Below are 288,358 nucleotides of genomic sequence, written 5' to 3' on the forward strand. Positions count from 1 at the left end.
GTAAACTTCACAAGCAGATTTCTCCATTTCAGACTTTTTTACAAAAAGTCAAATCTGACTAATTCAAAAGCCCATATCTCGGGGGTATATTGGTCAAATTTCTCGATCTGTGCATCCTTGGAAAGCTTTTTAATGGCCTTTCATGAAAACACAATAACTTTGAAAACTTTGACCTTCATGACTGATTTTATAATGGACAGTTTATAATATAATATAATATAATATAATATAATATAATATAATATAATATAATATAATATAATATAATATAATATAATATAATATAACTTCCAAATCATAGGGCATTTCTAAAACACATTCAGTTTATTTTGGCTGCTTTCTAACTCCATACTTTAACCTGCCTGATCATGTTACCAAATACCATGTGCTGACTGAGGAAGGAAGTGATCTGACTTTAAGATGGCTGCGAACATTTTTATCTGTGTCATCATCTTGTCCATTTTTTATTCATAACTGTGTGTCAGACAGTGTCAGAAACTACATACTGTTCAAGATACTCGGGATCTTTTTGTTTAATCATTAACCAATGCTAAATTGGTAGCCATAAACCTTTCTTACTTTTTAGCTACTCTCCAGTGCAAAATTAAAGAAGCAAACAGACTTGTTTGTCTTGGCTGATTGACCATATTTGGGTTAAAGGAAAAATTGTGTAGATTTCAAACCATCCCTTTAAGGAGGTGTGACTAAAGGAACAAGCCATTCCAGTTCACGCCAAAGTTGTGAGAACTTTATAGATGTTTATTTTGCTGTATATGTATTTTTAGATATGAGAGTGAACATTGATTTGCAATTTGAATGGTGTGTGTGTATATACACATACATACATGTATGTATGTGTGTGTGTGTGTGTGTGTGTGTGTGTGTGTGTGTGTGTGTGTATATTTATTTCAACAACCTGACCTTGTAAAATGACTTTGTAAAAAGCATTCTGTTAACACACAGTAAGAGTTATAGTTAGAGTAAAAGAGTGTGGGATCATATTACTGCTCTTCTGTAACGGCATGAGCAGGATAGGATGTTCACAGTGCACTGCTCACACACACACACACACACACACCCACACTTTGGTTGAGCAAATATCAACCAGCTGTCTTTGAAACCAAATGATTTACCACCAATGTAGTCTGCAGCCAACGGTGCAACGGTCTTCTTCATCTTAGCAAAATTTTCTGTCCAGCTTCATCAGCCTACAGCTTGTCTTCAGGACAACCATGACCTTTTGCATCAAACGCACAGCATGTAATAAGTGCTGAGAATGTAGTCTACTGTCTGAGTAGTTGCACACAGTCTCTGTTGACATGTGGTTAGGCTCTAATTCAACATACTACTGACACCTTGGTCTCAAATGATATTTTGATATTTTATGATTTAATGATTAATAATTATATACTGTACATAATTCTTTACCTTTAAAAATGACAGGTATTGTGTTATATCAGTATTTTAATGAGGAAAAAAAACACTTCCTGCTTCTAAAAACTGTCATGTGATAGACTGTATTGATCATACACCTTTTTCAGTGTTTAGGACATATTTTGACATGTTGCTATAAAAAGTTTAATTCAAACAGTTGTGTCTAGCAGCCTAGGTACATGGCATGGACTAGCTAGCTAACGTTTGCTAACTATATTATAATTATTAGCTTAGCTGTGATGATTTTTGAGCTAATACTTGAACTGAAAGTAGCTTTAAATCCAGTTTACCTGGCTCTAATCTTTGTCTTTCCCCTCAAATGTCTTATTTATAAAAGTGTGAGGTTAAGAAACATTTTTACCTCAGCTGGTGTACAGCAACTACACACTGTTTTTATGGGCTATAATGTTAAGTGTGCTGTTGGATCTCTATTCATGATTAAAAAATAATAACTCACATGAAAAAAATATATTATCAAAGAAAGAAGGGCGGCACGGTGGTGTAGTGGTTAGCGCTGTTGCCTCACAGCAAGAAGGTTCTGGGTTCGAGCCCTGTGGCTGGCGAGGGCCTTTCTGTGTGGAGTTTGCATGTTCTCCCCGTGTCCGCGTGGGTTTCCTCCGGGTGCTCCGGTTTCCCCCACAGTCCAAAGACATGCAGGTTAGGTTAACTGGTGACTCTAAATTGAGCGTAGGTGTGAATGTGAGTGTGAATGGTTGTCTGTGTCTATGTGTCAGCCCTGTGATGACCTGGCGACTTGTCCAGGGTGTACCCCGCCTTTCGCCCGTAGTCAGCTGGGATAGGCTCCAGCTTGCCTGCGACCCTGTAGAACAGGATAAAGCAGCTACAGATAATGAATGAGATGAGGAAAAAACAGGGTGGTATTAGGTAGAGAGTGACAGAAATGAAAATGAGAACATGGTGGTTATTTTTCAGCAACGTGTAGTCATGAATTTATATCCTGAAGCCACAAGCTGATGTATTAAAGTTATGAGTTTTAATAACGTTTCTCGAGATCTATTTTACCTTACCTTGTGGCAACTTGTATTTAAAAATAAGACAGAGAAATCAATTGAATTAAATTACTGTGTCGAGACAGACACAAACGTTGAGATGAGTGATGTTGCATTAGCCTGCGTCACCTTAAGCAAATTCTCAAAGGATGTAGTAATAGTATAGTAATATTTAATAATCATTATAGGATATTTTTCGCTTCCTCCCAACAAATAATTAACTGGAGGCCACACTCTCAGAAAACAAAGTACATCATTGTACCTTTAGGGGTACAGTTGCTTATCACGGGGCAGTTCCCTCTAAGGTACTTATTTGTACCATTTATATATACTGATTGCGAAAATATATGTACCTTTTTGACCCTACAAAGGTACACATAGTTACCTTGAAGTCCAATAATGAGCCCTAGGGGGTACATTAGTATAGACTGCACCTTGGGGTACAGAAATGGACTCCTACTGTACCCCTATTTCTGACAGTGTACATATTAAGGATGACATTACACAGCATATTAACTCGTGGGCTCTAATTACACAATTCATAGCCACAACTTTTGTTTATTGTCTCGGTATATTATTTTATAGCCACTACTTTTTTTGTTTTTATTTTTTTTATTTCTTTTTTTGAAAATACCCACCATGTCACCTCAGCAACTCTGTAAGTATTAACAGTCTAGTGAAAGAAAGGAATTTTGCTTAACCATGCAATGTAATTAAAATATTATATACAGTTTCAGTTAATTGTTTCATAGTTTAGAAGTCTCAAGAAGAAGAAGCCTTTATCACATATACACTCAAGCACAGACTTAAGCACACAGTGAAATTCCTCCATTTAACCCATCTGAAGCAGTGAACACACACATGCACACACTAGTGATCAATGAGCACACGTATATATCCAGAGCAGTGGGCAGCTATGCTACAGCACCAGGGGAGCAGTTGTGGGTTAGGTGCCTTGCTCACGGGCACTTCAGCCCAACCTCAGGCCATGGCTGCCCCATGTTAACCTAACCGCATGTGTTTGGACTGTGGGGGAAACCAGAGGACCCAGAAGAAACCCACGCAGACATGGGGAGAACATGCAAACTCCACACAGAAAGGCCCCTGCTGGCCACTGGGCTTGAACCCAGAACCTTCTTACTGTGAGCCGACAGTGCTAACCACTACACCACCGCGCAAATATAATATTTAGGGGTTAAATGCAGTTGTGTGCATGCAGGATTGATGCTGGAACAAAATTTTTGAATGAAGGACATGAGATGGAAAACTGGTTCTCATAATTAGCTGTCCTATACTAGTGCATCTCAAAAAATTTGAATATCTTGAAAAAAAAATTCATAATTTAATTAAAAAACGTAAACTTTCATATATTGTATATTCATTACATGTATGGTGAAATATTTCAAGTCTATTTTTTGTTTTAATTTTGATGATTATGGCTTATAGCTCATGAAAATCAGAATTCCAGTGTCTAATATAAGAATATTTTCTAAGATCAATTAAAAAAAAGGATTTAAATACATAAATGTTCAGCTTCTGAAAAGTCTGTTCATTTATACAGTCGATACTTGGTTGGGGCTCCTTTACTACGAATTACTGCATCAGTGCAGCGTGGCATGGAGGCGATCAGCTTGTGGCACTGCTGAGGTGTTATTGAAGCCCACGTCGCTTTGATGGCAGCCTTCAGCTCGTCCGTATTTTTGGGCAGGGTATTTCTCATCTTCCTCTTGAAAATACCTATAGATTCTCTCTGGGGTTCGGTCAGGAGAGTCAGCTGGCCAATCAAGGACAGTAATATCATGGCCAGCATACCACTTGGTAGAAGTTTTGGCACTGTGGGCAGGTGCTAAGTCCTGCTGGAAAAGGAAATCAGCATCTCCAAAAAGCTTGTTAACAGATGGAAGCATGAAGTGACTAAAACCTCCTGGTAGATGCTGTGTTGACTTTGGACTTGATAAACCACAGTGGACCAACACCAGCAGATGACATGGCACCCTAAATCATCACAGACTGCGAAAACTTCACACTGGACTTCAAACCCCTTGGATTCTGTGCCTCTCCACTCTTCCTCCAGACTCTAAGACCTTGATTTCCAAATCTCATCTCATCTCATTATCTCTATCCGCTTTATCCTGTTCTACAGGGTCGCAGGCAAGCTGGAGCCTATCCCAGTTGACTAGGGGCGAAAGGCGGGGTACACCCTGGACAAGTCGCCAGGTCATCACAGGGCTGACACATTGACACAGACAACCATTCACACTCACATTCACACCTACGCTCAATTTAGAGTCACCAGTTAACCTAACCTGCATGTCTTTGGACTGTGTGGGAAACCGGAGCACCCGGAGGAAACCCACGCGGACACGGGGAGAACATGCAAACTCCACACAGAAAGGCCCTCGCCGGCCACGGGGCTCGAACCCAGACCTTCTTGCTGTGAGGCGACAGCGCTAACCACTACACCACCGTGCCGCCCCTGATTTCCAAATGAAATGTAAAATTTACTTTCATCTGAAAAGAGAACTTTGGACCACTGAGCAACAGTCCAGTTCTTTCTCTCTTTAGCCCAGGTAAGATGCTTCTGATGTTGTCTCTGGTTCAGGAGGGGCTTGATATTAGGAATGCGACAGTTGTAGCCCCTTTCCTGAAGATGTCTGTACGTGGTGGCTCTTGATGCACTGACGCCAGCCTCAGTCCACTCCTTATGAAACTCTTCCAAGTTCTTGAATCGACTCTTCTTAACAATCCTCTCAAGACTGCACTCATCCCTGTTGCTTGTGCACCTTTTCCAGCCAGCCTTTTCAGTAATGACCTTCTGTGGCCCTCCCTCCTTGTAGAGGGTGTCGATGATCGCCTTCTGGACAACTGTCAAGTCAGCAGTCTTCCCCATGATTGTGGTTGTGTGTACTGAACTAGACTGAGAGATACACAGTATTTATATTGTTTTAATTGAACTCTAAATGAAATATTCTAATATTTTGTGACACTGAATTTCTGATTTTCATGAGCTATAAGCCATAATCATCAAAATTAAAACAAAAAAGCCTTGAAATATTTCACTTTATATGTAATGAATATAGAATATATGAAAGTTTACCTTTTTGAATTAAATTAGGAAAAAATGAACTTTTTCATGATATTGTAATTTTTTTTTATATGCATTCATATCCCACGTGCTCGCACTTTATTTCTCTATGATAATGTAATTTCGGCTGGTTGTGCACTCTTGTACTCACGACTGGAGGTGTAAAAGATGGGCCTCAGATAAACCTTGATCTTTGCCTGTGTGGTTTTCTTATAGAGAGGAAGCCACTATATTGAGTGAGAGCACTGCTCAAAGTGATTGATCGTGCTGCCAGGCCAGAAATGAACATCATCTATTGGGGAAGTACCGCTGAACATTTTAAAAGATGACATTTACACACATTGCTCCTGCGTCTCATTATTCGTCTTTTTGGGAACGGTTTACTTCACGTAATTTCATGATGCGTGTAATCACAGCTTGAAGTTTGTTGTAATGGAAATATTAGTTTCATGATTCCATCCCAAAATGTAGAAGTAACCTGTTTTCACATCTAGTTCAACTTTTCAGAGAAGCTCTGAGATATGACACGCACACTTTTTTTTTATCAGCTGATCGATTATAACAGGAAACACACACTTCAATGACTTTCCTTTGAACACCATGGCTGAAAATTGACGCAGGAGAGACCGCCAAATATGACTGAAAATTGAGGAAACAAATCTGACAGGACTTCATGGCGTTACCTACTGTAGCTGGTAGGCTGAGATAAGCTAAAGCCAAAGTAAATGCTCCATTGTTGTAATAACAGTACACATGTCGCATGAGCTGCTTTTTTTTTTTTAAATCAGACAAAACCTACTGAAAGAGTTAGTGCTTTCTACTGCTGTCTCATGTTAATGCCTAGTTTAATAACAGACCATTTTCCATTGTCTCAGAGGTTGCGCTACTCATTACATCACATCAACACGTCATGGATCAGCCAACTGCAGAGAGTAGAAAGGAATATGATCATTCAGACGTCACAAACTCCGCCTCCATCTGAATAGATAGAGGTTCAGACTACAGTGTCTTGCAAAAGTATTCATCCCCCTTGGTGTTTGTCCTGTTTTATTGCATTACAAGCTGGAATTAAAATGGATTTTTGGAGGGTTAGCACCATTTGATTTACACAACATGCCGACCACTTTAAAGGTGAAAATTGTTTTGTTTTGTTTTATTGTGACACAAACAATAATTAAGATAAAAAAAAACCACACAAATCTGGAGTGTGCATAGGTATTCCCCCCCAAAGTCAATACTTTGTAGAGCCACCTTTTGCTGCAATTACAGCTGCAAGTCTCTTGGGGTATGTCTCTATTAGCTTAGCACATCTAACCACTGGGATTTTTGCCCATTCCTCAAGGCAAAACTGCTCCAACTCCTTCAGGTTAGATGGTTTGCGTTGGCGTACAGCAATTTTCAAGTTATACCACAGATCCTCAACTGGATTGCGGTCTGGGCTTTGATTAGGCCATTCCAAGACATTTAAATGTTTCCCTTTAAACCACTCCAGTGTAGCTTTAGCAGTATGTTTAGGGTCATTGTCCTGCTGGAAGGTGAACCTTCATCCCAGTCTCAAACCTCTGCCTGACTCAAACAGGTTTTCCTCCAGAATTGCCCTGTATTTAATCAACTAATTATGTGACTTATGAAGTGAATTGGTTGGACCAGCTCTTATTGAGGGGTTTCATACGAAAGGGGGTGAATACCTATGCACACTCCAGATTTCTGTTTTTTCATCTTAATTATTATTTGTGTCACAAAATAAAACAATGTGCACCTTTAGAGTGGTCGGCATGTTGTGTAAGTCAAATGGTGCTAACCCTCCAAAAATCCATTTTAATTCCAGCTTGTAATGCGACAAAACAGGACAAACTAAGGGGGATGAATACTTTTGCAAGACACTGTATGTGTTGTCCTTCCAAGAATTTGGTTAAAATCGTCCCCTGGTTGCACTGCGTCTAGCGGACAGTGATTGAGCACTTTAATCATGACCTTCACTGAACCAGTTCACATTTGCAGCAGCAGTTGGTTTGCTGTCTTCATTAAAAAGTCAGTCTCAAGTTGGTACGAATAGGTCAAGATCTAAATACGATCAAACCCAATTAGAGAAAAGTTAAGGCCTCAGCATACTTCACACAGAGATGATGTTGATGCTTCCTTGAGAAGGGAATACTGTATGATAATGCAGCTGTGATGTGTCATGATCATAGCCGCTGGGCAAAATCCACACCCAGGCCTGTGATTGGTCGTGACAAATAAGGTGTGTCCAAGGTGGATGACTTTGAGGATTGGCTCTCAGAACAGGTAAATAGATAACTCAAGTTATTTTGAATTTAAACGTGTTTATACATACAGTGTGATTTGTCGTTATGATTTTTTTTAGCTGAAAATATTTTTTTGAATTACTATCCCATAACTGAACACCTTCACCTCAAAGGTAAATGTTCTTTATCACTGATGGGGCCAGCAATCAGAGTTCATGGTGGCCTCTAAACATGGCCTCCATGGACTACAATTCCCAAGCACTGCAGCTGTTTCCCATTTCACCTCATCAACCAACACTCCTTAAAGGAACAGTCCACCGTATTTCCATAATGAAATATGCTCTTACCTGAATTGAGACGAGCTGCTCCGTACCTATCTGAGCTTTGCGCGACCTCCCAGTTAGTCAGACGCAGTCCGACGCGCTGTCACTCCTGTTAGCAATGTAGCTAGGCTCAGTATGGCCAATGGTATTTTTTGGGGCTGTAGTTAGATGCGACCAAACTCTTCCGCATTTTTCCTGTTTACATAGGTTTATATGACCAGTGATATGAAACAAGTTCAGTTACACAAATTGAACCGTAGCGATTTTCTATGCTATGGAAAGTCCGCACTATAATGACAGGCGTACTAACACCTTCTGCGCGCTTCGGCAGTGCATTGATATGGAGCTCAGATATCAATGCGCTGCCGAAGCGCGCAGAAGGTGTTAGTACGCCTGTCATTATAGTGCGGACTTTCCATAGCATAGAAAATCGCTACGTTTCAATTTTTTTAACTGAACTTTTTTCATATCACTGGTCATATAAACCTATGTAAACAGGAAAAACGCGGAAGAGTTTGGTCACATCTAACTACAGCCCCCAAAAATACCGTTGGCCATACTGAGCCTAGCTACATTGCTAACAGGAGTAACAGCGCGTCGGACTGCGTCTGACTAACTGGGAGGTCGCGCAAAGCTCAGATAGGTACGGAGCAGCTCGTCTCAATTCAGGTAAGAGCATATTTCATTATGGAAATACGGTGGACTGTTCCTTTAAGGACCGCGCTCACAAACAACCAGTGTGAAGTATCATTCTATGTACATGTACCTGATCATACCAAGCCATCGTTCCTCGGTTCTGACTTAAGTAACTTTGACTCTTGCTTCCTGTTTACACTTCGGACTCTGAACTTTAGCTGCTCCTCTGGCACGCTGTTTGCTGATCGCCTAACCCTTTGCCTGTCCCCTACACTGCCTTTTGTTCTATGATTTGGATTTGTCTGCCAGTTTGCGCCTCATCCATAAGTGCCTACACCCTGACATTCTTGTAGTGGGGGGGAGCAACTTTTTTTTTTCCACAAGAAGTTAAATTTGTAGCTCATCCTGCCATAGACCAGGTCGATCAGCTTATTTGATCACGCATCATCGTCCATCCACAATTTACAAAAATCACTACTCCTCCTACAGGATTGACTGGATTTCGATCAAACTCATATGGAATGTTCCCCAGGTTGGTATGAAATAAAGTTGTCAAGATGGCACCACCTGTCATAGTTATGATTTTATGGGTGTCTGAAATTTTTGGGTGACTCGTCACATTAAAAACGCTACTCTTCGTAAACTGCTGGGACTTCTTCACTGAAACTCATCCAGAAGACTCTAAAGACATATTCCAACAAGAATTGTTCACCAGGTGGCGCCACCTGCCATGGAAGCAGCTACACAGGGGTCATGTGCAATTTCACAAAAATCGCTACTCCCCCTACAGGACTGATTTGGATTTCAAACTCGCACACAACAACCGTGGCCAGTATGAGCTCCAGCCTCACTGAGGCTATGTTTTTTTCATATTTCGTCCAGCTAAAGGAATATATTCAATTCAACCAATCAGGCTGTAAGCTGTGGAAATGTCATCACAGTGCTCCAGGCTTGGAGTTTCTCATTCAGTTTGTGTCTCAAAATTCAGTGCTGTTTGACAAGGGCAACAAAAATTATAAAGATAACGACTTTCAAGATAATGTCTAGGGAAAAAATAGGAGAGAAGCTCAGCAATGAAAATGGTGGGTGTACAGTCCATGGTCTGTAGTCTACTCTGTGATGGGGTGAAGCTTGCCATCAGTCCCAGTACCTCCTGAACCGAGCAGCGAAACTCCCCACATTCTCGCCAACTGCTCAGTCAAGTCAAGTTTATTTGTATAGCACTTTTAACAATCAACATTGTCGCAAAGCAGCTTTACAGAGGACAGGATGTGCCCAAAATTTCCTTTACTCCCCCATACACACCTTTTTTTGTAAAAGACTAGGCAAGGCAAGGCAAGTTTATTTATATAGCACATTTCATACACAGTGGCAGTTCAATGTGCTTTACAGAAGTAAAAGCAAAACAGTAAACAATAGAGAATAAAATTACATAAAATAAATGGGAAGAAATATAATAAGAATTAAACAATAGTAGAAATAAAATAATAAAATGAAGTAGAAGTTCAAATAGGGGGAGAAAAAGAAAAAAAAGACTAAGCATCAACTCATCACTTGTCGACTCCATCATCATGCGATTGTTTTTGCAGATTGCTTGCATAATAGTTTCATGTTTGACGTGAATATTAATGTTGTGTTAAATGTGTCAATTTTTTTTCACACTCTCTCGCATCATTTATTCGCATCTCGCTTCACATGCAAAGACCTTTAGTCTAAAAAAATTAATAATAATCAGTTCTTCATCTTCCACTCCTGCATTGTGATAATTTATGCTATCATCACTTTGCAGCAGGTAGTCTTCTATCTCTAACCTGCAAATTGTCTTTTTTTTTTTCTTTTTTTTTACAGCACGGCCTGCAGTAATGGAGCACATACTGGAGACTGCAGAGAATATTACATTACATTACAGGCATTTAGCAGACAGTCTTATCCAGAGCAACATACAACATACCCAGAGCAGCCTGGGGAGCAGTTGGGGGTTAGGTACCTTGCTCAAGGACACTTCAGCAATTCTTGCTGGTCCAGAGAATCAAAGTGGCAACTTGTTGGTTCCAAAGCTGCTTCTCTAACCATTAGGCCATGGCTTCCCCCTAGCTGTTTCATCCAAGCTTGTAAACTTGCCAAAGTGGTTTTGCATTTCCTTAACCCTCTCAGATGTCTCCACCTTAAGTACACCAAGTCATTTAGTACAATGAAAGACAATACAAGTCAAGCAACTTGTGCACTGAAAACACCAATAACTTTTTGCAAGTTAGTGGTGTTTTTAGTGCACATTTAAGTCCTTGGTAAAGAGGTAAGTTTTCAGAACAGAAAGTACCAATGCAGGTCTTTATCTTAGAAGATGGTGGGTCCAGTCAAACTGAGCTAAAAGCTTGAAAGGAACATGGTGCAGAGTGCTTTAAGTTAGGTGGGTCCTGGTCCAATTTTGGCTTTGTAGGAAAACATGAGTGTTTTTAATGTTATGTGTGCAGCTACAAGGAGCAGGTGGAGGGAATCCAGTCATGGAATGATGTGGGAGAACTTGAGGAGATTGAAAAGAAGTGGAGCAGTTGCAGGGCCAGGTGGCATGTAGGAGTTGACATGCATGATTCAATATACAGCTGCAGTCAGAAGTTTACATCCATGTATATCAGTTTAGATGAGTATGTGCTCATGATGGCCTCAGATTCTTGTTCTTGGCTGACAGGAGGAGAACCTGATATGGTCTTCTGCTGTTGTAGCTCATCCACCTCAAGGTTTGATGTCCTGTGTGTTCCAAGATGCTTTTCTGTTCATCACGGTTATCAAGAGTGATTATTTGAGTTACTATAGACTTCCTGTTAGCTCAAACCAGACTGGTCATTGTGACATCTGATCTCTTTCATCAACAAGGTGTTTCAACCTGTAGACCCTCCACTCACAATTCAGGTTTTTCTTTTTTTCTTCAGTTTCTGAAATACTCAAACCAGTCCATGTAGTACTAACATCCATGCCACAATCAAAGTCACAGAGATCACACTTTTTCTTCATTCTAATGTTTGATGTGAACATTAACTGAAGCTCTTGACCTGTATCTGCATGATTTTTTTGGTTGTGCCGCTGCCACATGGTTGGTTATTGGTTCGGTAACTTCATGCTTGGTGTACAGGTGTTCCTATTAGAGTGGACAGTTAGTGTATTTCCCTAATCCTTCAGGGAAAGTATGGATGGATAAAATAATGCAAAACACTATGGAATGATGACAGTATCCATCCATCCATTATCTGTAGCCACTTATCCTGTTCTACAGGGTCACAGCCAAGCTGGAGCCTATCCCAGCTGACTATGGGCGAAAGGCGGGGTACACCCTGGACAAGTCGCCAGGTCATCACAGGGCCGACACATAGACACAGACAACCATTCACACTCACATTCACACCTACGGTCAATTTAGAGTCACCAGTTAACCTAACCTGCATGTCTTTGGACTGTGGGGGAAACCGGAGCACCCGGAGGAAACCCACGCAGACACGGGGAGAACATGCAAACTCCACACAGAAAGGCCCTCGCCAGCCACAGGGCTCGAACCCGGACCTTCTTGCTGTGAGGCGATAGCGCTAACCACTACACCACCATGCCGCCCACCTTTGGATCCTTATCTCATAAAATCAGTGGTTGTCGGGTAGAGCAACATTTCAGTGTTCATTTAAGTTCTTTCCAAATTAAATCAGATCACTAGGGGCACAACTGTGGAGGATTCTGTAATTTCCAGAGTAATGGGATCCTTCTGCAGGCCAGCAGCAAGACGAACGCAATAACCTGACTGGGTGTTAGCTGCATGGCATCAGCATTAATGCCAAAAATAGTGGCATGCACACATGGCTGCAAGTAAAATCTCAACTACTGCTTTGGAGAAACTTTGCCAGAATTTTGCAGTCTCTTGCACGGTTCCTGTTGTACGATGTGTCGTGTTCAAGATGCAAAAGAAATGAACAGGCTTTTAAAAGCCATATACAGTAGTTCTGTGGATTAAGAGCTAGTCGAAATGCCACAACCCAGACAATAATGTTTAATTTGAGAAACTGTTGTACCAAAATGCAGTAATGTTTTATTAGGTGCCTGAAATAGCAGACTGTTTACAACAGGATGGTCTAGTGACAGTGCAGGAATAAATGGCCCATTGCTCATTCCATGGTGGATGAAGAACTAAAGATGATCAAGTCCTTGCAGTTCACCTACCTAGGTCTGCTTTTCATTTTTAATGGTTGACTGTTGTTTGGAGTCTTTTCAGACCATGCCTTCAGATGCTTAACCAACCGAGTGTTTCTGTGAATACTGAGAAATTGTGTGTCAGAGCCGTCTCTAGGCCTGTGTTTTTTGTGGAGAGATCTAAAACTTGTACATGCAACAAGAACTCCCTGGGGCCTAGTGTGAAAAAAAACATTTAACAGACCTTTCTGACATTTCTTAGCTGTTGGAAAAAAATCAAAATAAGTGTGAAAATGGCCAACTTGGCTTGTCCCACCTGCAACCTTGGTTTGAACTAATGGTGTTATTTCTCCACTGAAAGCCAGCAGACAGGATTAACCCTCTGTGCACGTCATGGGTATGAGTGTGTTTTAAAGAAAATACAACTCAACTCGATGCAGCTTTTCATCATTTCGACTGCAGCTCAGCCAAAGTAGGCGTCCCACGAACTTGCGGTCAACTCTGTGATGGTGCTGAATTCAGCCCTAGCGTTGCCAGATACAAGGTTCAGCTGCATCACTTTATCTGGCAGGGTAACAGAACAACATCTCGTACACAAGATCATGTGTCCTGCTTTTGGTATGGTTTTTTTTGTGTGGAATTGAGTGTGTAAACATTGAAGCATACCTTGTTTACCTGTCAACTCTGTGACGGTGATTACATCTGCGTGATTAACTGTGGTAAGTAGTCAATGTGATGAAACAAAGTGCCAGCCCACTCCCTTCACACACATCACCCTGGGCAATAATAGGTTGATACCAATGGACATGGCAAGCCAAAAAGCCCAAAACTTGTCAACTACCGTATGCGACATCTAATTTAAGGTAGCTTTAGCATTCCCAATACTGCTGGATCCTGCAGTGCAGGCTACAATTCCACCAACAATGTCTACTGATGAAGCTGAATTCTAGACAACAAGCCATTTGATTTTGACTTCAAAGGAGGAAGTGCACAAAAAAATAGTAGATAGTAACTGGTCTATCTGTCACAGAGTTGACATCTCACAAAATGATGTCTGTGATTAGTGTTGAATACTGAAAAATATAAACGCATTTGAGCGCAGCTCTGCTGTGGACCTTTCACTCGGGATGTGACACTATCATTTGGCAGGATTTATACCAAAACCCAATGTACTTCATTTTTATTAAATTGCCCACTGCAAATTTCTCAGTATTCACAGAAGCACTCAAGAACTCAGGCTGGGGTTCTGGTCACCTTCTGCTTTGAGTTTCACATTCTCAGATAGAAGTTATTTAATAATATGGAGACACTCGGGGGAATGAGGAGATGGTAGGTGCAAAAACGAGGAGTGAAAAGCAGTGATGGGGTTTTATAGGAAGTTATCTAGAAAGAAAATGGAGCTTTAGGGTTGGTATGGTTTTTCATAACTCCATTTAATGACCTCAGAAGCTTGAACACTTGGTTACAGTCAAACGTGTCTCACAGAAAAAAAGCTGGACAACTGAGATTATTTAAAAAAAAAGTGCGCCAAGATTTTATTTACAATTCAGAAATATTTGGGGTGGCACGGTGGTGTAGTGGTTAGCGCTGTCACCTCACAGCAAGAAGGTCCGGGTTTGAGCCCCGTGGCCGGCGAGGGCCTTTCTGTGTGGAGTTTGCATGTTCTCCCCGTGTCCGCGTGGGTTTCCTCCGGGTGCTCCGGTTTCCCCCACAGTCCAAAGACATGCAGGTTAGGTTAACTGGTGACTCTAAATTGAGCGTAGGTGTGAATGTGAGTGTGAATGGTTGTCTGTGTCTATGTGTCAGCCCTGTGATGACCTGGCAACTTGTCCAGGGTGAACCCCGCCTTTTGCCCGTAGTCAGCTGGGATAGGCTCCAGCTTGCCTGCGACCCTGTAGAACAGGATAAAGCGGCTACAGATAATGAGATGAATGAGAAATATTTGGACTGGCCTGGAAAAAAAATCCATCAGATCTCATCTCATCTCATTATCTCTAGCCGCTTTATCCTTCTACAGGGTCGCAGGCAAGCTGGAGCCTATCCCAGCTGACTACGGGCGAAAGGCGGGGTACACCCTGGACAAGTCGCCAGGTCATCACAGGGCTGACACATAGACACAGACAACCATTCACACTCACAGTCACACCTATGGTCAATTTAGAGTCACCAGTTAACCTAACCTGCATGTCTTTGGACTGTGGGGGAAACCGGAGCACCCGGAGGAAACCCACGCGGACACGGGGAGAACATGCAAACTCCACACAGAAAGGCCCGGGACAGCTTTGGCTGGGCCCGGGACAAAATAATCTGAGTGGGCCCCCCCCAAATAATCTGAGTTCCCCCCCTGACACACACACACACATACGCGCGCACGCACATCGCCACACAGCAACCACCCACACCCAACCCCTCTTTTCACAGTCTCCATTCACTCCAACCCTTAAATAACAGGTATTCCAAGCCCATTATAAGTCAACCATTTTATTTCAACATTTCAACATATTTACAGTTTGAACATTTCCTTAGTCTGCAACTATTCAGGTGCGAAATGCAATGCGCCGGACTTTTGCTGTGGCAAAGTCGTCAATAAGGTCATTGAAGTCCAGCTTCTTTGCAAGTTCGCGCTCTATAGAGAGCATAGCCAGCCCATTGAGCCTCTCCTGTGACATGTTTGAGCGCAGGTAGTTGATAAACCAAAATGATTGTTTACGGGATGGAACTGGGCCTCAATGAGAACAGAGTTATGGCTTTCCCAAAATCTGAACATAGAAGCATCACCACTAGTGATGTGTACAGTGAGTTTTTCAGTGTATTTTTTTGTCTTGTTTTTCATAAACGTCCTTTCCGTACTCGATTTAGAATGTTACAAAAAAAATTGACACCCTCCCAACCACGTAACATTAGCCTATCTGACCTGGGGGCTGACACGTTTATTACGGATAAACCAAAAGGATTACAACGTTCCCTGGATATAGAACTGGACTGAGAAGATTTCAAAATCTTAACGTGTAAGCAACAACAATAAAACAGAGGTTGTTTTATTCATTTAGGGCTTATTAGGCTACTTTCATTAATTGCGCTTTTCATACAGGCCTATCATTTTTCACTTGAGCAAGGGAATTGTTTGAAGAGCATCCAGTCTAAGCGAAAGTTTAATGTTTTGCAACAGACTAACCTCAAAACACCCCATTTATAGCCCATTCGTTACATTAAACTCTATCTAGCTGGCAATTTCACATGCCGTCGTATCTACACGGGATGATTTCCAACAAAATAAGGTTTAATTAACAAGAGGCAGCGTTCCATGGGCTTTCAGCTAACCGGAGTCCAGCTCAGCGCAGCTCAGCAACTGTGCCTAAAACATTTGGATATGATTGCGGGCCAATGTGCTATTCTTTGCTTCATTGAGATATATGCAACACAGTGTTATTAAACCGATATGTTTATGAAATAATTCAATGCCCTGTGCATTTCAGTGTTCACTCAGTGTACCCTGCTATCCCCTACTTTATAATTATGAATGGCGCGTCGCGCGTGCTGGGGTTACATTACGGGGCTGGAAAAAAGTTATCTGTGTCTTACCTGGCTCAGCTGCCCCACTGCATCATCTGAATCTTTTCTAAAATATCTATGCAGTGAGCCCCTGAGGCTCTTGGCTTCTTCATCTCTTTTTCTCTTTTCTTTTCTTTTCTTTGCTCCTGACTTGTGCATGTTGGCAAACGGGCTCGCACGCTTATTGTCGAAGCGTTATGATGGAATAGTGCCGTGTTATTTGGCGCCTTAATCAAAGACCAAACCATTTCTGCATTAGGGGTGGTAGGTGGGTTCTTGAATCTATTTTCGAAGACAATAAAGGCAAAAGAACCAGAAATCATTCATTGAATGCAAATATAGCACATTTTTCTCCCCCAAATCAACACATTTTGAAATGAAACAGAATGATTAATGGCATCTTCATGAGGGACCAGTTCTGGGCCCCCCCTCATGCCTGGGCCCGGGACAAAATACCCAGTTGTCCCCCCCTGTCGACGGCCCTGACTACAGTTGTTCAATAGGGTGATTTATTATTATTTGTATATTTATTATTTACTATTTACTGTTTGAACTCAAATGCATTAAGAAAGCAAGAAACCCATCCACTAATTACCTTTTGAAAAGAAACACCTGTTATTGAAAAGTATTGCAGGTGACTCCTTCATGAAGCTGGTTAAGATAATGACAACAGTGTATAAAGTGTCATCAAGGTAAACGCTGGATGTGCTGAAGAATCTAGAATATCAAATATACACTCACTGGCCACTTTAATAGGAACTTGTTGTTGATTGTAAGATCCCTGTTCTTGGCTGCAGGAGTGGAACCCAATGTGTTCTTCTGCTGTTGCATGCCGAGATGCTTTTCTGCTCACCACGGTTGTAAAGAGTGATTATACGAGTTACTATATACTTTCTGGAAAAAGCTCAAACCAATCTGTCCATTTCCCTCTGACCCTCTCTTATCAACAAAGCGCTTGTTTCCATCCACAGAACTGTCACTCACTCAATGTTTGTTTTTTGTTTTCCACACCATTCTGTGTAAACTCTAGAGACTGTTGTGTGTGAAAACCCCAGAAGATCAGCAGTTTCTGAAATACTCAAACCACCATCTGGCTCAAACCAACACCCATACCACAGTGAAAGAAAGAAAGTCACACTTCACTGCGAGATCACAATTTTCCCCATTCTGATGTTTGAACATTGTGAACATTAACTGAAGCTCTTGATTTGCATCTGTATGATTTGCTGCATTGTGCTGCTGTCGAGGGATCGGCTGATTAGAGCAGGGGTTCCCAAACTTTTCCATGCCAAGGCCCCCCAAACAGCATTAGCTTCTGGCCGGGGACCCCCTTTGCAAACCCACAGACAATGCTACAAAATATGTAAAGAAACATCAACTTTTAGAATGTTTTCTCTTACTTTTATTCAATAGTCAATAATTGTTACATTTGTTTAGTATAAGAATATTATTAACTAACATGTTTTCAACACAAATATTTTCGCACTGAACAATAAACCGTATAACCTCCTGTAGTACCTGATTCAACTCGTTATCCATCCTTTTTGCGACCAGTGCCTCGCGATGGAGCGTGCAGTGTGTGGCCACTACATGCGGGGCCTTCTGCTTAATGAGCGCGGTCACTCCACTGATCTTCCCGGTCATTGCCGCGGCTCCGTCCGAACACACCCCCACACAACGGGTCCAGTCCAATCCGTTAGACTCAATGTAATCGTCCAAAACTTGAAAAATGTCTTTCCCAGTAGTTCTTCTTTCAAGTGCTTTACAAAATAGTATTTCCTCCACAAATCTTTCCTGCGAAATAAATCTGATGTACACAAGCAGTTGGGCCTCACTGGATAAATCTGTGCTCTCATCCAGCTGAAGTGCGAAGTATTCGCTGGCTCTCACCTGCAACAACAGCTGAGCAGATACGTCTTGAGCCATGTCACCAATCCGTCGGCTCACGGTGTTATCAGAGAGTGGGACAGCATCGATTTTTTTTGGCAGCATCCTCACCAAGCAATTCTCGGACAATGTCTTTGGTGGCTGGTAAAATCAAATCTTCTCCAACTGAGTGAGGTTTTTTAGCACGAGCAATGTGGTACGAGGCTAAAAATGATGCCTTCAGGGCCCGCTCGGGGACAGTAGCTTGCTGGGTGAATGCAGCAGATTGCCTGACCAAATGCTCTTCTTTACGTCTGAAGAAATCTACTGTTTTTTCGGCATCTGTCGGATGTTTTTGTACCAAGTGACGCTGAAGTTTCGAAGGTTTTAAGCACTCGTTTGACAGGGTCTCCAGACAGAGGACGCATTTCGGGCAATCATGGCCATTTTTCTGTATGGCTGTAAAGCCATACTTAATGTATGCTGCCTCATATTTTCGGATTTTAGTTGGCCAGGACTTCTTAGTTTTTTTCGCAGCAGTGTCCTCCACAGCAGGGCTGTTGGTTTGTTCCTTCAGTCTCTTCTTCAAAAACCTGTCCATTTTACGCTAGCAATACGCTAGCTTGAGGAGCAAAGCAGCTTGATAAATGGCGCAAACCGCAACGTCACAGGCAATCGGAGAGATGAGCATGGCAAACAACGTTTTGATATGATGTATTATTATTAATAATTATATTTTATAATAATGATTAAAAAACTAATTACAATATATTTAATAATAATTCTTTTTTAAAAAAGTATATATTTTTTTCGCAATTTTTTTTGTTATTGTCCCTCCAACTTTCTGAGGCCCCCCTAGCGCCCCCTGGCGCGGCCCCCACTTTGAAAACCACTGGATTAGAGAATTGCAGAGAACAGAACAGCAGGTGGATGGGTGGGTGTTCCTAATAAAGTGGCCGGTGAGTGTATTTTGTTTAACACTTCTGTTTACCACGTAATTCCATACATGTTCCATGTGTTATTTCATAGTTTTGATGTCTTCTACTGCAGTATTGTTCTACAATGTAGAAAATAGTCAAAATACAGAAAAACCTATGAATGAGTAGAGAAGGGGTGTACAAACTTTTGACTGGTCCTGTATGTGGGAGTGAAATGTAGCCTCAACGTGTAAGCCTAATCAGATACCGAGTGTCTCCTGGCTGTGATGCTGCCGAGCAACAGTCAGAATGAAGTCTGAGGTCATGGTGTGTGTTGGAGGGACTGCTGTCTAGACAGTCTTTGTTCCAGTGAAAGTCTCATTTGGTTTGTCTCCTTAGCATTAAGATTAGAGGGTTTTCAGATCTCTAACCATCAAACTCATCTTATCCCATTTCACTTCCTGCTGCAATGGAAAAAAGTGATCAGCAAATTAATAACATACAGTAACATGACCCAGTTAAATATAGGCTAAACAAGTTATGCTGAAGTTCAAAGAGTGTATAAAGTCCTGTCCCTGTGCCAGCGAGGAACGTATGCGCCGGGAGGGATGGACTCGGCCTTCGGTCTGCTGTTCATGTGGGCAGTAAAATGTAAAGCTGAAAACATGTCGTCATTTGTTTGGATGGCAACCACTTGTTTTGTGGCACTGAGCCGAGAAAAAGTGACGCTGTGCGAGGTCGGTTCTAAAGCACACTTCAGAGAACAAAGTAGATGGGATTGGACATTTCCTGACACCTTAGACGCTCATTATGTCGTGTCGGAGACCTTTGGGTTTAATTAAATGTCGGGTTCATGCTTCCTCACCTCTCATCAATTAGCTCTGAGTTGGTGAGACGTATAACACTGTAATGATAATTAAATTCAACTATCTTTATAAAATATTAACAATAGACACGGTCACTGACAATTTCTTTACAGAAATCCAGATGCAGATTTATCCCTAACAAGCAAACCACAGACAAAAGCGGGAAGGAAACACTCCCTGAGATGATCTAGGTTGAAAACTTGAGGTCAAACGCGAACCCATCCTCTTCTGGGTGACACCACATACATAAATCATTACTTTTTACACTTGTAAACCAACAGTGGTCAGTGTGTTGACAGGGCGACACGGTGGTGTAGTGGTTAGCACTGTCACCTCACAGCAAGAAGGTTCTGGGTTCGAGACCTGTGGCTGACAGGGGCCTTTCTGTGTGGAGTTTGCATGTTCTCCCCGTGTCTGCGTGGATTTGCTCCGATTTCTCCCACAGTCCAAAGACATGCAGTTAGGTTACATGGGGTGGCTTTAGGCTGAAGTGCCCTTGTGCGAGGCACCAAACCCCTAACTACTCCCTGGGTGCTGTTACCATAGCTGCCCACTGCCCTGGGTATGTGTATGTGCTCATTGCTCGTGTGTTTTCACTGCTTCAGACGGGTTAAATGCAGAGAGGAATTTCACAAGTGTACGTGTGATGAATAAAGTTGTTGTTCTTCAGTAAGAGTCGACTGTGATTGAGTCCTGGGATGAGCACAGGACAGACGTTATGATTATAGCAACAGAACTTATGTACAATTGTCGAGCTTCCAGGTGAGATTAATGACTGAAGATAAAGCAAAAGTGCTCAATTTTATGTTTTTATACTATTCAAATATACATATTTAATGCTGCAGTGTTCAGATTTCTTCTGCTGGATACTAAGAACTGAAAAACTGAACACTCGCTCACATTTGCACGGTTTTTGTCTTTCTGAAGATCTTTCATTGACCTAATGATAACTGATCACCCTAAACTCAGTGATACAAAAGGAAATATTTTGATTTCTAACAGTTATTCCACAAAATCGAGTCGTATATAAGCTGATAGTCGTCTATAAGCCATGTATGACGAGACTGAGTGGAATAACTGTTTTATTCTATCCACATTCACTGGATTTTGAGAAACAGAACATTTTTATTTTTAACAAATTCTATCAATAAAAACTTTATACAAAACGTCTGACAAAATAATTTCCACTTAGAATGTAAACAAACCAGCGAACTGACAGGAGCAATTTGTGAAAAATGTGACAATAATAATAATAATTCTTGAAAAATTAATTTTAAAAAGATACATTCTTACCATCGAATACTTTCATTCCATATTTTCTTGCTCTTTTTTTGTATTTTTTGGTGTGTTGTTTTCGAGTAGAGTTTTAATTTCGTCTTCGGTTGGTTCGGCACCACGCTCCGCCATTTTGTTTACAGTATATGAGCTGATATCCTAGTCATAGAGTAGCCAATCAGAGCGCGCGATTGCTCATATCCAGTGAGTGTGGATAGAATAAATAGTTGTTGGTCTGATGTTTGTCTTCACAATTTGTGTAATCGTATTGCTGTAAGGATGTGTCGTCATTTTGCCCTTTCATGAAAGGCTACACACACAACAACTGATTATAGAAGCAAAATTAACATTTACCCGATGTGTATTTCTTCAGTGTCGTCTTTGATTTCTTTAATCAATCACTACACTGCATGTACACTCACCGGCCACTTTAATAGGAACTTGTTCCTGAGTCTAAGATCCCTGTTCTTGGCTGCAGGAGTGGAACCCAATGAGTTCTTCTGTTCTACTGTTGCATGCTGAGATGCTTTTCTGCTCACCACGGTTGTAAAGAGTGATTATATGAGTTACTATATCCTTCTTGGCAAAAAAAAGCTCAAACCAACCTGTTCATTTTCCTCTGAGCCTCTCTTATCAACAAGGCGTTTGTTTCCACCCACAGATCTGTCGCTCACTCAATGGTTGTTGTTTTTTTCACACCATTCTGTGTAAACTCTAGAGACTGTTGTGTGTGAAAACCCCAGGAGATCAGCAGTTTCTGAAATGCTCAAACCAACACCCATACACAGTGAAAGAAAGAAAGTCACACTTCACTGTGAGATCACACTGTTTCCCATTCTGATGTTTGAACATTGTGAACATTAACTGAAGCTCTTGATTTGTATCTGCGTGATTTGATGCATCGTGCTGCTGTTGAGGGATCGGCTGATTACAGAACTGCAGAGAACAGCAGGTGTATTATGGGTGTTCCTAATAAAGTGGCCGGTGAGTGTATCATCTCATCTCATTATCTGTAGCCGCTTTATCCTGTTCTACAGGGTCGCAGGCAAGCTGGAGCCTATCCCAGCTGACTACGGGTGAAAGGCGGGGTACACCCTGCTGACACATAGACACAGACAACCATTCACACTCACATTCACACCTACGGTCAATTTAGAGTCACCAGTTAACCTAACCTGCATGTCTTTGGACTGTGGGGGAAACCGGAGCACCCGGAGGAAACCCACGCGGACACAGGGAGAACATGCAAACTCCGCACAGAAAGGCCCTCGCCGGCCACGGGGCTCGAACAACATTTCACTCCCACATACAGGACCAGTTGTTCGGGGCCCATTGTTTCTTGTTGTGAGGCAACAGCGCTAACCACTACACCACCGTGCCACCCGAGTGTATAATCATGCTGCAATTGTTCTCTGCTTTCATGTACGTTTTAAATAGATGCACATGCGCCCTCTGCTGGTGAACTCCCACAGGGACAGTTACTGAAACTTTAAATCCCAGAACCTACACAGATATCACATTTCATCATTCCAGCTAGTTCCTTCTGCTATTTACAAATCAGAAATAAATGCCAAACAAATCTACTTCATACTTACAATGTACTTTTCTATTCTAAACAACTTTATACGGTATTTAACAGCCTTTGCATAACTTGATGCCAATAGTTTCAAAGTTTTGTAGACATCATAGCATTTTGTCCAACAAAATCCATTTAACATGATCACATGATACAGAATCTGCTAATGGTCCTTCCAGTCAGATTTCTTTGCTTATTTAAAGTTAATTGTTTTGGGCTTCGAACCTGCTGGTCCACACTGAGATCTTTCTGTGTGGAGTTTGCGTGTCCTCTTTGTTCTCAAATGTTTGCATTGAACACCCAATATGGTGAATTATTATCCATACAGGGCACTTTTTTGATGGAATAAAAACATGTGTTCTAGTCCCTTCTAGCAGGTTTCATTCATTTGGTCCGATAGCATTCAACATTGTTAGCATATCGCTTATCCTATGTGTATTACGTCACTCTACCCAATAGAGAATGAGTGTTGAATATGGCTTACAATATTGCACGGTTGGCAAGACAACATGACGTCACACATTGGAGACGTAAAACTTCCACGCTAGCGAGCATCTGGGACAATTTGTAAATAAACAAACATGGCCGCCAGATTTCCTTCGTTAAATACGGAAGATTTTGAGAGAATTTTGAAAGAGACAGACACATTGAACACCCGAAAGGAATGAATAATAATAATATAATAATAATAATAATAATATAATAATAATAATATTTAATGGCTTTTTTTCATGGTCTATCAGATATGTTCCATTCAGTGACTCGTCTTCGACTTGTTCAGTATCATGCTAGCTGAACGGAATATATCTGATAGACCACGAAAAAAAAGCCAGACAATATTATTTAAATATGTTACTCAGATCCAGACGCTCGAGTTCTTCGTCTCCAACCTTGGCAAACCATGTTTTTATAGAGCTCACTGTACATAGGGGTATTGTCATACTGGAAAAAATTTGAACCTCTTTACAAAGACCTTCTAGACAATTGCGTGTTTACAACTTTGTGGCAAAAGTCTGAAGAAGAACCGCATATGGTCCGATTGTTGGGTGTCTATAAACGTTTGGCGATATAGCGTGTGTTTTCACATTTCTTGGTGACATGACAAATTGTGGTTTTGTCTGATTAACTTCATGAGAGAGAAAAACAAGGCTGGGGAGTGAAGTGGCAGTAATGTACAGTAGATGATAACAGAAACTACAGAATTTGTTGTGGATGTTCTACAGCATTAAACATGCTTATAAATAGATAAAATGTACAAGTTGGTTCAAAATGAAAAATTCTCAGCACTGACAAATTGCTGCTATTTGGAAAATAATCCACTTCGGCGTCTGGGCCACATCACATCATCCTGTCTGATTATTTTTCTATAACAGCACGCTCCAAGTATTTTATGTCTTAAAGCGAGACGGCCTTTCAATTTCTAAAATCAGTGAAATTTAGTTCCCTCTGAAATGTGGTGATTGTGATATCTGTTTATTTCTGTAATATCTCACAAAAATATCAGGCCATTCTGTGGCTGGGAAGTTATTTAATTTGAGGGGATTAAAGCAAATAATGTGCATGAAATCGCTCGCTTCGCGCAGTCGAGCAGACAGAGGAAGTCCGTGTGCGCATGCGCAGGTTTACCTTCTTTTGGGTTTTACGGCAGCTGGCATCCACAGTGTTGCATTACTGCCATCTACAGGTTTCCCTTTGAGCGTGCACTGACAGTTCCATCATTCTGTCGCTAAACGAACAGCTGATCACACCGAGGTGCTTGCTGAGCGCCAATATTTATTAGTTTGGTCCTGCGTTTCCTTTCCTTCGGATATAACATAACGTCTTTTCTTCTCACTTTCCGTTACTGTGGTCGTTCTTTCACGTTTCATTCGCACACTCACGTCCTCCATTTTTCTCTCCCGTTTCAAATTTGTATCCCACAATGCCTTGCGTGAACGGGGAAAGCCCACCACGTGATGCATGACGTAGTATCTTGTATTGGGTCATGGTGAAGCAGGAAAAAATAGCGCAGAATTTAGAACCACGTGGCTCTGAATTCATTAATTGTTCTATTTTTTTTTAAACTAATAAAAGTGGAAGTCTGTGATTCAAATTCAGTAGCTTTCAGTCACTAAACAAAAATAACTGGGTGTCAGGAAAATTCTTTTTATGACTTACACTTGAAAAATCTGAAAGGCTTTAAACTTTAAGGTTTTTGTTTCTCAAAGTGCCAAATAAGTTAGGTAACTAGATAGTTAATAATGGTGTTCTTTGAACATAACTACATTTATATGATAAATACAGTAAAGTTGCAGTGTTAAGGTGGCACAATGGTGTAGTGGTTAGCGCTGTCCCCTCATAACAAGAAGGTCCTGGGTTCGAGCCCCATGGCCGGCGAGGGCCTTTCTGTGTGGAGTTTGCATGTTGTCCACGTGGGTTTCCTCCGGGTGCTCCGGTTTCCCCCACAGTCCAAAGACATGCAGATTAGGTTAACATGGGGCGGCCCCAACTGCTCCCCAGGTGCTATAGCATAGCTGCCCACTGGTGTGTGTGTGTGTGTGCGCGCGCTCATTGCTCACTTGTGCATGTGTTCACTGCTTCAGATGGGTTAAATGCAGAGGATGAATTTCACTGTATTTGAGTATGCATGTGTCAAATAAAGTCTTCTTCTAGTGCCAAAATAATGCAGTTGGTGCAACTGCCTGTTTGTGTGTGAGAGTGAGAGAATGTTTTCTGCTTAGCTATGGTGATATTGGTTCCTTTTAAATAGCTGCAGACTGTAGACAGTGTTAAAAGAAAGTCACTTCAGCACCTCTTTGCCCTAGCAAGAGCTTCATCCACAAGAGGGTGCTGTACGACCATGGGATATACTCCAATCCCCTTGTCTGCCTACAACTACAGGACTCCATGGGCTCTTTGATGGTGCATGTTAGTGGCCTCCTGACACTGTCTGTTACTGTTTCTCTCTGTTTTGTTTATGGTAGTGCTTCTCCAAGTGGGATCCAGACATCCCTGTGGAATCGACAAAACATAGCCAGCCATTATTTAATGTTATTAATAGCCAGCCATTATTTAATGTTGAATTTCTCATTCTCATCTCATTATCTGTAGCCGCTTTATCCTGTTCTACAGGGTCGCAGGCAAGCTGGAGCCTATCCCAGCTGACTACGGGCGAGAGGCGGGGTACACCCTGGACAAGTCGCCAGGTCATCACAGGGCTGACACATAGACACAGACAACCATTCACACTCACATTCACACCTACGGTCAATTTAGAGTCACCAGTTACCCTAACCTGCATGTCTTTGGACTGTGGGGGATACCAGAGCACCCGGAGGAAACCCACGCGGACACGGGGAGAACATGCAAACTCCACACAGAAAGGCCCTCGCCGGCCACGGGGCTCGAACCCGGACCTTCTTTCTGTGAGGCGACAGCGCTAACCACTACACCACCGTGCCGCCCCTAATGTTGAATTTATTTATTTATTTATTTATTTTTAACAGCTAAAGGGCAGCTACAAAAGTCCTCCAAGCCCCTGATCTGTGATGTAATTCAGACCCCTGGTCTGAGGTGTCCTGTAGTTTTTCTAGTGTTTGTTTTTTAAGGGTATGATTAATGAAATCTGTTTAATTAAATGATAATTGGATTTGTTAAGGAAGTCCAAGGAGTAAACTGGTCATTTCTACAGGGAGTTTGGCTTTAATGGCTGACACACACACACACACACACACACACACACACACACACGCTTTGGGTTTTCTTTGCATAAAGCTGTCCTTGAGCGCCTACACTCACATTCTCTGGCTTAGTAAACTACCCACTCTCTTCTTTCTTTCTTTCTTTCTTTCTTTCTTTCTTTCTTTCTTTCTTTCTTTCTTTCTTTCTCAAACCCCCCCACCCCCCACACACATCCACACACAGTTTCATTCAGTAGTCCCCTTCTGACGTTTCCCTTTGGCAGAGTTGCTCCAGCATAAACATTTCCATCACATAAAAGCATATAACATGCACTTCATTACGTTAAGCCTTATGTAAGTGTGTAAGCCTTTTCCAGAAGTGTGGCAGCCTTTTTTATTGCAGTTACTTATGAGCTCTCTATAGCTCAGCACATGACCTAATCCACGAATTCTCCAAAAGAAATATTATGCACTGAGTCGTCCATGTGTCACATGACAGCATATTTTTTTGGGGTGTATTTTGAAGTACAGGATGGAGAGCTGTGCCTATGTACATTCCATGAACTGTACAGGAAATCAGGCAGGAAGTTCCAGGCCCACTCAGGAAAAGGCTAAGAGGAGTATGGCTCAGTCCAACAGGGCTCAGACACCGGCCAACGCTGCATGCGCTGTCTGATGGTTCTCCAAGTCCCGGAGCTACGCCATCTCACACAGACGTAGGTTGGCCTGAGCAAACCTTCCCCTCCTTCAGACTCTTTCATCGACAGATGTAAACATTCTTGCAAAGCACATATCAGAGTTATTGTGGCAAAGTTTGTTCGGATTAGTTCAACTCATAACTGCTGGTTTAAAATGGGTTTAAGGTGTGAAGAGTAGGTATTGTAGTGTTGCATATTGATTTTGTTATTCAGAGAAAGTATTGGTGCAATTTAATGATTTCACACACCAACAAGATACAAACATCAAATTCAGACATGTTCAGAGCTCAATATGCATAAAACTGACATTCAAAAGTGTTGTAATCTTTTTTTTTTTTTTTCCCACAGTATTAAATATGTACAAGCACAACATTGGGAAAATTAAACAAGCAGTTTGCATTTTTTGAGCCCTCTGCTGGCTGTAAAGAGAATTACAACTGCAATGAAAACACTAACCCGCCTTCCCATCCCTCTGTTAAAACTGCACATGCATTCTGACATGTCGTTTAGTGGAAAAGGGGCATGACCTAGCCATTTCTGCTTCAGCTGGGGTGGAGTTTCTTTCCGGCCTTGGAAAAATGTCAGCACATGCCTGCAATGAAGAAACCAGCCCGATTTATTTTTGCTTTTTGTGGTATTTTTAAAAGAATGCATGTTAGAAACAAAATATTACCAATGTAAAGAGATAAATCATGTCCTTAAAGTTGATTTAGGAGTTACTCAGAGTCACTGATCTGTTAACCACAGAGTTAGTCTTTATTTCTGAGCTCATCCGATATGATCTTGAGGCCAAATCACAAACCTGAAGGAGGTCTCTAAACAGATTCTGAGATGATAAACTCTGTTGGGTACATCTTGTTATTAAAATCATATGTCTGCAATTTAGATCACTCTAAATCTGATCTGTCAATCTCAACAGCCTGTATATTAAAACAAGCATGTCACCTCATCTCATCTCATTATCTGTAGCCGCTTTATCCTGTTCTACAGGGTCGCAGGCGAGCTGGAGCCTATCCCAGCTGACTACGGGCGAAAGGCGGGGTTCACCCTGGAGAAGTCGCCAGGTCATCACAGGGCTGACACATAGACACAGACAACCATTCACACTCACATTCACACCTACGCTCAATTTAGAGTCACCAGTTAACCTAACCTGCATGTCTTTGGACTGTGGAGGAAACCGGAGCACCCGGAGGAAACCCACGCGGACACGGGGAGAACATGCAAACTCCACACAGAAAGGCCCTCGCCGGCCACGGGGCTCGAACCCGGACCTTCTTGCTGTGAGGCGACAGCGCTAACCACTACAGCACCATGCCGCCCAGCGTGTCACCTGTTATAGTAATAATAATAATAATAATAATAATAGCAAGCCTGTCAATGACGGCATAGGTCACTCCAGTCCCATCTAGTCCAGAAGGAAAGATCTAAAGTGGGCCACCTTGCACAATAAATGTTGCAAGCTGTATACATTATATGCAAGCTATTTTTGCATTTCAAGTATTTGCGAGATGTTAAAATGGCCACGTGTGTGTGTGTGTGTGTACGTGTGCATGTGTAAACTCATCAGCCTCCCTGATCATGGGACTCTGAAGTTAATGGAAAAAACCTGACAGCTTACATGTCTATTAACCACACAACTTCCTCTGTCTTCCCCACAGCACCCTAAAGCCCACTCCAGACTCGGATGCTCTTCCTGTTGCATGAGTCCACTCTGTCTTCACACTGTTCTCTCGGTATCGTCATCAAGATCTCACCTCATCACATTATAGCATTCAGAGCCATGAATAACGGTTTCTCTAAATATCCATAACATCATCATGTGGGTGTTCTGCTTTTCACACTGAAATCATTACACACACCCACACATATATAAAAGCAGAACCCTGGTACTTTTAGGTCCATTTTTAGATCCATCCTGTGGAGTTATTATTATTATTATTATTTTCCATTTTCCATATTTTCATCACAGTGACATGCTACTTGTTGAAGCATGAAGTGTTTTGACAGAACAACAATGGCCTACTGGTGATCTCTGAAAGAATCCACTGCTTGTTTCACTCTGCAAAATGTTTAGAGAGTAACAGTACAGTAATGCGAGTGTAAAGTAATCGCTGGCACTTGGAGCCCATGTGGATGACGTAAAGTGTCAGGAATTTTCACAGCTGGACTTTCATGGAATTCGAGACACAGGAAAGACGCTGGAGTGTTGAACAGAGTTTTGGACTTCTCTACACTGTGACTCTCTTCCCTTGGAGCAGAGAGATAGGTCTGCTGGAAAACCCTGATGAGTCAACATCCTGATCTCCGTTGAGGGGAAAAGGGAAAAAACAGCACAGATCGTAGATGGAGAGCTGAAGAGTCAAGCTGTTCAAACACACGCACAGAAACCTGGCATGACAGTGCTGTTCCACTTTCTCTGATGTTTCTGGAAAACACCAAAAAGCACCAACACCCCCACTAATACATTCTGTTGAAATTATACTGTATACAGTCTGAAACTGGATCTATATGAGAGCGATATTAGATAGCAAAGCTGTTGATATGGCTAACTGTTACACCACTACTGAGTTCTCTATTCTGATTGGTCAGAAGGGGTTGATTAATTTTATATACCGGCAGCTGTGCCAATAATGGCAGCAGTATTTCAAATCAGGATTATATTCATGCACTTGTTCTAAGACTTTATCATTTCCATCGTAACCGTTTGTTCGTTCACATAAACTTTTTCAGAATTAATTAGATTTCATGTAATCAAAGACAATTAATAAACAGGTGTGTAGTAACAACAAAATGGTTGTTATTTCTCAAAGAAAATTATAATCGTCCACATGATGAGATCTGTAAGGAGCCATTTACTCAACATTTAAAGCTGTACTGCCTTTCAAATTTTTCAAGCATATGTCATAAAAAGAATTTTCCCCGACACCCAATTATTTTTGTTTAGTGACTGAAAGCTACTGAATTCAAATCACAGACTTCCAATTTTATTAGTTTAAAAAAATAGAACAATTAATGAATTCAGAACCACGTGGTTCTAAATTCTCCGCTATTTTTTCCTGCTTCACCATGACCCAATACAAGATACTACGTCATGCATCATGTGGTGGGCTTTCCCCGTTCGCGCAAGGCATTGTGGGATACAAATTTGAAGCAGGAGAGAAAAATGGAGGACGTGAGTGCGTGAATGAAACGTGAAAGACCGACTACAGTAACGGAAAGAAAGGGAGAAGAAAAGACGTTATGTTATATACGAAGGAAAGGAAACGCAGGACCAAACTAATAAATATGGGCGCTCAGCGAGCACCTCGGTGTGATCAGCTGTTCGTTTAGCGACAGAATGATGGAACTGTCAGTGCACGCTCAAAGGGAAACCTGTAGATGGCAGTAATGCAACACTGTGGATGCCAGCTGCCGTAAAACCCAAAAGAAGAAGAAGAAGGTAAACCTGCGCATGCGCACACTTCCTCTGTCTGCTTGACTGCGCGAAGCAAGTGATTTCATGCACATTATTTGCTTTAATCCCCTCAAATTAAATAACTTCCCAGCCACAGAATGGCCTGATATTTTGTGAGATATTACAGAAATAAACAGATATCACAATCACCACATTTCAGACGGAACTAAATTTCACCGATTTTATGAAATCGAAAGGCCGTCTCGCTTTAAGATAATGTAAAATGAGATTAGATAATCTGTTACCTATCTGTTTCATGCCTCATGGCACATAAGGCCTTCTCTGCTTCCAGTTTCTGTAATGTGTTTTTACGAGGACCAAGGGATCACTCTTTGTCTGGTTCCTACCCTTCGATCTGTTTGGCATGGATGACCCTGCCAGGAGTATGGAGACTCCAGCCAACACTTGAACACTTGAGTCACTCCACCACAAGTAAGGTGGTGATCCCGATCGGAGCAGGAGTTTAGATAAGGTAGGAATTTATTTATTTAATATTTAAATGGGCAATTATTCAGCAGAGAGGGCAAAATTATGGCATTATTAAGAATGCCTTAACTTGTCAGGTCAGTGAGATTGCTAAAGTCTGGAATTCAAGGCAAAATGTACTGAAAACCATATTTAAAAATCATCACCCAAACTACAGAAACATCGCTTCAGAGAAATCTTGGTTTGAATTTTAAGAAATGAAAGTTCAGGTTTTTTTTCCTGACGTAATTCTGTTACTGACTTTTCTTTCCTTATAAAAGATTTTGCGTTCAAAGTTAAACATAGCCTATTTTTCTATGCATTTTTAGGGTCAAAAGACCCCATACAGTGGGAAATTTTATTTAATACCATTATCTTGAGTACTGCAACTAAAAAAGTTTTGCTGTGAATGTCATTCTGTTACCAAAGAACTGCCCATATAGATATTATATTAATATTAATTTATTCAGGGCGGCACGGTGGTGTAGTGGTTAATGCTGTCGCCTCACAGCAAGAAGGTCCGGGTTCGAGCCCCGTGGCCGGCGAGGGCCTTTCTGTGCGGAGTTTGCATGTTCTCCCCGTGTCCGCGTGGGTTTCCTCCGGGTGCTCCGGTTTCCCCCACAGTCCAAAGACATGCAGGTTAGGTTAACTGGTGACTCTAAATTGAGTGTAGGTGTGAATGTGAGTGTGAATGGTTGTCTGTGTCTATGTGTCAGCCCTGTGATGACCTGGCGACTTGTCCAGGGTGTACCCCGCCTTTCGCCCGTAGTCAGCTGGGATAGGCTCCAGCTTGCCTGCGACCTTGTAGAACAGGATAAAGTGGCTAGAGATAATGAGATGAGATGAGAAAAATAAGATAAAATGAAGTAGTAGTAGTAATAATAACAAGAATGTCACACTTTAGAGTGCTTACCTCCTCCAACTTACATATCATCAACATCAAAATCAAGTCACTTGACCCTAGGATAATACTAAAGCTGTCCACCAAATTTCATCCAAATCTATTCACTACTTTTTGTACTGTTACTTTGGGAACAGACAAACAAACAAAGGCAAAAACGCAACCTTCTCCAACAAAGATGGTGGAGGTATTAATAATAGTAATAATAATAAAACACTATAAGAAGTTTAGTGTGCTCCTGTGTCTTCAGGACAGAGGATGTTGTGTTTTCTGCTTTCTTAGTACTGTAACATATCAAGCTGCCTCTTTTTATCTTAACAACTTCAACATAGAAAATGAGAGACTAATGATGGAACCACTGTTTATAGCTGCTATAATGTAGGAGATAACAGAAGCTATGGGACGTGCTGTAAGTGAACAGTATGTTAGAAAACTGAACAATTTTAGACATGTATTGTGCTAGATGTGCTTATAGCAGATAGGAACCATCAGGTCCTTCAGAGAAGCCCAAACATATCAGCATTTCAAATGTTATATTTAATTTCTTTCATTCTTTCATAATTTCATTATAATTATTCTCTTCTGATACTAATTTGGCCTCATTTTCTATCAAATGTGCTTCAGAAATGAAAGGGTTACTGTCCTGAAAACATTAAAATCGAGTTCTCCAATGAGATTGTTTGTTTGTTGTCTCTAGGCTGAGAAGAGTTTAGAGCTGCTCACTCATTGGTTAGGACTTCACTGCCGCGACAGAAGGGCAGTGTCTGTTTATGGAAGTGACAGATGAAGACAGATTAACCAATCAGATTTTGATTTATAGTGGGAGGGACCAAAAATGTATCGCCCTCAGCCCTCTCGAAGGCCAACGTGAGCTTAACCACGAGTCGGCGCTGTCAGCGCAGCAGTGAAGTCACCTTCCAGCCGGTGTAGCGTTCATCAGTAGTGTTAGCGAATGCTAATAAAGCAATCAAGCCAGTGCTATCGAGAGCTACAGGCTAATGACCAAGAAACTAAGGTTTCTGTCTCCAGACTCTTCTTCCATGCTGCACGCTCACTACAGTATTTTTCACTCAGACTTAAGGATTCATTTCCCTGTGTAATTTACTGAGTTACTTTTAAAATCTACATCGACAGCTCCACACAACGGAGCGACCTGGCAGCCTGCCGCTAATCCCTTACAGAATCCTTTACCCTGTTGCTTTTTTTGGTGTCTGGCTAAGTTTTGGCTGAGCTCAAGTCCCAGCTCTAATAGTAACTGTTCACCACTGGCTTATAGCGATGTGGTGGAAAGTTGAACTCCGAGGGAGTGTTTCTTTAATTTTGTGTAACAGGAAGGTCATGAGTTCAAATTCCAAGAAAATCCACTGGCGCATCTTTTATCGCTTTTAACCCACTGAGGCTGAACACTTGAATGGGATTCTGCCAAAGTTGCCTTAAATGATTTTGCTGTTATTCAGGGAAGTATTTGATCCTAACGTTCCTAGAAAGTGGATGCTATATTAATAACCAGGATAAATGTTGCCACACACTGTTATACAGCACCAGTCAAAAGTTTGTACACCCCTACTCTACTCATTCATAGGATTTTCTGTATGTGGTATTTTCTGCATTGTAGAACAATACTGAAGACATTACAACTATGAAATAACAGCTATAACAGTTATTACATGAAATCGAATCATACATGAGCTGATAGCTATAAACCGTGTACAAGAAGATTGAGTGGAATACTGTTTTATTCTATCCACACTGGATTTTGAGAAACGGAGCATTTTTATTTTTTGCAAATTCAATAGTAGACAGTAGCAATTTGTGAAAAATGCTATAATAAATATTGAAAATTTTAAAAAAGATATGTTCTTGCCATCGAATACTCTCATTCCATATTTTGTTGCTTTTTTTTTTTTTGGTATGTTTTTGGGATCTTCTTCTTTAGGGTTTTTTTGGTGGTTGGCAAACCAACTTAAAGGTGCATTACCACTACCAACTGGGCTGGAGTGTGGAACAGGAGATATTGGGGTTAAAATATATATATATATATATATATATATATTCTTTTCGCTATTTCTGTTTCTTATAAATACCTGGTAACCATTTTTGGGGTTTTATTTTCAAGTAGAGTTTTTATTTCATCCTCGGTTGGTTCAGCAACACACTCCGCCATTTTGTTTTTCTCTACTCACGGTATATGAGCTGATATCCTAGTAGTAGAGTAGCCAATCAGAGGGTGCAATTGTTCATATCCACTGAATTTGGATAAAATAAATGGAATTATGTGGTAAACAAAAGTGTTTTAAAAGAACCCAATATGTTTGATATTTTAGATTCTTCAAAGTAGCTACCGGTTACCTTGATGATGTTTTGCACACTATTGTCATTATCTTAACCAGCTTTATGAGGGAGTCATCTGGAATGCTTTTCAATTAACAGCTGTGCCTCATCAAAAGGTAATTAGTGGACGAGTTTCTTGCCTTCTTAATGTGTTTGAGATCAAATAATAAAAATACAGTAAATAGCCCTATTCAGCAACTGTAGTAATCCATATTATGTCACAAACTGAACAACTAAGTAAAGAGAAACAACATCCATCATTACTGTAAGACATGAAGTGTTTATTAATTAATAAAAATAAACACCACTGAATTAGAAGGTGTGTCCAAACTTTTGACTGGTACTATATATTCAAGGATGGTTATTTTAAGAGCTTTGTGTTGCTTGTGATGTGATTGACTGGTCAGATCCCGTCTCTTGAAGCGCAATATATCTCATGAGTTGTTTTTTCTGGAAAAGACGCCAAGCTGAGCAGCTCTGTGCCAACTGGGGGCGGTGAATAAGTGTGAATAATTTTTTATTTTTAAATAGTACGTTTGAAATGATGATTATATATAATTCACATGCCTAGAAACACTTTTAAATATTACAAACTGCATCTGTCAGTGTTGTTTCTATAAATAGTTTCTCTCTTCAGGCTTCCTGTACAAGACAGCGAGCCAGTCTGTTTGACGTTGGCCTCTTCCTGTCGTTCTGAAAGTCTCTAAAGTATAATGAGGAACTCCTAATCCATCCTCTAGGTAACCTATGAACAAACCTCAATGACACACATGCAAACACATTTTCCACAGCAGAACTTTATTTATTATTTAACCTCACAGCGACACTCATGTAGACTTTCTATCTTGGAAACAGATTTCAAGCAGTTTATTGATAATCTTTGATACACACACACACACATACGCAAACACAAATATTAGTCACAGGATGAGAAGTGCAGACCGAGATTAGAACACCAAGGAGATGGGTTTCCATTTAAAGTCTGAGGTCCGTGTTGATAAGCCTTTATCAGAGCTCCATTCAGCCAGCAAACATCATAAACTGCTATAAAAGAGGAACCAGCTCTCCAACTGAAACCTGAAGCGGAAGCACGGTTAGATAGCGTGCTGTTCAAATGCACACAAATGCACAATCATCTCCTGTTTCAGGCATGTGTGTGTGTGTGTGTGTGTATTGAATTCATGCTAAAGCCACACAGTGACGGATGGATCTTGACGTATCTCTTCTGGCACACTTTCCCTTAACGTGAACGGCGGTGTCTTTTGGCTAATTCCGAAATAAGGCGCTAATAGTTTCTCCATGACGGCGATTTTGTGGTCAGCAGCTGAAGCACTTTGACCATCTGCAGCTACATTGCAGAGGACGGAGAAATCCATCCATCAGCGTGATATCTATCAGCATGGCACCTGTTTCACTCTGAGACACAGACATGTGGGTGTGTGAACTCTAGTTTGAAGCAACTGTTGCTCCTTTTTTTAGGGCTCACTACATTATGGATGCCAAATGTGATAACTTTGTCTTTCAGTCTTCAAGGCATTTGAATAATCTCCCCAAGCTGCAGCATTATTATAATTTAACTTTATTTCAGCTTCAGCACATACGTTAAGCACAGAGGGAAAAGTTTTGAAGAACAGGATCCTTTCTGCTGTAAACATGGGAAGGAGAGCACATGCAGAACCACACAAGTGGTGTTCTTCTTCCGCTTGTGTTTTTCCAGGGCTTCTGCGTAATCAGGCATTATATTATCGAGGTGAAAGTTTGTTCAGAGGTTATATTCAGTAGCTGATCAGATGTGGGACGTTACCAAATTACTTTGTTACTCTGCTTAAGTCTGCTTTGAAGTATCTGTACTTGTGTTTTCAGGATGGATCCAGTTTTACGCATTCATACGTTTCATAGCATTCCGTTGGGTAAGCCATACATTTACAGTTGAAGCACGTTAGAAGATAATGCTGGGATCAGACTACACTATGTTTGTTTTTCACAATGGTCACTGTGTCAGATTAAGCAGTCAGAGTGCCATGGGACTCTGTGAAGTTAGACTTCGACCAATCATCCAGAAGGGAACCGTCAGGACCTTCTGGGCGTTCAGAGAAGCCCAAATATATCAGCATTTCAAATGTTATATTTAATTTCTTTCATAATGTCATTATAATTATTCTCTTCTAATTTGACCTAATTTTCTATCAAATTTACTTCAGAAATTAAAGGGTTACTGTCCTGAAAACATTAAAATCGAGTTATCCAATGAGATTGTTTGTTTGTTTGTTTGTTTGTTTGTTTGTTTGTTTGTTTGTTTGTTGTCTCTAGGCTGAGAAGAGTTGAGAGCTGCTCACTCATTGGTTAGGACTTCATTACCAGGACAGAAGGCCATGGCAGTGTCTGTTTATGTAGGAAGTGACAGATGAAGACAGATTAACCAATCAGATTTTGATTTATAGTGGGAGGGACCAAAAATTTATCGCCCTCAGCCTTCTCGAAGGCCAACGTGGGCTTAACCGTGAGTCGGCGCTGTCAGCGCAGCAGTGAAGTCACCTTCCAGCCGGTGTAGCGTTCATCAGTAGTGTTAGCGAATGCTAATAAAGCAGTCAAGCCAGTGCTATCGAGAGCTACAGGCTAACGACCGAGAAACTAAGATTTCTGTCTCCAGACTCTTCTTCCACGCTGCATGCTCGCTACAGTATTTTTCACTCAGACTTAAGGATTCATTTCCCTGTGTAATTTACTGAGTTACTTTTAAAATCAACATCGACAGCTCCACACAACGGAGCGACCTGGCAGCCTGATGCTAATCCCTTGCAGAATCCTTTACTCTGTTGCTTTTTTGGTGTCTGCCTAAGTTTTGGCTGAGCTCAAGTCCCGGCTCTAATAGTAACACTTCGACACGGCAATCATCGTTCACGTCCTTGCATGTTATCGGGGGGGAGGGTCAAGAAATTGACAATTATGGCCATCAAGGAACACATCGTAGGGGCTGTCAACCTAGGTGAGAAAATACAAAAAAATTCTTACATGCTAGAGTTTTTGTCACGGTGTCATGGGGCGTCAGAGATGCCACATTACTAATCTTCAGTTATGTCACACTACAAGGCTAGTTCGTCATTCCCAATGTTCATATTCAAGCCTGATACTAAAAATATTTCAGCCATGACAAAACCATATCTGAATCAGACTAAATTCATGTAGCATTATGTCACCATCTACTTTATATTTTTCTTGGAGGAAAATACCAAACCCTATTATATATATAATATTAATAATTAAATCAGGGTATCAATTGTATGATTTTTCAATGTAAGAATTGGCATTTTATCGTAAGCTTCACTTATACATCTTCAGTCCTCGATACATGCATTATGGGAACCGTGTATTCTATACTAAGCTTTCAGACTCTTAAAAAAAAAAAACATGCACATCTCCCTAACAAGTACATTTATATACAGTAACAAGCCATCTGGCTTTGGATCACAGGTAGCTAATACACAAAAAAACCCGGCTACGCCTGAATAATTATGGTGTATTTTCGCAGTAGATGTTTACGTAACAAGGGAGTTAAGCTTAAGGCAGCATTAAGAAAAGTAGTACGGCATCTACCATGGTAGAGGTCTCATCTCATCTCATTATCTGTAGCCGCTTTATCCTCTTCTACAGGGTCGCAGGCAAGCTGGAGCCTATCCCAGCTGACTACGGGCGAAAGGCGGGGTACACCCTGGACAAGTCGCCAGGTCATCACAGGGCTGACACATACAGTGGTGCTTGAAAGTTTGTGAACCCTTTAGAATTTTCTATATTTCTGCATCAATATGACCTAAAACATCATCAGATTTTCACACAAGTCCTAAAAGGAGATAAAAAGAACCCAGTTAAACAAATGAGACAAAAATATTATACTTGGTCATTTATTTATTGAGGAAAATGATCCAATATTACATATCTGTGAGTGGCAAAAGTATGTGAACCTTTGCTTTCAGTATCTGGTGTGACCCCCTTGTGCAGCAATAACTGCAACTAAATGTTTCCGGTAACTGTCGATCAGTCCTGCACACCGGCTTGGAGGAATTTTAGCCCGTTCCTCCGTACAGAACAGCTTCAACTCTGGGATGTTGGTGGGTTTCCTCACATGAACTGCTCGCTTCAGGTCCTTCCACAACATTTTGATTGGATTAAGGTCAGGACTTTGACTTGGCCATTCCAAAACATTAACTTTATTCTTTATTTTGCCATTCTTTGGTAGAACGACTTGTGTGCTTAGGGTCGTTGTCTTGCTGCATGATCCACCTTCTCTTGAGATTCAGTTCATGGACAAATGTCCTGACATTTTCCTTTAGAATTCACTGGTATAATTCAGAATTCATTGTTCCATCAATGATGGCAAGCCGTCCTGGCCCAGGTGCAGCAAAACAGGTCCAAACCATGATACTACCACCACCATGTTTCACAGATGGGATAAGGTTCTTATGCTGGAATGCAGGGTTTTCCTTTCTCCAAACATAACACATCATTTAAACCAAAAAGTTCTATTTTGGTCTCATCTGTCCACAAAACATTTTTCCAATAGCCTTATGGCTTGTCCACGTGATCTTTAGCAAACTGCAGACAAGCAGCAATGTTCTTTTTGGAGAGCAGTGGCTTTCTCCTTGCAACCCTGCCATGCACACCATTGTTGTTCAGTGTTCTCCTGATGGTGGACTCATGAACATTAACATTAGCCAATGTGAGAGAGGCCTTCAGTTGCTTAGAAGTTACCCTGGGGTCCTTCCTGACCTCGCTGACTATTACACGCCTTGCTCTTGGAGTGATCTTTGTTGGTCGACCACTCCTGGGGAGGGTAACAATGGTCTTAAATTTCCTTCATTTGTACACAATCTGTCTGACTGTGGATTGGTGGAGTCCAAACTCTTTAGAGATGGTTTTGTAACCTTTTCCAGCCTGATGAGCATCAACAACGCTTTTTCTGAGGTCCTCAGAAATCTCCTTTGTTCGTGCCATGATACACTTCCACAAACATGTGTTGTGAAGATCAGACTTTGATAGATCCCTGTTCTTTAAATAAAACAGGGTGCCCACTCACACCTGATTGTCATCCCATTGATTGAAAACACCTGACTCTAATTTCACCTTCAAATTAACTGCTAATCCTAGAGGTTCACATACTTTTGCCACTCGCAGATATGTAATCTCATCTCATCTCATTATCTCTAGCCGCTTTATCCTTCTACAGGGTCGCAGGCAAGCTGGAGCCTATCCCAGCTGACTATGGGCGAAAGACGGGGTACACCCTGGACAAGTTGCCAGGTCATCACAGGGCTGACACATAGACACAGACAATCATTCACACTCACATTCACACCTACGCTCAATTTAGAGTCACCAGTTAACCTAACCTGCATGTCTTTGGACTGTGGGGGAAACCGGAGCACCCGGAGGAAACCCACGCGGACACGGGGAGAACATGCAAACTCCACACAGAAAGGCCCTCGCCGGCCCCGGGGCTCGAACCCGGACCTTCTTGCTGTGAGGCGACAGCGCTAACCACTACACCACCGTGCCGCCCCAGATATGTAATATTGGATCATTTTTCTCAATAAATAAATGACCAAGTATAATATTTTTGTCTCATTTGTTTAACTGGGTTCTCTTTATCTACTTTTAGGACTTGTGTGAAAATCTGATGATGTTTTAGGTCATATTTATGCAGAAATATAGAAAATTCAAAAGGGTTCACAAGCTTTCAAGCACCACTGTAGACACAGACAACCATTCACACCTACGCTCAATTTAGAGTCACCAGTTAACCTAACCTGCATGTCTTTGGACTGTGGGGGAAACCGGAGCACCCGGAGGAAATCCACGCGGACACAGGGAGAACATGCAAACTCCGCACAGAAAGGCCCTCGCCGGCCACGGGGCTCGAACCCAGACCTTCTTGCTGTGAGGCGACAGCGCTAACCACTACACCACCGTGCCGCCCCATTGTAGAGGTGTTTCTGAAAATATAATTTGCTGTGTAGAAATACTGTGTTGAAAACTGTAATTGTATACATTCAAACACGCATGTGTAGTCAACGTAGTGCTCAAGTCAAGGCTATGCAAGGTGTCATATCTCCTCCTGACACGTCACCACGACGACAGTCATCTGCACACTAACAACCTGCAAACGAAGGCCGCTGTTTACACACCTGCTGTAGAGGGATTAAAACTGAAACTGTCTCTGAAGTGAGTCGTGGTGAATAGAATAGAGCGAATATAGTGAATGAATAGAGTGAATAGAGTTGTTCCTTTGAGGTACACAGGCATAAAAAGAGAGGAGGAGGAGGTGTTTTATTCAGACAGTAAAAGTCCACCTCTCTATGAACTATAAAGTTCATGAAAAGTCAACCTTCCCTGACAGGTTGTGTTTTCAGTCTTCAACTGATGTCTGTATGAGAAACCTTGTCTATTTTACATCTGAAGTCTGACACGGAACATTATTTAATTGGCGTCAATCAGTTCACATGTATGTTTCTAATTAGACGACGATATCATTGTGGTGCGATGTCTGAGTGAATACAGTACAGGTCGTCTCAAATATAGTCATGAAATTATATCTAGTGGCTCTGAGTTTTATCAATATTTATTTAGCTAATAGTTTTTAGCTGCCTGAAACTAACCAACTTAATGCCTTAAGGTCCCACAATACCGATAAATATAAATAAATCAGTCCCCTGTAGTTTATGTGGTCAGTGCTCACACCAGACCGATAACGATACCTACCGTATAGCCCAGGCCTGAGTTTATCCGTATCGGTGAGATTCTGGAGCAATATTTTTTTTCTCCAGGTCTGGACCTGATCCGATAAAACATCTGAGCAATCAGGTCATTATTTACATGTGACGTTGTTTAAGAACGTGCTGTTTTCCCCCGGGCATCTTTGTACATCCTTATTGCGTCACAAAATACGGATTCACAGAAAATAAAAAATATAATACAAAGCACAGATCTTTTATTCACGGTTATGTGATATTTTCCATGAAATATCTCATCTCATCTCATTATCTCTAGCCGCTTTATCCTGTTCTACAGGGTCGCAGGCGAGCTGGAGCCTATCCCAGCTGACTACGGGTGAAAGGCGGGGTACACCCTGGACAAGTCACCAGGTCATCACAGGGCTGACACATAGACACAGACAACCATTCTCACTCACATTCACACCTACGGTCAATTTAGAGTCACCAGTTAACCTAACCTGCATGTCTTTGGACTGTGGGGGAAACCGGAGCACCCGGAGGAAACCCACGCGGACACGGGGAGAACATGCAAACTCCGCACAGAAAGGCCCTCGCCGGCCCCGGGGCTCGAACCCGGACCTTCTTGCTGTGAGGCGACAGCGCTAACCACTACACCACCGTGCCACCCTCTGTGAAATATCAATAGTAAATTAATAAAGTGAACATGTAAATGCAGGTAAGATATTTTAATTATGAACTTCAGCATTTAATTGTTTTAGACTTCTTAATTTTTTATCCGTGATGCATCATCCGTATAAAATCAGTAACCAATCTGTAATATACTGAAACATCTGTGACCGAGCCGTAAATTATTTGCATCCGTGATGCATCCGTATTAAAATCTGTAACCACTCCGTATTTTGTATCCTTTTTTATTTCCATAATCCGTGACCTAACCGTATTATATCAACCACCGGATTGTGTACATGGGTTGTTTTGAAGTCCAAGCTGTACAGCATGACCCGGAATAATGTGCTACTACTCGGAAAAAACTTCCATGACTATTCCTAAGTTACGTGCGTTTATTTCCCTGAGTGGCAGGACCAAGTGATATTATATTGGGGATTATAGTTGTGGTGTTTCTGCTCCAGACTGGAACTAAATTCAGGCAGAGGGATCGTCAGAGTTGCAGTTATAGTTATCGGTGTTGTAGGACTGGGCCCTAAGTTGACCCAGTGTCTAGCCCACACTACAGGATATTCATGACAGAAGGACACTCGAAGACAAACCATGTGTAAATCTATCCTTCTATTTGACATCGCTATCATTTTAAAGGACCTTAATGTAAAGTGTGGACCAAGTGGAACTTCTCAGTTTATTATTATCAGTATTACCAAAAATTAGGCTGAATTTAATCGAAACAAAGCAAGGGTTTTGCTCGATACCCTACAAGTGCTGAGCTCAGATTTAAACTCGGAACATTTTCATTAACAGTACACAATTTGAACTGCTAAGCTAGCATGATGCTAATTTATTAAAGTGGCTGCATAGTATAGTTGAAAAAAGATGAAGGAAAAACCAGTAGTGGTTTGAGTTCATACATTATGTACGGAGTTCCAAATCAGGGCTTTTTTCAATGTAACCCTCGACTTCATCTACTGTAATGTTACTTATCAGCACTCAAACACCTAGCTTTCAGGCTCGAGTGAAAAAAATGGCTGGTGCCAAATAAATCCTCTAATTGCACTCACAAAGGCGACCTCTGATACCAAAACAAGAAGTTTATTATGTCTGCAGGGTGACTTTTTTTTCTCTTTCCACTTTAAACACTTTGCTCTTCCTATCGTTTCCCACAATAAGCCCAGGAGATATTAGTCATCAGCACATGATCTTTGAATTACACTCGCACCATCTGTCAGAGCTCGAGTCTGTACCTACATGAGTGCTCATCAAACGTTAAAGACCGTGAGTTCGAGGAGCAGATTTCCAAACTTCCCAGACGTTGACAGGATGCAGGAAGTCTTAAATTAACAATTTGTAAATGTTTAACATAAATCAGCATTATCTCATCTCATCTCATTATCTGTAGCCGCTTTATCCTTCTACAGGGTCGCAGGCGAGCTGGAGCCTATCCCAGCTGACTACGGGCGAAAGGCGGGGTTCACCCTGGACAAGTCGCCAGGTCATCACAGGGCTGACACATAGACACAGACAACCATTCACACTCACATTCACACCTACGCTCAATTTAGAGTCACCAGTTAACCTAACCTGCATGTCTTTGGACTGTGGGGGAAACCGGAGCACCCGGAGGAAACCCACGCGGACACGGGGAGAACATGCAAACTCCACACAGAAAGGCCCTCGCCGGCCCCGGGGCTCGAACCCAGGACCTTCTTGCTGTGAGGTGACAGCACTAACCACTACACCACCGTGCCGCCCCTAAATCAGCATTATTTAATATGTAATTGTTAGTATGGTGAAACTTTTTCTAAGAACAACATTTAAATAATATTAGCTGGCATTGAGTGGCCTATCAGATATATTCCATTCAGCTAGCATAATACTGAACAAGTCGAAGACTTGGACCTGGAACGACCATCATTGAACAGAGGTGGGTGTCTATGACATCTTATCAGCCGCCCACAATGCAGCCATCAGCATTCTGATTCGGATTCTATGATGATCCATGAGAGAATAAATACTGGATACTCCCTAGTAGTCAGACAGAACTGAGGATGCCTTTCGGAGGAGAGGCGAAACGTTTTCAAGAATCGTCAAGCAAGTCCAGTTGCTCTCTTCAACCAACCACAGATTACTATGTACCTGGACGACTGAGTTTCTTCACAGATAAGTCGAAGACGAGTCGCTGAATGGAATATATCTGATAGACCATGAAAATAAGCCAGCTATTATTATTATTATTATTATACATACACTCTTCATATCAGCATTCTTTAAGGCTAACGCTAGCTTACCTGTGACTCGGTGCTGTTAGCGTGGCAGTCCAGTTAGCTTCCAGCTGGCATAGCAGTAGCGTTAGCAAAGGCCGACGCGAGCTTACCCACGACTTAGTGCTGTTAGTGCGGCAGTCCAATTACCTTCTAGCTGGTGTAGTGCTAGTGCAGGCCAATGCTAGCACAGTCAAGCCAAATATTATTATTATTATTATTATTAGGGCGGCACAGTGGTGTAGTGGTTAGCGCTGTCGCCTCACAGCAAGAAGGTCCGGGTTCGAGCCCCGGGGCCGGCGAGGGCCTTTCTGTGTGGAGTTTGCATGTTCTCCCCGTGTCCGCGTGGGTTTCCTCCGGGTGCTCCGGTATCCCCCACAGTCCAAAGACATGCAGGTTAGGTTAACTGGTGACTCTAAATTGAGCGTAGGTGTGAATGTGAGTGTGAATGGTTGTCTGTGTCTATGTGTCAGCCCTGTGATGACCTGGCGACTTGTCCAGGGTGTACCCCGCCTTTCACCCGTAGTCAGCTGGGATAGGCTCCAGCTTGCCTGCGACCCTGTAGAAGGATAAAGCGGCTAGAGATAATGAGATGAGATGAGATTATTATTATTATTTTCCCTGTGTAATTGACTTAGTTACTTTTAAAATCAACATCAACAGCTACACACAACGGAGCGACCTGGCAGCCAAAATTCTCTCAAAATCTTCTGCTTTTAATGAAGCAAACCTCACGGCTATGTTTGTTTACAAACTGTCACAGTCACTCACTAGCACAAAAGTTTTATATCTCCGACGTGTCTCTTTTCCAGTTTTTCAATGTCCGTTGGTATGTTTTTCTCTTGTAAATATGCATGAAGAATATCTAATGAAGTTTTGGTCACCTTTTGGGTGTTCCGTGTGTCTTTAGTTTCAGTTTTCAGTTTATTTATTGAGTGCTTACAGTAAATCTAGCACTAGATTAGCCTCATCTTCTCTCTCTCCTGGCTGACAAAGAAATGATTCCGGTCATGTACAGCAGAAAAGTTTTGTCATTGGATCTTCGCATGAGCTCCGATGTGTGATGTCGTGTTGTCTTGACAACATGCAATATTATAACAATATTGCACGCTCATTCTCCATTGGGGAGAGTAGCGTAATACATGGAGGATAAGTGATATGATAACAATATTGCATGCTATCAATAAACCCACTAGAAGGGAATAGAACATATATTTTTAATTCCATGGAAAAAGTGGCCCATATGTATTATAATATGTAATACTGTATTTATGGAAGGAGTCTCCAATGTCGGCAATTTTGAATGTTCAATAAGTTTTCTGCTACATGAAAGTCCTCAAAACAACTGTTTATACCTGCTATAGTGTAAGTCATCTCAGAGGTGATCACTAGGGGTTGAGGTCCAGGGTCTCAAGTGTCCTACACAGTTCTACTCCAACCTTGGCAAGCCATGTCTTCATGGAGCTCTTCTTCTTCCTCCTTGTCCAGCACTGTTGCCAGGATGAGGACCCTACTGATCCACATGTCATATTAATGGGAGCATAGCTTTATGCCAGATGCCACAACCCTCCCATTTCTGGGCTTGGGGGAAAAAAACATTCACGCCTATGGGCAATTTAGAGCCACCAATTATCCTGACCTGCATGTCTTTGGACTGTGGGGTAAACCAGAGCACCCAGAGGAAACCCACACAGGCACAACATGCAAACTCCACACAGAAAGACCCCTGTCATCCACTGGGCTTGAACCCAGCACCTTATTGCTGTGAGGTGACAGTGCTAACCACTACACCACCGTGCCGACCCTCATGTCTTTGACTTTGTAGCAAGAGTCTGAGGAAGAACCTCATATGGGTATGATGTTCAAGTGTCCACATATTTTTGGGCTTGTGGTGTATATGTAAGACATTTTTAGACCTTAAAAGAGGGGAGACTGTAAATGTTGTTGGGCTTTATGGTAATCATTGTTTGCTGTGGTGGTTGTTCAGGTTGTTTCTGTGCTCGGTTGCTGTCACAATGTTTGATTTTCAGTCTGTTGTCATTAATGTTCTTTGTCATGCATCTGTTTCTGGAAAGAACAAGTCTTGTCTCTTTTTAAAATGGTAAAAATTGACAATGTGATGCATTTCCTGTCTCTTCACCACATCCTGTCTGTGACGTATCTGCCTCTCTCTCTCTCTCTCTAATGAAATATAATGAAGGACACATCTTTACTTAAACATATTACTTGGTGTCTTCTTTATTAACCAATCAGAAAGAAAGAAAGAAAGCCATAAATCATTACATTGCTTTCTCTCTCTTTCTGCCACATTTACTTGCTTTCTGTCTGTCTACTGCCTCTCTCTCTCTCTCTCTCTCATTTTACATAACGGCTGATGTCACACCACGTAGCGTTTAAGGAAACAGATCCCTAAGTACCATTTGCTATAAAATCACCTCTCTCTTCAGTCTAATTTAGCATCTAGCCCAGGGTTTGAAGTCTCTGTATTATTTTTCATTTATAAATACTTGAATAATCTTTCATTCTACAGTAAAACCTGAAAAAAGAAAGTTCTGGATGTGTGTAAGAGCTGTCTTGGTTGCCATTTTGTTCTGATCACAGCGCTCTGAGTCCCTGATAACTGACTGCAGTCACATTTGTATCCAAGTTGCCATTTTGACTCCACCGATCTTCTCAAAAACGTCTTGGTGACAAAAAGACTCCTGACAAGCATCAGAGTAAGTGTAAAGGAAGTAAAATCACCCACGCTTCCTCTGAGGGTAGTGTGCCACTTGTGCTCGTTCCGAAATGCTTTTCTTAGTGTCTTATCGTTGATCAGAAGAAAAAGAAAGGGTAACGCTCGTCCTGAGTCAGTGTAAGACGCCGGTTTGTATCTCACGAGATCAGATGAAAGAGGAAGAGTGTATGTAGGTTTGTGGTGGTGTGTTGCAATAGTTGTTTGCAATACAGCGTATAGCATTGTGTTTATGTCTGTGGTGAATGCAACATTTTGAGGCTTATCTTTCTGTCTCTGAAAGAGATGGAACAGATTGCCTCATGTGGTCATCTGTGGGTCGGTAACCAAAGGGTGCAGATATTTTCCTCCAGAAAAGGAAATATAAGACGTCTTGATTCTGTAGTCTGGTGAGGTTTGTGCCCCCTCCTATACTATAAGCCTTATAAAGCGTCTTACAGAGACATCAGGACACTGGGATAGCACTACAATGAACAAGTGAGCCGTCTTCGAACACACCTCTAACACCCTTCTGTTTGGAGAAGTGAGAGTGACGTTTCCAAAACAACGCAACAACAATGATGAGGAATTGAAACTACCCAAGTCTTTGACCTTTCATGCATTTGCACGCACACATAACCACTGGTAATAAGTTTGAATAAATGTGAATGTACCTTTTATACCGGAGTTAAAACTCAGAATAGTGGTCATTCGGTTTTATTCTTACTCTTAGTATACAGCGTGTTTGGTGATGGAAGCAAACTTGGTGTCAACTTTATTAGCTGCATTTACACAGAAGTTCAGGTAGAAGGATAGAACATGATAAAAAATGAGCAGTCTCGAACTGAACACCTACAAGGTGCAGTAACAAGCGAGTCATTAAATCCCCAGTGATGATGTGCTGAGAATAATCTGCTACCAGGGTTGGACAACTCAGAAATTCATTAACTAGCCCAACTGGCAAGTGAAAGCTCCATGTTTTGCTTGTGGAGATGTAATTGATTAGTTTAAGGGTGTATTCAGACCAGGATAGTTCGATAGTTCACTTGCTTTGGTCCGAACCAAATGTTTTTTTTATTTTTTCATTTTGGTGCGGTTCGCTTTCACACTGTACATTTTAGTAAGCGGACCAAAATCTGTCAACACAGCAACGCCTCAATTATATTTTGACCCCAGAATAGTATCCAGGTCATCATAATAGATGAATTTCTTTTTTGCGTCGCTAGTACCGCCACTTTTTGAAAGAATGTCCCTGATTTTAATGTAGGTCTGACGGAGTTTCTTCACTTTTAGCCGACATTGTTCTGGGGAGCGCGTGAACCCCTTCTCCTTCATTTTCTCACTGAATACAGCAAACACGTCGGCATTTTTGTGTGTTCTCTCCAAAAGCTCAGATATGTGGACATCTGCCCATATATCCACAAGGGTACGCGTTTCTTCCTCGGCCCACGTTTGCCCCCTACTCATTTTTTGTATTCGCCTACCACTGGTGACTGAACGACTGTTGTAAGGTTCCCTTGACAACCGAAACAGTGTTTGCACTTTGCGGTGGAGTGTCAAGACTCTGTTTCCCATAATGCTCGACAAACGACAGAAGCTCCCGAGGTACAAAAAAGCAAAACTGTCGGATAAGGTCCGGTCTGTTTTCACACCTCCAAAAGATCCGCACCAGGGTTCCTTTGGTCCGGACCGAGTCCGACCTTGCAGCTCGGTCTCGGTCCGCTTGTTTGGTCTGGACCAGAGTTCGGTGGTTTGTATTCAGACCAACCCAAAAGGTCCGGACCAAGGGAAATTTGGTTCATTTGGTCGTTTGGTCCGGCCCAAACAACGTAGGTGTGAATACGCCCTAAGAAAAAAAAAGAAGAAGAAGAAGAAGAAGCTACCTAAAGTAATGAAATCGTATATAAATTCCAGTATAGAGGATGACTGGGCCATAGTCATTATCCAGTTCTAAGAAAGTGTCTGAGACAGCATATTAACAGTACATATTCTATCCACATTCACTGGACATGAGCAATCACACGCTCTGATTGGCTGCTCTACTACTAGGATGTCAGCTCATATATTGTGAGTAGAGAAAAACAAAATGGCAGAACATGTTGCTGAATCAATCAAGGATGAAATAAAAACTGTACTTGAAAACAAAACCTACAAAAAAAGCAACAAAATATGGAATAAAAGTATTTAATGGTTAGAACGTATATTTTTAAAAAATAATTTTTCACAAATTATTATTATTATTATTGCATTTTTCACAAATTGTTCCTGTCATTTTGCTGGTTTGTTTACATTCTTCATCTTTAAGCATTAAAATTTGTTGAATTTTTTTTAGACTGGTTCAAAAGCTCAAAGAAGTTTGAAAATTACAGAACTGAAATGGCCAAAGAAGAATTAAATAAATGTGTAAAGCTATTCTAGTCCTCAGCACAACAGCAAGACGGCACTTTCTACAAAAAAAACAACACTAAAGTCAATTTGTGCAGCCAGCGATAGGTTTTTAAGAAGTCCGCCTGAGCAGAAATTATTTTGTTGGATATTTTGTATAAAGTTTTTATTTATCAAATTTGCAAAAAATAAAAATGCTCTGTTTCTGAAAATCCAGTGAATGTGGATAGAATAAAACAGTTATTCCACTCAGTCTCATCATACATGGCTTATAGGCAACTATAAGCTCATGTACAACTTGATTTCATGGAATAATTGTTAATTATACATATAATACAGTATTTACATCCTCAACAAACAAGTCATTGGCCAATATTTCAATTGTTAGATGATGTTTTTCTCTTCACATTTCATATAAATGATATTTGATCATCTTTAGCTCTGTCTTTGTTTTGTCGCCAGTTAATCAACTTGGTAAAACCTGATGTGTGTAGTGCAGCAGGTGGTGGGATTCAGAATGAGGAGTGTGTGCTGTAGTTACAGGATCGAGGTGTTGCATCACTGTGAGCAGTAAGGTATATGTATGCTGTACATTTAAAGACACACACACACACACACACACACAGACTATATCCAGACGACTGAGTGTATTTATCCTGTGGGAAACTATGGATTAAAAACCTGGGTGTGTAATTTTGTTGTCCTGGGAAACTGGACTACTGATTGGTCCACTTCTGAATATCTAATATTTGAACAGTGGTGGGGTGCTGTTGGGCTTTCAGTCCCACAGAGTTCCTATCTACAATTCTCTCTCTCTCTCTCTCTCTCTCTCTCTCTCTCTCTCTCTTTCTCTCTCTCTGTCTCCCCCACCTCTTTCTGTCTCTCTTTCTCTCTGTATTTCTCTCTCTCTCTCTTTCTCTTGCTCTGTCTCCCTCACCTCTCTTTCCCTGTCTGTCTTTCTCTCCCCACCTATTTCTGTCTCTTTGTCTCTGTGTCTGTCTGTCTGTCTGTCTCTCGCTCACCTCTTTCTGTTTCTCTCTCTGTATTTCTCTCTCTCTTTCTCTTGCTCTGTCTCCCTCACCTCTCTTTCCTTGTCTGTCTTTCTCTCCCCACCTCTTTCTGTCTCTTTGTCTCTGTGTCTGTCTGTCTGTCTGTCTGTCTGTCTGTCTGTCTGTCTCTCGCTCTCTCTCTCCCTCACCTCTTTCTGTTTCTCTCTCTGTATTTCTCTCTCTCTTTCTCTTGCTCTGTCTCCCTCACCTCTCTTTCCCTGTCTGTCTTTCTCTCCCCACCTCTTTCTGTCTCTTTGTCTTTGTCTCTGTGTCTGTCTGTCTCTTGCTCTCTCTCTCGCTGTCTCCTTCACTTCTCTTTCTCTGTCTGTCTGTCTTTCTCTCCCCACCTCTCTTTCTCTGTCTGTCTGTCTGTCTGTCTGTCTGTCTGTCTGTCTGTCTCCCTCTTTCTCTCTCTCTCTTGCTCTGTCTCCTTCACTTCTTTCTCTGTCTCTGTCGTTCTCTCCCCCACCTCTGTTTCTGTCCCTCTCTCTCTTTCAGACTGTCTCTCTCGCTGTCTGTCTCCCTCTCTTACTCTCCCCCCCACACACACACACTCACTTGTGTGTGTGTCCTTTTATTTCATATCAATATTAATTCTTTTTCCTCCACAATTTAAGCAGACAAGGCATAAACTCTTTTATGAATCGTACCAAAACTCACAGGCTTTACATAACAACCCAAGTAACCCAGACGCAGTTGCTAGCTAACATTTTGAGGAGGTTCATTAAAAACATAATGTATGATGTTTGGTTTCTACATTCATAAACTGTAGGAGTGAAATAAAACCATCTGCTACCATCTGTTTCCTGAGCTTTGCCAAACTTTTCAAATTCAGTTTAATTAAATTCATTTGATTTGTACAGTGCAGGGGTTCCCGGGTTCCTAACCAGGGGTCGGGTTTGGGATAGCTCTCTTACTATGAAGACGTGTGGGGTTTTTTTTTTTGGTTTTGTTTATTTCATTCAATCAAGCAAGCCACGTTTACGTGAAGTGTGTACATGCTATTTGAGTTGATTTTTTATCCTGACGCTGCACTGGGGGCGGCACGGTGGTGTAGTGGTTAGCGCTGTCACCTCACAGCAAGAAGGTTCGGGTTCGAGCCCCGGGGCCGGCGAAGGCCTTTCTGTGCGGAGTTTGCATGTTCTCCCCGTGTCCACGTGGGTTTCCTCCGGGTGCTCCGGTTTCCCCCACAGTCCAAAGACATGCAGGTTAGGTTAACTGGTGACTCTAAATTGAGCGTAGGTGTGAATGTGAGTGTGAATGGTTGTCTGTGTCTATGTGTCAGCCCTGTGATGACCTGGCGACTTGTCCAGGGTGTACCCCGCCTTTCGCCCGTAGTCAGCTGGGATAGGCTCCAGCTTGCCTGCGACCCTGTAGAACAGGATAAAGCGGCTACAGATAATGAGATGAGACACGCTGCACTGGTGTAGTTTTCCTCTGTCCAGCTTCCTTTGTAGTTCCTCGAAAATAATGATTGAGTCTGACTCAACAGAAATCAAGAAACGCAGAAATCACATCACACATCACATCACATTATCTCTAGCCGCTTTATCCTTCTACAGGGTCGCAGGCAAGCTGGAGCCTATCCCAGCTGACTACGGGCGAAAGGCGGGGTACACCCTGGACAAGTCGCCAGGTCATCACAGGGCTGACACATAGACACAGACAACCACTCACACTCACATTCACACCTACGGTCAATTTAGAGTCACCAGTTAACCTAACCTGCATGTCTTTGGACTGTGGGGGAAACCGGAGCACCCGGAGGAAACCCACGCGGACACGGGGAGAACATGCAAACTCCACACAGAAAGGCCCTCGCCGGCCCCGGGGCTCGAACCCAGGACCTTCTTGCTGTGAGGCGACAGCGCTAACCACTACACCACCGTGCCGCCCAAACGCAGAAATATTACTTGAATATGGATTTAGAAGTGAAAAATCCAAAAACCCTGGGGAAAAAGATTGAGAATGTTTGGGCTTGCAGGAGATTCATGATGCCTAAAAGTTTGAAAAAGCTTGGTATATCAGGCAGTTTTCTAGAAATCCAGCATAGATCCCTAATTAGTGAACCAGATGCAACAGTGGCAAGAAAAATTCCTTCAGAAGACATGAGGAAGAAATCATGCGAGGAAGCCAACTCTAAAGCAGCCCATCGTCTTCAGAGCGACACCAGATAGGAATCATTGCAATAAGATTTGAAGGATTCTGTGCCAACTGTTCTACATCCTGTATGACATACACCATGATTTTCCTCCATATCGCTGAGTGAGTTTACAGTATATTATTATTTATTCCTGGTGATTGTCCTGCCAGGGTTCTCCTGCAGAGTTCCAGTGGAATGAACCTTCTTTACGCAACCTCTGCTTTTCAGCTCCTGCCAGAAAACACAGGTAAAAAACACGAACACAAATGTTAGGAAGTCCACCACAATAGAGGCCTTATGTTTGGAAACTTGTGCTCATTGCAGTACACGCACAAGTGTGTAATTAGGAACACACTCTCGCACAGAGCATGTTTGTGCACAAGTGGGAGGAGGCTCGGGGATCAACCAGGCTTTTTACCAACTCCAGGGAGTTGTTGGATTTCCTCCTTAGAGTTGCCTGCCAGTGATTGTGATGCAAGGACAAAAGTCTTTGTATCAAATGGACAGAATAAAACAGCACTTTCTTCTTTTCCTTTCTTTGCATCATAGGGTCGTTTTCCTCTTATAGCTTTCCTAAGAATGTGTTTAACCAGAATTTAATTTGGAAATGTCCCAAAAACAAACAAACAAACAAACAAACAAACAAACAAACAAGCACTAATTAGGAATTAAATTGATGTGTAATAGAAGCTGTGATGACCTTCAGAATTAAAGACACATAAAACAGCTTCATGACACTTCCACTGAACATGACTGACATTCATAACTGGATAAGAGAAAATCCAGATGATCCTTCTCTTCCAGTACACCTCCAGATCTTTCAGCTGTCATCTTCATATAACTGGCGAGCCATTTTCCAACAGGGGAACAAATGCACAATTCTGATTGCTTAATCTTGATTTTAGCCAATAAAATTATTACATAAATTATTAAACAAACTAAAAGATGCATTCCTTTGATGTTCAAGGTGGTTAAATACACAAGAATAGTAATGATAGCTTTGTTGCCTACTAATGAATATCATTATAGCTCAATTACAGAGTAAAGCAATTTTATTGGACATGTATGCTGCCTGGCCAAAAAAGTCACCATTTGGATTTAAACGAGCCCGTCAATGACAGCGTAGCTCACTCCGGCCCTGTCTAGTCCAGAAGGAACGATCTAAAGTGGGCCACCTTGCGCAATAAATGTTGTAAGCTATATACACTATATACAAGCTCTATATAGAAGTGATATCCACCCTAGGAATACCGACCTATTTACCAGAAAGAATTCAAAACGGCGAGGAATTGACTGAGAAGAAGCAATTTTTGTTGAACTGCTCGTTAAGGATTAATTAGTCCATAACTTCATTAATAATTGTAATTGAGCAAATCTGGGTAGAAGTTATATGCACCCGAGGTCCCCCTACCTTCATCTCATCTCATCTCATCTCATTATCTCTAGCCGCTTTATCCTTCTACAGGGTCGCAGGCAAGCTGGAGCCTATCCCAGCTGACTACGGGCGAAAGGCGGGGTACACCCTGGACAAGTCGCCAGGTCATCACAGGGCTGACACATAGACACAGACAACCATTCACACTCACATTCACACCTACGGTCAATTTAGAGTCACCAGTTAACCTAACCTGCATGTCTTTGGACTGTGGGGGAAACCGGAGCACCCGGAGGAAACCCACGCGGACACGGGGAGAACATGCAAACTCCGCACAGAAAGGCCCTTGCCGGCCCCGGGGCTCGAACCCAGGACCTTCTTGCTGTGAGGCGACAGTGCTAACCACTACACCACCGTGCCGCCCCCTACCTTCATGCCAGAAAGAATCAAAATCGTTTAAGAACTGAGGGAGAAGAAGCGATTTGTGTAGAAACTGCTCATTAGGGATCGATTACTCCATATCTTCATTATTAATTGCAATTATGCAAATTTGGGTAGAAGCTATATGCACCCCAGGCAGACCTACCTTCCTGCCAAAAAGAATAAAAATCAGTGAAGAACTGAGAGAGAAGAAGCGATTTTCATGAAATGTGGACGACAGATGGATGGACGACGGACAACACATGATGGCATAAACTCATCACCTGTCGGCCGGATGAGCTAATAAGCAATGCCATACTTTAATTGGATAATTACTGCAGTGATTAATGTGTTTCAGCTGGCAGCAATTCTTTTAATCCTAACCGATGCAATGAGGAGCTTCTCATTTCTGAAACAAACATGTCAGAAGTCGTATCCTGTGCTCATGGAAAAGATGTTACTGTGTTTCAGAAAGTCAAATTATTGGCCTGCATCAAGCAAACAAAACAACTAAGCAGCTTTGAGCTGAAATGACTGGAATTGGGTTAAGAACTGTCCAATGCTTTATTAAAACCTGGAAGGATAGCAGAGAACCATCAACTTCACAGAAGAAATGTGCTCAGAAAAAAATCTTGACTGACTATGATCAGAGATCACTTAAACACTTGAAGTGGAACTGTAACAAAAAATGGACAGAAGAACTCATGGCGATGTTTAATAGTGAAATTAAGATAATTTCCACACTCACAATGTAACGAGAACTCACAGGATTGGGACTAAACCACTGTGTGTCCATAAGAAACCCACTTGTTCATGAGACTAATCAGGAGAAAAGGCTTCAGTTTGCTCGGGAGCATAAAGATTGGACTCTGGAGCGATGGAGAAAGGTCATGTGGTCTGATGAGTCCAGACTGACCCTATTCCTGAGTGATGGGCATGTCAGAGTAAGAAGGGAAGCTCATGAAGCTCCGCCCCATCATGCACAGTGTCCACTGTACAAGCCTCTGGAGGCAGTGTGATGATCTGGGGTTGGTTCTGTTGCTCAGGTCGAAGCTCAGCAACATTATGGTGCAATAAAATGAAGTCATCTGATGATCTGAATGTATTGAATGACCAGATTATCATCACATCAGTGGATTGTTTTTCTTCTCCCCTGATGGCATGGGAATAAAATTAGGGCTCTAATAGTGAAAGAGTAGTTCAGGGAGCATGAGAAATCATTTTCACATATGAATTGGCCTCCAGAGTCTTGACCTTAACCCCAGTGAGAATCTTTGATGTGCTGGAGAAGACATTATGGAGTGGTTTGACTCTCCCATCCTCAAGACAAGTTCTCATCTCATTATCTGTAGCCGCTTTATCCTGTTCTACAGGGTCGCAGGCAAGCTGGAGCCTATCCCAGCTGACTACGGGTGAAAGGCGGGGTACACCCTGGACAAGTCGCCAGGTCATCACAGGCAGGGCCGGCTCTAGGTCTTTGGCTGCCCTAGGCGAGATTGAGTTTTGGCGCCCCCCAAGGAAAAAAACCCTCTAATAACATCTAAATAACACTTTAATCTAATCACTCTATTACTATTAAACAATGTACGGTGCATGGACAATAAACAAGAAGTCATTTTTATCTTTTTCATTATTGTTATTATTGTTATCATTGTTAACATAAAGTGTCACAAAGTAAAATGACCACACAAATTCAATACATATCTCCATATAATGGGCAAAAACTCTTCCACACCCTGTTCAAAGTGTAGTGCATGGACAATAAACAAGAAATTATTTTTAGTTTCTTTTTTGCTATAAAAAGTTAAGTAATCTCTGAATAATTAACAAATTAAATGAATAAAAAATTCTACAATTCTAAATTGTGCAAACTTAAGCACCCTGTTAGGACATCAATGGGCTGTATTTTCAAACAAAAGTGCTATTATGGGTACTTTGTTATTGAAGTCTATTGCTGTTTGCATCTAGTTAGCTAAGCAGACATTGATTCAGGCGTCTAAAATATTAATTTGCCACTATAATGGTTGATATGAGAGATTAGATCAGACTTACCTCTATACTTGGCTCTATTTGTTTCTTCCTGTAGCCTTCGTTTGCGCCCTTGCGCACCCGAGAGTTTGGATTTCTTCATTTAAGCACTTGTAGTCTGGGCTACTTTTTGCAGTGGATAGCCATTCTCATTCCCCGAAGAACACCGCTCCCCCCGCCCCCCTTATAACCTATCATTGTGCATTTTTAGTAGGCATAAGGAAATCACCGACCACTACTGCATAGGCTACACTTGTTTTTCAACCTTTTTGAGCCAGGGCGCACTTTTTTCAATGAAAAAAATCTCAAGGCACATCACCAATAGAAAATGTTGACTGAAACTCAAACGCTGTTGCCAATATTTACAATATACAGTCATTCTATAATTTTCCACGGTACACTTGGTGATCTCTCACGGCACACTAGTGTTCCGCGGTACTAGAGTTCGGCAGCACAGTGGTTGAAAACACTGTACACCACTGATGCACTTGGTAACATCTCCATTCAATAACTCCATCCCTCCTTTTTGGTGGGGCTTTGGTCGCCCTTGGCGCCCCTGGGCACACTGCGCTCTAGGCAATTGCCTAGGTCGCCTATAGCAATCGCCGGCTATGCATCTGAGTGCTTGTTTCGTTTCCCTGCAGTCTTGACGCACTGAGATTGTTTCTTGTTTTCAACGCGTTTATTATATTTTCCTCCAGGAAGCTCTTTGCAGCATGGTTGCTTGAATGAGCTGCTAAACTGTCATTTTAATGAGAACACAGATCAACAAAGCAACTTTGTTTTATTAAAAAAAAAAAAACGTGCCAGGCACCATTGGAATATCTCGCTGCGAAACGTGTTCGGTGCATAAAAGACCTTTACTTCAGCCCAGACTGCTCAACGACACCGACAGACTGCTCCAAGTGCAGCCATATTCAGAACAAGCAACACATCTATGTCAGTTATCTACGTTATGCAAAAACACTCTTTAGCCAACAACACTTAGGCTATTACATGACCAAAACAGAGAATAGCCGCGGATGCGCACTTGCGCGCCCAAAGACACACTATAGACAGGGCGAACCACTGTTGAGCGCTTATTGTTTCATGATTAACAACCACCACCCCACCCCACCCTGCTTTTTTTGACAAATCGCACCCTGACTACATGCTTTGCTGTACAATTAAATTAGGCTAAGAAATTTCAAGGGGACACTTTCAATATCGTTTCAACGTTATTTCAATGTTTTCTGCCAAACGCTATTTCAATGTTGATTCAACTGATTTTTGCTATCTGGGAGGGCATCAGGATGGATCAGGCAGGTCTGAGGAGCAGAAGAGGTTCAGCATCTCGATCTCAGGATTGACCTGTAACTCAGAGGGACAGACAGAGGGAAGGGGGGGAGAGAGAGAGAGAGAGAGAGAGAAAGAAAAACACAGGTTGTTGGGTATGCCCAATGTCACTTAATGAGTAAGAACAGTATACATTTTGCACTGCATGCAAGCAGGGACTCCGGCAAGACTTTTGATCTAAGTAGGCGTGGCGGGTCATAAAGGAGCAGAAGTTCACTCAGGTACTGTGGTGCGAGACCATTCAGTGCTTTAAAGGTCAATAGTAGTATTTTATAAATCAATATGAAATTTGACTGGGAGCCAATGCAGTGTGGATAAGACAGGGGTGATGGGGTCATATTTTCTAGTTCTAGTAAGGACTCTTGCTGCTGCATTTTGAACTAACTGGAGCTTGTTTATGCACTTATTGTAACATCCAGGCAGTAAGGCGTTACAATAATCCAACCTGGAGGGAACAAAAGCATGGACTAGTTTTTCCACGTCATGTAGTGACATTACATTTCTTATCTTAGCAATATTTCTGAGATGAAAGAAAGCTATCCGGGTAATGTTATCGATATGAGTTTTAAACGAAAGACTGGAGTCAGTGATCACAAGATCCGAGGTCTTTTACTGCTGCATGTGAAGAAACAGAAAGGCCATCTAGAGTTGCTGTGTAATCAGAAAACCTAAAGTTTCTAGCACTTTATCAGTCACACAAGGAAGCCATGTTAGCCTAATGGTTAGAGAAGCATCTTTTGTTTGATTCCCTGAACCAGCAGGAATGGCTGAAGTGCCCTTGAGCAAGGCACCTGACCCTGAACTGTACCCCAGGCTGCTCTGGGTATGTTGTACGTCGCTCTTGATAAGAGCATCTGGTAAATACCATTAATGTAATGTAACACGACTTGTATTGCTGTTTTCCTAGTGTCATGGTAACGCCAGGAACCACAAAAACATACCTGTTACTATAAATATTATATGCAGCCACACCTACACCACATTCCTAATAACACCACCCCCTTCTTCACTACTAGCAGTGCTAATTATTCTGCATTGACTCTCCACACATCATTCATCCATGCCTTCCATGTATGCTCGTTAAGTATTCAGGCCTTTTAAGAACCTTAATCACTCTTAAAAACCCGTAATCACTGACGTCAACCACCAATTTACCCCTTTATGTGTTACTAGCTGTAAACAATAGCGCAACAAATCCAAGCCCCTCAATCTGTCCTGCATGACAACTGACAGCCATCCAAACAGCGTCATGATCTAATTGGCACTAGCTATGGGAGGACATAAAGCCTGGGCTAGTGAAAGAATGGAAAGAGTTGAGTGGGAAGGGGATTACACGACCTCCCAGGTCAGATGAGACACTGAGGTGAAAGCCTTTGTACCAAAAACCCTTGAATACTCCCAAAGCACCATGGCGATGCGTTGCTTTGTGAGCTCACAGAGGCCAAGGTTCAGCTGGGGCCTAGCGATAGAGAATAGAACAGGAATTTCAGGGTCACTCTTTTTTTTTTCTTCACACATTCCAACATGTTTTATCCTCAGCAATTCAAAGAACAGCAGCTATAAACAGCCCGAGGTTCTTACCCAAGGACAGGTCAGTTTTGAACCCTGATCCAGTGGAATGCAACCAACCTTTTTCTCCTTACACACCGAGTTTCTAACTGTGTCACTGACTGACATACATACCGTAGTACTGTAGCTCAATAATGCTACATCTCTGAGATGGGCAGTCGGGATATTAAATGAGCAGGGAGAAAAAAAATCAAACTAGTATGTATCGGAAACTCATGATTAATAATAAAAGCATGGAGCATCATTCATCTCATCTCATCTCATTATCTGTAGCCGCTTTATCCTTCTACAGGGTCGCAGGCAAGCTGGAGCCTATCCCAGCTGACTACGGGCGAAAGGCGGGGTACACCCTGGACAAGTCGCCAGGTCATCACAGGGCTGACACATAGACACAGACAACCATTCGCACTCACATTCACACCTACGCTCAATTTAGAGTCACCAGTTAACCTAACCTGCATGTCTTTGGACTGTGGGGGAAACCGGAGCACCCGGAGGAAACCCACGCGGACACGGGGAGAACATGCAAACTCCACACAGAAAGGCCCTTGCCGGCCCCGGGGCTCGAACCCAGGACCTTCTTGCTGTGAGGCGACAGCACTAACCACTACACCACCGTGCCGCCATGGAGCATCATTATAGGCATAAAACTATTATACACACATTAATTAAAAAAACCAATAAGCATTCATTGGTGCATCCTAATTACTGAATTTAAAAACAACTATCGTCTTTATTACCCCTTCTTAGCACTATTTACATTTTTTTGAACAGATATTTTTCATAAGTTTTAATAAAATAGACTGACGGCACTGGTAACCTGAAATAACCCTAGATGGCTTAAAATGCCAGGTTGTCAGGTTTAAGGAAAGTGTTTGCTATCTACGGTCGGACATTTACACACTTTCCACATAAAACACAAAAACAACACAATAGATAACTTGCAACCATGTGATCAAAATGTGCTGTCATGAGCGTCCGCCATAATGGTGGATCTACAAAGCAACTCGGACGGCAGCAGATGAAAGCGTGTCTGTAAACAATGATGAATTTTCTCAGTATTACCACGATGTGAATGGTCGAGCGAAGATTCGATACAAAGAGAAAATAGATATGTGTGGGTTTGACCTATATTATTTTAAAAAGTCAGACTTTTCTGAAGATAAGATGCTTCTACCGACCATCGAGCACCCAGATATCACGTTCTATCTGGTTTGGCTGCTGAAGAATCGAGTCCGACCTTGGACGAAACGTAGCCCGTTTTCTGAGTGGGTGCCCAGTCTGGATTGTTTCTATTGTATAATTTTGCTGGCGCTCCGAGAAGCGAAATGGTAATACACGTGTTAAAATTATAACAACGACCGAGTGAACCACGAGAAGAGAACGCTCATTTTATAGCAAAATTCTAACAACATGAAATAAAATTCTTCTATGATATTATTGAGAAAGCTTTTGAATCTCACCTGAGATAAAATGATTACTGCGAACACGAGCTGTTTTAGCCTCTGTTAGATCAGCTCTGTCGATGCTGTTCGGCTGTGCCTGTCTCCTCTGTACTAAGCCTCAGTTTCCTCTTTCCGAATCACAGATGGGATTCTAAAAAATCAGAACGTGCCATGGTCACGAGTCCTGTTGTGACCACAACCATATACAGCACAATGATATGGCAGAGCTAAAAGAACGCTTAAAGCAGTGGAAAAACAAAGAAAGTTGCGCACACGTGACTATGTTTTGTATGGAATGTCGCTTGACCCTGCATTTGTATCTCCACCAACATGGCCGACATCTGGGTTTCTAGTTTGCTTTGATGTCACTTGCAAGTCAAGGATATACCATCCATCCATCCATCCATCCATTATCCGTAACCGCTTATCCTGTGCAGGGTCGCAGGCGAGCTGGAGCCTATCCCAACTGACTATGGGTGAAAGGCGGGGTACACCCTGGACAAGTCGCCAGATCATCACAGGGCGACACACAGAGGTGGGGTTTACATTAGACCGTATCAGTGGATCATCAGATTAACGTTTTTAAAAACGATTAGCGTGCACACAGCAACGCCAATACACGATTCGCGTGCACACAGCAACGCCAATACACGGATACGCTAATCACATGACTAATTCGGCATGTAAGTTGAAATGTGTCAGTGCGGCTCATCGCTTCCTCCTCAGCGGCTGCGCTCCAAATCACTCCGCCCTGAACAGCGAGTGCCCTCTGGAGGGTGTGCACTCCGGCCCTGTGCAGCTCACAGAGCGCGCGAGTGAAGCACACAAGCAGTGATTCGGGACTGAGCCGCTGTGCGCAAGTCACTTACCACTTGCAAGTGGAAGGATGGCAAGCCTAAAGACCATCATAACTACACAATGGGCAGTATTTGCATCAGTATTTGCAGTATTTTCATACTTTTATACTCTTTAATGAAAGGTGATACAAGGCGGAAGTCCGCGCCGTTTTTCAGCAGTCGCGTCACATGACCAACGCCAGCGAATCAGGAAGGTGGATGTCACAGTGACGTTGTCCAATGACGACGCCAGCTAGAGCTCAGCACAGCGTATCCGCGTATTCTCAATGTTTACACAGCACCGGACCAGACACGATCTGGATTGAATACGTGGACCCTGGCGGATTCCCGTTTCCCGGCGTTTCCAGGCGTTTTAATGTAAACGGACAGTGCATCCGCAAAGAAAACGAGACAGATACGGTCTAATGTAAACTTGGCCAGAGACAAACAACCATTCACACTCATGGTCAATTTAGAGCCACCAATGATCCTAACCTGCATGTCTTTGGACTGTGGGGGAAACCGGAGCACCCGGAGGAAACCCACACAGACACGGGGAGAACATGCAAACTCCACACGGAAAGGCCCTCGCTGGCCACGGGGCTCGAACCCGGACCTTCTTGCTGTGAGGCGACAGCGCTAACCACTACACCACCGTGCCGCCCTACAATATAACAGAAAAAAAAAGCAATCAAATAAGCCTTGCAAAAGAAAAGTGTTATCTGAATATGTAGATAATACTACATATGTGTTGTATTCATATAAAGAACTGATGAGTAGCTGTTAAGAAATTTTGTTTTAGTTTTGTTTAAAAGTGAAAATGTTCTGCACATCAATATCAACATCTATACCATTCCAGACTCTGGGGCCTCCGAAACGAATATTAAATTTTCCATAATTTGTTGTCACTTTAGGAAGATACATAGTACAACTGTTTTGCAGCTTGCCTTGTATTATAGGTGTGAATCTTATCCAGTTTCATGAAAAAGTTTGGAATACACACGGTAACAATTGGGATTATGAGATTTATAACTGAAAATGGCAATGAGGAAGGTGACTAGATCATGAAATGTAATTATTTCAGTAGACTTCAACAGAAGGCTAGAATGTTGGTCAAAGCTCGAAAATGTAATCACATGGACGGATTAATGAATATTGGATTAGTTGTGGACTCATAAGTATTTCCCCAAGCAATTAGACCATATAATCGTGAAAGGATAAATTAAGGCATAATACAAACTTTACAAAGTGTCCTGGGTGGCACGGTGGTGTAGTGGTTAACGCTGTCGCCTCACAGCAAGAAGGTCCGGGTTTGAGCCTCTTCCTGTGTGGAGTTTGCATGTTCTCCCCGTGTCCGCGTGGGTTTCCTCCGGGTGCTCCGGTTTCCCCCACAGTCCAAAGACATGCAGGTTAGGTTAACTGGTGACTCTAAATTGAGCGTAGGTGTGAATGTGAGTGTGAATGGTTGTCTGTGTCTACTGCCGCTTTTCCACTACAAACGCGGCTGAGTCGGGCTGAGCCGCGCGGTGCTGAGTTGGGCTGAGTCGAGCTGAGTGGGGCTGTTGGAGTTGCATTTCGACTACAACCGCGCTGAACCGTGCTGGCTGGAAGTGGGTGGACACATTGGGTGGAGTTAGCGAAAGTGGGTGGACGTCACGTGATGTCGTTAGGCGGCGCAAACAGTGACATCAGTGATCTTTTAAGCGGTAGTCTCACAACCCGGAGAGTAAACAATAAACATGGAGGACATGGAGTCGTTAGTGTTGCTGGTCTTGGTGCTGTGGCTTGTTGTCACCGACAACGCCAACAGATACTGGCAAGAGCGTATAGATGAGGCGAGGCACATAAGGCTTCATAATTCTCGTAATTCGTAATTCTTCTTCTTCTGGGTTTACGGTGTTTACAGATCCCAGCGTGCTCGCGGGGCGTGTGTGGGCATGTGAGGACCCTCCTCCTCACCAATCAGTGCACAGGGGAGTGTCTCCTCACGCCCCCAGCCTCACTCAGCTCGGTTTGGCTCGCTTCAGCCCTACTCCAAAACCGTGTGAGTTTTGGGGGCTGAGCAGGGCTGAAGCGAGCTGAGTCGTGCTGTTCTGAGATAGTCGAAATGTGAGCCGTGTCGGGCTGAAGTGAGCTGAAGCGAGCTGAAGCGAGCTGAAAAAGGGTAGTGGAAAAGGGCCATATGTGTCAGCCCTGTGATGACCTGGCGACTTGTCCAGGGTGTACCCCGCCTTTCGCCCGTAGTCAGCTGGGATAGGCTCCAGCTTGCCTGCGACCCTGTAGAACAGGATAAAGCGGCTACAGATAATGAGATGAGATGAGATGTTCACAGAATAAATTGGAATCATCAGCGAATAAATGAAAATCAAAGAAATTAGAGCTGTTATGAAAGTCATTAATATATAATAAGAGCAATGGTCCGAGGATTTAACCCTGTGAAACCCCACATGATACATTACATGCTATGATGTTACTGAATTCACAGTTACAACTTGACATTGATTGCTGAGATATGAAATAAACCACTCTTTGGCTATAACCCTAATACCATACCATAGTGTTCCAATTTCTTTAACAGAATTCCATAATTAACAGTATCAAATACTTTGCTGAAATATAGGAAAAGTCCACAGGAGCAGTTTCGATTATCAATTGCTCTCTGTATTTTATTTTTTAAAAAAAGAAAAAAGTCATGTCTCTGCCAAATGAAAAGCATGCTAAAAGGAAAAGCTGCATTGCCATTAGCCTGCTGTTTTGTTAAAACCACACTTACTATTCTATCATGTGCCCCATTGTACAGCATAACTTCTACTTTGGTTGAACAATGGGTGCTTTGTCTGTTTACTTCTACTTTCTCCTCTAAAGGCATTTTGAAATGGGAACAATTGTAATTGGACACCAAATCTAGGGCGCATTTCACACTGACATGACTATCACTAGGCTACAGTCTGGGCTAGAAAGAAATCAGCCCCAGCCTCATGTCTTTACATGTGGTGTTTTTTTTTTTATTGTTTGTTTTTAAAGCTAGACGGCCTTTCGATTTCTAAAATCGATGAAATTTAGTTCCGTCTGAAATGTGGTGATATCTGTTTATTTCTGTAATATCTCACAAAATATCAGGCCATTCTGTGGCTGGGAAGTTATTTAATTTGAGGGGATTAAAGCAAATAATGTGCATGAAATCGCTCGCTTGGCGCAGTCAAGCAGACAGAGGAAGTCCGTGTGCGCATGCGCAGGTTTACCTTCTTCGTCTTTTGGGTTTTACAGCAGCTGGCATCCACAGTGTTGCATTACTGCCATCTACAGGTTTCCCTTTGAGCGTGCACTGACAGTTCCATCATTCTGTCGCTAAACGAACAGCTGATCACACCGAGGTGCTCGCTGAGCGCCCATATTTATTAGTTTGGTCCTGCGTTTCCTTTCCTTTGTATATAACATAACGTCTTTTCTTCTCGCTTTCCGTTACTGTAGTCGGTCTTTCACGTTTCATTCGCACACTTATGTCCTCCATTTTTCTCTCCTGTTTCAAATTTGTATCCCACAATGCCTTGCGTGAACGGGGAAAGCCCACCACGTGATGCATGACGTAGTATCTTGTATTGGGTCATGGTGAAGAAGGAAAGAAATAGAGAATTTAGAACCACGTGGCTCTGAATTCATTAACTGTTCTATTTTAAATAAATAAAATAGGAAGTCTGATTTGAATTCAGTAGCTTTCAGTCCACTAAACAAAAATAACCGGGTGTCGGGGAAAATTCTTTTTATGATCTACACTTGAAAAATCTGAAAGGCAGTCTACCTTTAATCATTGTGTCTAAAAAGAGCTCAAAATAATCTGAACTATTTGTTAACACCAATTAAGACATTGTGGATACCAAAAATGTAAAAGTTTTTCTATTCTTCTAGATGAAAAGCTGTTTATACCAGCTAGTTCTGATACATCGGAGTCACTTTGCCCAAATCTCTCAGAGTCTGATCTCTTTTGTACACTTTTCTGTCCGCAAGCTTCAGGATCATGTGATCAAGCTTCAGTTCAAAGTGATTAACTATTTTGACTTCCATACACCGTATGTAATGGTTAGCACCGTTGCTTCACAGCAAGAAGGTTCCGGGTTTGAACCTCATGGCCGACAGGGGCTTTTCTGCGTGGACTTTGCATGTTCTCCTCATGGTTTCCTCCATATTCCCCCACTATCCAAAAGATATACAGATTAAGTTAATTGGCTACTCTAGATTGCAGGATGACAGCAGACAGACATCATACTCGGTCAGAAATAGGGGTACAGTAGGAGTCCATTTCTGTCCCCCAAGGTACACTCTACTAATTTAAGGTTCATTATTTGACTTCAAGGTAACTAGGTGTACCTTTTCAGGTCATAAAGGTACATGTTCTCAATCAGTATATAAAGGGTACATACAGGTACCTTAGAGGGCCATTCCACACTGACAAGACATTTAGAGGAACAAGGTACAACAATGTCCTGTTTTCTGAGTGTATGTAGAAGTAATCAAGTTGAAAAATGCTCAAATCACTTCTTTAAAATGTCATGGTTGAGGAACACTGCAAGCAACTTATCATATTCAAACAGAATTATTGGTGACATTTAATAAGAATCGTTATGTCTCACTTGAAGTCTGGTTAGCAACACTTATTAAATAATAATTTTAAGTGTTTTTGATTAAAAGGTTTTTTTTTTTAGGACCAGGCAAAATGTCCTCATCTCCAAATTCTCTTGTATTACTTTTATTAGTCTTCATAAAGAGCTAAAATACACACAGCATAAGGATTGTTTTAAAAAAAAAAAAAACACCCTGATTTCTTTTCCGAGAAATATTCTCTCCGAAATCTTTATTTATACAATAAACATAATGACGGATTAGCTCTTTCAGGACATCTGAAATAACAGCACTGATGTAAAGTCAGGACACACAAGCCAGGAGTGATATCACACATTTATTTTGACTTAAAAAAAAAACCCGACATGAATGAATACTATATATACCAAAAACAAAAAGCGTCTTTTTTCAGAAAAAAAAAGTCCCTGATCACAAAAGAAAATAAATAAATAAATTACTTTAAAAAGAAGTTATGTACAGGACAAAAAGATACCTGCCTAAACATGATTTTTACCAGCACAGTAAGGGCATGCTGATAATGAGCAGACATTAACACATTGTGGTTGCTTTGGTTTTGCACACTGGGGATTTTGGTCCCGATTACTTCACTTTAGTTATTTAAGTTTGGTCATTGAAGGTTTGCATGTCTAAATGACTAAAGGATACGCCCCCGGACCTTCATGATGCATTTTTTGAAAATAAGACGGACAGAGAGACATTCAAAATGTCAAGTTTACGACGACACTATAAATACGATCAGGAACTGGTCAAGTGAGCAAAAGGCAACTTCAGTTTAGTTTTCAATATTTCACATTCAACAAAGTGGAACGAGCAACTATTTACAGTTAAACAGGTCTCAGTTTTGGGTAAAGTTATGGCTATTCATCAAGTAGTTACTCTGTAAGCACTCCATCATCTGAAGCATTTCCTAAGAACTGAGGATGGATGATGTTCCCATTAAGTCCTTTGATACTCATTTTTGGTTCTTCTCGTCAGGTTCTGATTCGAAGGCATGCTCCTGGTGTTTAGACTGCAGTCTTTGGCTGTGTACAAGTCTTTCTTTTTTGCCCTGAGTTTATCACAGTTTGCTCTCCTCCTCCTCGAGAGCCCTGTTCAGACCTGGGATGTATTTGAGCAGCCGTCGCCTGATGCTTGTGCGTTTGGGTTTCCTCTGCAGTGAGCTGAAAGCGCCGCACTGCTGCATCTCTCCACCAGGCGCCGAGGACGACGACGATGCCGATGACGAAGAGGCCTTCAGGTAGCTGCGTGTGCTCGCGCTGCGGCTCAGCGACGTCTTGGCTGACGCAAAGAACTCACTGGTGGGGCGGAGCAGACGGTTACGTATCCGCTGTGGCCTGTCCTCCAGGGTAATGGAACCGTCGCTGGTGTCATCGCCGTCTCCTTTGCTGTTGTCGGGCTGGTAGAAGCAGGTCTGGTAGAGCGGGTCGTCCTCGCTCAGGTGGCTCGCGCTGCTGTTGGTGCTGCCTGTGCAGCGGAGAGAGCGGGAGGTCAGGGGGCTCGGTGCACCCAGGCTGCCGTACACACCGGCCGACTCCAGAGACTCATACACGGCCACGTCGCTCAACACGATGCCTGTGAGAAGAGGGAGAAAATATGTTCAGGGAAAGAAAATCAAGGGGAAAAAAGTCTTACCTAGCAAACTCTTAGTCATGACCCTGTTTAAATCATTTTAATAGTAAATAAAAAAATTAAAAAAAGAGGACAAAATTATTGCATATTATTGTAGCCCATCTCCAGAGCTTCAGAGTGCAGAAGTTTGCATCCTCCATCATTTTTAAATAGGGAGAAAAAAAAAAAGTATATATATCCATCTTTTTCAAAACAACAAAGATTTAAAAAAAGGGGGGGAGGGGTGTGTGTATGTTTTATTTTGCAACAAGGCATTTGTTAATGCTGAATGATATCTAAAATTAACAGAAAGTCTCTTATCAGAGGATATAAAGGATGTTTGGTGACAAAAATCACATCCGAATTAAAAACTAGATCAAGACTGTGACTAAAGTCACAGTAATTTGCACTAGCTGACCTTTGCCAATTGAAGGTCAAGGAAAAGTTGCGCCCTGCCACCCTGAGCAAAATTTTTTAAAAGATTTTTTTTTTTCAAATGAAAATTGACAGTTAAGTGATTGAAAAAAATCCTGCTTTTCATGGATCATTCCGGATCAGTGATCCAGATCAGCACCAAAAGTCATAGCAATGTAATTCAACCCAGAGGGATTCTTCATGTGAAATTTGATAATTGGTTGAAAACTGAGGGAGAAACAGCGTCCTAAAGAACATTAGGAGAAGAATAATAAAGTAGAAAGGTGCTAGAGTAGCAATTTGTTAAAAGTGAGACTTTTTACACGGAAATCTTTCTTTCTATCATCAATACGCTTTTCCCCCTTCCACAGCAACATCTGATGAAAAAAAGAAAAGGATTTATTAAAAAAAAAAAAAGGGGGGGGGGGGGCAGGGGGGCGGGAGGGCTTCTGCCAAAATTGAGTTACACAACATACTTTGAATAACATGCCTTCACTTTAAGAAACCATAAATACATTTTTCACAAAGATGAATCAGTTTAACAAACAGTGGTAAAAACAGTCATTCTGCTTAAATGTGTTAAAACCTCAGTAGGTGTGTGGGATTTCCTCACGGTGAACATCGCACTCTGAGATGTGCTGTAACGAAACTGATCTCAACCTAATGTGTTCATTTCATGATCAGATATCGACTGTCGGGACAAAATCGAGATCAGAGTCAGATTTTGGGGAAAATCAGCGTTTTAAAAACATTAGAACTCCATGTGCGGTTGTGATGCATGCAAAAGAGAAAACGTGTGCGTTGTTTTCTGAGGCCGCTACATTTCTCATTCCATTACTTGTGATGAAGGATCACCTGAACACAGAGAGGAACCATCAGGGCCTTGTAGGTCTTCAAAGTTGTCCAAACATATCAGTATTTCAAAATGTTCTATTTAATTTTTCATTGTTTCATAATTTCATTATAATTATTCTCTTCTGATTCTAATTCGGCTTCATTTTCTATCAAATATGCTTCAGAAATGAAAGGGTTACTGTCCTGAAAACATTAAAATCGAGTTCTCCAATGAGATTGTTTTGTTTATTGTCTCTAGGCTGAGAAGAGTTGAGAGCTGCTCACTCATTGGTTAGGACTTCATTGCCAGGACAGAAGGCCATGGCAGTGTCTGTTTATGCAGGAAGTAACAGATGAAGACAGATTAACCAATCAGATTTTGATTTATAGTGGGAGGGACCAAATATTTATCACCCTCGGCCTTCTCGAAGGCCACCGTGAGCTTAACCGCGAGTCAGCGCAGCAGTGAAGTCACCTTCCAGCTGGTGTAGCATTCATCAGTAGTGTTAGCAAATGCTAATAAAGCAGTCAAGCCAGTGCTATTGAGAGCTACAGGCTAACGACCGAGAAACTAAGATTTCTGTCTCCAGACTCTTCTTCCACGCTGCACGCTTGCTACAGTATTTTTCACTCAGACTTAAGGATTCATTTCCCTGTGTAATTTACTGAGTTACTTTTAAAATAAACATCGACAGCTCCACACAACGGAGCGACCTGGCAGCCTGCCGCTAATCCCTTACAGAATCCTTTACCCTGTTGCTTTTTTTGGTGTCTGGCAAAGTTTTGGCTGAGCTCAAGTCCCAGCTCTAATAGTGACGGTTCACCACGGCCTGAACTCATTAAATATCTTGTCCTTGTAAATAACCATTCCATTCTCTGCGTGTTTGTGCTCAACAGCATGTTATTGTTTGAAAAATGTTTCCTTCACACTTAAATCTCGCCCATCTGTCAATGGGTCAACTTTTCCAACTTTGGCCAAACCCGAGGTTTTATTCGGTCACAGTTAGATCATTTCCATTCAATTCATCTTATACGGATATGGAATCAGTAGGCGTGTCCAAACTTTTAACTGGTACTGTGTGTGTAGACGGCATGTTAAATCTCACCGTGAACAAGTCTCTGCTCCTGAACCATCAGAGATCTGTACTCATCCCACTTCTCGTGCAGGGTTTGCTGGGGAGACAGAATGACAAAGCAGACACGGTTACACTTTGCATGATTTTGAGAACATAGGACTGAATACAGGGGTAGAAAAAAAAAAAAAAAAAAACCAGAAGTGGTGAGTTTTAGCCCAATACCATGTTTCCTACGAATTGCCTTGTGTTCCTGTTACTTGTCTGAATGTCAGAATTTCCTTCAGACAGAAAAATGTTCTAACAAAAGTCTCTCAGCCTGAATTCTACAGGTAGAACCCCAAATCTCAAAATCCTAACTCGCTTCTAATAATCCCATTTTCAAAACAGAAATTAAAATTTAAGTTAAAAGTGAAACTCCATCCTCCTCCATGTTCGTATGATTAAATCTCCAAACAGGAGGCAGGGCTTTAGGTTTTTGCACCAAGACAAAAAGCTACTCTGGATTTCCAAGATGGCCGCCGCACACTGACAGCGTCCTGCATTATTCACTCGTTTTTACAGATCACAGCAAGTCTGGTTTCCATTTATTACGAAAATCTGGTTTCCATATTTATGGAAATTCTGTTAATCTTAAATGCCTTGTAGCTCGAGTACTTTTTTTTTTTTGGATAAACCACCATTTTAAAAACAGCATACACTCCTGTATAAGGAAGTAACCATGACATGGAGCGCTGGTTTTGGAAACTAAATAATGAACTACAGCGGGTTAATAAAGCAGCCTAATGAAACAGAGTTCCTGTTACCATCCAAAAGTAGATTATTTTCCCAGAACACAACATTCCACAGCAACGGCAATCCAAGTTTTATGAATTAAATAACATTTTATCCATTTATGGCTACATTCAACGCTGTGGAACATCTGTGAAACATCTGTGAAACAACAGACATTGGAGATTACTTATAAGAATGCTAAATAAAAGGTTTGGTCACAGAAAGTCACTTAAAAAGTGTAATAATTGAGAACCTGTTTATGTTCAGCGTTAATAAAAAAAATAAATAAAAAAAAGCATGGAATTGATAAACTGGTCTCCTAACGAAATTGACACGGTTTTCTCGAGAAGCCTGGGTTCAGGGGAACCCGTCTGTCCTGCCGGAACGTTTGCGGCTGGTTACACGATGGACGCGTGGGAGCGGTGGCAGGTCGTGTGCCTGGCGATTCTTTCTGTGGAGGACATTGAAGATATCTACCTATTCGGAACCATGATTACAGGACTTCTGCTGATTGGATTAGGCATTGCCCTGGGATATCGAGGAAATCAGACAACGGTGACAGCTGTTCAAAGCCCCACAAAGCTGCCCAATATGATTGGAGTGGTGGGCAAAGCTGTTGGCACTCGGAATGTGGACATTCAGAACTTTAACCACAAAATGGTTGTCATCTCAGAGCAGCTTTCAGCTTTGCAAGGAATACGTTTTTCAGAGATCAATTTGAATAGAATGGACGGAATGGACAGATATGGACAAGCAGTGTGGACGTGCAAAGACTGCGTCTGGAAAGACCAAACAATTTATATCTTATCGACATTCGGCTCCCTGAGACAGCACCGGCCTCGGTTCAGGCCGTTGCGGAGGCAACATTTCCCCCTGAAGGTCACTGCCGGGAGACACTTTCGCATTCCTCCTCTAACTTTCCACGGTCACCATTTTTACCCCCAGTGTGACAAGCGGGTGCGTGACCAGCGCCTTCATGGCTGCAGGAGCAGACGGCTGCTTGCTTGTGCTGGATTACCTTCCCCCCCTCAAGTCCCGTGTTTAAAAGTGTACTTGTGTTATGTGCTTACGTGCAAAGGTTTTTTAAAATGTTCCCACACTGTACTCCTGACAGGAGCATAGTGGGGGGGGGGTTCTTTTTTTCCTTCTCTCTCTCCTCATGTTGTGTTTCCTTTTTATCTTTATCCCTGTCTTCCTGTCCTGTCTACCCTATGTCAATTGTATGTTGTATATGTACGGACAGGTTGACGGCTAATTTCGCTGGTACATGTGACTAGTGACAATAAAGGGCATCATCATCATCAATAGTCCAAGATCTTGTGAAAGGAGCCAAAAGAGACATACGAAAAAGACGACACACACAAAAGATACAAGAGACACACAAGACCACACACACACACACGGGAGAGAGAGAGAGACACACACACATGACAAAGACGGGAGACACTATATTGTTAGTACAGAAACCAATCATAGCTGCTGTTAAAGAAAATAATATTCCAATCTAACCAATCATTTAGTTATTTCTACTGCAGCGCTGCTCTTCAATTCTCAAACAAACTGAACGCTGCATTTGTATGATGTGGGTTTTTGCACACTGATCACTATCGTGATGACGTTTAACCCATTTCTGCCTTCACTGCTTCACCAGAGCAGCCTGTGCTGAGAGGAGCATGTCTGAGCGACACGTCTGTTCGAAACGTGCTCCTTCAGCTGTGTACCGGTATGTCGGGGGGGATCAGGAGGGTACAGGGACAGGGCAACAGGTGGGGTGTGAGGTGGACGGGTGCGGCTGGCACATGTGCTTCATGTGCATTGCAAAAGACATCCAGAGAAAACCACAGGGCAAACTGTTTCACGTTCCTCAGGCATTATGTGCAAGATTTTCAATTTTATCAGAAAGCTTGCCGGTTTTTTTACCTTTAAATACTGTAGGCGGGCTTCGAGTTCTGCTTTCCTTATAGTGTTACTGTACACAGTCTCCAACCTGGGGATGAAAACGTAACAAATTAGATGTCAGATTACACTGGGACTAATTGCTTCCTGTGTTTTTTTTTTTTAATAAAAAAAATTTAACAACTTGGAGCAGCCGTGTTTAAACGTCAGCTTTAACGTGAAACCCTGCACCACACACACGGTGTCTGAGTCTGAGCTTAGCGATTTACAAGCATTTACTCCTACACATGTATCCAATTTCAAGTCATGGATATGTGGAGGGACTTTTTTTAATGACTTGCTTGTTTACAGCACCACTTCATGCCTTAATCAGCAAAGCAAATGGCGTCAACAGTCTCACACACACACACACACACACACACAGCGTCTCGTTCATGTGGTTCACCTCACACCCTCCTCCGCTTTCAGTTTATAAAGAAAGACTCGTTAAATTTTCACAACTCTTTTTATCTTTCATCAGCCAGAGACTGTGTGTGTGTTTTTAATCAAGTCTTAATATACCAAATCACTGGGACTCTGCTGAATAATCTGGAGTGAAATGACAGGAAACAGATTTGTGTCTTGACTTGGTGGGGGGGGGATTATAGTAATTGAGTGCTCTTCTCACCTAACGCTGTTCCCGGATGATCTGATGAGCTGGACGATGTCCTTGTGGCGAAATCCTTCAACGGCGGTGTCGTTGACGCTAGCGATGGTGTCACCTGTGAACCAATAGAAGAGCGGGGTTAAACATGGAGCCAGAGCAAAAGAAAAGAACTGTGTTCACGCTATTGTTAGGAGGAGATCACGAGTTGGAATCCTGATGATGCTACGAGGGGGCTTCCAAAAAAAAAAAAAAAAGTTCTCAGCCTCACCCAGAAAACGTCACAGGAGAAAGTGATGTTTAAATTTGTGCATTATTTTTCTACACGGTCTCCTTCAATGCACTCAGTCCACTGACGTTGAAGCTTCGCTATCCGTTCACTAAACAAGGTCACACGTTGAGCCTCCAGATCGTCCTGAACAGCATGGATGACTTCATCAGCACTCTGAAAATGGCAACCATGAGAGTAGGATTTCAGTTTGGGGAAACTGAAGTCAGGTCGTGTGAGCAAGATGCACAAGGCAACAGTTCAAAGCCACATTCGGCTGCTTCTGCCCATCACCGGCTGCATGCATCATGGTGTCCTGGAGGAGCAACACCATGCCAGCTTGAAGTTCTCTTTCCTCTTTTTTTTTCCCCTTTGATCACTTCTTTCATTTGAGTTTTTCTGGACAGCGATACAAGAGTGTGGTTACACCCCAAAACGCAAGTTAGGCCCCTCATTTCTGGGTGAGGCCGAGAACTTTTTGAAGTATACTCATACAGCTGTTCATGACCGGGAGCCAGGATTGGCCACGGTCTCCTGATGGGACGCTCACTCTTTCCTGTCCATTGCACTGAAAGTAACTAATTATGCAAGTTGATGAGATGATGCATGTGGAAGAGGGCAGATAGCTTTGGTGTTATGCTGCCCTGTGATACAGCTGGCTGGCTTCATGTGACTAGAAGTACATCATTATCCTTGCCATGACAATACATGCATTTTAGCTCACACTGAGATGAGTTAGGTTTTTGGCCACTGAAAATCATTGAACATCGTTATAGCTAGCTAATGAGGAACATATTTGTCAACAGCTTTTTTTAAAAAAAAAAAAAGGACCCCCCAATAAGACTGCTAGTCCACCTGGAAGCTAGCACAATTTCTTAATTTACAGTAAACATGACTGACAAGCAGGAAGTGATGCTCAATTATTCTGATTGAGACGCATATTTTAAAAACAGGGCCTGAGGTGCTTTCTCGCTCTCTCACACACACCCCACCTTTTAAACAACTGTAAAAGAAAATCTCATCTGGTTGGTTCAGTCACAGAAGTCACAGCAAGAATTCACAGCTTGAATGACATCCAAAAGCAGCTCACTTTGTGGTTTTCGGAGCCTTAAGACATTTTAATGAACGTGTACACGCGCATACGTCAAGTATCCAGCACCTGAAACCGGTTTTCCTCCTCGCAAATTCCCTCTACTCAGTTTAAATACCAAAAAGTCTCTTCAGGTGCTGTTTTGAGAGATCATCTTACTTTATACACACACACAAGTTTCGAAGATTGAGATATAACATCCGATTGCCTTTCAAGCCTGATGAGGTCATGATGTTCTGAAAGGAAGGCCGAGGAGGACAATAGCACAAAGCATGCAGAGAATGTCGGAATTGAAACTGGCAGCCATGTGAGGCAAGCTGCTTCACAGCAGTTTGTTTTAATCTCATAAATGTTCTTGGTTTACATTAACTGATCCCCGACTAGACAGACCAGAATGGGTTTCCTTCCCAAAGATGATTAAAGACAGAGACTGCACATATCAGAACCAGCACACCACATCAACTCTTACATCAGTGGGTTCAAATACTGGAACATGTTTATAGAAAACAAAAAGTGAGCTGAGCTTCTGTAACATCGTTAATAAGATGACCACACACACACACTGGAATTTATATCTCTTTTTTTTTTTTAAAATAAAGTCTGATGATTATTTGAAGTGATTTTGATTAATAGTTAGATTTCACAATCCCATGTAATCATGCAGCCAGTCAAAGGGTTGTTTTTTTTTTATTGCCCTCGGGACGATCCTGACTCACCCCGACACTACTTCTGCACTTGTGATTCATTTTCTGCTGATGGTACAAACACATACACACTAAAGATGCTTACACTTCCTCAAAACAGTTTATGCCATCTCAAGTCTCACCCCCTCATTTCTGGGCATATTTTCAAGAGCTGCTGCTGTAAAGAAACCTTGAGCTTAGTACCGGTCAAAAATGTTTGTACACCCCTTCTCTAGTTATTCATAAGTTTTTCTGCAGTTTGTATTTTCTACACCGAAGAACAAAACTGAACAGATCAGATCTATGAAATAACATCTGGAACATGGTATGTACTGATTGACTGGGACGGCTGGATGGGAAAATATTTAGCTCGAGGTCATGCCGTACGGACCGAGCGCAGCAAAGTCCGTACAAATGACAAAGAGCCAAATATTTCCCTGTCCGGCCCGACCTCAGTCAGTAAGCATTTCATCACGTGACCTTTTTTTCACGAACAGACACTGTGGAAAACGAATGGTGTGTGAGAAACAAACCAATCAATTTTTATTTGATTGACAGCAAACTGTTTACATGCTGAATCACCTTTGGACAAGTTTGAAATAACAGTTTGAATTCTATAAAACACACCTGACTTTACTGTTCTCTCGAAATCAAAATGATTTTAAGAGATCATTAGTAAAATTCGGTTCAAACTCGGGTCAGCTCATGGAGACAACAATACAAACCGATCAAGTCTACACAAAAGAACTTTGTTTTCAAATCAAAGCTGAGTGGAGTCAGTTCAATCTTCATCTGATGATGAGGATTCGATAAAACGTCTTTTTTTTGGAATAATGGACGCGACACTAGCAACAATTCAGAGCAAAATGAAGATGACAGGAGTGAAGGAAACTGGTCCAGGGGCCACATATGGGTTTTTCCAAATCTGTATCTGCCCAGTCACATGACTTTTCCCAACGGTTTTTAAAGCAGCACGCACGGGATCATACGGGTCATAATAAATGGAATTGTGTGGGTTTTTTTTTTTAATTAAAAAAAGCTTGATATTTTAGATTCTTCAGCGTATCCAGTGTTTACCTTGATGCTCTACACACTACAGGTAGTCGTCGACTTCCGACTGCGTTTGATTACGACTGACCGGTCATAAACCGATCTGGTCGTAAGTCGGCCTATGTTAAATGAACGCAAGTATATTGTGATGTGTAATGATATTGTAATCATCTTAGTCTTATTTTATCAACATTTTCTTATTTCATTACCTTGGCTCATTATTTGGTTTAAGTCAAACACTGCATACGACACTGCGTACAGTACAATTCGTTTAACATGTGCAAAACAAAAAATACGAAATACAGGTGTGAAAAATAGAAAACATTTCAGTTTGAAACATACCAAAATACAAATGCAAAACATAGCAAAATACAAAATTTAGTGACCGCTGACGTCACTGGTGCTTAGCTGTGGGTCGTCTGCGTCATCAGCTGTTGCAGCGCTCGGGCTGGCGGGAGGATTTGCTCGTTTCATAAACCAGGAGCTGGGGCGGAAACTGTATGACGGAGTGCGCGAGGGAGGGCGAGAGAGACTGCGCATGTGCCTGGAGCTGGGGCGGAAACTGCTGTACGCGGCGAGAGGTGCTGCCGGGAGCTGGGGCGGAAACTGTCGTACGCTCAGCTGGGAAACACTTGCCAGTCATAACCAGACGGTCGTAAAGTCGATCGGTCGTAAGTCGCAAGTCGACGACTACCTGTACTGTCATCATCTTAACCAGCTTCATGCGGTCATCACCTGGAATGCTTTTCAATTAATAACTGTCTCTCATCAAAAGTTTCTTACCTTCTTAATGCGTTTGAGATCAAACAGTAAAAAATAACTAAATAAATAAATAAAAATGGCCCTCTTCCACAACTATAGTAATCCATATTACGTCAAGAACCGAACAATTAAGTAAAGAGAAAATGACATCCATCATGACTAAGACGTGAAGTGACAATTTAAAAAAAAACACATTGAATTAGGAGGCGTGTCCAGACTTCTGATTGGTCCTATAAGTGCCTCAGTGATTGCTTTCTATAATCATACCGTAGATGTCTTTCCTTTGAACTTTAACAGAAATTTATTGTGCAGTGTTGATAAACAGCTCTGTGTGTTTACCATCCTGCTCATATTTTAGTCACGACATGTTGTGAAAGTAAAATCTAATTACAGGATAACTATAATTATATAAAATCACAAGTATGTGCACAACAACGTGAAGGACGCAACAGGCTTAAGTGTTCAACTAACCTTCATTCCGCTCATGTAAAACACACGAGACGGGGCTGAGAGCATAAGAGACTTTATTCCATCCACATTCACCGGATATGAGCAATCGCGTGCTCCGATTGGCTACTCTACTACCCGGATATCAGCTCATATGCCGTGAGTAGAGAAAAATAAATTGGCGGAGTGTATTGCTGAACCAACCGAGGACAAAATAAAAACTTTCCCCCAAACCCAATTAAAAAAAGTTTTTAAAAGAAACCAAACTAGCTAAAAGAATATAGTCCCCCCACCACCAATATCTCCTGTTCCACACTCAGCCCAGTCAGTGGCAGTAATGCACCTTTAAGTTGGTTTGCCAACCGCCAAAAAAACCCCTACAGAAGTGTAGTATATTATAAATAATTTATTTTATATTTTTTTCACAAATTGCTCCTGTCATTTTGCCGGTTTGTTTACATTCTAAGCCGAAACGATTTTGTCTGACGTTTTGTACAAGAGTCTTTATCGAATTTGCTAAATAAATAAATAAATAAATAAATGCTGTTTCTCAAAATCCAGTGAATGTGGATAGAATAAAATAGTTATTCCACTCAATCTCGTCGTACACAGATTACAACCGACTATCAGCTCATGTACGACTCGATTTCGTGGAATAACTGTTAAACAGTAGTTAGGAAGTCATTTGACTTTTTTGTAAGAAGTATCTTTGGACCTTTTGTAAAAACACCATCAAAAATAGTTTTGTTCACCGAGCTAGTGTTCAGGGCTAATCTTAAATAAGTTGAATTCATTATTAAGAACTAGAAAAGCACTCAGAGCGCAGACCTCCGCCAAGAATCCTTTAAAAAAATTCCGGGATCCAGACGGTGATCCGGATCACCGCCAAAATTTAAAATGGATTGTTACTTGTGCCCAAGTAACACCTCTGGAAAAAATTTCAGAGCAATCCGTTCATAACTTTTTCCGTAATGTTGCTAACAGACAAACCAACAAACAAACCAACGCTACCGAAAACGTAACCTCCTTGGCGGAGGTAATAAAAGATGAAGAAATTTGTGTTTATGGAGAAGCCAAGCTGGTCCGAGCGACAGCATCCGGCTTCAGTGCGTGACAGGTGAAGTCCTGAACTCCATGTGACATTACTACCAGACTGCCCCAGGGCTTGTTGACTGAAAAAACAGGTAACACACGTTGGGGATATTTGCCTTTCCCTAAACAGAAGGCTGACAGGCATCTGCTCTGGTGTTGACACAGTGACAGGAGGCTGCTGGGGAACAACACAAAGCAAACCTGCTTACGTTCCCCAACAGTGCTGTTTCTCCACCAGAGGAAATTTAGCCAATTTATAATTTTATAATTTATAAATTATAAAATTTTGGTATAAAAGTGTGTCTGCTCTTGCACAAGCCCTGAAAATTAGTCATGTGCATATTTCAGTCTTTTATCTTTCCTGGTCCTTCCGTCTTATTACTGTCATTTTGTATCCAGGTGTCAAATACCAGTTTAGAACTAAACAGCTGAACCAAACACAGTGGGAGACGTGTTAACGTCCTGTGTATACACACACACCTACCCATTTTAAGGCCGGCGAGCTTAGCTGGACTGTCTTCATGGACTTTGCAGACAAACGTACACATCTCCACAGAGTTCTCATCCTGGTGGTGCAGGCCATACGTCTAACAAACACACAAGAACATACAGGAAGTTTAATGAAACGTACACAAAGATCAGGCATGTAAACACAAGAAAGTTTGGCATCAAGGTGTGAAGGGCCTGGCCACTGTAGTTTCACCAACAAAACTATAACTCGTACACGCTTCCTATAGCGCAGAGATCGACAGGGCATCCTTACACCCGGTTTCTGACGCGTACGAGCCGATTTCAAGACGCACCATTGCTCATGAATGAAATTCACACATTGTCTTTCTCGCGCTCCCTCAGCCAAAAACAGGTTTCTGCGTCTGAAGTGTGCTTCTTTACTTTCACACTTGAACTCTGAGGCTCGTGTAAAAAACAAAAGCGTATAGGCACAAATATAAACGGCCTTTTCAAACTGCAGAACGTTGTTCATTATGCTTGTGTGGTTTTTAACACTCTCCAGCCTGGCAGTGTCATTTACAAAAAATAAAAAGCTGTTGCAGAGCTAAAATAAACAAGAGTCATCAGGAGATGACATATTCTCCCCCCGTGAGTAGCGTATATACTGTGAAGAGAGAGAAACAAAATGGCGGCGCGTGTTGCTGAACCAACCAAGGACAAAATAAAACCTCTACTCGAAAACAACCCCCCAAAAAATACCAAAAGCAACAAAATATGGAATAAAAAGTATTTCATGGTAAGAATCGCTCTTCTTTTCGAGAATTGCCACCATATTTTTCACAAATTGCTCCTGTCATTTCGCCGGTTTGTTTACATTCTAAGCAGAATGTATTTTGTCAGACATTTTGCAAAAAAGTGTTTAATTAAATATACAAAAAAATAAAAATTCACTGGATTTTGAGAAGAGCATGTGGATAGAAAACAGTTATTCCACTCAATCTTCTCATGCACAGCTTACAGCCCTCAGCTCATGTCCAACTCGATTTCGTGGAATAACTTAATTATACCTGCTCCAAATGATCGAATTGAGTTTTGTATTTCACAGCCTATTGACAAAAATAAAATGTTTTCACGGAGCAACCTTGAAAAACTAGCATTTGATTCAAGGAAAGAGATTTTATCAGCAATAATTAATGTAATCTGCTCAACATTACAGGTATTTACCAGACACTCATCTTATCCAGAGCAACATACAACACACCCAGAGCAGCCTGAGGAGCAGCTGGGGGTTCGGTGCCTTGCTCAAGGGCACTTCAGCCATTCCTGCTGGCCTTAGGAATCAAACCAGCAACCTTTTGATCCCAAAACTGCTTCTCTAACCTTTAGGCCATGACCTCCCCCTTTTAATTAGTGCCTCAACCAGAACAAAAGTTAAAATGCAGAATAATGACATGGAGATGGCGATTTGATGACTGGTCAGAAAAGCAGTGCTTCCGAGCCAACTTACCAGTAAGTTCTTAAATTTCTAGTACAAGTAAATCCACGTACATGCAGTATTACAGTCATGTGACTTGATGAAATGCCTGGAACAGACTGAAATGTCTGGAAATCTTATCACATCTGATTTATTCCCTTCTTATTCTTCTTTCAGCTGCTCTCATTAGGTGTCAGCACAGTGGATCTGCATATCTGATCTGGCATAGGTTTTACACCAGACGCCCTTCCAAACACAACCCTACCCAATCTATCCGGGCTTGGGATTGGCACCAAGTACGCACTGGTTTGTGTAACCCCCAGTGGCTGGGTATTTTTACCGAACCTGCAGGTCTTTGAATAGTGGGAGGAAACCCATGCAGACACTGGGAGAACATGTAAACTCCACACAGAAAGGCCCGTCAGCCGTGAGATTCGAACCCAGAACCTTCTTGCTGTGAGGCGACAGTGCTAACCGCTGCACCACTATGCCACCCTGTCCCATCTGATTTATTCCACTGTTTCATAAAAGATCCACAAATAATATTTGCATCCAATGAGGCAAGGGTGTAATCATTTGAACATGACTTTGCACAATGCTACACTACAGTGGCTTCATATAAAAGTAATTAATAGAGAAAACTTGCCTTGGCTGATTGACTACATTTGCTGTAAAAGGAGAATTGTGTAAGTATTTCTTTAACAGTACCATGGGGTTGAAAGTACACGCTGCACTCAACACTTTTCTCATGGTTTGGTCAAAATTCTAAGTGACAGTTTCACCAGTCTGTCGTAAGCAACCTCAAGCACTTGATCATACAGACATCCTCCTCATTTAACACGTCAGTCCGAAACATTTCTTCTTCTTCTGGTTAGGGAAATGCAAGAAAATGTGTCTTGCAGCAACAGGTTTATTGCCCAACCGGTGGCAGTGACTTTTGGTAAGGAACAGAAACTCTTCAGGATACTGTTAAAAAAGCAGATCCTGAGGCCAGAACTGAAGCCCTGCCAAGTTGTGTTCAGATCAATAACACGAACCAAGGAGGACCAGAATGTTCAGGAAGGACCATTCAGGAAGGTTCAGCACATCCCCATGAGCCATTGAGAGTTTGTGTTTTAGTTTCAATCTATTCACACTCCCAAAGTTATACAGGGAGGAAGTGAGATACAGCCAGACATGTGGTGATAAACATATTGCTACAGGAAGAGGAGCTACAGCAGATTACTGGTAGCACTTCCACATGCAAAACACTGAAGCTACTTCCTACTGCAGTGCCAACGAACAGCTCTGGTAGGACGGTGCAGACGTTAACGTCCCACAGAGGACACAGCAGTCTTTATATCAACAAGACGGTTGTTAGACTGATTTGCTTACTGTCCTGCATGGTATCTGCAATACTTTGCTTGAATAAAAGCATAATTCAAATGAACACATCTTTTAACAATTATTTACTTGGAAATTCTGACCTTTAACCTGGTGGTTTGTTGAGCACCTATGATATCATGCCCGTCCCAAAAAAAAGGACATAATTCTGTAGTTAAGACCATCATAGCAAAGCCTGAGACGAGCCCCAAGGCTTGAGCCAACAGGGGACCGAGACCAAATGGGCTTGAGACCAAGGGCTCGAGCAGAGACCACCATGAGGGTACAGTGGCCTTGAGACTGATCTATAACCCAATAAACAAACATTAAGTCAGAATAGTACTTATTTGGAAAGCCTTAACCAGAATATGCTGAAGAGATTAACTAAACTATGGTTCCTTCTTTCATGTAAAATATCAACCCAATATCAAGAACATGGGGACCCACAGTAAAACCATGTTATGGCCAGCTGTACAACAACCACACTGACCCTGAGGTACCGTCGCACCAGCAGGGATCTCCCTAGTTACAGTACAGAAGTAATTAACAGTTTCTATGATGCACCACGATGGTATTACAGTGTGATCAAAGTAGTTACCAGAGAAAACACAGACTATACTCTATAGAATTTTCGCAGGGGAAGTTTCAGAAATACCCAAACAGTACAGTACTCCTTTCAGTAGAAAATGGGGCTTACAAACTCTCAGGAAAAAAAAAAACCCATCAACTATCTGACTGAGGTATGAGTAAAAGTCTCACCTATTGCTTCCTACACAAACCCCAGCAATGGCCTTGAGGTTAACACGTGTGGCAGCTGAGGGTGTCACGAAACTCAACTGAGTCATAGAAAGAAGTAAAGGTGACAAAGTTCTGCTTTATTTCATTGCATTAACTGCCCTGAAAACGTCACAGAAACGAGACAGGGGAAATTCATTTCGCCCACAAACATCTCCGAACCGATCAAGTGAAATTCTCAGTCTATCAACGAGAGCGTTTCGGTTGACGCAAGATCCCAAAAACCTGAATCATACTGACTGAAGATGCTCGGAAATGTGAAGCTCTTTCTGAAGTACAACATGAAATTTGAGGCTGATTATAAAGCACTTCCAAACATCCCAAATTCATTCTGGGGGCATCTCAAAGGCATGGACACATCACAAGATCTGAAAATACCATTGTGCTGTTTTTTTCCCCCCCTAAACAACTAAAAACCAGCCTAAAGCTCAACATCACACGGTGTCCCAAAGTCACATCCTGAACCAGGCCACAGCAGGAAAGGAGGGGTCCAACATCCTACAATAACCCAAACCATTCACCACTAAATATAAACCGAATATCTGGCATACACTCAGTGAGATAATGGTGTCATGACCGTGACCGATAGATGCAGGTCTTCATAAACGCTCAGAGGACAAGCCCTCACAGAGGGAGTATTGTAAAGGGAGAGGAGGAGACAGTGAGGAAAGCTACACTGCCAAGGAACAGAGGTGAACAGTGTGTGCCAGCAAGAAGAAACGAGGGAACCAAGGCTAAAAACCTTGAACAAAGGATTTTCAAGAAGTACAGCCCATTTCTCAGACTGTTGGTTCTTCAGAAAACATTACGACAAATCTTTAAATATATCATCTTCAGGACATAAAAGAACTAATAAAATAGAAAAGAAATAACTGTAGCTAAGCCACAAACACAGCATTATAGATAACAGAGCTAACATTAAGTCAACTATCATTTTGTTATTAAATCAAATAGCCTACAAAAGTCTTTTAGCAAGCTAGTAAACATTAGGCTAACTGCATCATTAAGCTAGCTAACCACTATTCAACTTAGGCTAACCAAGTTATGAAGCCATCCTGGGTCATAAAAACATTATCCAACTTTGCTAACAAGCTAGCAAACATTAGGCTAACTACAACACTACCAGTTTAGATTGGTTTTAGTTAATGTTCAATCCAATTTGCACTAAACTAACTGCCACTATACCTTTCTGGAGAACTGTGTGAATAAATCCAGTTCAACCCTCCCCAAAGAAAACCCTCTTACCTGAAGCTCAAAGCCAAACGCTTCATCTTCCTCCTTCTCCAGGAGGACCGTCTTCCTGCAAAGGCAAATTTTGGATTAGTTTCCTTAACTATTAAACTGATATAGCAAAAGTTTAACCGAGATCAGGATCCTCCGTTTGGTGTCCAACATGAAATCAGATAGTCATCGTTTCCCGTTTAGTATCCAATCATGTCCTGCTACATGTTCATTTCTCTAAGCCATGAGATCAAACGATGAAAACAATAAAAAAAGACTCCAAAAATCTCTACACTATCAGAAATAAGGATACAGTAGAAGTCAATTTCTGTCCCCCAAGGTACAATATACACCATTATCCATACAGGACACATTTTCGATGGAATAAAAACGTGTTCTATTCCCTTCTAGTGGGCTTTATTCATTTGGTTTGATAGCATGCAATACTGTTAGCATATCGCTCATCCTACGTGTATTGCGTCACTCTACCCAATGGAGAATGAGTGTTGAATATGATTTACGATATTGCATGGGTGTCAAAACAAGACGCAAAATTTCTGCGCTAGCGAGCGTGTCAATTTGTAAACAAACAAACAAACAAACATGGCCGCCAGGTTTGCATCATTAAATACGGAAGATTGAGAGAATTTTGAAAGAGAAAGACACGTTGAACACCCAAAAGGAACGTGTGCATGTATGTATAATAATAATAATAATAATAATAATATTATAATCTGGCTTTTTTCCCATGGTCTATCAGATGTATTCCATTCAGCGACTCGTTCAGTATCATGGTAGCTGAATGGAATACATCTGATAGACCACTCAACACCAGCCATTATTATTTAAATATGTACCCCCCCGGTTTATTATTGGACCTCAAGGTAACTACGTATTCCTTTTTAGGGCCAGAAAGGGACATGTTCCCAAGCGGTATCTAAAGGGTACAAATAAGTACCTTAAAGGGTGACCAGCCATTGTACCCCAAAAGGTACATCATCGTACTTTATTTTCTGAGAGTGTAAACTGGTTTCAAAGCTGACTTTGACCGGGATACAGATTTCACAAAATGTAACAGTCATTTGGCATAGCTACGTATACAGAACTCTACACAGCACTTCAGTACTCTAAACAAACAAAACAAAAAAAAAAGACCAATGAAAGACACACAAACAGGGCTGAGAGTTTTGATTAGGTCTAAACAATCATGGGTGTGCCCTTCTGAAAGGTCAGCTCTCATCAAACCGCATTTCCTCTTTCTCATGGCTTCTAAAGGCGTCAGTGTCCACCGAGTGCATGGGGAACTGGATAACATTCAAACAAACTTCGTCTGACAGTCATGTTACCTATATGCAAGTCATCCTTCTCTAGAGGAGATATGATTTTCGATGGTATACATGAATGACAAAGGATTCTCAATATTTAACAGTTATTCCACAAAATCAAGTCGTATATGAGCTGATAGTTGTCTATAAGCCATGTATGATGAGATTGAGTGGTAAGGTATTAGGCAGAGACCCGTCCACCCGTAAATTTGACGGGCGATTGCCGATTTCAACGGGCAAGTATACACACAGACGGATACTGAAACGGACGATAATGCCGAAAATTTTCGCACATGAATTTTCGCCCACATGTCATCCGATAAATCCAGTTATGTTCCGCCCACACACGGACTGGCCATCGGGAGTAGCGGGAGTTTTCCCGGTGGGCTGGTGGTTCAGCGTGGGCCGGCGGAGAAAAAAAAAAAAAAAAAACAGTTGCGCGCTGGCCTTTAATATGATAAGCAATGTTAACAGTTTGTTAAAGAAACTGTTAACATTGCTTATCATATTAAAGGCCAGCGCGCAACTGTTTTTTTTTTTTCTCCGCTGGCCCACACTGAACCACCGGCCCACTGGGAAAACTCCCGCTACTCCCGATGGCCAGTCCGTGTGTGGTTCCGCCATCATTTACAAATCGTAAGAAACACAGTTTAATACGAAAAATACTGAAAACTTGAAATGAAAAATCAGAATATTTCATCGTTTCCGCCATTTTGGCCCGCACTGAATCTTGTAACATGCGGACTGAATAAATCGCGAATTCTGATTGGTCGAAAATTGCCAAACACCCTGCGTTGTAGTTTCCTCTTTCTTGGCGGGAGAACCGCATTTTTTTTTGCTGACTCACTCTTCTGGATCAAGATGAATCCCAACAAACGCCCCAAATTGAATGTGACAAAAACTGATTCGTTTTTCCACAAAAAGACAGAAAAGGTATGTGTGATACATTGATTAACAAGGGGGGTTCATTGGGGTATGGTAAAATAGAATACTGTTGGGTTTTTTTTTTATTAAATACTGTAACTAGATCAAAAGATTATATACAATTCATTGTTGTTTATTTTCTTTTCACTTTTGTTACCAAATCAAACACCATACATACATCTGATACATTCAGGAGTGAAACTGAAAAAAATACAAAGTAAAAATATGCAATATTTCTGATCAAAAATTACACGCCATTTCACCCTGAAAATGTCCTAGAATGCAGGAAATGAAGTCTAAATTTCAAAAATTTTCTGGGGGGGCATGCCCCCAGACCCCCCTAGAGGGACTTCACGCCTGCGGCGCTCGTCTTCGCACCTGCGGCGCTTATCAGGATTATATAAAATATTATTTTTGACTGGTAAATTTCTTTTTCTGCCTAATACCCTATTGAGTGGAATAACTTATTCTAGCCACATTCACTGGATTTTGAGAAAGAGCATTTTTTTTTCAACTTCAATAAATAAATTTTATACAAAAAATCATTTCCGCTCAGGCGGACTTCTTAAAAACCTATCGATGGCAGCACGAATTTAGTAGTGTTTTTTTTTGTAGAAAGTGCCGTCTTGCCAAGGTATAGAATAGCGATATACCCAATTCTTCCATGGACATTTCAGTCCTGTAATTTTCAAACTTTTGCGCCAGTCTAAAATTAAATTTTAATGCTTAAAGATGAAGAATGTAAACAAGCTGGCAAAATGACAGGAGCAATTTGTGAAAAATGCGATAATTCTTGGGGGAAAAATAAAAATACATCCTTACCATCAAACACTTCCGTTCCATATTTTGTTGCTTTTTTTTTTTTTAGGGTTTTGTTTGCAAATGGAGTTTTTATTTTGTCCTCGGTTGGTTCAGCGACATGTTCCGCAATTTTGTTTTTCTCTCCGTACAGTATATGAACTGATATCCTAGTAGCAGAGCAGCCAATCAGATCGCACAATTGCTCATATCCAGTGAACGTGGATAGAATAAACTACTTTATACCACAGCACTACTGAATTCCTGAATCTGATTGAGCACCTTCTGAACATCAACACAAGCCACGTGATTAAATGCGCTCATTCGAATAGCTTGTTTCTATAGTAACAACTCATTCACAGGAACTTGCATAATAGACATTCCACGTAATTAACAGATTAACATGCTGTCTTGTTTAGTCACATGCAAGGTGAAGCTTTCTATGGCTACATCCACATGACAACGGCAATGAGATTTTATTTAAAAATATTATATATTATATATATATCGCGTCCACATGGGCAACGGATCAGTAAAATATCAGGTACATATGGTAACGCAACGCTTGCTGAAAATGATGCAATACACATGCCATACCTCTACGTGCGCTGTAAGACGGTCCCATCGGAGACACCAGAACTACAGAAGTAGGACGCATGCGCATAAACCCCTTCTTCTACCCGGCGTGAAGCACTCACAGGAACAAACACACAACAACAAGAAGATGGCTGCGACTACGCGAGGAAATCGTGCCTTCTGTGTGTACAAATTAGGTTTGTGTGCATAGTTTTATATAACTTAATTTTCTTATTGTGTGTGAACATTTTGAAAAGCATTTTTATACAATTTATATAACTTTTTATATTGTGTGTGAACATTTTGAAAAGCAGTCTTATCCAATAAAAAAAAAAAAAGAAATTCAAGAAATGGTTCAGTTACTTGTTTATTTAAAAGAAAAGCTGGATACAAAAGTGAATGCAATGCAGTGGTTCATACAAAACAGCGAGAGTGCTGCTTGTTCTAGTCATGTGGTTGTGACGTCATCGTAAACAAATCCGTTCTACTCATCCAGACGACTTCGCAACGGCGCCGTTGCCAGATTTTTCCACTCTGGAACCCGTTCTCATTTTGGGGCACCCAAAACGCCGGTGCCGTGTGGACGCCAGGCCGAAACGATAAACAATTTTATCAGATTCACCTGAACCCGTTGCCGTGTGGACAGCCTCTATATGGAGATACACTACCGTTCAAAAGTTTGGGGTCACCCAGACAATTTTGTGTTTTCCATGAAAAGTCACACTTTTATTTCCCACCATAAGTTGTAAAATGAATAGAAAATATAGTCAAGACGTTTTTCTGGCCATTTTGAGCATTTAATCGACCCCACAAATGTGATGCTCCAGAAACTCAATCTGCTCAAAGGAAGGTCAGTTTTATAGCTTCTCTAAAGAGCTCAACTGTTTTCAGCTGTGCTAACATGATTGTACAAGGGTTTTCTAATCATCCATTAGCCTTCTGAGGCAATGAGCAAACACATTGTACCATTAGAACACTGGAGTGAGAGTTGCTGGAAATGGGCCTCTATAGATAGTTTTCACATGACGTCACAGAGTCGGGGATTCCCTGGTGGCGGCCATCTTGGAGGGCTAGCTTCCCGTACGGGTCACTGAGCACACACTGTAGTGCGCAAGTTACATTCATTTATACATTATTTACATTTATAGTTACATTACTATTTAAAGCTAGCAATGGTGCACACCTGTTGTATTCACGGCTGTCGTAATAGGTCAGATGATGAAGTCAAGCGGAGCTTTTATGGAATTCCCACTGTACGGGAGCACGAAGGCGAGCAAAGAAACTCAGCATACAAAGGAGAAATCTATGGCTTGCGAGAATCAACCGCAAGGATCATCAGCCTTCCAAACACAGCAAAGTCTGCTCCGATCATTTTATAAGTGGTAAGTTGTTTAAATAAACAATCAATTGTGTTTAAGTTTGTTTTTGGAAACCAAAACATCATGTGAACAATCTCTGGAGGATGCCTAACTGGAACCGCTGAGTGTACGTTTACATTGTAATGTACACTTAATATCGCCCGTTTGTCATGTTTCTATTTGAAACTTGTCACTTCACTCATGCAAGGGTCATTTTTGAAAAACATTTTAGGTCTATTCTGTATGATTTGATTTGTGTTTGGGTTGCAAACAGCGCGCCTTTTGGCGGATGCCGCCTGAATCGTGCAGATCCGTTTTTGTTTTTTTTTTTGGGGGGGGGGGGGGGGGGGGGGGGGTTGTTTACAGTCCATGAAACAGGAAGTATAAGGATGAGAAAAAAAAACAGTTTAAATCGGGAAGCTGCGCACATTTGCGCAGCCCGAGCGGTGTGCAGGACTGCGCAAACGTGCGCAGCTTTGTGATTTAAACTGTTTTTTTCTCATCCTTATACTTCCTGTTTCATGGACTGTAACGGATTTGCTTATTTAGTAATTTTAATACAGAATTTACTTTGAAATTATAATCAGACACTCCAACGCCCCCCCCCCCCCCAAAAAAAAACAGATCTGCGCGATTCAGGCGGCATCCGCCAAAAGCCGCGCTGTGAATATATAAAGTTGTATATATCAGACAGCCTTTAAAGTTTGATGAAGTCAGTTTCAGGCTTTGGCAGCCCTGCATAGTCACTTGAAAATGCATCTTTGTTCACTTCGTAGGGGTCAATTCCCCCAATCAAGGCCAGTTTGGCTGCACACCGTTGTCGTGAGATGTCGTCTAATGCATCTATATACTTCTGTCTGCTTGATTTTGCCGACATTGATCTTTATTTTAGAAAACTGACTATATAACTTCATAAATTCGTCCGAGATAACGTAGCCGGTAGTGGCGATGGTCCGTTTTGTTTGCCCTCCAAGATGGCAGCTGGGGGGCGTTCCACGGAATGCCGTGACGTCAGTGAAAACTATCTATACACCTATGGAGATATTGCACCAAAAACCAGACATTTGCAGCTAGAATAGTCATTTACCACATTAGCAATGTATAGAGTGGATTTCTGATTAGTTTAAAGTGATCTTCACAAAGTGACCCCAAACTTTTGAACAGTAGTGTATTTATTTAGTATTTACAGAAGGAGTCCCCAGAGAAGAAAAAAAGAAAAAAAAATGGGCTAAAGAGGGAACGACTATGTATAGCCATTTCAACCAAATTCAAAACAGGAACTAAATTATCATGATGTTCCACAACATTAAATGTAACTAAACGGAAAAAAAAAAAAAGTTGCAAATGACTGGTATATGAGGACATGCTGGTGGTAACAGTAGCCTCAGTTGTCGTCACGCCACACCACTGATCGTTATTTTGCCATTAAAGCAAACCTTATCGCGCGTGCGTTTGAAACGGCCAGACAAGTCTCATGATGACTATGATGAAATGTTTTGTGAATCTGACAAAAGTTTGGGGGAAATGATTCTGACGCATCCAGACAATCGAAGCATGATGCTTAAAAAGTGAAACCAAGAAAGGAGAAAAAGTAGGTGATGGAAAAGAAGTACCTTTCCGGCTCTGGTGGTAGCGTGAGGGGCTTCCACTTCTGTAATCCCGCGTTCTGAGAAAGAAAGAAAGAAAGAAAAGAGGGGGATTATAGTGAGACAATAACCAAATTCAAACAAAGCTTATTTTTGGTGTCAAAAGTGTCACTAGGGACAAGTTTATAAGAAGAAGGGGAGGAAGAAGAGGAAGAAAAAAAAAAACAAACAAACCACTTTTGCTATTAAGATCAACATGTAGGACAAGTAAGGAGGATAAGGACGAGGAGGGCAAATCATCCAAAAATCCCTGAAAGTCCAGAGTGCACTTGTGTCTCGGTAGGTACAGATCATACAAACAGATCAAACTTGAAATGTGTGTCTGCCCGCCGGCTCTCACCATTTCATCAACTTCCTCCAGTTTTGTGAAGTTAGAGATGTGTTTTTTTGGTGGTTGCTGAAACCGATGGGCCGCAGTGACCCATCAGTCTGACACATGCATGCACACTGGTGTGTGTGTGTGTGTGTGTGTGTGTGTGTGTGTGTGTAGGCAACGAGCTGCTTGCATCTCAGCACAATAACAGCATTGAGGTAAGAGCCAAATCCACACGAGACCCACCCAGGCCTCTGGTGTGTGAAGGAGCTGCGAGTGTACACCTCTGTGTTCTGTCTGTTTGCACTGAAGTCAATTCACCCCGTTTCACCTTCAATGGCCGTTCCAGTGAAAGTGTACTTTGTACCCCGAGCCCTTCTGGCCGAGTAAAACTGTGCCTTTCTTTATTTTCCATACACTTGGAGAATGGACTTCAATGACTTCATTTATTTCCAAGTGGCCCAGAGGCTCCCTTGGGGGTGGTTATAAGGGGAGGGAGGGTGGGAGGGGGGCAAATCTGCAACACACAATACACTGTTGTGGCCTGGAGGCTGGTTTGGGTGTAGGAGGTGGATTACAGTAGACTTTTCATAACGGGCGACTGTTCCTTTACGCCAAATCTGATCTCGCACACATTTAGACAGACATCGGGTCTTGGCCACTGTTTTTAAGTCCTTCGGGTCTTAAAAGTGACACCTGTTGTGCAATTTAATAGTTTTCACATTACATTACAGGTATTTATCAGGCGCTCCTATCCAAGACCCGGACATGCCCACTCTTGGGGTTTGGTGCCTTGCTCAAGGACTCTTCAGCCATTCCTGCTGGTTCAGGGAACTGAACTAGTGACCTTTCAGTCCCAAAGTTGCTTCTCCAACCTTTAAGCCATGGCTTACCCTTGTACATATACACGAAGGAGAAAACACGCATTATATACACAACTATTTCGGAGTCAGCTTGCAGTTAAAACAAAAACAGTATAGTTTGTGATACAGATGTATTTAAAAACGCACACAAACTCATTTAGTTCACTCATGTTGAATCGATTGAACAGTTATTCCATGAAATCAAGTCGTACATGAGCCGATAGTTGTCTATAAGCCGTGTATTGCCCCTTTTCCACCAAAGCAGTTCCAGGGCTGGTTCGGGGCCAGTGCTTAGTTTGGAACCAGGTTTTCTGTTTCCACTGACAAAGAACTGGCTCTGGGGCCAGAAAAACCGGTTCCAGGCTAGCACCAACTCTCTGCTGGGCCAGAGGAAAGAACCGCTTACGTCAGCCCGGGGGGGGGGGGGGGGGGGAGTTGTTAAGACCAACAACCATAAGACCGCAAAAGATCATTTTTAAGCGACGAGAAGCAGCAGCTGTACAAACGCGAAGTCAGCCATTATTATTGTTGTTGTTGCTGCTTCTTCCATGTTTTTGCTTCGATATTCGCGCCAAGGTTTATGCAAATGTAGCAACGTAACTGAGGTATACAGCGACGTAACTGACGTGGCTTCCCTTAGCACTGCGAGCTATGGAAAAGCAAACTGGTTCTCAGCTGGCTCGCAAGTTGAACGAGTTGTGAACCAGCACCAGCACTGGCCCCAAACCAGCCCTGGAACTGATTTGGTGGAAAAGAGGTATATGATGAGATTGAGTGGAATAACTTTTATTCTATCCACAGTCACTGGATTTTGAGAAACAGAACATGTGTTTGTTTTTGGCAAATTCGATAAATAACATTTTTTACAAAACGCCCAACAAAATCATTTCTGCTTAGAATGTAAACAAATCGGCGAAATGACAGGAGCGATAATTATTGAAAAATATTAAAAAGATATGCTCTTACTGTGAAATACTTTCATTCCATATTTTGTTGCTTTTTTGTATTTTTGGGGGTTTTGTTTTAGAGTCGAGTTTTTATTTCATCCTCCGTTGGTTCAGCAACATGTTCCACCATTTTGTTTTTCTCTACTCATGGTATATGAGCTGATATGCTAGTAGTAGAGTAGCCAATCGGAGCGTGCGAGTGCTCATATCCAGTGAATGTTGATAGAATAAATAAAGTGATCATTATGTGCCAACATTAGCTGGTTAACTGATATTGCCATTTTCTATAAACTTCCTTATCAGCTAAGCTGCTTTTGTGACCTGGTTCTTACAGGGCATGAGCACTACCAGGAGAAGAAGATACACACGAGCTTTCCTGCTATTTACTGAGCACTTACTCATTAGGAGGAGTTCATCCGAACCTAACAAACCACATGTCACTGAACGTTTTTGTATAAGCCACTTTCTGGTTATAAACGCTCAAAAACGTAATGTGTTGATGACTGATGGATACAGAAGCAGCACCCTTGGCTTTACTCAAGTCACCTCACCTTTTGAATATAAATACCACCGGCTACAATAAAGCTCAAGTTTGATTTATGGAGAAACCCTTCAGTGGTTCACATCAAACCTTCTTTTGTAATCTGGGAGTCTCCGGTCACGCTTGCTCACGATCATGCAGCACGATTAGGTGGATGGATTTAAATCTCTACGGAAGCAGTAGTCATGGTCAATTATCTGACAAATAACGAAAACACACTGGAGCGTTCAGGCTTGAGATCCGGATCTGGTCACTTGGGCAGCCATACTGACCCACAGTCACAGTAATGACGAAACTAATATTACCAAATGACGCAAACAGACAATTTCAGAACACGGTCACAGAGCAGCCACACAGAGGGGGTCCATTGTCATACAGGCTACTTACTGCTTACAGTGCGTCAAATGAGCTTGGGGTCAAAGCTTTGGTCAGGACTCGTGTGTGGGTGGTCCAAACAGGAGGGTGTAAGGGCACCAACACCATGGCTGAGCATGAACACTCTTCCATATGTGTAAAAGCCAAATGAGCAACCACGCAAATAGCTCTTCAAGCTTGGAAATGACACCAGTTTCTCAGTTAATACACCAGAGACTCATTCAAGAGATGAACAGTCCTCATGAGTCAAAAATCTGACTGTGTCAAGTTGTGAAACTCGAGGCCCGTCATGCTTTCTGACGGAGTGCAAACCTGGGAGATTTAAAAGCCATCATCCTTCGAAGGAGTAAAACGCTTTAAATCTAAAGCGGTTCAGGTTTACACGCCGAGCATTCCTGACAATGAATGGAGAGAAGTAATTTTCTCATTAAAATCTCCTGACACCCCTGACCTTCTCTTCACCCCTTTTCTACCTCTGGAGCTTTAAGATCATTCAACCATTTGATTTTGAACGCTCCATGCTCTCAGAGAAGGTTCCCCTCCCAACCCAAGCAGGAGGCCTTCTGGCTACCAGCTTCATCACCCTCAAGTGTACACCTTCTGCACCAGAGAGGTGCAAATCATCATTATAACCTTTAATGCTAGAATTTAAAAAAAAAAAATACTTGCCTTAATTTTTTTTAAAAAGGCACATATCCACATTTCCAGATGAAAAATACATCCAGTATGAGTGCAGAACAAAACATTTCAGTCCTGGATCATCTCTTGTAGAGCCTCCCTCCCTCCTTTTAAATCAACATTTTATCATGCAGCACATGAATCAACACTCATCTTCAAAACGTACTATAAAAAAAAAAAAAAGTAATTTACTTGACTTGCATACTTAGCTGCCAAAGCAATAACGAGCAACGACATCACAAGCTTAAAAAAAAAAAAGTTTAACCAGATGCAAACCTACACACATCATACACTTTGAAAGTTCTCAACGAACCAAGCAACCAGATTTCACCTTAATTCAGCAGTGCAGAGTCAAACTGCAACCCTTGAAAGAAAACATAAAATGTTAGGAACGTATGGAGAAGCCATGGCCTAATGGTATGGGACCAAAAGGTTGCTGGTTCAATTCCCTGGACCAGTAGGAATGGCTGAAGTGCCCTTGAGCAAGGCACCTAACCAGAGCATTTTTTTAAGGATTTTCCACTAGGAGACCAACTGGTCTGGGCAATACAATCACAGGCCCCAGAGTCCATAATTCTGTGATGCAAAGTGGTTCACCAATCACCATCCAGACAAACACACTACAGTGACTACACAGCTATCAAGAGCAATTACCAAGCACAAATGTTATGTCAAAGACACAAAGTTACACAGTAATGACATCGGATTCTGACATCAGCCATCTCAGTAACCAAATTTTAGTTAACCAACATGATCTTGTATATATATAAAAAAAAACATAGAGCTTCGTTTTCCTTGTTAAATGTATACTTACATGGTATTTGGTTAATTAATTGCAACTGATTGAACCAAACGATAAGACATAACTTGGTTTAAAATTCGGTCTTCCAGTGAAGCTGGTTTGGCATTGACTAGGAGACCAAATCTGGCCACTGGGAGACCATTTGGCCAATCTCCTAGTCAATGCCAAACCAGCTTCACTGGGAGACCAAATTTTAAACCAAGTTATGTCTTATCGTTTGGTTCAATCAGTTGCAATTAATTAACAAGGAGACCATTTGGTCTCCCAGTAACTATGTTAAAAAAATGCTCTGCACCTAACCGCCTGTTGTGATTCCATGCATCATATCTAAGACTTGAGTAAACTTGTGTGATCTTTGTGAAGTGGGTAAAGGTGGGTAAGGGTGGAGGGGGGTGGACAGGATGCTCAGATGCTGCCAACGTATGCAAATAGTAAAGCAGGTGTGAATGTCTCGCGCAGCCGGATGCAGGTGAGAAAGAGCCGAGTTTACGGCAAGCGCAGTTCTTTAATGCCACTAAAACTCAGACGGAGGAGAAAAATAAAGGGAAAAAAGCTAATAAATAAATAAATAAGTGCCTCAAACACGTGGCCTGTGATGTGCCGATACAGAGAGTTCTAATCGGTTTGAGCGCGCGCGCGCCTGTTGGCCCATCTGATCTAATTAAGCAGGACATTTGCACGCGCCCTAATTACCAAGATGGAGGCTGTACAATAGACTAATCAGTTATTATTATTATTATTATTATTATTATTATCATTGCGTTTTGAACTTTTTAGAACATAAAAGCTATGAATTTCAAATCCATATTATTCACAATTTAACACTTAAAAAACAAGCTGTTTTTCTTAATTAAATAACCTAGATTATTATTATTATTATTATTATTATTATTAAGGGTTTCCAGACCCAGGGCTCGTGCTGGTGGCCTTAGAAAGGGCTCATAAAGATTATTTTATTATAGTTTGACAAAACTGATCACCTGTATTACTTGTTTAAGATCTCCAGTGAGGATGAAGAGGTTCACCTGAGCAAAAAAAAGTTCTTAAGAAAAAGCAAGCTCCTGTGTTACCTTCTTAAAGTTCCTGGGTAAGGTTCCTCCAGAGTACACCAGGCTTTTATAATTGTAAACGTCCCCCGAGCCTGAAGGTGAATCCATGCTTCTGTAACTATCCGACCTGGAGGATGAGAAGTAAATGTCCCCGCTGCCGGTCCCGGTCCTGCTGTCCTTCACACGCCGGAACGTCATGTTCTTCATGATCCTGAACTCACACTGCTGCGCGCGCTCCCGGAGCACTAGGAACACACACACACACAGCGCGCACTCGAGGAGGGGAGGGGAAGGTGGGAGGGGCTGCGTGGAGGATATGCAAATTAGCCGCGCACACGGGGAGGAGTCTGAGTAACGGCGAGAGATATGATTGGACGGCGGGCGCAACAGGAATGTTTTTTTCTTTCATGTGTGAGTGTTATTGTTCCGAGTTTATTTCTTTAGCGCAGGGGTTTCAGTGTGGGAGAGTCAGCGCCCCCCAGAGAGCAAATAAACAACAGCGCCCCCTTTACTATTTTTATTGTTGCTATACTTAATGTTCCATTCGTATTTAAAAAAAATGGTTGTCGTACACATTTTTATTTTTTTCTTTTACACATATGAGCTTTTTTAAAACCTCTTTTTTACACATTTTAAACATCTGTGCTTTTTTTAAACCTTTTTTTTTTTACACATTTTAAACATCTGTGCTTTTTTAAAACCTCTTTTTTACACATTTTAAACATCTGTGCTTTTTTTAAACCTTTTTTTTTTTACACATTTTAAACATCTGTGCTTTTTAAAAACTCTTTTTTGCACATTTTAAGCATCTGTGCTTTTTAAAAACATCTTTTTTACACATTTTAAACATCTGTGCTTTTTTTAAACCTTTTTTTTTACACATTTTAAACATCTGTGCTTTTTTAAACCTTTTTTTTACACATTTTAAACATCTGTGCTTTTTTTAAACCTTTTTTTTACACATTTTAAACATCTGTGCTTTTTAAAAACTCTTTTTTGCACATTTTAAGCATCTGTGCTTTTTAAAAACATCTTTTTTACACATTTTAAACATCTGTGCTTTTTTTAAACCTTTTTTTTACACATTTTAAACATCTGTGCTTTTTTAAACCTTTTTTTTTTACACATTTTAAACATCTGTGCTTTTTTTAAACCTTTTTTTTACACATTTTAAACATCTGTGCTTTTTAAAAACTCTTTTTTACACATTTTAAGCATCTGTGCTTTTTAAAAACATCTTTTTTTACACACTTTAAACATCTGTGCTTTTTTTAAACCTTTTTTTTTACACATTTTAAACATCTGTGCTTTTTTTAAACCTTTTTTTTACACATTTTAAACATCTATGCTTTTTTTAACCTTTTTTTACACATTTTAAACATCTGTGCTTTTTTTAAACCTTTTTTTTTACACATTTTAAACATCTGTGCTTTTTAAAACCTCTTTTTTTACACATTTTAAACATCTGTGCTTTTTAAAAACATTTTTTACATATTTTAAACATCTTTGCTTTTTTTAAAAAAACATCTTGTTTTACACATTTTAAACATCTCATAGCATCGTTAGCTAGCACCTCTTGGCAGACAACACACTGTGGCAGTGGAGCATCTTCAGATCCAGTCCATGAAAATCTCATCTCATCATCTCATTATCTCTAGCCGCTTTATCCTGTTCTACAGGGTCGCAGGCAAGCTGGAGCCTATCCCAGCTGACTACGGGCGAAAGGCGGGGTACACCCTGGACAAGTCACCAGGTCATCACAGGGCTGACACATAGACACAGACAACCATTCATACTCACATTCACACCTACGCTCAATTTAGAGTCACCAGTTAACCTAACCTGCATGTCTTTGGACTGTGGGGGAAACCGGAGCACCCGGAGGAAACCCACGCGGACACGGGGAGAACATGCAAACTCCACACAGAAAGTCCTCGCCGGCCACGGGGCTCGAACCCGGACCTTCTTGCTGTGAGGCGACAGCGCTAACCACTACACCACCGTGCTGCCCCCCCATGAAAATCCAAACTTTAAATAATCATGGTCATACTTCCTTCTTTTTTTGCTTGGCCCAGACTCTGTCTCCTCACTCACTGTAGCTTTAGGTACTAAAAATCGATCCATTTTGTCTCTGGTAAAGGCTAGCTGAAGTTCGCTAAATGTCCACAATAGTAACTTATTCTGGTTTATTTTTCCTCACGTTGCGCCCCCCCCGAAGAACTCTGGTGCCCCCTAGGGGAGGCGCGCCCCACACTTTGAAAAGCCCTGCTTTAGCACTTTTAATAATAAAACATTGTCGCAAAGCAGATTTACAGAAAATTAATGACTTTAAACAGCCTTCCAAGTAGTGTTCGGGAATCAGACACAGTCTCAGTGTTTAAGTCTCGGCTGAAAACATATCTGTTTAGTCAAGCCTTGCGTTAATGGTGTTTATGAGGTAAAGGTGTAGATCTGGAGGATCCTCAGACAGAGTGTTTTGGTAAACTGGGATGTATGGATGCTGTCAGTCCCCACTTGCTTGCTCACTCGAGTTTGTTGACGGTGTAGTGGCTGCTGCTTTATGTCCCGGGGCCCCTCATGCCTGTGTTACCTTCTGGCTCTCCACTTTTAGTTATGCTCTCATAGTTAGTTGCCAGAGTCCCTGCTTGTACTCAGTGCAATATGTATACTGTTCCTACTTATTCAGGTGACATTGGGCATACCCAACAACCTGTGTTTTCTCCCCCCCCCCCAATCTGTCCCTCTGAGTTACATGTCAATCCTGGGATCGAGATGCTGAACCTCTTCTGCTCCTCAGACCTGCCTGATCCATCCTGGTGCCCTGTGTCTGGTTGGAGTCTCATCGCATCGCTCCTGTGGATGGCGGCCCCATGTGGACAGTTAGGGGTCGCTCCTGGAGGACACTCTGGACTCTTGCAGTGGTGCTTTTGTGGCTGGGGACTGCAGTTGACTTGGTGACTTTGGGACTGCGGTTGTCGTGAACGGTTTGCACTTGGGTTTCCGTCGGTGGGGGGTTTATAGCATCAACGAAACTGACTTCATGTTAAAACTGTTAATATTATAGTCCTGCTGTCTGTTGTTGCCCAAATGAGGATGGGTTCCCTTTTGAGTCTGGTTCCTCTCGAGGTTTCTTCCTCATGTCGTCTGAGGGAGTTTTTCCTTGCAGCCGTCGCCACAGGCTTGCTCATTGGGGATAGATTAGGGATAAAATTAGCTCATATTTTAAGTCGTTCAAATTCTGTAAAGCTGCTTTGTGCCAATGTGTATTGTTAAAAGCGCTCTACAAATAAACTTGACTTGACTTTAAACATGAGCTAATTTTATCCCCAATCTGTCCCCAGTGATGAAGCCTGTGGCGATGGTGGTGAGGAAAAACTCCCTCAGACAACATGAGGAAGAAACCTCGAGAGGAACCAGACTCAAAAGGGAACCCATCCTCATCTGATAACAGATAACTCATGGTGATAACAGATAGCATGATAACAGTTTTAACATGGTCAGTTTCGTTGATGTTATAAACTCTTCACTGATGTGCAAAATTGTTCATGACAACTGTAGTCCTCAGCCATAGACGCATTACTGTAAGAGTCCAGAGCATCTTCCAAGTGTGACTTTCGACTGTCCGTATGGGGCCGTCCTCCACAGGAGCGATGTGATGAGACTCCAGCCAGAAGTAGGGCATCAGGATGGATCAGGCAGGTCCGAGGAGCAGCAGAGGTCACCCTCTCAATCTCAGGATTGACACGTAACTCAGAGGGACAGACGGGGAAGGGATTGACCTGACTTCACCTGGTGCACAAGCACAGGTGATGTAAAGATTCCAATTCAAAAAGACAAACCAGTAGTTTGTTTGGTCATGACAAGGAAGAAATCAGGATTTTATTAGACAAGCTGTTGTAGTCTGTTAAATTGTATATTGCTGGGTTTCACATGATGTCACATCCGCCTCATTAGTTATTCAAAACTTTAGCTGGTGGTCGACCAAAGCTCAGTTGACAAAGCATTTGTACGGAGAAGGTGCATTGCTGGCATGAAAAACGCCTTACTCTTGCATTGTTTTAGGTCATTCGAATCGATCAAACCGTGAAACTGATAAAAGTTTCCTCAGGGTTCCACGTGAACTAATAAAAAAGGGTGAACGAACACAGGATTTCACAAAAAGACATGGAGAAAGGTGGCTTTTGAACCTCTGACTGAAATCGAAGGGAGCCGAGTCGAAGCCTGCTCGGGTTTGCAGTGATCACTTGGTGAAAAGTTTGTATTTCTCTCTCAGCTACAGTATGTCCTTAGTGTTTTCCAGGTACTTTTCTTGCTCTGTGTCATTATTTTATGGTACTTTTTCTTTTTTTAAGTCACGAAGCGCTAAAGTCCCCAGCTGTTTCTTTGTTTCCTCCTCACAAAGTCCATATGCATGAAGGTTGTGACAAAATTCTGACCCAGCCGTACAGTTACAATGCGCCGTGATCACTTCTCCGTCTTGTTTAACTAAGATCCAGGTCTTTAAAGGGGTTTCTGATGATCTTTGTGAATGATTTAGCTGAGAGATAAGAGCCAACACAAGTGAGAATCAAGCCAACTGTTGTTTGTTTACACTTCAGCTTACAGCACTTTGTTGTAAAGACGTGAACGAAAAGCTTAAAAAATAATAATAATTTAAAAAAAAAACATACACGGGCAAAAACAATCCAGGATTCATTCGGCAGCGACTCGATACCGAGGTCCTTTACCCAGCCACAAACAAAAAGTTGTAAGCCTCCATACTCTTCCACGCTTTCATCTGTTTTGCGGTGTAGAAGGACGTCTGCAACACCAAATAGTTCGAGATGTCGGGGAACTCGGCTGAAGGGTAGTTTTCGAGATCGTATGACACATCCTTCTTTCCCAGACTGTAGGGGTCGATTCCACTGCACATAGCAATCTTCTGAATATATCTAAAGCCAGCAGTGGCTTCTAGATTACGAGCGTACTCTGATAAGTTATCGCTAGTTGTTTGCACTACGGCAGCCGTTTAGACCGCCAGCTATTTCACTTCTGGTAAAACCACAAAGAAAAGTCACATGACTGAAACCCAGCAACAGCACAAGATCATTATCTGAAACTTTAGAATGCCCAATAGATATAGAACAGGTTTTATGAGTGTGTGTGGAAAAATGTGTTGAAATGTAATTATTAAAAAGGAATCTGATAGAAACCATGTGGACACGCGCATCTCAAACACAAAGTGCCATACCACTCAAACAGATAATACAAGTAGCACCTATCACCTCAAGATTAAAATCAAGAAAACCCTTCTATAAGACCAAGAACTTCAACATCAAAACTTCCTGGAGAGAGGAATGGAACCAAAATGTTCCCAGAGGTGGAGAACTAATAGAGGACCCCACCAATCCTCTACTTGGCTTCCTCAACCAAACTAGAAGACAGTGGACTCAAGCAAACAGGTTTAGATCAAGACATGCCAGAACAGCTGCCAGTCTGCACCATTGGGGCTACATCGAGTCCCCAGTATGCTGTAAATGTCAGGAATCCCCACAAGACACTGACCACTGAGTGTTGCATCGCCCAGTAACAGCAGTGCCAGGGGGCGACGACACTACACAGGAAGGAGGCGACACCTTTAACAACTGGCTTAGAGATGCTCATCTGGAGGTGTGACACCATACAAAACTAATAATGTTGTTGTTCTTGTAGTCATCTTCTTTTATTATTATTATTATTGGCACGGTGGTGTAGTGGTTAGCGCCGTCGCCTCACAGCAAGAAGGTCCGGGTTCGAGCCCTGTGGCCGGTGAGGGCCTTTCTGTGCAGAGTTTGCATGTTCTCTCCATGTCCGCGTGGGTTTCCTCCGGGTGCTCCGGTTTCCCCCACAGTCCAAAGACATGCAGGTTAGGTTAACTGGTGACTCTAAATTGAGCGTAGGTGTGAATGTGAATGGTTGTGTCAGCCCTGTGATGATCCGGCGACTTGTCCAGGGTGTACCCTGCCTCTCACCCATAGTCAGCTGGGATAGGCTCCAGCTCGCTTGCGACCCTATAGAACAGGATAAGCAGCTACAGATAATGGATAGATGGATTATGCATATTATATTATTATGGCTGAACAAAATCAAATCCTAAATGTTGCTTCTGTGACAAGTTTAACAAAACAATAGATCACCTGGTATCCGGTTGCTCAGTTTTCACAACCAACAAATCCATGAATAGACATGGCAGAAATCAGACAATACCTTCACTGGAAAATATGCCAACATTACAGTCTTCCATCAACTCACAGGTGGGACAAGAACAAACCCCTGGGCACCAGTCACAGAAAATTAGCTACTATTTTGTGGGATTTGAGCATAAACACTGATAGAACCATACAAGCAAATAGACCAGACTTAGTAGTTAAGGATCACAAAGGAAAACTTTACCTGTTGATTGATATGACAGTACCGACAGATAGAAATGTTTCTGCAAAAGAATTTGAAAAACTGTCAAAGTATAAAGACCTACAGATTGAAATAGAAAGAATGTGGTACCTTAAGACCACAGCTGGACCAGCAGCTGTAGGAGCAAAGAAAGATACTGAGAAGGATCTTGAAAAAAATCCCAGGGAAGCCAAAGATACAATACATAAAAAAAAAAAAGTTTTAAATAGTACAGTTTCTATCTTAAGAAAAGCCCTCTCACTTTGACATGTTTTTCTGTGGCTAAAGATATAAACGACAACCTTCCCACTCCCTCAGAGCTCTAGGTACGGCCTGGCAGTGGGATTGGAACAAAAGCTAATCAAAGGAAATTAATAATAATAAATTATAGGCATCATCATCGGACATACAGTGGTGCTTGAAAGTTTGTGAACCCTTTAGAATTTTCTATATTTCTGCATAAATATGACCTAAAACATCATCAGATTTTCACACAAGTCCTAAAAGTAGATAAAGAGAACCCAGTTAAACAAATGAGACAAAAATATTATACTTGGTCATTTATTTATTGAGGAAAATGATCCAAGATTACATATCTGTGAGTGGCAAAAGTATGTGACCCTTTCCTTTCAGTATCTGGTGTGACCCCCTTGTGCAGCAATAACTGCAACTAAACGTTTGCGGTAACTGTTGATCAGTCCTGCACACCGGCTTGGAGGAATTTTAGCCCGTTCCTCCATACAGAACAGCTTCAACTCTGGGATGTTGGTGGGTTTCCTCACATGAACTGCTCGCTTCAGGTCCTTCCACAACATTTCCATTGGATTAAGGTCGGGACTTTGACTTGGCCATTCCAAAACATTAACTTTATTCTTCTTTAACCATTCTTTGGTAGAACGACTTGTGTGTTTAGGGTCGTTGTCTTGCTGCATGACCCACCTTCTCTTGAGATTCAGTTCATGGACAGATGTCCTGACATTTTCCGTTAGAATTCAGAATTCATTGTTCCATCAATGATGGCAAGCCGTCCTGGCCCAGATGCAGCAAAACAGGCCCAAACCATGATACTACCAACACCATGTTTCACAGATGGGATAAGGTTCTTATGCTGGAATGCAGTGTTTTCCTTTCTCCAAACATAACGCTTCTCATTTAAACCAAAAAGTTCTATTTTGGTTTCATCCGCCCACAAAACATTTTTCCAATAGCCTTCTGGCTTGTCCACGTGATCTTTAGCAAACTGCAGATGAGCAGCAATGTTCTTTTTGGAGAGCAGTGGCTTTCTCCTTGCAACCCTGCCATGCACACCATTATTGTTCAGTGTTCTCCTGATGGTGGACTCATGAACATTAACATTAGCCAATGTGAGAGAGGCCTTCAGTCACTTAGAAGTTACCCTGGGGTCCTTTGTGACCTCGCCGACTATTACACGCCTTGCTCTTGGAGTGATCTTTGTTGGTCGACCACTCCTGGGGAGGGTAACAATGGTCTTGAATTTCCTCCATTTGTACACAATCTGTCTGACTGTGGATTGGTGGAGTCCAAACTCTTTAGAGATGGTTTTGTTTTAACCTTTTCCAGCCTGATGAGCATCAACAACACTTTTTCTGAGGTCCTCAGAAATCTCCTTTGTTCGTGCCATGATACACTTCCCCAAACGCGTGTTGTGAAGATCAGATTTTGATAGATCCCTGTTCTTTAAATAAAACAGGGTGCCCACTCACACCTGATTGTCATCCCACTGATTGAAAACACCTGACTCTAATTTCGCCTTCAAATTAACTGCTAATCCTAGAGGTTCATATACTTTTGCCACTCACAGATATGTAATATTGGATCATTTTCCTCAATAAATAAATGACCAAGTGTAATATTTTTGTCTCATTTGTTTAACTGGGTTCTCTTTATCTACTTTTAGGACTTGTGTGAAAATCTGATGACGTTTTAGATCATATTTATGCAGAAATACAGAAAATTCTAAAGGGTTCACAAACTTTCAAGCACCACTGTATCCTAATTAATAAGTAGTAATAATTATCATCATATTAGTAACAAATCTTCCTCTTCATATCCTTGACCTCCATACACGTTGCTTAGGAATATGAATTCTTTTCATCTTTGGCTAACTTTTGGAGTTTAATTTTTAAGATTTTGGACTTCACATAAAAAGTGCTATATACATACTCACCGGCCACTTTATTAGGAACACCCATAATCCACCACCTGCTGTTTGATGCAGTTCTCTAATCAGCCGATCCCTTAACAGCAGCACGATGCATCAAATCAAATAACGCAGATACAAATCAAGAGCTTCAGTTAATTAAATGTTCACAATGTTCAAACATCAGAACAGGAAAAATCGTGATCTCAATTTTTGTGCGACTTTCTTTCGCTGCGGTATGGGTGTTAGTTTGAGCCAGATGAGTATTTTTGGTTTGAGTATTTCAGAAACTGCTGATTTCCTCCTGGGGTTTTCACACACAACAGTCTCTAGAGTTTATACAGACAGAATGGTGCGAAAAACAAAAAACAACCATCGAGTGAGTGAGTGAGCGACAGTTCTGTGGGTGGAAAGTACAACCCCGATTCCAAAAAAGTTGGGACAAAGTACAAATTGTAAATAAAAATGGAATGCAATGATGTGGAAGTTTCAAAATTCCATATTTTATTCAGAATAGAACATAGATGACATATCAAATGTTTAAACTGAGAAAATGTATCATTTAAAGAGAAAAATTAGGGGATTTTAAATTTCATGACAACAACATCTCAAAAAAGTTGGGACAAGGCCATGTTTCCCACTGTGAGACATCCCCTTTTCTCTTTACAACAGTCTGTAAACGTCTGGGGACTGAGGAGACAAGTTGCTCAAGTTTAGGGATAGGAATGTTAACCCATTCTTGTCTAATGTAGGATTCTAGTTGCTCAACTGTCTTGGGTCTTTTTTGCTGTATCTTCCGTTTTATGATGCGCCAAATGTTTTCTATGGGTGAAAGATCTGGACTGCAGGCTGGCCAGTTCAGTACCCGGACCCTTCTTCTATGCAGCCATGATGCTATAATTGATGCAGTATGTGGTTTGGCATTGTCATGTTGGAAAATGCAAGGTCTTCCCTGAAAGAGACATCGTCTGGATGGGAGCATATGTTGCTCTAGAACCTGGATATACCTTTCAGCATTGATGGTGTCTTTCCAGATGTGTAAGCTGCCCATGCCACACGTACTAATGCAACCCCATACCATCAGAGATGCAGGCTTCTGAACTGAGCGCTGATGACAACTCGGGTCGTCCTTCTCCTCTTTAGTCCGAATGACACGGCGTCCCTGATTTCCATAAAGAACTTCAAATTTTGATTCGTCTGACCACAGAACAGTTTTCCACTTTGCCACAGTCCATTTTAAATGAGCCTTGGCCCAGAGAAGACGTCTGCGCTTCTGGATCATGTTTAGATACGGCTTCTTCTTTGAACTATAGAGTTTTAGCTGGCAACGGCGGATGGCACGGTGAATTGTGTTCACAGATAATGTTCTCTGGAAATATTCCTGAGCCCATTTTGTGATTTCCAATACAGAAACATGCCTGTATGTGATGCAGTGCCGTCTAAGGGCCCGAAGATCACGGGCACCCAGTATGGTTTTCCGACCTTGACCCTTACACACAGAGATTCTTCCAGATTCTCTGAATCTTTTGATGATATTATGCACTGTAGATGATGATATGTTCAAACTCTGCAATTTTACACTGTCGAACTCCTTTCTGATATTGCTCCACTATTTGTCGGTGCAGAATTAGGGGGATTGGTGATCCTCTTCCCATCTTTACTTCTGAGAGCCGCTGCCACTCCAAGATGCTCTTTTTATACCCAGTCATGTTAATGACCTATTGCCAATTGACCTAATGAGTTGCAATTTGGTCCTCCAGCTGTTCCTTTTTTGTACCTTTAACTTTTCCAGCCTCTTATTGCCCCTGTCCCAACTTTGAGATGTGTTGCTGTCATGAAATTTCAGATGAGCCAATATTTGGCATGAAATTTCAAAATGTCTCACTTTCGACATTTGATATGTTGTCTCTGTTCTATTGTGAATACAATATCAGTTTTTGAGATTTGTAAATTATTGCATTCCGTTTTTATTTACAATTTGTACTTTGTCCCAACTTTTTTGGAATTGGGGTTGTAAACAAATGCCTTGTGGAGAAAAGAGGTCAGAGGAAAACGGACAGATTTGAGGTGGTTCGGGCTTTTTTTTTTTTTTTTTTGCCAGGAAGGATACAGTAACTCATATAATCACTCTTTATAACCGTGGTGAGCAGAAAAGCATCTCAGCATGAAACAGCAGAAGAACACATTGGGTTCCACTCCTGCAGCCAAGAACAAGTTCCTATTAAAGTGGCCGGTGAGTGTAAATAAAGGTTATAGACAAAGACAATAAATCTATTAGTCTACAGCTTTTACATAACCCACACAACATGAGTAAATGTCTCTTTTTATTCCCTCAATGTTAAAAAGGAATTAAGTATTAACCAAGTTATTTGTAGGAACATATTGCCAGAGGTTATATCTACAAATTTATTTTATAGTATTATATCCATGATACAATACAAACCCATAAACTTAACTCTATAAAACAAAAATAAATCGAATCAGGAAGTAAATCTGATTCAGATCGAGTGTGATTCTGTAATGAAAACACTGCCATCTAGTGTCCAAGGAAATGAACTACACTTTTTTCTTTAATTAATAAATAAATGATGAATCACTTGACTCAAACCCTTAAGTGCACCTGACTAAAAATAACAATGCAAGAGAAAAAAAAAATAAAAAAAACACGAGTGAGGCTTTAATTAAACATTTTGTGACATTTATTCAGTCATTTTTACAGGCAGTAATTTGAAAGATGTACATTCTCAGGAAATAAGCTCGAGAAAGTGACAATGATGTCAACTCTTACAAGGCATGTGATTTATCACAGTCTACTTTTCTAAGCATGTGCATGCTTGTGTGAAGAACGTCTATTGATTTAAGATCAGTATGAACACAGTTAAATTATAAACTTAAAATAAACTTCAAGCTATTAAAATATACTAAATAAAATAGTAGGATGGTCAGTTTGAATCGAGCTCTTGAGTCATCTCTCGCTAATGTCAACGTAACCAGGCGAAATGTGAAACCGTTTATCTTAATTTATTAATATGTTATCTAAATAATTATTACACCGCATGCTTCAGGTGTAAACACAATTACAGGCTGCTTTGGCATTTTTTGCACGCTCAGATATTCAGACCCTAAACCCTAACACCTAGCCCTAACACAGCCGGTTTATACCTTGATGTTAAACGTTATGAGTATTTCCTAAAGCCGTAGAAGACTGAAATCACTGAAAACGAAAGCCTTGGTGTGTTGTTGCTGTGATCTGGACCTTCTCGCTGCTGTGAAGGACAGTAATGGCACAATGGGGATCGAGTAAAACTAACACTGCATTGTTGATGCACCACTGAGGTAAGTGACAGTGTGAATAAGAGGCGATCATCTCCTCGCCTCCTCAGATCACAGGGAAGTTTAAAAAATATGAAATGAAGCATCATAATCTGTGTACGTACAGAATCCTTTTCAACACGCACAGTTTGGCCACATTGGTTTCAGCATCCATAAATTGCTATATCTGGACCACATAAACACGTCAGGTTGCTGATGCAGACGCAGGGGGAGACACTACTTTAGGTTGAAGAAGCCGGAAGATTTGGCTTGAGGAGCCATCAGCATGCAGGCCTGGTTCTTGTGTGTGATATTAATCTGTAGAAGGGGGAAAAAAAACCCATGATTTATCACAACACAGATCAAGACATGACATGACATGACCGTCACACTGCGGTGAAGGTGTGAATACTCATATCAATGCAATTCCACAGCTAATACCTGTCTGTCAGGAATAAGACACCAGAGGGCATACTGTTATAGAAAAACAATCAATCGGGGGCGTCGTGGCTCAGGTGGTTAAGGCGCCATACCATGAATGCGGGCGACCCGGGTTCGATTCCGGCCTGAGGTCATTTCCCGATCCCTTCCCGTCTCTCTCTCTCCCGCTCATTTCCTGTCTCTACACTGTCCTATCCAATAAAGGTGCAAAAAGCCCAAAAAAATATCTTTAAAAAAAAAAAAAAAAAGAAAAACAATCAATCAATCAATCAAGGTCAGAGCGGTGTAATGGAGTTACCGTTTCCACCACCTGAGATGACAATTTTACGAGAATGGCACGTCCTGAAATGTTTAACTCCTTAAACACAACACTTCGCCAATAATTTCAATTTAATATCATTTATTTATTGAAGAACGTCATCATGTGCTTTTCATCCATTTATACACGAGTTACATTTGATGTTGTGCAACTTCCATGAAACAAGTTTTATCACTTGCATTCTGAGCAACCTGAACACTTTCCTGTGTCACAAAACTTACTAACATACAGCTTTATATTATACAGATATGATCTACTTCTAGTAAAATCGTGCACTCTGATTGGCTCCTCAGCAGGCAGAATTTTCCTGTAATGCCCATGATCGATTACGGACTGACTTTCTTTCCAATGTTGCAAAAAACAAAAAGATGAATTGGAAATCAAAAACAGCCGAAACACACACAAAAAAAACCCCACAAACAAGAGTCACCGAGTTATTCAAGAAATGAGCAATGAAGAGCATTCAGAAACCGCTAACAGAAACTCAGTTTTGAAACCTCAAGGCGTTTATTCTGCACACGTGACTTGACTATGTTACAAATATGATGTGATTGAAAGCAGCGTCACGCCTTGTTATAATGAGCATCTATTTTAATCTTAGAAATAAAAAAAAAGCCAGATAATAAACTCATTAACCTCGCTTGCTCAATCTTTACGGGAAAATAACAGACTGAGGTCTTTTGTCGTATTGTCAAGACCTCAGTCTGATACTTTCCCCTAAAGACCGAGCAAGCGAGATTAATCAGGAGTTATTATTATATAGACACGAGTGTTTTACTGGGAAAATACACCACTCGTATTTATTTTTCATCTGAGCTCCATCTGGTACATGGAGAACTGTGACATGAATCTCTATATGGTACTGGTACTATATGTAAAAACGTAATTGACTGAATCAGTAACATATACAGGACATACCTGGACGAAGCAAAAGAATGTAAGGATTAAAAAGTGTGAGTCGTGGAAATGTAACTAAGGACATGAATATTTAAATACCCTCCGGTGCGAGTACAAATCCTTCTAAAAGCATCCTTAAGTAGTGAAAAGCAGTCCAGTTATTCATGCCCGTTGTGCTTTGGTTTATAGTCTCTCAAGACATTAAAAAGGATAATTAGCAGTTAAAAGCTAATGCACACTTACAGTACACGGCGGCTGCATCCACGGCTCACCATCGATCTGCATGGGCAGGGCTTTCTTTGTCCTGTTACCAAGCAACACAAGCAATTTAATATGCAACTACAGTTTAACTATATATAATAATAGATATGGCATGGCAAGATATACAGTACGGTGAAAAAGTCTTAGGTACATGTAAAGAAATGCTGTCGGCCAAAAATGGCTTAAAAAATAATGAAATATTTCAACATTTAAAATAAATTAAAAAAAATATACACACACAAACATGTATACACACACACACACATATATATATATATATATATATATATATATATATATATATATATATATATATATATATATATATACACACACACACACACACTATAAATAGTAATCAATAAGCCATAATAAATGAAAAAGTCAATATCTGGTGTGAAACGACCCTCTGCTTTAAAAAAAAAAAAAAAGGAGGGGGGAGAGAAGTGTTTTCAGGTCCAGTGAGGTCAGTTTTATGTGGAAATGGTCTGTAGGTTTTCCTGAACATCTTACAGAACCAGCCACAGTTCTTCTGCACACTTTGTCACACTCACTTCTTCATTTTACACCAAAACTTTTGCACCAGTAGCCTTCATTATGTTTTCTTTTTTTAATCTGTAAAGTGCTCTCTTATGGAATACACTGCTCAGCATATTATTATTGGCGGCACGGTGGTGTAGTGGTTAACGCTGTCGCCTCACAGCAAGAAGGTTCCGGGTTTGAACCCAGCGGCCGGCGAGGGCCTTTCTGTGTGGAGTTTGCATGTTCTCCCCGTGTCCGCGTGGGTTTCCTCCGGGTGCTCCGGTTTCCCCCACAGTCCAAAGACATGCAGGTTAGGTTAACGTGGGGCGGCCTTGGGCTGAGGTGCCCTTGAGCGAGGTACCGAACCCCTGACTGCTCCCCGGGCGCTCTGGTGTGGCTGCCCACTGCTCTCTGTGTGTGTGTGTGTGTGTGTGTTCACTGCTTCAGATGGGTTAAATGCAGAGGATGAATTTCACTGTGCTTGAAGTGTGCATGTGACAAATAAAGGTTTCTTCTATATAAACCTTTTTTTCACTGTAACATTTTGTGCAACGTTTGGAACTCTAAAATATTTTTGTAATGTTTTGACTTGATGTAGAAGTCATAAAATAAAAATCTATAACTAAAGTTTGTAGTTTTTTCCTGCTATGGAAGTGCACTTGTATACCGAGGAGGAAGCAATTTGCATTACAGCCGTGAATGAGGATTCAAAATGGCGGCTCGGCTCGGTTTTCCCTTTCGGGCGCTCTCGTTTTCTGTTAGAATTTGGTAAAGAAAAAAATAAATATATATTATTTACCAGCTTAAGGTCGGTCCGTATGGTGAAATACTGTGACCTCGGCCTGGAATACCGACCTCGGCTCAGAGGGCCTCGCTCAGTACTTTCAAGACATCGGTCACGGTATTTCACCATACGGACCTCCCACACACTTACATACATATATCTCAGTTACAGATCATTTTAGTTATTATAGTTAAAACCCCATCTGACTGGTCATAAAACAGTTGAAATAATTGCTTGAATCTTTAATAGAACTACACCAAATTAACATAATATTTTCAAAACAATTTCAATTAACGTTTTCGAAGTTTCATTGCAGTTCTGTATATAAAAAGTTCAGGATTAAAAACCGTCCTGATCCACATGAATAAATAAATACATTTGTGCTGTAATTAGAAGGAAGTCTGTACAACTGGGTTTTTTTCCTCCTTCTTGTAAACCTTCAGTGCTGTGAGACCTTTAACCGAGTTCTATTCAAGACAAAACAGCAGCACCATCGTAAATGTGAACTAATGAATGGCGTGTGTGTGTGTGTGTGTGTGTGTGTGTGTGTGTGTGGGTGGAGCTGAACAACCCTGAAGGGTGTCGACATCCTGGACACGTTGCAACATGCGTCACAATTTATTTGTTTGAACAACACGAAAAAAACCCCAAAAACAAACACTGCTTTCTTGCCCACGATGCTTAAACACGACACAATTCATGGAATTAAAACGTGGAGTTAAAATAAAACCTGATCACATTAATTTGACATGTGATTAGTGTCGTGTGTCAGTGCTCAGAGAAAATGGGTTGATTTCACCGACACTATGCTGCTGAATCTGGCACCATGCCCTGCTGCTCAGTTTTCTGAATCAGATTTTTTTGCACACTTCCTTCACACCGTTTTATCCTGAAGCCATCTCCCACCGCACCGAATATCTCTGCACTACTTAATGTGGATCTGCACACTGAATCTTCTTGTACTCGTACAAGCTACACCTTGAATTTACAAGACAGCGAGTGAAGAGGACACTGGGGTACAGGGCCTTTTAAGCTGCTGCTGCCCCTAAACTATGGAACTGGCAACCGAGTCGGATTCGTAACTATAAAACTCTGGACGGTTTTAAAAATGTGTTGAAAAGACATTTATTTAAGCTCGCTTTTATAATTGAGATCTAATTAGAATTTCTTTTCGCATTTCAGAGTTTTATCGTAGTTTTAGCTCAATTTCTACATTATCGTACATTTTTAGTTTTTAATAAGTAGATACTGTTTTGTTTTGTTTTTATTCTATCCACATTCACTGGATATGAGCAATCGTGCACTCTGATTGGCTACTCTACTACTAGGATATCAGCTCATATACTGTGAGTAGAGAAAAACAAAATGGCGGAGTGCGTTGCTGAACCAACTGAGGATGAAATAAAAACTACTCAAAAACAAACCCCCCCCCAAAAAAAATGGAATGAAAGTATTTGACAGTAAGAACGTATATTTTTAAAATATATTTTCAAGCATTATCATCATCATCATATTTTTCACAAATTGCTCCTGTCATTTCAGCGGTTTGTTTACATTCTAAACGGAAATTATTTTGTCGGATGTTTTGTATAAAGTTTTTATTGAATTTCCAAAAAATAAAAATGCTCCGTTTCTCAAAATCCAGTGACTGTGGACAGAATAAAACAGTTATTCCACTCAATCTCGTCGTACACGGATTATAGGCAACCACCAGTTCATGTACGACTCGATTTCGTGGAATAACTGTTAATTAGTTAATTCTGTAGGCGATCATATTTATGAAGCCTCCGCACTGTAAATTTAAATTATTATTATACAAACAGTAAAAGGTATTTGTATGTTTTGCCTTATTCACACTCCAACGTGAAAATACTGGATCTAATCTGGAGAATGGATCTGAAAACGACGTGTTTTCGTTTGTCATTAACACTGCTTTAGTGTGTGTGGAAAAGCAAAACTGATATCGAAGACGTGTTTTCAAGTGTGTGTGTGTGTGTGTGTGTGTGTGTGTGTGAGAGAGAGAGATGGCTGACCTGATGGTGATCTGAGAGGTCTTGGCGAGTCGAACAGCACTCTTGAGACCTGTGTAGATCTGTCCCATTTCTATCGCTCCCTCCAGTCCCACCACCTCCAGACGCTCATCACTCATATCTAAAGACACATGAACATGATTGGGCAGGTGAACCGATCAGCTCAATGCAGCACGACGTCACTCCATTTCTACAACCACCATCAGAACAGACCTGGACCACGCTCTGCTTAGATCACATCACTTCACACGTGAGATCTAATAGCGTGTGGCAGATTTACTAATCAAGTGCCGTACTGTGTGGATACTCGGCATGTAACGATTCCCACAGTTCACGATCGGATTCAATTCACGATATCAGCTTCATGATTGGATTTTTTTAAAGAAAAAAAAAATTAAAGTGCTAGTCTTATGAAAATGACATCACCCCTGAAAATTATACCTTATAAAACTAGACATGTTAAATAGTTTACTGTCTAAATTGTATTTTAACATGAGACCAGGAACATGTTCTATTTAGCTGGTAAAGTTTGGCTCTTTGAAGCCGCCGTTACACGAATGCATTCCTGGCGAGTTACTGTTAATTCAAAGGAAGTGACATCATACACGCAGTGCTTGAAAGTTCGCGGCATTTCCGGCTTCATCTGCTTTGCAAAGTGTAGCACGTTTTAAACTTTTTTTTTTTTTAATTCTAAAACAAAATTAAAGCCAAAGCATGCCTCCTAAGAGATGTGTCGCTCAAGACTGTTAAAGTGTAGGCGATTTTTTTAAAAAAAGGGCAGAATTTTGATCCATTACAGACCAAAGTCAGCAGGACACTTGTGGAATGAACGGGTTCGATTTGTACGAACAAAGAGAGGTAACTTCAAGCCGACAGGACGGTTCGGTTTCTGATCCATACATTTTGAAAAAGACAAAAAATTTGTGAGGCAGATTCACAAAGGATTTGAGCGACGTCTGGTAGGCGGAGCCGTTCCTACCATCTGGAAACAGAAGTCAGAAACGCCGTCACAAAGAGCTCACTGCCGCACAGGAAGCGTCCAGCTTGTGTTTAAACTGTTGCTCAAATTGATTAGTTGTCTTTCGTCAGATCAATAACGTTCTCAGGTAGTGTTTATGCATTCGAATACAATACTGAGATTGACGACAGATCTGATCAGACTGATCTAAAAGCAAACCGAAACATGCCGACTCTGAGTCGCTTCTTCTTCGTCCTTGTCGTCGTAAAGTCGTGTCAAGAGCTTTACAAAAGAAGGCAGTGGTGCGTATGACGTCACACACGCAGCGCTGCTGACCAATATGGTAATAATGGTGGACAAGCTTTTCGTGATTTTTTGGAACAGAATTCAGACACAAAACATTTTTTTCAAACCAATTTTTTATTTATCGGTGAACTTTACAACCTGTTTGAGCATTACACACACAGAAAACCCGGGATTTTATGATGTCATTTTCATTAGACGAGCACTTTAATGAAGAAAATTTTATTACCAAATAAGCAACATTTATTTTCCTATTCTTTATCAAGTTTTAATATTCCTTGGCAAATTGCCATGACATAAGAACAACAAACCCCACTGGGACATGCTGTTATAGAAAAGTGGTAAAAGTCGCTACGCTTTGCATCAAGCAACATCACACCTCCTTGCTGTTGATTATTTTCCTATAACAGCAAACCCCCAAGTATTTTTTCCTTCTTTAGCTAACTGGAGCTTGGAGTCTTGTTTCCTTGGCGGAATAAACCATCCTTTCCAAGCTGCCTGGGTGGAACGTCACATGTCCGTATCGTTGATTGAGTAGAAACACTGATAAGACAGAGCTCCTTGAACTCGTCCTACCTTGAGGGCTGACTTTTAGGTCTTCAGGGTCGACGATAACCTCCGGCAATTCCTGGTTGGCTCTGTCACTCTTTTTGGCTTCGCCCCACAGGTTGGATCCACCGTGCATGCTAGGAATGTTGAGGACAGCGATGCCTTCCAGGGAGAGGTTACTGAGGTCCAGCTGAATGCCACAACACTACACAGGACACAGAGAATGAGTTAATGAATGAGTTAACTGCTTTTAGTATAAATACCGAGGTGATTATTCGAAATCGAGCGCGCTGATTGGTCGAGAAATTCAGACTATTTCTCAATAATCACCTCGAGCGACTCAGCAAAATGTCAGCCGATCACTTCATCAGCGTAAGTGACAAAAAGATCGTAAAATCAAACAAAAATCACAAAATTGATCATGAAATAGTGAGATCAATCATAAAATCAAAGGAGGATATAAAACCAATAAAATCATAAAATTAATGTGCAGTGTGATAAATTATATGTAACTAAATAAGAAATAACTATATAAGCAGCTTGCTAGAAATAGATCGTGTTTCCTTTACAAACAATACTACAGGACGAGTTTTAAAAAAAAATCTAAACGAAAATACAGTAAAAATACAATTAGTTTCAGGACAAATGCGTAAAGGAATGAGATCGAGATCATTTACCCTCTCTCGTACTCATGAATTATTTCATTTTCTATCTGAAGTAAAGTATATATTGTATTTTCTGAATAAATAAATACTTATTTCAGAGCATCGAATCATTTCCTTCTATTCAGTAACTATTGATGTCTTTAGCTTTAAAGAATTGCATTCCTGTAATATTTCATAGATGATGTCCCAGTAATCTTACCTCTATGGTGAGGCACTCCTTCAGCTTTTTACAGGATGCGGAGATCGTCTCCGAGGTGGCAAACTCAAAGTACCAGAGCTTGTTCTTCATTCTGAATTCAAACAGAAGTCGTTAACACACACTGAGGAGTAACACGTCATGCAGTTCACACTCACAACATTCAGTGTTTATATGCACCATGCTGCACCCTAGAGGACAAGATAACATTTACACCAAGCCGTAACCTCCGCGCCTGAAAAGCGAAGCTAATATGGAAGTGCTGAAATCTGCAGTTCCTCGAATGGCCACTTGAGGCAGACTCCAAAAGCGAGCCAGTTCCCATAGACCCCAGTGTTAAAATGTCCAACTTTACAGCAAAAACAAACATGTTTACAGTCTGGTACAAAAAACGGTTTCGGTCTTTATAGTTAGTTCCTCCTTCATGACGACTGTACTGGGGGTCAATTTTTATATAATTCAACAGTTTAAATTATATTGAGCCGTACATTTATGCATGATTGGGGCGGGGCTGATTTGAGTGACAGCTGGGCTTGTCACATCTTGTTAGCTGCTAGCTGGCATTACCTCAGAACTCAAGCCAAATTCACCACAGGCTATCCTTGATCAAATATGTTATCGAACGGTTACACACCTGGTGATTTTTTTTTTTTTGGTAAACCGGCTGTTGAGGTTATGACCTGTATCTATATGATGGAGCAGCTTCTTTTAGTTTAGCCAGTAGCTTGCATAGCTAGCCCGTTAGCTTTGCAGTTAGTAGGCATGTTCTAGCCGTACTATTCCAGCAACCAGGCTTCACTATCCCCGCCCCTTTCTCCATTTATGGACTAGCCAGGAGTTAGGTGGAGTCAGGCGCTGCCAAGATGGCGAGATTTGTAGCCTCCTTATATGAGCTTCAAACCTGCTATTTGGAAATCCTACAAGTGATGTCAGAGGCTTTGTCCGTTATTTTTACAATCTTATACATTTTCCATAAATGTAAAAACCATATACACTGCAATCCCGCTATAACGAACTCCTTGCTTGGGTGACGTTCAAATAGTTTGTTATACTGAAAAATTTGTAATACTGAAATGGACCAACTTGTCTCACCACTCACTCACGTTATAGATAGTTTTCACATGACGTCACAGAGTTGGGGATTCCCTAGTGGCGGCCATCTTGCGGGTCAAGCTTACTGTACGGGTGACTGAGCACACATTGTAATGCGCGAGTACAAAGTCTTCAAAAGAACCCAAGCAGGCTATTTAAAGCTAGCAATGGTGCACACCTGTTGTATTCACGGCTGTCGTAATAGGTCAGATGATGAAGTCAAGCGGAGCTTTTATGGAATTCCCACTGTACGGGAGCACGAAGGCGAGCAAACAAACAAACTCAGCATACAAAGGAGAAATCTATGGCTTGCAAGAATCAACCGCAAGGATTATCAGCCTTCCAAACACAGCAAAGTCTGCTCCGATCATTTTATAAGTGGTAAGTTGTTTAAATAATCAATTGTGTTTAAGTTTGTTTTTGGAAACCAAAACATCATGTGAACCATCTCTGGAGAATGCCTAACACATTGTAATGTACACTTAATATCGCTCGTTTGTCACGTTTCTATTTGAAACTTGTCACTTCACTGACGCAAGGCTCATTTTTGAAAAACATTTTAGGTCTATTCTGTATGATTTGATTTGTGTTTGGGATGCAAACAGCGCGGCTTTTGGCGGATGCCGCCTGAATCGCGCAGATCCGATTTTTTTTTTTGGGGGGGGGGGGGGGGCGTTGGAGTGTCTGATTATAATTTCAAAGTAAATTCTGTATTAAAATGACTAAATAAGAAAATCCGTTACAGTCCATGAAACAGGAAGTATAAGGATGAGAAAAAAAAACAGTTTAAAGGGCTGCGCAAATGTGCGCAGCTTTGCGATTTAAACTGTTTTTTTCTCATCCTTATACTTCCTGTTTCATGGACTGTAACGGATTTGCTTATTTAGTCATTTTAATACAGAATTTACTTTGAAATTATAATCAGACACTCCAACGCCCCCCCTAAAAAAAAAAAAAAAAAAAAATCGGATCTGCGCGATTCAGCTGTGACAAAGGCGGCATCCGCCAAAAGGCGCGCTGTGAATATATAAAGTTGTATATATCAGACAGCCTTTAAAGTTTGATGAAGTCAGTTTCAGGCTTTGGAGCAGGCTTTGGCAGTTTCAGGCTTTGGCAGCCCTGCATAGTTACTTGAAAATGCATCTTTGTCCACTTCGTAGGGGTCAATTCCCCCAATCAAGGCCAGTTTGGCTGCATACCGTTGTCGTGAGATGTCGTCTAATGTATCTATATACTTCTGTCTGCTTGATTTTGCTGACATTGATCTTTATTTTAGAAAACTGACTATATAACTTCATAAATTCGTCCGAGATAACGTAGCCGGTAGTGGCGATGGTCCGTTTTGTTTGCCCCACAAGATGGCGGCTGGAGGGCGTTCCACGGAATGCCGTGACATCAGTGAAAACTATCTATAGGCGAAATTTTAGGTGCGTTCTCCTCATCACAAATTTCTCACTTACGAGTTCGTTGATTGAATTAAAGGATCACAAACAGAGGCGATGATTTCTTCCTCTGTTATGGAAATGACGGAGGTTACTGGTATATTGTTGTAAGTATCCACTCATTGACTTGCTACGTTTTCTAAATCATCACCATTTAGTTCATTCATGTGTCACAAATCACCAATTTATGTCGTGCCACGAGCCTGGACAGGGCAGGGGGTATAAAAACGCTGCCAGTACACTTTAACTAGATGTTAAGTTTAGTGATATCAGCATTTATTTCATCCTTTTATCGCTCCTTTGATTACCATTCTTGATAATTGTTGGTGATCGACACCTAAGCGAGGCTTGTTAAGCCTTTGTTTTATGGCGCCAACACGTATTGTTCACTCGACTGTGGACTTGCTTATTTATCGTTTGTCTCTGGGGGAAGAGGAGCGCATGGCTCAGTGTGCATGTAAGCAGGCAAATGATGGATGTAATCACAGGAAGTGTTTATTTACAAACAGTTCAAAAACACAAGAAAAAGGCAGGAGTCGTGAAATTGGGAATGGTCATGCGAGGCACAGACAGAATGGAGAATGGTGGAGGTAAAAACGAAAGGCAGAGTCCAAATACACAAAACAAAGTCAAAACCAAAAAGGCGATACACAGATAATAAGGCTCGGTAATGTGAGACACTCGGTACAGCGCGTATACTTCACTAAGTCTGTGTGTTTAGAAAGTCCGTATAAGCGCATGCTGTGATTGCGCTCTAATCCGGAACAGGTGCATGGTACTGCAGTTAGTCCTAATGGTGCTCCGAGTACCAATGCACATGGACATGACACTGTGATGTTTTTTTTTTTTTGAAGATTCCGACTCACTGTGATTAAAGGCGGGGACACGAACTTAGTTTATTCTATGTGAAAGTTCATAATAAAAGAGTTTGTTACAGCAGAAATTGTAGTGTATAAACAATATCTAGAAACAGCACCACCTTTTCTGCACCCAACTTTTTTTGGAATTGGGGTTATAAGAAAATTATAAAAAGCTTCCACCTGCTGTTGAATTTCTGCGGATGTTTTTCACGCATGGTATGAAACCGGTGAGCAATTGACGCATCCTGCAAAAACAAACATATAATCAAGTAATCAACCTGCAGTCCTTTTGAAAAATGCAGTGTTTCTTTTTAAATATTATTTGTCAGTATTATTAGTCTGTTCTCCATCTTCATAAATACTAAAAAAGCTTTAAATCAGCTATAAATACGTCATAGCATAATCACATTGAACAGTTATTCCACGAAATCGAGTCGTACATGAGCTGATAGTCGTCTATAATCCGTGTACGATGAGATTGAGTGGAATAACTGTTTTATTCTATCCACATTCACTGGATTTTGAGAAACAGAGCATTTTTATTTTTTGCAAAATTGATAAATAAAAACTTTTATACAAAACGTCCGACAAAATAATTTCCGTTTAGAATGTAAACAAACCGGCAAAATGACAGGAGCAATTTGTGAAAAATGCGATAATAATAATTGTTGAAAAATAAGGAAAAATATTCTTACCATCAAATACTTTTATTCCATATGTTATTGCTTTTTTTGGGGGGGGGGTTTGTTTTCGAGTAGAGTTTTTATTTAATCCTCGGTTGGTTCAGCAACACATTCTGCCATTTTGTTTTTCTTCTACTCACGGTATATGAGCTGATATCTTAGTAGTAGAGTAGCCAATCGGAGCTCGCGACTGCTCATATCCAGTGAATGTGGAGAGAATTAAATACGAAACAGAGGTTTTAAAAGATACATTAAAACATCTATTCAGGTGTTTTTCTTGTGAGGTACTTTAACTTAAAGGTGCTGACTGCAAAGCCATCTGAAATGTTTAAATTTATTTATTGTGCATGGCATTTTCCTCTGTCCCGCAAGAACAATATCGTGCGGACGAACAGGATGTGATCATTTTGATGTCCTGGGGGTCGCTTTTCTCTGTTTTGGGACTGTTTTCGTCCCATTTGAAGTAAACAGTACGGCCCGACAGAAACAGGAAACAGCCGAATGTGAGGGAGGAGCTTTAACTAATTAGCCTAACCATGGAACTGTGTCATAAGATGGCGATGCGCAGAAAACATCGTGACTCTGCAGCGACCTCAGAGTTTCGAGTCGCATGGATTTGTGTAATTTCTGGTTCACATTCGCGAATAGATCCGTGAAACAAATATATAGATGAATATTTATATCTTTTCTCTGTTCCTGCTTTTGTGTTCTTGTTTCTTTCTCTGTAAGATCAAAACATTTGGTGTAGAACTCCATACTCGCGACCGTGGACTTGAGCCCATGCACTCTAAGGCTAAGATAGCTAAGTGCTAGCTAGAACGATTTAGTTATCTGTCCAGAAAAAGACGTCATCTAATCTTGCTCTATCTTGCAGTAACACTCACTAGGCAGGCTTTCCTTTTCTTTTCCACTGGAGGGAGAGCCGAGTCCGCCATGTTCGCCCACACTGACTTGTTTTGGTTAAAAGTAGCTCAAACACGCCCCACGGTGGTCACATGATATTGTTGCTCACTTGCTTCGGCGATCTCCGGAATCGTAAAATGCAGAAAGCTTTTTATCTCGACAAAACATTTACATACCGGATACACGGTGTGTGTGTGTGTGTGTGTGTGTGTGTGTGTGTGTGGCAGCGAAACATCTCGAAACTCCAACAGCAACAGAAATAGAACATTTTACCCAGAATTCACCTTTGCAGTCAGAACCTTTTAATGTGACTATTAGGGATTTTATTTAACACTGACATTCTCTGCATAATATAATAATACTAGATAATATAATACTAGATCGAAGAAATAATATCGATTTAATATTTAATCAATAAAATAGTGTGCTCGGAAATTCTGAATATAAGATTCTAAAATATACTTGAATTGGACTCAAAGTTTACAACGCTTTAGGATTTGCCAGTTGATGAGTGATGCGGGTTTTTTTGTTTGCTTTTTTTAAATCTCTCTCTGTTTCTCACCACTCCGATAGAGAAGTAGTTGTTGATGATCTCGTAAGGCACGGGGTCTCCTTTCTCCTGATCGTCCTCCATCACCACCTCCACACTCCAGCGGTCCATCAGTACCGGCGTGCTGAACTCCAGCTCCTTCAGGATCCGGCTCAGGTCCACGCCGTCATAGCCTGCACATACGACGGGAAGTCAAAAAGTTCTAAGACAAATTTAAAAAAATCTTTATTTATGAAAATAACAAAAGCTATTTCTCTACGTATCCTCCATTTAAGTCTAAACACTTCTGCAAGCGGTGTTTCCATCAGAGAATTCCTTCTTTGTATTCCTTTTTTTGAATTCCTTCTGAAATTAACACATCTGTCTTAGAACTTTTTGACTTACCCTCGTATACACTGCCCATTAAATCATGGTACACACAGGAGGGTGGATTCATCATGTCTTTTGTTTAAGAAGTGCTCTACTGTCATCTAATGGGTTACTTTCTTTACAGATATACCAACATTTTTCTGTAAAACATATTTCTTTTTGGAAATGTACTTATTCACGAATGCAGAAGACATCAAATAAACATCATAAACAAAAAGACAAAATCTGTATTTTAAAAGACTTCCCCCCACAGTACTGTACACACCAATCAGCCATAACATGTTTAATATTGTGTAGGTCCCCAATGTGCCACGAAACAGCTCTGACCCATCAAAGCCTAGACCCCACAAGACCTCCGAAGGTGTGCTGTGGTATCTGGCACCAAGACATCAGCAGCAGATCCTTTAAGTCTTGTAAGTTGCAACATGGCCTCCAAGGATCAGGGTTGGGTTTCCCAAAAGCCTCTTTAACACTAAGAGTATCTTAACTAAGAGAGAGAGAGAGAGAGAGAGAGAGAGAGAGAGAGAGGGTTCATTGTGCTGCTCGCTCTACCATTTAACGATCATCTTTGTGCTGTGATGCTTTTGGGAAACTCAGGCCAGACTTGCACCTTCAACACCCATGACCCTGTCGCCGGTTGTCCTTTGGATCCTTGGACCACTTTTGTTCGGTACTAACCACTGCATCCTAGGAACACCCCACACGATGTGCCATTTTGGAGATGCTCAGCCCCAGTCATCTCACCATCACAATTTGGCCCTTGTCAAAGTCGCTCAGATCCTTATGCTCGCCCGTTTTTCCTGCTTCCAACACATCAACTTCAAGAACCGACTGTTCTTTTGCTGCCTGATAAACCCCACCCCTCGACAGGTGCCACTATAATGAGATCATCAATGTTCTTCACCTGTCAGTGGTTTTAATGTTACAGCTGATTGGTGTGTGTCAAAGCTGAAAACTGGCATTTATTGGTATTTTAGGAAATGAAGAACACGCAGATTAATTTATTCTTTTTTTTTTCTGGGCAAGCTGATCTCAATCGACACTAAAGCGATAACTGTAGATCTACAAATAGCAAAAGCAACAGCTAAGTTCAATGAGTTGCGTTCTGTGTTAACTGATAGCAGCATCAACATGACTACAAGAAGGAAACTCTTGGAAGCATTGTGTCGTGTGAGATCTCAGCTAACCTACCAGAGTGCAATCTTGGCTCCCAAAAGAAACTGAAATATGTAAAATGGAAGTGTGCTGGTTCCAATGCTTAAGAAGTATGGTTAAAGGGGTTGGAGAAGAGAGAAGACGCAACTCAGCAGAAGATGAATACAAGTTTGAGTTTTCTAACAAAGACCTAGAAAGTATCGGCAAAACCACCCCCTTACAAAACTTCATAAAATGCACAACATCTCAAATATATCAGTCATGTACCGTATGTAGAGAAGAAAACATCACCTACGCGAAGGTGTTATTTGCTAAAGCAACTAGAAAATACTACTGTGAGCCTTGGAGAAAATATGCAATAATTTTTCAACCAATAGTCATATCGATGAAGCAAAGAAGTTAACCCAATCTAAATTGGAGTTCGCCAAGCAAGTCAATGATCAAACAAGCTTGATTCATCCACTTCAAGGAAGTCAAATGGAGGAACTCACAGGTACAGGTAGGTGTAAACGTGTTATAAAGTGTTTACAGGGTGAATGTTCTACAACACAATTCCATCATCAAATAAAAAAAATATGTACATAATCAGGGCTTTCCCCAAAGCACACATTAAACATAAAATTGAACAGTACAGAGTACTTTCTGCACATAAATATCTCCTACTCCCCTCTGAAAATGAGGAATCACTATAGAAATTGGAAGATATTGTAATATATAGGTCTAGACGATGCTGGTACTCAACCCAGAAGTGAAAAAGGAGTTTTGCTGCATGCACTAACTGCTGTTCACAACCAGACATAAAACCACGCTCGAGGTGCTGTTCACTAGATGGCACTGTTGCGTGATTTGACCTCGATTCTGTTCCTGGCATCCTGGAATTGGAAAATGAAGAGGCGTGTTTTGAAGTATTTTCATTTCAAATCTCATTTTGCCCTTTAGATTTTGCCCCTTGCATATTTGACAAGGTAAAAAACAACAAATTTAATAATGTTGAATTGCGCCTCAATCAGCCCGAGATGCCACCAGAATGCACCATTTGAAGTTTCTAATTTCAAAATTTTCCAGGGGAGCATACCCCCGGACCCCCCAAGCAGCTTTACGGGCTGGACTCTGCATCAGTAGCACCGCTCTGATATTTTTTCTGGGGAAATCCCTGATAATAATGACAATAAAAGTACAAGTCTCACTCCATGGCATGTTTCTAAGAATGCTGTTTTTGTGACCTATATACAGGGTTAGTCAAAATTATGTTAACACGAATGGATTATTTTTCTCCTGCAGATAGATGTACGCCATGGGTGACAGATTAACACTGGAGCAAAGAAGAGTGGTTACAAGCTTGATGGAAGTGTATGGTTCTCCAACCATAGTCTGTCGAAAGTTTGCAGAACGATTTGCAGGACGAGACTGAATAAATGGTTTCTACCGTTTAAGTGTTAACATAATTTTGACTAACCCTGTATATAAAATTATTCATTCATATACTGTTACAGAATATTAAACCAGTGCTTTCCCAACTCTGCTCCTTAAATACTCATATACACACACGTTAGTGTTTTTCCCGACTCGGCTAATTGAGCTTGCAATGGAAACACTGTATTCAACATGAAAAACGCCGAGTTCAAAGTGGCTTCATTTCATCACATTATAGAAATTAGGCTGCAGTTCCTCAGGTATTCCGAGATTTTCAACATAGAACCAAAGTTTACTTTGTTCAAATAATTCTGACTGTATAAATCACGAAACGTAACATTTACCATCAACTTTTCAATTCAACGGAATTTGATTTGATTTAATCCATACAACGCCTTCAACAAAAGATGCGGTCACGATGCAGCTTTACAGAAATCTGGATGTAGATTTAGATCCCTCATAAACAAGAGCGCAACTTGTAAGAGTGAGACTTGGCATAAACCGTTTAACAACAACAGCATAGTAATATAATTTATACAGCAGAGCAGATGCACTTATTTATATTAAAATCCGACCGCTATGAGATCATATGCTGAAATTAATCAAATCAATAACAAGCAAATCTAACATAACATTAGTCCATTTTTTTCTGATCTGGTTTATTCCAAACGTGGCAGCAACCTTAGAGCTGATGTTCTTACCTCCTCCCCATCGCAGACATCGCGCGAGGTCATTTCCTGTTCCGAGAGGAAGTACGGCCACTGGGGGGCGCACTGGCAGGTTGGCCTTATCTACAAGATGGCAATCACATCAGAATTATTTTAGACATCGTAGCTCCACTTTACTGGTGATTAGCTGGGTATTCAGCGCTTTTCGTCTGATTTTTGTAAGATGAGATGATTACAATAATTTGGAAAGAAATCAAAGTAATTACAGGCTGAAAAATCTGTAAAAGCACTCTCTGCTTTTAATCATGGTTGGAAAAGGCCTGGCACTACTAGAATAACCACTGCATCTTTAAACCAGTTATTCAGGTGAATAAATTACATTATTCTATCCACATTCACTGGATATGAGCAGTCATGCGCTCTGATTGGCTACTCTACTACTATGATATCAGCTCATAAACCGTGAGTAGAGAAAAACAAAATGGTAGAGCGTGTTGCTGAACCAACCGAGGATGAAATAAAAACTACTCGAAAGCAAAACCCCAAAAAATACAAATAAATAAATTTTTAAAAAAGCAAAAAAAAAAAAAAAGGAATGAAAGTATTTGATGGTAAGAACATATTTTTTATTTTTCAAGTATTATTATTATTATTATTATTATTATCAATCATCACATTTTTCACAAATTGCTCGTCATTTCGCTGGTTTGTTTACATTCTAAGTGGAAATGATTTTGTCAGATGTTTTGTATGAAGTTTTTTTTTTTTTTTAAAGAGAATTTGCAAAAAATAAAAATGCTCCGTTTCTCAAAATCCAGTGAATGTGGATCGAATAAAACAATTATTCCACTCAATCTCGTCGTACATGGATTATTGACAACCATCAGTTCATGTACAACTCGATTTCGTGGAATAACTGAAATGTAGATTAGTTAGTAATTTATTTACACCACCACTTAACACTTGATACTATCTAAGTGCACCACCTAGTGGCCACATCCAGCAAAGGTTATCTTGTTGTCGTATTCACGATGAAAAAAAAAAAAAACGTGCAATTCTAACCTATGGCGTCGAGGATCCAGCCCACAGTCCCATCACCTCCACACACTAATATTTTGTAGTCTTGAAGATCCCTGAAGAAGCTCAACCTAGTGAGGAAAAAACAAACAAAAAAAATATTCAGACAAGCCAATTATATTTATTACGCCCCAAAGTCACAAACGTGCATCAATCAGCTTTCACGTCTGTGGAAAAAAACATTACCAGATTCTTCATGGGGGGGGGGGGGGGTTCTTGGACGGACCCTTCACCTGGCACATTCTAAGGGAAATACTGAAGTTAACTCTAGTTGGCATCCTTCTATCTCACGAGATAATGGTAGCGTCATGGTGGTAGTCAGTCCTGTTGAGAGCAGCATCTGGAGTGACTCAGCAGTCTCTCGTACTGCTGTCTAACATATTATGCTCTCACTGATCGTGAGACTGGAGTAACCTCTCCAGGGCGCAGGCCTGAGCAGGGTGGATGGATCTGGAGGTCTAGTGTTGCCCGGTCATCAAGACCCCCATCTCATCCACAACGGCAAGGTCCAATGGAATGCAAGGCTTTACAGTTGGGGCCAGCAAGGCTGCAGGGGCTGCTGGAAGGAAGTCAAAAATGACAACCAACCGCCTTCGGGTCTCCACTCCGGATTTTCTGTCTGGATTTACTTCCATAGCCTTTTCCATGTGGCCTCAAGGCAGTGGAGGTTTGGAGTCAGGGTTCCTTCCCCTAGACAGACTGCCCTCCCAGGCTAAAGAGCTCCATCTACCTGAAAGTTCTAGTTAACTCTAGAACCCTATATACTGTAGGTAATACGCAGATCCAGAGGTTTTCCCAATGGCTCCAAATAGATCTCCTTCAGGAAGCTAAGACTTCCCAAGCAACAAAATGTAACCTGCACTGGATTGGGGTAAAACCAGGATCACTTGCTTAGGATCTGCCCCAGATCCATATAGTGGAGGAGCCCGGTGTCTTTTTGCACACTACAGGAACAGAATTTGCACCAAAAACAGATTTAGCCCAGATTAACAAACATTACAACAGACTTAAGCTCATGCAGATCTGAATGGGTTTTTAGCTCATCTGGCCATAGGCCAGGCCGGATGAGCTTATGCAATCACGCATCGTCCACAATTTATTTATAAAACACACACACACACACACACACACACACACACACACACACACACACACACACCACTGCTACTCCTCAGGATTGATCAGATTTTGATTAAACTCTCAGTGTTCCCCAGGTGGGTGTGCATAAAAGTTGTCAAGACGGTGGCATCACCTGTCATATTTACAACTTTATGGGTGTCTGAAATTTTTGGGTGACTCGTCACATTAAAAATGCTACTCTTCGTAAACTGCTGGGACATTTTCACTGAAACTCACCCAGAAGACTCTAAAGACATATTCCAACAAGAATTGTTCACCAGGTGGCGCCACCTGCCATGGATCTGTTTCGCATGGGCGCTGTGTGAGACTGCTGCCTCTCCAGTAGCTCTGTAGTTTTTAGCTCTTTAAACCTCTTTTTTTCCACTTTTTTTTTTTTTTTTACTTTTTTGCTCTTCTTACAAAGACATACTGTGTTTAACTATATAACATGGATATATTTAACTTTAACACGCAACCAGGAGCCAGTTTTCTCACTTATTCAAGAGAGGAGCTGTTGGCCCTGAAAACAATGGGACGAGCCGGGATACGGCACCCCATCCTGGCCGAGCTGAGGAGGAAACCCAGGGGCTGCAAAGCTGGAGCTAAGCTAAAGGCTAGGCTAGCGGACAACCGGGGGCGCTACAAACCATTCATTCCCTCCGTTATCATGGGGAATGTGAACTCGCTGCCGAATAAAGTCGACGAGCTTTCCACTCTGAACAACCAGCGGATTTACCGGGAGAGCAGCTTATTTATCTTTACGGAGACATGGCTAACACACCTTGTACCGGATGCTAACGTGGACCTGCGGGGATTCACTGCTGTGAGAGCCGACAGAGACACTAACACATGCGGGAAAAGCAAAGATGGGGGACTCATCATTTACGTTAACAACAGCTGGTGTAACCCGGGACATATCTCCGTAAAGACAGTTTTATGTTGCCCGGACTTGGAGCTGCTAGCCATTAGCCTGCGGCCATATTATCTGCCGAGGGAGTTCAGTCACGTGGTCGCCATCTGTGTTTACATCCCTCCGAGGGCAGACGCAGCCGCTGCATGTGAGAGGATTCATTCTGTCACAGCAAGGCTGCAGGCACAGCACCCTGAGGCATTTGTCATCATTTCTGGGGACTTTAATCGCGCTACTTTGGACTCTACTTTGGCTGCTTTTTACCACGCTGTGGATTGTCCAACAAGGAACAACAGGACAATTGACTTGCTGTATGCTAATGTGAGGGATGCATACAGAGTCACACCCCTCCCCCCACTAGGGAAGTCTGACCACAACCTGGTTCTTCTACAGCCGAAGTACACCCCCCCCCGGTTCAAAGGCAGCCTGCAACAACTAGCTCCATCAAGAGGTGGTCCCCTGAAATGGAAGATGCCCTCAGAGACTGCTATGACATCACGGACTGGGATGTGCTGCTTAGCCCACACTATGAGGACATAGAGGGGCTGACGGACTGTCTGACAGATTACCTCAACTTCTGTGCAGACGTGGTCTCCCCCACTAAGACTGTACGGTGTTACCCTAATAACAAGCCATGGGTAACACAGGAAGTCAAAGCTGTCCTCAACAGGAAGAAGGCCACCTTCAGGAGCAGGGATAGGGAGGCGATGAAAGCAGCACAGCAGGAGGTGAAACGCTGCATGAGGGAAGCTAAGGACAGCTACAGGAGAAAGGTGGAGCAGAAGCTGAAGGAGAACAGCATGAGGAAGGTCTGGGAAGGTGTGAAAACCATCACAGGCCACAATACAAAGACCAGAGTCGTTGAGGGGACAGTGGAGAGGGTGAAGGAGTTGAATGACTTCTTCAATCGGTTCAACCAGCCCACATCCCCCCCAGCCTCTCCCTCACTGCAGCCATCTCTCTTTCTTCTCTCAACACACCTCCCCCCAGTCATCACAGCAGCCCCCTCCTCCCCCACCTCAACACAGACTCCTCCATGCATTACTGCAGACCAGGTCAGAGGTCAACTGAGGAAGCTTCACCTCAGGAAATCAGCAGTCCCGGGACAAGGTGTGTCCACGACTACTGAAGACCTGCACTGCTGAACTGGGTGAACCACTCCAACGCATCTTCAACCTCAACCTGCAGCTGGGGAGAGTGCCAACCCTCTGGAAGACATCATGTATTGTTCCAGTCCCCAAAAAGAATCGGCCCAGCGAGCTGAACGACTTCCGACCGGTGGCACTCACTTCACATCTGATGAAGACATTGGAGCGGCTCTTCCTCAGCCTCCTCAGACCCCAGGTACAACATGCCCAGGACTGTCTGCAGTTTGCGTACCGGGCAGGTGTTGGTGTGGAAGACACCATCCTCTACCTGCTACACCGAGCCGAGGGAAATGGCACAGTGAGGATCCTCTTCTTGGACTTCTCGAGTGCCTTCAACACCATCCAGCCCCTACTGCTTCAGGACAAACTGAACAGGATGCGAGTGGACCCCTGCCTGGTCGCCTGGATCTCCAGCTACCTCACTGACAGGCCGCAGTACGTCAGGCTGAAGGACATCACGTCTGACACTGTAATTAGCAGCACCGGAGCACCCCAGGGCACGATGCTGGCCCCTCTTCTCTTCACCCTGAACACCGCGGACTTAGATTAGATTCACTTTATTCATCCCACATCGGGGAGATTCACGTGTTACAGTAGCAAGAAAATATCATACAGATAACAAATAAAACTGAAATAAAAATTAGACAAACAAAAGATTAAATACAGAGGGCTATTTGCATTATCTACCGTGAAAAAGTATAGAAATATTGCCTTATTGAGAGGCTCGGAAAAATTGCACATTACAGGTAGACATACACACACACATAGTTTAAGGCCTATATTATTGCACATAATAATTGCATCGATGAGAGATGGCAGAGGTAGTAGTGGTGAAGTAGTGCAAATATAACGACAAACAGGTTATTGGTGCTACGTTACAAGTTGTGGGTGTTATACAGTCTGACAACAGCAGGTATGAATGACCTGCGGTATCTCCTTACACCGTGGGTGTAGCAGTCTACTACTAATGCCGCTTTTCCACTACAAACGCGGCTGAGTCGGGCTGAGCCGTGCCGTGCTGAGTCGAGCTGAGCGGGGCTGTTGGAGTTGCATTTCGACTACAACCGCGCTGAACCGTGCTGGCTGGAAGTGGGTGGACACATTGGGTGGAGTTAGCGAAAGTGGGTGGACGTCAGGTGATGTCGTTAAGCAGCGCAAACAGTGACATCAGTGAGCTTTTAAGCGGTAGTCTCACGACCCGAATAGTAAACAATAAACATGGAGGACATGGAGTCGTTAGTGTTGCTGGTCTTGGTGCTGTGGCTTGTTGTCACCGACAACGCGGACAGATACTGGCAAGAGCGTATAGATGAGGTGAGGCGCATAAGGCTTCAGAAATTCTCGTAATTCGTAATTATTCTCCTTCCGGGTTTGCGGTGTTTACAGATCCCAGCGTGCTCGCGGGGCGTGTGTGGGCATGTGAGGACACTCCTCCTCACCAATCAGTGCACAGGGGAGTGTCTGCTCACGCCCCCAGCCTCACTTGGCACGGCTTGGCTCGCTTCAGCCCCACTCCAAAACGGTGCGAGTTTTAGGGGCTAAGCAGGGCTGAAACGAGCTGAGTCGTGCTGGTTTTTGGTAGTCGAAACGCGAGCCATGTCGGGCTGAAGTGAGCTGAAGCGAGCTGAAGTGAGCTGAAAAAGGGTAGTGGAAAAGGGCCATAAAAGAGCTGCTTAAAGCCCCCACAGCCTCATGTAGGGGGTGAGAGGGGTTATGCTACAACTCGGAGCTGTGTCACATTCAGAAGTTTGCCGATGACAGCCATCGTTGGGTGTATCAGTGACGACAGAGAGGAGGAGTATAGGAGCCTGGTGAGGGACTTTTACGACCAAGGAGCTGGTCATTGACTTGGGAGGTCCAGACCAAGGTCACGACCAGTTCTGATCGAGGGAGTCGAGGTGGAGGCTGTGGATTCCTACAAGTACCTCAGGCTGTGGCTGGACAGCAAGCTGGACTGGACTTGCAACACCAAATCACTTATACAGGAAGGGACAGAGCAGACTATACTTCCTTAGGAGGCTGCGGTCCTTTAACATCTGCAGGAAACTCCTGTGGATGTTCTATCAGTCTGTGGTCACCAGTGTCCTGTTTTACACCGTGGAGTGCTGGGGGGGCAGCACATCCAAGAAGGACACATCCAGGCTGGACAAACTGATCAGGCGGGCCGGCTCTGTGGTCGGCATGAAGCTGGACTCTCTGGTGACAGTGGCAGAGAAGAGATCTATGGACAAACTATTGAACATCATGGACGATGCCAGTCACCCTCTGCACACCGTCATCAGCAACCAGAAGAGCCTGTTCAGTGACAGAATGCTCCTTCCCAAGTGCAGGACAAACAGACTTAAAAACTCCTTTGTCCCTCACGCCATCATACTGTACAACTCCTCTCTGGGGGGGAGGAGGGGGAACAGGAGGACAGAGGACGGGAAGGATTAGTAGCCTAGCCTAAAGGCCTCTGCATGCTCTTGCGACAAGGCTTTCGCAGATAGCTTTTCGCAGACAGTTGTAATTTATCGTTGAGCGGGGAGTATAGGCGTGTATAGGCGTGCGCGATGTTATTCACCACCACAACACAAGGGGGCGCGAAGTTGCGAAATCGCTAGGAGTAGTTGGTGGGTGTGGTTAGTGGAGTGTTTATCTTCCGGTTACTGAGCAACAGGTCATTCAACACCGCTGTCCTTATAATGCGCGGTCCTTATAATGACTAGAACTGGAGTCGTATAGATGTACGTACTTCCTCGATCAACCGCTCTTCGTGCTGCTCCATCTTCGCTCGTGTTTTTAAAAATGGCGGTCGTGAAAACAAACCAAACCGGGGAAGTTGGGAAGCGGAAGTGCGTATACAGCGGATGTAGAGTGGACCAATCAGAGCCCTCTTGTCTACGAGGCTTCTGCGGTGGTCACAAATTTTGGAAGGTGCGCGCAGAGTGTCTGTGAAGGTGGGGGGGCTACGCAGACGCTGTCTGCGACACCGTCTGCGAAGACTGGGTTGTCAGCATAAATTGGCCTTAACAATAAGCAATACCGGACAATGTCTTTCCTGCTTCGCCCCCACACACTTACCCCTTCCTCTCTTCCCCATATCTTATTCTTTTATATTTGTATATGTAAATACTTAATTTATTTTAATTTATCGAGAAGTTTTTCTCTATTTCTTTTCTCTGTTTATCTGTAATGATGCTGCTGGAATCTTAATTTCCCTGAGGGAACCCTCCCAAAGGGATCAATGAAGTTTTATCTAATCTAATCTAATCTAATCTAATCTGGCTACACAGGGGTCACATGCAATTTCACAAAAATCACTACTCCTCCTACAGGATTGATCAGATTTTGATCAAATTTTGATCAAACTCATATGGAATGTTCCCCAGGTTGGGGTGTATAAATGTCAAGATGGTGGCGCCACCTGTCCATATTTAACATTTTATGGGTCTTTGAAAACTTTGGGTGACTCGTCTCGTCACATTAAACACTCATCTCATCTCATTATCTCTAGCCGCTTTATCCTTCTACAGGGTCGCAGGCAAGCTGGAGCCTATCCCAGCTGACTACGGGCGAAAGGCGGGGTACACCCTGGACAAGTCGCCAGGTCATCACAGGGCTGACACATAGACACAGACAACCATTCACACTCACATTCACACCTACAGTCAATTTAGAGTCACCAGTTAACCTAACCTGCATGTCTTTGGACTGTGGGGGAAACCGGAGCACCCGGAGGAAACCCACGCGGACACGGGGAGAACATGCAAACTCCACACAGAAAGGCCCTCGCCGGCCCCGGGGCTCGAACCCAGGACCTTCTTGCTGTGAGGCAACAGCGCTAACCACTACACCACCGTGCCGCCCACATTAAACACTACTGTTCGTAAATTGCTGGGACGTTTTCATTGAAACTCATCCAGAAAGCTCGAAAGACATTCCAACAAAAGTTGTTCACCAGGTGGCACCACCTGCCATGGATACGGCTACAGGGGGTCATATGCAATTTCACGAAAATCACTCCTCCTCCTACAGGATTGAAAGGATTTCAAACTCGCACACAGCAACAGTGGCCAGTATGAGCTCCAGCCTCACTGAGGCTATTTTTTAATATCTGGCCCAGATGTAGCACAGATCTGGTTCTTAAGTGGTTCAAACTCAAGGCAACACTGACCCCACAGCTACCTCCTGCAAAATTATTCAAGAAACCAAACCATCAGAAATGAATCCAATCTCCTGATTGGTTGGAATGAAAAAGAACAAGTGTGGCTGCAGGTTAAGAGTTACACAACACCATGCACTGTTCTGCATATTCACTGCACTGTGAACTTACAGTCACACACTCATCTCACACGGTTGTGTATTTGCTGTTTCTGGTTGGTGCTCTTGAGCACTTCATTTCATCACTGCATGCAGTGTTGATGTGAAAGTGGATGTGCTTGACTGATCTTGCAAAACTTCACCACTAAGAACTTAAGATATGAGATTTAATGGGGATTTTAATAAAAGACTAAAATGTACAGCACACGGTGACTCCATGAATTTCTCAGCAATGGTTTAGAATTCGCTCCTTGCCTTTGTTTTCTTTATCTTGGCAACAGAAAATATGCAGTTTTGTTGCGTTAGTGTGGTGTATATCTACCACCACTTGCACTTCCTTCTGCATTTCCAGTGGTTCCTCTTTACTCGGATCTGCAGTGACAATCGGCCTGCGTTTATACCTTCACTCGCTGTACTTTCACTGGCATCTCACATAAAGATGACCTGTAGACTTTACTCCTGCTTTAATTTTACAATTTACAAAACATTATTTTCTCTTCTTCTTCCATTCAAGTTTCTGGTTCTCTTTCAGTAAAATTTTATTGAGCATGAACTTTGCAAATGGTTTGTCAGAAATTATCCACATCACCATGTCATATACATACGTACAGAGAATATTACACAGTTGTGTGAAGATATGAAGTTTATCTTTGAGTGGTGAATGGATATCTCACAAGTGAGTGAAGTGAACAAGCGATATTTTTCAACACGAGAAGATAAACTTCATATTTTCACGTCACTGTGTAAATGTTCTTTATATTATATGGACACATCCACAAAAAACGCACAAGTTAATCAAAAGAATTTTAATTTTGAACCAGTTCACCATTTTGACAACATATGTCTCGTCAGTGGGGAAAACACTGGGAGTGACGCCATCGGAGAGAAATATCGGGAATCATTATACATACAGGACACTTTTTCAATGGAATAAAAACACGTGTTCTATTCCCTTCCAGTGGGTTTCATTCATTTGGTTTGACAGAATGCAATATTGTTAGCATATCGCTTATCCTACACGTATTACATCACTCTACCCAATGGAGAACGAGCGTTGAATACGGTTTGCGATATTGCATGGTTGTCAAGACATGACATCACACGTCAGAGCTGATGCGAATATCCAATGAGAAAGTTTTCTGCTGCGCATGTACGGAAGCATTTCTTTGTTCACCAGGAAAAAGAAAGACAAGCGGAACGCCAGAAAGGCGACTAAAACTTCATTCATATTTACAAGAGAAAAACATACAAATGGACACAGAAAAACTGGAAAAGAGACACGTTGGCGACGTAAAACTTCCGCGCTAGTGAGAGACTGTGACAATTTGTAAACAAACATGGCTGCCAGGTTTGTTTCATTAAATACGGAAGATTTTGAGAGAATTTTGAAAAGAGAAAGACGCATTGAACACCCAAAAGGAATGTGCATGTATAATAACAATAATAATAATAATTTTATTATTATTGGCTGGCTTTTTTTCGTGGTCTATCAGATATATTCCATTCAACTACTCGCCTTCGACTTGTTCAGTATCATGCTCGCTGAATGGAATAAATCTGACAGACCATGAAAAAAAAAAAAAAGCCAGACAATATTATTTAAATATGTTACTCAGATCCGTGATGCATTTTGTCGGAAAATGCAAGTTTTTCAACATGAGAAGACAAACTTCCTATCTTCAAGCAAACGTGTGATTTTCTTTGTATTATATCGACACATTCACAAACAAAAAGTGCCCAAAATTTATCAAAACAATTCATCGATTTCCTCACAAGTGACAGAGATTTGTGTCACGGTTTTGGTTCTCCACGTCCCACATGGAGATCGGATCAAAAATACCAGTGGCGTATTTCACAGCAAAACACTCGTGTCTGTATAGTGTGTGTGAGCGCGCATCTCAATTAATATATATATATATATATATATATTAGGGCTGTCAAATGATTAAAAAATTTAATTGCGATTAATCTCAGGATTTCATATAGTTAATCGCGATTAATTGCATTTTTTTTAAATCTATGTAAATGAATAAGGCTTTTAAAGTGAAATGTTACAATTAAAATGGTGAACACATTTTATGCTAAAAGTACTTGTTAAACTGCTGGGACAAGAGAAAATGGTAAGGGAGTTTATTCAATCACATACTAGGCAGTACTGAACATACAATCCAATTTTGTGTTTTGTGTGATGGATTAGGGAGCTGTAGTCTCAAATATAAAACATGTAGTCACATATGACTGTCTCAGTTCAGACATGTGTGACAAAAGAAAATAATGAAATAAAACTTCAACTGTGCCGGAGTTGTATTCAGTCACAGCCTATAGGACTTCACAGTGCTGTGCAAACAAAAATAAATTGCAGTTGGACTTCAATAAAGACATTTAGTGTCCTATCACAGTGCTACAGCATACTGACATCTCACTTTACAAAAGTATTTTAGAACTGCAAAGTGCATACCAAAACCAACTCAATCACACTCTACTTTTGAAATGAAACTTCCCGTTTAACAGACCTTTCTCCATCACTCACCACAGACATATAAACAGACGCCGCATTGAGCTGGTGGCCCGTTGCTGGGATACGTCAGTGTCCGCCATATTGGATGTGGCAAATCTTCCCCGTAAACCAATGCAAGTAAATGGACTGAACTTCATAAAGCCCCTTTCTGCTAGCCTAGTAAACTAGACCCACCCGCTTAGCGGCCAAAAATATTTTTGCCTAGCGAGTGGGTCTAGCCTCGCACCATATAAACAAAAACACCCCGGGCATCAAATCGTGCCCGCCAATCACAACGCAAGGTTTTTGTTTGGATTCTTTGGGCGGGCTTTTGCAGGAGTGACGACAAAGTTGCGCGATGCTGGAGAAAGCACAACAGGAAAGATGGCTACGGCTAGTGAACAGCGCGCGTTTGACTCCGCTTTGGAATCAGTTTTAGAAGAATCAGACTTGGAGTTTTCGTTGAAACATGAGCAGGAAGAGGCTCTCCGCTCATTCCTTTTCAAGAAGGACGTTTTCGCTGTTTTGCCGACCGGCTATGGCAAAAGTCTGATCTACCAGCTGGCTCCGCTCGTAGCCAAAAGGATGGGGCTAGTTTGTGCAGTACGAAGAATTAATAAACAGCTTTGAAACATTACTTTTTAATTGTTTCTTATTTTCCCGTTATTTTAAATTTAAGGGAAATTATTTCACCAAACACCACTAAATAAAAACTCTCAAAAACAGTTTAAGCAAACCCTTGAAAAACACTTGGAAAAAAATAAGAGTGTATGTTAAGTATGTGGTACAGACTCCAAACTTGTGGTCATTATCTCCAAACTTCTTAATATCTAGAACCTGTTTATTAATTAATACGCATTTTGAAAAAATTATTTATTTCAAGGTCTCCCCCACTGCGCGCTCTGACTACGTCACAGTCACTGCTGCGCTGATTGGTCAGAGCGTTGGCCTATACGCACAGAGACAGTTTGAAAGACAACGGTTTGTTCCTCCCACACCCTTCGGAAATGTCTACGGATCGAGGCCAGACTAAATATTCACATTTAGTCTGGCTTGCCAGGCTACCTTTCTGCAATAATATTTAACTCGATGCCTTTTATTCACCCATTAAGACACACACGTATATATTTGGGAAACAAACAGGCATCAAAACAACATAACTTTTAATGTGATGGTTATAAATAGTGTGCGAGATACCCTGTACACTGCAAACTAGCGACAGATCCGCGACAGATAGCTCAGGTAAGCTAATCAGTCAGCATACCGTAGCAAGCTACCAAAACCTGAGGCCACAATAACCAACCTACAAGACTCAATATGATAAATGATGGAAATAGTGGAAAAACTGGAAATAGTGAATGAAAATAAAAATGTACTGTTTTATTTATTGAGTCACCACACAGACCTGCTCTCGCTGAATAAAGTGAGCTGAATGAGCGCCAAACTGAGTTCGGCCAGGTTCTAACGTCATACCAAAACAAAATACATCACTGATTCCTTCACATTCAGAAAGGTTAAAAACATTCATCATACGTTCAAAAACGTTCATCATAGTGTGGCACTGTATTCTCTAATTCTCACTGCGTATAACTCTACACCTCCCCGGTGGAGATGAGCTGGGAAACTGAAGACTGAAGGAACAGTATTGAAAAGTATTTTTCCAGTCTCACCTGTGAAAGGTAATCCCATGTGATCTCGTTTGGACGGTAAACCTGTTGGTACAGTTAAACGCAGCACATGAATGAGGCATCTTCATTCTCGGCTACTGTCTAGACGCTATACCAGAGACGGGTGAAGAATCTCCACTTTGCCACATCCAATATGGCGGCGAGGATGACGTATGATTCTATGCAGACGTATGATTCACTCACATTGAAGCAGCACGCAACAAGCCTCAACAGGAACTACGGGTGACTCGCAGGGCCAAATTAGAATTTGCGTTAACGGCACTATTTTTTTTAATCGCGATAAATTGCGATCGCGTTAACTTTGACAGCCCTAATATATATATATATATATATATATATATATATATATATATATATATACAGGGTTCTCGCCAGCGCTTTATATGGTTGCGGCCCGCTACGCTAAAATTTCAGACCGCAACGGTAATTTCCCCCCGCTACGCTAAATTTTTAATATAGCGTAACGGTTGTTTTCAGTTGTTCATCACCATCGCCAAAAGTTTTTTTTTTCCTGCGCACTTGAGCAGTTTTCAAGGTGTCAAAATCAGCCTACGTTTGTTAGGAAACCCATGCCTGGAAATCAGTTCCGAGAGAGAGAGAGAGAGAGAGAGAGAGAGAGAGAGAGAGAGAGAGAGATCCTGGCGATAACTTTCTCTTGAGCTGGACTTCGGTGAATGACAATGGATGACGGACCCCCTCGCAAAAAAAGAGACATTCGCTCTTTCTTCACAGTTAGAAATGTAAGTGCACCACTTCTACAGGTTTTCCATCACGCTTGAAAACTTAACCCAAAGCCCTTTGATGAATGAAAACGTCTACTTTGTAAGCAGGTTTAGCAATATGACAGGGCGCACGTATCGGATGATTAGCGCTAATTTACTGGATCCCACTGTGGCTAACATTAACACACTGGTAATCTGCCTGCATGCCATCCATCGTTATATTTCTATAAGGAGACAGGCACAAGAGAGGTTGGAGGAGATGAAGGAAAGGACATAGGAGGCAGAGGAAAGGAGGTAGCAGATAAACGGGCAGAGGATGGAGGTAGGCCTAGTGGGGGAGAGCCCGTTGTTGGAGATAGAGGAGGAGATGGAGGAAGACGAGCAGAGGCTGGAAATTCACAGGTGAGAATGAGGTTAATGATATGATTTTAGTCATGGGATTCAGCTCCAATGTGCCAAACGTGATCGCCCTTGTGGCTTTAAATCAGAGAATTAACAGTGGTTACAATCAAAGTTACTCCCGTGGTGTTAACAGAAGACGGCGAACCAAAACAGGAGAAAATCGGGCATCGACCCGTTGTGGAAACAAGAATTATAAAATTTTATAATTTTAATTAGAATAGTAAATTTTCTATTAAACAAGAAATTTAATAGTTTTAGATTATATATTAATTATTTATTAAGGGGGCTGGGTGTATGTTATGCCTGAATGAAAATGCAATTTGTTTTTTTTTTATTTTTATGTGCTCAGGCATTTCTTAATTTCTTAATACAATAAAACATTCATTATCTCTTTGGTTGTGTCTGAGTTTACATATCTTTTGACAACACCCTTTGTAGTTCAGTGAAATACAACAGTAGGTAACACATTGCCAAGATCCAAAGATGTAACAATTTTCCATCAAGGATATACAACATAAAAAATGCAATTTATCCCCTCCAGGAACGTCAAATATGGCCAATTTTGGGCATGATTTTTCAAAATCTCCGCACCATCCCCCCGCTCGGTCGCTACGCTCCCTCGCCATAACCCATTACGCTAAAAAAAAATCCTGGTGAGAACCCTGATATTATATATATATATATATATATATATATATATATATATATATATATATATATATATATCATGGGCGATTGCTCTAAGACAACGAGGGAGGCTCAGCTTCCTCTAAAAATGATGAACATCGTGTAGGATGAACTGCGCTAGGCTTATGTTATAGCCGACCTTATAACATTGCTATTTCAGATCCAGAATCATAGAAATACATGTGCTCAACCCAACTACAGTGCGAAATCATTCCCTTATAACTTTCCCCAGTTCGCCTAATGTGTGCGTGAGTTTTTCCCCCTCGTGACAGCGTGATGCAGCCCAGCCTCAGTGGACTTCAATGGCATTTGGGAGCTCTGCGCTTTCAATATCAAAATGCAAGACGATTATTGGACAAATACTGCAAAAACGCCCGCCCATGGACTCCCAGCCTCACAGTGGGAGGGACATGGGAGTTTCCGCGAGGAGACTGGTGATTGGTGAAAGCGGCCGGATATTTTCTTTGATTGACAGCTCGTTTCAAATATAGACAGGCAGCGGTGAATCTCAGTTCAGTCCCATGCAGATTCGCAAGTGCTGTGGTGTATTGTAAGAGATCGGCTTACATTTCGATTTCATTCATTACATACGGTTTCTACCAGCTTTTTTAGTTTGTATATACAGTATTTTCATGGTAAATAAAGTGTAAATATAGTGTTGTCAAGTTTGCTATCTTAGTTCCAGAAATGTTGTTTATTTGAGTGACTGAACTTGAACTTGAGGGGGCTAGTCAGCTAGCAAGAAAGCTGCGCACGGATGCCAAGCATTGCTGATTTAATTTTGGCGAAGTCATTTGCCAGTCTTCCTTTCGAGGAAAAAAAAAAAAAAATTAAAGAGCAGGGTAGACCAATGCCTCAAATTGACTTGGTGAAAAAGGTAGGGAATAATACTCGTTCCTTTCAGCTCTCCTGGTACGAGAAAGTGAATTGGCTAACAGCAAGTGACCCACATCAACAACAGTAAATAGGCTACTTTAGTAATATGTCATGGATGGACCAAAAATATAGAATCTATTTAAAATATTTATGCTGAGTATATTATATTGGAATATATATTTTTCTGGATATGAATTAAACACAGCTACAATTTGGAAAACATTTTTAAACAAAAACACAGCCGAGAACATTTCACACTACAGACCTGGATTAAAAGTGAAGGGTTATCAAAATTGTCAATAAAACATTTCTCAGTCAAAATAAGTAAAATATAGGGAAAGTGTCATTGAATGAAATGTGTGGCACCCAGCTCTATGTTTGGCTCCCCAAGGTCAGTGCTTGTGCCTATTCCAGAACACTCTGCTGTTACTGCTGAGGTTCCTGACAAAGAGCTGCTTTCAATAATGATCAATTTTTAAACAACATGCCACAATTTTAAAATATAAAATGTTAAAATATACCCCCCCCCCCAACACCACCATCATGTATATTGGACAGTAGGCTAATGGGCCAAAAGAACCTGTTATTTTACAGTTTGTGACCCTGCCAACAATCAGCCAGATCAGAGGCAAGAGTATGGGCAAAAGTGATGTGTTTTTTCTTTTAAAATCTGGAAATAACGTAACCGACCAGCCTCCCCTGTTTGAAAGACTACTAGCCGCCACTGATTATATAAATTGCACACACACAGCTCAGCCATAACCTTATGACCACTAAGAGGTGAAGTGAATAACAATGATGATCTCATTACAGTGGCACCTGTCGAGGGGGGCGGGGTTCATCAGGCAGCAGGAAAGAGAACAATCAGTTATTGAAGCTGATGTGTCAGAAGCAGGAAAAATGGGCGAGTGTAAGGATCTGAGTGACTTTGACAAATTGTGATGGCGAGATGACTGGGTCTGAGTACCTCCAAAATGGAGATGTTCACACCCCACACATGATCCTGTGCGGTGTTCCCGGTATGCAGTGGTGAGTACCGAACAAAAGTGGTCCAAGGATCCAAAGGACAACTGGTGAACCGGCAACAGGGTCATGGGTGTCGAAGGCTCATTGATTCGCATGGGGCACGAAGGCTAGCCCATATGGCCCAATCCCACAAAAGAGCTCCTGTAGCACAAACTGCTGAAAAAGTCCATGCTGACAACTTTGCTTCATCCAGCATGAACTTTTTCAGCAGTTTGTGCTGCAGGAGCGCTTCTTTGGGATTGGACCATATGTAATTCTAATTAAGTGTTACCTTTTTATTTGTACAACAAATTAATACACAAGTATTCTCCCCAGAGCACTTTTGCGTGTCAGGTCTGACATGTTTTAATTTCATGCCGACACACTTTTTCTCATCTCATTATCTGTAGCCGCTTTATCCTGTTCTACAGGGTCGCAGGCAAGCTGGATCCTATCCCAGCTGACTACGGGCGAAAGGCGGGGTACACCCTGGACAAGTCGCCAGGTCATCACAGGGCTGACACATAGGCACAGACAACCATTCACACTCACATTCACACCTACGCTCAATTTAGAGTCACCAGTTAACCTAACCTGCATGTCTTTGGACTGTGGGGGAAACCGGAGCACCCGGAGGAAACCCACGCGGACACGGGGAGAACATGCAAACTCCGCACAGAAAGGCCCTCGCCGGCCACGGGGCTCGAACCCGGACCTTCTTGCTGTGAGGCGACAGCGCTAACCACTACACCACTGTACCGCCCCCTGCAAGAAGTTGACCAATGAAATTGCATCTTACTTTGTCTTCTTCATTTCCAGATTACCAGTGGGAAAGACGCACATGGCAAAAATGAGTGACAGCGATTCTGGATCACAGGGCCTTCTAAGTTCTAAAAAAACAGAACACTTTCAAGAATCAAGGTGCAGCTAAGTATGATACGAAGTTTAATTCCAACTGGACCAAAATCTCTCCATGCGTTATCACGGATTCAGTGAGCAAACACTGTTTCCGATGCAATGTGTGCAACCGGAGGATCAGCTGTAAACACCAAGACCTTCTAGATGTTGAACTTCACATACAAAGAAAGTCTCACAAAGATCTTGAAAAAGCGAGATGGTCATCAGGATCACTCTCGACCGCAGTGGCAGCACAGACTTCTGTCAGTGAGAAGGTAGATTTTTAAATTTATATTTTATCGTTTTTGACAAAAAGTTAAATGTGCCTCGTTTCAGTTAATCTAAGCTCAACGAGATCAATTTGCAAAGTCACTCAGTTAAAGTAAAATAAAAGCTTATTTTGAACTGTTACACAGATATGTTCTCATAAATGTCGAGCCAAATTTTTTTTTATCCAACAGGAACTCTGCATGCTGTGTTTATGTTTATTATTGTTACAGTAGGAGCCGAGTGAGTCTGGGTTGGTGACGGGAAATAAAACATAAGCACATAAATGTATAAATCTATAACTATATAATCTGAAGTTGTTAAGAGATCACTGTCAAAGGTTTTGGGATTGTTTGTGATGGTATTACTTTGAGTATTTCACTAATTTTATATTCCTTTAATATTATCTTTCTAATAATTTATTTAACGTTAAACTCTAAGGAATAAATATTTTATCAATGATATTTAATATATATAGGACAGAATATTAAATTTACTCAGCTTGTAGTATTATATTCAGATAAATTTTTTTGTAATGATATAATTATTTTATTTACACTTTCATTTAATAAAGGGCAAAATAAACCTCAAACTCTGCTGTGATAAATTGCAAACGTGTGCACTTTTACCAAGTTAAAACCTCAATTTAGAAATGACTTTGTAGCAAAACAAATTGTGTTTCCTGTTTTCCTATGAAGCGACCTGCATACTGTATGTAGGTTTGTGGTGAAAGCTTTTTGAAACGTGATCAGTGCACGTCTTTCATTTCATGATCATGTTGAAATGTGTTATTGTTTACCTGGCATTGTAGTGTAGTGTGGACACGTGATGTCCTCATGAAGCCATTTTTGTTGTTTTTTTTTCCCCCCCATTAATAGTAACGAGAAAGTGAAAACTAAATATTCATCTTAAGGGCCTCTGCATGCTCTTGCGACAAGGCTTTCGCAGATAGCTTTTCGCAGACAGTTGTAATTTATCGTTGAGCGGGGAGTAATAGGCGTGCGCGATGTTATTCACCGCCACAACGCAAGGGGGCGCGAAGTCGCGAAATCGCTAGGAGTAGTTGGTGGGTGTGGTTAGTGGAGTGTTTATCCTCCGGTTACTTATAATGACTAGAACTGGAGTCGTATAGATGTACGTACTTCCTCACTTCCTCGATCAACCGCTCTTCGTGCTGCTCCATCTTCGCTCGTGTTTTTAAAAATGGCGGTCGTGAAAACAAACCAAACCGGGAAAGTAGGGAAGCGGAAGTGCGTGTACAGCGGATGTAGAGTGGACCAATCAGAGCCCTCTTGTCTGCGACGCTGTCTGCGAGGCTTCTGCGGTGGTCACAATTTTTGGGAGGTGCACGCAGAGCGTCTGCGAAGGGGGGGGGGCTACGCAGACGCCATCTGCGACGCCATCTGCGAGGACTGCGCTGTCAGCATAAATTGGCCTTGAGGCCCTCTTAAAGTTGGCAAAATCGTTTTCGCCCCCCCAGACTGCCCACCATGGCTTTGCCCTGGACCTGACTGGGGCCTGCAGCCCCTGGCTTTCTCACTTCTTTTTTCATTCTGGGGTTGACGGCTATATTCAACCATGTTAACAATGACAAGAGTGCTCCGAGAGCACAATATCCTCCGCTGGTAACTCTGCCATAACTCTGGTAAAAATGCGGCTGAATTGAATGAAATTGCAATATGCGTATTACCGACATACAACAAAGAATCCTGTCAAGTTGCATGAAACTCCTCCAAAAATTGAGAGAGGAGTTGATTTCAGAAGGTGAGCAACCTTCCTGGGACGGATATCGCCATGACACAATCCCCCTTCGGGCCTTTCGGCCAGCGGGGGATAATAAAAATTGTGAGGGAAGCTGATTTCAGAAAGCAAGCACACCTTGATGAAATTGTCAAAAGTACAAGTGTGTTAATAATCAAGGGCATAACTCTGGTGAAATTTGCCCAAATTAAATTCAATTTCAATGTGTGTATAACGGTCATATAAGAAAGCCTTCTGACAAGTTTGGTGAAATTCCTCCACAAATTGCGAGCAGAGTTGATTTCAGAAGAACCTACACCCTCATGAAATTGTCAAGTTATTTAATCAAGGGTCAAAACTCTGGGAAAATGTTCACAAACGAAATTAAATCGCAATATGCGTATTACCGTCATATAACCAGGCTTTTTGCCAAGCTTCGAGAAATTCATCCGAAAATTGCGAGAGGAGTTGATGTCAGAAAGCAAGCACACCTTCATGAAATTGTGAAAGTACAAGGCTGTTAATCAAGGGCCACAAATCTGGTAAAACGTAACTGAATTGAACAAAATAATCTGAGTACTACCGACATATAACAAAGCCTTTTACCAAGTTCAGTGAAATTCCTCCACAGACTGAGAGGAGTTGATTTCAGAAGGAAAACACACTCAGGAAATTGTCAGAGTATAATTTTGTTAATCAAGGGCTGTAACTCTGGTAAAATGCGACTGAATTGAATGAAATAATGTGTGTATTACCAACATATAACAAAGAATCCTGCCATGTTTCGTGAAATTCCTCCAAAAATTGAGAGAGGAGTTGATTTCAGAAGGTGAGCACCCTTCCCGGGACAGACGGACAGAAGAAAACCGCCATGACATAATCCCCCTTCCAGCCTTTTGGCCAGCAGGGGATAAAAAGTGACCGTGTCAGTACAACCATAAAATGCTCCGAAAAGTCACCAGATGCCACCAAATGGGCTCCCTTTTTCAAAATTTTATTGGGGAGGCCCCCTGGACCCCCCAGTGAGAGAGGGGAAACCCCCCTTTCATACTCTCCCCCCATGTAGGGCCCCCCAAAAGTTAGGGCTTTATTTTGATCCTGGGGAGAACAGTGTGTGTGTGTGTGTGTGTGTGTGTGTGTGTGTGTGTGTGTGTGTGTGTGTGTGTGCGTGCGCATGCTCCAAGTGACTTTATTAGATCAGATTTTCTAGCTCAATCTATATTCTTGAAATCTTTCCCCAATTTTAAAAAATTCCAAACATGTAAAATATCAAACGTGTCTTACTGTGATTTTCTTCTTCTACATGATTTAAACCATTGAAAATTCGACCAAAAGTATAAAGACAGGGTGTTTTGAGTGGCACTGTGTACAACAGGTCATCATGCTGCTCTCCAAACGCAACTCCCTTTCTAATGAATTTCTCTTCCGAACAAATTTAAGGTGCAGTTTTGCTTCTACAAATAAGCTGGAAAAGTACACAGAACGTGCTAAAAACAACGGTTAACGCCGTGACCTCAGATGATCATGCATACATGTCAACCTATACGGAATGTCTGTATTTTATACGGATTTGATTCAATAAATGTACAACCCCGATTCCAAAAAAGTTGGGACAAAGTACAAATTGTAAATAAAAACGGAATGCAATGATGTGGAAGTTTCAAAATTCCATATTTTATTCAGAATAGAACATAGATGACATATCAAATGTTTAAACTGAGAAAATGTATCATTTAAAGAGAAAAATTAGGTGATTTTAAATTTCATGACGACAACACATCTCAAAAAAGTTGGGACAAGGCCATGTTTCCCACTGTGAGACATCCCCTTTTCTCTTTACAACAGTCTGTAAACGTCTGGGGACTGAGGAGACAAGTTGCTCAAGTTTAGGGATAGGAATGTTAACCCATTCTTGTCTAATGTAGGATTCTAGTTGCTCGACTGTCTTAGGTCTTTTTTGTCGTATCTTCCGTTTTATGATGCGCCAAATGTTTTCTATGGGTGAAAGATCTGGACTGCAGGCTGGCCAGTTCAGTACCCGGACCCTTCTTCTACGCAGCCATGATGCTGTAATTGATGCAGTATGTGGTTTGGCATTGTCATGTTGGAAAATGCAAGGTCTTCCCTGAAAGAGACGTCGTCTGGATGGGAGCATATGTTGCTCTAGAACCTGGATATACCTTTCAGCACTGATGGTGTCTTTCCAGATGTGTAAGCTGCCCATGCCACACGCACTAATGCAACCCCATACCATCAGAGATGCAGGCTTCTGAACTGAGCGCTGATAACAACTTGGGTCGTCCTTCTCCTCTTTAGTCCGAATGACACGGCGTCCCTGATTTCCATAAAGAACTTCAAATTTTGATTCGTCTGACCACAGAACAGTTTTCCACTTTGCCACAGTCCATTTTAAATGAGCCTTGGCCCAGAGAAGACGTCTGCGCTTCTGGATCGTGTTTAGATACGGCTTCTTTGAACTATAGAGTTTTAGCTGGCAACGGCGGATGGCACGGTGAATTGTGTTCACAGATAATGTTCTCTGGAAATATTCCTGAGCCCATTTTGTGATTTCCAATACAGAAGCATGCCTGTATGTGATGCAGTGCCGTCTAAGGGCCCGAAGATCACGGGCACCCAGTATGGTTTTCCGGCCTTGACCCTTACGCACAGAGATTCTTCCAGATTCTCTGAATCTTTTGATGATATTATGCACTGTAGATGATGATATGTTCAAACTCTTTGCAATTTTACACTGTCGAACTCCTTTCTGATATTGCTCCACTATTTGTCGGTGCAGAATTAGGGGGATTGGTGATCCTCTTCCCATCTTTACTTCTGAGAGCCGCTGCCACTCCAGGATGCTCTTTTTATACCCAGTCATGTTAATGACCTATTGCCAATTGACCTAATGAGTTGCAATTTGGTCCTCCAGCTGTTCCTTTTTTGTACCTTTAACTTTTCCAGCCTCTTATTGCCCCTGTCCCAACTTTTTTGAGATGTGTTGCTGTCATGAAATTTCAAATGAGCCAATATTTGGCATGAAATTTCAAAATGTCTCACTTTCGACATTTGATATGTTGTCTCTGTTCTATTGTGAATACAATATCAGTTTTTGAGATTTGTAAATTATCGCATTCCGTTTTTATTTACAATTTGTACTTTGTCCCAACTTTTTTGGAATCGGGGTTGTAGTATACAGGCGTACAAATAAAGTTATACGGATTCTTTAAAAAAACTTCAATATTTATTTAGAGCTATAATCAATTCCCACGATGATAAAAAAAGCGCATAACATTTACAAACGTACTGTACACCACAAACGGCCAGTAAAGAGTCTTATGAAATCACGCGTTATCTTGTGGTAGCGAGACTTCGTTCCACTTCTGATCATGCACACACCGCATTGCGAGAATCCCGCCAACCGGGAAGTAACATTTTGTTTGAAACGCGTATTTCCACCTGAGCGACTTTCACTAGTGACTGAAAAGATTCTGAATGGGCACTCCGGCAAGATCAACAGACACTTGCTGTGACATGCAGCCTCGCGAGGTATTGGTGCAGAGCGCTAAAAAAGCTGTCATGGAGTACAATTCAGAACATTAGAGTGACACTTTGTGTTTTTGTCAAACATTGGAGCTTTGTATTCATTCTAAAGGTTTATTGTTAATATTGAATAAAAAGTAACTGGGATATATCATTGTTAATTATCATTCAGGTGGCACGGTGGTGTAGTGGTTAGCGCTGTCGCCTCACAGCAAGAAGGTCCTGGGTTCGAGCCCCGTGGCCGGCAAGGGCCTTTCTGTGCGGAGTTTGCATGTTCTCCCCGTGTCCGCATGGGTTTCCTCCGGGTGCTCCGGTTTCCCCCACAGTCCAAAGACATGCAGGTTAGGTTAACTGGTGACTCTAAATTGAGCGTAGGTGTGAATGTGAGTGTGAATGGTTGTCTGTGTCTATGTGTCAGCCCTGTGATGACCTGGCAACTTGTCCAGGGTGAACCCCGCCTTTCGCCCGTAGTCAGCTGGGATAGGATCCAGCTCGCCTGCGACCCTGTAGAACAGGATAAAGCGGCTACAGATAATGAGATGAGATGAGATTATCATTCAAATTTTAGGTAAATTATTTTAATTTGCATCTTATAAGGATTTTATAAGGGAAATATGGATTTTGGAGGTTGGTTATACAGGTTTGATTGACCAAAGGTTGACATGTATGATAATGTCGTCCTGTGAGTCATTTTATAGCCGCTCCCTCACACTCCTTCAGTCCACGCCGTGCTAGCACGCTAATACTGCAGCTTAACACTCGCAAGAGCTTATTACAGAGACGAAACGACACGGACTGCACTCGTGACCTTCCTCACAAATCGTTATGAGCTGCATTTTGTGTGTTTATAGTGTTTTATAGTGCGCTTGTGAGTAAATGATGTCTTAACAGTCCTTGCTAATGCTCACTCTGGATAGCATGCTAACTAGTTAAACCTAATGCTTTATTTGAACAATATTAGTTTCTCATGCTGTTGTTTCAAATAAACAAAAACAATTCCAGTTCTCTCTCACATCCTGAGAGTTATAAATAAAAACACTGCAACTTTCGAAAATGTTCTTTTCCCATGAATCCGTGTGCTTGATATTTGCATTATACTACATATACACAGCATGTTGCTGTATTTACATAATCGGACCATGAATTTATTTCGAGAACATTTCAATGAATGATATTATGGTGTATATAAATAAAGCACAAGCTTTAATAACCGATTCAGCTCTTAAGACTGGTGTCTCGTCCTTAATCCAGAGGCAACACAACAAGCAGCAGCACAGAAAGTGTGACATCACACAGAGCTGGCTATCTGGATGGACGAACAGACGCCACTGGATTAACTGAGAAATGTTGCACAGTTTGGGTTGGAAATTCCTCCAGGAAGAAGGAAGAAAAAGAGACAACATTAGACCTATGTAGATGGGATTCTTTTCCCACGATCACTTCTGTAATCAATTTGCATGTCACGTCTGGAACGAAGCTCTTGCATGTGGGTGTGTAAATTAACACGGGGCAAGCACATTTCTCCTGTGACCCGGGGTGCGGGTGTGGCACATGGTGACATCTTCACATTACTGAATCAAGACTTTATTTATAGAATATGATTTATACCAGCTCTAACTGCCACGATAGATTTCATCAGATTTAATACAGTACATGTAAATATTAATAGCAACTATAGAATTAAGAGACTCTGGGAGGATGTGTCATTAACAGCGTTCTATAAGCCAAGCGCAACAGCTGGAATACGGCTTAATCACAATTTTAAAAAAAAAATCAGCAGTGGTGAAACAGCTGTGTGATAGTGTTATGAAACGTGTCATTTATATCAGAAGTGTATCGTTTGAATCTTGAATCAATTCCCCTGACTTTAATCGCATGCACAGAAAAGGTAGTAATATACATTGGTGATTGGTTTCATGGCACTACACAGTAACAACAACAACATCAGCAGTAGCAAGAACAGCAGCAGCAAGAGCAACAACAAAAATACAAGAACAGCAGCAAGAGCAACAACGTCAGCAACAGCAACAGCAACAATAACAAAACAGGATCAACAGCAAGAGCAACAACACAAGAACAGCAAGAGCAACAACGGCAGAAAGAGCAACAGCAGCAACACCACCACAACAGGATCAACAACAACGACAACAATGACGACAACAGCAGCAACACCACCACAACAGGATCAACAACAACAACGATGACAACAGCAGCAACACCACCACAACAGGATCAACAACAACGACAACAGCAGCAACACCACCACAACAGGATCAACAACAACAACAACAACAACGACAACAGCAGCAACAACACCACAACAGGATCAACAACACCACAACAGGATCAACAAGAACAATGACAACAGCAGCAACACCACCACAACAGGATCAACAACAACAACAACGACAACAGCAACAACACCACCACAACAGGATCATCAACAACAACAACAGCAACAACACCACAACAGGATCAACAACAACAATGACAACAGCAGCAACACCACCACAACAACAACGACACCACCACAACAGGATCAACAACAACGACGACAACAGCAACAACACCACCACAACAGGATCAACAACAACAGCAGCAGCAACAACACCACAACAGGATCAACAACAACGACAACAGCAGCAACAACAACAACGACAACAGCAGCAACACCACCACCACAACAACAACGACAACAGCAGCAACACCACCACAACAGGATCAACAACAATGACAACAGCAGCAACACCACCACAACAACAACAATGACAACAGCAGCAACAACACCACAAGAGGATCAACAACAACGACAACAACAGCAGCAACACCACCACAACAGGATCAACAGCAACAACAACAATGACGACAACAGCAGCAACAACACCACAACAGGATCAACAACAACAACAACAACAACGACAACAGCAGCAACAACACCACAACAGGATCAACAACAACGACAACAGCAGCAACAACACCACAACAGGATCAACAACAACGACAACAGCAGCAACAACACCACAACAGGATCAACAACAACAACGACAACAGCAACAACAACACCACAACAGGATCAACAACAACAACGACAACAGCAACAACAACACCACAACAGGATCAACAACAACGACAACAGCAGCAACAACACCACAACAGGATCAACAACAACAACGACAACAGCAACAACAACACCACAACAGGATCAACAACAACGACAACAGCAGCAACAACACCACAACAGGATCAACAACAACAACGACAACAGCAACAACAACACCACAACAGGATCAACAACAACAACGACAACAGCAACAACAACACCACAACAGGATCAACAACAACGACAACAACAGCAGCAACACCACCACAACAGGATCAACAGCAACAATGACGACAACAGCAACACCACCACCACAACAGGATCAACAACAACAATGACGACAACAGCAGCAACAACACCACAACAGGATCAACAACAACAACAACAATGACGACAACAGCAGCAACAACACCACAACAGGATCAACAACAACGACAACAGCAGCAACACCACCACAACAGGATCAACAACGACAACAGCAACAACAACACCACAACAGGATCAACAACAACGACAACAGCAGCAACAACACCACAACAGGATCAACAACAACGACAACAGCAGCAACACCACCACAACAGGATCAACAACGACAACAGCAACAACAACACCACAACAGGATCAACAACAACGACAACAGCAGCAACAACACCACAACAGGATCAACAACAACAACAACACCACAACAGGATCAACAACAACAACGACAACAGCAACAACAACACCACAACAGGATCAACAACAACGACAACAACAGCAGCAACACCACCACAACAGGATCAACAGCAACAATGATGACAACAGCAACACCACCACCACAACAGGATCAACAACAACAATGACGACAACAGCAGCAACAACACCACAACAGGATCAACAACAACAACAATGACGACAACAGCAGCAACAACACCACAACAGGATCAACAACAACGACAACAGCAGCAACACCACCACAACAGGATCAACAACGACAACAGCAACAACAACACCACAACAGGATCAACAACAACAATGACAACGACAACAGCAACAACAACACCACAACAGGATCAACAACAACGACAACAACAGCAGCAACAACACCACAACAGGATCAACAACAACGACAAACAGCAGCAACAACACCACAACAGGATCAACAACAACGACGACAACAGCAGCAACAACGATGACGACGACGATGACAACAGCAGCAACAACACCACCACAACAGGATCAACAACAACACAAGAACAGCAGCAGCAGCAGCAACAACGAGCAATAGCAACAACACAAGAACAGCAGCAGCAGCCTAATGAAAACGCCACCTCTCAGGGAGAAGAGCCCTTACCCTGGTCCTGGTCCTCCGTTGGAGAGGTTATAAACCTGCCGAGGGTTTAACAAATACTGGAATTTGCGCAGAACTCTGTAAAACAAACAAAAACAATGCTCTGTAAACGTTTCTTTGAAAAACAGCACTGTAGTTTGTCAGATATCAGGAAATGTGCTCTTTATGACTGGTGTAAACGAGAGGAGTGTTAATGAGTGACATCACATTTATGGGTTAATATGCACCTTAAATTCTGCTTTGTGATTGGAGAGTTTGTAAAATGTGTCAGCTTGTATTTTTAATCCCTGAAGCTGAATGCAAAATCTCTGGTGAAAGAAAAACCATGAACAAAGAAAAACCTACTGTATGTACCTATACCTTTTTTAATAATGGCCAAAATAGCAAAAAAAAAGAAAGAAAAAGTCGATAATATCGTGACCATCTAAGAATTCAGACCCTTTTTCTAATCTAAACTAAATTATACGCTCAGTATTTGTGCCGCAGTGGCCAGACTGCATCCTGAAGCTCTTTAATCCACTGCACTTTTCTTTTTCTTGGAAAATGTTAAACACACTCAGCTTTTTCCCTTAAATATTTTCACCAAATTTGAAAAGACGTTCAGCTGCACAAACTCGTGACTTTTCCTTTCTAAAGAAGACTCACTTTTAATTGCATAGCACAAAATACATGCAGGATTTCTTAACATTTTTCTTAACAAGCGTCACATTTCATTTCAAAGAGCAAAACCCGTGTCATGTTCCTCGACTGTATTCAGAAGACGTTTCTCGAGTTGCAACTTTGCTGCTCCACTCGACATCTGACCACAAAGTAAAATGCAAATGGCCTGGTGAAAGGGACATTACTGCCAAAATGAAATTTACATTTTCCACTCGTCAGCCGAGACATGTTTGGTGTCTCAAGTCTGCCTGCTTAATTTGACGCTGGAACTACGAGGTTAATAAACAACAAAAATCTGGTCACTTTAATAGGAACACTCAGTTGATTAGCCAATCATGCAGCAGCTGCTCACTCCAGGAATGCATCAAATAAACCGGATAAAGGTCTTGGGGTTAATGTTCACATCACATCATCCATCAGAATGGTGAAACCAGAATGTCAAGGGCGTAGGAGCTCATCCGTTCTGCCATCAAAACCACCATGACGACCAAAACATTAAACAGAACTGAAATGTGACGATGTGAGAGAGGACCAACCTCCACAACAAACTGTTTACAACACAAACAGCAACTAAGGACTCCATTTTGTTCCCCGAGAGAAGATCGACCCAAAACATCAATCAGAACTGAATTCGCATTATAAAAGAGAGGAGATACACTCCTCAAGGGGAGGAGTTTAAGTATCTCGGGATCTTGTTCACGAGTGAGGGAAGGATGGAGCGTGAGATCGACAGGCGGATCGGTGCAGCCTCCGCAGTGATGCGGTCGCTTTACCGGTCCGTCGTGGTGAAGGAGCTGAGCCAAAAGGCGAAGCTCTCAATTTACAGGTCGATCTACGTTCCGACTCTCACCTATGGTCATGAGCTTTGGGTAATGACCGAAAGAACAAGATCGCAGATACAAGCGGCCGAAATGAGTTTCCTTCGCAGGGTGGCTGGGCGCTCCCTTAGAGACAGGGTGAGAAGCACAGAAAGCACAAAAAATCAGACAAAACAACGACCGAGTTTTGTGCAGAGTGATGACTTCTTTGAAACAAAACAATTGGAACGGAAATCCGTGGAGAACTGACGGAGGAGATACGATTTAACCAAATTGTGGATGACTGATGCCACCCCATGGCACTCAACCTTATGGACAGATGAGCTAAACAAAAAAGGGATTTCACTGACCTTGACCTTGGCATGGATGTTGGTACCAGACAGGCTGGTTGGTTTGTTTCAGAAACTGCTGATCTCCAGGGATTTGCATGAACAATCTCTAAAGTTTAAAAGGTGTGAAGAACTAAAAAGAGCGAGTGCTGGTTCTGTAGAAACATCTCGTTCATAACAGGGTCAGAGGAGAATCATCGAGACAGGTTCGAGATGACAGGAAGGCTACAGTAACTCAAATAATCACTCTTTACAACCATGATGAGCAGAAAAGCATCTAACCAGCTAACCTAGAGGGGGATGGGCTACAACAGCAGAAGAGCACATCAGGTTCCAGTCCTGTCAGCCAAGAACAGGAATCGGAGACTCATGCCCCTTTTCCACCAAAGCAGTTCCAGGGCTGGTTCGGGGCCAGTGCTTAGTTTGGAACTGGGTTTTCTGTTTCCACTGACAAAGAACTGGCTCTGGGGCCAGAAAAACCGGTTCCAGGCTAGCACCAACTCTCTGCTGGGCCAGAGGAAAGAACCGCTTACGTCAGCCGGGGAGGCGGAGTTGTTAAGACCAACAACAATAGCAAGACTGCGAAAGATCGCCATTTTTAAGCGGCGAGAAGCAGCAGCTGTACAAATGCGAAGTCAGCCATTATTGTTGTTGTTGCTGCTTCTTCTGCTCCATGTTGTTGTTGCTTCGATGTTCGCGCCAAGGTTTATGCAAATGCAGCGACGTAACTGACGTATACAGCGACGTAAATGACGTGGCTCCCCTTAGCACCCCGAGCTATGGAAAAGCAAACTGGTTCTCAGCTGGCTCGCAAGTTGAACGAGTTGTGAACCAGCACCGGCCCCGAACCAGCCCTGGAACTGATTTGGTGGAAAAGGGGTATCACAGAAACTAAACAAGTGAAGATCGGAGGAGGAAAAAAAAATGTGTAATTTTTTTCCAAATCTTCAACTGTCGAGGTTATTTCTGACGCTGCTGCTACATGACTGGCTGATTGGATGCTCGCATGAGTGTACAGGTGTTCCTATTAAAGTGGCAGGTGAGCTTATAGCCACCAATTTAGAAGAATCGTACAAAAAAAAAAGTAAAGACAGCACTAGGATTGCCCTTTTTGTGCAGATTTACTCATAACCATGTTGTACAGTGTTAGAACACAAGCCAATCTGATTTGAGACACTGAACATCTCCGAAAAGGCATCGGTGATGATGCAGTCATGCAGGTTACACAACACTAAACTGGCAGATTGTAACTCCAGTGCAAAGCTGAAGAAACAAACGTCACACGGCACCTACGCCTCGTCATATCTACTGCGAGAACGGCATTAATACTGTAAGCTTTCTGAGAATCGCGTCAACTTGTAAAACAAGGGTCATTTAAGAAAATGTGTCTGAAGTGGTCTCACCTCTCACCCTGTTTCCCTCCACTTTTAGGGTTCACATACACCAGAAGGGGATGAGTGTCAGGAATTGGAATAACCTGGAGAAAGACAGCAAACACACAGTATACACTGATCAGCCGTAACATTAAAACCACTGACGGGTGAAGAACTGAGTGACGTTGATGATCTCGTTACAGTAGCACCTGTCGAGGGGGGCGGGGTTTATCAGGCAGCAAGAAAGAGAACAGTCAGTTCTTGAAGAAGTTGATGTGTTGGAAGCAGGAAAAATGGACGAGTGTAAGGATCTGAGTGACTTTGACAAATTGTGATGGTGAGATGGCTGGGTCTGAGCGTCTCCAAAATGGTACATCGTGTGAGGTGTTCCCGGTATGCAGTGCTTAGTACTGAACAAAAGTGGTCCAAGGATCCAAAGGACAACCGGTGAACCGGCGACAGGGTTCAAACTGGGCTCAAAGGGTTCGACTAGGTCTTTTCAGCATACCGGGGCTGATACACGACGTTTCCTTACCGCTACGCCCACAATCTTGTTGTAAAAGTTGCCGCTACACTAATAAAAAGACTTGTCAGTCTTGAAAATGTGGTCTTTTGTTTGATTTTCTCTTGTTACTCCCACACGGTGGTGACGGCGTGCCACCATGTGAACGTTCTACATTGGGACATGCTCCACTCCCCGTCCACGCAAGCGCCCAGTGCAGAGCTGCCTGAGCAGTTCCGTGTGGAGATCATTACTGATCATGCTAGTCCAGTTTACCGCCTTCCTTAGGCTGTGTTCGCAGTGAAGTGCCATCTCTGTTAAGAGACGCTTCCACGCCATGCACGTAATACGCGCCGGTCCCTGGCAATTTTTTTATGATGCAACATGGTGCACTGAAACCGTCGGCGTAACGGTCAGCAGGGGAAGGGATGATATGAGTCAGATCTGGATCGTCATGGATTGCAATTGAAGGGTTGAAGCTGAAAATAAAGCTGAACATCAACTGGTGGTTTTATTCTTATTCCATAAATATGTCACTAATATAGTTGAATATGTAGCACAAACCGTAGCACAAACTGCTGAAAAGTTAATGCTGGCTAAAACAGAAAGCTGTCCAAATTAACTTTTTCACCAGTTTCTGAAAAAAGTTAGAAACTGTCGCAGGTCCACCGGTTGTCCTTTAGATCCTTGGACCACTTTCGTTCGGTACTAACCCATACCTGTCAACCCTCCCGTTTTTCCCGGGAAATCCCTTATTTTGACTTATTTCCCGCTGTCTTCCCGTTTTTTTATTTTCCCGAAAATATCCCGTATTTTCACATTATATAAAAGTCCTGTATTTTCACAATATAAAAGAAGTCGGTAGGTCCAGAATTCATGACGCGCCTCTGACAGGAGTTTACAGCAGGAAGTCGGGCCATGAATTCATGTCCCCGCCCTCTCAGGCATCAGTAATTACAGAACTACGTCCGGAGGCGAGGCTGAACAAGTGATTAGGTCCAGTGTTGCCAGATTGGGTGGTTTCCCGCCCAAGTTGGGTGGTTTCAAGTCCATTTTGGCAGGTTTTGAACATATTTTGGGCTGGAAAACGTCAGCAGTATCTGGCAACACTGATTAGGTCTGCGGTGAAGATGGCGATGCTAATAGCTAAGGAAAACATTAGCCTCTCTTTCTTTGATGATTTCAACAAGTGCGTGGCTGGAATGTTCCCAGACTCTTCCATCGCAAAGAAATGTTCCATGGGGAAAACGAAAGCCTCCCAAATAATCAAAGGTAAGCTACACATGTTTACATTAAGTATGTCCTGGCTAAGACCTCATAAATAGCCCAGTGTAAACTAATTGGTGTATTAACTGTTTTATCCACTCATTGTCTATTTTATTTTCTATCTGAAACTTACCCATTTTAAATCACTCTTGGTTTAATATCTTGTATTACTCTTTATCTATCTATCTATCTATCTATCTATCTATCTATCTATCTATCTATCTATCTATCTATCTATCTATCTATCTATCCTAGTGTTCCTAGGCCATTATTATGGTAAAACCATAATAAATTGCAATGGAATTGAATTTATTGACTGGTTATATAATGACCTTTCTTATTTTAACATAAGATCCGTATTTTAGCCCTTAATTTGGGAAATAACTGGTACCACTGAAAGCAAATAAAAATAAATGTATAGTTTATTCACAAATGCACTCTATAAACCATAAGCATATTGAGTTTGGGTCTTGGCTATCACCAACATGCACCAGAGTACAGGAAATCACAAATACTAGATAGAAAATTGCCCCCCATTCAACTACGCACCCACTTTTGGTGAAGGGTATGACTTTCCGAAATTTTCCCTTATTTTGAGTTAAAAATCTGGGAAATATCCCTTTTTTTCAAACCTCAAAGTTGACAGGTATGTACTAACCGCTGCATACCAGGAAAACATCACACGATGTGCCATTTTAGAGATGCTCAGACCCAGTCATCTAGCATCACTATTTGTCAAAGTCACTCAGATCCTTTTTTCCTGCTTCCAACACATTAACTTCAAGAACTGACTGTTCACTTTCTGTCTAATAAACCCCACCCCTCGACAGGTTCCACTGTAACGAGATCATCAAAGGCTGGATCCAAAATCACTCGTTCACGACTCCCTACTCACCATCTCGGGAATTACTATCTAGAGGACTATACAGTGCGCTCACTGGCAAAACGTAAAAACTCTTTCGGACACTGCTCCGCCGCACCGTTATTTATGTCATTAGTGTCATACAATTAAAATGTCGGATCAGTCGGCTGGTGAGTTTTCAAAATAATAAATACCTGCATGTATTTTTGTGATAAATCCATATTACGCTGAGCGTATTTCCCACATTAATAAATACAAAGTACTTTGTGTCTGCTGCATCTTTCAGTTCTTTTAAATCAAGGCTAAATAATTTCTTCATTCTTCGCCGCTGCCTTTTATTAAATCAAATCTGAGGCTTTTGATTAATTCCTCGCTCTTCACTCTAACTTTTATTCTTGCATTTTATCTCATTCTATTTTAGCTCATTTTCTATTCTCTTACTATTTATAATTGTACTTGAATGTCCGTTTATTGTGCGTTTCTTCCTCCGTCCGTCCGTCCACCCCAACACAGTACAGTATTATTGCCATTTTCACGCCACAACTTATAAATTTGTCTCGTGGCCGCCGTCAGAAGGAAAAACAAACTACTGCTGTACTCCATCTAAAGTACTTCACGCTCCTTATGAAACAGCTTTTCTTTCAGCGTGACCGCAATGCATGATGGGATCACAACAGCAGAGAGGAAAAAAGTGAACAAACTGATGAGGAAGGCAGGATGTGTCCTGGGCTGTGCACCGGACTCCGTGGACGTAATGGGGGAGAGGAGGATGTTGGCCAAGTTGTCATCCTTAATGGCGAACACCTCCCATCCACTGCAGGAGACAGCAGCAGCACTGGGCAGCTCCTTCAGTGACCGGCTCCTCCATCTGCGGTGTGTTAAGGAGAGATCCAGCAGCTCCTTCGTCCCTACTGCTGCGAGACTGTACAACCGGCACCTCACCAAGCACAGCACCAGACGCTCCTCACAATAATCAACAACACTGTCCAGATCACTTCTACATCCACAGAGACCCTCTGAACGTATCCTGCGTGCACTGACTATCAGCATCAGTACTTTACAGCAAACTGCTCGCTACACATGGTTAAAATGGCTCTTGTGCAATATACCGAATTACTTGTGCAATACTACCTGGGTAATACTGATAATAATACTTGTGCAATACTTACACGTGCAATACCACCTTTGTAATACACTTAATGTTATCTATATATCTGCAAACCTGTTAATTTATGCAAAGGTGTTAATTTTTTTTAATCTCTAATTTGTAGTTTATTTCTTTATATAGTACTTTTGCACTACTCCTTCACTGCCTTATCTTTTTCTCTTTATATATTTTGCTGCTGTAAGAATGTAAATGTCCCCTTGTGGGATAATAAAAGGCGATCTTATCTTGTATATTGCTTGGTTAGTGACCATCTAAAAGTTCACTACTTTTCACGGTGCATTGTGGGATACCACGAGTCCACTATATAGCGTGTAATAATTCTCACTATACATTCGGACAGCACGGTGGTGTAGTGGTTAGCGCTGTCGCCTCACAGTAAGAAGGTCCTGGGTTCGAGCCCCGTGGCCGGCGAGGGCCTTTCTGTGCGGAGTTTGCATGTTCTCCCCGTGTCAGCGTGGGTTTCCTCCGGGTGCTCCGGTTTCCCCCACAGTCCAAAGACATGCAGGTTAGGTTAACTGGTGACTCTAAATTGAGCGTAGGTGTGAATGTGAATGGTTGTCTGTGTCTACATGTCAGCCCTGTGATGACCTGGCGACTTGTCCAGGGTGAACCCTGCCTTTCGCCCGTAGTCAGCTGGGATAGGCTCCAGCTTGTCTGCGACCCTGTAGAACAGGATAAAGCGGCTACAGATAATGAGATGAGATGAGACATTCGGACAGTGTTACAAAATGCTGAACTCACTATAGAGTCCACTGTATAGTGAGTAGTGAGTGATTTCGTACACAGGGAACGTTATTCAGTTCTTCACCTGTCAGTGGGTTTAATGTTATCACTGATCAGTGAATATATCATACTGGACATTTATTCAGTTTCTGTTCACTCCAAAAACCCAGCACTGAATTAGTATAGAATTGCCATAACTATACTTTTCATTTTTTTTAACACCACAGCGTTGTTGAAATCTCAACACCAATTGGTCAGAAGGTGTTGATTAATTTTCTTTAACAGTGATTCTGATGGTGGTTCCAGCTACACCAGACCTGGGCATTTTACGGCCCGCGGGCCGCATCCGGCCCTTTGGTTCATTCTGACCGGCCCGCGTAAGGTTAATTAGAAATTACAAAATAAACGTATTTTCTAATTTTACCTCATGCATGGACTGAATGTGCATTGCTTTTATTTTGAAGTTGTGTTCAACAAAAACGCAATGTGCGCGACATGAAATTCCACGAAACCTAATCCCGCGATAACTACTTCCGTAATTTGTCCAGACCAACCACAAACTTGTACGTCATCCTTCAAACGGTCCAGCCAATCACATAGTGTGACGTCACCAGCAGGCGCCGGAGCCGATCTGTAGATCTGATACCTACACCGAATCGACTGATGATCATCTGTCAGCTGTGCTTCGCATCTCCGCCTCAGACATTCAACCCGACTCTGATGCACTCGTTAAAGACCAACAGAGACCAGATTTCTCTCACTGAACAAATAAAAAACTGAAAAACACCAAATGAGGTGATTAGACTACAAATGTGGGCATCATTATTATAATATGATGTATCTTGCTTGATATTTGGAGTAGAAAGACAATATTGTGATGTCTTTATTGTGTTTTGGGGTGAATGTGACTAAAAAAAAAAAAAAGGTACAAATGTTCACGTTTTGTTAACCATTGCTTTGGGAAATTTGATTGAATAAATGACATTTTTTGTAAGGCAACCTCGTTTTTTCCAGACTCTTACCAGTTTGTAAAAACAATGTTATTTACTGCTTTATATAAAGAAATACAATTAATATTATGCAGAATTTAGTTCAGCCTTTTGGTCCGGCCCTCCACAAAATTTTCTGTTTCTCATGTGGCCCCATGGAAAAAATAATTGCCCACCCCTGAGCTACACGGTTTTTAGTGATTGATGTGTTATCATTTCTATAGTAACAACTCAGTGAACAGGGATTTATACAGTGGACACATCATTAAAAAAATAGTTAAGAAAATCTGTAACTGTTGATACATTTAAGTTTCCTGTGTATGGAATCAATTTTGTGCCAAAATGTTCATACAATACTTTTGAAATAATCAAACAAAAACGACAAATCAAATTACAAAAAAAAAGTCAATTTTTTTTTAGACTGGCAAACAAATTATTTGTGTAATCGTGCAAAATATCAGTCTATTACTCTTCAGAAAGCTTTTATTTTTGTTCCGCGTCTTTCTCGGTTTTGTTTGATGTAATTTATTTTGGTTGCGATTCCAGCTTTCTCGTTTGCGCTCCCTGACTTTTTGCTTGCAGTTTTGGCACAAACTTCCCGTGTGGGCGGGCTGTCCAGGAATGCATTCCCATTGGCTAACTTGTGTTTGACTGACAGCTACGCTCAGCCATTCCCTACTCGGATTCTGGCGGACTGTTTGACGAGTGACCGATCAATTGATGGTAAACAAGGATCGAGTGGACTTCAGTGGCGACTATGATACTGAATTTACACTTTGTTGAATTAATTCAATATCATAGTCGCCACTGAAGTCCACTCCATCCTTGTTTACCGTCAATTGATCGGTCACTCGTCAAACAGTCCGCCAGAATCCGAGTAGGGAATGGCTGAGCGTAGCTGTCAGTCAAACACAAGTTAGCCAATGGGAATGCATTCCTGGACAGCCCACCCACACGGGAAGTTTGTGCCAAAACTGCAAGCAAAAAGTCAGGGAGCGCAAACGAGAAAGCTGGAATCGCAACCAAAATAAATTACGGCAAACAAAACTGAGAAAGACGCGGAACAAAAATAAAAGGTTTCTGAAGAGTAATAGACTGATATTTTGCACGATTACACGAATAATTTGTTTGCCAGTCTAAAAAAATTGACTTTTTTTGTTTTTTTGTATTTTGATTTGTCGTTTTTGTTTGATATTTCAAAAGTATTGTATGAACATTTTGGCACAAAATCGATTCCATACCTGTGAGGACATATTTAACATCTACAGAAGGAGTCTTCAGTGTCAGTCTTTTGGAACTAACTTATCTCACCGATGTTCCACATTTAATGTAACGACAAACAGATAAAACTGATGTTGCTCCTAAATAAATAAATAAATGCTTGGTCTTGGGGAAAAAAAAAAAAAAAAAACGCTATTACACTTGAGAACATGGTTTTATAGAAAATAATCGACGTCACTGTAGTAACAGGAAGTCGGCGTCACGTCAGACCTGTCGTTAATTATTTTCCTAGAATGGCAAGCCTCCAAGTGTTTTATTCCTGAGATAGACTTCATAAATAAACAAAGGGCCGAGTGAGCTCAGGAGTGTTGAGCAGGACAAAGCGTAAGCAGGTGAAGAGTACAGAGCGACTCTCACCTGCAGGACCTGTCCATCAGGTGTAGTGTTGTACTCGGTGTCGTCTGATGCTCCGTTCTTCACACAGTTTTGTCTCTCCTAGAGAAGAGGAAGAGTCACGTCCTCGGTTCATTCAAAGATAACCAACGATGAAAGATATTGAACACTATCTACAGAAACACTAATAGCTTCCAAGTTGTTTATAACATGAAATACAACAATCATGCGACAAGACAACAATTCAGAACAACTCCAAGGTCAAATCTTATATGATAAAATGATTTTTCTTTTTAAAAATAAAGAAAGCAAAATAACCAGAACGTCAAGGACGTAGTCGCTCATCTGTCCTGCCATCAAAACAACTGTCACGACCAAAACATCAAACAGAACTGAAATGTGACGATGTGGGGGAGGACCGACCTCCACGACAAACTGTTCACAATATGAACATCAACAAAGGACCACATTTTGTTCCCTGAGGGAAGCTCGACCCAAAACATCCATCAGAACTGAATTCACATGATAAATGAGAGATGAGATACAATTCTAGTCAGAATTAAAATGTATTAAGTTGACCAATTTGTTCACAGAAATTTGACAATACAACGACCAAATTTTGTGCAAAAGGTCGAGTTCTTTCAAATAAAAATAATCAGAACTGAAATCCATTGAGAACTGGGGGAGAGAGGAGTTACAGCGCTGAGCGTAAATGAGTGCACCCCCTTTGAAAAGTAACATTTTAAACAATATCTCAATGAACACAAACAATTTCCAAAATGCTGAAAAGACAAAGTTTAATATAACATCTGTTTAACTTATAACGTGAAAGTAAGGTTAATAATATAAACTTAGATTACACATTTTTCCAGTTTTACTCAAATTAGGGTGGTGCAAAAATGAGTACACCCCACAACAAAAACTACTACATCTAGTACTTTGTATGGCCTCCATGATGTTTAATGACAGCACCAAGTCTTCTAGGCATGGAATGAACAAGCTGGCGACATTTTGCAGCATCAATCTTTTTCCATTCTTCAACAATGACCTCGTTTAGTGACTGGATGCTGGATGGAGAGCGATGCTCAACTTGTCTTCAGAATTCCCCAAAGAAAATAATTTCTTTCCACCATAAAGGTGAAGGCTACAAGAAGATCAGCAAAGCCTTACTTATCAGTCAGAATACTGTAGCAAAAGTGGTACAAAAATTTAAGAAAGATGGAACTGCAACCATCTCACAGAGACATCCAGGTCGTCCACGGAAGTTAACACCTCGACAGGAGCGTCTTCTGATGAGAAGGGTTGAAGAAAATCGGCATGCAAGTTCACTGCAGTTATCTAAAGAAGTACAACTCCGATTCCAAAACAGTTGGGAACAACATGAACAACAGTGGTGTGCTTGGCAGGGTTGCAAGGAGAAAGCCACTGCTCTCCAAAAAGAACATTGCTGCTCATCTGCAGTTTGCTAAAGATCACATGGACAAGCCAGAAGGCTATTGGAAAAATGTTTTGTGGACAGATGAGACCAAAATAGAATTTTTTGGTTGAAATGAGAAGCGTTATGTTTGGAGAAAGGAAAACACTGCATTCCAGTATAAGAACCTTATCCCATCTGTGAAACATGGTGGTGGTAGTACAACCCCGATTCCAAAAAAGTTGGGACAAAGTACAAATTGTAAATAAAAACGGAATGCAATAATTTACAAATCTCAAAAACTGATATTGTATTCACAATAGAACATAAACAACATATCAAATGTCGAAAGTGAGACATTTTGAAATTTCATGCCAAATATTGGCTCATTTGAAATTTCTTGACAGCAACACATTTCAAAAAAGTTGGGACAGGGGCAATAAGAGGCTGGAAAAGTTAAAGGGACAAAAAAGGAACAGCTGGAGGACCAAATTGCAACTCATTAGGTCAATTGGCAATAGGTCATTAACATGACTGGGTATAAAAAGAGCATCTTGGAGTGGCAGCGGCTCTCAGAAGTAAAGATGGGAAGAGGATCACCAATCCCCCTAATTCTGCACTGACAAATAGTGGAGCAATATCAGAAAGGAGTTCGACAGTGTAAAATTGCAAAGAGTTTGAACATATCATCATCTACAGTGCATAATATCATCAAAAGATTCAGAGAATCTGGAAGAATCTCTGTGCGTAAGGGTCAAGGCCGGAAAACCATACTGGGTGCCCGTGATCTTCGGGCCCTTAGACGGCACTGCATCACATACAGGCATGCTTCTGTATTGGAAATCACAAAATGGGCTCAGGAATATTTCCAGAGAACATTATCTGTGAACACAATTCACTGTGCCATCCGCCGTTGCCAGCTAAAATGGACTGTGGCAAAGTGGAAAACTGTTCTGTGGTCAGACGAATCAAAATTTGAAGTTCTTTATGGAAATCAGGGACGCCGTGTCATTCGGACTAAAGAGGGGAAGGACGACCCGAGTTGTTATCAGCGCTCAGTTCAGAAGCCTGCATCTCTGATGGTATGGGGATGCATTAGTGCATGTGGCATGGGCAGCTTACACATCTGGAAAGACACCATCAATGCTGAAAGGTATATCCAGGTTCTAGAGCAACATATGCTCCCATCCAGACGACGTCTCTTTCAGGGAAGACCTTGCATTTTCCAACATGACAATGCCAAACCACATACTGCATCAATTACAGCATCATGGCTGCGTAGAAGAAGGGTCCGGGTACTGAACTGGCCAGCCTGCAGTCCAGATCTTTCACCCACAGAAAACATTTGGCGCATCATAAAACGGAAGATACGACAAAAAAGACCTAAGACAGTTGAGCAACTAGAATCCTACATTAGACAAGAATGGGTTAACATTCCTATCCCTAAACTTGAGCAACTTGTCTCCTCAGTCCCCAGACGTTTACAGACTGTTGTAAAGAGAAAAGGGGATGTCTCACAGTGGGAAACATGGCCTTGTCCCAACTTTTTTGAGATGTGTTGTCGTCATGAAATTTAAAATCACCTAATTTTTCTCTTTAAATTATACATTTTCTCAGTTTAAACATTTGATATGTCATCTATGTTCTATTCTGAATAAAATATGGAATTTTGAAACTTCCACATCATTGCATTCCGTTTTTATTTACAATTTGTACTTTGTCCCAACTTTTTTGGAATTGGGGTTGTAGAAAGCCAAACTGGGGTGACCATTTCCCGTGACACAATACGGCGTACGCTGCAGAGGAACGGCATGCATGGATGCCGTCCACGAAAGAAGCCTCTCCTAAAGCCCAGGCACAAAAAAGCCCGCCTAGAGTTTGCCAGGGCCTATGCTGACAAAGATGAAGACTACTGGGACTCTATATTCTGGAGTGATGAGACCAAGATAAATGTTTTTGGAACTGATGGCTTCGAAACTGTATGGCGTCGCAAAGGTGAGGAATACAAAGAAAAATGCCTGGTGCCTACAGTGAAACATGTCCTTATGTGGGGCTGCATGAGTGCTGCTGGTGTCAGGGAGCTGCATTTCATTGATGGCATCATGAATTCACAGACGTATTGCTCTATACTGAAAGAGATGATGTTACCATCGCTCCGTGCCCTTGGTCGTCATGCATTTTTCCAACATGACTAAACACACATCTCAGGCCACTGTTGGATTTCTGAAGAAGAACAGGGTGAAAGTGATTCAGTGGCCAAGTATGTCTCCCGATCTGAACCCAATCGAACACTTATGGGCATACATGTCAACCCCTTTGGGCTTCCACCTGTAGTATCAGAGGAAGAAATCCATAAAATCAACATAAAATCCTTATAGCCTTCGAATCGCACCAAACTTTTATTTTGATGTACATTTGTACAATACACATTTACTGCTATCCTATTGTTCATAGGGTAGGCTGCTCCCACTCCAAAGGAAAATACTTTTTACAGACTCGGGGAAAACACTCAAACTCCACGGTCTGTGCACTGTCAGAGTGTCGGCTGCTCCCATTTCAATGGGATACTTTTCACAGAGACCATTTTTGTCCACAGTCAACTTTTCATATAGCCAGAGAAAGCACTCAAACTTCACCATTTTTGTCCACAGTCAGTCATATTTACATATGATCTTGATTATAATCACTGGCCGCCTTCTTTGCCAGCTGTAACTGCCTTTCTGTGGGGGTGATGTCGCAACAGAAGTCTGTTCAGTTTGCATTGCAGTAGTGCAGTAAGGGTGTCTGTGCCCAGGTTTTTTCACTCAGCAGACGCTATTCAAAATCTCTCAGGTGTAAACAACGTCACTCTGCACAATAAGAAAATTGTTCGAACAATGACCGTTTGGCGCGTTTAAATGCAGATCGTGCGCATGACCTGAACGAGCAAAGTCTCGCAGTCGCAATACTGCACGAGGCTTGAGGAATAAACATCCGGTTTCACATAGTCTGGGTTATCTGCCCCTGCATACACGCTGTTCTTTGTCTATAAATCGAGCTTTTGTATGTTTTTGCGACGATCAGCTGACGATGTTCACGTAAGATACACAAAATAAATTTAGGTCAGAAAATACTGAAAATCCGTAAGACTTTGTTTATACACCCGTACGCCCTTGAAATGAGCCAAAATCCGAATAATTTCCGGACAATCCGTATAGGTTGACATGTATGTATGGGGAATTCTGAAGAGACAAGTTGAGCATCGCTCTCCATCCAGCATCCAGTCACTAAAAGAGGTCGTTGTTGAAGAACGGAAAAAGATTGATGCTGCAAAATGTCGCCAACTTGTTCATTCCATGCCTTGTTCATTCCATGCCATTGCACCACCCTAATTTGAGTAAAACTGAAAAATGTGTAATCTAAGTTATATTATTAACCTTACTTTCACGTTATAAGTTAAACAGATGTTATATTAAACTTTGTCTTGTCAACATTTTGGAAATTGTTTGTGTTCATTGAGATATTGTTTAAAATGTTACTTTTCAAAGGGGGTGCACTCATTTACGCTGAGCACTGTACAATTTAACTTAAAATAAACAAAGTTGTAAACAAATTGTTTATAACAGGAAAATTAACAAACAAACAAACAGCCAAATTTTGTTCCTCAAGGGAAGATCGACCCAAAACATCGATCAGAACTGAATTCGGATGAGAAATCCGAGAGGAGATACAATTCTAGTGAGAGGCCTGGAAAATTTTTAATTTGGTCTAATTAGTAAATCGTTAGCAAAAAATTTGATTAAACAATGACAGAGTTTTGTGCGGCGTGACGAGTTCTTTCAAACAAAACAAATGGAACGGAATCCGTGGAGAACTGACGGAGGAGATATGATTTAACTGCATTGTGGATGACCCACGGACGCAACGCCATGGCAATCAGCCTCGTGACCAGATGAGCAAATCAGGATCATCACATCATCTGCAGTGCTGAAATAACGATGTCACAAGGTCAAGGTCATGTTAGTCCTTTATAAATCACGCTACCTTAATGACGGGGTAAATGGCCCACGGTGGTAAAATGTGGTCTCTCAGTGGGCCGCAGTTACACTCTGAAGGCTCCTGGCTCGCGCACTCGTTATGGCGCTGGAACAGGAAGTGACAACAGGCCTGAAATCACGCTACGGCGTGGCGTTCAGTATTTACTATAACTGTTTATAACTTTTGTCATAATGTAAGGCATATTCTCACCGTAGTATGGCACCATGAACAGGTCTTTCCCTGCAAACCCTTAATCTTCTTCTGACACTTGTCACACTTCCCAGACTCGCAGGTCCCACTCACCCAGTCATGGGTTGAAATCTGGGGAGAAAAACACATGCAATAATAAAATCACCACACCATACTATAAATATTCAATATTAGATTCTTACACGAAGGAAAAACAAGACCAGACAAGCCGTGTTCTGGAACGCAGTCACCCAATTCAACTTTCCAGAAGTCATTTTCATCGCCACAGCAACCACAGCAAAACAGTGAAACCTCAGAACGAATCACCAAACCCATTCTGCTGAATATTTGCCTTTATGTTCCCCACATTCTTCTTATGAATAATCGCTCGCTCTTTCAGAGTTATATCACCAACTGGATGAACAGAGGTTCCGAGAATTTCCCACCTACATCCCTTTTTAACAACGTGGTGTTTGTCTCTAGGTCATGGAAAATCCCTCTTTTGAATCCAAGCCCCTGCTTTACGCCAGTATGATTTATTTATATTTTGGTTCCATGTTTCAAAATGAGGAATATGATCGTTTTGATAAGTGATTAAAGCTGTAATGTGCTCCCCAGTCCTGAGTTTTGGCTGCCTAAAAACTGACCAGGATAAAATATTCATAGCTAATAATTAACAGTTATTCCACGAAATCGAGTCGTACATGAGCTGATAGTCGGCTATAATCCGTGTACGACGAGATTGAGTGGAATAGCTCTTTTATTCTATCCACATTCACTGGATTTTGAGAAACAGAGCATTTTTATTTTTTACAAAGTTGATAAATAAAAACTTTATACAAAACGTCCGACAAAATCATTTCCGCTTTGAATATAAACAACTACTTTCTTCTAGACAGCTAGACAAATAGCTGTCTTGTAGCTAGACAAAATATTTTGGTGACAAATGCATTACAGATTAAGGACCGTATTTGCGGTAAAATAAAAATAAAAAAAAAACTCACGATACGCGAGTGATTTTCTGACGTGCCCTTGTTTCAGATCGCTATAGCTCACAAAGAACTTTTGCTTCACTGGACTCATTTTGTAGAAGCTGTATTTTCAAGTGCTGTCTGATTTATAAAGCCATGCATTATACCAGCCTCTCTCAACCGGGGTGCCGTCTGGCTTCGTTAGGGGTGCCGTCAAAAAATTATATATTCTAACATTGAAATAAATAAAATGAATTAAAATTCCAAAAAACGTTACACTAATGCAGATCATCGCCGCCTCATGCATCATCAAAATTTGTCTCACGGCCCCCTTTCCCACGTCACAGTGTCACTGCCGGGGTCAGCGTATGGTCAGCGTGACTGCGTATATTTTATATGGGGGTGCCTTGAAAATCTGCATACTTCTGAAGCGTGGCGTGATTGAAAAAAGGTTGAGAAATGCTGCATTATACTACATTACATTCAAGACATTTAGCAGACGCTCTTGTCTTGTCTTATCTCATACAGAGCGACGTACAACAAACCCAGAGCGGCCTGAGGAGCAGGTGGGGGTTCGGTGCCTTGCTTCAACCATTCCTACTGGTCCAGGAATCAAACCAGCAACCTTTTGGTCCCAAAGCTGCTTCTCTAACCATTAGGCTAACATGGCTTTTCGAGTAACACATGACCATGTCTGGAGTGATGGAGAGTTTAGAGCGCTCTTACCCCAGCCTCCTTCTTGGATTTGACGTAGGTGCGAGTGCACGGAGCTGGATTCCTGTTGGCACAGCGCCCATGCACCGTGTACTTGCAGCCTGCGGGAGGACAGAGAGCTGCTGATGAAATGAACTCTTATTTTAAATCGACTGTAATTATCTGTGTACCGCTGAGACTGCAGGATACGGACATGTGCAGCAGAGGCCCTGTTTGCGCAGCCCCAGCAGCATGCTCTGACACACGTTACAGTACGCCGGCTTGTTAAAATGCTTCATCCTCCACAGGTGCTGCCCGTCCGTCTGAGTCACCTGAGGAGACACAGGAAAGGTTTACAGAGCTGTGATAACTGTGATGTGGCACTTTAAACCAACAAGAGGACACGTTCCCAAGGACAAATTCATTCATTCGTCTTCAACATCTGCTTTACATTTACTCAAGGGCCCAACAGCGACAGCTTGGCCATGTCGAGATTTGAACCCACAACCTTCTGAGGAGTCACCCAAAGCTTTTAACTCCAAAGCTACCACTTTCAGGATCAGACTACGCAATGTTTTTCTTCCCATTATGTCAGATTAGACTGTTATAGTGCCATACATTATTGCTGTGTCTTAATCAGGAGACTGGCAACACTACAAGTTTGATCCTGACCAATCACTGTTCAGGTCTTTGAGTGTAGTTGGGGAGGTCAAGAAATGGTCAATCATAGCTACCAAGATCATGGCCACATTGTCAAACTAGGCGAGAAAAATACAACTAGACTTTTCATCAGGGTGTGTCACGGGACACCACATCACTGTTCTTCAATGATGTCACACTACCAGACCTGCTCCTCCCACTGAGCTCGATGTAAAAATGTGGAGAGCTCAGAGCCCATTCCCCGCTGTAGAGACAAGCGAAACCATCTGGCTGCCATCTTACCACTCACATCGCTTATGTGTTAAACCGTCGTATCTGATCAAATTTGCCCCAAGAAAAGTATCTCCTGATTTTTCCCTCCTTTCATCATCTCCTCTTATTTTCTCACCTTTACCCCCCGTTCCTTACATATCTTTATCGCACTCCCCTTCACTGTTATTGTTTTTTTCCCTTTTCCAGTTCAGTCTCTGATCATTTTTTTCCCTGAATGGTTCTTTTACTACTATAATTATTTTTAGAGAGATGATTTCAGTTTTCTCTGTACAGGAGATCGTAGCTTGGACGCCGTCCGGGAAATGAGCCGTTGACCGGAAACTCTGACCGACCCTGATTTAAGAGAACTCATCAAAATACTTGCACTCAATTTAAACTAAAATCATGGAGTTAAAACAGACAATCATGGCCATTTTGTCAATGTGTGCAAGTGGGTGTGACGTGTGTAGATGATCTACATTCTCAATTGTGCTTAGCCTTCAGTAAATGAAAAACAGCTAGAGCGGCGGCTACAATTATCGACACCTTTTCAGATTTACCAGTAAAAAACAAATTTTACAAAGGTGAGTTTGAGTTACCACAGTTATTATTGGTTAATCAATCAACCCGAAGACCCTCCTCACCCTTTGATCTTGTTGGCTCATTACCTGAGATGGAATTTTTAAGCACGATCAGCAATTTGATGAAAACTTGGACGTTATCATCGCAGGTGAGCATGGTGGAAAGATCATGGACATGTTTTTACTGATCAAATTCACCGATATTTCATGATCTCCTTATTGTTTCTTACTCTTTCATTTGACAGTCGCCATTTTGTATCTAAACGCGTGTTTGAGAGTCACATGAGGTGTCGATAATAGTGATCACTTTCCCCGGTGTCCACCATTATCGACACCCTGTGGGATTAAGGGACATTTACAGCTGTTATGGATCGATCTTTGTGTAACATTGTTGAAGTAGATGAAGTACTTTAAGGGCGTATTCACACCTACGTTGTTTGGTCTGGACCAAACGACCAAACGAACCAAATTTCCCTTGGTCCGGACCTTTTGGGTTGGTCTGAATACAAACCACCGAACTCTGGTCCGGACCAAACAAGCGGACCGAGACCGAGCTGCAAGGTCGGACTCGGTCCGGACCAAAGGAACCCTGGTGCGGAGCTTTTGGAGGTGTGAAAGCAGACCGGACCTAATCCGACAGTTTTGCTTTTTTGTACCTCGGGAGCTTCCGTCGTTTGTCGAGCATTATGGGAAACAGAGTCTTGACACTCCACCGCAAAGTGCAAACACTGTTTCGGTTGTCAAGGGAACCTTACAACAGTCGTTCAGTCACCAGTGGTAGGCGAGTACAAAAAATGAGTAGGGGGCAAACGTGGGCCGAGGAAGAAACGCGTACCCTTGTGGATATATGGGCAGATGTCCACATATCTGAGCTTTTGGAGAGAACACACAAAAATGCCGACGTGTTTGCTGTATTCAGTGAGAAAATGAAGGAGAAGGGGTTCACGCGCTCCCCAGAACAATGTCGGCTAAAAGTGAAGAAACTCCGTCAGACCTACATTAAAATCAGGGACATTCTTTCAAAAAGTGGCGGTACTAGCGACGCAAAAAAGAAATTCATCTATTACGATGGATAAGGCGAATATCCCGACACATACCTCCTCCGTCTTGCGTGAAGAGCCAGAACTGTCACAACATGATGTGCGCTCATCAGCGCTATCCTCCGTAGCCACCTTGCCCTTTGTCGTCGTCGTTGATAAATTACTTGTACAACAGCATAGTAATCGCACAATTGTGAAAACAGTAAAAACTGGAAAAAACATATAGCTTTGATGACATTAAAAAGAATAACAGCACGGAAAGCCTCCATGACTACTTTTGAACTTGACGCTTTGTGCGTGTGTCGTCTCTGACCAATAGCTGAACGACCTCAGGGCGCGTGGCTTTGTTGACAGATTTTGGTCCGCTTACTGAAATGTACAGTGTGAAAGCGAACCGCACCAAAATGAAAAAATAAAAAAAACATTTGGTTCGGACCAAAGCAAGTGAACTATCGAACTCTCCTGGTCTGAATCCACCCTAAAAAAATAAAGTGCACTGTGATTTATAATAATTTTTATTTCTGATTCATAACAGAATGGAATGTTTATAGAGTATTTGGAATCTGATTGCAATAAATAGAATTAGACCAGAATTAAATTCCTAACATATTAAAAAAAATTTACATGCTTGAAATATTCAGATTTTTCTATTCCATTCAGAATTTTTTTTTTTTGCAGTTTGTTGTAAATCTCTACCACATATTACAATATCAGTAAACATTTAATATTTTGGTTCGAGGAATGACATGCGACCTTTGACCTGGATGTTTATGTGGTTACGATGTCGATTGCCTGTTGACATTTATCGGTAAACTACAAATCTAGAAATTAATACAAACAACAACGAATAATTAACAAAATGTGATCTACGAAAATACTTAGAAAGTGGAACAAAAAGATTTTCTGACGCAGGTTAAACATTATCAGCTCATTTGTTTACAAACATTAGAATTACTTCCTCATTTACGTAAACACCAACATGCACATATTTATATAAAAAAGATATTTTTTACTAAGTACAAGTCTATGGAAAAAACGTTTTAAATAAAAACTGTTTTGTTAACTTAATACCACAAACTGAATTTATTTTAGTAAATAATCGTCTGGATGTCGATAACTGTGGACAAAGGTGTCGATAATTGTGGAACGATGTCATGTGATCTGATATGCTAAGTGATCAGGAATCAACTCTTTTTTTTTTTTTTTCCCCCCCAGTGGAAGTTTGAGTAATTATTCATGCACAGTTTACGTACTGAAAGTCTTTTCTACTTTTGCAACGGCCAAAAGATCGTTAAGGTGTCGATAATTGGAGCCGCCGCTCTACTGACCACAAACTAGAACGATAACATGTCTCTTTTTATTTACATCCCTCACTGACATTTCTGTCTCAGGCTCTCGTCCTTCTTTCATTTAGGCTCCTGAGGCTAAAGGCTGTTATAGCCATTATAACACTCGTGATAACAGGAAATAACTTGTTTTGTGGATGTTCTACAACGTCAAACGTAACTACCGGTATATTTAGCATGACTTTGGGACGTGCCGTTATTGGAAAAAACAGGAACGTAACTGAAACTTCACACTTCCACATGACACCACGCAGTCATTGATTATTTTCCTGTCACAGCACTTCCTGAATCACTTTATTCTCGACATATTCTTTCCTTTTCCTTCACTGTAGGTGGTAATCCGACCATCAACACGAAGCACTGGTGTTACTAAATGGAAAAAAATCAAATAAAATCCTTGTTTAAGCTCATTACTCATTAAGATCGTTCATCACCTTGCCCACTGTTCCATCCACACACACACGGCTATTGTTCATAAATGATAACTCATCTTTGCAGTGTGGGTGCACAGGCACAAGAGATCTTACACACTGTTTATCTGAGCTGTGGTCTATTTATAGCTGCTTCGTTACTAGAGACGGTCGGTCGGTTGGTCGGTGTGACTCAGAGCTGCCAGCTTCAAAACGCACAGGAGGAGATATGAAACTGCAAACCACTGAATTCAACTGTGAGCAGGCCTATGAGCGCACGCTACAGTACACCGCCAGCTCAGGGATGGAAATAGACCGAGGGGAAATCCCTACCCAGGCTTCTCAATACATGGGCCGGCATGAGGATGTGAGATCTCAGTCATGCATGCAGTTAGAAAGCTGGCGTGTATTCATTGTGTTTCTAAAATCTAAACCTTCTAAACCTTGATCCTCGAGTGTAATCCTGACCATTCACGTAGGAACATAGCGTTCGTAGACTTTCCATGGCTTTGGGGGAAGTGAGGCAGAAGGGACATCATAAATAAATAATAAATAAGAAGCTGGTTTGTGAACAGGTCCATTGTTAAAAGCATTTTATAAATAAAACTGAATGACACAAACTTGTTAACTGTTTAAGGCATGATCTCTCATCAACCAATATACGAGGGTAAGTCCAACAGTTCTAAGACAGATGTTATAATTTTAAAAGGAATTCAAAAGAATTAAAAAAAGGAATACAAAGAAGGAATTCTCGGATGGAAACATCACTTACAGGAATGTTTAGACTTAAATGGAGGATATGTAGAGAAATAGCTTTGTTATTTTCATAAATAAAAGTTTTTTTCAATTTGTCTTCGAACTTTTTGACTTACCCTCGTAAAACTCCGAGATAAAACACCTTTGCAGTAACTGATTATAATAATAATAATAGCAGCTATGACACCGATATGAGGCTTTTAGAAGTGTGTGTGGTGTTCAATACCACAATATCAAGTACAATAAACTTCCTGAGTTTCAGGTGGTGAAAGTAGATGTGAGGAGTGTCTCACACGAGTTGAGTTACTAGCATTGGCACATGAAGAAAGCTTCTGTTTAAAAAAAAAAAAAAGTATATGCATGCGGCACGGTGGTGTAGTGGTTAGCGCTGTCGCCTCACAGCAAGAAGGTCCTGGGTTCGAGCCCCGGGGCCGGCGAGGGCCTTTCTGTGCGGAGTTTGCATGTTCTCCCCGTGTCCGCGTGGGTTTCCTCCGGGTGCTCCGGTTTCCCCCACAGTCCAAAGACATGCAGGTTAGGTTAACTGGTGACTCTAAATTGAGCGTAGGTGTGAATGTGAGTGTGAATGGTTGTCTGTGTCTATGTGTCAGCCCTGTGATGACCTGGCGACTTGTCCAGGGTGTACCCCGCCTTTCGCCCGTAGTCAGCTGGGATAGGCTCCAGCTCGCCTGCGACCCTGTAGAACAGGATAAAGCGGCTAGAGATAATGAGATGAGATATAAATAAAAAATTCTATCCACATTCGCTGGATATGAGCAATCGCGTGCTCTGATTGGCTACTCTACTACTAGAATATCAGCTCATATACCATGAGTAGAGAAAAACAATGGCGGAGCATGTTGCTGAACCAACCGAGGACGAAATAAAAACTCTACTTGAAAACACCCCAAAAATTATCATCAAGTATTTAAAAGAAACGGAAATCGCTAAAAGAATATAGCCCCCCCCCAAAATATCTCCTGTTCCACACTCCAGCCCAGTTGGTGACAGTAATGCACCTTTAAGTTGGTTTGCCAACCGCCAAAAAACCCTAAAGAAGAAGAAAACTCAAAAAAAAAAAAAAAAAAAAGGCAAAATATGGAATAAAAGTATTTGATGGTAAGAAGGTATCTTTTTTTTTCAAGAACTATTATCGCATTTTTCACAAATTGTTCCTGTTATTTCACCAGTTTGTTTACATTCTAAGCGGAAATGATTCTGTCAAACATTTTGTATAAAGTTTTTATTCATCGAATTTGCAAAAAATAAAAATGCTCTGTTTCTCAAAATCCAGTGAATGTGGATAGAATAAAACCGTTATTCCACTCAATCTCATCGTACACGGATTATAGACAACTATCAGCTCATGTACGACTTGATTTCGTGGAATAACTGTTTAAAAAAATTATATATAGATAAGGTGTGTGTGTGGGGGGGGTGGGGGTGGGGGGTGTCTCTAACCTTCAAGCCCAGTAAGACCAGTAGAGGCACGTTGTTCATCCCTCCTTCCACCCATTCATCCAGAGACACAGTTCCACTGCTGTCTGAGTCAATCGCTGTCATCATGTCCTTCAGCACCTGGGAGACAGAAAGAAAATTTGTGTGTGTGTGTGTGTGTGTGTGTGTGTGTGTGTGTGTGTGTGTGTGTGGTGGGGTTCAAGATGAACTACCACACAGAATCCAACACCGCTATCTGTACTGTGTTAAATAATCCTTCAACTTTACCAACACATTGTTAACATCATTTACTCATCGTACATCATGACGTAATCAACACCAGTGACCGGAACCATCATGGACAGTGTAACGTCAGTAAAGTGTGAAGCAACCACAGGTCTAGCGCCCCTGCTGGCTGGCTGCAGTATAATGTGTAGCTCCGCCTATCTCATGACCCTCACTAAGAAAAACAGCCCTATTTTCCATTTCACTCTTCTCATCTAAACCATCTTTCCATCTCCAGTGTCTAATTCGAAGTTCGTTTTCCTTTTGCTGAGATCTGCACATTTATCCTTAGTTTAGTTAGTTTTTAAAAAGTTATCCCACTATAGATAGTTTTCACTGACGTCACGGCATTCCGGGGAACGCCCTCCAGCCGCCATCTTGTGGGGCAAACAAAACGGACCATCGCCACTACTGGCTACGTTATCTCGGACGAATTTATGAAGTTGTATAGTCAGTTTTCTAAAATAAAGATCAATGTCGGCAAAATCAAGCAAACAGAAGTATATAGATGCATTAGACGACATCTCACGACAACGGTATGCAGCCAAACTGGCCTTGATTGGGGGAATTGACCCCTACGAAGTGGACAAAGATGCATTTTCAAGTGACTATGCAGGGCTGCCAAAGCCTGAAACTGCCAAAGCCTGAAACTGACTTCATCAAACTTTAAAGGCTGTCTGATATATACAACTTTATATATTCACAGCGCGCCTTTTGGCGGATGCCGCCTTTGTCACGCCTGAATCACGCAGATCCGATTTTTTTTTTTTTAGGGGGGGCGTTGGAGTGTCTGATTATAATTTCAAAGTAAATTCTGTATTAAAATGACTAAATAAGCAAATCCGTTACAGTCCATGAAACAGGAAGTATAAGGATGAGAAAAAAACAGTTTAAATCACAAAGCTGCGCACATTTGCGCAGTCCTGCACACCACTCGGGCTGCGCAAATGTGCGCAGCTTTCCGATTTAAACTGTTTTTTTCTCATCCTTATACTTCCTGTTTCATGGACTGTAACAGATTTGCTTATTTAGTCATTTTAATACAGAATTTACTTTGAAATTATAATCAGACACTCCAATGCCCCCCCTAAAAAAAAAAAAAAAAAAAATCGGATCTGCGCGATTCAGGCGGCATCCGCCAAAAGGCGCGCTGTTTGCATCCCAAACACAAATCAAATCATACAGAATAGACCTAAAATGTTTTTCAAAAATGACCCTTGCGTGAGTGAAGTGACAAGTTTCAAATAGAAACGTGACAAACGAGCGATATTAAGTGTACATTACAATGTAAACGTACACTCAGCGGTTCCAGTTAGGCATTCTCCAGAGATTGTTCACATGATGTTTTGGTTTCCAAAAACAAACTTAAACACAATTGATTATTTAAACAACTTGCCACTTATAAAATGATCGGAGCAGACTTTGCTGTGTTTGGAAGGCTGATGATCCTTGCGGTTGATTCTCGCAAGCCATAGATTTCTCTTTTGTATGCTGAGTTTGTTTGTTTGCTCGCCTTTGTGCTCCCGTACAGTGGGAATTCCATAAAAGCTCCGCTTGACTTCATCATCTGACCTATTACGACAGCCGTGAATACAACAGGTGTGCACCATTGCTAGCTTTAAATAGCCTGCTTGGGTTCTTTTGAAGACTTTGTACTCGCGCGTTACTATGTGTGCTTAGTCACCCATACGGTAAGCTTGACCCGCAAGATGGCTGCCACTAGGGAATCCCCAACTCTGTGACGTCATGTGAAAACTATCTATATCATAAGAAGGTGCGGAGTCACCTGAGAATGTAGTGACTGAGAGCCTTGGCGACATGCTGGACCTTGGTATTAGGAGAAGGGGGCGGGGCTAACAAAGGAGCAGTTGTACCTGACTTCGACTCTCGTCTCTACTGCGCAGACTCTGGCTCTAAATTTGAGAACATGGCAGAGGAGAACTGAAGGGCGTGTAACCACACAGCCCATGTGTTTTGTTTTGTTTTTACAGCCACTGGTCAACTCAAAATCTCAGCATGTTTTTGTTTGAAGTCAGCACTTTTAACAGAAGTTGCTCGTATTACATTACAAGTTTAGAAACACGTTTAAATCACCAATGTGCGTGTAACTTTGCACTGGTGCTTTAATCCTAAAGCAGTATCAGCCTTGCGGCCATCGTGCAAAACCACACAGGCGAGTACCAGACACCGAACATGTCTCAGCATGTCAAATACACTCTGGCTAAAGAGAAAAATAAAGGTTTTTACAGTGGTGCTTGAAAGTTTGTGAACCCTTTAGAATTTTCTGTATTTCTGCATGAATATGACCTAAAACATCATCAGATTTTCACACAAGTCCTAAAAGTAGATAAAGAGAACCCAGTTAAACAAATGAGACAAAAATATTATACTTGGTCATTTATTTATTGAGGAAAATGATCCAATATTACATATCTGTGGGTGGCAAAAGTATGTGAACCTTTGCTTTCAGTATCTGGTGTGACCCCCTTGTGCAGCAATAACTGCAACTAAACGTTTGCGGTAACTGTTGATCAGTCCTGCACACTGGCTTGGAGGAATTTTAGCCCGTTCCTCCGTACAGAACAGCTTCAACTCTGGGATGTTGGTGGGTTTCCTCACATGAACTGCTCACTTCAGGTCCTTCCACAACATTTCCATTGGATTAAGGTCAGGACTTTGACTTGGTCATTCCAAAACATTCACTTTATTCTTCTTTAACCATTCTTTGGTAGAACGACTTGTGTGCTTAGGGTCGTTGTCTTGCTGCATGACCCACCTTCTCTTGAGATTCAGTTCATGGACAGATGTCCTGACATTTTCCTTTAGAATTCGCTGGTATAATTCAGAATTAATTGTTCCATCAATGATGGCAAGCCGTCCTGGCCCAGATGCAGCAAAACAGGCCCAAACCATGATACTACCACCGCCATGTTTCACAGATGGGATAAGGTTCTTATGCTGGAATGCAGTGTTTTCCTTTCTCCAAACATAACACTTCTCATTTAAACCAAAAAGTTCTATTTTGGTCTCATCCATCCACAAAACATTTTTCCAATAGCCTTCTGGCTTGTCCACGTGATCTTTAGCAAACTGCAGATAAGCAGCAATGTTCTTTTTGGAGAGCAGTGACTTTCTCCTTGCAACCCTGCCATGCACACCATTGTTGTTCAGTGTTCTCCTGATGGTGGACTCATGAACCTTAACATTAGCCAATGTGAAAGAGGCCTTCAGTTGCTTAGAAGTTACCCTGGGGTCCTTTGTGACCTCACCGACTATTACACGCCTTGCTCTTGGAGTGATCTTTGTTGGTCGACCACTCCTGGGGAGGGTAACAATTAGTCTGGCTAACGCGACTTCAAAGCTCTACGAGCTATTGGTCTGGCCAAGATATTCAGCCCAACCGTTTCCCAGAGCCCGTGGTTGACCCGCCTCCCTGAAATGCCTCAGTTTGCTACTGGTCGAAGCCAGAAAAGGCTGTGACGAAGCTTAAACCAATCACATCACTCTTTCCTCTGACGTACGTGATGTGACGATAGGATTCTCGCTGAGCCCCATTGATTTGGCTACTAGCGGGGCTAACTGGTAGATTAAACTCTTACCGAAGCCGGTCGGGAGCAAAGCGAAAACGCCCTTCCTTTCAATAAATACCTCCAGGGCTGCTCTTTGCTCCGTTTTCAATGAGAACTTCCCGTTGAATGCTTTCAATACAGCATGATTCTGTAAACAATCTATGGCTTCCGGTCGCAGTTCTACTACGTCAGTGCCTTGAACACGCCTCTACCCAGGGCCGTTGGAGATGCTCAAAGTTGATTGGCTCCTGATTTTTCCGGAGCTTGGAAGAGCTGGAGATAGCTTGCCTGGCCAGACTAAGCTCGCAACAGGCCCTCGTGTTGCGTCACGCTTAGGATGGGCGGGCTCAGGCTAGGTAACAATAGTCTTGAATTTCCTCCATTTGTACACAATCTGTCTGACTGTGGATTGGTGGAGTCCAAACTCTTTAGAGATGGTTTTGTAACCTTTTCCAGCCTGATGAGCATCAACAACGCTTTTTCTGAGGTCCTCAGAAATCTCCTTTGTTCGTGCCATGATACACTTCCACAAACATGTGTTGTGAAGATCAGACTTTGATAGATCCCTGTTCTTTAAATAAAACAGGGTGCCCACTCACACCTGATTGTCATCCCATTGATTGAAAACACCTGACTCTAATTTCACCTTCAAATTAACTGCTAATCCTAGAGGTTCACATACTTTTGCCACTCACAGATATGTAATATTGGATCATTTTCCTCAATAAATAAATGACCAAGTATAATATTTTTGTCTCATTTGTTTAACTGGGTTCTCTTTATCTACTTTTAGGACTTGTGTGAAAATCTGATGATGTTTTAGGTCATATTTATGCAGAAATATAGAAAATTCTAAAGGGTTCACAAACTTTCAGGCACCACTGTACTTTATTGTCAAATCTAAACACAAATTCTACACAGTGCCATGCTGCAGGGTAGGTCTAAAGTAAGAAACATGGGTATCTCTCTGTCTCTCTCTCACACACACAGGAAGGTACACTCACAGGTCTGAGCTCAGACACGTCCCAGCCCAGATAGTCAGCTGCATGCATCATTTGTGTGATAATTCGGTCCACTTCCTGTAACAGGAAAAAGATTTTACAAAGCTGATTAACAGCAAAACAATTGCATGTAAAACACCTGATCAATTAAACAAAACCATCAAATAAATAAACATCTGAGCAGACAGATATCTAAATAAACACCTGATCAGGGAAACACAATCAAATAAACAAGTGATCAAACACCTGAATAAATGAACGTGATCAAACAAACACCTGATTAAAAAAAATCCTGATCGAATAAATACCTGGTCAAACACCTGTTCAAATAAACAACTGATCAAACAAACATGATCAAATAAACACCCGTTCAAATAAACACCCGATAAAAAAAAAACAACAAAACCTTTATTGAATAAATGCCTGCTAAAACGCCTGTTCAAATAAATAACTGATCAAACAGATTCTTGAACAAATGAACATGTGATCAAATAAACACCCATTCAAATGAACACCTGATTTAAAAAAATAAATACATTTAAAAAAAAACCCCTGATCAAATAAATACCTGGGCAAACATCCACTGAAATTAACAACTGATCAAACAAATAGTTCATCAAATACACACCTGATCAGATAATCAGTAAATACCTGATCAAATGCAGATCTGGTCAAATAAACACTCTGATCAAACAAATGCCCAATCCAATAAACGGCTGATCAGACAGACAGGCAGAGAGACAGACAGGTAGGCAGGCACAGAGACAGACAGAGAGAGAGAGACAGACAGGCAGGCAGGCAGAGAGAGAGACAGAGAGAGAGAGAGAGAGAGAGAGACAGAGAGAGACAGGTAGGCAGGCAGAGAGAGAGACAGAGAGAGAGACAGACAGACAGACAGGCAGGCAGGCAGAGAGAGAGAGAGAGAGACAGGCAGGCAGGCAGACAGACAGGCATGACTTACTGAACTGTCCAGGACTCCGTTGCCGTCTCGGTCATAAAGTCTGAAAGCGACTGAGGAAGGAGATGAGATTTTTAGCTTCTTGGCCTCCATGAGATAACGGAAACAAGGCTGCATTAAAAAACATGCTAAGACTCACACTCTAGTTTGTCTCGAGGCTGCCCGTCCTCCAGCAGGGAGAAATAACAGGACACGTCTTTAAGGAAAACCTCCCCTTAGAGACAGAACAAAAACAAAACGTGTTTATCGCTGACTGAGGTAATTAGTGAAGAACTGTAGATAAAGAGCAGGACCAATGCCAGGCGTAAAAATTCTCCAGAGGATTTAACCATTTTCACAATCTTTCCTTTAGTTTTTGGATACAGCTTTGTGATTTCCAGGGAAACTGGATATATCTAGATTTATACAGCATATCCGGCCAATCAAGGAGACCAGGGTCAGCGGTCAAGGTCCCTGAAGCACGACTTTACCCAAAGCCCCAACACCAGCGGTTATGAGCCTTTTACAGTTGGCCCGATTATCACATGATCATATGATATTAATAAAATTATACCATCAGAACACACAGAGTATTTCAGTCATCAGGAGGTGTACATGGTTTAATAACATCACTGTTACTCACAAACATCTCTGAAATCAAACAGATCACACGAAGTCACCAACTCGAGAATGAACATTCGGCTCTTACTGAACCAGTCATCAATACTCCCTCTTAATCTTTATGGATGGATGGATGGATGAGAAAAAAGAAGAAAGGAAGATAGGAAAAAGGAAAAGTGGATGGATGGAAGGAAAAAATGAAAGGTAGATAGATAGAAGGGAAGATGGATGGAGGACAAAAAAAAGTTGAATGGATGGAAGGGAAGATGGATGGATGACAAAAGAAGAAAGGAAGAAAGGGAAAAAGGAAAGTTGGATGGCTGAAAAAGGGAAGGAAGATGGGTAACAGGAAAGATGGAAGGAATGGAAGATGGCTGGCTGGATGGAAGACAAAACGTAAGGAGAAAATAAAACCCTTCTGACAGAACAACGGTTTTGTTCACATCAGGCATTTTGATATCTTTTGGATAAACTTTATCTTCATGCTATGTTTTTTTAATGGTTTATATTTCCTCCTGTGGATTGCTGTCTTGTTCCAGAATAAACCCAGATTTCATTTATAACTTCTTGGGTTTCATTTTATTGGCAGAAATGCTGTTAAACAGACACACACACACTGGTTTTTCATTCAAAAACTATGCGGGGGTGCAAACTTTTGCAAACCATATAACATTAGTGCGACTTCCTCAGTGAGAAGGCGTCAGAGCTTCAGAGACTCACGGGCCTCGTCGGAGGTTTTGAAGGTTTTGAAGAGGCGCTCGCAGAGATCCTGAGGGAACTCATCCACCTCCAGAAACGTGTTCAGGAAGAGACGGAAGCCTTCCTCATCGATGCACTGATGGATGGAGAAGAGAAAATGGGGTATTCTGAGGAACGGATACAGATGCACTCTCTCTCTCACACACACACTCATGAATAATTTAGATGCAGCTTTCTGATGGTTGATGCAAAATACCCCAATTTGTCGTCATCATCATGATGACTGGGCAGAAAACACAACACTTGACATCCTCACAAATCACTGGAACTGATTACAAGACTGAAATCTGACCGGTCAGAAAGCGTTGATTAATTTCCTTTCATCATAACTCAGATCACGGGTTTATAATTTATGCACTTGTTCGAAGACGTCATTGCTTCTTTACTAACCGCTCGTTCACAGTGAATTTTATGGCAGAAGATCTGCATCATCTCAGACTAATACTCAAGTGTTCAGAACTTTATCTTTTAACTTTATTTTTTGTGTTCTAATAAAGAATAAAGTCTGTTGAGAGAACAACTGTTTATAGGCAGTATAACAGAATTAATTATATTGGTGTGAAAATTCTCCATGCAGACGCTCATCTAAGTTTCCAAATCTGTCATTGATTAACTCTTTAATATTTTCTTTCATGAACACTATAATTAAAAGGTTTATAATCTCTGATTTCCAAAGAAATGTATCTGGTTAAGATCTGTTCAGTGCTTTGGGAGTAGCGGCAGGTTGAAGTCGGTAACAGAGTAAAAACTCTGCTCGCGGGACGTCGGGAAACTGCCAGTGCTTTTCTTTTTGAGTCACGGGAATGCACTCCGGCTCGCTCTCTCTCTCCTGATCGGTTTTCCCACTGGATTACTCGTCAATATCAATCAGATCACTTTTATAGGGATGTTCTCTCGCGCTCACTGTTTCTGATGAAGGATTCAGCAACATTTTCCCTCTGCTAGTTTTGATGTTCTGATTCACGGGAGACTTTGAAGTGAGTTTTCAGAGCTTTACCTACTTATTTTTTTTCAAATCAAATTGATTCATGTAAATAAATAAGCATTTTAGAATATAACTGGAGTTGTTTTGATGAAAAATATTGAGATCTTAGTGGTCGGAATGAGATTTAAAAAAAATCGGAAGTCAGAAACGCGAGTGTCGATTTCAGTTGAGTTAATGTGAATTGTTTATTGGATGTGGATCAGACAGTTTTTTCGAGGTTCGCCTTAAAAGCTGTGAATATTAAATCGAAATAATAATTTATATTCTTTCATATAAACACTAGTCGGCCCTAATGAGAAATACTAAGGCCTACAGAGCACAGAGAGGGGATTAGAAATAATCTTTTATTACTTTTTTTATTTTGATAGAAAAATGGTAGATGTGAATGACAGGCAATGCTTATTTATGCTTATTTTATAATTAACATTGATTTCTCCTTCTTTGTGATGTAGAAATAAGAGTTAAGATCAGCTTTATATTGCGCAAATAAAGCCATTTGGTGAAATTTTAACATCTCATCTCATCTCAAGCCGCTTTATCCTGTTCTACAGGGTCGCAGGCAAGCTCAATACTAATTTGCATTATTTGTTTTTACTAATTTTTCAAACTTCGTATTCAGTATCCAACCATCTATGTGCTGCCAATTTTTTATGTAAACATCTTGAAAAACAGAAAAGTTATTCAGAAAAAAACATTTGATCTCATTGGTTAATGAGGCCCATTTTGGACCATGTGATCCTCGTACAGAATATTACGGCAATTTTCTAAAACTTAAGCCGTTTCTTCAATCTTTGATTTGTAATCTCTCAAGAACAGATAAACTTATTTTAATTCTGGAAAAGTCTGTTGTTCTGCATTCAATTCTGAATTCAATGAGACCAGGTTCAAGCAATTTGGATTGAATTTTCACCTGATATGCCTGATAAAGGCAATGCATTATAACGAATAGTAACAGGGCTTAGCATGAACAAAGTAATCAAGCAGGGAATTACAGTACCAGTCAAAAGTTTGTACACCCCCTACTCTACTCGTTCAGAGGTTTTCCTGCATTTTGTATTTTCTACACTGTAGAACGATACTGAAGACATCACAACTATGAAATAACATCTGGAACATATAAGGAATTATGCAGTAAACAAAACAGTGTTTAAAAAAAAAACTTAAGTTTGATATTTTAGATGATTCTTCAGCGTATCCAGCGTTTCCCTTGATGACGCTTTACACACTATTATCATCTTAACCAGCTTCATGAGGGAGTCACCTGGAACGCTTTTCAATTAACAGCTGTACCTCGTCAAAAGGTAATTAGTGGATTAATTTCTTACCTTCTTAATGTGTTTAAGATCAAACAGTAAATAATAAAAAAATACAAATAATAAAATGGCCCTATTCCACACCATAACTGTAGTAATCCATATTATGTCAAGAACCGAACAACTAAGTAAAGAGAAACGACATCCATCATTACTTGAAGACATGAAGTGACTTTTAATGAAAAAAAAAAAACCATTGAATTAGAAAGTGTGGCCAAACTTTTGACTGGGATTATATGTATAGTATATTATCAGAGCTTATAAAAATGTTTATAAGGATAAATTTCCAATGTACAAAGTCATACAAGCCCAGCAGTTATCATGCACTTGAGTGTGTTAGCAAAAATAGGAAAAGATTAGAACCATAAACACCCAAACGTAACAGCAGAGCTCCTGAGGGAGGTTGATGGTTTCCTCCCACTGGTGCTGCACTACAAACCCAAACCCAGTTCTGCGTCTCAGCGCTAATGCCGTCCTCTTTTCTGCGAGACAAACTTTAAAGCCCTGAGGACACCTGTGCTCCTTTGGTGTAAAAGTGGAAAATCATGATACATGCCACAGAGAGTTAGATGCACGCACACACACACACTTCTCACTGAGCTCATGCATGATGCATTTGGCATGAGCTTAGCAGGTACTTTTTCATTTTAAATTTCATTGACCCAAGTCGTAAAATATTTCAAAGCAAGGGAACACTGCATTCAGCTGAGCCAGATAATACGAGTTTATCCAAAACAGGCTTATATTATAATATTATTAAACATAAAACGGCACTGAAAGAGCGCAGACTTCTGTCAAGGACAGCAGTCCACTCTTCTATGATGTGCAAATCTGCAACTGCAACCACTTTACAATTTCTGGATGCACATGAGGTGAAAATGGGAATTAAACTGCATTTAATCTAAATCTTAAAAGAACCTTAAATTTAGTGGTGTATTTAAGTTCCCTTTAAGACCAGCCTTTAGTTTAATTTAGTAGTAAATTTAAGTACCTTTACTGAACTTTTTTAATTCAGTAAATACACTCGTAACTTTAAAAGCTGTACAGCCTTTCAGGTTTTTCCAAGTGTAGCTTATAAAAAGAATTTTCCTGACACCCAATTATTTTTGTTTAGTGACCGAAAGCTACTGAATTCAAATCACAGACGTCCAATTTTTAGGTTTTTTTTAAACAGAACAATTAATGAACTTAAGGCTACGTGGCCCTAAACTCTCCGCTATTTTTTCCTGCTTCACCATGACCCAATTCGAGATACTACGTCATGCATCACGTGGTGGGCTTTCCCCGTTCACGCAAGGCATTGTGGGATACAAATTTGAAACAGGAGAGAAAAATGGAGGACGTGAGTGTGCGAATGAAACGTGAAAGAGCGACTACAGTAACGGAAAGAAAGTGAGAAGAAAAGACGTTATGTTATATACGAAGGAAAGGAAACGCAGGACCAAACTAATAAATATGGGCGCTCAGCGAGCACCTCGGTGTGATCAGCTGTTCGTTTAGCGACAGAATGATGGAACTGTCAGTGCACGCTCAAAGGTAAACCTGTAGATGGCAGTAATGCAACACTGTGGATGCCAGCTGCCGTAAAACCCAAAAGAAGAAGAAGGTAAACCTGCGCATGCGCACACGGACTTCCTCTGTCTGCTTGACTGTGTGAACCGAGCGATTTCCTGCACATTATTTGCTTTAATCCCCTCAAATTAAATAACTTCCCAGCCACAGAATGGCCTGATATTTTGTGAGATATTACAGAAATAAACATATATCACAATCACCACATTTCAGAGAGAACCAAATTTCACCGATTTTAGAAATCGAAAGGCCGTCTAGCTTTAAGACCCTTTAAGTACATGTATTTAAATGTTAAAATTAGTAAGTGACATCTTAAACATTCTTTTTAACAGCATTTCGTTCTCTTTAAGAAGTCATGGAAAGGCAGTTCAAGTTATACTAGAAGAATTCTTAAAGTTAAGTAAATACATTGAAATTTAGCATTTTGGACACTTTTAGGAGACTTTAAAAACATCTTAAAAGCTGTAAATTCGTCTAGTGATACTGTATTTCCAAAACTACTAGAAGTATGTGCCTACATGTGAATCCCAGAGGATTACTGGTACCTCTGAATGTGGACTGTGATGTGGAGTTGTCATATTCCTACGCTGGTTATGTTTTGTTAGTACTGGATTTTAAAGTGACCCAGGTCGATGTGTTAAAAAGATGAATAGTACCCTGTGGAGCTCGAATAACCCCAAAGTACTTGAAATCACACGCTGTATTGCTCGCTGCCTCACGCCTGTGAAGGAGAACCAGCTGGAAAAACACCGCGCGCTAATGTTTACACTTGGGCATGGAAACAGCTGAAGAAGTTTATCCTCATTATAATATTATAATGAGCGAGGTCGCAGCAAACATGGCGAAATCGGTGGTGAGAATGTCACAGTCTGATAGTGATGATGCAGAAGTCTCAAATTACTTTAACAGTGTTTAATACTTTTAAAAAGTTCAAGTTTTCATGGTGTTTCTCAAAGTGCAAACTCTTGTCACTCAACTGTCCAGCAGCATTTTGGCAAAATAGGCATCAGATGTCGCGTTTGTTTTTGCCTTTTCGGCCCCCCATCAGGAAAGCTGGCCAGCAATATTTACTCGGCTTGTCTGCAGTGGTTTTTTCCCCTCTCTTCTCGCCTCTGATAATGTCAGATACTTCCTTAAAAATCGCTATTTTTTAAACTCAATTTCGGAGTCTTTGTTCGATCTGGGCGATCCACCATGCATACCAGCTATGGGGATGGGTATCAGCTCAAACCGTTCAGAAAGGGGAGGGGATTAAATGATTCCTGAATCAGCACGTCAACCTGTGTCACTTTAAGATGTATGGCACTGTCGAACACAGACTTCCACCAAAACCAAACGCTGTATCTCACAACACGAGTGAAAGTCAAACTACATTCGTGGATCTGCTCCGTGACTCAGATCTGCTCCAAATTTCAATAGTTTCTTCCTCAGCTCGTACTCCACCCTTCCACCGAGTTTCATGGAAAACAGGTGTGTAGGTTTTGCGCAATCTTGCTGAAAGTCAGACAAACAAACAAACAAACTGTACTGAAGACAACCTCCTCGGAGAAAGTCATTAAAATCACAGTGACTCACAGCTGCTGTAATCATAAAGACTGTCCCGTTCTTATCCCAGGATCCCACTCTTCTTCACAATCTGTTCCTACTGAACACCCTTAGCACTGTTTGTCTTTACTCTTCTACAATCTCACTATCCAGCGTCACCTAGAAGATGAAAGGTTCCATTTTGAATCCGGTTCCTCTCAAGGTTTCTGAAGGGTAGTGTAGATTATTCCAGCACGTCTTGTCTAACGACCTTTCATTTTGTCTGTCGTATCATCTGGCTCAGCTGATCTCAGTGATCTCTAGCTGTGGAGCCGAACAAAATTGATTTAGTCTGCCGTGTCAGCGTGCTCAGGAAAGCCGAGCGTGTCAGAGAGAACTGGAATCGGTTGGTCAGAAGCAAATAAATGGGATGCTTGTAATGCAGCAGTCAATTAAAACGTTCAACTAATGAGAACTTCAGCTAAGCTCACCAGTTTCACAGTTGGCTGATTGGGTTTAATTAACTGAGAAATAGTTTAAAATTAAATCGCACACCCAGCATTTCACGTCTCGAGTGAAACCAAGGATCACAGAGCAGCAGTTTAGTTCAGGTCATAAAGCACATGTCCATCTGTGTACAGCGCTTTACAGTACATTACATTAATGCCATTTAGTAGATGCTCTTATCTTATCCAGAGCGACGTACAGTGCAACACACCCAGAGCAGCCTGGGGAGCAGCTGGGGGTTCGGTGCCTTGCTCAAGGGCACTTCAGCCATTCCTGCTGGTCCAGGGAATCAAACCAGCAACCTTTTTGTCCCAAAGCTGCTTCTCTAACCATTAGGCTAACATGGCTTCCCTTAGCACAGTGTTTATCCAGTGTTTAACATGGATAACTGCCCCATTTACCACCATGGAGTTATTATTGAATTTTAGGGGCAAAAATGGGAACTAGAACAAGCTCTAATAGCAGCTGAGCACTGAGGCAGGAATCACACAGCCCCGAGCTCGCGCTATAATTAATTTGATTGGAGGAACAGCAATCAGGACAGTGAATCACAGGATGGCAGTTTTTACACCAAATTGGGTTTGTTTTGTCGCTTTGTAGCAAAATAAACGTGCAAGTGCTCACAGTGTTCGAGCCCAGAACCTTCTTGCATGTTCTCCCCGTGTCTGCGTGGGTTTCCTCCGGGTGCTCCGGTTTCCCCCACAGTCCAAAGACATGCAGGTTAGGTTAACTGGTGACTCTAAATTGACCGTAGGTGTGAATGTGAGTGTGAATGGTTGTCTGTGTCTCTGTTATCCCTTTTCCACCAAATCAGTTCCAGGGCTGGTTCGGGGCCGGTGCTGGTTCACAACTCGTTCAACTTGCGAGCCAGCTGAGAACCAGTTTGCTTTTCCATAGCTCGTGGTGCTAAGGGAAGCCACGTCATTACATCGTTGTAAACGTCAGTTATGTTGCTACGTTTGCATAAACCTTGGCGCGAATATCGAAGCAAAAACAACACGGAAGAAGCAGCAACAACAATAATAATAATAATGGATGACTTCGCGTTTGTACAGCTGCTGCTTCTCGTCGCTTAAAAATGGCGATCTTTCGTGGTCTTGTTATTGTTGTTGGTCTTAACAACTCCGCCCCCCTGCTGACGTAAGCGGTTCTTTCCTCTGGCCCAGCAGAGAGTTGGTGCTAGCCTGGAACCGGTTTTTCTGGCCCCAGAGCCAGTTCTTTGTCAGTGGAAACAGAAAACCCAGTTCCAAACTAAGCACTGGCCCCGAACCAGCCCTGGAACTGCTTTGGTGGAAAAGGGGCATGTGTGTCAGCCCTGTGATGATCTGGTGAATTGTCCAGGGTGAACCCCGCCTCTCACCCACAGTCAGCTGGGATAGGTGACTATGGATAATGGATGAATGGATTATGGAATGGATAATGTCTGTACATCAGAAGTGCGCGTGCACTGCGGTGACCTTGAAATAATGCAGTTTTCCCTGCAAGGTGTCTTTTCCAATGCGCGTTTTTTTCGGATAGCTGTAGGTACTTTGCTGGAAATGGAGCAGAAACCTGGTAACTGTGGTTAAAATTAGCTTTTCCGAACAGGTCTGAAAGGTTCCTACTTGGCATAGCTCCAAATCAAGCATCTTTTCCAAGGTCCATGACCTTGGAGACTTTCGCTAAGGATTTGTTTAGACTGGTGATCAGTTTGCGACGCTGATCCACACTGCTCAGCCTGGGAGGATCTTGTTCCATGGCAACACAAGAGAGTGGAGATGATTGGACCCTCCACACACACATTCACACCTGTGGACAATTTACAGCAGCCAGTTAACCTAACTGCACACAGACATGGAGAGAACATGCAAACTCCACACAGAAAGACCCCCGTCGGCCACTGAGCTCGAACCCAGAACCTTCCTGCTGTGAGGCGACAGTGCTAACCACTACACCACCGTGCTGCCACTGGCGCTGGGAAACACCTCCTGTATCAAACACTGTTGAGCAAAGAGACGTCTAAAACGAGCTGCTAAATCTCAAACAGAAATTACAGATTCCTCTAAAAATTCACCAGATAGTAGCCTATAGCATAAGTTGTGCGTGATAGCCTCAAACAAAATTGTTAGGTTACGTCGTTATTAGGATTAGGCGTGTTTCCACTGACCTGACCTAACCTGCCTAATGTGCAATTTGAAATTGCAAACATAATGGAAACACATGAATTTCGAAAAAAGTTTCAAATACAGGAAAAAAAAAAAAAAGTTTATACACCCGGATGAGGTGGTGATTTTTTTTCACAATTCAACAAAAATATTTAGCAAAATTGAAACGGAAACACGTTTTTCATATTTAAGGTCACATGACGACATGATGAGGAACAAAAGCAATGAAAATCACCATGCCAACATTTATCAGGTCTTGGAGATCCGTCATCATTTTTAATTGGAATGATAAGACGATGAGCAAGAGGAGAAAACTGGGCTTTAATTACACAGCATCAACTCAGTGGAAACACACACACACACACACACACACAATTCATAATTATGTTTTGTCAACTTTTTGGGGAAAAAAGATCACTTGTGTAAAACTACGACGGAAATCCGCCTATTAATGTTGTCCTGGCACAAGTTTGTGTACAACCAGACGATCCATGTTAGAGCAAATCCAAAGGATGAGGCTGAGGTCAATCTCACAAATTTGCTTCAATGTCGGTAATAAGTGTCAAATACTCAACATAATGAAGAATTCCGTTCTTTATTTTAAAATGATAAAAAATTAAATTTCCAGATTTTCATATATAAAATTGTGTATAGAATCAAAATTAGCCATGTGTTCGGAGTTAACAGATTAAACGTCATGGTTTTCTGATTGCACTGATGCAGGGATCAGGGCGTGGCAGATATCAAGCAGGGCGATGTACGCAGAAGCTTCGAGTGTGTGTGTGTGTGTGTGTGTGTGTGTGTGTGTGTTTGTGGCTAAAAGAGTGACACACAGTCATGTCAACTTTGCATACTGGTTTGACGCAAAGCAAAAAAGGGCAGCCCCGGCGCATGACCCGGGCCTGCTCACACTCACTCACACTCACCTCCCCGTGCCTGTACTGAGCCAAACGGCCGTCTGCATCAAACTCCCTCAGCACATCTTTCACCTTCAAACTGCAGTCTGGAGACACAGAGAGACAGACAGACAGACAGACAGACAGACAGAGAGAGAGAGAGAAAGAAAAGGAGACAGGGTGAGAGAGAGCACGAGAGAGAGAGACAGAAAAGAGAGGGTGAGCGAAAGAGAGAAAGAAAGAAAAGGAGAGAGGGTGAGCGAGAGCAAGAGAAAAGGAGAGAGGGTGAGCAAGAGAGAGAAAGAAAGAAAGAAATGGAGGGTGAGAGTGAGAGAAAAGGAGAGAGGGTGAGCGAGAGAGAGAGAAAGAAAGAAAAGGAGAGAGGGTGAGCGAGAGCAAGAGAGAAAAGGAGAGAGGGTGAGAGAGAGAAAGAGAGAAAAGGAAAGAGGGCGAGAGAGAGAAACAAGTTTGAGAGTCAAACACTGGCTTTGAGATTCAAATATGCCTCCTTTACCCTGAGGCACACATTACACACACACACACACACACACACACACACACACACACACACACACGTGGTGTGTGAAGTGAGCTGAGTGAGACCGTGAGATCAGTGACTCGACACTCACAGTCCATGTACTGCTGCAGCTGGATGAAGTCCACCGGCCTCAGCTCCTCCACATCCTGCGCCACAGGATCTGACATCATACCCTGAGATGAGAGACCTCACTAGAGAGAGAGAGAAACACTTCATGTATAATTAAAGTTCAGCACACATCATGTAGAAGCGGTAATTATAATTGTATTCCACGTACAACAATAAATACATGGACATGAAAATCACCACATCTGTGAAATGTAGCACAGATTTTTTTTTTTCTTCCTGGATTTTACTTTGTCCCAGTTATTGCCGTTTTATCGTTCTTCGTTTATATGGGTCTTTGGTGGCAAGTGCATTTTATAATAAAGGAAAAGAAGGAAGAAAGGAAGGAAGAGAAGGATGGATGGATAACAAAAAGGAAGGAAGAAAGGAAAGAAGATGGGTAAAAGGGAAGGTGGATGGATGGATTGATGGATGGACAGCTGGATGACAAAAAAGGAAGGAAAATGAGTAAAAGGAAAGATGGATGGATGGCAAAAAGTACATCAAAAGTAATTCATTTATATGGGTCTTTGTTGGCAAGTGCCTGTTATAATCAAGGAAGGAAGGAAGGAAGGAAGGATAGATGGCTAAAAAGAAGGAAGGAAGGAAGGAAGGAAGGAAGGAAGGAAGGAAGGAAGGAAGGAAGGAAGGAAGGAAGGATAGATGGCTAAAAAGAAGGAAGGAAGGAAGGAAGGAAGGAAGGAAGGAAGGAAGGAAGGATAGATGGCTAAAAAGAAGGAAGGAAGGAAGGATAGATGGCTAAAAAGAAGGAAGAAAGGATGGATGGATGGATGGATGGATGGATGGATGGATGGATGGATGGATGGATAAAAAGAAAGGAAGATGGGTAAAAGGAAAGATGGCAAAAGTAAGTAAAAAAGTAATTCATTTATATGGGTCTTTGTTGGCATACGATGGATGGATGGATGGATGGATGGATGGATGGATGGATGGATGGATGGATGGATGGATGGATGGATGGATGGATGGATGGATGGATGGATGGATGGATGGATGGATGGATGGATGGATGGATAAAAAGAAGGAAGGCACACAGGAAAAAAAGGTGGATGGAAGGAAGGGAAGGTGGATGGAAGTATGGATGGATGAAATGGTAGAAAGATGGAAAGGCTTATGGATGAATGGAAGGATGGCAAAAAGAAAAAGGAAGAAAGAAAGGAAGGAGGGAAGAAAGCAAGGATGGCTGGAATGACATGGTTAATTCCCCAGAAACTCTTCTAGGCCTCCTTCCAGTAATTTGCTCAGTCAGCCTCCACAGGTTCGCACCCCTGCGTTCACACTCGAGCAGTTTTTGTTTAGTTTCTGTAGAAAGGTGCGCGTCAGAGCAGCAGCCGACGCTCAGAGCGTCTGCAGTTCAGCTCATGTTCGGATTATCGAGATAGTGGAGAGATTCACACTCCAGCATCGTTGGGCTCCTGAACAAACCCTTTACTCCAAAGTCATTCCCTCTGACCTCTAACCCTTGACCTCTGAACCCTACTTCTTTCCGCGCTGGGCTGAAATCAGTAAATATTCCTACAACTCCGTTGCAACATTTTACACAACTAACACTGAAGCAAACAGACCATGCTGTCAGAAAATCACCAACACTGATACTGCCATTATTTCTGGAGCATGAAAGCAGAGCTGGGCTTCGACTCTGTTATTCCTGCGTTCATCTTGCACTTATTTATAAATCAATCAAATCATCGCTCACATCACTGTCAGCTTCCTCAACAGCTCTGACTGGATTCTGTTTCAGTGGCAAGTCACTTTGGATAAAAGAGCCTGCCGAATGAATAAATGTAAATGTCAAATGTCAATGCAAATGTAAAATGGGGATGTGAAATGTAAACATGGCTATGTTTAACAGAAGAAAGAGGAGTCGTCCTCGCTGAAGCTTTGGTTAGACCTCAGAAAATGCAAATGCTTATAGCAGGGCTGTCCAAGCTTAACCACTGAGGGCTGCTGCTGGCTGTGGGCTTTCATTCCAGCCAAGCCAGAGAACATCTGACACAACTCATCAGTTCGCTGAAGGACAGGTGGAGCAAGTGGGGCTTTGGTTTGGTTCGGATTTAAATAAATAAATAAAATGTCTTTCACAAGTTTATTTCTCTGAAGCTTTCTATTGCAATAAATAACAGTATAAATCTCTATGAATGATGCATCAAAACCATTTTGTCAGACGATGAGTGCATGTAGTTTGGTACTCGATGACGCTGGTTCCCAAAATGGGGTCCATGAATGTTGTGTTTTGGTTTTTTTTTTTTTTGCTATATAGGTGGAAACCACAATGTCACATTATTATATCAAGGGGTCCAAGCACCAAAGTAAACTCAGACCTAATGCAGAGATGCCTACCCCAAATTTTGAATTTCAGTATTCTTGAAAACATTTTTCAGTATTTTGGAATGACTTTCAGTAACATTAATTTATGCGCATTTCCATTATAAAGAGGTGTATATACCAATATGTTTAACATTTAAATTATTAAAAAGAACTGTTTTGTGTGAATTGAATAAACAAAACGCAAGCAGCCATCTCAACTGAATTTCCACTCAACAAATTTCTAGAACATACAATATATCACATTTTTATAAATACAATAGTGATCCTGTTTGCAGACATTACGGTTGACGACCAATCACTGGTATTGAATGTAACTCCTCAAAAGTATTATATTATATTGCCTGGCAAAATGTTCTACCTGTTTACAGATTCTAATAAAAAAAAAAAAATTCTTATTTCATGCCAAAGAGAGTCCGACATTGTTATCTTAATGTCCCAATATATAAATACTTCAGCATAATGCTTCAGAAGAGACATTGAATAAAATGATATTTATAATTGTATTTAAAACAGTGGAATGATCAATTTTTTGCCACAATCCCAACAGCACTAATCATAAAATTCTGTTTTTGATCAGACTACATGTACATTTGCACTTGCAACACTGAAAAGACTTTGAATTAAAGAAGTCCAGCCAGTGTTTGATATTTCAGTGAATAAAAATCAGACATGTAAAAAGAAACTGAATAAGTTTAACTCACATTTCATGGCACTAATTGGCAAGTTCAACTCCAAGCACAGGTCAACCATCACCGCTTCAGCACGGGTCACGTTCCGTGTCTTTTCATCCACAGATTTCGTAAAAAACTGCTGGATACCCCCAGATTTACTTTCCGCCTGACTCGCCATTTCAGCATACTCCATATGTTTTTTTTTTTTGTAGTTGACATGCCGTGTGCAGTCATCGCGACCACCATGAGTGATGTTAATGTCAGTTCTACACAGTTTGCAGTGCGCGTATCCATTGCCCTTTTGACTGGGTGTAATGCACGGCCATTCTACCGTATCGAAAATAGCGCGAACAAATGTGCGGAATCTGTGCATGTCACACACAGCATGTGCGATTGTCGTAAAAATAAATAGCCTAGCCGTGAATCACGCATGGATTGAAAAAGTCGCTTGGACATTTAAAAACAACTCACTGGAATTTTTTAAGACTTTATAATAATTCCGTACAGAATAACACCGTTTGCCGTAACATTGTATTTACGTAACTTTTCCGTACAAAATACGGCCAATCCGTACTAGTAGGCATCTCTGCTAATGTGTTCCGTCAGTGGACTAGAAAAGTTCCACCGCTCCAAAAAACATCATTAATTTTTTAAGAAATAATTTTCATGAAATAAATCTAAACTGTACAGATCTGTGGAATTTTACCAGGGTTCCCGCTGACGCTGGTCATTGATGAACATAATCCATCAGTGATGATGAGAAAATATATGTCATCTTGATCATTATTGTAAGTCATCTTTTATAGAAATCCACCCCAGTGAAGAGACGGCGGGAAGTCAGAGTGTAAACTATGAGCACGTGTTTGTGACCAATAAAAATCGACGACACATAATGACCAAATGAGCGTCAAACTTTTGACCAATCGCAGTGTGTCTTAATCACCCTGGTGTGGTGGTGTAATGTAATGATCTCTGCGTGAACCAAACAATGGTGCAGTCTGAGCTGATGAAGTTTTTTTGGGCTTCTTCAAGCACTGAAGATGATTTAAGGGCTGAAACAGCCACGGAGGAGACACACTCAGAGCCCTGAGCACATCGGACAGCGTCAGTAATACAGGGGTCAGTTAAGAAATAAAAATTAATTAATTAATTAATTAAGTGCTGTCAGCCGGCAAGCAACTGAAGGGAGCTATGTTTCGGGCAGCGTGGCGTGTTGAGTCCCCGTGGCGTGTTGAGTCCCCGTGGTGAACATATGATGTAAAACGCAGCGTCATTCTGTGTTCGGTTCGTAAATCGAGGGGAAATTCGTATTCCTTCATTGTTTGTTCCCAGATTCTTCTCGACTCTGTTCAATTGTAAATCCAGTGTTGTGTTGAAGGAAAGGCTAAAGGGAGTCCTAATACCTCTTTAGAATAACTCCCTGCTAAAATAACCTTCAGTGAGCTCAAACTAAAGAGGTTTATTTTAGCTTGATGGTGCACAGGGGCCCCAAATCAGGTCTCTCTTATTAGAGTCTGGAGTGGAGCCCAAATTTTAATCTGCAATGCCCAGGTCAGACAGCAGAAAGACACATGCTGCGACCTGCGACCGATCGGTTGGCGAAAGGACACAGGCGTTTTGCACCAAATCCTTCATTGTGGTCAGACACTAACAGTCAAAACTGTGAAATGTTCCTTTAAGACATGCTGTGTTACTTAGAGAGGCGGAGTCATCAGCTCGCGCTTGCGTTTTCTGTTAGTTGCTGGAAATGGGTGTCTGTTAACGAGCTCCTTTTCTTTTTACGCCTCAACTCAAGAGTAACGTTGAGGGAACACGTGACCTCTGTTTTGTTCCTGTATGATAAGATAGAGCCGTTTGACCGGGCACGGTAAGGCTGAAGTGTACACAGCAAATTTTACAGCGTTAAATCAACTCAGAGTCAGTTTTAACACTATGGCTGGTGTTTATTTTGTCCCAATCTCTGCAGTGTTGATTTAACACTTCCTAAAGTTAAATCAACTTTTTACAGCGTCATTTCAACTCTATAGTTTAACACTTTTGCTTAACACTGGGAAATTAACTCTAAGAATTTGGCTATGAGTATCGTGGAAGTCCCAGAGTTCGTGTGAACGTGTTTTTGCCTTCCTCTCCACACACTCCAAACCAAATCAACTCGTGATTGGTCGCTCAAGCGTTGCACGACCGCCTGCCTCTACATGCGTCAACCTGCTATTTGCACCGATTGGAAGCGAGTCGCGGCTGAAATGTGAACAGATCGTGATCCACTCGCGTCAACCTGCTTCTACTAAAGACCCTCTGCAACACTCTGCCATCATCTGCGTCGTCACAGACCAGATTGTGTTATCGCAGGTAGACGAAAACTAGTTTCAGTCTGCTGTCTGACCTGGGCATAGTGGAGAGGACGAGCTGGATCTGTACAAATAATTTAATTGTGCCAATTTGGTTGGTATAAACCTGCATATCAAGTCCACTTTGATAAGTCGGTAACGAAGAAAAAAAAAATACAGACTAAGTGAAGAAAAAAAAATAAGAAAACGTGAATACTTCTTTGAATTGATTTTTCAAGGAAAAATGTGAAAAAATATTTTTCAGAACCCAGCAGGAACGTGGTTTGTCCCCCATTTCGTTTTACAGTTTAAGGCGTCCCTGGGTACAAAATGTTCAAGAACCACTGCTTTATGATACCGACACCAATAACAATCCAAAAATCATTAAACTAGTTAGCTAATCAATCAATCAAGCTAATCATTAATCAACTAGATAAACTAATCAATCTAGGGCATGACAGAGCATTTTATTTAGCTTTGTGCTGCGATTAATGAACTCCTTGTGCCATGTTTTATGTAAGATATAAAAGATGATAGAATTTAAACAGTACTCAGTGCTCGCTGATGTGAAGTGCTCTGATGCAAACAGTTATGTCGCATGCTAGCTTCACTGCGCCGTGCATGCGCGCAATTCACTGTACTTGGCACTAATTTTTAACAACCATTCACACCATTATCGTACTCTTTATTTGAGATCCTGCTTAAAACACCAGATGATGTTTGATCAGGTTACGTATATTACAAGATGCTGTAGTGTCGTTCCTCTTCACGATAGCTTCCCAGAGCACAGTTTGCAGTCTGATTTGCTTCAAGTGCCATCATTAACCGTGAAATGCATTCAGATTAGTATTTTTTCTGCTCATTGTACACTATAATTACACCACATTGCATCACATGGTATTTATCAATACAAGTACAAATAAATAATGAGCATACTTTCAGAACCAATCCTGATATCAGTATCCATACTGACACATCACTCATCCCTACAGTTCATATTTAACTTGAATTGAAAAGACAGACAGCGTTGCTGATGGTAATGTCAGTGACGATGTGTGAAAAAAATGGCGGAGGATAAAACAAACCAGTGATGGTGCATTACGCCTAGCACAGGAATACAAGCTCCAGACCAAACGGTCACGCTCTGCTATAGTGTACAGCTTTCCTTCTTCTTCTTTTTAAAATAATGTGTGTGTTTTTCATCTGTGATGGAGAATACATCAGTCTCTCGATGCTACAAGGTGTCTGGCTCACGGAGCAGTGTGATCCAACAGCCTCTTTTCGGCTTTCCCTGGAGGAACAGGTAGGAAGTGAGTCTTTAGCACGCTGTCGCTCTGCCGTCTGTTTGAAGAACTCTGTAGACACACGAGAGAATGACAGCGTGCTAAAGATCCTCCTCACTCCTCCAGGGAAAGCCAAAAGAAGCATCTGGATCTAATTGCCTTTGAATTAGGTAATCCAATTTAGGAAAGGATGGACAGTCTCGGGTTCCTGGTCATATCATTTCCTAAACATATGACCTTCAAACAGAATTTAAAATATATATATCTCCAGTGTCCATGTTTGACCTTACACTTAAAGATTAATGCTTAGGAGTCCGTTAATGAAAGTCGAAAATGAGGACAGCTTATTAAACTCTGATAATAAATACAGCCTTTTAATAATAATAATAATAATAATAATAATGAGAAGAAAAAGAAATCAGCATCACAACTATTTATATCCTACTTTTTTATGAAACTCAACCATTAAACGAGACAAACATGGAACACACTTAAATTTTAAAAAAGAAAGCAGAGATCCTTCAACTTGTGCAGCAAGATGTTGAAGATCTTTTATCAGTCTGTTGAGGCCAGTGTGCTTTTCTTTGCAGTGGTTTGTTGGAGGAGCAGCGACATCATCGTCATCGGCTGTCCATCGCTAGCGACGATGATTGCTTCATTAGGATGCACAGAAACACAGATGGGCCGTGAGGCCCGCACCAGACTTATTCTCCTCTCCTAATGAAACACCTTGCACAGTAAGGTAAGACGATCAATGTTGTGCCCCCATCGTACTGTCCCTCTGGAACTCCAGACCTGATGCCATGTGGTGCACAAAAGTACCACAGACCTGACAGGTATGGAAGTCACCCCGCAGTGACAACTGCCTTGCTGAGTGATGCCATTCGTTGGCCATTTGAGTGGCTCTTCCTCATGCCATCTGGTGATGCACCACTGACCCTGTTGGGTTCATCTGCCACATTGCACCGAAAAGCGCCCTGCTGCCAGCACCTTATTGGTGATGTACAATTTAACCCGTAGCTGGAACCCAGGCAGGTGCTACCACTCCGGGTCAGAGCGGACCTGGGAGCAATGGTGATATTAAGGGGTAACTCCACTTTCCCCAGTACTCAAGTCCTCCTGGACCTGAGACTCACCACCGGTTGCAGTTTAAAGTCACACCCAGAACTAACCAACAGACACAACAGGACCAGCCAGCGACACCAACAGACACAACAAACTAAAAGAAGGCTGGCTCTGTAATCACCTGCAAACAGGACACATCTGAGGCTGTGGTGGAGAGGAGGGCTCTGAACAAACTGTTTTCCATCATGGATAATCCTGACCACCCTCTCTCTCCACCACACACTGGACAGAGGATCACCTTCTCCAACAGATCGTTACAGTGTCGCTGTCGTAGGGATCAATACAGGAAATCTTTCCTGCCCCAAGCCATCATCATCCTGTACAATAACACCTCTGTCTGACAGAGTGAACTCTGACCTCTCTGCTGTGTAGGCTTGTTTATGACCCTGTTCCTCTGCACTGCCAGAGCTCGTCTGTTGACCGTCATTAATCACTTCTGCACCATTAGAGTTTGGGTTTATTTATTCATTAATTTGCACTAGCAGACGTAGTACAAATTGTTACTCTCACTCTCAATCTTTCGACTTTATTATTATTATTGTTTTTAGGATGCTATTTCTCCCTCAGTTTTCAACCAATCATCAAATTTCACATGAAGAATACATCTGGGCTGAATTACGTTGCTATGACTTTTGGTGCTGATCTGGATCGCTGATCTGGAATAATCCATGAAAAACAGGATTTTTTTCAATCACTTATAACTCTGTCAATATTCATGAGTTTCTTTTCCAGTCAGTTTTGTTGTTGTTCAGGGCGGCAGGACAAAGGCATAGCTGCCAACATTCCGAAATTGTAAATAGTAATACAAGGTTGGGTACTGAGTCTTGGTGGAGGGGCTTCCCCCCCGCCGCCACCAAAGCTTTCTAGCAAAACTACCCTGAAAAATTACACAAACAAAATAGTCTGACAAAATTTATTCTACAAACTAAACTATCATCTTACATTAATTTGCAAAGTTCTTTTCAACAATGTATGAAAATAGTCAGTGAATCAGGCAAAAACTTCAAACAATGCAATTGGCACATATAACTTTTGACAAAGTACACATTAAAGAAATAGACTAGAGCTTACTCAGTCAACAGTTGATGTTATTGCACCACATAAATGTCTCGCCGACATGGAGAACAAAACGCGTAGTGATCGCCCTTACTTGACTTAGAAATGAAGGGAAACTCCTCTCGGTACGAGTCCTTGAAGCGCTGGCCCTTCCCCTTAGCCATGCTTTCTTTAGAGATTAGTACTACGCTACATCTTCATAACAAAAGCTTGAAACGCCATGCTTTGTTCAGAAACTTTGTGAACAAAGGCCAGACGATAGCGTGCCATGGATGATCCAATAGCATCATTGATTGGCTGAGAGAACAAGCAATAGCCAATGAAATTTGGCGCAGTATCTGCCGCTTGGAACGAAGCGGTGTTTTATCAAATACGAATCCCACCGGTGATAGACTTTGAAAATGACCCATGAAAATTGGCAAAATCGTATATTTTATTGTAGTAAATTCGTATTTTCGTAATCAAAACGACAAATCGTAATAAATACGATTTATTCGTAGTAGTTGGCAGCTATGCAAAGGTCAGCTAGTCCAAATTACTGTGACTTTAGTCATAGTTTCAATCTAGTTTATCTTCCGTTTGATACTGCCACTCTTGCACAGATTTTATCTTCATTCATCACAAGTTTTGTTTTTAGCACTGTTAATGCACAAAGCACATACATAGATTTTTTTTTTTATCATTTACATTTTTATCTGTATACTGTATAATCAGCTTGTTCTTGGGATTTTTTTCTCTAAATTCTATTTTGCATCATACAGTGTGTGTCTTTCTTTCCGCATGTCTGATAACTTGCTGCTGTAACAAAACAATTTCCCACTTTGGGATCAATAAAGTAAATCAAATCAAATCAAAATCAATCTGACATGGTATATGGTTACAGGAAAATAATCAAGAAGAGGCGGTGTGATGTAACCTGAGGTGATGCAGGCTAACTGTTACCACATCAAAACTGATTATTTTCCTTTCATTTTTCTTTATTAAATACGACAAATGCTTTTTATCCATTTATAGTTACATTTCATGTTGTGGAACAGCCACAAGACAACTTAACTCCTGTTATCACTTACATTACAGCAGCTGGAAACCAACAGTCATCCGTTGATCAGTTTTCTCATCCTTTCATTTAATAAGACCAACAACACCACAAACACCAACACCACCACATTACAGATAAACTAGAAAACCTTCTGACCGGAAAACAAACCGGTGATACTTCCATAAATGCCTAGAGAAAGCTTTACCATGTCAACTATTTTCTTTGTTTTAATAAAATAAAATAAAAAAAGGCCATCTTTAATACACCATACACGTCCCTGAGTCAGTGGTGTCTATAGAAAGGATAATGTATTACAGCAAGTGAACTAATACAGTATAAAGTTATGATCTGTAGCAGAAATAAAAAGACAGTGCTGCTGTTACAAAAAAATAATCACCTTCTGACCAACCGGATTTGAGAGTTCACCAGCATCGTAGTCCTGTATACATAAAAAGTCAAATGTTGTGCAATCAGCGTACGTTAAAAAGTGAACAGTGTTACGACAATTATTTATACATACCGGTACCAGGGTGATGCGTAAAATGCAAATCTAAAAGCTACGGAAACAAGCTCCTTAACCCTTCAGAAAGCAAAAACTCATGATGCGTACCGCATATGCCTTTCTTCCAGAGAGCGTCAGGGAAAGGGAAGGTTTTATCAATGTAAAAAACATAAGCAGCAAGTTTTAAAATGACAAACCAAACTGCTCCTTTAAAATGGAACAGAAACAGCCTGCTTATGAATATCGAGAATCTGTGATTTGTACGCATGTTTGGAGCTTTAAAAACCACAAGAGCGCCGCTCTCCTTTTCTCTTGCGCAGAAATCTCGGGGCGTTCAGAGCCAGTGAGGCCGTGATTGGTCTTAAACCTGTCAGACCGTTCAACATCCTGAAATGGATGAAAGTCAGAACCACCAGGGGCGATAAAAGCACCGAACTGGACCAGAGAGCTGCTGCGTGATGCGTGTAGTGATGCTAAACGACTCTCTCTGATGTGCATAACTCTGACTGCGGAGTTTGGATCGAGCTGTAGTCCATTACAGTTTCAGACGATGTCAAAGCGTGAAACGGTCCATTAGAGAAGGTGTGAGTCAGCCTGCGGGTGTCCTGAGCAGAACATGAGTCAGATATCACGACTGTTCTCCAACTAAAATGGAGGAATTATCAAGAGCAAGTAATTAGAGGCGCCGTATGATCGAGTGGTAATGAGATGATCATGAGGAGGAGATACAATCTCTCTCTCTCTCACACACGCACACTTCCAGCAAACAGAGGAGGTTACATAAGGAAGGAAAGATGACAGAGCATTTCTGTTACCACCCTGAACTTTATCTTCCATTTGCTTTATAAGTGCACCATAAAGATCCTGAAAGAAACAGTATCTCAGTGCACTGTATACTTGTATTATTCTCTCCACATTCACTGGATATGAGCAATCGTGCACCCTTATTGGCTACTCTACTACTAGACTATCAGCTCATATACCGTGAGTAGAGAAAAACAAAATGGCAGAGCACATCAAGTCACTTTGTCATTTAAAAGAAACAGAAATAGAGCAATTCCAGCGTTATGGACGTGACACTTGAACTCAAAATGGCAACAAATGACCCAGTGCATGTTTTATTGTCTCCCAGTATTTAAACAGGTGTTGCATATTTTAAGGCTGTACCATACTGGAGAAGTGATAGAACAAGAACAATTCCCATAGTACATCTAGGGCATGCCAGGAAATGCCAATAAAAGATGCGTTATGGATGTGACAGAAAAAGTATCACTTTTCTTGGGTGACTGTACATTTTTATCAAACTCTGTGAAATTGTAAACCTAATGTCGAAATGGAGATATCCATTTGATAGAGGGGTCCAAGGTGAATATTAAAAAATCTTCGTTTAAAATATTTTGTATTTCATGCAGAGTTTCGGAAGGAAAAGTCAGCGTTATGGATGTGACGAAATTCCGTTATGGATGTGACGCGTCTGAAATAGACATGGCATATGTTTAGAAAATCAGCAATTTAACCACCATAACCCTTTGAAAAACTCTCTAAATATCAGCTAAAACTATCAAAGTTCTTAAATAATATTTAGGATGGCTATTGTTTTGCTGTTTTGTGGATTTTAGCATACATTTCTGTGGCTTGTGGCAATAATATAGAATTGTACATGATCAAAGTTGATTTTAGCTTGGGGTTTACATTATAAGAAAGAAAGACTGACATAATAAGGCGAAGGGAACAATTCTTGTGACAAATTGGTTCAACTTATTCACATCTGTAAAATACAGGCCGAGGTGATATCTCTGGGAGTGGTTTTGATGTATTACATATTGCTTTATTTTTGCATGGTGAGGTTGACATTTACATGGAATTGCCCAATAGCTAAAAGAATTTTTTTTTCCTCCCCCAGTATCTCCCGTTCCACACTCCAGCCCAGTCGGTGGCAGTAATGCACCTTTAAGTTGGTTTGTCAACCACCAAAAAACCCGAAAGAAGAAAAACAAAATGGCGGCACGTGTTGCTGAACCAACCGAGGACAAAATAAAAACTGCTCGAAAACAAAACCAAGAAATAAAAAAAAAAGGGCAACAAAATACGGAATGAAAGTATTTGATGGTAAGAAATTTTTTTTTTCAAGAATTACTATCATCGCATTTTTCACAAATTGCTCCTGTCATTTCGCTGGGTTGTTTACATTCTAAGCCTTCATACAGGTCAATGGATAAGTGGGTTAATACTGTATGTTTTTACAGAAGTGCAGCAACCAACCGGTCCTGCATGATGATACACTATACTGTACGACCAAAAAGTATGTCAACACCTCACCATCACACTCGTATGTCAAATATTGAACATCCCATTCCAGATTTAGCTCCCTTTGCTGTTATAATAACCTCCACTCTTCTGGGAAGCTTCCTAACAGATTTTGTGACATGGCTGTGCTGCTTCTGTTCAGCGGGGTTGAGGTCCAGGCTCTGTGCAGGACACTCAGGCCCACTTTACACGGGGACGGTCTGAAACAAAAACGCAAAAGTCCGTTTTCGTTCTCACTTTTTTCCGCGTCTACACGACCGTTTTCAAGGAGGAAATCTGCGTCTATACGGTGACGCATAAATGTGTGGAATTCAATTGGATGTGCATGCCAGGCAGCTAGGTGGTGCTGTGAAAGACCTCCGCTATGTCTGCACGCATGCGCAATGTCTTCCGTCTTGTCTGATCTGCACATCTGCGCCGCGAAAACTTTGACTACTCTGGCTATGGTAAGTAAGAAAGTAAGTAAAAAAGTAAGAGCATGCTATACCCGCCTCTGTTCATTAACGGTATATGTGCAGATTCGGTATAGATGTTCGAAGGACTCCTGGACGTTTATTAAAGCTGCCAGAGCAGCTTGAAGGTCCGTTGGATCGACGTAATCAGACATGCTCTTACTTTTTTACTTACTTTCTTACTTCCCGGGCTGGCATGTACAGTATATGACATATGTATGACGTAAACGCGTACCCGACGTGAGCAGATCCGAGCAGAGTTTCGCGTATTGGGTAGTTTAGACGGATATGCAACGGGGGCTGTTTTTAACCTTTTGGTGACTGACCCCTTGAAAATGGTTCCTCCAGGAACGATGACGTTTCAGTTGTCAAGACAACGGAAAAATTAAAATACAAGAGCATTTTGTTTTGTGCACAAGAGCATTGTGACGTATCTTTCTGTTTTTGTATTTTAGTTTTTCCGTTGTCTTGACAACTGAAATGTCATCGTTCCTGGAGGAACCATTTTCAAGGGGTCAGTCACCAAAGGGTTAACTTATCCACTCTGGAAGGCGTTTTCAATTTTATCCGTTTTTCAGCCTCGGAAACGCCGTCCCCGTGTAGACGAAAGGCACTTCCGATAAAATATTTAGTCATTTTTACCCGACAGCGTCCTCGTGTAAACAGGCCCTCAAGTTCTTCTACTCCAACCTTGGCAAATCATGTCTTCATGGAGTTTGCTTTGTGCACAGGAGCACTGTCATGCTGGAACAGGCTTAGGCTTCTTCGTTCCAGTGAAAGGAAATTTTAATTCTATAGTATAGAAAGATGTCTTCTACAGTCGTGTGCTTCCAACTTGGTGACAACATTCTGGAGAAGAACCACATGCAAATGTGTTGACATATAGTGTACTTGATAGTTTTCAGCTGTCTCCTATATCACTATAGCAACAGGCTAAAAATTGTAAGTGCTACTCTGCAAATGTGCAGAGTTAAATTAATAGATTTGAACAGAAATGTAAACTGGATGGATGGATGAATGAAAATATAATGTATTAATAATGTTTTAGAAATACAAATCCTGATCAGAAACAGACAACTGTATATTAACATTTTGCAATCTTCAAAAAAAGATCAATGATCGATTGATTATTAAATGATAAATAATGCATAATAATTTATATAATACGAGGGGTGAGTGATAAGTTTTGAGCCTCGCCCAGAAAACAGTGAGACAGGCAAATTAAAATTTAGTCACCATAATCTGCCAAATAACATTACTGTGCTACCCAAGTTTCTTGATCCTAAGAGCTTTCGTTTCCTTTTTGCAGGCTCTCGAAGTGAACGCACTTGACAGGTATCGTGAAAACTGAGAAACCTGAGTACCGGTACGTGATCAAGTATCTTCAGTTGAAAGGCATGACTCCATCTGAGATCCATGAGAATATGGTGAACACACTAGGGGAAGATGCTCCTTTGTATCCCACGGTCAAACGATGGGTCACAGAATTCAAGCATGGCAGGGAGAGCCTTGAAGACGATCCAAGGTCAGGGAGGCTGTGGACGCCTAACTCAGGGCCCAAACTAAGGACTTCTACTCCAGCAGGATCCAGGCGTTTCACCACCAGTGGAAGAAGTGTGTTGACTTGAAGGAAGATTATGTTGAAAATTAAAAGCATTAAAAGATGTCTATTGGCTTTGATTTCCTGGAGGCTCAAAAGTTAGTCACCCCTCATATCATCATTGGATGTCCATCGCGAGCGATGATGACCGCTTCGTTAGGATGCGCAGAAATGCAGATGGGCTGCGAGGCCCGCACCAGAGAGACAGAGTCGCCTGCAGCAGCAGGACAAACGGCCTGGCCGAGCTGCCACGGAATGTCTGACCTCATGAGCTCTCCTATACTATTCTCCTCTCCTAACGAAGTGCCTTGCACAGGAAGGTAAGACAAACGATGTCATGACCCCATCGTACTGTCCCTCTGGACCTCCAGACCTGATGCCAAGTGGTGCACAAAAGTGCTACAGACCTGATGGGTATGGAAGTTGCCCCGCAGTGACAACTGCCTTGCCAAGTAGTGCCATCCGTTGGCCATTTGAGTGGCTCTTCCCCATGCCATCTGGTGGTGCACCATTGACCCTGTTGGGTTCATCTGCCACATTGCACCAAAAAGCGCCCTGCTGCCAGCACCTTATTGGTGATGTACTGTTTAAGCCATAACCGGAACCCAGGCAGGTGTTACCACTCCAGTTCAGAGTGAACCTGGGAGCAATGGTGATTAAGGGGTAACTCCACTTTCCCCAGTACTCAAGTCCTCCTGGACCTGAGACTCACCACCGGTTCCAGTTTAAAGCCACACCCAGGACTCCCCTCATATACACGTTATAATGTACTTTTTGTAAACATGAAATAAAAGCGACAGTTGTTTTGCTGACAGTTTGAGACCTACAGGATATAAACCATATACACGATTATATAAAATGTGCATCAGAGAAAAGTCTTCAGGTATGTCTTCGCGATATATTTTTGTCCTTCACTCAACCCTTTCAAATTTTTGATGTTGCGACAACTTGTGACGAGAAAAAAACGTCCATTTTAATGCTGTGAGCTTCTCAGAAACAGTGTGCGTGTTTGGTTTGACATTTAGTGACTGCTGCGTTTTACACTTGTTCATGCGATCTGCTGACTCGTGTGTGACAAATAAGTGTTGCATGGCTGCTCTCGCACAGTCTCACTCACCACTGTTTTCTTCTCATTATTCATGCACACTGAATCTGGATCGAGTCCAGAGCAAAGATCTTCAGAAGGAACCAGGGGAGTTTCTATTCTAGCTACTGAAAAGACCACGGGGCGAAGTCGAGTTTTCTCGGGGCTTATATTTTTTTAAAGGAGCTTGGCATAGATAGGGTGGTGAGGTTATATCTAACTTTACAAGGTAATATCACCCACACACACTCAAAAGGTTATGACGTGTTTATTAGTGATTTTTGCACTGCTCTTTTTAAATTTATGTCGGTCACTTCAGTTTCTGTCTCATCATCATCATCATCACCCATAATGTCTCAGGAAACTCAGGCATGTGCCAATTGACAAACATCACGAATAAAATTTATCATCAGTTTTATAAAAATATAATTTCTCACTCACATCTCTCTCCTTTAGGACCACAAAGACACATTCTAACCTACATTATTATATTACAACATTCAAAATCCTACATGACGTCCCATCTCACAAGCCTATGATCATATAAACATGTCTTCCAAGTTTCTCTCACACACACACACACCTGCTCATTTGCAGGATCTAGACAACACAAATTTATGTCGACTTGAAAGCTAGACGGCCTTTTGATTTCATAAAATCGGTGAAATTTAGTTCCGTCTGAAATGTGGTGATTGTGATCTGTTTATTTCTGTAATATCTCACAAAATATCAGGCCATTCTGTGGCTGGGAAGTTATTTAATTTGAGGGGATTAAAGCAAATAATGTGCATGAAATCACTCACTTGGCGCAGTCAAGCAGACAGAGGAAGTCCGTGTGCGCATGCGCAGGTTTACCACCTTCTTCTTTTGGGTTTTACAGCAGCTGGCATCCACAGTGTTGCATTACTGCCATCTACAGGTTTCCCTTTGAGCGTGCACTGACAGTTCCATCATTCTGTCACTAAACGAACAGCTGATCACACCGAGGTGCTCGCTGAGCGCCCATATTTATTAGTTTGGTCCTGCGTTTCCTTTCCTTCGTATAGAACATAACATCTTTTCTCGCTTTCCGTTACTGTAGTCGCTCTTTCACGTTTCATTCGCACACTCGCGTCCTCCATTTTTCTCTCCGGTTTAAAATTTGTATCCCACGATGCCTTGCGGCAAAAAAATTATATTCAATTTGTAGTGTAATTAGCAACTAATGTTGAGTGTAATTTGGCCTTTGAAGATCACAAAAATGTGCCTGGAAATAGCTGAGAAGCATCTTCAGGTATCTAAAGCCCTTCAGCTTCTGGGGCCCTAAGGCGGGTCCCAGACCCCCGGCTGCATTGTTCCAAGCCTTTGGTTGAAATTTGGACAGAGACAACATTTCAGACTTGTCCATCCTGTGACAGTGTGCTTAAAATTCCTCATTACCCACACTGCTGTACATATACAAACGTGTGTGTGTGTGTTCATGGATGTTTTTATATCGTGGTGAGAACCAACTGTCCTCAGAAGAATAACTATCAGACACTACCGGTTTTCAATGACTACCGCCCTGTCGCACTCATTCCCATCCTCATGAAGTGCTTCGAGCAGCTAGTCACGCAGCATATCAAGTCTGCCCTCCCCCCCGCCCTGGACCCTTTCCAGTTTGCATATCGGTCCAACCGTTCGACCGATGACGCCATCTCCACTGCCCTCCACTCAGCCCTCACCCACCTGGAGACAAAAGACTCGTATGTCAGAATGCTGTTCATAGACTTTAGCTCAGCATTCAACACAATCATTCCTCAGCAGCTCATTCATAAACTGGACCAGCTGGGACTCAACACCTCCCTGTGCAACTGGCTGCTGGACTTCCTGACGGGGAGACCACAGTCTGTACGGGTCGGCAGCAACTCCTCCAGCACCATCACATTGAACACGGGGGCCCCCCAAGGATGTGTGCTGAGCCCCCTCCTCTTCACTCTGCTGACCCACGACTGCACACCAACATCCAGCTCTAATCTCTTCATTAAGTTTGCGGATGACACGACTGTGGTGGGTCTCATCAGCAATGGCGATGAGACAATCTACAGGAGTGAGGTGAGCCGCTTGGCCATGTGGTGCAAGGACAACAATCTCCGTCTGAACGTGGAGAAGACGAAGGAAATTGTTGTGGACTTCAGGAGACCGCACACCCAGCATGCTCCACTATCTATCGACGGTGCTGCAGTGGAGAGGGTGAGCAGCACCAAGTTTCTGGGTGTGCACATCTCTGAAGACCTGTCCTGGAGCAACAACACCGCATCACTGGCCAAAAAAGCCCAACAGCGTCTGTACTTCCTCCGCAAACTGAGGAGAGCAAGAGTCCCAGCCCCCATCATGCACACTTTCTACAGAGGCACCATCGAGAACATCCTGAGCAGCTGCATCACCGTGTGGTACGGCGCCTGCACCGTGTCCTGCTGCAAGTCTCTGCAGCGCAACGTGAGAGCAGCTGAGAGGATCATTGGTGTCTCTCTCCCTTCTCTAATGGATATTTATAACTCCCGCCTCACCTGCAAAGCCATCAGGATTGCAGGTGACCCCACCCACCCATCTCACAGCCTCTTCAGCCTGCTGCCGTTGGGGAGGAGACTGCGGAGTCTCCGGGCCAAAACCAGCAGGCTCAAGGACAGTTTCTTTCACCAGGCGGTCAGGAGGCTCAACTCCCTCCCTGTTCTGCCCCTCCTCCCCCCTCTGCCACAGATTCTGCCCGCCCACACCCCCCCCTGCCCCCCCTTCAGCATCTGACATCATGTCACCCTCACAGTCCCCCCCCAACACACACACACTCAACATTCATTAACACACTGAACTCAGGGACCGCACATCTCACTTTACCTCGCTCATTTGCACTATTCCGCACTACCTCATCTTAACAGCTGCTAGTTTATTGTTTATACTGCTTATTTCATGTCTAGTTCTTATCTAGAGTGTTTATACTGTTTGTATTGTTTTTTTCAATTATTCTATTTTTATTTATTGCATTGCCTGTTTGCACCGTGGGTCAGAGAGGACTGAAATTTCATCTATGCTGTATGTCGAGCATGTAGAGCATATTTGACAATAAAGTTGACTTGACTTGTCCTTCACAAGGACAGTAAAACAAGTGTGTGTGTGTGTGTGTGTGTGTGTGTTGTCTACATGCCCATATTTGCTCTTCTGGGAAAGATTCCTCTATGAAATTTTGTTGTGACCCTACAGTGAACGTTTCTGAGGGAACACTACGGCCCTGTTTCGTTACCATTTCCACCAAACTCGACGCAACGTCACAACTATGAAATGTGTATTGGCCTTTGTCACACACAGTACAAAAAATATTAAAAATTAGAATAGTGTGTTTTGACACTTTTACAACGAGATACAAACATCACATTCCATTTTCTTGCTAGCAAGAAACATACAGTACAGTGTTGAATTATTAGGTTCGATTAGAGTTGAGACTTGAGCTCAGCCAAAACTTAGGCAGACACCAAAAAAGCAACAGGGTAAAGGATTCTGTAAGGGATTAGCGTCAGGCTGCCAGGTCGCTCCGTTGTGTGTAGCTGTCGATGTAGATTTTAAAAGTAACTCAGTAAATTACACAGGGAAATTAATCCTTAAGTCTGAGTGAAAAATACTGTAGCGAGCGTGCAGCGTGGAAGAAGAGTCTGGAGACAGAAATCTTTTTCTCGGTCGTTAGCCTGTAGCTCTCGATAGCACTGACTTGATTGCTTTATTAGCATTCGCTAACACTACTGATGAACGCTACACCGGCTGGAAGGTGACTTCACTGCTGCGCTGACAGCACCGACTTGCGGTTAAGCCTGTGTTGGCCTTCGAGAAGGCTGAGGGCGATAAAGTTTTGGTCCCTCCCACTATAAATCAAAATCTGATTGGTTAATCTGTCTTCATCTGTCACTTCCTACATAAACAGACACTGCCATGGCCTTCTGTCCCGGCAGTGAAGTCCTAACCAATGAGTGAGCAGCTCTCAACTCTTCTCAGCCTAGAGACAACAAACAAAACAATCTCATTGGAGAACTCGATTTTAATGTTTTCAGGACAGTAACTCTTTCATTTCTGAAGCACATTTGATAGAAAATGAGGCCAAATTAGAATCAGAAGAGAATAATTATAGCATTGGGACATGAAGAAAGCTTCTGTTTAAAAAAAAAAAAAAGTATATGCATGTGGCACGGTGGTGTAGTGGTTAGCGCTGTCGCCTCACAGCAAGAAGGTCCGGGTTCGAGCCCCGGGGCCGGCGAGGGCCTTTCTGTGTGGAGTTTGCATGTTCTCCCCGTGTCCGCGTGGGTTTCCTCCGGGTGCTCCGGTTTCCCCCACAGTCCAAAGACATGCAGGTTAGGTTAACTGGTGACTCTAAATTGAGCGTAGGTGTGAATGTGAGTGTGAATGGTTGTCTGTGTCTATGTGTCAGCCCTGTGATGACCTGGCGACTTGTCCAGGGTGTACCCCACCTTTCGCCCGTAGTCAGCTGGGATAGGCTCCAGCTTGCCTGCGACCCTGTAAAACAGGATAAAGCGGCTACAGATGATGAGATGAGATTATTATTATCGCATTTTTCACAAATTGCTCCTGTCATTTCACTGGTTTGTTTACATTCTTCATCTTTAAGCATTAAAATTTGTTGAATTTATTTTTTTTTAGACTGGTCCAAAAGCTAAAAGTTTGAAAATTACAGAACTGAAATGTCCAAGGAAGAATTAAATATGTCTAAAGCTATTCTATACCTCGGCACGACAGTGAGACGGCACTTTCCACAAAAAATTTTTTTTAAATAATTTAAAAAAAAAAAAAAAAAACACTAAAGTCAATTTGTGCAGCCAGTGATAGGTTAAGAAGTCCGACTAAGCAGAAATTATTTTGTCAGACGTTTTGTATAAAAGTTTTTATTCATCGAATTTGGGGGTAAAAAAAAAAAAAAAAAAAAAGGCTTCATTTCTCAAAATCCAGTGAATGTGGATAGAATAAAACAGTTATTCCACTCAATCTCGTCGTACACGGATTATAGCTGACTATCAGCTCATGTCCGACTCGATTTCGTGGAATAACTGTTAGTGTGTCATTAATGCTGTACAAGATCATACAAAGGAGATTCTATTCAATTTAATTCAATACAATACAGTTTCAGTTGTAGAGCGCTTTTAACATGGATAGGACATTGTCACAAAGCTGCTTTATAGAAATTTGAATGTAGATTTTGATCCCTAAATGATACCTGAAGTTGACGCGAGAGGAAGCAGATTCAAAAGAAAACCTGTCCTCTTCTGGGTGACACCGGATAACGGGATTAGAAATCATGACACTATAGAGTGATATTGAAAAAAGGCAACTGAAATAAACATTGCATTTCAGATTCATAGCAAGTGATTTCTAACACTAATGTTACTGATTCACTTCCTCAAACTACCAAGAGTCTAAAACGTCGATGTGTCCGATACGGTCCATTCACACTGCAGCAAAAGCTTCCTTCATAAACACCTGATTGGTTTTGTTGCTTAAAAAAAAAAAACAAAAAAAAAAAAATCAAGTTTAACTGTCAGTATTAAAATGAATACAGAGTTCTCAGGTCTGAATGTTACTTCTGGGATCCTTTGGGACCCAAGAAAAAGTCACAGGAGTAGGCGTTTTTTTTACTCTCATGTGGGCAGGGTCAGGAGGTCAGATATGAAGCTTGCACGACAAAAAAAAAAAAAAGTCACGCTCGTTAACAAGGCAGTGTATGATACAGCATGATAAACTTGACGTGAAACTTGAAGTATATTTTTATAGCGCTTTTAACAAGACCTTGTTGCAAAGCAGCTTTACAGAATTTGTGACTTTAAACATGAGCTAATTTTATCCCTAATCTATCCCCAATGAGCACGCCTCCTTAACATGCTGCTTTAATTCATCTTCAGTAACTGCTTTGTCCTGCACAGAGTCACAGTCGGCGTTTATGAGAAGATAAAACTTTATTCATCCTGAAGGAAATTCTTGTGCCAGAAATCGCTCCATAAAAATAGAGTCCAAGTTAGAATACAACAATAAAAGTTAAAAATAAACTGTACATAAAATAAAGAACTGTACAAGAAAAAAAATGCCTAAAACCAGTGCTTAGCAGAACAGCAATAGAATAACAATAGAGGTAAAGAATCAGAAGGTTCAGAGTTTGAATCCTGGTTAAGTATGAAAATAGTTTTAAAAATGCTAATTAGGTAGACAGGAATAGGTAGACAGACAGACAGACGAGAGGAAATACTTGGTAGGTGTAGACAGAGGGGAAGTGGATGGAAGAAAGAGACAAAAGAAGCGATGGAAAATCCCTTTTAAGAATATTACATCGTTCAAAATTTTACCGAGGTTGGAAATTATAAACTAGGTTAATAAAAAAAAAAATTTTTTTAATTAAAAAAAAATTTAAACCCAGGTCAATAAATAAATAAATCACCTAGGTTAAAAGTTTTTGACCTGGAACATAATTATTCCTTTTCTTTATGAGACGGTCAGTGACGGTGTAGCTCACTCCGGCCCCATCTAGTCCAGAAGGAACGATCTAAAGTGGGCCACCTTGCGCAATAAATATTGCGACATATATACATACACACTCATATATGAGTTTGAGTGTATTTTTTTTATATTTATATAAAATTGACCGAGAAGCGATTTTTGTTGAACTGCTCATTAAACGCTTCATTAGTCCATAACTTCATTAATAATTGTAATGAAGTAAATCTGGGTAGAAGTTCTATGCACCCTAGGTTCCCCTACCTTCATACCAGAAAGAATCAAAATCAGTGAAGAATTGAGAGAGAAGAAGCGATGTGTGGAACCTGCTCGTTAGGGCTTAATTACTCCATATCTTCATTATTAATTGCAATTATGCAAATTTGGGTAGAAGCTATACGCACCCCAGGCAGACCTACCTTCCTGCCGAAAAGAATTAAAATCACTGAAGAATTGAGAGAGAAGAAGCGATTTTCATGAAACGTGAACGATGACGGATGACAGACGGTGGATGACACGACGGCATAAAGTCATCACCTGTCGGCCGGATGAGCTAATAACGAACCAATTATTGTAAAGGTTGGAGTAAAACAGAATAACCTATTAACTAAAATATTCCTCTGATTAAAAATGAAAACTTTAATAACAAAATCCTCCATTTGCTTCTCTTTTCTTTAGCTTTCAGCAATCTGTGAACAGAGAGCTCCTGGCTCCTGAGTAGCACAACAGAAAAGTGTTCGCCCCATCATTCGGAGATCGCTAATCAATAATGTCAATAATGGGCGTCTGTGTGGTCATGCGTACAGAAGTGGGCAGATACTGGGTGGCGTAACACATTCTAACATTGCATGGGTGGCGGTTTGAAAAAAGATGGACAGCTAGTGTCATGTGCCTCGGGGAATGTGGCTGGTAGCTGTTGATGTGATAGAGGAGACCTGTCTGGTGGGTGGGAATTGACCATGACTCTCCCAATTACATTACAGGCATTTAGCACACGCTCTTATCCAGAGTGACGTACAACACACCCAGAACAGCCTGGGGAGCAGGTGGGGGTTAGGTGCCTTGTTCAAGGGCACTTCAGCCATTCCTGCTCGTCCAGGGAATCAAACCAGTGACCTTTTGGTCCCAAAACTGCTTCTCTAACCATCAGGCCATGGCTCCAACCCTTCTTGTTGTATAGTTAAATCACATAACAGCTCTTTCCCATTTTAGATCTGTTTTTTTTTTAAATGCGATTTTGCAGCATTAGAGCTGTGTTACTTCCACCTACAGTAAAGTACCAACACTGCCAAACCTAAAAACAGTTGACTTTTCTTTATGTAAGACCCATTGTGCATTTTTTCTCTTTTTTCAGAACCTGGTGCACCTTTAAGGCCTGAGTTTCAAATTTTAACAAAGCCACTAAAACGAGAAGGATTTCACCAAATCTGCCGTGCAAAGGCAAACTGCAGTACCTGCATATTTTGTGAAATCGAGTTTTATGTATGAAGTTTCGGTGTCATTCTGTTCTGTTCTATGTGAAAGTTCTGTGGTTCGACCTTGCTCCAGTTTCGAGTTACAAGTGTTTGAAATGTGCAGTAATTGAAAATTTACCATGTCAAACCAACCATGGCAAACTTCTGTTTATCTCAATTCTGGGATTCTGCAGCTTGCCTTTGCACAGCAGAAATGCTGTATAATAAAATTTAATTTAGAAAGAAGAAGAAGAAGATTCAAACAGAGAAACCATGGGGCCAAGATGAAGAGCTGCAACTGTAATGAAATCGTGTGACTCTCATATACGTGTCTCTGTGAGTGGAGAGAATGGGTTCGTCAGTAAAAGGGAAATGTGATGACTGCTATGGAAATTTTCAGTGCTGAAGTGGTGGCGTGTTGCAGCAGTTAGCAGCAGACTGCAAAGCTGGAGGTTTCCTTATGTTATGAGTTGCAACATAATTCGCTCCTCTGATGCGGTTACAGATACAGGTGGAGGTGTTTGTGTCAACAAGTAAAACAATTGAAGAAGTTCCTCATTCTCAACTAATAAAGAGAGGAGACACAGAGTTACCACGAAACTGGTAGCAAATGATCTTGGAACATCTCTACACCTTTACCTTTATTAAAGGGGAACTGAAGTCATTTTTAAACTTGCTTTATTTCTTAATTAACGTGTTATTCAATTACGTTTTGGGTTTTAGTAACCTTATATCGTGACTCGTATTGGCAACTAATTGCAATTATACTTATCGGCCTATTCGTTGTGTATGGGCGCTGTGTGAGACGGCTGCCTCTCCAGTAGCTCTGTAGTTTTTTAGCTCTTTAAACCTCTTTTTCCACCTTTTTTTTTTAACTTTTTTTGCTCTTCTTATGAAGACATAGGGTGTTTCACTTATATAAACATGGATATATTTAACTTTAACACGCAACCAGGAGCCAGTTTTCTCACTTATTCGAGAGAGGAGCTGTTGGCCCTGAAAACAATGGGACGAGCCGGGATACAACACCCCATCCCGGCCGAGCTGAGGAGGAAACCCAGGGGCTGCAAAGCTGGAGCTAAGCTAAAGGCTAGGCTAGCGGACAACCGAGGGCGCTACAAACCATCCATTCCCTCCGTTATCATGGGGAATGTGAACTCACTGCCGAATAAAGTCGACGAGCTTTCCGCTCTGAACAACCAGCGGATTTACCGGGAGAGCAGCTTATTTATCTTTACGGAGACATGGCTAACACACCTTGTACCGGATGCTAACATGGACCTGCGGGGATTCACTGCTGTGAGAGCCGACAGAGACACTAACACATGCGGGAAAAGCAAAGGTGGGGGACTCAGCATTTACGTTAACAACAGCTGGTGTAACCCGGGACATATCTCCGTAAAGACAGTTTTATGTTGCCCGGACTTGGAGCTGCTAGCCGTTAGCCTGCGGCCATATTATCTGCCGAGGGAGTTCAGTCACGTGGTCACCATCTGTGTTTACATCCCTCCGAGGGCAGACGCAGCCACTGCATGTGAGAGGATTCATTCTGTCACAGCAAGGCTACAGACACAGCACCCTGAGGCATTTGTCATAATTTCTGGGGACTTTAATCACGCTACTTTGGACTCTACTTTGGCTGCTTTTTACCAGGCTGTGGATTGTCCAACAAGGAACAACAGGACAATTGACTTGCTGTATGCTAATGTGAGGAATGCATACAGAGTCACACCCCTCCCCCCACTAGGGAAGTCTGACCACAACCTGGTTCTTCTACAGCCAAAGTACACCCCCCCGGTTCAAAGGCAGCCTGCAACAACTAGCTCCATCAGGAGGTGGTCCCCTGAAATGGAAGATGCCCTCAGAGACTGCTAGGACATCACGGACTGGGATGTGCTGCTTAGCCCACACTGTGAGGACATAGAGGGGCTGACACACTGTCTAACGGATTACCTCAACTTCTGTGCAGACGTGGTCTCCCCCACTAAGACTGTACGGTGTTACCCTAATAACAAGCCATGGGTAACACAGGAAGTCAAAGCTGTCCTCAACAGGAAGAAGGCCGCCTTCAGGAGCAGGGATAGGGAGGCGATGAAAGCAGCACAGCAGGAGGTGAAACGCTGCATGAGGGAAGCTAAGGACAGCTACAGGAGAAAGATGGAGCAGAAACTGAAGGAGAACAGCATTAGGGAGGTCTGGGAAGGTGTGAAAACCATCACAGGCCACAATACAAAGACCAGAGTCGTTGAGGGGACAGTGGAGAGGGCGAACAAGTTGAATGACTTCTTCAATCGGTTCAACCAGCTCACGTCCCCCCCACCCTCTCCCTCACTGCAGCCATCTCTCCTTCTTCCCTCAACACACCTCCCCCCAGTCATCACAGCAGCCCCCTCCTCCCCCACCTCAACACAGACTCCTCTATGCATTACTGCAGACCAGGTCAGAGGTCAACTGAGGAAGCTTCACCCCAGGAAAGCAGCAGGCCCTGACAAGGTGTGTTCACGACTACTGAAGACCTGCACTGCTGAACTGGGTGAACCACTCCAACGCATCTTCAACCTCAGCCTGCAGCTGGGGAGAGTGCCAACCCTCTGGAAGACATCATGTATCATTCCAGTTCCCAAAAAGAATCAGCCCAGCGAGCTGAACGACTTCTGACCGGTGGCGCTCACTTCACATCTGATGAAGACGTTGGAGCGGCTCTTCCTCAGCCTCCTCAGACCCCAGGTACAACATGCCCAGGACTGTCTGCAGTTTGCGTACCGGGCAGGTGTTGATGTGGAAGATGCCATCCTCTACCTGCTACACCGAGCCCACTCGCATCTGGATAAGGGAAATGGCACAGTGAGGATCCTCTTCTTGGACTTCGAGTGCCTTCAACACTATCCAGCCCCTACTGCTTCAGGACAAACTGAACAGGATGTGAGTGGACCTCTGCCTGGTCACCTGGATCTCCAGCTACCTCACTGACAGGCCACAGTACGTCAGGCTGAAGGACATCACGTCTGACACTGTAATTAGCAGTACCGGAGCACCCCAGGGCACGGTGCTGGCCCCTCTTCTCTTCACCCTGTACACCGCGGACTTCTGCTACAACTTGGAGCTGTGTCACATTCAGAAGTTTGCTGATGACACAGCCATTGTTGGGTGCATCAGTGACGACAGAGAGGAGGAGTAGAGGAGCCTGGTGAGGGACTTTGCTGTGTGGTGCAACAGGAACCATCTGCAGCTCAACACCTCGAAGACTAAGGAGCTGGTCATTGACTTGGGAGGTCCAGACCAAGGTCACAACCAGTTCTGATCGAGAGAGTCGAGGTGGAGGCTGTGGATTCCTACAAGTACCTCGGGCTGTGGCTGGACAGCAAGCTGGACTGGACTTGCAACGCCAATCACTTATACAGAAAGGGACAGAGCAGGCTATACTTCCTTAGGAGGCTGTGGTCCTTTAACATCTGCAGGAAACTCCTGTGGATGTTCTATCAGTCTGTGGTCGCCAGTGTCCTGTTTTACACCGTGGTGTGCTGGGGGGGGGGCAGCACATCCAAGAAGGACACATCCAGGCTGGACAAACTGATCAGGCGGGCCGGCTCTGTGGTCAGCATGAAGCTGGACTCTCTGGTGATGGTGGCAGAGAAGAGGTCTATAGACAAACTATTGAACATCATGGACGATGCCAGTCACCCTCTGCACACCGTCATCAGCAACCAGAGGAGCCTGTTCAGTGACAGAATGCTCCTTCCCAAGTGCAGGACAAACAGACTCAAAAACTCCTTTGTCCCTCACGCCATCAGACTGTACAACTCCTCTCTGGGGTGGAGGGGTAACAGGAGGACAGAGGATGGGAAGGAGCAGTAGCCTAGCCTGACAATAAGCAATACTGGACAATGTGCGATATAAAGTGCAATATCTTTCCTGCTCCCCCCCCCACACACACACACACTCTTACCCTAACCCCACTTCTCCCCCTTCCTTTCTTCCCCATATCTTATTCTTTTATATTTGTATATGTAAATACTTAATTTATTTTAATTTATCTAGAAGTTTTTCTCGATTTCTTTTCTCTGTTTATTTGTAATGATGCTGCTGGAATCTTAATTTCCCTGAGGGAACCCTCCCAAAGGGATCAATAAAGTTTTATCTAATCTAATCTATTCGGTTTTTAGCCGTGTTGAATTTAGTGCGTTTGGTCCACGGCAGGCGTCGCTTATCCGCGCGATCTTCACGAGACTTGTGCAAGAAACCTGTTTTCCAAACGAAATATTGCACAAAAATGAGTTTAAATGACGATTACTGCCTACTTTTTTCAAACTTTCCTGATTGTTATCAAAGCAAACACAACTTCCGGCTTGATTACGTCAGCATTCGAAAGAGGGCGCGCGCGTCTTTTGACAACCTTGGCAGATGGTCACTTTGATTTCCGCTGTACGTTTTACTTCCGTCCTACGATGTCTCGCACAGGTCTCAATGAACCTCGTTTATGGCCATTGCTTTGACATATGGACTGATATATTACAGAGCATATTTCAAACACTCAGAACTTGCTATAGCAGCGACAAAGTAGCGATCAAAAATACATTCCTATGTTTAATAAAATGAGATAAATAGAATTTTGATTTTAAAAAAAAAATTGCCTTCAGTTCTCCTTTAGAAAAACACAAGAATCTATAAAATGTGCGATAATGTGTGCAAACAACCAAATTATACCCAAATTATACCCTCCTTCCAACATTACCATCATCTGATCTCAGTGTTTGTTTATTTAACAGCAGCAAAATATTACTAGAATTAGCAAAGTTACTAAGCTAGCTATCTTTGACATAAGTATCACATGATCCTCTAATAATTTGCATTTCACATGTGATTGGTCCTTGCGATAGATTGCTGACCTGCCCAGGGTGTACCCCGCCTTTCACGCGAAATCGTCTGGGGTTAGCTCCAGCTTCTAACGTGACCCTGAAGGATAAGCTAGCTGGCCGGCCGGCCGGATGGATGGCCGGATGGATGGACGTGATTGGTCCAGAACCCAAGAGCTTCCTCTGTGACATAAACTAAGGATGGGAATTTGAGGACAAAAAGACTATTGTGAAAATATAACCATATCAGTTGGGGTTCCTGAGTGGCGTAACAGAATATCCGGATCTTGAATTCAAATCCCGATGATGCCACAGCCATCTGTGAGAGCAAAACTGGCAAAAACCTTCAAAAATCATGGAGGTCTGTGAGCTCATGGATATGGAAGTGTGCAGATTGCACTTTCCTCTGAATGCGTTACGTCGCCCCCTAAGGCTGCATAAGCAGCAGTTTGAAAAGACGTGGACGGCCGGTGTCAGAGGAGACATGTGATTTACACAGTCAGGGATCACGTTAATGCAGAAATCATGTGTTTTTACGCAAAAAAATTATATATGCGCATGTTCAGAATTTGAATGCGTCCCAGGAAGAATTTTTCCCCATTGCCTTGGCAACAAACGAAGTACAAGTGAACAGAATGAAAAGGTCACAACATTGTGGTCTCCTTCACATGACGTCATCGCAACTGTGGATTTGTTTATAGAATATTCTCTCTGACTCTTAGGTTTAAAATACTTGGGACCCACAAAAAAATGCCAGGGACCCCAATTTGGCCAGTCATGTGGGTCCCAGGACCCAGAACGAAAAATCCTAGTGCCATCGCTGATATTTACACCATGACCATACTGCAGGCCAACGACACGTTAGCAGCGAGACAGATAGTCACGATATTCTAAAACATTGAGGTCTTAAACAGAGAAACATTTTTGCAAAAAAAAAAAACTAAAAATTTAAATTTAAAAAAAATAAAGAAAGAAAGAAACCTGACTTTTTCTGTCAATAACACACCTCACTAACACACTGTTTGCTTTATCTCACAATACTGACTGCTGCATTGATTTCTGTCGCAAAACAGACCTAAGCTACATCAAAATTAGCGTGGAGTCAGATTCCGGCTATCAAAATATTTGCGATGATGACGGAATGATGCAAGAGCATCAAAACCGAGAAGACCGTTTACACCGTGGACAGACGACAGAATAAACATACGGGAAATACGCGATACTTTTTTTGGCTGCATTTCAGTTCTGGATAAGCTACAGTTTTCCGAACTGTATATAGTAAAGAATGTCAAATTTTCACCATGCGAAGGGTTTTCCCAGGCTGCTGCCACACACACACACACACACACACAATCCAAGAGGATTTCACCATCGTCGGTCTCAAACCCCGGGATATCCCAATATTTGAAGTTGTATTCCTGACTGCTGAAGAACAAACCTGATACCATCACACCCACACACGCTTCCTTGTAGAGCTTATCACCTCCACACCCTTCCAATAAACCAGCCCTTTAAGTTCCATCGTTAAAAAAAAAGACAGCAAGTTTATATTTGACTGAATAGGAGGACGTGAAGTTCTTCATGCACGTGGTCAGTTTTTCTTCAACTACTTCAGGCTTCCAGTCAAGTTCCTGCAGTAAAAACATTTTTTTTCCTTCCAGCATAATTGCAGTTTGCTCGGTCTTGCTGTGTTTGATGACGTTTCACCCACGCAGTGTGCATGTCAAGCCTCCTTGCTCTTTTGTAACTGCTTGAGTTCATCTCCTGACCTTTCAAAAACAAAAAAAAAACCAGGCGTGGCTCCTTCCTGTTTGTATATTGTGCCGTTTATTGAATTTTGTCTAGTCTAAATCAAATGAAATTGTGTGTGTATGTGCGAGGGAGAGGCCAGGTTACATCTGGTCAGTTGGGAGAAAGCAGAAGAAGGCCAGGCGTGGTCACTAGGAAAGGAGTTTCCCTTTCGGCTGGGCTTCGTCACAGCGTTGCCAAGGGTGACCACCAGGAACGAGAGAGAGAGAAAGAAACATGAGGGTTGAATGGGTCTTCCCCTGGCCTCTACCCACGCTGTTGAACTCTTGCGGCCTTCAAACAGCCTGGTTTGCATTCCACCTGCAGATACAAGCGTGATTCATCTTCCTCGATAAGAGGCTGCTCCACGTCCATTTATAGGCACTGTGCTTTTGAAACACACAGCATGTGCATCTGTGTGTGTGTGTGTGGGGGGGGGGGGGGGGGGGGCGCACATTTTTATATCTTACTGGGGACTGAGTGGGGGAAAGGAATAGCTGGCAGGTTTAATGTGATGACATTCTGCTGGTTCTGATTTAAAAAAAAAAAAAAAATCTTGTATTTAACTGCTAGTTTTATGTTACAACCAAAACAGAGGTTTCCTTTTGGCTAGCGTGTGTTAGGTTTAGGTGTAGCACAGCTTTAAACAGCTGTATCAATAAGACAACGGAGTATGTGCATGCATATTTTTTACTAAACATCCCCACAAGGATCTCAATATTTGCCTTTTTTGACTTTTGGATGGCATTCGGTCAACAGAAAGTCCTCATAAGGAGAGGAAGACAAAACAAAACAAGTGTGTGTGTTTATATACTGCTGAGGACCAAATGTCCCACAAGGATAATAAAATCTGACAATTTCAACCTTGTGGGGACATTCGGATGGTCCCCACAAGGAAATTGTTGTGTTTTTTTTTTAAACAAAAATAAAAAAAAGAGCCAAAAAGTTTCCTTTTCATTTCTGAGGTTAAGGTGAGGGTGAGGTTTAACTGCAGGCACATCATTAACTAACTGCAATCATAATTATGCCAATGAAAAGTCCTCACAAGGATAGGAAGACAAACGTGTGTGTGTGTGTGTGTGTGTGTATGCGCGCACGCATGCGTTTGCGCATGTGCATCAGTTCATGCCTTCAAGAACAACATTATTTTGCATGTAAAATGAATCCAGTGCCTTGTTTCAGCTCTAAAGTTTCACACTGTAACAAACTCTTTGCTCCAAAATCCCTATTAAAAAAAAAAATTTAATCGCATTTCTTCCAGCACTGAGCAGACGAGCTGAAACTGTAGTGCGCAGACAGCCAGGATGACTCACACCTCTTTGAAGGTCTGCTGTTTGTTCTCTGCGGTGGCAACTCTGTGCTCCGAGAACAGCAGATGCAGTGAGTGATGGGAGGAAACCCGTTCAGAGGCGCACACACCAACCACAGGCACGTCTGGGCCTGCTGACACTACGCCTGAGCCTGCAACGCTGCGCTCTGCTTTTCTCCTGGAACGCTCTGAGAGGAAGCATGCAAAGCAGAGAAAGGCCATGACACTCTCTCTCTCTCTCTCTCTCTCTCTCTCTGCTCCCTCCTACACACACTGCAGCAGACTACAGAACAAACACAGCAGGACACTTCACACTCTCCGTGTCCTCTCTTTCAGCCAAAACCACCGTGTAAACACAGTTAGAACCGTTCAGGCCAGGTGAACACACTCCGCCCGGGGACGTGCACTGCGTAGCACGCTTATAGTGAGTTCAGGAAAGCTCAAATGCATCATTTTCTACATTCTGACTAAGTCCCAGTGACTTCTCGGCTACTCATTTGCCTCAATTTACGTAAACATCTGAGTGTCTACGTAAGCAGCCCAGAGCCAGGCTTTGTCACGGGGGAAAAGAAAGGTGAATTATTCTGGTTTAATAATTACACAACCCTTTTAAAGATTTTTGTTGTGCTAATTATTATTATTATTCCTCGTGTCATTATTCTCTTTTCACCAAAGATTAGATTAAGATGAACGCAGCAACACAAATCAGTCCGAAACGTCCATATCAGAGACTCCGGGGTTAATTGAAAGGGTGGATGAAGCCCACTGAGCTCACGCAGCTGTATTATGAACTGCAAATGGAGCTAAACTTCAGTGCTATAACAGGATGGAGACGGAAATCACAACACGGCACATCAGTGTTAATGATGATGATGATGATGATGGACAAACGAACAGAAAAACTGAGGTCTGTCCATTCAGTGGGACTTGATTTAATGAAGCCTTTTATAAGGACGGAAACAGATTCATCACACATTTATTTTCATCACTGCTACAATTCCAATGTTGAGATCTGACCATATAACTAACACACACACACACAATGGTATGTCTGTGTTAAGATATTCTCATCCATCCAGGTCATAGTTACCTCAAGGAAATTGAATCGAACACAACTGGACTTGGTTTTAAGTCTTTGAAAGAGTCCAGTTGTGATCGATTCAACACAGGATGGTGCTTGTGCCAAATATATTGGAACATTCACCCTCTAAAGCCTACATAGACAAACGCATACCTGGACATCGTTTTGTTGTTTTCATATTTTTGCCAATTCTGAGTTTATTCTTTCAGTCAATATCAAGTGTCATGCATATCATATATCATATCATTCAGGGAAACCTGACTCGAACCTTCTGTCTAGTGCAGTGTAAGGGCCCGGTCCTACAACACCGATACCCATAACTCCAACTCTGACAATCCCTCTACCTGAATTTAGTTCCAGTCTGGAGCAGAAACACCACAACTATAATCCCCACTAAAATATCGGTTGGTCCTGACACTCAGGGAAATAAATATACAGTGGCATGCAAAAGTTTGGGCACCCTTGCTGAAAATGTCTGTTACTGTGAATAGTTAAGTGAGCAGAAGATGAACTGATCACCAAAAGGCGTAAAGGTAAAGACGACATTTCTTTTCAGCGTTTTCTGCAAGATGTGTATTATTTTTATTTTGTACAATCGGAGAGTGAAAAAAGAAAAGGAAGACCATGTGAAAGTTTGGGCACCCCAATACATTTGACTTCTCCGGTAACTTTTACCAAGGTTCCAGACCTTAATTAGCTTATTGAGCTGTGGCTTGTTCAAATTCTTCGTTAGGAAAGATCAGATGATGCAGATTTCAAAGCTGTATAAATTCTCTGACTCCTCAAACTTGTCCCTAAAATCAACAGCCATGGGCTCCTCTAAGCAACTCCCTCGCATTCTGAATAATAAAATAATTGATGCTCACAAAGCAGGAGAAGGCTACAAGAACGTAGCAAAGTGTTTTCAGGTAGCTGTTTCCTCAGATCGTAATGTTAAGAAATGGCAGTTAACAGAAACAGTGGAGATCAAGGTGAGGTCTGGAAGATGAAGAAAACTTTCTGAAAGAACTGCTCGTTGGATTGCTAGAAAGGCAAATAAAAACCCCTGTTTGACTGCAAAAGACCTTCCGAAAGATTGAGCAGACCCTGGAGTGGTGGTGCACTGTTCTACTATGCAGCGACACCTGAACAAATATGACCTTCATGATAGAGTCATCAGAAGAAAACTGTTCCTGCGTCCTAGCCACAAAATTCAGCGTCTGAAGTTTGCAAATGAACATCTAAGCAAGCCTGATGCATTTTGGAAACAAGTCCTGTGGACTGATGAAATCAAAATAGAACTTTTTGGCCACAATGTGCAAAAGGTATGTTTGGAGAAAAAAGGGGGCCAAATTCCAGGAAAAGAACACCTCTCCGACTCTGAAGCATGGGTGTGGCTCGATCATGCTTTGGGGTTGTGTTGCAGCCAGTGGCACAGGGCACATTTCATTGGTCGAGGGAAGCATGGATTCGAATAAATACCAGCAAATTCTGGAAGCAAACATCACACCATCTGTAAAAAAGTTGAAGTTAAAAAGAGGACGGGTCCTACAATAAGACGATGATCCAAAACACGCCTCAAAATCTACAATGGAATACCTCAAGAGGCCCAAGCTGAAGGTTTTGCCCGGGCCCTCACAGTCCCCTGACCTAAACATCATTGAAAATCTGTGGATAGATCTCAAAAGAGCAGTGCATGCAAGACAGCCCAAGAAACTTGTCGAACTGGAAGCCTTTTGCAAGGATGAATGTGTGAAAATCCCCCAGGTAAGAACTGAAAGATTATTAGCTGGCGACAAAAAGTGTTTACAAGCTGTGATACTTGCCAAAGGGGGGGGGGGGGGGGGGGGGGGGGTTTACTAGGTACTAACCATGTCAGGTGCCCAAACTTTTGCTTCAGGTCCTTTTCATTTTTCGATATTTTACACCTGTAAATCATGTAAATAAAAATGTAATCTTGCGGAAAACATTAAAGAAATGTCGTCTTTACCTTTATGCCTTTTGTTGATCAGTTCATCTTCTGCTCGCTTAACTATTCACAGTAACAGACATTTTCAGTAAAGGTGCCCAAACGTTTGCATGCCACTGTATGTGGTTGTTGGTTTTCGAGGGAAAATGCTGCAGTTGTCTGCTGTTTGTGCACAAACACACACCCAGTGCAATCAGCAGCACACAAAGGCTGACAGTGACAGCGAGGAAGAGCTGCTTTTGATGCTCATTTTGCACAGAAGGCAAAACCGAAAGGAGAAAAGGAGATCGACTTAAAGATTAAAGCTGTACTGCTTTTCAGATTTTTCAAGTGTAGGTCATAAAAAGAATTTTCCCGACACCCAATTATTTTTGTTTAGTGACCGAAAGCTACTGAATTCAAAATCACAGACTTCCAATTTTATTATTTTTTAAAATAGAACAATTAATGAATTCAGAGCCACGTGGCCCTAAACTCTCCGCTATTTTTTCCTGCTTCACCATGACCCAATACAACTACATCATGAATCACGTGGTGGGCTTTCCCCGTTCACGCAAGGCATTGTGGGATACAAATTTGAAGCAGGAAAGAAAAATGGAGGACGTGAGTGTGCGAATGAAACGTGAAAGAGCGACTACAGTAACGGAAAGAAAGCGAGAAGAAAAGACGTTATATTCTATACGAAGGAAAGGAAACGCAGGACCAAACTAATAAATATGGGCGCTCAGCGAGCACCTCGGTGTGATCAGCTGTTCGTTTAGCGACAGAATGATGGAACTGTCAGTGCACGCTCAAAGGGAAACCTGTAGATGGCAGTAATGCAACACTGTGGATGCCAGCTGCTGTAAAACCCAAAAGAAGAAGGTAAACCTGCACATGCGCACATGGACTTCCTCTGTCTGCGCGAAGCGAGTGATTTCATGCACATTATTTGCTTTAATCCCCTCAAATTAAATAACTTCCAAGCCACAGAATGGCCTGATATTTTGTGAGATATTACAGAAATAAAAACATACATCACAATGACCACATTTCAGACGGAACTAAATTTCACCGATTTTATGAAATCAAAAGGCCGTCTCGCTGTAGATATACGGTCATACCCACTCTACTGCTGATGATCTTCCGTACATCTTCCTTTTTGTCTGTATATTTTTACAGCTTGTGCTTTTTTGTCATAAAGCATGGGATTCTTCGACACTTCTATTATCAGCTTCTCCTTCATGATGCAACAAGGATGTACAGAGATGCCCAGGGAAAAACAGCACGTGCTCAAACAATGTCACAAATAAACAATGACCTGATTGGTCAGATGTTTTATCAGATCAGGATCAGGCCTGGAAAAATCACTCCAGAAGCTCGCTGATACGGATAAACCCAGGCCTGGGCTATAGGTATCGTTATCGGTCTGGTGTGAGCACCGACCACATAAACTGCAGGGGACTGATTTATTTATAGTTATCGTTATAGTCACAGTTATCAGTATTGTGGGGCTGGGCCTTAAAGTCACCATCATGCATTACCTTTTTGTTGGCATTTAATATTTGACATTTATTTAAAAAAAAAAAAAGTGAAAAAAGCTTGTGGGTTTTTTTTTCTGAATAGCTTCATAGTTGAGCAGGCATTTTTCCCCCCCTAAATGTGAAAAATTGTATTTAGGTGTTTTGGAGCTCCATGTCAAGTTTGGTGCAAATACACTTCTGCAGAGAGAAATGCCGCTTTTCCACTACAAACGCGGCTGAGTCGGGCTGAGCCGTGCCGTGCTGAGTCGAGCTGAGTGGGGCTGTTGGAGTTGCATTTCGACTACAACCGCGCTGAACCGTGCTGGCTGGAAGTGGGTGGACACATTGGGTGGAGTTAGCGAAAGTGGGTGGACGTCACGTGATGTCGTTAAGCAGCGCAAACAGTGACATCAGTGAGCTTTTAAGCGGTAGTCTCACGACCCGGATAGTAAACAATAAACATGGAGGACATGGAGTCGTTAGTGTTGCTGGTCTTGGTTCTGTGGCTTGTTGTCACCGACAACGCCAACAGATACTGGCAAGAGCGTATAGATGAGGCGAGGCGCATAAGGCTTCAGAAATTCTCGTAATTCGTAATTATTATTCTTCCGGGTTTGCGGTGTTTACAGATCCCAGCGCGCTCACGGGGCGTGTGTGGGCATGTGAGGACACTCCTCCTCACCAATCAGTGCACAGGGGAGTGTCTGCTCACGCCCCCAGCCTCACTCAGCTCGCTTTGGCTCGCTTCAGCCCCACTCCAAAACGGTGCGAGTTTTAGGGGCTAAGCAGGGCTGAAGCGAGCTGAGTCGTGCTGGTTTTTGGTAGTCGAAACGCGAGCCGTGTCGGGCTGAAGTGAGCTGAAAAAGGGTAGTGGAAAAGGGCCATTAGACTCCGTGACTTCTCAACTTTGACACTAAGAGGTGCAGAATTCAGCGCAATTGCTGCGCTCCTCCCAACACGGGCGTCAGGCCCCTCCAGGAAGCCCTGGTTAATGTGGAGAATCTCACAGTTCAGACACACTTTAAAGCTCTTCTCCATCATAAACGGCTCAAAAGTTATTTCATGTATTGTAGAACATGCGTGCATGCATTACATCGATGCAATGCTTGATTTCTAAGGGTTAGAATCCTGTTAATCTCTTCAGAGCTCGGGTTGGGAACCTGAATCCAAAATATCAAATACTGGGTATCCTTTTTTTCCTTTTTTTTTTTTTTAAAGGAATTTTGGTTCTGCTCCTCTGTTCCTAAACGTCAGACCCCTTTATAAATGCAAACAAAGGCTGCATATCTACAAGGACCTGTCTGTCACACATCAACACAGCAGCGTTACGATACGAGCTAGCATTCACGGCTAACGTCACAACAGTGTGAACGTCCAGCTAACACTTTAAAGAAGAAAGATTTTTTGTCCTCCAAACATTTGACCTCTATATCATTTTGAAATAGAAACAGGGAATTGATAAAATTCACACAACTCTATCATCTTGTAAAGTTTGGCATGAATAGCCATTTCCATCACCAAACACACGTTCAGTAATGACAACAGAGCGCTTGTTGCTAGATTTGTCATTTTTAGACTCCTTTAGTGACTAATTGGGAGAAGAAGAAAAAAAGCCTAGTGACAAATTTTGCGATTTTTTTCAGCAAATATTCGTGACCGTCTTGAACTCAAACCACTGTTATATGATTTTAGAAACCAGGTTCACTCAAGTCACAGCATAACACCTGACTTGCACTTACGACCAATCGCCGAGAAAGATCGTCCCATCCCCTCGCCTCCTTGTTTAAAAAAAACTTTTTTTTAGATATTACATTTTAGAAACACTAAAAGTGAGTAAACATTTTCCTTCATGGCAACTGCATCGTTTTTTGGATTCAGATCTGTTCAAACAACGAGACACACAGCACTGCACCATGTTAAGAAGATGAAGCTTGGCCCCAGAAATACATTACATCATGACTTAACAAACGAATACATAATAATACACAAACAATAACGTTTTGTCATAAAATTAGACGATACCACAGCGCTGCTGAACTCTGATTGGTCAGGAGGTGTTGATTAATTTTCTATAACAGTAGCTATGACAGTAGTGCTCATTCTAATGTTATCGTTTCTATAGCAACAACTTGTACAGGTGTTTGTATGGCAGCCGCTTCACATAATGTAGGTAATTGTTCATATGGCAATGTTTGTTTTAAAAAAAAAAAAAAAAAAGGTTTAACATTTTTGGACGGCGTCTCCAGTGTCGGCTTTTGTAGACAAAGCTGTGACTAAAGCTTTCACTTCTGACACAGAACAGTATTCGTCGCTTCAGATTTCTCTTTTAACTCTGCTGTTTTTATCTTAAGTTTAATAGAGAAAAACAAGAGGTTGTTGAGGTAATGAATATTTATAGCTGCTATAATATTAGTAAAACAGGAACAAGCTTGTTTCTGGGACATTCCAAGTCACTGTGTTATTGTATGACGAATAAAACACTGCACAACATGCTGTTTTGGGAAAACGATCATCTTCAGGATTGCAATAGTGAAGCCACTTCATGTCGAGGCACATCACACCACCCTGTCGTTGATTGGTTTCCTATAACAGCACACCATGAAGCGTTTCAGGCCAAGTATTTCCGATGTTCCGTATCAAATCCGTGTAACGTTCCTTTCTGTTGTTGTTGTGGCCGTTTGTACTTCAAATGATTTTGAAACTTGACTATAAAGCTGCTCATCTACAGATGGCCGTTTCTGCCCAAATGCACTCGTTTGCTCGACACTGATCATGAGCAGCTGTCGTTCAAGAAGGCTTTGACGTTCAGAACTTACACATATCCCCAAAGACATGATATTTAACGCCTCTTATAAATTACAGCCTGTCCTTTTTATACACGCAATGAATCATGTCCATAAAATGTAAAGGAAAAAGCAAAGCCAAGACAGGAAATGAGTTCCTCAGATCCACTATTACATAACTCTACACTGGCGTTCCATACAAAGCCGTGGCAATTATTTAACCGGCGCGTCAGTGATGCAGTAGCTCATACGGCCGTACCATGAGAAACCAGACTCGTTTATAATTAGCCAAGTAGTTCTCATGAAGAACAATTAGACCTTCCAGACAAAACAAACAAACAATCAGAATCAAAATCCACTGAAAACTCAGGGAGGAGTCGTGATTTTTGTGAATTGTGGACGGATGCCGCAGCTCATCGCTCTACAGCCGGTGGGCGAACAACAGACTAACGGTCATTTAGATCACAGCGCTGTTGAATGCTCTATTCTGACTGGTCAGAAGTTGTTGATACATTTCCTATAACAGCAGCCATTCTTGATGAAAGACAAATCACAACATTTATATTAATATGCTTGTTTTAATATGGAATCATTTCTATACAGTAGTAGCGACTGATTTCACAGGGACTTGTACGACGTATATGATTCGATTCATTTCATTTCATTGGATTAAAAACGGGTGTAATTACTGCAAATGTAGTTTGCTATAAGGAGATAACACTACCGTTCAAAAGTTTGGGGTCACCCAGACAATTTTGTGTTTTCCATGAAAAGTCACACTTTTATTTCCCACCATAAGTTGTAAAATGAATAGAAAATATAGTCGAGACATTTTTCTGGCCATTTTGAGCATTTAATCGACCCCACAAATGTGATGCTCCAGAAACTCAATCTGCTCAAAGGAAGGTCAGTTTTATAGCTTCTCTAAAGAGCTCAACTGTTTTCAGCTGTGCTAACATGATTGTACAAGGGTTTTCTAATCATCCATTAGCCTTCTGAGGCAATGAGCAAACACATTGTACCATTAGAACACTGGAGTGAGAGTTGCTGGAAATGGGCCTCTATACACCTATGGAGATATTGCACCAAAAACCAGACATTTGCAGCTAGAATAGTCATTTGCCACATTAGCAATGTATAGAGTGGATTTCTGATTAGTTTAAAGTGATCTTCGTTGAAAAGAACAGTGCTTTTCTTTCAAAAATAAGGACATTTCAAAGTGACCCCAAACTTTTGAACGGTAGTGTAATTATGTAGCGTTTAGGGAAGGAGTCTCCAGTGTCTCCAGTCAGATGTAAAGATGTACGTCCTCAAGCCAAAAGTTGCGCTCTGATGTTTCTCGGTAATTGGGTACAACGATCACTAATACATTATTACGTATACATGTTGGCAAACTACCATCGTATTTTGTTTATAAAAATAAACAAAAAACACTTCAGAATGTACCGTGACTGATCATTTTCCTATCAATTTGCTGATGGAAACAGGAATCTCACTTTGCCTTGACCACAATCACACCACCCAGCTGTTGATTATTTTCCTACAAAATAAAATATTTAATTCCGTAATTAATCGATTCATACTGAACTGCAAGTTTATCATTTACTCTGCTGGTGTACCTAATAAACTAGTGACTGACTATATACACACAGCATGTATTTAAATCTGAGTTTAATAGCAGGAACCAACAGGATGATTGGACAACTGACCTCGTAGCAAAACAGTAAAACAGTAATTGTACCTTTAAAGGCTCCGATTAGCCACAGCCCTGCCGTCAGAAGTGATTTAAAAACTCCCGAGGTTCCTAAATCCGGCAGCACGTCTCCCATTTTAGCAGCATAATAAGATCATGTGCAGCCTCAAGCGAGTAAGAAAGATCTCTGGGATGGTGATCATTACCCCAATAACTTCCACAAGGCCTGGTTTTTCCATTCAGCCATTTGTGGTTCAGTTGCGAGCTTCATGTAGAGTTTAGGAAAACCTCAGTGTTGTTCTCGGGGAAGGCTTTGAGTTCTGAGTGGGTATAAATATAGAAGCAGAGGAGGGAATTTACCGCTAACTGACCTCTCAAACATGCGAGGAGGTCAGGATTTCCTCTGGGGGGGGGGGGGGGGGGATGTATCATCCATGAAAGCTAAATGTTCATGACGTGTTCATTACGTTTGAAGGATTTAACACGGACGCAGGAGCATAAACACAAACGGTTAAAAATTTTTTTTTTTTTTTTTTTTTTTTAAACGCAGCAGAGCAGACTTACATTCTTTCCACCGAGTGGAAATGTTTCACATGACAACAACTGCAAAACCCTAACGTGCACAACATTTTAGCTAAGAGGTGCTAAAAAGCAGAGGAGGGCAGAATAAAGACGATCAAACTTTCACCACGCTGCTCAACTTCATGATTCATCCACATCCTGCTGATGCAAACGAACGCTAACAGCTACGTACAGTCTATACTTAGGTGTCTGCTGAGGCCAGCCGGTCACGGCGACATCCCTCGTCCCGTAGGTCAGGAGCTGGGAACGTCAGAGTTGCATTCGTGAGACACATATGGAAATCTTTGGGTCATGTGACCACTAGATTGACGCAATAACAAAACTGAATTTACATTGAAACCAGAGGACTGGGTCACAACATTTGGGCAGCAGCAGCAACAAAACTGATTTATATTTTATTGTGGCTCAAAGCATTCTCGAATGGAGTGATATCAGGTTCAGGGAGAACGAGTTTGGCAGGAACGCCTCATCCTGTGGGAAAGCTGCCGCTATGAAATTAGGCGACAGAAAAGCATGACATCACACTGCACTACACTCAGCAGCCACTTTAATAGGAACGTGTTGTTGATTCTAAGCGCCCTGTTCTTGGCTGCAGGAGTGGAACCCAATGTGTTCTTCTGCTGTTGCATGCGGAGACGCTTTTCTGCTCACCGCGGTTGTAAAGAGTGATTATATGAGTTACTATATCCTTCCTGTCGATTTTCTGATCTCTGACCCTCTCTTATCAACAAGGTGTTGGTTTACTTTCCACCCACAGAACTGTCTCTCACTCACAAACACTGTTTGGTTTTTGTTGCTCACACCATTCTGTGTAAACTCTAGAGACTGTTGTGTATGAAAAACCCAGAAGATCAGCAGTTTCTGAAATACTCACACCACCAACCGGCTCAAACCAACACCCGTACCACAGTGAAAGAAAGAAAGTCACACTTCACTGTGAGATCACAATTTTTTTCCGATTCTGATGTTTGAACATTGTGAACATTAACTAAAGCTCTTGATTTGTATCTGTGGGATTCGATGCCTCGTGCTGCTGTCGAGGGATCGGCTGATTACAGAACTGCAGGTGGATGTAGGGTGTTCCTAATAAAGTGGCCAGTGAGTGCTATATAATACCTCATCTCATTATCTGTAGCCGCTTTATCCTGTTCTACAGGGTCGCAGGCGAGCTGGAGCCTATCCCAGCTGACTACGGGCGAAAGGCGGGGTTCACCCTGGACAAGTCGCCAGGTCATCACAGGGCTGACACACAGACAACCATTCACACCTACGCTCAATTTAGAGTCACCAGTTAACCTAACCTGCATGTCTTTGGACTGTGGGGGAAACCGGAGCACCCGGAGGAAACCCACGCGGACACGGGGAGAACATGCAAACTCCGCACAGAAAGGCCCTCGCCGGCCACGGGGCTCGAACCCGGACCTTCTTGCTGTGAGGCGACAGCGCTAACCACTACACCACCGTGCCGCCCTAGAAAGACTGATGATTATTTAAAAAAAGGGGGGGGGGGGGGGAATACTGATTTAATAAGCATAGGTTATTCTTAACCCCTTTTTTCTTTTTAAGTTGTATTATATTGTATACCATCATGAACTTAGTTGCTGGATAATTTACATCACCTGACTGACTACGCATACAAGATAATGGTGGGGGGGGGGCAAGCAGGCTGCTGATAGGATATTATACACAATTTATACCTGCTATAACATAACTGAGACCAGAAACTGATATATTTCACGATCATTCCATACCACGGAATAAAATATTACTCTCAACAACAGAACAGTATTTAATCTGTTAAAAAAAAAATGCAATCTTTGAATGAAATCTTTCAAATTGCTCTGGTATAAGAGGAATACATCCCATCAGGACATGCTGAGATGGGAAAACGATCAACATTTGGACAGTATCAGTTAGTCAGTCAACCTGTTTGGCTGCTTTCAGGCTGCATGGCATCTCACACACACACACACACAACTGATTATTTTCCTTTTTAAACATTTACACTGTAATACTGTATTATAGCTGTTGTGTTCATATTTGACGACTGTCTCATGGATCAGCTGACATTCTTATGCTTTTCTATTTGGCTCCTGTGTGCATGTTCTGTGTTACTCTGCAGCACATTTTAACACAGAAGGATTCAAGATGTTTATTTGTCATCTACCCAATAACAGACACAGCGGTTTAGGATTGGGTAATGAAATTCTTATTTTGCAAATGCCCGACCAAACTATGCTTACCAATATAAAAAGAAATATTTTATAAAATATGAAATATAAAATGCATATGGAATGCAAAATATAAAAGTAGAATGAAAAATGAAGAAACATTTCAAAAAAAAAAAAAGGAGGAGAGGCAAACAATGTGCAAACATAGAGGTAGATATACTGTGCAATGTGTAAAAAGGAGCACTGTTTTATAATATTGTTATTATTATTACTAATAATAGGAAGAAGAAGAATGTAGTTATAGTGTATCCTCTGGTGTATTTCTCTCATTTTATCTTGTAATGTACACTCCTGGAAATAAAGCTATGAGTCCTGATCATGACACAGCGTCATTACTGCTGCACCTTAATGTGTTTACACCTTAAATCAATCAATAAATAAATAAGGACCACAATTAGATATTTTACCTATACAGTACTGTACAAATCCAGAAGGTCCTGCAGGAGCCTTTACAGTAGCGCCAGAGGGGAAAGTGCAGTTAGTGTCAGAGTGGAGTGGGTTGTGATTTGTGCTCCTGAAGCCACGGGGACGGGAGACAGCAGCAGCAGCAGCCCACAGGGGGATGAGTTCACAGCAGCCCGGGAACCCGAACCCGCGTTCAGCACTCAGGGAAAGCAAAGCAAAGGAAAGGGCTTTCAGCTCACCTGCACCGGACCCGACCCGACCGGACCGGACCGCTCGGGAGTCGTGATGTCGGTTGTTGCAGAGAAGTGGAGAGTCGGTGAGGACGCGCGCATGCACGCGCTGAAACGCTCCGGTATCCGCCTGGACCAACAAACAAATAAATAAATAAACACACAGCGAGCCGCTCAGCGCGACGGCATTGCACAGAGTGAGAGAGAGAGAGTGTGTGTGAGAGAGTGAAGCTGACTGACTGAACACCAACCTACCAACCCAGCAACCACGCCCCTTGTGTAGAGCACCGCCTACAGAGAGAGCAACCACGCCCCTTGTGTAGAGCACCGCCTACAGAGAGAGCAACCACGCCCCTTGTGTGGAGCACCGCCTACAGAGAGAGCAACCACGCCCCCTGCGTGGAGCACCGCCTCCAGAGAGAGAGTGAGAGAGTGTGCATGGACATCTCCAACCCCAAGTCAGAAGAAGATAGTAAAGCACTCAGCTGGAATTGAAATTAAAACCAAAAACAATGATTCTGTAAACAATCTTAGCTCTGTAAAGGGCGGCACGGTGGTGTAGTGGTTAGCGCTGTCGCCTCACAGCAAGAAGGTCCGGGTTCGAGCCCCGTGCCCGGCGAGGGCCTTTCTGTGTGGAGTTTGCATGTTCTCCCCGTGTCCGCGTGGGTTTCCTCCGGGTGCTCCGGTTTCCCCCACAGTCCAAAGACATGCAGGTTAGGTTAACTGGTGACTCTAAATTGACCGTAGGTGTGAATGTGAGTGTGAATGGTTGTCTGTGTCTATGTGTCGGTCCTGTAATCAGACCCGTTGCAACAAGGTAGGCAGACTTGGCAATTGCCTAGGGCCCCAGCCCTCGAAGGGCCCCCGCTGCCGAACGACTGGCTATGTATTCAACAGCAATGACAACTTTTTGAGCACGGCAGCGCGGCGCCTAATGACACTTGTTGAAGTACCCTAGTTCCAAGGAGGGCCCCCTAATGCACAACAGCGCCTCCCTACATGCTTTGGCCGAAAAGTGCAATGACAGTCTGTTGTCAACCCCTCAATGCCCATCTCCGTCCAGTCAAGTGGTTGCAGAGCTCCGCGGCAAAAAAAACCAAAATCAAATATGAAGCAAAATTACCCCTCAGGGAGCCAGAAGAGAAAGAAGAAAAGGGAAGAGGAAGACAGAAAAAAACAAGACACTGGTAAGTGAGAATGTACACACTCATTAATACCGAGCGGGTCAACAAGCAAATTTGGTAGCTAGCTTACGTTAATGGTAGTTATCTTGTAGACAGTGTTTATAACAGTGATGTAAACATTGTCATGCACAACAGGCTTACAAACTTGCAAGGACTGGCTAAAAATTCTAATATGTGCCACACAAATAGGCGAAAGACTGTCAACTTCTCCCAGATTAACTTATTGTGTTTATCAAAATGTCATAGTCAGAGTTAGTTTCAGCGAGCTGCATGGCTTTCATCAGAAGTAGCTAGTGTGTCGTGAGCATGAATGGAGTAGGACAGGGGATGGCTCACAAGAAAGCTCTTTTTTACATAAATAGACTACGTTTGTGACCTTGGTCGGATATTAATGCAGTAATTCAGCTAAGAAACCCGAACTTTCTGCAAGGAAGCCCTGCTGCGATCAGCACGGCTAATGGCTACGACATGGCAAGTTTGCTTCACTTGTGTCTCTGTATTGTTTTTGCTTCCATGGGAAGGAAGGACAGCCCTTGCCATTTTCTCTGATTCTAGTAACCTCTGCAAGAATTCCATGCATCATGACTGAACTGGAACGTGAACGTAATGCATAGATGCAGAGCCCATATATATATATATATATATATATATATATATATATATATATATATGTGTGTGTGTGTGTGTGTGTATTTTGTCTATTCTTGTGTTTAATTGGGTTTGATAATTATTTATAATAAAGAGTTCATTTATTAAGTAAAAATCGTAAGAATGATTACAATATGTGTGATGTTTATTTATTAAGTCTTCAGTGGGTAGGCGGCCATAAGGCCTTTCGTCGAGGGGGGGATAATTATGGGCCCCAGATCCCCCTTTGCCTAGGTCCCCCAAATAGCTTGAAACGGGCCTGCCTGTAATGATCTGGCGACTTGTCCAGGGTGTACCCCACCTTTCACCCATAGTCAGCTGGGATAGGCTCCAGCTTGCCTGCGACCCTGTAGGACAGGATAAAGCAGCTACAGATGATGGATGGATGGATGGATGGATGGATGGCGGCATGGTGGTGTAGTGGTTAGCACTGTCGCCTCACAGCAAGAAGGTCCTAGGTTTGAGCCTTCCCTTTCTGTGCGGAGTTTGCATGTTCTCCCCGTGTCCGTGTGGGTTTCCTCCGGGTGCTCCGGTTTCCCCCACAGTCCAAAGACATGCAGGTTAGGTTAACTGGTGACTCTAAATTGACCGTAGGTGTGAATGTGAATGGTTGTTTGTCTCTGTGCCATAACCTGGCAACTTGTCCAGGGTGTACCCCGCCTCGCGCCCATAATCAGCTGGGATAGGCTCCAGCTTGCCTGCGACCCTGTAGGACAGGATAAAGCGGCTACAGATGATGGATGGATGGATGGATGGCGGCATGGTGGTGTCGTGGTTAGCACTGTCGCCTCACAGCAAGAAGGTCCTGGGTTTGAGCCCTCCCTTTCTGTGTGGAGTTTGCATGTTCTCCCCCTGTCAGCATGGGTTTCCCCCACAGTCCAAAGACATGCAGTTAAGTGCCCTTGAGTGAGGTACCGAACCCCTGACTGCTCCCCGGGCGCTCTGGTGTGGCTGCCCACTGCTCTGGGTGTGTGTGTGTGTGTTCACTGCTTCAGATGGGTTAAATGCAGAGGATGAATTTCACTGTGCTTGAAGTGTGCATGTGACAAATAAAGGTTTCTTCTTCTGTATGACACTCTAAAACAATACAACAGCACATGATTTGATGTTTAACCTCATTCATTTTTTTTTATTCTTTCAAAATAAACATCCCAATTTTGATTATTGCAACACATTTTTTAAACCATGTTATACTTCCATTTCTTCTCACAAGATGTTTAAGGACTGAAGACACCAAGTGATGAAGCGTTAGTATATCAGGTGTTATTTTGTCCCGTTCTTCCTGCAAACAGGTCTTAAGGTGTGTAACAGTATGGGGTCATCACTGTCATATTTTGAGACAGAGTGGACACGCCCTGTTCTTCCACAGCCACACCTTTGTAATGTGAGCAGAATGTGGTTTTGCATTGTCTTGTTGAAATCTCCCTGGAAAAGACGTCGTCTTGGAGGCAGAATATGTCACTCCAAAATCTCACTGTAGTTTTCTGCATTAATGCTCTATCACAGAAGTTACCTTCAGCAAGGGCACTGACCCAACCCCATACCATGACGCACCCTGACTTTTGGACTTGTTGCTGGTAACGGTCATATTTTTCACTTCAAAATTAGAGCGATTAAACTCGCCTTTTCCTATGAAACCTCTCAATGTTTAATAGAAATGCCATTAATCCATGTGTCCAGAAAGGTTCAAATCAGTTGGTATATGATGATAAATTCTGTGGTGATGTTAGCTATCTGTCAGTCACTTCATTCCCAAGTGTATCCACACCTTCGTACGATATAGTAGACTAGAGTAACATTTTAAAAGCTAATTTCTAGGGGGAAATATAAATGTGCAGATATCAGCATAGGGAAACTAACTTGGCCTAATGGTTAGCTTCCACAGGGAAGCCATGGCTAGCCTAATGGTTAGAGAAGCAGCTTTGGAACCAAAAGGTCACTGGTTTGATTCCCTGGCCCAGCAGGAATGGCTGACGTGTCCTTGAGCAAGGCACCAAACCCCCAACTGCTCCGGGTAAGTTGTACATTGCTCTGGATAAGAGTGTCTAACTATATTACAGGCATTTAGCAGCCACTGGAGATAGAAAGACAGTTTTGACTTGAGAAGTGACCTGAAAAAAAAAAAAAAAGACTATTTTGCCATTGAAACTCATGCAAAAGGGCGGGGCTACAAATTATACTACAACCAGCCAGCAGGGGCGCTAGACCTGTAGTGGCTTCCCTTTTTAGCTGTCCATGTTTTCTACAGTTTCTACTGCCACAAAATTGGAAGCACATAATTATATAGAATGTCTTTGTATGCTGAAGTATTACAATTTCCTTTCACTTGAAGTAAGAGGCCCAAACCTGTTCCAGTATGACAATGCTCCTGTGCACAAAGCAAGCTCCATGTAGACAGTCTGCCAAGTTTGAATAAGGTGGAAGAATTTGAGTGTCCTGCACAGAGCCCTGACCTCAACCCCACTGAACACCTTCGGGATGAACTGGAACGCTGACTGCACCGCCTCACCAACATCAGTGCCTGATCTCACGAACGCTCTTGGAGCTGAATGATCACAAATCCCCACAGCCACGCCCTAAAATCTAGTGGAAAGCCTTCCCAGAAGACTGGAGCTTACTGTAACAGCAAAAGAAGGACTAAATCTGGAACAGGATGTTCACTAAATACGTATGGTGTGATGGGCAGGATCTAAACCTGTGATGGTCAGGTGTTCAAATATACAGTAGTATATTTGTCATGTCAATAAAGCAACTTTTGAGTTTGAATTTAAATTTGAGAGAGAGAGAATGAGGGGACAAACAGGAAGAGAGGCAGAAAATGAGAGTGAAAGAGTGTGTGTGTGTGTGTGTGTGTGTGTGTGTGTATTGACAACTGGATCTCCATCTTAATCACATGAGTGTAATTTCACTATCATGGAAAAATAAACTAGAAACATCTCCGATTTCCTCCAAACAGCAGCTGGAATGTTGACTAGGCATGAACAAGTGTGTACATGTGTGTGTAGACAGATATACAAATACACCACCACCCTGACCAGGATAAAAATAAATAAATAACAATGAAGATAAATATATATTTATCTTTATATGAAAAACAGGAGGGGCGGCACAGTGGTGTAGTGGTTAGCGCTGTCGCCTCACAGCAAGAAGGTCCGGGTTCGAGCCCCGTGGCCGGCAAGGGCCTTTCTGTGTGGAGTTTGCATGTTCTCCCCGTGTCCGCGTGGGTTTCCTCCGGGTGCTCCGGTTTCCCCCACAGTCCAAAGACATGCAGGTTAGGTTAACTGGTGACTCTAAATTGAGCGTAGGTGTGAATGTGAGTGTGAATGGTTGTCTGTGTCTATGTGTCAGCCCTGTGATGACCTGGCGACTTGTCCAGGGTGAACCCCGCCTTTCGCCCGTAGTCAGCTGGGATAGGCTCCAGCTTTACAGGATAAAGCGGTTACAGATAATGGATACAGATAATGGATGGATGAAAAACAGGGGCGGCACGGTGGTTAGCACTTTTGCCTCACAACAAGAAGGTTGTGTTTGAATCTTGTGGTTGATGGGGGCCTTTCTGTGAGGAGTTTGCATGTTCTCCTTATGCCTGTGTGGGTTTCCTCCAGGGGCTCCGGTTTCCTCCTACAGTCTGAAGACGTGCAGATGAGGTCAACTGGCTCCTCTAAACTGCCCCTAGGTGTGAATGTGATGGTTGTTCATCTCTGCATTAGCCCTGTGATAGACTGGTGGTCCAGGATTAACCCCGCCTCTCACCCAGTGTTAGCTGGGATTGGATCCAGCTTCCCCAATGACCCTGATGATGGATAGATTGGAAGTTGATAGACAAACATAGGGAAGAAGAAATAAATAAAAGATACATACATAGAGAATGAGTGAAAGAGAAATGAAATATATTGGAAAATTAAATATTTAACAGTTATTCCATGAAATCGAGTCATAGAGTGGTGCTTGAAAGTTTGTGAACCCTTTAGAATTTTCTATATTTCTGCATAAATATGACCTAAAACATCATCAGATTTTCACACAAGTCCTAAAAGTAGATAAAGAGAACCCAGTTAAACAAATGAGACAAAAATATTATACTTGGTCATTTATTTATTAAGGAAAATGATCCAATATTACATATCTGCGAGTGGCAAAAGTATGTGAACCTTTGCTTTCAGTATCTGGTGTGACCCCCTTGTGCAGCAATAACTGCAACTAAACGTTTGTGGTAACTGTTGATCAGTCCTGCACACCGGCTTGGAGGAATTTTAGCCCGTTCCTCCGTACAGAACAGCTTCAACTCTGGGATGTTGGTGGGTTTCCTCACATGAACTGCTCGCTTCAGGTCCTTCCACAACATTTCCATTGGATTAAGGTCAGGCCCAAAGCATGATACTACCACCACCATGTTTCACAGATGGGATAAGGTTCTTATGCTGGAATGCAGTGTTTTCCTTTCTCCAAACATAACGCTTCTCATTTAAACCAAAACGTTCTATTTTGGTCTCATCCATCCACAAAAAACATTTTTCCAATAGCCTTCTGGCTTGTCCACGTGATCTTTAGGAAACTGCAGATGAGCAGCAATGTTCTTTTTGGAGAGCAGTGGCTTTCTTCTTGCAACCCTGCCATGCACACCATTGTTGTTCAGTGTTCTCCTGGGCCCTGTACTACGAAGCGGGTTTTCTGGCTTACCAAGGTAACTTCGAGAGTAACTTGATCACGTGCAGCGTAACTTCCCGATTAACCCTTACTACGAAAGTTGGCTATGTTCAAACCGAGGTATGCTGCCATGGCAACTTACGCTGCATCTCAAACCTGCTCGTCTCAGGTTATGTTCTTGGTTAACCCGAGGTTTCCGATTAACCACACCCTTTTTAAACACCACCTCTCCACCGACATTTCCTCTAGAGACAATGCCAGCGTACCTGGATGACCCGTGCGATATCGGAGCGCAGATTAGAGATGGGATTTATGGCTCTTTGATGGGATCCGCATCTTTGTGATCCGTTCTTTGAAAAGAGCCGTTCAAAAGCCTGGCTCATTTGGCTCTTTTTAAATATTTATTCAGTTTTAAGAAGACAGCGTCTAAAGAAGCCAGATCCCTCTGCTTAGACAGTTACAATATGTCTGGACATACATTTTATATAAAGCAACATAGACTTACATTATTGTAACCCCTAAACGCTCATAAATAACCATTACAAAACAATGAGGGCTTCAATGATGCAGAACGGCTTTTCTGTAAAAAAAAAAAAAAAAAGAACCCACTCAAGAACATAGTTATCAAGAACGCAAGAATATTTTATAGAAAAACACTTGTTTTACAAAAATATTTAAGTCTGAGATATAAAATAGATACAACTACAATAAATATAACGAACATTTTAATAGAAAAAAAACATATTAAAAATATTGAAATTGTAACAAAAATAGATACAACTAAACAGTCAGATAAATAAAGTTATAACAAGAACACGATTATTTTAATAGGAAAAAACAATTAATGCAAAAAATATATTATTAGAAAAATAGATACAACTAGACAAACAGATAAATAAATAAAATACACAAAAATAGAACAAACAAAATGACGATAGAATAAATTAAATGAACGTCCGCGCAAAGTAGTTTTCCCACAATATTATCATTAATATCACAACATTATAAACTATATACAAAACAATTTGAACTATTAGGCAAACAGATAAAACTTGAATAAATAAAAGGCAAACGCTGTTTAGCCTACTTCTTGTCCTTGGGCAAAAGCTTTTTCATCTGAAACACAGTACAGAAAAAGAACGACACACACACCCCATTATGAATGATGTTTTTATATTTCATTTTCACCTGTTGCCAGGTGCGTTTGGCACTGCTGTTGCCTCTGAAATGTTCACAGGACCGACACCAACTTAGTCAAAGGGACTGAACAGTCAGTCATCCTAATTCATGTGACTCTGTGCACATATCAGCTTAAGTAGGCTACTCCATGAATTCACCGTACCAAATTTTATTCAGGATTTTTCGGACATTAAACAAGCTATATATGACTGGGGCCACGTCAAAGGACCATTTTCTGTGACTTGTGATTGATCATGAAGCTTCTCTCATCCTATACTTCTGTTCTGGAACATGTAGAAGGGAGAATGTACTTGCGCATTTACCCGATCGGCAATTCGTTGCCAACATGCTTGCCGCTCCTTATTGGCAGCCGCTGTGTTAGATTTTGCTCTTAATGTTGTTTTGAACTCCTCGTAGCTTTGCATTATGACAGCGCATTCTTCCTCCGTGAAGTACGGCGACCGTGCCATTGTGAACAGTGGTGATTTGCGCTGATAACCTCCCCTTTAACGTGAACGCGCATTAACCCTGATTAGGTTAACACAGGTTCAACAAATCAACTTCATAACTGGCGTCGTAGTACCGTTTAACCCCAAACAAGATAACCAGGTTTTGTCAACCCCGGTTTAGCGGGGGAACCCTGGGTTACTTCTGGGTAGGTTAACCTCCGTTCGTAGTACAGGGCCCTGATGGTGGACTCATGAACATTAACATTAGCCAATGTGAGAGAGGCCTTCAGTTGCTTAGAAGTGAGCCTGGGGTCCTTTGTGACCTCGCCGACTATTACACGCTTTGCTCTTGGAGTGATCTTTGTTGGTCGACCACTCCTGGGGAGGGTAACAATGGTCTTGAATTTCCTCCATTTGTACACAATCTGTCTGACTGTGGATTGATGGAGTCCAAACTCTTTAGAGATGGTTTTGTAACCTTTTCCAGCCTGATGAGCATCAACAACGCTTTTTCTGAGGTCCTCAGAAATCTCCTTTGTTCGTGCCATGATACACTTCCACAAACATGTGTTGTGAAGATCAGACTTTGATAGATCCCTGTTCTTTAAATAAAACAGGGTGCCCACTCACACCTGATTGTCATCCCATTGATTGAAAACACCTGACTCTAATTTCACCTGCAAATTAACTGCTAATCCTAGAGGTTCACATACTTTTGCCACTCACAGATATGTAATATTGGATCATTTCCCTCAATAAATAAATGACCAAGTATAATATTTTTTGTCTCATTTGTTTAACTGGGTTCTCTTTATCTACATTTAGGACTTGTGTGAAAATCTGATGTTTTTAGGTCATATTTATGCAGAAATATAGAAAATTCTAAAGGGTTCACAAATTTCGCCCGTAGTCAGCTGGGATAGGCTCCAGCTTGCCTGCGACCCTGTAGAACAGGATAAAGCGGCTACAGATAATGAGATGAGGTTCACAAATTTTCAAGCACCACTTTGCATGAGCTGATAGCACTACAGTATAATCAATGTACAATGAGATTGAGTGGAATAACTGTTTTATTCTATCCACATTCACTGGATTTTGAGAAACAGAGCTTTTTTTTGCAAATTTGATAAATAAAAACTTTATACAAAACGTCTGGCAAAATCATTTCCGCTTAGAATGTAAACCGACGAAATGACAGGAGCAATTTGTGAAAAATGCGATAATTCTTGGAAAAAAAGAAATGTTCTTACCATCATATACTTTTATTCAATATTTTGTTGCCTTTTTTGTGGTTTTCTTCTTCTTTAAGGTTTTTTGGCGGTTGGTAAACCAACTTAAAGTGCTGATGACACATTTTTTACATCTTTGGCGATGTTTTATAACAAAAAGTAATTCCCGATGATCCATATATTAATTCACGAAGGCGCCTATTTTACAAGTTATGATAAAAAACGCGGCTATTTGGGCAAATTTGACGGGGCTGCAGCACCCAGGAGACGAAAGAGGAGGAGGAGCTATATGATGTCAACGAAAGAACCTTCCTGCTAACTTACCAGTTTGTTGTTGATGCGACAGGTGTTCAGTTTGTCATTATTAGTATTATTATTATACGTTTTATATATATATATATATATATATATATATATATATATATATATAAAGTTATTATGCCTTCGCGTTGTGTTGCCGGCTTTTGCTCCAAAACCTACAAGGATGGGGTAAGTTTATTCAAGTTTCCCAGAGATCCCGAGCTGCATGCGAAGTGGGTGAAGCAAGTCAGGCGCACTCGTGACAAGTGGGAGCCCTCACCAACATCCGTCCTGTGCTCTGAACACTTCGATTTGGATTGTTTTGACACCCTTCCCAGCTTAAAAGAATCTCTTGGGTGTTCAGTTCAGCACAAACGTGTGTTACTACCATCAGCAGTGCCTACACAGTGTTGCCAGATTGGGAGGTTTCCTGCCCAGTTGAGCGGTTTCAAGTGCATTTTGGTGGGTTTTGAACATATTTTGGGCTGGAAAACGTTTTCCAGCCCAAAATATGTTCAAAACCCACCAAAATGCACTTGAAACCGCTCAACTGGGCGGGAAACCTCCCAATCTGGCAACACTGCCAGTATTCTGGAGGGGGTCTACTAGTAGCTATGCCGGATCCAAAGACAGTCCTCCTGTCAGAACATGTGTTGTGAAACGACATAAGATAAAGGTACGTAGAGCTATAGATCTCATCTCATCTCATTATCTCTAGCCGCTTTATCCTTCTACAGGGTCGCAGGCAAGCTGGAGCCTATCCCAGCTGACTACGGGCGAAAGGCGGGGTACACCCTGGACAAGTCAGAGCTATAGATTCTACATGATAATCATAAATGTAATCATAAAGTCGGCGTGATATCAGTCATGTATTTGCTTGTGAAAGCTTGCGGCTTTCATGTAACTGCCGCCTAGCAACGAAAGGCAAAGGGTAAAGAGGGTAGGCTATCATAGATTCTATTCGGAAGAGATCAACACAATTCTAGACTCCCAGAAGAGGAAGAGCTAGCACTAGAGAGTTCACCGGCGTTTTCATGCACCATTTCCATTGAGTAGAACCAGAGTAGAACAGCCAGTGAACCGCAGCGTGTTCTCCCGCTGACGTCACAACATGGCCGTGAGCCACGGACCCAGTTTTCTTGCACTGTGCAATTAAAAGTTGGATATTCGTGTAACAACAGCTTCTTTTCACGTAATTATAACAGAAATCTAACATGTTTGCCATGTTGTATAGTTTATTTAAGAAATTGCATAGAGTCATGTTCGTGTCATCAGCACTTTAAAGGCGCATTACTGCCACTGACTGGGCTTGCGTGTGGAACAGGAGATATTGGGAGGAAAAAAACAAACTACATTCTTTTAGCTATTTCTGTTTCTTTTAAATACTTTAACCATTTTTTGGATTTTTTATTTTGTCCTCGGTTGGTTCAGCAACACACTCCGCCATTTTATTTTTCTCTACTCATGGTATATGAGCTGATATCCTTGTAGTAGTGTAGCCAATCAGAGTGCACGATTGCTCATATCCAGTGAATGTGGGGAGAATAATAACAGATGCTCTAGAGACCACATCCATGACCGTTGACTGTTATACAATGTTAAAAGTCACGGAAGAACCCACCCTTCGTTTCAATGGGAAAATTTTACTAGTTTTTCTTGAAGTATAAAAAGTGCAGAAAAATCAAAATTACATCGTTTCAGTGTCATTTAAAAGACCTACACCACAAAGTTGTGTTCTTTAAATATTCTTGAGGAATTAAATGCAGAAAATCAGTCAGAAGAAAAAATATTTTTTTGTGCATGTAGTGGTGAGTACAAAACAGCTTTCAACCATTAATGTACACACACACACACACACACACACACACACACACACACCTTAAAACAGTGACACTAGAAAAGGGAAAGAGCTTCTGCTCCATAACCTTATTAAGCCTAATAAAAAAATGAATTAAAATAATTTTAAGAAAAATTTTTAATAAGAAAAAAAGACAGTAGGTAATATACATTTTGGGAAAAAAATTTATTATGTAAAAAGTGCAGCAATAAAATTAACAACTATGCTGAAATTCACACACACACACACGCACGATCTAGCATTCCATCACACAGTGACCCAACAAAAGGCAGGATTAAAATAACTCGCGCCAATGGAGTGCAAGTAAAGACTCAACACAAGAGGATTAGTCTTGTTTACGTGTGTGTGTGTATGAGTGAGTGAGAGAGAAATGAAACAGAATAAAAGTGAATAGAAAGCAATCAGAAAGTGTGTACGTGCTTTAAGTCACTTTTCAGTTCACCTCTTCAGAAAATATTACTCTTTTTGTGAAAAAAGATGTTTCTGTTTAAAAAAAAAAAAAACCTAAAACAAAAGGTTTTTGGAAAATGCTGGGCAGCACAGTGACAAAACAGGGAACATCAGGTCACACACTCCATAATCCTGCCTGAATGATCTTAGCACACGACTCTGTCTGGAATCAATAATAAAAATAAATATATGTGGTCATTATATACATATTATATACACACACAAGAAGGAGACAAGTTACTGGAAAAACCGGTGGTGAAACGTTTCTATCCTGATGGGCGTGGTCTCTTCCAGGATGACCCCACCCCCATCCGCAGTGCACAATGGCTCACTGACGAGAATAAAAATGATCTCGGCCACAGTGAACAATGATGAGAGATTTTGGACTGATGTGTTGACCACCGTTATCTAAACGCCATGTGAGGGAAACTCTTTTGTAAGAAAGGTTCTTGATCGCATCCCATCCCTCCGGTACAGTTCCTAAGATGTGTAGAATCAATGCTTAGGGGCACTGAAGCTTTTCTGGTTAATTTGTACACTTGTGTTCAAAATAATAGCAGTCCAACACGACTAACCAGATCAATCACTGTTTTTGGTGGAAATTATATTACTACATGGCAAATAATTTACCAGTAGGTGTAGTAGAGTCATAGAAAACCAACAGACCCAACATTCATGATATGCATGCTCCCGAGTCTGTGTAATCGAATAATTAAGTGAAAGGGGCGTGTTCAAAATAATAGCAGTGTGGAGTTTAATTAGTGACGTCATTCATTCTGTGAAAAAACAGATGTCAGTCAGGTGGCCCTGATTTAAGGATGAAGCCAGCACATGTTGTACATTCATTTCTCTCTGAAAACCTGAGAAACATGGGTCGTTCCAGACATTGTTCAGAAGAACAGCGTGCTTTGATTAAAACGTTGATTGGAGAGGTAAAACGTATACTGTAAAGAAGTGCAGAAAATGATGGGCTGCTCAGCTAAAATGATCTCCAGTGCTTTAAAATGGACAGCAAAGCCAGAGAGACGTGGAAGAAAACAGAAGACTACCATTCGAATGGATCGAAGAATAGCCAGAATGGCAAAGACTCAGCCAATGATCAGCTCCAGGGTGATCAAAGACGGTCTGAAGTTACCTGTGAGTACTGTGACGATTAGAAGACGCCTGTGTGAAGCTAATCTATCGGCAAGAAGCTCCCGCAAAGTTCCACTGTTAAAAAAAAAGACGTGCTGAAGAGGATACAATTTGCCAAAGAACACATCGACTGGCCTAAAGAGAAATGGAAAAACATTTTGTGGACTGATGAAAGTAAAATTGTTCTTTTTGGGTCCAAGAGCTGCAGACAGTTTTTCAGACGACCCCCAAACACTGAATTCAAGCCACAGTCCACTCTGAAGACAGTGAAGCATGGTGGAGCAAGCATCATGATATGGGGATGTTTCTCTTACTGTGGTGTTGGGCCCATTTATCACATACCAGGGATCATGGATCAGTTTGCATATATCAAAATACTTGACGAGGTCATGTTGCCTTATGCTGAAGAGGAAATGCCCTTGAAATGGGTGTTTCAACAAGACAACGACCCCAAACACACCAGTAAGCGAGCAGCATCAGGGTTCAAGACCAACAAAATGAAAGTTATGGAGTGGCCAGCCCAATCCCCGGACCTTAATCCGATAGAAAACTTGTGGGGTGACATCAAAAATGCTGTTTCTGAGGCAAAACCAAGAAATGCAGAGGAATTGTGGAATGTTGTCAAATCATCCTGGGCTGGAATACCTGTTCACAGGTGCCAGAAGTTCTCAGAAACCGTGGTTATACAACTAAATATTAGTTTAGTGATTCACAGGAATACTAAATCCTTAAGATTTTTTCGGTTTATACAGTAAATATTTGGAGTTTGTAATGAAAAATGCAGACACTGCTATTTTTTTGAACAGCCCAATGTTCATTTTTCTTCATTTTCTGTAAAGTAATTAAAATATTCATACATTTTTCTTCATGTTTTGATGTAGAATATAATGTGCAGTGTTCCCAGTGCATGGAAATAAAAACTATTATAAGGATTTTGAGCTTTACTCACGTTTTTAAACGCACTGCTATTATTTTGAACACAACTGTATGTTGTTTTTTTGCCTTTAATATGTAACCTAATATTCAAAAGTAATATTCTGACCTTTTTTATTTTAGTTTGGACAGGTTTGATGGATCACACGTTCTGTCACGTGTGGCAGCAATCAGATCATTTTGTTCTCTGGAATAGAGAAGAGTTTTTGAAAAGTTTGAGAAACATGCTCCTCTGACTGAGGAACATAAAAAGTTAATTTTACCTGCTAGTTTAGGGGGAAAAAATAAAAAATAAAAAAATAACCCCCCCACCACAATATAAAAAACAGTGTGCAAAAAGTGGACAATAGAACTGGACAATACAAACATATTATACAAACATGATAAATTCTCAATACGCTTTTTAAAACTGTATAGTGCTATGTAAATAAGGAAGTTGAAAACGTTTAATTTCCCAAGGCCGAGGCCTCTTAACTTCCTGTTCATGATCTGACCACAGATAATAGTTTCCCTGTGCCGATAAAAAAAGGGTTTGTTTAACAGCACTCACTGGATTTCCCAACACACTGTCCAATGGGAAAGTCCAAGGAGCTCAGTGCAGATCTGAGAGAGAGGATTGTAGATTTACATGACTCAGGAATGTCTCTTAAAAGACATTTCTAAACAACTGTAGGTTCCGAGATCATCAACTCAAACAACTATAAGTTATTGGGAGGTGGAGCCACTTTGCCAAGCCACTGTGCTGGAAGAAGACCCAAACTGTCACCTTCAGCTGAGAGAAAGTTTGTTCGGATGATCAGAAACAACCAGGAACCACCAAGGCACAGGTTTCACGTGAACAGGAAGCTGCTGGAACAATGTCAACAGTCAAGCAAGTCCATCACCATGGACTGAGAGGCAACTGTCCAAGAATGAAGACCCTGCTCCAAAACCAACACCTTCAAGTGCAAAGTTTGCAGCTGACCACATGGACATAGAAAATCTTCTGGAATAAAGTTTTATGATCAGATGAGATTTTTAAAAAATGAGTTGTTTGGCTACAATGACCAGAGTTACAGAGAAATACTGTACCAACTATAAAGCATGGTGGTGGTAGCATCATGCTCTGGGGCCATTTTGCTGCCAGTGGAACTGATCTACTGTACAAAGTGGATGGAATAATGGAGGAGGAGGAGGATGACAACTACCTCAGAAGTCAATCTCAAACCATCAGAGACCTGGACACAACTGGGTATTCCAACAGGACAGTGACCCCAAACATCACATCTGGTTGTGGAATAGATAAAGCAGGATAATATTAAGCTTAAAACAAGTCCTGACTTCAACTCCATGAAAAACAAACATGTAGACTGTGCTTGAAAGTCAGGTCTCTGCCAGGAAACATACAAAATTTAATTGAAGTTGACCAATTCTGCCATAAAGAGTGGCCAAATATCCAAACGGAATACTACCAGAAGCTTGTTGATGGCTACCAAAAGCACCTGGTCAAGGTGAAAGTTGTTAAGTGACACATAATAGATGCTGTATATCCACAGCGTTGATGATCTTATTACAGTGGCACCTGTCGAGGGGGGTGGGGTTTATCAGGCAGCAAGAAAGAGAAGAGTCAGTTCTTGAAGTTGATGTGTTGGAAGCAGAAAAAAATGGGCGAGCATAAGGATCTGAGTGACTTTGACAAATTCTGATGGCTAGATGACTGGGTCTGAGCATCTCCAAAACGGCACATCCTGTGCGGTGTTCCCGGTATGCAGTGGTTAGTACCGAACAAAAGTAGTCCAAGGATCCAAAGGACAACCGGTGAACTGGTGACAGGGTCATGAATGTCAAAGACTCATTGATTCACATGGGGCACGAAGGGTAGCCCATATGGTCCAATCCCACAGAAGAGCTCCTGGAGCACAAACTGCTGAAAAAGTTCATGCTGATACCTTTCTGTTTTACCCAGCAGTTTGTGCTACAGTAGCTCTTCTGACTTAGTGTTAAGCCAGTATCTCACTGGGCTGCGACAGCTTGCGACAAATTGCGACAGTCATTCGTGAGAGAGTTTCAAAAGTTTCTTGAAACATTCACGGGGCTTCTCAATTTCCTCGCATGAGTCGCAAAGTGTCGCTCCTTTGTCGCTGAAATTTTGAACATGTTCAAAAAATTAGTTCGACAAAATTTCTCTCAAAATAGCCGCAAATGTGTCACTGGTGTCACAAAGCCGTCACAAACCCTTCTCAAGTCAGTTTCCATGAGGCTTCCTCTACTTCCCTGCCTGCCAAGGGAAAGCCGGGCTGCGACAGCCTGCGACTAGTTGGAGACACGACAATTGCGGTAAAATATGCGAATATCAATTCAGTGTGATTCCAAGTGAAAATTGTCGCCAATTCGCATATTTTATTGCAATTGTTGTCTCCAACTAGTCGCGGGCTGTCGCAGCCCAGTTAGATACTACCCTTACTCACATCACCTGTCAGTCATCATAATGTTACAGCTGATTAGTGCACACACACACACACACACACACACACGACTGTATTGCTGGCAGTTTGTGAGCAATCGGATATCGTAATAAATCATTCTGTACCACAGAAATGCCTTCAAGTGTCATGATATTTTTGATATTTCATACCACTCACACAATCGCAAAGAGTGACCAAATTGTTCAAATGTTAACGAACTAATTGTTCAAAGTACTGACATCTTTATTTAAAAAAAAAAAAACTACTTTATTAACATTTAGTTTAGAATAGCCTGACTATTACATAAGCACCAACATTCATAGAAGAAAATCCTAACTAACAAAAAGGAAACAAACAGAAATGCACTAAAAGCTTAGCATATATGTGTGTTTAGATGTACAGTGTCTTGCAAAAGTATTCACCCCCTTGGTGTTTGTCCTGTTTTGTCGCATTACAAGCTGGAATTAAAATGGATTTTTGGAGGGTTAGCACCATTTGATTTACACAACATGCCGCCAGCGTTAAAGGTGCACATTTTTTTGTGACACAAACAATAATTAAGATGAAAAAACAGAAATCTGGAGTGTGCATAAGTATTCACCCCCTTTCATATGAAACCCCTAAATAAGAGCTGGTCCAACCAATTCACTTCATAAGTCACATAATTAGTTGGTTAAGATCCACTTGTGTGTAATCAAAGTGTCACATGATCTGTCACATGATGTCTGTATAAATCAACCTGTTCTGGAAGGACCCTGACTCTGCAACACGACTAAGCAAGCAACATGAAAACCAAGGAGCCTCCAAAACAGGTCAGAGACAAAGTTGTGGAGAAGTATAGATCAGGGTTGGGTTATAAAAAATATCCCAAACTTTGAATATCCCACAGAGCTCCATTAAATCCATTATAGCAAAATGGAAAGAATATGGCACCTCTATAAACCTGACAAGAGAAGGCCCCGCCCACCAAAACTCACAGACCGGGCAAGGAGGGCATTAATCAGAGATGCAACAAAGACACCAAAGAGAACACTGAAGGAGCTGCAAAGATCCACAGCGGAGATGGGAGTATCTGTCCATAGGACCACTTTAAGCCATACACTCCACAGAGTGGGCGGGGCTTTATGGAAGAGTGGCCAGAAAAAAAGCCATTGCTTAAGAAAACATGTTTGGAGTTTGCCCAACAGCATGTGGCAGACTCCCCAAACACATGGAAGAAGATTCTCTGGTCAAATGAGACTAAAATTGAACTTTTTGGCCATCATGGGAAATGCCATGTGTGGTGCAAACCCAACACCCTGAGAACACCATCCCTACAGTGAAGCATGGTGGTGGCAGCATCATGCTGTGGGGATGTTTTTCATCTGCAGGGACAGGAAAGCTGGTCAGGACTGAAGGAAAGATGGATGGCACTAAATACAGGGCAATTCTGGAGGAAAACCTGTTTGAGTCGGCCAGAGGTTTGAGACTGGGATGAAGGTTCACCTTCCAGCAGGACGATGACCCTAAACATACTGCTAAAGCTACACTGGAGTGGTTTAAAGGGAAACATTTAAATGTCTTGGAATGGCCTAATCAAAGCCCAGACCTCAATCCAATTGAGAATCTATGGCATAACTTGAAGATTGCTGTAGACCAACGCAACCCATCTAACCTGAAGGAGTCGGAGCAGTTTTGCCTTGAGGAATGGACAAAAATCCCAGTGGCTAGATGTGCTAAGCTAATAGAGACATACCCCAAGAGACTTGCAGCTGTAATTGTAACAAAAGGTGGCTCTATAAAAGTATTGACTTTTGGGGGGGGGGGGGGGGGGGGGGGGTGAATACCTATGCACACTCCAGATTTCTGTTTTTTCATCTTGTTTGTGTCACAATAAAAAAAAAAGTCCCCTTTAAAGCTGGTGGCATGTTGTGTAAAGCAAATGGTGCTAACCCTCCAAAAATTCATTTTAATTCCAGCTTGTAATGCGACAAAACAGGACAAACACCAAGGGGGATGAATACTTTCGCAAGACACTGTAAACACTACATCTAAAGCATAAATGTTGGCACCTCTGTGATGCATGCTATTTTTTACCACTAGACTAAAAGTACTGAGAGAGATGACTATGAACACGATTGTGATATCAGTCAGAAACTCATATCATGTTCGGAAATAAATATCTGTTTATTAATATTGTCAAAAACAAACAAACAAAAAAAAAAACACACAAGACAAAAGAGTGACAGAGGTAAACAGTAAACAGCGCCACAGCCATAAAGACATTGCACTGCAAAAAAAAAAAACGGAGCAGTTTGGCTTCGACAGGACGAGACACGAACATCAGCCAGTAAACCCTGCGGTAGGTCACACAACGCGTCAGTCTCGCGTCACATCACAGCACAGCTATCCACTCGCTCCTTCTTTCCACCACGTACACTACAACCATGCTTTAGGGCAGAAAACGATCAGGTTGGGACTAAAACGTCAAACCTTCACACGTGGTCATGGATACGAAACACCTAATGGTGGAAATATGTAGAAGTATGAACCAAGTATAATACGATTACAAATGCTGATTATTCTTGATTATCAGTCAAGATGTAGAATTCACAGTCTAGTTGAAAACATCAGTATTACGGATGGTTTTTTTTTTTTTTTTAAATACAGAAGTTTATGATCAAGTCCTTTCTGGATAAAGTGTGTGGGGAAGTGTGAAAACTCGTAACAGGATTCTGAAAACCTCACTGAGGGAGGAAAAAAAAGAAAAAGTACTGATCATGTGACCGTGTTACTGCATCATAAAACACAACAACCAATCAATTTACTACATGAGATGCATCTAATTTGCATATTTATGAATAGTGGACTACAGGACGAATAAATATGTAAGCACTTCAGTGCTTTTTTTTTCTTTTTAAACTGTCAAAGGATATTTTTTGAAAAGCATTTAAATTAAAGCATTTAACATGACTTTGGAAATGAAAAGGAAAAAACGCACAGTACTGGGGAAAAGTCTTAGGTGCGCAATTATTTAATAAATTCTATATGTTGGAATATTTTTTTTAATTTTCTACACTAGTAGAAAATTATATTTTTAGAAACTTACATTTTCTTTCACCAGTCGGTCAGTGAGAGGAAAATTATTAAAAAAAAAAAAAACAGATGTGACTTTAAACAGACAAAATTTGCAGAAAAAGTCAGTTCTTACAATTTTATATATTTTTTAAATGAATGATTTTTCAGAATTTATTAAATCCTCCTCTCCATTTTTGCCTTTTTTTTTAAATTAGCAATTTGATTGCACTACAGTTGACTATTATATTTTTATATGTTGTATATTTATTATTGTACGTTTATTACCAAGCTCCAAAGTGTACAGAAAGACAAAGGTGGTCAAATCTGCTTAAATTTTAGAAACATTAGTTTACATATTTCATTATAAAAATGAATGTTTAATTAAATCCTGATTTGATTTTTCTTCTTTTACCAGTCTTATTTGTAATCATTTATGAGATGTATAGAAATTTTTACATCTCATTAAAGTTGTACTTTGGATAGTTTCTTCATCTTCTACGTTCCCAAGACTTTTACGCAGTGCTGTACACGTAGCACTGACCGACGTGAACGTTTCACGCGTCGACGTGCAGCCGTGTGAATGACGCACCTGACATTCGAGTCTAAATAAAAGTGAGCATGACGACATACATCATCAGGATGTACAAGAGAGATCATGTTTTCTTTGCAGAACCAAAAAAAATTTTTTTTTTTAAATGTTAAAAAAAAAAAAACTCACAAAACACTTTGGTAGCGTGAACAAAAGACAACCGTAGCACAAGAATTACACCAGAACTTCGTTTAAAATCCACTATATACAAAGAGAAAAAAAAAATACCAAGACAAAAAAAAAAAAAGCAAAATAATCTCAAAATCAGTCACTATTCCTTAACCAATTAATTACACAAAATATAAAGAAGCAAACACTAAGTGGCATTGAGACAAAGGAAGAGACCAAGTGGCTGGATTTAAGCACAGATCAAGCAAGCGTGGGTGTGGGGCAGGATTTGATCTATTTCGACAAAAATGTGATTATTTTTCCTCTCCGCGACCTGAATTATTTCAATCATCTCGATTATCTTTTAAAACAGGAACACATTAGGACGCATCCTCAGGTTAGACTTGACTGTTCCTTGATTAAATCAGTAATGTGATTATTTTCTGATAGAAATCTCTGGGTGGGAGGAATTACTCTCCTCACGAGCTGGAAGGATCGGGAATAAATTAGTGTGAGAAAAGTAGGAACATGATGTAGCTCTGAAAATCATATGCAACTAGAAATGAATCAAAAGCCACAGTTGAAGCCGTGGTCGAGTTCAGAGGTAATGAACAATTACAGCCCACAGAGTTCCCTGCACGCTCTCTCGCTCATTCCTCTCACTCTAAGTGCCAGCAGTTTAGCAGATGTCAAAGAGATCATGTTCCTTCTTTCAGAGGTCTGGACCGTACAGGCTTATTCTTCTGACCCACACAGCCTTGATCAGGATCGGCTAATGCAGCTGAAGCTAGCACAGAGATCACAGACAGAAAGCAGCACACTAAACAACCTCGTTATACACGTTTAAGATGCTTAATGCATATTTTATATATATATAAAAAAAATAACACAGTGGCACAAAGATATGAAGTTTATCTTTGAGCGGTGGACCCATTTCACAAGTGAGCGACGTGAACAAGCAAAATATTTTCAACACGAGAAGATAAACTTCACATCTTCGCACCCCCGTGTAATGTTCTTTATATTATATGGACATCCATTTAAAATAAAAAAAAAAAAAAATTTAATTTTGAACCGGTTCACCATTTCGACAACGCACGTCTAGTCAGCGGGAAAACACTGGGAGTGACATCAGTGTGAAATATCAGGAATTTTTATACATACTTTTTCGATGGAATAAAAACGCGTTCTATTCCCTTCTAGCGGGTTTCATTCCTTTGGTTTGATAGCATGCAATATTCTTAGCATATCGCTTATCCTACGTGTATTACGTCACTCTACCAGAGAATGAGCGTTGAATACGGTTCATGATATTGCATGGTTGCCAAGACAACATGACATCACACAGTGGAGACGTAAAACTTCCATCCTAGCAAGCGACTGGGACAATTTGTAAATAAACAAACATGGCTGCCAGGTTTGCTTCATTGAATACGGAGGATTTTGAGGGAATTCTGAAAGAGAAAGACGAGTTGAACACCCGAAAGGAATGCATATGTATAATAATTTATGGTCCATCAGATATATTCCATTAAGCTACTCGTCTTCGACTCGTTCAGTATCACGCTAGCTGAATAGATTTGATAGACCACGAGAACAAAGCCAGCCAATTTTATTTAAACGCCACTCATGAAAGATACCAGTTTCTCAACATGAGAAGATAAACTTCATATCTTCAAGCTAGCGTGTGATTTTTAAATTTTTTTTTTTTTTATTATAAATCGACAAACAAAAAGTCCCCAAAAACAATTCATTGGTTTCCTCATGAGTGACAGATTTAGGTCACGGTTTTGCTTCTCCATGTCCCAGATGGAGCCCGGCTGAAAAATAGGAGTGGCGTAATTCCCAGTAAAACGCTCGTGTCCATATAATAGTTTATTTATATATTATAAAATGTATGCGCTAAACCCAATCAGAGTTGGGATAAGCCTCTGTACTGGCGTGCTAATCCTCACGACTTTATTTAAAAAAGTCTTCGCTATTCTAAGATACCAAGAATAGATAGCATATATGTTTATATTTCTTCCATAAATCTTCCGTATTTACAAACACGAGATCATTTACATTACAGGATCGGAAAAGGACATTTTGTAAAACAGCGTTAAAGTGGTAAAGAGACTTTGATTCATTCTGTCAGTGGTGATAAATGATAAAGCTCCAGCATTTCTTCGTGGTTTTACATTTCAGAGTGTTTTATTCAAAGTCTGCTTTCCTTCTTTTTATTTTTTTTTATTAAATTTTTTTAAGGCAACAGGAAGGCTGGAGGTTTTCATCCTCAGCACATACACAGTTCATTCTGTTCCTTCATACATCATGTCCTCTCTTGTTGGTACATGTCCTTGATGAGGTGAAGATCTAAACCCCGGAGGAGAGCTGACCCTTCTCCCAGTCCTGACTATAAGATTTCCTCCACTCCGTGAGCGAAGATCATGACTAATCCCGGCTCCAGGATCATGTCCTCGCCCATGTGCTGGTTCTCACACGCCATCACCACCACGGCCTGTTTGCCTGGGATGCGTTTGGCTACGTAGTTCTCGTAGTAGCGCCGGTTCATTTGGCGCGTCTCCAGCGTAGCCAGGCCTTGAGGCCAGTTGCGCTCGTGGGCGTTCTCGATGAGCTCGTTGACTATAGAGAGAGGACAGCCGCTGTCGATGAGCGAGCGCTTGATGACGGCCTGCAGGACGGCGTCAGGGGTCGAGATCATGCCTCCCCAGCGTGTCACACGGGCAGGCTGCAGCGAGTTCACCCACCTGGACAGAAAAGTATTACACCGTGACAAGCCTGCAAGTCAGTTATACAGATGCATGGCAAATTAAAGGGGGTTGGGGAGGGGGGGGCGTGTCCCTCTACCCCCTCAGACCACTGAGGGTTAACAGTAACGGGCCGCATTCTCTACACCCAGTCCAAAAAACCCCACCCCAACACAATTTAGTCAGTCAACAATAACGCAACCCATCTCATGTCACAATCTGACACACACACACACGAGAGATATAGAGAGATGGATAGATCAGAGATGGAGAGAGATGGACATATTAAGAGAGACAGAGATGCATCAAGAGAAATGGACAGAGAGAGACAGATGGATATATCGAGAGAGATTTATATCAAGAGAGATGGAGATTTTATTATTTTTTGAACACTAAATGGATTATTTTTCTCCTGCAGATAGACACACACACCATGGGCCTCATCTCAACCACACGTTTCCAGGTCGATGGCTAGGTCACGGTGGACCATTGCCATGGCGGACCATTGCCGTGGCCTCCACACTCCCCTGATTTGACGCCCTGTGATTTCTGGTTATGGTGAAGGAGCGCGTGTATAGCAGGAAAGTTTGTGATATCCATGACCTCAAGGACAGAATAAGGACTGCGGTATCATCTATTCCCTGCGAAATGTGTGTCCGGGCTTTAAACGGTCCTGTTGCTCGCTGGTTTGCGTGTTAAACATGATGAACAGGTTGAGACCATCCTGTAAATCTTGCACATATGTACGTTTTGTGAATAAATGGTGTCCACCATTTAAGTGTTAACACAATTCTGACTAATCCTGTATGTATACGAGAGAGAGACACCGACATATCGTGAGAGAGACGCATCAAGAGAGATGTATGTACATTGAGAGAGATGGAGACAGACAAGGACAGAGGCACAGACAGAGAGAGACCATAATATTGAAGTATAAGGGAACAAAAATATCTACATTTTTCTAAACTGCTCACAAATAAAAGCACTGAAAAGTTATGATTGCAGTGAAATGCCTAAATTACTTCTTTTGCAAATCACCATGGTTACAGATTCAAATATTCAGCTTCCTAATGACAGAGGTGGGCAAAAGTACCCGACTTTCATTACTTAAGTCAAAGTACAGATCCCGTTGGTCAAATGCTACTCAGATACAAGTGGAAGTTCGCCAGTCAATTTTTTACTCAAGTTAAAGTACTTGCTTTTAAAAATACTTAAGTATTAAAAGTACATTTTCTGTCAACGCATCGTTGTATTATTGCCACAACACTTACAAAACCTAACGCCGTTACCAAGGACAGAAATGTGAATTCACAAAATGAACACATGCTGTGCATCATGGTGGTTTAACGTTAAGCTAGCTAGTCAGTGAAGCTCCACCTGACATGCTAGCAAACGCTTTTCAAACTTGAAATCATATTGTGTAGCTAACGCTACAAGAAAAGATTTCTACATTCTTTATTTCGCAAGATTATGCTGAAACATTTCTGAAAGCACTTCAGATAAGTTAACATTATTCATGTTAGCATAACAGGCAGCATGGTGGTGTAGTGGTTAGCGCTGTCAACTCACAGCAAGAAGGTCCGGGTTCGAGCCCCGTGGCCGGCGAGGGCCTTTCTGTGTGGAGTTTGCATGTTCTCCCCGTGTCCGCGTGGGTTTCCTCCGGGTGCTCCGGTTTCCCCCACAGTCCAAAGACATGCAGGTTAGGTTAATTGGTGACTCTAAATTGACCGTAGGTGTGAATGTGAATGGTTGTCTGTGTCTATGTGTCAGCCCTTTGATGACCTGGCGACTTGTCCAGGGTGTACCCCGCCTTTCCCCCATAGTCAGCTGGGATAGGCTCCAGCTCGCCTGCGACCCTGTAGAACAGGATAAAGCGGCTACAGATAATGAGATGAGATGTTAGCATAACTCCATTTTTACATGCTAACTAAGTGTGTCCAAGTTAACTAGCTGTGTGTTAACGTTAGCCGTGGACAAGACTGTGGCAACTTGGTGGGCAAATCCATAGAAAGTCATTTGACTAATCAGACTGCATAGCTACGTTTGCAACGTTATCACTAGCTCTAAAAGCACAGACAACTTCAGTACAAGCTTTCTCTTGGAATAAAGCGTTTATACCACAATATGCTCCCGCAGGTTGGACAGCGAGTTTTTGTAGGCCGAGACATGGTTCATTTTCAACAAACATTTAAAACGAAACGAATCTTTAATCCTTTCAGAACACTGAAACATGGGTTCTAGGTAAAGCCAAAAAGAACCGCCAGAAGAACCACCATTCTCCAGAAGAACCACCTCCTTCCATTCTGCCATCAACTGATCGTGTTCAAATTACGCTGCTGAGAAAAATCACTGAACTTGATTTTATACAGTCTATGGCTGTGACGTGACCCGAGTGATTACTGATCGTCTGTCTCAGTGTCACCTGCAAAAAAAACAAATCACATTTTAGAAAAGTACAGAGCCCCTCTGGTGACATGGGTGGGGGGGGGGGGGGGGGGGGGGGGGGAATTCCATGGCCACGACTTGCTTAATGCGTGGGAACGAGATTATTAGGTGGCCACAAATTAATAATATGGACGGCAAATATGGACAGCAAATTTGACGGCCGCTCAAAAACTGGACATCATCCCATCAGGCTGGAACTTGAATCATCTCGTGGCCACGCGTTATTAATTCATGGCCACCTAATAATCATCTTGTTCCCACGCATTAAGCAAGTCGTGGCCACGGAATAGGATATCGTTCCCACGCATTAGACAAGTCGTGGCCACGGAATAGAATCTCGTTCCCACGCATTAGACAAGTCGTGGCCACGGAATAGGATCTCATTCCCACGCATTAGACAAGTCGTGGCCACGGAATAGGATCTCATTCCCACGCATTAGACAAGTCATGGCCACAGAATAGGATCTTGTTCCCACGCATTAGACAAGTCGTGGCCACGGAATAGGATCTCGTTCCCACGCATTAGACAAGTCATGGCCACGGAATAGGATCTCGTTCCCACGCATTAAGCAAGTCGTGGCCACAGAATAGGATCTCGTTCCCACGCATTAAGCAAGTCGTGGCCACGGAATAGGATCTCGTTCCCACGCATTAAGCAAGTCGTGGCCACGGACTAGGATCTCGTTCCCACACATTAGACAAGTCGTGGCCACGGAATAGGATCTCGTTCCCACGCATTAGACAAGTCATGGCCACGGAATAGGATCTCGTTCCCACGCATTAAGCAAGTCGTGGCCACAGAATAGGATCTCGTTCCCACGCATTAAGCAAGTCGTGGCCACGGAATAGGATCTCGTTCCCACGCATTAAGCAAGTCGTGGCCACGGACTAGGATCTCGTTCCCACACATTAGACAAGTCGTGGCCACGGAATAGGATCTCGTTCCCACGCATTAGACAAGTCGTGGCCACGGATTAGGATCTCGTTCCCACGCATTAACAAGTCATGGCCACGGAATAGGATCTCGTTCCCACGCATTAGGATCTCGTTCCCACGCGTTAATGCGTGGTCACAGATTTTTTTTTTCCCACCCATGTCACCATAGAAAAGGAAAAAACATCCACTTTCAAAGCTGCTTCATAGTAACGAGGACCTTGATAGAAATGTAGTGGATTGAAAAGTATGATCTTTACCTTTCAAATGTAGTGAAGTCATAAGTTTCCTAAAAAAAAAGTAATACTCAAAGTACAGAGTCTCAAAAAGTTTATTTAAGTACAGAACTCAAGTAAATGTACTTCGTTCCTGTCCACCTCTGCCTAATGAAGAATTACTCTGCAGGGCATTTTATCAGGAGCTGGGTTCAATGCTCCATGTCGCCTCCTTGTGGAATAACAGACAAGCCCTCCCCAAACTTGATTCAGTTAGGGTCCACAAAACTTTGTTGTTGGGAAATTCATTGGGTGGACCAGGATTAGGAGCTTTATTTAGCTGTATATTCAACACTCTTGCCTTAAAGGGAAGATTCATTGCGAGTCAACACAAAGTCCCTCGGATACAGATGTTCAACCAATAGGGATCAGGTTCCCAAACCAGCTCTACTCAGGATTCCTTGAACCTTTGTGCCAGGTAGTGAACCGGCCCACATTTTCACCAGTTTTGAGAGGAAATGTTATCAAGGAGGCATCATGAACAGAAGGTGATGCACAATGGACTATAGGAGTAAAATAGTAGGAGCAAGATGGCAGAGCGCAATGATGACCTGCTAACTTTTGTTCTGTTATTGCAGATATTTTCATTCCTTTTTTTCTGAAGGTGCTTCTTAGGACATTGTGTTCTGCTTCCTCTCCAAACTAAGGACACGCCCATTAGTGTTGGAGTACTTGAGAATAGTCTTGGTCTCTAGACCACTTTCTGAAGGTCTTGGAATCGACAGTGTTTTTACTCAGTCTCATCTTCGTCTCAGACAGAGGACTCGGGATTTTATTTCAAGACCGGTCAAGACCACAACTGTGGGAATTTCACCAAAAACTGTCTGGTTTATTTGCCAACATCATTATGATTGGATGGAAAATTTTCTGCTTCAAATGTGACCAAAAATGCAACTCCTTGCCAATTTGAAATTTTCTTCCTGTTAAACGGCAGTCACCCCTCCCCCACCCACTGGTTCTGGTCTTTGCTCCGTTTTGCCCTACCTTGGTCTTAATTTGATCTCAACCCTTCAAACTCTTGGTCATGATGCACTTTAGTCTTGGTTTAAGTGGTCTTGACTACAACCCCATCACTGCTGTGCTGGAAAAACCAGCTATAATTTCGATTCCAGCCTGGAAACAACCTTTTAGGCTCTGAACCAATTTATTTTTGGTCAAAATGTTCTGAACAGTTCAAAATTTGGTGCAAGAACCAGAAAGGAACCCGTTTCCTGTTGGTGGAAAAAAAGTGACGAGTGAGCTCCATCCCCAATGGACCATTTCTATCCTGAGGAGTCACTTCATCACTGAATCTGCTCTCCTGTGATACGATACCACAGAATCTGATTCAATTATGATTCATCAGACAATGATTAGGTATTTTATAAACACCACTGAATCTGCTACAATACGACATGACCAGATTCAATATCAACTCATCAGGCAAGATTAACTCGCTATTCCTCTGAACCTGCTATGAATCAAAATTGATTCGTATCATAATGAGTAGATTTACACCCCAGTTCATTTTCGATAATGATCCATTTAGGACTGCTGAGTCAATTCATTACAGTTGTAGCCTTTTAAATCGATGTCCTGATCCAAATCATTACACCCACATTAACAGCAGAACTTTACTTCCCCCCCAATAGAAATCTCAAAGATGATCAAAACAAAACATGCAATACAGATTATTATGAACTGAAACTAGTCGAGTCGAGGCGGAGCATAGCGTTGTTGGTGCAGAAACTAACCACCTTCCACCTTTATCTAGAATAACATCTTGAAGAGCGGTCAGGGACGCGGCTGGGTTTCTGTAAGCAGTGGCAGCGATGCAGAGTTCAGGACACAGAAGGAGAGAACAGAAATAATACACTCACTCCAGGATCTCGTTATACTCGATGCTCTCCTCCAGATTCTGCAGGTTGGGGTTTGCGCTTCGGATCGCCCTCATGTACGCTTTGAGGAGCTGGATGTCCCGTTTCTGCTCCAAACAAAAACAGCACTGAGTGTTTTCATCACAGTAGGGTCAGGGACATGACCAACATTCCTCAGGGTGTAGTGCAGGGAAGAACACTCCTATGTGTTGTGCGTGCAGGAGCCTTCAGGGGTTTGTTCCTATGGATTGGTGATGAATAAAAGCAGTGTTTAGGACTAACCTGCTCCGCCAGCTGGTGTTTGTGCTCAGCTGCCGTTTTCTCCAAGTCCGCGATCTTGGTCTGCTGCTGCTGCACAACACTGCGCAGGTGCTTGATGCAGTTGTGATTCGGCACCTCGTCTTTGGGCATCTCCAACCTAGACAACACAAAAATATCTATTTAAAGTAAGGAATAAAAACAGAATACTGATGAGGAAATGATCAGTGAATGATGGGTGGGTGTGATGTGGCCTGGACTTCTTGTTCCCACCCTAAAGCTGATCATTTTCCCATAAACACACATCCTGGAAAAAAAAAAAAAAAAAAAAATTTACGCTTCAAATACTACATTAAATAAAATCTCAAATGGTTGGGAAGTTATACACCGAACGACAATTTCTTTATCGGTTTGTGGTTACGTTTAACATCATGGAACATCTGTGAAATAACCTAGCTCTGCTCATGACTTATTATAGCTGCTATAACAAAAGTCATGTTTTCATCAAGCCTCTCATTTTCTCTTGCTCTTGAAATCAATAATTAATTAATTAATAAAATAAATAAATGCCAAGAAACTCCAAAAGTCCTCGGTTCTCAAAACACTCCTGTGTCTGAAAAGTTAAAGGGACAGCTTTACCTAATAGCCCAGGAGTAATAGGGTTATACCCGGAACAAATTAGTAACAAGCTGAAAATTTCAGAATATGTTCAGAATACCTTTAGGAATAACATACTAAAAGTCCCCAGAAATCTCCCTTGTGCTCTCTGAGAAATTCAAGATGGCATCCAAAATGGCCACCAAATGGAGATCTGCCCATATCTCAGGCCCAAAACAAAATATTAATGCAATTAAAAGGTCAGAATATATGTTTTGTAGGGTAGGAGAGTAAATTCCAACGTGTGTATTAATTACATTGTGTATTAACATTATATAATAACAATGTATACATTATTATAACAGTACATTTGTGTATAGTGTGGATCCATTGGTTACTCGTTCACTCCGTATCATCCTATTCTGTTCACAAAACAACAAACAATTACTAGGGGTTGGATCACTTATTTTCATTAATATTAAAGTAAATTGGTGGTGTAAAATGAAAAATGGCATGTTAAAAGGTCATGCTGAGTTTAGTCATTTTTTGTCCGAACACACTGGCATTGCTAGTAGTAAAGACTGGCGCTAGAAACTCAAAGATTAATTTTTTTTCCACCCTTAAACAAGCTTGAATAAATTCCCTACTTCATTGATGGTACAACAAAGGTCCAAGCATTACAACTGAGGCACTGAGAAGTGTTCAAGTCTACTCATTGTTTATAAGCAAGAGCTTTTATTGAGGCAGACCTTTTTGACATGAAAGTCGCCGGAATGTTGAAGTGTACTGAAACAGCTTGCCGTTGTAGTTTTAGAAGATAGAGTTCTCAAATTTAATTTCCCTTTAATATTTTATCAAAGCTTAAAGATGCACTAAATATTAAGGAAATTGATGTCTAATTGTTGTCTTACATTATGTTCATGTATGTAGGTAGCCTACTAAGCTAATCTGTCAATCATGTCAACCATCAAATTCCATGTAAATTCCACATTAATGACCTTGTAATCTTGGTTAATTTTAACAGTGTGACAATGGTGAATTTGCATTGCTTGTATGACAGAACATATAATTTAACATTTTAATTGCATTTATATTATGTTTTATTCCTGAGATATTGAAAAATCTCCAATCGGCGGCCATTTTGGACGCCATCTTGAATTTCTCAGAGAGCACAAGGTGGATTCCCGGGGACTTTTAGTATGTTATTCCTAAGGGTATTCTGAAAAATTCAGCTTGTTACTAATTCGTTCCGGGTTGGACTCAATTTTGAGCTAATGCTCTTGGGCTATAAAATCACTCATTCTCTGACTTTTTCCAAATCAGTTCAACCAGCCCACGTCCCCCCCACCCTCTCCATCACTGCAGCCATCTCTCCTTCCCTCAACACGCCTCCCCCCAGTCATCACAGCTCCTGCCGCCGCCCTTCTCCCCACCTCCCCCCCCCCCCATATCTTATTCTTTTATATTTGTATATGTGAATACTTAATTTATTTTAATTTATCTAGAAGTTTTTCTATTTCTTTTCTCTGTTTATCTGTATTGATGCTGCTGGAATCTTAATTTCCTTGAGGGAACCCTCCCAAAGGGATCAATAAAGTTTTATCTAATCTGTTCACCAAGCCTTTCCTTACAGAAAACTTCACCACAGCAACAAGTCATCCCTTTAATTTCAAATGTCACCATTACATAAGCGCATCCTCCATGTAAGTACTTGAAACCAACTAGCTACTATAGAAACAAACGCAGAACAGGTAGTTTAACTTGAAGCTGACTTCAATAATAAAAAATTTTATATTTAAATAATGGAAATTAACACCATTACAATGTGCCATTTCCTCCTTTGGATTTGATATAATCATTTTTCAAATCCTTTTAATCATTAATTATTGCTCTGTCTCATTATTTGTAACCGTATCAGACTGGTATTGGTGAGCGTAGCTGAAGTTTGTCGACTGGCTAACACAGACCACATTTTACTGACTCTGGTGCAGAAGTTCTAACCGTTTGATCACAGTGCACTTTGACAGTTTCTGCTTCCTAAACACGCTGAGAGGGCAGACTCGATCGACTTCCTTCAGCTGCACAGGCAAAACGAGCAAACCTGCTCTAACACTGACTGCATAGTGTGGTGAACATTTTTTGATATATTTATTTTTTTTAAAAAGTGGTACCGCACTCTGCAATGTGCTTGAGCTGTAAACAATACGACTGCATTTCATCACAAAACAAACATTGCTGGAGTTAAAGGAACAGTCCACCATACTTCCATAACGAAATATGCTCTTACCTGAATTGAGACGAGCTGCTCCGTACCTGTCCGAGCTTTGCGCGACCTCCCAGTCAGTCAGATGCGCTGTCACTCCTGTTAGCAATGTAGCTAGGCTCAGTATGGCCAATGGTATTTTTTGGGGCTGTAGTTAGATGCGACCAAACTCTTCCGCGTTTTTCCTGTTTACATAGGTTTATATGAGCAGCGATATGAAACAAGTTCAGTTACACAAATTGAACCGTAGCGATTTTCTATGCTATGGAAAGTCCGCACTATAATGACAGGCGTACTAACACCTTCTGCGCGCTTCGGCAGCGCATTGATACGGAGCTCAGATATCAATGCGCTGCCGAAGCGCGCAGAAGGTGTTAGTACGCCTGTCATTATAGTGCGGACTTTCCATAGCATAGAAAATCGCTACGGTTCAATTTGTGTAACTGAACTTGTTTCATATCGCTGCTCATATAAACCTATGTAAACAGGAAAAACGCGGAAGAGTTTGGTCGCATCTAACTACAGCCCCAAAAAATACCATTGGCCATACTGAGCCTAGCTACATTGCTAACAGGAGTGACAGCGCATCTGACTGACTGGGAGGTCGCGCAAAGCTCGGACAGGTACGGAGCAGCTCGTCTCAATTCAGGTAAGAGCATATTTCATTATGGAAGTACGGTGGACTGTTCCTTTAAGACTGATAAAATTACTTTTAGAAAAAAAAAATTATATATATATATATATATATATATATATATATATATATATATATATATATATATATATAAAACATCTTGCGGTTTAAAAATGTCTCGAGAAGCCATCCACTGGTTAAAATCGTCTCGACGTCATGAATTTTTAAAATACGTTAACACCCTCTAAGCAGAAATGGGCAGCCCACCTCCCACAACCCCCCACCCGAGTGGAGTTTGAGAAACTGCGTTCATTTTTAAATACATCTCACATCCACACCCCCAGCCCCTCCTTGCCCCACCCACCTCTCAGCCCCTCACCTACAACTCCGATTCCAAAAAAGTTGGGACAAAGTACAAATTGTAAATAAAAACGGAATGCAATAATTTACAAATCTCAAAAACTGATATTGTATTCACAATAGAACATAGACAACATATCAAATGTCGAAAGTGAGACATTTTGAAATTTCATGCCAAATATTGGCTCATTTGAAATTTCATGACAGCAACACATCTCAAAAAAGTTGGGACAGGGGCAATAAGAGGCTGGAAAAGTTAAAGGTACAAAAAAGGAACAGCTGGAGGACCAAATTGCAACTCATTAGGCCAACTGGCAATAGGTCATTAACATGACTGGGTATAAAAAGAGCATCTTGGAGTGGCAGCGGCTCTCAGAAGTAAAGATGGGAAGAGGATCACCAATCCCCCCAATTCTGCGCCGACAAATAGTGGAGCAATATCAGAAAGGAGTTCGACAGTGTAAAATTGCAAAGAGTTTGAACATATCATCTACAGTGCATAATATCATCAAAAGGTTCAGAGAATCTGGAAGAATCTCTGTGCGTAAGGGTCAAGGCCGGAAAACCATACTGGGTGCCCGTGATCTTCGGGCCCTTAGACGGCACTGCATCACATACAGGCATGCTTCTGTATTGGAAATCACAAAATGGGCTCAGGAATATTTCCAGAGAACATTATCTGTGAACACAATTCACCGGGCCATCCGCCGTTGCCAGCTAAAACTCTATAGTTCAAAGAAGCCGCCGTATCTAAACACGATCCAGAAGCGCAGACGTCTTCTCTGGGCCAAGGCTCATTTAAAATGGACTGTGGCAAAGTGGAAAACTGTTCTGTGGTCAGACGAATCAAAATGTGAAGTTCTTTATGGAAATCAGGGACGCCGTGTCGTTCGGACTAAAGAGGAGAAGGACGACCTGAGTTGTTATCAGCGCTCAGTTCAGAAGCCTGCATCTCTGATGGTATGGGGTTGCATTAGTGCGTGTGGCATGGGCAGCTTACACATCTGGAAAGACACCATCAATGCTGAAAGGTATATCCAGGTTCTAGAGCAACATATGCTCCCATCCAGACGACGTCTCTTTCAGGGAAGACCTTGCATTTTCCAACATGACAATGCCAAACCACATACTGCATCAATTACAGCATCATGGCTGCGTAGAAGAAGGGTCCGGGTACTGAACTGGCCAGCCTGCAGTCCAGATCTTTCACCCATAGAAAACATTTGGCGCGTCATAAAACGGAAGATACGACAAAAAAGACCTAAGACAGTTGAGCAACTCGAATCCTACATTAGACAAGAATGGGTTAACATTCCTATCCCTAAACTTGAGCAACTTGTCTCCTCAGTCCCCAGACGTTTACAGACTGTTGTAAAGAGAAAAGGGGATGTCTCACAGTGGTAAACATGGCCTTGTCCCAACTTTTTTGAGATGTCTTGTCATGAAATTTAAAATCACCTAATTTTTCTCTTTAAATGATACATTTTCTCAGTTTAAACATTTGATATGTCATCTATGTTCTATTCTGAATAAAATATGGAATTTTGAAACTTCCACATCATTGCATTCTGTTTTTATTTACAATTTGTACTTGTCCCAACTTTTTTGGAATCGGGGTTGTACATTTTTAGCATTTTTCTAGAATTATACCATGAGTAGAGTTGGGCTCAAAGCTGGGGGTGAAGTTACACTAATTGTATTTGAATGCAGTTGTGTTTATTTAATATTTAAACTGATTATTTAGTCACAATAATCAAAAATATGTTAGAGTTGAAGGAATACAGCATTATGTGACTGGAATAAAACTATTTTGCTCCTAAATTGCTCATCCTAAAATGTGATATTAATAGGGAGCAAAATGATGGTTATTGTGTGCATTTATTTTTATGTTCTTATGCGAATCATATGTACAGTGATTAAAAAAAAAAAAACCTGCTTTGAAGTGCAAAGTGTGTGTTGATGTAAATTCAATTAAAATTACATTTATTCTTTTGACCATTTTTCCCCTTTTAACTGCTTTAAATGAATTTTTTTTTTAAATATTAAAATTATAGATTTTAATATTATGAAAGAACACTTTGTGTGTGTGAGATGAACAGAATTTCTCCCAGACTGACTGACTTCAGGATCGACCCTGTGGAAAGCCACAAAACAAAGATTTAAATCCCACTTTCAGCCCTTTAATTTCCTAAAATGTAGTCAGAGTACACACACACACACACACACACACACACTGATGGATTGCCCGCTCACTGACCCGCAGCCCTCCTCGCAGATGACGGGTCGTTTGGGGTTGTGCTCGCAGTCTTTGAGATGAGATTGGAGCTGGTCGAGGCGCAGCGTTGCCGTGCAGCCGAAGCTTGCATTATCGCACGAGATCTGCAGTTTGGACAGCATGTTGCGCATGATGCGTGGCACCGGCCGCAGGTGTGCCAGCGTCACCACGGTGCGGTCCACAGGGCAGATCTGCTGCTGCGCAAACCACTGCGTGATGCAGGCGTTACAGAAGGCATGCTCACAGTGCGGGGCCTGAGACAGACAGACGGACACATGGATCAGAATGCAAAGTCATCATATTGCAGTTATACACTACAGAAAGAGAAACGTTCTCACCCCATCATCAATTTCGGTCACAAAACATAACGGCTGTAATAAACTTTCACAACACACTTTAAAATCATGCTGGAGTTTAAACCTCAGCTTCATTCCTCTGCTCAGAATCTGCTCCTTCAAAAAAAAAAACACTCCAACTGTACGCTCAAAACAGATTTTAAAAAGGGTGAATGCTGAACTACAGATAGAAAAGCTATTTCGGTCAAATTTGTTAACAGCACAAAAGTCATATTTTCTCCCCATCTCTAACAGAGGATTCATCAATACATCCATACAGCTGAGGCACCAAATACAAAAGGACTCAGTCTCACATCAGGAGTCGCTAGGCATCCAGCTAATCATTTCAGAAAGGAAAACAAAAATTACAGAGGCGTAATTTTACCCAAAATAATTTGTAAGTTTTCTGTAAGTTTCACTTTTATTTGCAGGGATCGAAACGGGAATTTGGGAGCACTGGTCCGAATGGAGTAGCACTGGTCCGTATTTATAATTACAAATTTCAAGCTGATTTTACATATTTATTCATATAATACAGCCATATTATACATGAGTGATCAATTTCAACTGTCTATAAACTTCCTCAGTCATCTCATTTTCATCACAATCTTCGAAACCCTCATCCAGATCATCATCATCTATCGGGTCATACACCACATCATGCTGCGCCTCCTCGTCATCTTCATCTTCTACCTCCTCACTCTGTCTCTCCTGGGGCTCTACATCTCCTGCCACATACTCCCTCTCATCACCTGCAGGCTGCTCTGGCTCATCACCCTCCTCCATACTTGTTGAACGATATCCGTTTGTTTTGATAGCTGTCAGAAACGTCAAGCCAAGGACTTTTAAACTTCACGGGGGTCTAATCTATCTGACCAATAGCGGTTCAAGTTACATTTGTCTTCACGGGCAGCAACGAAAATGAACGGGAAGAAACGAAACTTCGCGCAGCCATGCTGCATGTAGCAGGCGTATACTGCACACGTAAATATGGCGGCGCCCGCGTCTATGCCAACTTGACAAATGTCTCACAAACTATTGAAATTATCGTAAAAAACGGTAAAATAGACCAAGTTCTGCTTAAAATGGGCAAGAATCGTTGATAGAAACCATCGAGGCAGTGAGTAGTTTGAGATATATAGCGTGGTGAGCCAGTCGCCCACTCAGTCGAGTACATGTCACTAGTCGCCCGAACCCTTTCCAACTCGCTTTGGTGAGTGGGCGACCGCCCGTTTCGATCCCTGATTTGTCTTACAAATAAACTCAAACAGCTTAATAAAAATTATAATTCTCTGAGCTACAACTCCAGTAAGTGATCAGTGTAGAATTCAAACTCATTAATAGTGGGTTAACAGGGTCTGTGTACTTTTCATTAACTCGTATCCCAAATAAAATATGGAAAAAAAATTTTTTTTTAAATAACCTGTAGAAAACTAGACATTTATAACATCCAAAAAATAGAATAAAAAGGTAGGGCTGGGTGATCCACATCCATAAATTAATCACAATATGACCACCTGATAAATATCGTGAGTATTGCACTTTTTGAAAATTTTTTTTGATTTCCAAATATCAACTTTCCTCCAGAAACAAACTGGAGCAAACAGCACGCAAGTGGAGCACTATAGCTCATGCACACTTATGTCCAATGAGACCAAACTGGCTGCAGATGTGTGCAAGAGCGTGAGAGCGCCACCTGGTTCCCCTGCATCTGTGTATTTACAGACATGTGCGCTCATATTATTGTGCATCTGAACATTTTCATAGCATAATATATACTGTGGTAAATATCATGAAAACATCTGGATATTTTTAGGTCATATTGCCCAGCCCTGGACAAAGGGTCACTTTAATAGAAAAACAAAAAAGGAGCAGAAGTTCACTCAGGTACTGTGAAGTGAGACCATTCAGTGCTTTAAAGGTCAATAGTAGTATTTTATAATCAGTGTGAAATTTGACTGGGAGCCAATGCAGTGTGGATAAGACAGGGGTGATGGGGTCATATTTTCTAGTTCTAGTAAGGACTCTTGCTGCTGCATTTTGAACTAACTGGAGCTTGTTTATGCACTTATTGGAACATCCAGACAGTAAGGCATTACAATAATCCAACCTGGAGGGAACGAAAGCATGAACTAGTTTTTCCGTGTCATGTAGTGACATTACATTTCTTATCTTAGCAATATTTCTGAGATGAAAGAAAGCTATCCGGGTAACATTATCAATGTGAGTTTCGAATGAAAGACTGGGGTCAATAATCACTCCGAGGTCTTTTACTGCTGCATGTGAAGAAACCGAAAGGCCATCCAGAGTTACTGTGGAATCAGAAAACTTACTTCTAGCTGTATGTGGTCCGAGTACAAGTACTTCAGTCTTGTCAGAGTTAAGCAGAAGGAAGTTAATAAGCATCCAGTGTCTAATGTCCTTCACACATTCCTCAGTTCTATTAAGCTGGTGTCTCTCATCAGGTTTTGCAGAGACATATAACTGTGTGTCATCAGCATAACAGTGGAAACTAATACAATGTTTACGAATAATATCACCCAGAGGGAACATGTATAAAGAAAAAAGCAGTGGACCCAAGACAGAACCTTGTGGAACACCAAACTTTACCTCGGTATGTCTAGAAATATCACCATTTACATCAACATACTGATAGCGATCAGTTAAATAAGAGCTGAGCCAGGAGAGGGCCGTTCCCTTAACTCCCACACAGCGCTTGAAACTAACGGTGTCCCGACATCCCGGGGACCATAAAAAATGTCATCGGGACACAAAATTATCATATCTGGGACAATCCCGGGACAATGGAAAAAAATAGATCTAGAAAAAAAAGTTCTACATTAATATTATTTACAAAGCCGTAACACATACGTAGACATTCACCTAATTTGTCAATTTTAATTTTAAAACGTTAACAGTGAAAAATACATAGTAGCTACACTTTCGATGCACCTGCATCCGCAGGCTACAGAGCAGCGCATTCTGTTCTAGAATCTTCGGCCGGAGTCCGCATTATATGGACTTGGAATGGAATTGCTAGCGCACACGCTGCGCCGACTCTTGCCAGAACAAAAATGCTTAAGTGGTTGAAGCGGACCGACCGCGGGGAAGAAACTGAAAGCCCAGACATAACGTCTCCGGGACCTTCAGGATCCAAAGTGTCATCGCCTGGTCTGCAGGCAACGCGAGCAACTGAATGAACTTAATGAGCACTGTTAGACACGTTATAAAATACAACAGGAATGATGTGGATGATATTGACGGAAGATACCGTTCAACAGAATAAGTGAGTTTTCTTGGTGTCTTTCTAGTTCAGAAAGTTTAGTCAGTCGGCAGCACAACTAGGCTCGGACCTGCCACTATGCTGATGTTGCTAACGTTTGCACCCGGCAGCGAAAGTTCATAAAAATGGATAACGGAAAGTTCATAAAAATGGATAACGGTAATGGATAATGGAAAGTTCATAAAAATGGATAACGGAAATGGTGAAAATTATAAGTTGGCCTTATAAGTGCCAACAGATATTCAAGGTATAAGTAGATGAAATGAACATAAAAGGGGTCAGGCCCGGCGCCAGGAACAGTTTACTAAGGGGGCAATTAGAAATCGCGAGGGGGCAAATATTTTTTCATATAGTGTGTAGTAGTGATGGCGGTCTGACAACGTGTTTCAAACAATTAACTGCGCCAACCACAAAACCACCACGGCCCCGAAGGTTGCTTTAGTCCGGGAAAATCATGTGACATATTACCAGGGCAGTTGCGCTTTATCAGCACCCGTGCCCACCTGTTACCCCTCCCCTCCAATTTTCTCACAGACACGCGTTACAACCGGAAAGATGCCAAACATAAAAACACACAAACCTACAGGCAAGTCCTTTACATTTAAAATACATACAAATAGCTCCGCGGCATGAAAACAAAACGTCAATGCAAGTCTAAGGTACTTGGCTCGGCGGCCAAAATCATAATTTAAAAAAAAAATCAACAGACCCCGCGGCTGCACCAGTAATAGCCTTCCTGACTCGCACCGAGTCAACGCTAACCACTTAATCCGCGATCCCAGTTTAGGCGTGTAGGGGACTAAACACTCTGAAGTGATGAATTTTCACCCCTGCTGCATGGGGGGTGACGTCAACAACGCATATTCTTACACTATTTGCGCACAAAGCGGACCATATATGAACACATACACCAACATAAACGGAGATAAACTTAGCCTACAAAGAAAGAAAATGGATTCACAATGTTGTGATTGAATTCGTTTAATTCGGTGGGGGAAAGACTACTCCCGTAAACTGACTGCATATTGCAGGAATTGCAGAGACAGTGCACTTGTAAGTGTGCATGTAAAACCCCCGCCCGCCCGCACGACCCTTGTCCTTATCACAGGTCTGTGTGTGCGCGGCTGTGTCAGCATTTCACATATACACCCACAATAACTAGTCCCCAGTAGTTAGGATTGATACACATGTCTAAAACAGGGTTAATATTAAATTCAGGCTTTTTGAAATAATCCTACCTTAATACAGTTGAATTCTACGATTGCAACGTAAGAATCATAACAACCAATCAGATTTGTTCTACCGTGCCAGTTTTAGTAGTGATTTATGTGAAATGTATTTTTGTGCAATGCGCAACCACTTAATATTTCATATTTCAAAAAATGCAAATTATTAATACGTCTATAATACATTATATTTTCATAAGAAAACAATTAAGTGATCTGAGTATCCGTTGAGGGGGCGGGGCTGTAGCCATGAGGGGGCGACGCCCCCTTTCGCCCCCCCCATGGCGCCGGGCCTGAAAGGGGTCTTATTTTCAACTAAAGTGTACTGCAGATGTAGGGAGTTGAAACATTTTCTGAATGAGCTAGTTGGCCCCTTTAAATAAACGGGTATCTATTCATACAGTGAGATCGCCAAAGTTTAATAAACTGAAAATGCAATAACTGTAATTTTGAAGTAGATGATGTATAGGACATGTGTCGCTTGTGTCTTGTGACTTACTGTAAAAATGATATAAAGGGTTCAAAATTGCATAGTTACAAATATAATAGTAACTTCATATGATATTAACCACTGGTTATTTCAGAGAGGAAAAAATGGGGACACTATTGCTTCCATTCGGGACAATACAACACAGAATTCGGGACCACTGGGGGACACAAAGAAAAAAAAAAAGTTAATTTCGAGCCCTGCTCCCACAGCATTTTCTAGTCTATCCAGAAGAATGGAATGATCAATGGTATCAAATGCTGCACTAAAGTCAAGCAACACAAGCAGCGAGACACAGCCCTGATCAGACGCCAACAGTAGGTCGTTTACTACTTTAACCAGTGCTGTCTCTGTGCTATGATGAGGTCTAAATCCTGACGGATACATTTCATGGATGTTATTCCGATGTAAATATGAGCATAACTGCTGTGCCACAACTTTTTCAAGGATCTTGGAGATAAAGGGGAGGTTTGATATTGGCCGATAATTGTTAAAAGTGCTATACAAATAAACTTGACTTGACTCTCTTGGAGCTTGAAACAGGATATAAATTAAGGAAAAGATGCACAGAGCTCGCAGGCAGCTTAAAGAAATTGCTCATGATCATGTACAAAAAAAAAAAAAAAAAAAGGAGATCAGATGTAGGCTGTAATGTAAGATTTTATATAAAAGAGAGTCATTGTAAAATATAAAACTAAAATTGTCCTAAATTAAAAACCAAAACCTTTCATTTCTAGCACATCACTAATCCCGAGTGCTCACGTCACCCCAGGTGGGTGGAGTCAGGATGTGATCGCACCATGGACTTCTGGGGTTTGTTTTTTTTTACTTCATGTTTACACCGAAGAGGTTTATAAATTGCGTTTATATTCATGTGGAACTTTAGACGGTGTGTGAGGGACGAAGAGGAGACCAGAGCATGAAAAACAGGTTTCTATGACAACCCAGCTGTAAACAGACTTAAACATGGGGGTGGTGGGCAGGGTGATGTAATCTGTTCTCATTTATCCACCAATCCATTTATCAGTCCCTATTTATCCATCCATCCACCCACCCAGATATCCATCTACTCATTTGTATACGTGTCCTTTGATCCATTTAATCGTCCATCTGTTTTTAATCCAGCCACCCATTTTTCATTTTACCCATTTACCAAACCATCCATCCATCCATGTTCCTTGATCCACCCTTGTCCATTTATCCATCTAGCCACCCATCCAATTGTCCATTTATCCATCTAGCCACCTATCCATCCATCCATCCATCCGGCCACCCATCCATCCATCTGTCCATCTGGCCACCTATCCATCCATCTTTCCATTTGTCCATCCATCCACTCATTTGTCTACATGCCCTATGATCCATTTAAATCATCCATCTGTTTCTCCAGCCACCCATTTCTCAAACCATCCATCCATTATTTCATCCATCCACATTATCCCTCCCCTCCACCCATTTACAGGATTTACTAGAAAAGAATTTGGTAACATTTACTGCTCCAATTTGTGAAAACAAAACCGTGACTGCTCCAATATGTTTATTATATTTAGCCCAAAATATTAGTGTTTCAGAACATGACCTTGCAAACCGAGACTCAGACACTGAAATAACATTAATGAGCTAGTTCCTGGTCCATCTTTTATTTATATACATATATATATATAAAAATTATGGTTTGAGATTATGAGTTCAAGATTGTAGTATCAGGGCGGTTTTCACGCCGTGTGCATGTACAGCACGAGGTACCAACCTGCACTGGCTCCTCTAGCACTCCACTGCAAATGGGACAAAGCAGATCCTCATCCACTTCCCCCTGGAACCTGGTGACGTCGTACCCCATGGCACATTACTGGAGCGCTCTTATACCTGCAATGACAAAGCAGTCACGTGAGGGGCGAGCTAAAAATAAAGCCTTATACAAAAGCATGTACATGGTCATTTCCCTTTGTGTGGGTTGATTTAAAAAAAAAAAAAAAAAACAACCCCTATTAGAAATCCCACGTGATGAGCGGAAATGTTTGAATAAACAGTGTGTGTACACACGCAGCAAAATGATCCAGATCGTGTCCGTTATTGTGAAAACCCCAACTGAAGTAGTTTCAGTGCATCTACAGTAATGCAGACGTTTCAGAAATGTCCCCAGGGTGGCATTGTGAGGTGGCAGAATCACTCCAGTGGCCTCGTATACACACACAGGTAATGTGATCGTGGCTCCTGTATAAATGTGACCTTTTATTGATTCCTATTCGAGACCCTGGCTCTGGAGTCACACTGCCTGCCTTTTGCCATCAGGTGTATGGGATGTCGTGTTGTATGTGCAAACTAGGGCTGCAGAGTATGAGATTACAGATGTTCTGCACTACTGATGTGAGACCATTGTTCTGCACACTGGAGTACTCAATAAGGCAGCGCCAGCATAGGTGGCACGGTGCAGATTGTATTTCAGATTCTGTCTGGATCCGTGATGAAGCCGAAATTAGTTCCTTCAACACATTTCTGACTTTGAAACTAATCTCAAAAGTTAAAGTCACTGTAAATGAATCTCATCACCTTCTTGCATCGAGACCCTAATACAAGCAGAACATTGGCATAAATCTTTCACAGAAGCCGATCCTAATTTAATCCTAAATGATGGACATTTTCTACTTCCCCGCCCCCCTCATTGGCAGATAGCACTTTCCTTCAAGCGTGTTATGCCACTCTGTGATGCAAGATGAGCTTGGCTGGCTTTCCTTGACGGGTTTTTGTATATTCACAGTGCAGCTTCTGATGTTAAGCTGATTTTTTTTTTTTTAAATGATGGATAGGTAGAAAGATAAATGGATGGATGATTAAAAAGGTGGGCAATTTGATAAATGGACAGATGATTGGCTAGATCTAGTGAATGGATGGCTGGATGGATAAATGGATGGACAGATGGGTCAATGAATAACTGGATGTCTGGAATAATGGACAAAATCAGCAGTGGCACCACTGGGCCTTCCTCACACAATCCTGAGGATTATTTTCCTATAACAGCACACCACAGTCAAACAAAATTTGTTTTGTAAGTCAGTAAGAAGCAGGCCCCCCCCTCCTGGTTTTTGGATGAGCCACATTAGGGGTGTTCACACGGCACATATTTGCATCGATGCTGCACCGATGTATTTTGTTGCGATATCTCTTACACCGGTGTAAATTTTGTGGAGCGTTCACACGTCACAAACCTGCTTACTAGAGAGAAGCGTGTTAGCACCGGTGCAGCCCCACTTGCGTTCACACGGCAGTTTTTGCGACCGTGCTATACGATAGTAATAATGCGGAAATTAAATATGCGCATGCGTGAAAATGTACTTCCTTTTCCCGCCTTGTTTGTGATTGATGTATCGAAAAACCATGGTTTATACTTCTCCAGACAAACTTTCTACGTTGTGGTCTATCAGACACCGTAAAAGGGTAAAAGAGAGAAAGGAAAGGTTGCGCAAGTACAAGAGAGCACGAAAACAACGCATTCTACAATTCATTCGGCAACAAATCGACGACTTCGTGTCATTCATGGCCATGTGGACGGTTGTCATGGCATCACCAAGCGCCGGGAAAACAACGTGGATGAGGACACGTATGCAATGCCCGCATGTAATCAACTCTCCTCACGCGTAGCGAGTCTACCCCTGTAGCGTTCAGACATCCCATTTTATAAATCGGTGCTGCCCCGCAAACTAGCATTTACTCCGGAGTAAATTTCTTAAACCACCTCCTGAGCAGGGTTAGATTTGCACCGGTTTAAGCAGCTTTCAGGGGCGACACCGGTATAACTTTGTACCGTGTGAACGCTCTACCGGGGCAGCCCCGGCGCTACACCGGAGTAAAAGTTGCCATGTGAACACCCCAATTAAGAAGTCTCCTGTGCAGCTACAGTCATGTGAAAAAAAAAAAGTACATCCCATGGAAATTGTCGGCTTTTCTCAACATATTTAAACAAGCAAACGGGTCACTCTTTGATACAGTGCCTACAGATAAAGGTGATGTGCTCCAGCAAACGATACATAAAACTGACATTTTGTAAAATCACTTCCATAATTTAAATTAAAAAAAAAAAAAAAAAAAGGGGGGGGGGGGGGGGGGGGTCTCAAAGGCGTAAGTACACCCTTACATTCATCACACTTTCAAGTCCATAAAATTAGAATCTGGTGTTCTAGATTAGGGGTCACTGGTTAGAATCTCCTGCAGGTGGAACCAGTCTTATTTACACCCGACATCTAGGGTCTGGTGTTCTCAGTTACTGAAGTGTGGGGCATCACCATGCCAAGATCTAGAGCTCTCCAAGGACCTCAGGAAAAAAACCTCAGAATCTGGCAATCTCCAAGTTATTAGAAATGAATCATTCCACTGGAAGGAAAACAATCTACAAGTGGCATAGATTTCAGTCAACTGAAAGTTTGTCCAGGACTGGCCGCCCCAGCAAATTCAGCCCACAAGCAGATTGCTCAATGCTAAAAGAAGTCTCCAAGAACTCCAAAATTTCATCACTGAATCTTTATGCAACTCTTCCAACTGTTGGTCTGAAAGTGCAAACATCTACAAATCAGAAACAGATCGGACCAATTTGACCTACATGGGAGGTGTACCGTGTACCAGGAAAGAGCCTTTGCTGTCCAAAAGGAACATTTAGCAAACTGTAGCCTTGCTTTATGAACATGTAGGCAAAGACCATGACTTTTGGAACAACATGTTTTGGATAAACCAATCAAACGTGTGGTGCAGACCAAAGATGGCTTTTCAGGAGAACCACCTCAAACCATCTGTGAAGCTTGGTGGTGGAAATGTTATGGTTTGGGGTTGCTTTGCTGCCTCAGGGACTGGAAAGCTTGCCTTCATTCAACTCTGAATCTTTTTTTTTTTAAATAAAAAGTGCTTGAAGGTCATGTGAGGCCATCTGTTCAAAAGTTGAACCAGAGATGGAGCTTTCAACAGGATAATGATCCTAAGCACACAAGCAAATCCACCAAGGAATGGAGGTTATGGAACGGCTGGGTCAAAGCCCAGATTTGAACTCCACTGAAATGTTGGTGGGGAGATTTGAAAAGGGCAGGACATGCAAGACAACCCTCAAGCATCTTGCACCTGAAGGAATTTTGTATGGAAGAGTGGTCAATAATTTCACCAAGCCAAAAGTCAGAGACTGGTGGACAATCACGCAAAATGCCTACAAGTTATTCCTGTTAAAAGGGGGCAATACTAGCTTCTGAAACCAAGGGTGTACTTGCTTTCTCCACAGAAGAAAGTTACGTCTACTGATATTTTTGTTGAATAAATGACTGAAAGAGCTCATTTTCCTTGTTTTGTTTATCTGTAGGTACTGTTTTCAAAAGGGTGAAACGTTTGCTTGTTTAGCTATGTTGAGAAAAGTCTACAATTTCCATGGGATGCATTTTTTTTTTTGTCACCACACCACAATGATACAAACAAGAAACCAGCAGCTCATCCTTTCTATGTTCTGGGTGGTGATTAATTCACTCAACCCTCATGTCTGTGGTTCTTTCTGCTCTTCCTTCACTCGTTTCACCCTCCGCTTCCTTTCTGACTCACCTGTAAATCACATCTGCCAGCCAACCAACCAACCGAGCATGAATAATGCAAATGGAATACACCATGCCATCATTTCCCAGATTTAGCTCATGTTTTCTCCCAGAATTTCATTCACGAGCACTTATTAAATTGCACACTGCCAGCAATGCTCCCCTCCTGCAGAAAGGTGTATGACAAAATGAGACACGACGAAATGCAAAGTAGCAAAAATTGCAGGTGCATTGAGAGAGAACACTTAAAAGCACCTCATCTATCCGGAAATTCTGGCTCCTTTTGTTTTGGGCTATTTAAGTAGCTCCGTGTTGGGGCGTTGAGACAGGACTCATCCATTATCTGTATGAATCCATGACATCAGTGCGCAACAAGACTGGCATGCGAACTGGCACATGGCCATAAGCTTTTATAACTGCAAGGCATAACAATGGAGTCTACACAACAAGGATCGTGTTCATTTCCCCCATCAAATAATTACAGATTTTGGAAATGCAACACCAACAGCAGGCGGCACGGTGGTGTAGTGGTTAGCGCTGTCGCCTCACAGCAAGAAGGTCCAGGTTCGAGCTCCGTGGCTGGCGAGGGCCTTCCTGTGCAGAGTTTGCATGTTCTCCCCGTGGGTTTTCTCTGGGTGCTCCGGTGTCCCCCCACGGTCCAAAGACATGCAGGTTAGGTTAACTCAGACCTGGGCATTTTACGGCCCGCATCTGGCCCTTCGGTTCATTCTGACCGGCCCGCGTAAGGTTAATTAGAAATTACAAAATAAACGTATTTTCTAATTTTACCTCATGCATGGACTGAATGTGCATTGCTTTTATTTTGAAGTTGTGTTCAACAAAAACGCAACGCGCGCGACATGAAATTCCACGAAACCTAATCCCGCGATAACTACTTCCGTAATTTGTCCAGACCAACCACAAACTTGTACGTCATCCTTCAAACGGTCCAGCCAATCACATAGTGTGACGTCACCAGCAGGCGCCGGAGCCCGAGACGATCTGTAGATCTGATTCCTACACCGAATCGACTGATGATCATCTGTCAGCTGTGCTTCGCATCTCCGCCTCAGACATTCAACCTGACTCTGATGCACTCGTTAAAGACCAACAGAGACCAGATTTCTCTCACTGAACAAATAAACTGAAAAACACCAAATGAGGTGATTAGACTACAGATGTGGGCATCATTATTATAATATGATGTATCTTGCTTGATATTTGGAGTAGAAAGACAATATTGCGATGTCTTTATTGTGTTTTGGGGTGAATGTGACTGAAAAAAAAATGGGTACAAACGTTCACGTTTTGTTAACCATTGTTTTGGGAAATTTGATTGAATAAATGACATTTTTTGTAAGGCAACCTTGTTTTTTTCCATACTCTTACCAGTCTTAGCAGCTTGTAAAAACAATGTTATTTATTGCTTTATATAAAAGAAATACACTTAATATTATGCAGAATTTAGTTCAGCCTTTTGGTCCAGTCCTCCACAAAATTCTGTTTCTCATGTGGCCCCATGGAAAAAATAACTGCCCACCCCTGGGTTAACTGGTGACTCTAAATTGAGCGTAGGTGTGAATGTGAGTGTGAATGGTTGTCTGTGTCAGCCCTGTGATGACCTGGCGACTTGTCCAGGGTGTACCCTGCCTTTCGCCTGTAGTCAGCTGGGATAGGCTCCAGCTTGCCTGCGACCCTGTAGAACAGGATAAAGCGGCTAGAGATAATGAGATGAGATGAACACCAGCAGCAGGATGAGGACTGGATCATTAGAGTGCTGATAATTCAACCCAACAGGCTTTTATTGAATTCCCAGAAGACAAGTTATTTAGAGTTTCAAAAAGGATACACAACCAGCGCAACATTCAGCCATGCTGCTCCCTGCCCTGGCATTAGCAATCTCCCATTTACAGGAAATCTGAAAACTTGATAGAACTTTATTGATCCCTTTGGGCAGGTTCCCTCAGGGAAATTAAAATTCCAGTAGCATCATCATCACAGGATAAACAGAGAATAGAAAATAGAGAAAACTTCTAGATAAATTAAGTATTTACACATACAAATAAATAAATAAATAAATAAATAAATTCCAGCAGGAGAGGTATTGCACATTTATATTGTACACTGTCCAGTATTGCTTTTTGTTAGGCTAGGCTACTGCTCCTTCCTGTCCTCTGTCCTCCTGTTACCCCTCCTCTCCCCGAGCACCACACTCCAAGTCCAAGCTGTAACGCCAGGGCACATGCACTAGGGTGAGATACTACAACCCCAATTCCAGAAAAGTTGGGATGTTGTGTAAACCAACAACTTAATGTGAGCAAAACAGTAGCCATGTATTTTTCCATCAAGAGGCATGACCCAAAACAACCCAATATCCTTGTTAAGTGAGAGGTGATAAATACTGTTGATAATTTCAAGTATCTGGGTGTTATCATTGATTCTAACTCAACTTTTAAAAAGCACATTAAAAAAAAAAAAAAAAAAAAAATCCAAAAGTGTCAGAGATAGTCTAGCTAATTTTAGGCACATCAGGCACCAATTGCCCTTACCTGCTGCTAACCTGTTTTTACATTCTATGATTTTTTTTTCTCCTCTATCTTACTGCTCTACAAGTTGGTCCCAGGTAGGGGTGACTATCTTACAACCTTTAGCCACCCTCTACAAACAGGCTATAAAAGTTATTGATAAAAAAAAAAAAAAAGAAATTACCATCATTGTGCCATCATAACAAAACACAACTTACTAACCTTTGAGAGTTTTCTCTGTTTTGCTGATATGTGCTTGATGTATAAACTCATCCATGATCTTGCATCGCCACCTCTCAAGCAATACATATCACTTCGCAGAGATAAATTAAGGGTCTCTAGGTCTTCAGTGAGAGGTGATTGTTATGGGAGTTTCAGGAAGACTTCAATTGGCTGATCAGCTTTCTCCATCAGTGCAGTAGAAAAATGGAACTCAATTCCAGCTCATATAAGAGACTGTACGTTTCAGCCAATTATATAAAATTTATTTATTTATATATATATATATATATATATATATATATATATATATATATATATATATATGCGCGCTGTCAAGTGATTAAAATATTTAATCGTGGTTAATGTCGCGACTGTCATAGTTAACTCGCGATTAATCGCAATTTAATCGCACATTGTCACATGAAAAACCATTGTAATTCTCTTATCAGCATAAAAAAGTGAATGGGCTTGCTCACCGTTCGAACTACGGGGGTACTCGGGGGATCCGAGATCCCCTGAAACAGACATGAGATCCCTTGAAAACATGACTTGGGAAATGTTGGGGGGGGGTCTCAAATATTGTCAAAATGATGTTTATTGACATAGCAATCATGTGTAACGGGAAGCATTTGCATATCTGAAGTGAGCGCGCGATGGAGAGCCGCGCTCTGAGACAAGCGCAAGCACCCCCCCCCCCCCCCCCCCAGGGAATAAAAGGGACCCCCCGAAAATATCGGCATAGTTCAAACACCGGTTGTACCAATGTTTGTTTTTTTTTTTATTGCAGAGCATAACACGTCGTCACAGCCACTGCAAAGTGGGGCTGGAGCTGCCAATGGGAAAACGAAACCTAAGCCGAGCACTGTGGCTCTTCGGGGGAGGGCAGAGGACTCTGGCTGTGCGGGGCGTGGCATCATGTCACAGAGCGTTAATCTCGCGATAAAAAAAAATTATCGCCGTTAAAATTTAGTCAAGTTAACGCGACATTTTTGACAGCACTTTTTTTATATATATATATATATATATATATATATATATATATATATATATATATATATATATCCTTGAACATAAGGCTGAAGGCTTATCAAAGATGTGATCATTAATTTATTATTTTGTGATGTGTGCTGCCTTATGTGTTGTCATTTGTGTATTGATGGTAGTGTCCTGTGTAGGTGTGTTGTCCTTGTGCCATTGTTACATGTGATGTTGTCCGAGTCTGATGTTGCTGTTTTTAGTGTATATCTAGTCGTAACGGCAATAGTAGTGTATGTATTGTCCATATTGTTTGTTAGTTTTAAGCCCCCTGCTCAGGGACCACAGATGAAAATTAGCTGTATAGCTAACTCTGGTATGGGACTTGTTCTGTACATGGCCCCTGTTAAAGAAACTAAACAATGTGATTTGCAAAATCATGGAAAGCCTATATTTCATTGAAAATAGTACAAAGACAACACATGAAAATGTTGAAACAATTTTTTTTTTTTAAAGCTCTGCTCATTTTGAATTTCATGTCAGCAACACATTTCAGAAAAGTTGGGACAGGGGCGTGTTTACCACTGTGTTGCATCACCTCTACTTTTACCAACACTTTAAAGGTTTGGGAACTGAGGAGACCAATTGCTGTAGTTCTGAAAGAAATGCTGTCCCACTCTTGCCTGATCTACAATTTCAGTTGCTCAACAGTTCAGGGTCTCCTTTGTCGTATTTTGCACTTCATAATGCAGCAAAATGTTTTAAATGGGAGACAGGTCTGGATTGCAGCAGGCCAGTTTAGCATCCAGACTCTTACTACAGAGCCACACAGTTGTAACGTGCACAGAAAGCGATTTGGCGTTGTCTTGCTGAAAGAAGGAAGGCCTTCCCTGAAAAAGATTTGGTCTGGATGGCAGCATATTGCTCCGAAACGTGTTTATATCATTTAGCATTAATGATGCCTTCCCAGATGTACAAGCTCCCTATGTCATGTGCACTAATGCACCCTCATACCATCACAGATGCTGCTTTTGAACTGTGCACTGATAAGCCAGATGGTCTCCTCTCCTCTTTAGCCTGGAGGACGTGGGGTCCATGATTTCCAAAAGGAATTTCTACTTTTGATTCGTCAGACCTCGGGACAGTTTTCCACTTCGCCTCAGTCCATTGTAAAAGAGCTCGGGCCCAGAGAAGGTGGCGGTGTTTCTGGATATTGTTTATATCTGGTTTTAACTTGCGTTTGTGGATGCAGTAATGAAGTGTTTTGACAGATGATGGTTTTCTGAAGTGTTCCTGAGCCCATACAGTGATTTCCACTACAGACACGTGTCTGCTTTTAATGCAGTGTCTCCTGAGGGCCTGAAGATCACAGGCATCCAAGGTCAGTTTTCAGCCTCGTCTCTTGCATACAGAGATTTCTCCAGATTCTCGGAATCCTTTAATGATATTATGGACCATAGATGATGTGATCCACAAA

The 288,358-nt window shown here is 41.8% G+C and overlaps 3 protein-coding genes and 1 long non-coding RNA gene across 6 annotated transcripts in view; all 4 read right to left on the reverse strand.

Annotated features, from left to right (window-relative positions):
• Positions 1–52,178: 52,178 nt before the first annotated feature.
• Positions 52,179–60,691, reverse strand: LOC132896298 (uncharacterized). Its single transcript, XR_009655991.1, has 3 exons — positions 60,603–60,691; positions 56,260–57,585; positions 52,179–52,643 (listed from the first exon to the last, which is right to left on the reverse strand). It is a non-coding gene; the product is annotated as an uncharacterized LOC132896298 (long non-coding RNA).
• Positions 60,692–66,250: 5,559 nt separating this feature from the next.
• tamalin (trafficking regulator and scaffold protein tamalin) lies at positions 66,251–96,432 on the reverse strand. Its single transcript, XM_060938561.1, has 8 exons — positions 96,211–96,432; positions 90,589–90,641; positions 84,019–84,073; positions 79,177–79,279; positions 73,325–73,418; positions 72,682–72,748; positions 70,021–70,087; positions 66,251–67,630 (listed from the first exon to the last, which is right to left on the reverse strand). Exons 1-8 carry the CDS (start codon positions 96,394–96,396, stop codon positions 67,116–67,118), a joined length of 1,140 nt encoding a protein of 379 aa, XP_060794544.1. The 5' UTR covers positions 96,397–96,432; the 3' UTR covers positions 66,251–67,115.
• An 11,002-nt stretch (positions 96,433–107,434) lies between these two features.
• dgkaa (diacylglycerol kinase, alpha a) lies at positions 107,435–237,649 on the reverse strand. 2 transcript variants are annotated; one of them, XM_060938562.1, is made up of 24 exons: positions 237,425–237,649; positions 193,250–193,349; positions 192,651–192,727; positions 183,641–183,755; positions 182,460–182,534; positions 182,324–182,373; positions 181,366–181,440; positions 176,532–176,648; positions 170,243–170,360; positions 170,062–170,150; positions 168,386–168,496; positions 168,182–168,280; positions 162,769–162,846; positions 155,651–155,724; positions 152,444–152,518; positions 126,193–126,278; positions 125,164–125,253; positions 121,538–121,698; positions 119,570–119,634; positions 115,999–116,089; positions 115,162–115,339; positions 113,328–113,445; positions 109,971–110,031; positions 107,435–108,388 (listed from the first exon to the last, which is right to left on the reverse strand). In XM_060938562.1, the coding sequence occupies exons 2-24, from the start codon at positions 193,326–193,328 to the stop codon at positions 108,308–108,310; spliced, it is 2,163 nt and encodes a 720-aa protein (XP_060794545.1). In that variant the 5' UTR covers positions 193,329–193,349; positions 237,425–237,649; the 3' UTR covers positions 107,435–108,307. The 2 variants fall into 2 exon arrangements, with proteins under 2 accessions (XP_060794545.1, XP_060794546.1); XM_060938563.1 differs by lacking the exon at positions 237,425–237,649 and adding an exon at positions 237,188–237,208.
• Positions 237,650–256,017: 18,368 nt separating this feature from the next.
• rnf41 (ring finger protein 41) overlaps positions 256,018–288,358 on the reverse strand; it is a 76,460-nt gene continuing 44,119 nt past the window's right edge. For both annotated transcript variants that reach the window (XM_060938564.1, XM_060938565.1), the window contains exons 3-7: positions 279,352–279,467; positions 272,253–272,524; positions 266,166–266,301; positions 265,887–265,990; positions 256,018–260,374 (exon numbers count right to left, since the gene is read on the reverse strand). In XM_060938564.1, the coding sequence (XP_060794547.1) occupies positions 260,020–260,374; positions 265,887–265,990; positions 266,166–266,301; positions 272,253–272,524; positions 279,352–279,441 (957 nt within the window). In that variant the 5' untranslated portion in view covers positions 279,442–279,467 and the 3' untranslated portion in view covers positions 256,018–260,019. The remainder of the gene's footprint in view (positions 260,375–265,886; positions 265,991–266,165; positions 266,302–272,252; positions 272,525–279,351; positions 279,468–288,358) is intronic.

This window comes from Neoarius graeffei, chromosome 13 (genome assembly GCF_027579695.1).
Source record: "Neoarius graeffei isolate fNeoGra1 chromosome 13, fNeoGra1.pri, whole genome shotgun sequence".
In the NCBI taxonomy this organism is placed as follows: domain Eukaryota; kingdom Metazoa; phylum Chordata; class Actinopteri; order Siluriformes; family Ariidae; genus Neoarius; species Neoarius graeffei.

What these genes read in the sequence shown, in the direction of transcription:
- tamalin (XM_060938561.1), bottom strand. Translation starts at nt 96,396, where the DNA reads ATGAAGAACATGACGTTCCGGCGTGTGAAGGACAGCAGGACCGGGACC. An exon ending in TACCCAGGAACTTTAAGAAG is followed by an intron (nt 90,642 to 96,210) that starts GTAACACAGGAG and finishes TTTCTTTCTCAG; the next exon opens with AACGCGGGATTACAGAAGTG. An exon ending in CCCGCCTACAGTATTTAAAG is followed by an intron (nt 70,088 to 72,681) that starts GTAAAAAAACCG and finishes CTGTCTCCCCAG; the next exon opens with CAAACCCTGCACGAGAAGTG.
- dgkaa (XM_060938562.1), bottom strand. Translation starts at nt 193,328, where the DNA reads ATGATGTCAGATCCTGTGGCGCAGGATGTGGAGGAGCTGAGGCCGGTG. An exon ending in CTGATGGACAGGTCCTGCAG is followed by an intron (nt 155,725 to 162,768) that starts GTGAGAGTCGCT and finishes GTCTTTCTCCAG; the next exon opens with GTTATTCCAATTCCTGACAC. An exon ending in GGAGGGAAACAGGGTGAGAG is followed by an intron (nt 152,519 to 155,650) that starts GTGAGACCACTT and finishes TTTGTTTTACAG; the next exon opens with AGTTCTGCGCAAATTCCAGT.